Below are 253291 nucleotides of genomic sequence, written 5' to 3'. Positions count from 1 at the left end.
CACGGGAAACTTTTCTAGGGAATATGGGATACAAATCACGCGTTGCCTTTCGTAACGAATTCAAACTGTAGAAGTGAAGGAAGGATTCACTGCTCCGACCTGGTTCAGCGGATTTTAGGTTTTAGGTTTACCGGTAGAACCGAACACACATCGATCGTTACGGCGAAGTATTTGATTCGGTGTGGGCAGACTCGGGGACAGCAACGATACTCGTAAAATATTTCAGTAATCAGTGCCATTTTTGTAAGCAATAAGGGTATCCTGCTGCGAGGGCGAACCACGCGTAGAACGGTTCTACGACTTGACGCAGTTTACTGTTAAACGGTCTCCAAGTATCAAGGACTATCGACTTAACGAATCTTCTTATCGTACAACGTACCTACAACGTGTAAAACACTGCCAGATGATTAAAAAGAAAAGAAAGAAAGAGAAATTTGAGAAGCAACCGTAACTCGTCGTCGGACGGTGGCAGCTTCTCGCCGTTTGTGCAACAATTCTTTTTTTTTTTTTGTTTTTTTATGTACCGTCTGAACGAGAGGAAACACAGAGGAACGAGTAATTCGATCGAGATCGGGCCCGTCCGACGATCGGTTATCGATTCGTGGAATTAATGTTAGAAAGAACTGAGAATTTTTTTAAAAAACTTAATCGAATATATCTGTTCGTGCGATGCCATTGCAAAGTGACAGCAAAATGCTTCCATTGGCACTGTAGGCCATGCAGAATAAAAGAAAAAAAAAAAAAGGAAAACTAATGATAATATATATATATACAAATATATATAAATATGTATATTACCTAATTGTCGTTCGATAGACAGTCTGCAGTCACTTAGGTCAATGTTGTTCAAATGCTGCCAGATCCATGTCAATAGCATTTACGTTTTCTTCATTTATTTTTCGTTTTACTGCATACCGTGACATTTGTACAGAGGAAGCTTTCTGTTCGTTTTTTACGCACAATCCGACGTTTCGTTTGATCATTTAGCAACGCCTTCTGACTATTGTCTGTGAAACGTTGCATTCGACTATCGTTTTACGATGAAAAAAAAAAGCCTTTTACGAATTTTTAAGGTGTATCACAAAACATGTTTTAAAAGCCTGTCTGAAACGTTGAAGACGAAAGCTATTTAATTTAAACGTTACATAGTTACCAAGCCAAAAGATACTTATTTAAAAAAAAAAAAAAAAAAAGTGAAAAATGGGGGAAAAAGATGAACAAAAGGGGGGGTGGATAAGGTAATAAGAACCCGTTTAATAATGTATACAAAAGAGCGTGACCCGTACCCTTTGCGCAGGGCGCATATATACACGTTTTATAAATGATTTTGTATAATCTCTCCAACTGCTCTGTTGCAAGATTTTTACGTAATTTGAAGAAGTGCGTTTTCTGGGTACGATACGGGTATGTACGCCGTTTCTTCAATACCTCGATGGTTTCCTGATATTTTTTAAAAGGGAAATGTGAGACAAAAGAAAGAATTAAAAAAAAAAAAAAAAGAAAAAAAAAAAGAAATATCTTTCGCCCGCCTCGAATTTGAAGGGTCCGTTCACATCCGCGCGCGCGAGGACGGTCGACGAATCCGCAAATTTGGGGTCACTCCTATAAACTCGTGTGAATGATGATGATGATGATGCTAATTGTGTATGTAGAATGATAAACGGACGTTTCGTATGCAAGCTAAATTACGATATAATATATTACTATTAATTCACGTCTTTATAATGTAGAAGATTTAAGTATATTTACGCGACAAATCCTTTCTCATCGCGTCTTGTTTATCGCAGCGTGAACTCAACGAAAGACACTTGATCCATGAAACGAAAGCGTTACGTTGATCTGTAATAAATACAGAATGGGTTGTAATTCGAGGTGAAACCGTACAGACAGCGATTCTACCATCGAAATTGCGAAATAAATATTTGCCCGTGGCGAGCCTCGCTCCAGAGAAAAACAAGCTTAAAAATTCGTATTAAAAAACATCCGTCTTCGAATATCTTATCTCTCCGTCTAACAGTTACATCGTTTGACAATAATACAACGGATTATTTTACTTTATTTGTTCGTTCGAGCATATAGCAATTTGTGGTTTCATCGCCATTTTTAATCCCTCGTCGTTTCTTGGCTCTGCCCACTACATTTTATCCGAACAATAAACTATAATACTTTTGCACGCCAACTATCGTAGTGGGGGAGGATTTTCTCGAGAACGAAGCATCGTAGAAAAGACTATCACCAAAACGTTTTCAATCGTTCCATCTTTGTTTGCGCCTCGAATTACGCCTCACTTCCGTGTACTCGACTTGTAGCGATACCTCGGAATATTTTCTATTTTTGTATAACGTTTTAGCGTACCCCCCCCCCTCCCCTCCACAAGGAAATTGAAGGGTCACGGGTCATGGGGGTGGCCGCGTCCGAGCTCCAACTAACGTCGGTACCTTTTTTTATACGAAAAGCTCGGGTCGCGGGCGACCCCCGGACGCCACGCGACGACTACGAAAAATTGGGGCATCCCTTTGTACCCTGGTCTAGCCGCTGCGATAAACAAGGACACATCATATCATGCTTCTAATCATATCATCGCTCTAACGCGTAACTCTCGACCGCTGCAATTGTGTTACTGTGACAAAACGAACAAAACGAAAAAAAGAAACAGAATAACGACAATTATGTATGATAAACGTGTACGATATTTAATAAGACGGGGGACGCAAAACGTGTAAAGACGGGAAGTCGAAGGGCGGCGGGAGGCGAACAAAAAAAAAATGGTGTCTTTTCGGGGCGAAGAGGAGGCGGGAACTTTCGTTTGGCCCGTGAGAGAGTTGTTCGAAAGTATTTTGTACAAAAGAGAGGAAGATAAAATGAGAGAAAGATGGAGAGAACGAACGACTAGATAGAATGGAAGAGAACGTTCGAGCCGATTCCCGATGAAAGCAAACGAAAATGTTCCACGCGAATGGGGTGGGGGAGGGGGAGGGATACGATTGCGGCGTCGCGCATAGGAATTTCTTGTACACACAACGCTATACATAAGAATACATATTGACTGGGAATTTCGAATTATTTTTGTCCGCTGTAGCGCTTCGACGAGATCGGATGAAGGGAGTTGCTCGTTCGACTCGACCGAAAATGGACGCCTCGGTTGCGATCATCCTCGAGTGGTCACGTCGATTACGAACGAAGGAATATTGAAGTAATAACACACGTATACAGATATCTCTGACAAGTACTACATATTAAACATGTGTAAAGTTAAGGAGTTAATAAAGTCATTTTAGGATATCCGGCGTTCGTTTTCAAACGCGAATGGAACGCATCGCGTGGCTTTGCAAGAAGTTTATTGGGCGTCAATTCTCATTTTATCCCAAATCTTGCATCTTTGTTACAGTGATGCTGGAGTTGAGTCAGTAACGTCGCCATCTTTGTATTTTCTTTAGAAAGTGTTAAACAATGTAAAATAATGTCGTTGGGCCATACTATTGCTTTAAAACCACAATTGATACATATCGAGGACAAGATTAAATCAGACTTGGAGAATGTATTATAAATAATGAATATGTAGCTTCAGAGTTATGCTGGGTTATAGAGGGTTGCTTTAATGTCTAGATCACACTGGACCATCGATATTATTTTGAACCCCAATTTGCTTTACTTGCTATCTTTTAACACATTGATGAACATTATCTAAGCTTGATGCACCTGTCACCAGTGGTCACCATGACAGTCAACGTGATGATGGTTCCATTAGATATCAATTAAATCTTTTAGGAACGTGTGAAAAAGTCATTTAAGGTGACTAGTCTGATATTGAATTATCACTTTGTTTTGGATTTTCAATTTTCTTCATTCATTTCTGTTTTAGGTACTATCAGAGCCAAAATCTTATCTTTGTCAAGTATTCAAGATAATTTTTAGCAACTGTATATCCCCAAAATGAAACACAATGTTATTTTTACGTTTTACAGATCTATGATCTGAAAAGTCTAACGTCCACATGCGATTAATTTTTTTTAAAGTCATCGATAATTAGACTGTCGATGGAATTAATCGAAGAATACAATGTCCCTGTTGAAATTAAAGTTGCAGCGTCATTGGAACTCGCAGACGACACGCAACGAGTGTTTCTTCCCTTTTGTAGACCAGTTGGAACAAGGTACGTACACGTGCGCGTTTCGTGATGAAAAAGTTTGCATCTGGCGTTGCACTCGGGGCGATCGTTTACGTAAACGATTGACAATGACTTAACGAGGATTAATTAGATTGGACCTGGTAAAGAATTCTCGCGACAGATCGTTACCGTGGCCTCGCTTTTGACATTGACGCCATGTTTTCGCAGACGTGTGTTATTCTTCGACACCGAATGGATTCTGTAGATCCATTTTACGATCGAACGCGCTGCACTCGAACGAGAAAATGGATCCCGGTTCTTCGTGTACGTTAACGATCGGCCCATCAAAACGCAATAAAATCGAGAAAACGGTTATGCGGTTACGTCGCTGGAAATAATCGATTGCAACATCGATAGACGAGATTCAAAGTCAGAAAACGATCAAGGAAGATGCAACTGAAAATTTACTATTTGCTTTATTCGTGAAGGCAGAGAAGAGTTTCAATATTGACACAAGAAATCAAACATAGACAATAATGCATTTTTAATTCTCATCTTCGCTTTTTAAATTCAATATTCGATAAGAAATTATTCGAAAGGAAAAAATTCAACGTGAAAATTTTAAGATCTATTATTGAAGATGACAGAAAAAGTGTTCTTGTCTTGTTACGTATAAATAAATTTTGATAATTACAAAATGGATAGTTGCCCCATCCAGTCAAGGGGTGTTACTCGTTTTCTATGTTTTGTTTAAATTTTGCAAATTTATTTCTTTAATTAGTAATGAAAAAATAAGGAAAATGGATACAAATGATTCTTTGCAGCCCTCCTGGACGCGCCACTGCTTAGAGGAATCATTTTTTGAACGAAACAATAACTTTCAACTACCTCGAAGTGGACGTAAAAAATCAGTCAAGCGTCACTTTGACTTAGGTGCAATAAAAATGAAAGAAACTCTTAGAGTTAATGTTTTTTCTTCAGTTTTACAGATTTATGATACGAGAAGTTCAGTTTTACGGATTTATGACCCGCCAAGTTTAGTTATCACTTGCAGTTAAAATTTTTTGAAAGTCATCGGTGACACGACCAAAATATGATTCAACTTTTGTCGGAATTTCCATTTTAAGATAATTTATTGAAGAATACAAGCAATGTGACCATATTTCTTATCATAGAATATAATAAGGACTGGTACAATTTTGTTTAGAAACAACGAACAGCAATAGTTACGTCGCTTTTCAATTACTAGTAATGTAATCATCAACGAGGAAAGAAACATTTCGCACCTCTGAATAGTAGGATAATTTATTCGCGGAGGTATCGAACAATAAGAAAAATTACTCGACACATCGCGTTGGATAACTTGATCATCATCAACGTCCATGACCCGTTTCCTCATTCCAATAATAATTGTCAGATAATCGTCGTGTCGCGTATTCCATCGCGAAATAAAAGGAGCAAACGTCGCACACAACAAACACGTTGCGAAAGTAAACGAAGTTGACGCTGGAAATAGTCCAAAGAACGCTGTTGCGTATCTCATTAGCATTTTCAACGCACACGGTAGTCACGCTAATTACTAACGCGCATAACAACAGGCTCGCGGGATCGACTTGACTATACTAACCAAATTAGTGCGAATCGCGGTTTGCACAAATCGTTTCGATCATAATGTGGAAATATTTGGTCACGTTTCGCGAACCAGGCAATGGAAAGGAATGATAAAAGATCGAATGAAAATCGCTTGCAACGACGGATCGTACCGGAGACAAAGTAAACAATACGATGATTTCACTATCGTACGATTCTTTCGCGGAATCGTAATGATTTTCATCGACGAATATTGAACCCAAGGACGAAACGTTTTATTATTATAAACGATAATATTGCTTTTGCACTCGACGTAGGAAAAAAAAATTATTGATCTACGAATACTCGACACGTTCGCTGATGCAGTCGCAATGTCTTCGCGATTTTTCATTCCATAATCGCTGGTTAATACGGAACGATTTAATTACCGTGAAGGTCGAGCGAAATGATGATTACGTAAGAGTTAGAAAAGAATTCGAACGGAATATCGGTTCTCGTTCGCCGGCATGAGGAATTAAAATGCGAAGTAAATCGCGATAGAAGCGTTCGTTCGTTAGTGACGCGTCGACGTGACCATTTTTCGAGATTATTACTGTGTACATTCGTGAATTCAGAAACGAAAATAGACAAATTTTTTGCTGTGCGATCTCCTGGTTCGTATCTAAATATTTTTTCGCCTGGAATGACAAATTCAATATGGCGTCCTTTTCGTGGTCGTAATATATCGAAATTCATCGATTGGATTGATATTTAAAAAAAAAAATTAACGTTTGTCTGTATGTTTTGGTCACGTTTTTTATACATCGACAATTTCGTATGCATCTTAGAATCATACTTCAATTATAGCGTTCTGATTTGTATAATATGTCATTACCATTGGTAGAATAATTCCGTTGCCATATACGAGCCACTCGTGCAGCTTCGTCATTTCTTTCGACCATTTTTGATGAACGAATACCTGGAATCGTTTTACTTTAAATGGTACGAGTCCAAACTTTCTTGCATCGAGATTTACAAGATCGAAAAGTTTCTCAGTGAAAAAATACTGCATGATTTATCCTATATTTGTTCCCCACTTAATAAATTTGTATTGACATCGAAGATTTTGGCTTCGACGGATGGTCGAGTGGAAAATTGTGAAAGAAAACAGGACGCAGACGAGTGAACGTCCCATTGACGTTTTATGATGGAACTTGCTGGGGAATTTATTAATTTTCATTGGGGGCATCGGAGTGCGAGTGGCTGGTTTATTGGTATAATGAAGACGAAACGACGACGCGAACATCGGGCACGTTCCATGACATAACACTGACGTGACAATGTTATCCGAGCTTGATGAAATTAAAGTGGCACGAGCTCCTCGACGCGAGTTCCTCGTTGGCGTCTCGTCTGTACGCGAAAGGAGATCGAACGCCGCATTTCTCCCGCGTTTTGCGCGCATTTTAATTCAATTTTACTAAAAAGAGGACAACGCGGAGCCAGAAGAGTCCGTCGAGTGTTAAAATCGCTATTTGTGAATCGTGCCACGGCCATTGCTTTTTTTTTTCTGATGTTTGAGATATTCTGCGTCTCGTCGAAGTACTCATTTTCGGCTTCCATGGCGGTCCGCGCGCGATGCATGCAAACCATTTTTATTATACACAATTCTAATTATACCATCCACTTCGCAGTACTTCGGAAGTGACCGCCTTCGTCTTAAAATATTCCAATGGAACGGATATGCGGGCGTGGAATTCCAAGTTTACACATTTCATCCCTCCACATTTCGATACACATCCGTTCCAAACAATTTATGTTATTATCGTTGCCATTCCAATCGTTTGGTTCTCTTTTCTAGACTTCGAGGTTATAAATTCCTATTTAAATCGTAGACTAATCTTCGAGGCTAGTGTTCAAAAAAAAATTTCATTACATTCGCGATAAAACAGTCCAACGTTCGCTGCACCGAGATTTTAATGTTTGTTTTCATTATTTTGTTTGCCCGCTCGTAGTGGTTCAACGATGCAATCGAAGATATAATTGCAACAGCACGGAATGAATATTCCACGTTGCCTGTAATTATTTATAACTGATGTATACGTGCGAGCAAGCCAGTCGCCTTCCGGTTAATGATCAATCAAACGTAACGCGCGATTAAAAATTGAGTCATAAATGCAAAAATCTTGTTAGGCGATCGAGATACGAAAGATGTACTTTACGCTGATTTACGCGTCAGGAAAAAACTCGTCAAGCCAGATACATAAGTCTGTGCTAGACGGCTGAGTGGTGAAAGTATGGTGGGAATGTCCCGGTCCTCGACTCCAGAAGAAGGATATCACTGTGATTCACACGATGCGATCAGCCCTGTTATCAGATCGTGATTGTTCACGGAGTGCAACGATCTTATTAATTAGACAGAGTCGGACGATATTCGAGAAAATTCTTATTGAAAAGATCGTTCAAAATTTATTTAATTTTATTGGAATAAACTTTCCAGAATAGAGAATAAACTGGATGTCAATTATCAATATAATGATCTTCCCTAATATATTTTACTTATAATCTGTTAAAAACTATTTGTAAAGCAATTATTAGTTAGTGACGCTTGATTGAAAATCGTGTTTAAATTCAACTAAAGGTTAAATTACGAACTAAATATTATAGGTATTATATGTATGTATCTGGGAGTATACATTGATATTAATTCATTATACCGAAGTTGGTTGTATCTGCAAAGAAAACAAAAATTCATATCAAAGAGAACTACTTCGAATGTAAACAATTGAGCATCGTTCAGAAAACTCAATGACATCGAATGTAGTCATAACTAATCGTTTATTATTCATAAACTACACGTAAACACTTTCGATTGGTAGTATGGAGTCATCCTCGAAACAATTCAAGCAAGATGGTACTGCGTTAAAATGGAAACGAAATAATGAGGAACTAAAATGAAATGAAAGTGAAAATAGCTGAGTGTAAACGTAGAAAAATTAGGTGTAAAAGTAATCCAAATATACGTGAGGATTAGTATCACACGTAACTTAATCTAGAATTATTTTATATTGTTTAATAAGTGTTATAAAAATTTTTATTTTTCGTATCTATTCGTAAGACATTCACACACATAAAAATTGATTCGTATACAAAATAGCTTTCATGAACATAATATTGATAAATAAAAACACGTAAACTGCATTTTGGAAATCGTTGAATGGAAACTACTTGAAACGAGATGGAGAAGTCATGTTCGACTAATCTAATCTCTCCTCTCGTCGGTTATCAATCGATGTCGATGGTCGATTATGTTGTAGAACTTGTACAAAGCTACTTACGCGAATTTTTAAAATTACGCTGTATTTTAAATGTCGAAACGACAAAGGAACTCGTTACGATGTCGAATTAAAAGTGCTTAGCAGAGCTTTTCGTGACGTATTTGATTTCTCGAAGGTATGACAATTGCCGGGTATTATGTTACCTTATCGTGTCATCAAGATTAACAAAGAACGCGTCTGACTTACAACCGAAAAAGTCGTTTTTTTTGTTTTATGCGTAAAAATTTTCTTAACGCGGCAGTAAAGATAAAATTCTCATTATTTTGTCTTATCGGCTAAGTGTGGAAATACACAAATACGGTGGATTAAGTAAAATTTATAGACGTGCGCTAGTCGCCCTTTGAAACAAGAGCGACGACGTTCTCCTAGGAAAGAAATCCTCGTAAGACGGAGCATTGGAGTCAAGGATAGGCATATTCGATTATTTACATCAAGTGTGCATAATAGCGATAAAACATAGCATAGAAAAACCAAAATCGTTTACTTTGTTAAATTATGTGAACGCGTGACGTGTCAAAGGTTACATCCATATTTATTGTTGCGACTACGTATGCTTGATGTAAATAATAAATTATTTTAAGGTAGTACCGAAGAGGGCTCGAAAATAGGGACAAAGAATAATGTTGCAACTATACTTTATCAAACATGACAAATATAGTTTATTAAAATATTAAATATGTTCGATCGAATATGAACATTTGTACAGGATATTATGTAGTGTGCTGTTTGCTCTAAAAATTTTTTACAAGCAACTAAATAAATCTAAAACATAGGTGTTCTAGAAATTATCTAGAAAGTTGCAATAAATTCGCAAATTGAATAATTTATAAACATGTTAGAAAGTGTGTAGAAATTTACAAACGCAGCCATTTATTTATACGCTATTATAGAATTAAATAAATCGCTAGTTAAATTTGTAGAAAATTGAAAGAAGACATTTGAAAAATATAAATTTATAAATTGTCTGCAAATAGCGAAACCTGTAAATTTATCGTTACAATTTTGCTCATCCTGAGCTTACGGTGCAACTAAAGCTGCAGCCTTCAAATATGAAACCGCGCTGCAAACAGTATCCCAATTAGATCGGTTACGTACGTAGAATCGTAAATAAAGGCTCGAAAACTCGTTAGAAACGTCATGAAACTCGTTGAAGAGGTTTATGGAATCGATATGTAAACATTTGGGGAGTCGCGAGTTTTCAAAATTATCGACGTCGATCATAACGAAGCACGTGCTAACGTGCACATGGTAGGGCATGGTTCGTGGGCACGTGTAAACAATGTCACGCGCATGCGCGGTCGTTCTCTCCAGCATAGTGAGAGGTCACGTGACTGGCCCGCGTATAAAATCCAGCGATCGGCCGGCCGGCGTCACATTCGTGAGCGATTTCGCGTGGGTTAGGTGACCTTTCGGCTCGTATTGCACAACAAAGAAGAATAGTAACGCTTTCGAAATACTTTCGAAGTCGTACGTTCGTAAATATCGACAACGATACGATCGAGCAGTTCGCCTATTCGCGGGTCGACTCCTCTAAACGCAAAGTATAAAACAAAAGGGGCAAGAAAACGAGTTTTAAGGTCGAGCTGTCAACAGTCGCTCGATCCCGTTTCGAGTTCAAATCGATCGTCGGTGCGTTCGATCGCGGAGCACGCGGTAACAATTTCTCGCGATTCGAGAAAACCGCGCCACGGTAACGAGTTCGGTTTAATCGAGGACCAGAAGCAGACAAGACGACACGGTGCAAACTTTACTCGGATCTCAATTTCGCGGACCTCAATTTCAAATGGAGGACCAGTGGGACTACTCTATCCAAAATGGTGAGTCTTATTTTTATTAACGACAGCATTTTTCTTCGAACGTCGAGGAAAAACGAGATTACGGTACATGGATTCTTCGAACGGTTGGAAACATTGCAGCAATATTTTAATCGGACAATTGATAACCAACGAAAGCATTCGTATAGGAATTTGTTCGCGACGTTTATTCGATCGGTCAAATTTCTATTTGTGTCACGTGAAATATTTCATCGTGTGATTGTCGTTCTGTTTTATTTTTTAATATACGTTACTCGAAACTTTTATTTGAATTAGAATTTTACCCATCTCCGACTGTAACGATGGAACCTGTTTAAATTTACATAAGAGTACATGCATAATGTACTCCCATTGGTAAAATATTCAGATTTTGCGGGCTCGTTTGGATTAGTGTCGGAGTAGTAGTATGAGTTATGTTGATAAGGAATTTGACTCTGACAGAAGGATCTCGTGCGTTTCGAAAGATAATCCGAGAAATTTTTTTTCGATCGTTCGAAAACTTCTAAATTGAATATCAATAGTAAATATTATTTTTGTGCGTTGTTCTGTTTTGTCTCACAGTCTGTGACGATAATTTATTCGCATTGAATAATACCTTACACCTTTTAAGCAATTAATATCAGTTCTTTTCATTTACATGTTTTTTCTATATAAACTTATTGAAAAATTTATTGTTTTCACTTTTGTTTCTTCGTTCAGAGAAATCTGACATACAACTTCGTGTGTCAGCCTTGCATTCCTCTCGAAGAAGCCGTCTAACATAATCTCGTTTTTCTTCGACGTTCCAAAGAAAAATGCTTGGTGCTCGTTAATAAAAATAGTTTCGTTAAGCCGAGCAGATAAAATGACTATAACTGTGGTTGCCAATAAAAACCTATAGTAAGAAATAGTCACGCTATATCTATTGCAATTTGACATTTTTAATAAAGTTTTCGTGAAAATGAATAAACCAGACAATGCTCGAGTGGATCAATCTCAGTCGTGAGTAATGAATTTTAATCCGTCTATAATACCGATAATGAGATAGTGACACTATAATATCAACACGAGATAAAATTCCTTTACAGAATTTATAATTGTTTCACAACTAGTATTATCATATTGTTCTATATTTTATTCATTATTAAACAAAATGTGTAACGAATGAATCATCGATTTCCCATGATTATCAGGGAAACAAAAACCGATGACTGTCGCCCGATACAGTGCACGAAAACAATAGTCGTGCTTGTCAATTAAAAATATCTGAAACATATGTAGGAAGCAAATTGCATATTCGTGAAACGTACTGATTAGATAGGATGATATCAGTCGGTATTGTTGTTTCGATTTCTTATGAGAAAAAAAATGCACGGATAATTTACTGCGTAATACGAGTGTCGCGTTCGAATTCATGTATTGTAATTGAAGATGGACGTTGAGGTAGGACTCGGTCAGAGATAGAGTTCCATCTTAAGTTACGATTGTGTTCAAGGTGTATCGATATTATCGATTGGCAATTGCGTTCACGGTATTCGTTCCGGGAGTCATTTAATACATGTATATTTAACCGAGGGAGTGCTGGTCTAAATATTGCAACCGCATCTGTGGGTAGGAATAGAATAGTTAAATGTGACCAGATTTACAAAGAACAATCGCTAAATAACTTAAAGAATTCATTGGTAGTAATTGCTTATTTTTCAAACTATACAAAATACGTTCGTTTATTTCACTTTGATTGTTAGTTTTATTTATACTGGTTCGTTCACGATGACTAAAAGCAAACAATGATGGTGTTGCAATTATGGTAATACAAATGAGATAATCAATGAGTAATTGCTATATCCACCGCTGTACTCTGCTTTACTTGTGGCTTAACGATCATCCCCCACAATTCCCGTGTCATAATCGAGGTTCTATATTGCAATTTTTATTCAATCTCAAATAACTTTAAACGAAGGGAAAAAATTCAGAACCAAAGAAAAAAGAAATGGGGGTGGTAATTGCCCCCTCTAAAAATATGAATAAATAGATTGTAAAGAATTCGCCCCTCCTAGGCTCCTGGTTCCACCCTGGATTTAACCCCTTGACGTACTACTTAATTTCAAATAATTGGTCAAACCTATATTATTTAATTTTGTTTAAATTTGTTCGTACAAGGAATGATTTGTTTTATGAATACCTCGTAAATGTAAAAATGTGTCGATTTTAATATATAGGGTGTTCGGCCACCCTTGGGAAAAATTTCAATGGGAGTACTAGAGGCCAAAATAAGATGAAAATCAAAAATATCAATTTCACAGAGGCTTCGCTAAAAAGTTATTAAAAAATTTCAAATCGTTCTAAAAAAATTATTTTTGGTTGCGGAGGTCAATTACAATCATTTTTGGTGAATAGACATACCCCCGAAATCCTACCTATTTTCTAGAAAGAAATTCGAGAAGGTGTGAAATTTTTCGACAAAATTAAAAAATTTCAAATCGTACTAAAAAAATTATTTTCGATTGCAGGGGTCAACTGCAATCATTTTTGGTGAATAAACATACTTCCAAAAACCTACCCATTTTCTAGAAAAAAATTCGAGGAGGTATAAAATTTTTCGTCAGAATTAAAAAATTTAAGATCGTTCTGGAAAAATTATTTTCAATTGCAGAGGTCAATTACAATCATTTTTGGTGAATAGACATAACTAAAAAATCCTACCCATTTTCTAGAAAGAAATTCGAGAAGGTGTGAAATTTTTCGACAAAATTAAAAAATTTCATATCGTTCTAAAAAAATTATTTTCAGTTGCGGAGGTCAATTGCAATCATTTTTGGTCAATAGATATACCCCCGAAATCCTACCCAGTTTCGAGAAAAAAATTCAGTACGGACGGAACTTTAAACGTTAATAACTTTTTAACGAAGCCTCCATCAACAAATTGATATTTTTGATTTTCGTTCTATTTTGGCCTCCAGAATCTTCCATTAAAATTTCCCCCAGGGGTGGCTGAACACCCTGTATAAAATTCGATGGCGAGTAGCCTCATGATTACGAAACTTGACATCGAGAACTTATAACGAGTGAGACTCGTCATTGTATAACAAGGGGTTAATATCGTTCTGACGTGCAAGGCTTTTCCGTAACCTATATCGATCCCTAGATCGTGCTCGTAACGAAAACAATAATTACCAGCGGTGCGTGCCGCGGAATATCTTCCGTAATCGCGTTCGAGCCGAACTTGAAACTAGAAAAAAAGGTTGCGGTAGGCCGGTTGATAAGATTTCGTGCCTGGTTGTTCGATTTTCACGGTGTCACGATGGCACGAAGCTCACTGACCCTAAGGCCATTGTCTTCGAATGCAGGGCGTCCCAGTCGTGCCAAGGGACGGCGTTGCTCCCTCGCCATGCTAGCACGGGAAACCACCGGCTCCGTGGATAAAGGAAAATCAATAATTTTCCTCGTTGTGGTTCAGGCCGATGCACCTGCTCTCCAGGCGGGCATAGGCGTGTCTCCCTGTGTGTTCTATCGCGGCGGAGAGGTACACGTACTCGAGAGCCAGCGTACTCGCGCATAGATACGAGTGGGATAACCTCAAACGTGTATAGACCACGTGGAAACGATCGTACATTGTACCGACCGTAGACACGTAAATACAATGCGAGAGTGGAGGAGACCGCGTTGTACACTCGTAACGAGGCACGGACACGCACGTGCTGTGCACACTCTCGGCGCTCGTTGCACCCAGAGATGGACAGAATTTTATTCGGACAACAGACCACGAATGAAAACACTTCGTACATTTATTTACGATGAGACGTATTTAGATATCCCACCAAGGATTGCTTAGAAAAATATTTGACATTTTTTTATTCCATTTTCATATCTATAGGGTGAAATCAAACCTCAAAGTTGATACGAAGGGGTACAAAAATTAGCTCAAAAAACATTATAAAATTGGGTCGATGTAAATTTAATTTATGTTATAATTTTGTGCATGATATTCTTGTCGTTAGTCACCCTTACTAAAGGAGGGGGTGAACTGTTTTAAAAAGCTAGATCTAGTAAAAGAAACCTGATATCGTACGATGACACGAACAATAATAAAAGAAACAAGAAATGAGTATACATTTGTAAGTTGGATTGAAATCAAAGGAAAAAATAATGTATGCCAATTTTCCTGCATCAAATGTGGGGATATATTGTTAAGGCATCGTAAATTCTTCTGATTGCATTCTGATTTCATTCGTGGGAAAACCCTTTCCTTCCTCAATCCATCTCAGCTGGAAGTGGAGTACATCTTGCGTGCTCGATTCGAGAGGGGCCACGTGCCCGCGTGAACAGTCGTGGAACGATGAAAGTAGCTCGTCGCGTTCGTGTCGGTTGATTATTAAAATTCTTGCATAAAAAGCAGCGGCGTTTAATATTGTTGTTCGAGGAAAATGTTGCAGCGGTAATTCCACTCGTTACGAGTGCAGATGTATCACGAATAATTATATGCTTCCCTGTTCCATTGACTCGAGGACTCGCGCGGTTCTAGAAACATGTAAGCACGCCAGTTCAACGTATGATTACAATGGGTCCCGTGATGCTCACGCTATCCAAACGTGCTTCGCACGTGGGGAGCCTTTGACACGGAAAATTTGATTTTTGGCCTTTGCGGTCCAAGCAAAATAAACTGTCCCTCCGTGCTTGGCGATCGAAATATGTCGTCGACTCTGTCCAATTTCCTTTGAACTAAAATTAAACATTGCGCGCTAGATAAATTCAATAATTTATTAAATCGAGTCTCTCGAAATCCGATGATTTTTAAATATTTTTTAACATTCGTGATCTATCTTTTGTCATTAATTTTAGATATTTTTGAAATGTTTCAAAATCTAGTGAGAAATTTTACTGGGAGATTCTAGAGGCCACAATAAGACGAAAATCAAAGATACTAATTTGTTGATTGAGGCTTCGTTAAAAAATTATAGAAACATTTTCAGCCACACAGTATATTTTCGGTAAAGAATTTTTTTCTTGAAATTCCGTAGGATTTCAGGAATATGTGTATTCACCAAAATTGATTGTAATTGACCCTCGCAACTGAAAATAATTTTTTTAGAACGATTTGAAATTTTTTAATTTCGCCGAAAATTTCAGCATCTACATGAATTTTTTTCTCGAAAATGGTTAGGATTTCGAGGGTATGTCTGTTGACCAAAAATGATTGTAATTGACCCCCCACAACCGAAAATAATTTTTCCAGAATCATTTGAAATTTTTTAATTTAGTTTAGTTAATAACTTTTCAACAAAGCCTCAATCAACAAATTGATATTCTTGATTTTCGTCTTATTTTAGCCTCTAGAATCTCCCAGTAAAATTTTTCCCATGGGTGGCCGAACACCCTGTATATAATATGAAAAAATATTTAACGATAGCATCCCTGTTCGATAAATATGAAACAATTATATTTATACAGAACCCAGTAATAAAAGATATATAAAAAAAAATAGTTTGACCGCTCGTTTAGGAAACCGTGTTAACACTTGTTGTACCGGAGCGTAGAAAAACTGCGATAGAAAGATAACCAAATTGTTTTTCGATCGTCCATGGTAGGATAGTGTCTCGAACCGACGTGATATCGACGTACGTCCGTGAACGTTAATATTAGTGCAAATAGAGGGAACAAAGTGAAACGTACACGAAAGCGGCGTGCAGGAGTCGCAGACCCAGTTTCGTTTCGCCTTTACCCGGTTACCGTGCATGCCCCCTCCGAAATGCCCTTAATCTGGGGCCAATTTGTCAGCGCTATCTTTGAACCGGCGCGAGTGCAATTGCGAAGTCTGGCGGATACCACCGTGATTTGCATAAATTCCTGGCCGGGCGTGCAGATCGACGATTAAGTCGTTTGGCTTCTGACCGTGTACCGGGCCGATTCGCTCGAGGAACGGCGATCGGTCGAATTCGCTAGCCCGTCACGGGGACATTTTACTCCAGACCGGAAGTACGCCATTACGCTCGATGATAAAGGTCGTTGCGTCGCGACCAGCGCGTCTATTCGGGAATTTATTCCAACCAAACGATACGATCGATCAGTTTGAGATTTTTACCATTTATTTGGTACGTCTCTACCATACGAAAAATATTTTTTTTAAGTCGACAATTATGTAGGAAGTATATAAAAAATTACGTTCAATGTTAAAGGTCTTTACACTAAAACTCGTGCCATTTTACCATCTTTCTGGGAATTTTTTCCAACCAAACTATTCTATCGATCAGTTTGAAATTTTTACCATTTATTTGGTACGTCTCTACCATAGGAAAAATATTTTTTTTAAGCCGACAATTATGTGGTAAGAATTTTAAAAATTACTCTCGATGTTAACGGTCGTTACACTAGAACTCGTGCCATTTTACCATATTTTTGGGAATTTTTTCCCAATCAAACGACACGATCCACCCATTTGAAATTTTTACCATTTACTTAGTATGTCTTCACGATAGGAAAAATATTTTTGCTAAGAAGACAATTACTCGTAAAGTATGTAAAAAAATTCCCTGTTTAATCTCGTTCCGAAGTGACAGACACTTTTTTTACGTCGCCTATTCTTAATCACACACTGAGCTGGTGTAATTAATTCCACTGAACTGTTTGTATACAATGTTCGATAACTCCTCGTTTTCTTTAATAGTAACAGGTCAATCTTATGTCAATTTCTTGTGTAATCAATTGCATAAGTTATTGGAAGAAGTTCCATTAGTTGAACGTTGCATGTGATTTATACGTGACGACAGATCGTCTCTTGTCAGCCGAATAAACAGACAGATCTGTTCATTCTCCAGACTTGGAATGGAAGAACATAATTAGTATAAATAAAATTATTTCATCTTTAATGTATCAAAGAAAACACTTTGTACGATTACATCTAAAACAAATTTTCTCACCATTTTTCAACGTTGTTTAAACAACACTAGATTGAGAAAAACGCACTTAAAATTTTACAACAGAACATGCTACAATAAAAACTGCAAACCATACCCTCGTCAAAGCATAATTTTTAATAGCAACTTAATAATCGTACATTCGTCTCACTTTTTGCACCGCTAATTACTGAACAGTCTTTGCAACATGCTTCGAAAGTTCTAAGATCAGTTTTCTTTTCGTAATTCCATCGTTTCGCGTCCCGACATTCCAAACCGGTCGTTCGGTAAAAATTGGAGAACAATGCAGGCGTTGATTGACGCGAATTTCGTGGGAAATAGTAAAGGTGAGTAATTTGCAAGGAATCCCACGGATAGTCGAAGTTTCTAAACGTTCGGTTTCACGTCGACATCACCTGAAACCTCGTCGAGCTTCGAGGAGCGTGCCGAGTTTCTTTCAAGCTAAATAGAACCGCGGAACGTTGAATGATTAATGACAACTATTGACAGAAGAAGGTTTACGCATTATAGGCACAGACTGACTTGTTTGTCGTGGTTCTATATCGATTTTAGCGGTTTGTGTACTGCACACGATTCGGGTACAATACGTTGCCTCTAACTTGTTCAGGAATAATGTTATTATTACTCTGAACCGTGAAACAGAGTTGGATAGAGCTAGAGTCACCAGCCATGGTTTGTGAGACAATAACATAAAGATTCTCTAGAAAATAAGACGATCCAGAAGAGAACAGAAGGAAGAATTTAATTTTTATTAACGTGGAGTGAAAAGACGTTTATTTTTCCTAAAATAAATGGAAATGAGACTTGAATATATACACAAGCTACAAAAAGAGTTCGACGATCGAGTGAATGGCGTTTGAAAGGCCAAGATCAAAAGAGAGATGTCAGAGTCGATTAAAAATCAAAGTTATTCTCACTATTTCCTTGAATTATCACGCTGGCATGAATAATTTCTTCCAATTCGCCGAACAGTTACTCTAGAATATCATTTGAATGTATTGCAACGTGGAATGCAAATCGTAGAAAACGACCAGAATTATGGCTAAACAGTTCGTGGATTCGCGCGATAATGTTTCAGCACCTGCTTCGATGATTGTGCGCAACATTTTAACCAAACACTCGACGTTTACAATTCCGTATGCTCCGCATTCATCTGATAATGCATCATGTGACTTTTTCTCTGTTCTCGAAACTCTAATTACCATTTCGAGGTCGCCGTGTCGAGTCAATAGAAGAGATAAAACAAAATTTGTGGCCTGTTGTTTTTCAGATTGGGGAAAAATCGTCGACATAAGCGTGCCAAAGCTAATTATACACAAAATTCTGCGTTTCGTTTAAAATGTTTCGATACTTATCGAACGCGGTAATAAATTTGAAATTTGCATAGAATATTTTACTTTGAATTTCAGCGTACGACACTTTAAAAAAGAATTCAAGATTTCTAAACGAAACATTTTTCTTACATTTGTTTCAATTAACTTATTTACCGATCAATCGTTTAATGTATAAAATTATTTAAATAGAGCCTTTATAAAATTTAAAAAAAAGATAGATTTAATTCTATAGGCGTTGTTTATCATGCACAAGTGTAAACATCTGCTCAATGTGTCTGGATCCGCCCTTGCACATTAAAATTGATGCTTCGACTCGAGCACAGAGACCTATTTTAAAGTCCTCGCGGGAAGTTGACTCATTCTCAAATATGGAACACAATAGGCCGAGCAGGAAGGCGACGTGTTTTCTATCTCATCCGGCTTTACGCAAAAGGCGTGGCGGTGTTTCTTATTCGCGAAGACGTTACGTCTGACTTTACCGTCGTATACAGAATAATACTCCCCAGCGAACGTGACGAACGAAACCGACCAATGCAGCCGCTAATGCAATTAAACATTCCGTCGGTTTCGCACGCCTCTGGGAATTTCAAGTGTTATTTTCACACCGGAATTTGTATGTGTGTTATTTTTTTGCGTTTATTAACGATCACGCTTTTGGGCTACGCAAATCTTAGAGACACTTTTTTTAAAAATATATTTTCATTCTTTTACTGGGTAAAATTCATTGAATTAAATCTGGATCATAACCTACGAATGTATATCACTCAATTTATTAAGTATCGTGTAAATTTTTTTTTAAAAAACGGTGTTAAATTATTTAATGATATAAGTATTTCTTGAGCTTTCGAGATCATTGACATTTTGTCTGTTGTTGGGAATTTATTCCAAGTAAATGGCACGATCGATCGGTTTGAGATTTTTACCATTTATTTGGTACGCCTTTAAGATAGGGAAAGTATTTTTTTTAAGTCGACAATTACGTGGGAAGAATTTTAAAAATTACTCTCGATGTTAAAGGTCGTTACACTAGAACTCGTGCCATATTACCATATTTTTGGGAATTTTTTTCCAGCCAAACTACACTATCGATCCGTTTCAGATTTTTACCATTTATTTGGTACGTCTCTACCATAGGAAAAATATTTTTTTCAAGACGACTATTACGTGGGAAGAATTTTAAAAATTACTCTCGATGTTAAAGATTATTACACTCGGATATCTTTTTGGGAATTTATTTCAAGCAAACTACACGATCGATCCGTTTCAGATTTTCACCATTTATTTGGTACGCCTTTAAGATAGGAGAAATATTTTTTTCAAGTCGACAACTACGTAGAAGAATTTTAAAAATTACTCTCGATGTTAAAGGTCATTACACTAGGACTCGTGCCATATTACCATCTTTTTAGGAATTTATTCCAACCAAACGATACGATCGATCCGTTTGAGATTTTTGCCATTTATTTGGTACATCTCTAACATAGAAAAAGTATTTTTTTTAAGTCGACAATTATGTGGGAAGTATATAAAAAATTACGCTCAATGTTAAAGGTCATCACACTGCGATCCGTGCTATCGTACCATCTTTTTGCGAATTTATTCCAACCAAACTACACGATCGATCCATTTGAGATTTTTATCATTCATTTGGTATGTCTCTACCATAGGAAAAATATTTTCTTTAGTTCGACAATTACGTGGGAAGAATTTTAAAAATTACTCTCGATATTAAAGGTCATTACACTAGAACTCGTGCCATATTACCATCTTTTTGGGAATTTATTCCAACCAAACGATACGATCGATCCGTTTGAGATTTTTACCATTTATTTGGTACGCCTTTACCATAGGAAAAATATTTTTTTTAAGTCGACAATTACATGAAAAGTTATATAAAATAATCCCCACTTTTTTTCGAAATATATTTTCGTTCAAACTTTACGGAGTCATGTGTTCTTAATTTCTCATTAAATTAAATCTAGATCATAACCCACGATCGTATTTTACCCAATTCATTATCATGAAATTTTTTTTTTGTGAAAAGTATATAAAGAAAGCGGCGTTAAATTATTTAAGTATTTCGTGATCTTTCAAGATCACTGACATTTTGTCTGAACAGAAGCACGTGGGTCTGTTATCGTGGCGTAAAAGTTGAGGTCACGACCAAGCCAATCATTTACGATAGCATGGCCTTTACGAGATCTTGAGTACTAAAAACCAATTAATATAGTAATAGACGCGATTAATGGAACTGTTTACGATAAAGATTAGCGAGGAAAATTTGCTTCAATGAATGCTAAATAAATTGGTCGTTGACTTCGATACATTTTTGCAGACATTCGCTACAATCGTGATATTTACTACAGTTTCAGTGACATCTCGACCACGTAAGAATCTCAATCATACTCGTATTTCCTATCAGTAATATTTCTGACGTCAATTACGAAGCACTTGGAAGAGCTTTACAATATGAAATCATACGTGGCAAAAAGTACGATGAATCATATCTATATTACCGTGATCTGCCTTATCATTAAAATTCCTAATTATTTGAGATACAGCCTTTTATAGTTTTCAATTATTTTCCGTATTTATCGTTTTCATGTTCCCAGACCTGAAAGTAATGAGTTATGTCTTGTAAAGGGTATAAAAAATACGAAACGATCAGATAAAATTATAACCTATAAAATATATACGATATAACATAATAAATCGCGAGATAAAAATCTCCGTGATGTATTTTTAAAACGTATAAAAAATGGGACGTGTTTGTTCGAAGCTCGATATTACGGTAGAATTTAATTTCAGATTACTTGTCGTGTTTATTCAGTGTTTTCAATGCGATAATCGTGCATGAAATATGGAACAAAGTAATTGCTTACGGCCCACAAACCTGGTCTCGAGACAGTCTCATAAAAAGCAACCGCGAAGGTCCGAAGGAGAAATTCCATACGGAACCGCGATCGTTGATCGCTCTCTGTTGTGCCTCGCGTTTTCTCGTGGCTCGTTCGGCAAGGTTGAACGAACCTTCAAACAGATCTCGACGGCCTCGAGACGGTATTTTTCCCCCTTCGAGCGTTGCTAGCTCTGTGATTGCCGTCAATAGGAATCTCAATAACATGGGGTTACGTTGTTCCATGCATCATCGCGACGTCGAGATTTCTAAAATTAGAAACTAACGACCGGAAACGAGCAAGATCCAACGACGGAGGATCGATTAAAGTACAGTATTAACAGCTTGCACAGTTGTGTAAACAAGTTTAAATTTATTCAACGCGTAACGTAACTTCGTTCCACGATTCAAATTTCAATATTTTTTCCCCCTGCTTCTGTTCGATGTTAATGAGAACGAATCGAACTCCGTTTAATTTGGGAGATCGAAGTGGATATTTCGTGAAAACATCCTTTGTGCTATCTGTATTTGTTACAGAGGGGGAAAAGAATTACAACTGTTCCGTGCAGACGTTCCTTTATCGCTCGAACCGCGTGGTTCACAGCTGCTAAACAGCACGTGATGGTGACATAATCGCGCGAGGCAGCAACGATTATGCGCGCCGCTCACGATCGTCGCGCGCCATTAATTTGCCAAGTGTCTCTCGGGTCTATTCGATCGACCCTGGTGCATTTCTGTGCACCGGAATCGTATCTGCTTTAACCTTCCTTCGAATAAGTACGCGCCGCCATCGCTGGTGATCGCGCGACGCTGATTTCCGCGAAAGAAATCTCACCTACCGTTGCTGAACCAATCGCGATTCAGCGTGATAACGGAGACAAAAGCCACGGGTGAAACGATCCACGCGAACACACCGCCAGAAAAACACAATTTTTTTCTTTTTATTCGTGTCAAAGATAAGAAAGAAATGTTATTATTTTTAACAAAAACAGATTGGAATTCATTTTTTTTTTTTTAACGAAAACAGATTGGAATTTAATTCCACAAATGTCAACTCGCACGATCTTGTTAAACATTTATTATGCAAGACACGGTGTTCCTTTCACGTGCTCGAACGAACGGAATTCCGCTATAGATCATTCTGATTTATTAAATCTCCTTGGTACCGTCACCGTGAAACAGCAAATTACGACTTCCGTGTAAACGTCTGATTTTTGTATCTCGTAATTCCAATGATATTAGAAAGTACGTTTCTCGATAGTAAAAATGACCAACGTTTTTCGATTTAAACAACAAGAATCGTACATCTCATAAATAAAAATATTTTTAGAAATTACGATTCACTGTTTATAAGAGATTCATACGATATCTGTCATTTAATAAAATTCACTTTACGTTTTTCCAAGCTCAAAGGTCGTTTTTACCTTTTTTATGACGGTATCGTTACGTCTTTCGATGTGATACGCATTCGACACGATGTTGAGCATAATTATACGCTTCCATGCCGATCGCTTTGTTCATGGCCATCATTATTTGCAAAATTGATTCGAAACCTTCGTCGAGAATGCCGGAAGCGACAATGGTCGCAACTTTAATAATACCAAAGCCACAATACAATATCTTTCTGAACGATTTCATATATTATCGCATTTAAATTTTCATTATTTTGAAGAAATTGTCTGATTCATCCTTCGAATAAAGAGTCCTTTTTTATATTTTTGGTCCCAGGAAAAAATTCAGTCATTTCAGTGATATTTAAATATTAAATAATTTACAGCAACAATTTTCTCCAGATCTCTTATCTTTCTGAACGATCTGATATATCATTGCATTCAAATTTTCATTATTTTGAGGAAATCTTCTGATTCATCCTTCGAATAAAGAGTCCTTTTTGATATTTTTGTAAATGTATTTTTGGGTCGAGGAAAAAATTCAGTGATTTCAATGATATTTCAATATTAAATAATTTACAGCAGCAATTTTCTCCAGATCTCTTATCTTTCTGAACGATTTGATATATTATTGCATTTAAACTTTCATTATTTTGAGGGAATTTTTTGACTCCTCTTTTGAATAAATCTCTTTTGATATTTTCGTACATGCATTTTTGGGCCCAGGAAAAAATTCAGTGATTTCAGAGATATTTAAATATTAAACAATTTACACTTTTCTCCAGATCAATAAAATTAAATTTTTGTTGCTTCAATATATTTTAAGACAATCTCCTTTAAATGTAAAACAAATTTTAATTCAATTTAAATTCATGTTCTCTAAGTTACAGCAATTTACACAAATAAATTTTTTAAAAATTGTCGAGCTCAAATGGTGCCTCTTGAGATTTATTTCATTAAAAATTCCTATTGCTTGCAAGTTAAATTATTTGATTGCAATACAGATAGACTTGAACATCAGGACAAGTAGAAACAGTGAGACATCTTTAATAAGTACTGTGCTCTAAAATAAATGTATGTGTTCATTTTGTACATGATAAATGCAATTTTTCTCCAGATTTCTTAATAAAATTAAATTTTTGTCGCTTCAATATATTTTAAGACAATCTCCTTTAAATGTAAAACAAATTTTAATTCAATTTAAATTCATGTTCTCTAAGTTACAGCAATTTACACAAATAAATTTTTTAAAAATTGTCGAGCTTAAATGGTGCCTCTTGAGATTTATTTCATTAAAAATTCCTATTGCTTGCAAGTTAAATTATTTGATTGCAATACAGATAGACTTGAACATCAGGACAAATAGAAGCAGTGAAACATCTTTAATAAGTACTGTGTTCTAAAATAATACGTGTTCATTTTGTAAGTGAAAAATGCAATTCACGCTATGGAACTTCCAGGTAGAGCCAATCGAAGGACAGGAAATCGTTTAAACTGCGACTTTATCTCAAATAATATCGGAATCGCGTGTCACGACGAAGAAAGGTTTGTGCAGCGGCACGTGACGTACGCCCATGATAATGAGTTTCTCAAAGCAGGCGATAATTTATCCCGATTGTCGGCACCAATAGTAGCTGTTTTGACACGATATCTGTTGCATAATCTGCGCTTGCACTTCGTAACGTTATCACCAGCGCGCCGTTAATGCGTTTAATTAACTACGTGGCCATTATTTTCTTCAAATAATTAATTCTAATCACGGAGCACGGAGAACATAGAATATAAATCGGAACGTTTTCCTATTTTGAGACTTCCAGATTCCTGAGACAATAATTTTAGTAATGAAAATTAAGTTATTCGTGAACTATAAAATCAGAACGAATACAAAAATAGATATTTAAATTTTAATCAAACGAGCGAATATTATTGAATATTCATCGATGAATAAATGTTATTACTTGCAAATAAATACGCTCTCGACCGCTAAATAAAAAATATGTTTAAGTTCGAATGTTTATTCAAAAATATGACAAAGCAAAACTTCTTGATAAATGAAGATTTATAGACTCCAAATTAATGAAATCAATTTGTTTGGCTTGTCGACTGTTTAAGTACAAATATAAATAGCGATATAATAAATGGAACCTACATGAACAGCAATAAAAGAAATTTGTGTCAATAATGGAAAATTATCACCTACTGAGGTGATAATCATCGGTATTTATAAACGGGATTTTAATTAATTGGAGTTAAGTAGTGCTCGTTCGTTTTACGTTAATCGTTTCTTTTTTTGCGATTAAACTGCAAGGTGATGTTTGTCACGAATAATTGACGCGCTTAATATTAAACACACACAATTATGTCGTTTTAATTGCAAGAAATCAGGCGATCGTACGGCAGGAAAATGTTTCCCAAACACTGTCAAACGTCGCAATCGTTATCTTTCGCTAAATCATAAAACCACGTTTTCACAAACGGGATTAAATATTTATTAACAACAAATACTATATTTACGATATTTGACGCGCAGTAGGTCAAATTCATGTAATTACTGCAGGCAGAAAGTGACAATTTCCATAAAACTCGTAGCTGATAAAATTATTTGAATTGTATAAATTAAATAAAATGTGTTATATTTGTCACCCGTATTTTATATTAAACTTAAGAACAAATAAGAGTGTTTTCGATCAATATTCTAGGAAATCGACTTTGAGTTCGGGTTGTAAACAGGCAAACGTTGTACGCGGAACTCCGAAGCAGGGTAGACATTATCGTGCATTATCGTAATTTTAGTAATTTTAGTTTACGTGTAATCTAACGTCACACGTCCTGGAAAATTGTGGCTTGTACCGCATGCTATTAAATATTTATACGTTAGGTAACTATAAGATTACCATATTTTGATGCACTCAGTTTCGTTGAAACGAGTTGCTTGTCGCGAAAATGATCTGAATGTTAGAATAGTTGATGAAACAAATCAAGAAAAAATAGTTTCTTTGTTTTTATCATTCAAAGTTCGGTCTTTGGAACGGAGAAGATACTTGAACGTATTCTATGTTCAACTTGTCGTGAATCTATCGTGAACTTATTATAGACAACTGATGAGCATGTCAGAAACATATCTCGAACGTGTCATGAATATATCATGAATCTATCGTAAACGTATCATGACTGGTGGCGTAAACATGTCACGAGCCTATCCTAATTACATCGTGAACTTATCGTGAACTTATCGTGAACTTATCGTGAACTTATCGTGAACTTATCGTGAAGTTATCACGAACTTATTATGAACTTATTAAGAACTTATCATGAACTTATTAGGAACTTATCGTGAACTTATCGTCAACCTGTTATAATCTTATCGTGAACCTATCGTAAATATATCGTGAATTTATCGTTAACTTACTGTAAATATACCGTGTATACCGTCCTAAACGTACAGTGAACTTATCTTGAACCTGTCATAAACCTATCTTATGAATTCCTGTGGAAAAAGAACGTTAATTTTTCGAAACAACACCAGAAGATTGCCTCGAGGTTGCTAGTCGCTCGTGTGAAAAAAAAATTCTCGAAATGGGCAGGGTTAAACATATCGTAAATGAATCGAAATCCTGTCGTAAACGTACCGTGAACCTATCGTAAACGTATAGCGAAGATATCTTAAATTTACCGTAAACATGTCGCGAATGTATCGTGTACGTATCATGAATGTATCGCAAACATGTTGTAAACCTATCCGCAACGTATTCTAAACTTATCCTGATTTTACTCCAAGTGTACCATGGAATGATAAGATACGAAGTAAATTTAACATCGATCAACAAAACGGATAAAACCGTCTATGTGTGTCAACGTCAAGGGTAAATCAACTTCTTACGATATTGTACATTTCAAAGACAATATAAATCTTAAATATACAATTCCACTTATTGTCTGTTGAGTGCCTCGATGTTTCGAAGTAGGCGAAAATTCATCGATAATTTAAAAAAATACACAAAATGGGGTATTTGATACCAAGTATGGATCAACGTCAAATGTTATTTTCTACTGTAAGAATTTAACTAACATAATTATTTCTTTTTTTGCAGGACCCAGCACATGGGTGACAAAGTTCCCAATGGCGGCAGGTTCCAGGCAGAGTCCGGTGAACATCGAAACGAAACGTGTAGAATCCGACTACGAGGCTCTAAGTAGCAAACCCCTTCGATGGCAATATCCGGCCACCGCTTCCCGGAAGCTCGTTAATCCGGGTTATTGCTGGCGCATAGACACCGATTGCGAGGGCACGCGTGAGTCTATTTTCATATTTCAGTTTATCCTTTCAAAAAACACTGACCGCCGCTTAAAGACGGAACACGTTGCGCGCGCAGAAACGAGAAATCGAGTGGTGGGGGATCGTATATCCAGGGCCTTGAGCGGCCAATTAATTTGTGCCTAAACATTTTGATATACGAAGATCATATTTCTACTGCAAAAAACACGGTTCAACTCGAATTTTTTATGTCATACTTTTTTTAACAGCCAATTCTATTAGCCAGCTTCCTGTTGAGTCGATTAATATCAACAAGTTTTTGCGTGTAGGTATTTTTGTGAAAATCGGAACCATTTATCACTCGTTCGCGAAGATGTCATTCGAAGATTTCTTTTTTCGTTCCGTGTATTGTAACGAATATAACCATTTATCAATGCCGCATCAATTACCAGGTGTCAGAAATTCGTTCGAAAATAACTCGATCGGTCGTTCGTCAATCATTCTGTCAAAGCAAAGAACGGAAAGTTTATACAATTATCGAGCAAATAAAAGAGTTTTTTAGCCGAATTACTCAAAGTACACGACGTATTATTTATTTGTTTCACGTTTTTATGGCACAGATTATACATAAATAGAGAAAATTTCATATGGAAAATTAAATATGAGAACTGCAAGTTAAATGAAAATAAAAATGGTCGAGCAATTCAATTTTACATTTTTAAATACAAAATATTTCACTCTATTTTTACATATTTAAAACGTGCAGAAATCATGCCTTTTAAAGAACCCAGTGTGTTCTTTAATTAATTAGGGTAACCATAAAGTGTCGGGTCAAAAAGTAAGAAAGAATGATTACAAAATATTAATCATAATTTACACTACTGCTTGGCACATAAGTATTGTAAAACACGTTCTTCCAAGTATTTTGTTATTGATGAAATATAACGTTTATCTAAAATATAGTTAATTAAAGAATAAAGAGTAATGTACCACAAGGTAAACATGTTCCAATCGTGTGTAAAAAAAAGTTTATCTCGTATTATATCTTTAAAAAAGAAATACTGACAAAATAAGATACATGTAGTTAATAGTCGTGAGTAATCAAATTCTGACAGTTTTTTTATGTCCAGTGAACACGTGACGCTAATCTCGTATTAATATGATAATGCTGCAAATGTTTGGAACTAATTTATAAAAGAAAGTGATTAAAATAACAAGATGAATGTATCGTACGAAACATAACACTCCCCTGTCACTCGTAGCAAATATAAAGTATTTTAAAAAAAAAAAGTAGATACATACATGGTAATGTTTGCAGGTTTACTTTCCAGTAATGTTTATTATATTAATATCTAAAACTAATATTTAGTCAATTTTGGCGCGTTAGCATCTCCAGATTATATCCTTCTTGATATTTGTTATTAAGTCGTGGATAATTTTTTGTTTCATATTGTATCATTCTTGCTGCGTCAATAATTAATTATTTTGTTTTCGTTTTCAATATACTTCAAATCTGGACTTTGAACTGCCCCATTGTATCAGAAAATAATATCTGATTTGCTGACTTGCTAATTTAATTGTCTATCTACTGATCCCTGTATTTTTAAAAAATGATTTCCCTCTCGCCATGATTATACTTTGTACAACTGATAATTAAGCTTTTTCTCAAATTCATCGACTGAAAGAACTTTAATATTTCCATTTGTAATTCCTACTAGTTTTGAATAGATGAATCAGTGTTTTTTGATTGGCTCAAGTATCAGGGTCCCCCCATCTAACCCAAATCAATTTATTTTGGCCCCATCAGACCATACAACTCGTTTTCAATCGTTCCTAGTCCATTCTTCATATCTCTTTGGTCAGATTTCTAGCGTCTTCTTTTTGAATTTCAAGTGTACTCTTTTTAACCCTCTATAATACATTCGTCTTTCTTTTATTATCTAGTTCCAAACATTTACAGTAAGTATTATCGCTCCATTACAAGATTAGCGTCGTGTGTTTACACTTTTGCGCGTCAGTGTATATAACTCGAACAATTTAAGAAAAAAAAAGAACCAAACATGTAAAAAGTAAACTATTTTTTATATACAGCTATTGTAATACGTTTACCTTGTAGTACAATCCCCTTTATACTTCAAAATATTAACAGCCAAAAACCAATCAAACTTGTAAAATTTTCAGAAAGGCCAGTTTTATTAAAATTTAAAGTAGTAGTTATTTTTATAACTTGATCGATCTTCGAGAGTCCTGTTCAAATTTATTTTCTTCAACATCTCCTATCAAAATTAATTTAACTTCCTAGTGAAAAGTCGATATTAATAATTTACATCAAAATGACTGGCATTTAAAGTTAGAGGTTTCACTTTTGACATGAAATTCCTCAGGATCTTTCGGATCCTGCACTATGGTTATCTCTAATGCAATCTAGTTACGTATTCGTGCACGATTATGAGAGTCCCGTGACATGGTTAAGGGATTCTCGCAGAGTGTTTGCATTCGTTAGCCCAGTGTTTCTCAATCTTTTTCGACTCGTGGCCTACTTCTGACTTTCATTTATCCAGAAGAAAAAAGAAAACTGACTTTCATTTATCCAAAAGTAAAAAAGAAAACAAATAATAATATACTGATCGTTAAATAGTTTTCGTTTTCCAAAAAATTCATTTTATTCTCAGAAATCGATTCTAAATCTCCCTCAAAATACAATAAAATTGCTACCATCCGCTGCCACGTTGTAAGCATTTCGTACATCGTTTCTTCATATTCTTCGTAACAGAATCGACACGGTCGAAGAACATAAAGAAACACGACGTACGATGAACTCACAGTGTGGCGTCAAACCGTTAGCCTTCTTCATTCTCAGAAATCATTTTTAAAAAAACGAATATATTAAATTCCCTCTAAACACACCCATTATTCGCAACAGAGTCGAGGAACATAAAGAAACACGATGTACGGAGGAGCTCACAATGTGGCGACGGACCTTTCAAATGGCTTCTTCGAGTCCTATTAGTCTTGTTTTGTAACATCATAGCAGAACGAAAAAATAGTTCGTACGTTCGAACGAAAACAAAAAGCCACTTACGGGACAAAAGTTCTTGTTACTTGACTGCAAATATCCTATGTTTCCTAGAAATATCGAGGAAAAATTGCAGAGAGCGTGTGTTTGGGTTTGGAGTTATTCGACCGTGTGAGATAAATTGCACGTTGACCCGGTGGAACGAAATATCGAAAATGTCTCGGAACGTAAGGGGTTAAGAAACGCGCGGCGTGTCGTGCGCGGGGCTGGTTCGTGCATTTAAATGCGAACGTAAGAGAACTCGTTCGTTACCTGAAAGTCCGAGGCGCGTACTCGAGAAGAACGATTGCGATCGGCAGCATTGAATTGCAGATCGACCGCGAATGCAAATATGTCCCCCGGGTTGAATTGGCTGCCGCTCGAGATTTCGTGGGAAGAGGCCTTTCGATGGAGAGTCGCCAAGCCGCTCGGGATCATCGATCCTCTGTTCGATATCGAATCGCTGGCACGCGTTTCACATTGTTTTAGAACCGTACGAAAAGTCCTAGAAAATTGAAATTATAAAGTACGAGAAATATCGATGGCTGATTATTTATAATTCTGAAAAATTACATCGACAAAATTTATGAACGATTTCCAAATGTAAACAACATCAAAATGTTGCTTTAAGAATACTTTATACAAGAAAAAGAATATAAAAATGGAATTGTTCCCACAGAGGTTCGAAACAGTGAGTTATTTTGAAATTTACACACAAAATTTGAGAATTGGATGTCCCAAATTATAAATCGACCTACAAGAGTATAAATCATCGATGAAAAGTCGTATTATAAATTTGAAATTATAAAGTACGAGAAATATCGATGACTGATCATTTGTAATTCTGAAAAATTATTTTGACAAAATGTTTTGAACGATTTTGAAATGTAAACGACATAAAAATGTTGCTTTAGAAATAGTTAACGCGAGGAAAGAATGTGCAAAATGGAATTGTGCCCACATAGGTTCGAATCAGTGACCTATTTTGAGACATAGCAAAATTCGGAAGTTTAATGTCTCCAACTATAAATATCTCTGTACGCAAAGTTTGACGCAATATCTGTTTGATTTTTTAATTATCGATGATTCGCAAAGGGACGTGAATAAGGCTTTGACTTATGAAGTTGTCAAGTTGAAGAGGTTCGAATTATAAAAACGACTGTAGTGTGTTTTTTAGTGTAACTTTGAGAATTTTATTTCGGCAAACATACAACTATAACTTATTGTATCTGTTTACAGTAAACCACCAATATTCGACTGAAGCTTCCCCCTTAGAGAAAAATTATTGTTTTTCTTTAGACTTTATCTCCCCACGTGATTAATATCTAAAAAAATATCGTCCAATTTTGTCTTGAATCTAAAAATTATTTCAACGATTCACACACTAGGAAAAAGAAAGTTGCAGTAGTTGACACATTAAAAAATACTAAAATTGCGTTACTCGACATTTCCTATTTCCAATAAATAAAATAATAACCTTTCTTTATTGATCGTTAAACAGTTCAATAAGAATTTGTAACATCGATGAAAATAATAATTTTAAAGAGTAACGAAATACAACCAACACCAGTATCGAACCTCTTAACATCCAATAAGGTTAAATTACGTTTGTATTACTAATTGTTTTACTTATTTGAGCTCCAACGAGCAAACATCGTCGCTACTTTTTCTTTCGGTAAATATTTGACGAAAGCTTTAAGAAATTAGATAGTATTATATGTCTCGTAGAATGAACTTTTACAAGTTTATAAGTAAAAATGAAACCGCATGAATTGTTAAACTCTTCAATTACCGTTTCCCGATTAGGAAATGTTTTGTTCCTCGTAAATACGGCTCCAAACGGTGAAAATGGTGAAAGTTGGAGAAAGGTTCAGTGCTAGATGTGGCAAAATTTCATAGTCCAATGCAGCTGAAAAAAAATGCGATTTCGCCATTGCGATGCGTGAAGCGCTGACCTGCAAAATCTTTTATAAAACGTAATATATGAGTTACATATAACTCATCGATGAAATTCCTACTATTAAAAACACAATTTTTGTTTTCTGTGCTGTTTATAAATATCAACTACGCCACGAACTGCAAAGGTGTTTATACTGGAAATATCAAACCCCTAAAAACTTTTACATCAAATAGCTGTTAAATTATAAACTGATCAGCCATGAAATCCTGTATCAATAACTTCAGCATTTCAACCACTATCAGCGTGCAAAATGAGCCATTCAAAAATGAACGTCTCGTTCCATATGTTACATATCATTCATGCATGGGGCTGAAACGTTTGGTGACTTGGGCGTTGGCTCGAGCATCTAGCGAGCAACCCTTTGAACGGGGTTGACTCATGCCGTATGCGCACACCCGGCCCAATTTTCATTGCCTTTTATGGTAATGCCCCGCCTTAGTACTGAGCATTTTCAACTATATAAGGGCCGCGGTTTCTTACTCGGGGAGCTCAGTTTTATCTAAACTCTTGGCACGACGTTACTGTGACACTCAGGGCAAGATCGGGCTATAATCCCCTTCAAGCAACTATCTACGACTATCTACCTTAGCGGTTTATCAGTGAGTGTCCATTAATCGAGTAGAGCTCCCGCGAACGCGCCGCGTAAAAGCCGATAACAAATCTTTCGCCTTCGAGGCAATTTAGCAATTGTACAACTTCTTGTAAATCCATAGCTGTACTTGAGCAACGTCAAAAATATATATTCAAGTTGTTATTCCTTACGTGTGTTATTCACTCAAAGCAACCCTGAACCATATTAACCGTAAGGCTAGGGGTATCTCACGAACCCGGTACACCTTTACCGCTCGAGGTGTACCATCACGACAGAGAGCAAGATCCTAAAACATCCTAAAAACCTACGTGGCTCCCAGGGTATAAAGCCCCTGGTTCGTCCACTCCTACTAGCGGCTCCCAGGGTATAGAGTCCCTGGTTCGTCCGTGAAACCATTCATTTTCCCTATAAATCTAACCCCGTGGCTCCCAGGGTATAGAGCCCCTGGTTCGTCCACGTAACCTCCACCTACGGCTCCCAGGGTATAGAGCCCCTGGTTCGTCCGGACCTCCTTTCTTTTCCTAACCATACCCAAAACCACCGGTCGAGTACTGCCCCTCGACCGAATCCAGGATCTCGCGCTCCCGCTCGTAACACATAAATGAAAGATATGAATTGAAACAAGTACTTAATACCTTGACTAGCTTAGTCATGCATAAAAAAAAAAACATATGCGCGCGAAAACAAATTTTATTCACTCGTAAAGCAACCGTGTTAGTCAAAAGCTTGTCAAACGAGTTGGACTATGTCAAACTCTGGAAGGACGAACACGATGACAACCGGAAGTTCGAATCACGGAACAAGGAAATGTTAACATATCAGGAAGAAGCAATAATATAGCGATAATATTGTATACGTTGATGTATTCAAAATCAACGAAATATTTTTATCTCCTAATAGTCAAATACCTTCCTAGAAAAGAATTTTGAAATTTTGTTGAATAGAATATTTTCGTTATCAGTTATGAAGTCTCGTTTTTAATTTAACCCTTTGTACTCCGAATTATATTTGAATTTTGTTACCAGCAGCTTCCAACGCTTTTAAGTGTTTTATTTGAAATTTACGTTAGCTAAAAAGTAGGGTAAATTTAATCAAATAGAGGAACAAACAAATTCAATTAAATATCTGTTTTATTTACATTATTGTTGTATTTTTTCATTTTCAAATGTATGATATCTCCTTGGTTTGGACTTGAAAAAATGTCGAGTGGGACTCGAAAGGAGCTCCTGAAATAAAAATTGATATCGAGTCACGCTCGATATAGATGTGCAAAGGGTTAAAAAAAATTAAGAAAAATTCGATATTTTGTCAAATGATTGAAAGATCGTTTCGGAAATATCTTTCGTTAGATCAATCAACCGTTGACCGAAGAAGCGTGCGATGTTGTTTCGCCTTCTTCGCGTCATCGCAAACATTGCGCCCCGAATGTTTGCTCGTGAATAGCGACGGACTTAATCTCAACCGGTTCAAAGTGGATTTTAGTATTAACCGCGAGCTGAAGCTAATTGGTTGCATGAGCAGGGCACGAAACGCGGCTCTAATCGTTCGTTTCCGACACCGTTAAGAGGCGGTTCTCCTTAACAGGAACTCACCAGGAAAAGCTAGCTCGCGTTTCGTCGTTGGTAAACGTAAATCTCATGGCTGTAAAACTTTATCCTCGTTGCGGGCGACGATTATCGACGCTATCTGAAGGATTAAGAACGCCAGTGCAGCGCTTACCTTACTTTTTCCAAGATGGCCCAAATAAAAAATGGGGTCGTTGCAGTACTTTCCTCGTGTTAAGTCAAAACCCTATAGAGATCACGACAATAAACGTAATTTTTTTATAAACTTCTTCTCATGTATAATTTGTTTCATGATTTTCTGATCAACTATACCTGGGGTATTAAAACAGAGTCCAGCATACATACAAATTCACGCATAAATTTGTTAAAAAATAGTGGTTTGAATGTCATATATTTGTAAGCCACTAGGACAAGTTTCATACCTGATATAAAAACAGAATAAAATCATTAGACATAACCAGATGAAGTGGTACTTAAACGTGTATAAATTCAAATTTATTTCTATTATTGCATTCGACTTTCGTCTCTCGAAAAAGCCATTAATTTCTTCGTCATAGTGTCGAGTACGTTCGTAGAAAAGAAAGCGATTTCTAGGATCCGACGTTCCTTTTCCTCGAGCATGTCTTTGTCAATACGACGTATCGCGCAGAGATTAGAAACGCATAGAACGCCGATTATCTAGACAGCGTCGTTTAATGGCAAAGAAAAGCAAACGTTCCAAGCGTACGTTGATTTACATGCTCGTATATCGTTATCTTATCACGTTAAATCAGTGATGCGTTGCGTGTTATCGCTACGTTAATGAGAAATTGTAGCACGCATTATGCAATAGAGTCGCGTGAAAAAGATCAAAGCAACGGGTTTTCGTACGAGCGTATCAAAGAAAATACGTATCTATGTAGTATGAAATACGTTTAACTTGGATTGTCGGAGTATAAATAGGTTTCGCGTATGATCGAGGTATTGCGTAATCGTACGTCTTGTGACTACAAGGAACACATAGGCAGGTGATCTATCGCGATGACAGAAACACGTAATAATATTTTTTCAACCACGATCGCGTACTAATACGTTCTTGCGTTTTGCGACACGCATCCGTCTGTTTATCGTTAGAAAATATGACCGTGTCTATTCAGGGGCGGTGTCGTAACACGGCAATCGAGTAATGGCGTCGTATAATTGGTAAGATTAGTCCGGAATTAGGCTCGTCGCATTAAGAGCTCCCCCCTGGTGTCGCAAAGCACCTGTTCGTTCCCAGTGTTCCCCGCGTTATTGTGTCAACGACCAGCTAAATATTGACGCTCGACAATGGCAAACAACTCTCCGCCGGCGACGCGGGAGAGAGCGTTTGTCAGTCATCTCGGACGATTTGTCATCGTTAACGAAAAAAATGGGCCAACGGTTGGTATCGCGCGGCCGTAGACTGCATCGATTCCCTGAAATTCTGCTCTATTTCTGTCATGTAAACGTTCCCGTTCCTGCCACATATGAGCACGCATAATGCGTCACGGCACGGTCGTCCTCGTTTCGAGAGTACCGCGAAGGTAATAGCCTCCTTTTAAGCGGCACGAAACCGCCGTCGAAACGTTCGCGAAAAAACATGCGCGACGCCGCGACTCCGACGAACGTCGATTACCGGTTTTATTGAACTCCCCTACAGGCTGGGAAAAGAAATTCATCGAGCATACAGCACTTTGTTCGAGAAATCGAAGAAACGATGACCGTTTCGAACGATCGTAATTCGCAGAAAGGCGTTGCAGTAACACGGGTGGAAAGAAATAGTTGTTTCTCGGGCTACCAGCGCCGCCAGCGGAGAAACAACCAACAATAGCTACCGATGTTCCCCCATTGGCGGCGCTAATAGCAGGGGAATTGTTTTTCTTCCAGTGCATCTCGTTCGTTGCACCGTGTCGCGTTAGGGGTACTTTGCAACAGTCGTCATCGTTGTTTACGTTTCTTCGTCTCGAAGGAAATTGCCGTGTAATTAACTGCCGGATAGCGGACGGTTCTGACCCACACTCACAAGCTCGTTAGACGTCGGAGAATGAAGCTTCTTCAGCAGATTGCTATCTTTATAGCAAATACACTTATTTATAAATTTACGATTTCTCTACAGAATTATTCAATTTCCTTAGAAAAGGCACTCGATACAAATGCAACTACACATTGCCAATAGCAATTTTCTGTCACAGTCTCAGATATCTCGGAAGACCATCTGAAGAAGATCGTGTCGTTGGAGAACCAGTATATCCTGTTTGAAAACATGATCTATTGCATTATAAATTCCGTTTCTCTAAAAAAGTTGTTTCCATATACGCGTTAGAATTTTCTCGAGTCTGTAAATCTTGATCGACGTTTGCATCGCGATGCGTCGGTGTACCGAGCCAACCGCGGACGTTGCTTTGCACATCGTAGATCTAGTTATGGTCCCCTCGTTCGCGCAATTCGGCTAATCAAGCGTATCCTGTAATTCAACGCGTTCGAACGGTCTGCGTTCGTCCTGCGGAGTCATGGGAAGAGGTGCACGAAACTCGTTTCTGGTCTCCCTGGATGCGACTAAATTTAGAACCCTGTGCTCCTTGATCGCGATGACGTCACTTCGCTGAAAACCAGACGATACGTAGTATTACATAGGTTACCCCATAAGTTCGTACCATTCGACCGTAGAATTCGTAACTTGGTGAGAAACGAACAAAATTTGTCGGTTTGGGGGATTTCCAAAATTTTTAAGAGAAGAAAATTGAGATTGTGTCAAAGCTAAAATATTGATTTACTGGTTAATTTGAGGGAAATTAAAAATTACCAAACTTTTCTTTTGCGATCCTCACTTTGAAAAACACTAAACACTCGATATCTATGCGTTTACTTCGAATTTTAATAATAAAAAGTGGAGAGAAGTGGTTGATATTTAACCCTTAAATGGACTCTCAATCTCAACTGAATTATTTTACTTAATGTTGAGTTTTAACAAATTAGTAAATGGAAATCTGAGAAAATGGAGGGCGCAGCGGCCTCTATGATCTACTTAAGGGTTAAAGTAAATCCTGAAGATGTTTTATGAATCATTCATAGTCACAAACGGAATTGTTGTTTTTCTTTTGCAGTTCTAAGCGGTGGTCCACTGATGGATGATATCTACAAACTCGAACAGTATCATTGTCACTGGGGATGCAGCGACTCTAGAGGATCCGAGCACACCGTGGATGGACAGGCGTTCGCTGGAGAGGTGAGTTTAACTTTTGACATTAACAATTACTTGAAATAACTAAAATAATGCTCCCAATCAATTGTTTCTTGAAAGAAAGTAGACCTATTATTAGTCCACACAAACACATTTTGGTCCTCCTCAGTGAATTAAAATAATACCTAACACTTTGTTTTCCTTATCATTACTTCAAACAAAATGAAACTCTCTTTATCAAGTACATTGAATAAATAAACTAATATCATGTCAAAGACCCTTCAGAACCATGTCATCTACTATACAATAAAATGCAATATTCTCACTTTGTGTTTATCCTAGCTAAAAAATATCTCCGAACTCCGTGTAATCGATCTCTCGAAAAAGCGAGTCTAATAATTCCATTGTCGGTTGGATGGACGTGTAACAATAGCGTTTAGAGTTCTGAATGCTTTTGAAATGTGAACGGCGTGCTTTTAAACGGCTTTAAAAGGACGCGCGCGGGATAAGCGATTAACTTTCTGATGTCAGGTCCTCTGACATTCGTAGTCGGTGTCGACTTCACGGTAGATCGTTAATAATTCACTCTAGCGGAGCATGATTCGCGTCACGATCATCGGTACGAACTTACGGCTGCTTCAACCTTGCTCGAGCGCGCTGTCCGTGACTTCAAGACCGAGACATCCGGAGAGGAAGAACCAGAATCCTGGCGAACGTAATTATTTTTTTTTTTTTTTTAAAGGAAATGATATTCGTGATTACGAGAACAACAACATTCCTTTGACTTTGCTCGATTTTAATCCATTTCTTAACGACCTGCAGCCTCGCAAATTCTGTACGTGATACGAGTACAGATTCCATATGAAAACTTGTAGTCGAGAAGAAAATATTTTTTATTCGATCGTGTCATGAACGAGTCGCGGAAATTAAATTTAAAATTTAAATTTGAATCGTGTGGATTCAGATTCGAGTCATCTTCAGCCTACGAAATAATAATTTAAATACTGTATGCAGCACAGAGATGATGTTAGGAATTAAAATGTAATTCCTGACGCACAAACTGATTTAATTTTTAATAATAAACAGTGTTGGTCGAACTTAGTAGCGTATAAAATTGTTAATAACAACTATCTGGTGAGCAAAGTATCGCTAAACGTTTGAACGACCTACATGGCAAGAGAAAGTCAAATCAAACTTAGAATTGACCGTGAGAGATGATGATGAAAATGACAATTTAATGGCGATTTAAGAGGATGTATTAGAGTTTTAATATTAGCCTGAAAGAGAAAACTATAGGGGGGTAGACAATTCGACTTTCAAAGAAAGTCATCGATATTTTTTATCATCTTGACCTTACTTCTGACGTCAAGATTAACCTAATGATTTACGATAGGCTGACCTCTAGGTGACTTTAGATATAAAAATCTTAATATTTACAATGGAGGGGCTAACGAAATAAATTTATTTTAACAAATGTTTATAAAAATATATTGAAGACGGTCGTTTCAAGCGTTCGTTAAAATGAATCTCTCTTATAATCGTTTTTTGTTGTAGTTATTTCGTTAATTACGTTTACTAATTTTCATACTCAAGATCGTATAAAGGTCATGCTACCACAGATCATTGAGTTAATCTTGACGTCAATTATAACGTCAAAAAGATAAAACTACGTAGATCAACGACCTTGAAATTTAAAAAAAATTGGCTATTTTTCGCAACATTTGTCTCTTTCGAACAACTAATGTTTCCCTTTGATGTTTTATTTTACTATAAAAATTTAAATGGTCGAATTAGGAAAAGCACTCTGTGTTGTATAAAATTTATTACGAGCAAATGAAATTAATTTTTCTTTTTTTTTGTGTTACATCGTGGATATTTACAACCAACGTTACCATGATAATTACACGCGAATTAGATGAAGAATCATGATAACTTCCATAGTAACTGTCCAGTGAAGGTTACACAGCTAGGAGTCTCACTATTGTACTGAATAGCTAAAATGGCCGCTAGAGAAATGTCATCATTGAAACGATTGCTTCTTGAAATTATTATATTTTCAAAGCACTCTCTCGGGGCAATAATCGTGGAGATTATATTATTCATATTGGACAGCTTTAGAAGTTCATCTGGGTTTTATCTTGAAATATGATAAATTTCATATTTGGAGGTCAAAGGTTTCCTTTCGTTGATAAAGGCGTGAAAGTGCGTCAATTGAATTGTTTTCCATCGATAAATAACACAAATGTGTGGTGGTACGAAAAGTACTAAATAAACTTAAATAATAAAATCATACACGTTATACACAGGATGTAATTTATTAATTGTCATTTTGACGTTTTTAAATAGCATTATATCTTTTATTTCGTAAAGTTGGAAAACGACCTGAGATGGGTTGGCTACCGCGTCTGATCATTCACGGGATAATCTACTTCCTCGTTTTACAAGACGGAGATTGCACTATAACCAATCAGACTCGTTAGTCAACTTCTCGTCTCTGCACAATACTTGATGACTGTTGAGAAATCAAGTACAAAATATACAGTATAAACGAGCCTGCAAAACTCCTACAAGCATCGAAATTGGTGCACTTATCGAGATAATTAAAAGCCGCTAGTAACGTGTCCCACTTTCAGTTTTGTTCGTTGTTAGATGACTATCGAGTTGTTCAACTTTTCAAAACAATGCATCAATGTTCACACAAAGTTCTTTAATTACTTTATATTTTCAACGACTTTCAACGAATTATAATATTAATATAAACTACTCTTCTCGAAGACCATTCTATACGTCAATGTCTCTTCCACATGCGTTTTCAAACGTTTCATCTCGCATCACGTTCAAAAGACGAACAACGCGAAGGGAAGCAATTATGATAATTGGCGTTCTCATTGAGGCAAACATTTGTATGGAAATTGTAATTGAATTATGTAAGAAAACGTTCAGACAACTTCGCGTCATCCTTGTCCTCGAGCAACTATCGAAGAAGTCTCAAGAAACTACTTTGAAGACTACCGAGTATGCATCCAGTAGAACGACTCAAGCATTCGAATACAGAGAAATTTGATAAATAATTTCAGCTAAGCTTGGAATCTTCGAATTATCGAGATATTAAATCAGCCAACGAAAATCTTGGATCGTCTAACGCGGTTCTATAAATAAAATCTGCGATACGGTCAATCGCATTCGAATGCGTCAGACAATCATTGGACGATCGCCTTTTTCCATTCAATTTCCAAGCACGTTTCTTTTACGTTCTCCGATGCACTCAGAATGCACCGAAGAGAATGCACTTCCTTCTTGGTTGATGAGGAGCGCGCGCTTCGTGGAAAATTTTAAATGACGCTTTCGCGACACGCGTCAGGTTTCGAAATCATTAGCATTAAGCAGGTAATTACCCCCGCAAACATTCTCTTATTTTGTTTAGTCGTCTGTAGAATGCAAGTGTATCGATCCTTTTGATCGAATCTCTCGAGAGACTCTAAAGAATGTATAATTTGTACACTAGAGAATCGTAGGGGTGTATTTAGCTCATTTCTTTCTGTGATCGAATTTCGAGTTTGAATTAAAGTCAAGAAATTCAACCCCCATAATACACATTTAAAACGTGAAATAACGAGTAAAATTCATTACGAGTACGTTTCCAATTAAACGTGCCATTAACGAAAGGGATAAGATAACATCGAATGACTAACGAGACAAAAATTTTTCTTTCGAAGTCACGGGTAATCACGTGCACTCATTCTGCAAATATTTTCCACCCTGTTATCGCGAGATGCACCGGCTCGACTGCAAAGAATCTGTTAATTAACGGTGCCTTGCCTCGTCGTTGACACGGTTCGAACACTTTACCCAAAACCGTGCGAAACTTATCTCGCGAGATGTTTGAAGAATTAGTCAGTGGAGGCTCAGTTTCGTTTGTTTTCTGACGTTCGAGAGATGCCCCGATGATTACACGATTACACGATCGATTTAATGATTCACGGAACAATAAGCTTTCGCAAACAATGTGACTCCGACAACCGGGTCGCAGGGTGTAATTTTCAATTATTAACGTTCATTAAATTGACGTCTGTTATTATTTGCCTTCTATCGTGATGCAAGCGACACGAGGAATGTTTTTTATCGCGCAACTTTCCCAAAGTCCTTTTTTCTCATGGAATTCATTTCAAAAATTTGTTATAAAATAAAAATTCCAAGAGATCGATAATTCAAGAAGAATCTGATCTTTTTAATTTGTATTTTATTAAAAAATTTCTTTTTTCTTTCTGTTGCAGTTGCATCTGGTGCATTGGAACACCAGCAAGTACAACACCTTCGCTGAGGCTGCGAAAGCGCCCGACGGCCTCGCTGTTCTCGGTGTATTTTTGAAGGTTGGTAATCGTTTTGTCCGACGCACAATTTCCTGGAACACAGATTTTTCTTCCTACTTCGCCTGGATTGGCGTAAGATCCAGATTTGTTCCGTGTTTTGAACGACCCGGAAGCGTAAGAGTGCATTACTCACTGTCGTTGCACGATTCGATCGATAACGATCCTCCTTGCGATGCAGCGTTCTAATAACACGATGATTACTGAATGTCCGCGAGTAAAGACAGCAGTCAGAATCAAGTAGAACTATAATTAGCTTATAACTAGCACGATGAAGTTTCGACACGGTTCACTGAACAAATTCCATTTTGCTATTCAAGATTGGACGCTTTTTAAATTCGACGTGAATTAGTAGAGCGGCAAAACGACGATTTACAATTCCGTAATCACTCTGAAGAACGAATTACTGACTCTAGAAAACTAGGATAAACTTCGGAAAATTAAATCAATGATGAATTAACTTTTATAAAAATAACGTATACTTGGCTAACAGATATATTCAATTTCAAATTTGATGAATTGCGGAAAACAATTACTTACAATTTTCCACGATTCCCATTACCGTTGACAGGTGCAATTATCTGGCATTGAAACCTGTTCTCAAATAGTCCTGACAAGATGTAATTGTTTTTAAACTATGCTCAAAAAGGAGCTTATTTTGAACGATGATAATCGACGAGGAAAAGAGATGAAATGAAGATGATAATTTTTATTAATCGCGTAGATCCGAGAAACATTCGAACGTTGCGAAATCGACTCGCTTATGATTTTGTACGATTTCCATCGACGTCGTTGGGTGTTTTTCGCGACAGCTGGAAGCCACCGCAAAGTCTCGTGATTGTAATTAGTTTATATGCTGTTTATGCCCTTTCTACGGGTGCGCCGTACCGACACGCGCATATTTATAGTCGCTTAAGCTTTTACATAAGCCAGCAAAGCTTTAGTAAGCAGAATCCATAACAGTGTTACGCCGTTCGTTCCATCATCTGTTGATGGCGTGTTACGCAAGCCATCGAGCACGCATCGTTCGTTATCCAGCATCGTTCGAACACGAAGTGAAATTCACTTTTGATGCTTCAACTGCTAGAGCTAGGATTCGTCGAATTTTCCTCTATTCGAATATTTAACCAATCGATTACTTAGTCACTACAATCCACGAGTATTCGAATAACAATGTGCTCGAGATTACTTAACTTTGACATTCTCGTTTCTTTAGAAAACTATTTTCAAGTATGGTAAACAAAAGGTCTGTAGAATGACTTTCGACCATTTGCTGAGAGAATAAATATTTATAAGGTAACAAACAAGATGACTTGACATTTAGAATTCTTAAAAAACGCATTATTTTGCATAAAACAAAGGAAATGTTTGTGTCTGACTGTGAATGTAGAATTCACTTAACCCTTTGCAATCCGAGAATGTTTATTAATACGATTTCTAAAAATAAAATATTTTTCCACAAAAATGCCTATAAATTTGACGTTACCAGAAAAGAAATTATGCTTGCATATTACGTATGTCGTCGTGGCGGCGCCAATAGAGTGCAAAGGGTTAAACGACAAATCGATAGTTCGTTCTGCAAAACGTTGTCTTAAGATAAACGATAATTTGACTTTAAAATTAGCCAAATGTAAAAAGCACAAGACGAAGTTGGTACCATTGAATCTCGATTTAAACATATTTTATTTATGAGCGAACAATTATTTCTACTTTTGAGAGGAACTTTTTACACACGACTCTGTATTGTTTATTTTCTCGGGCAGATGTTTTTGCTCGTAGGATAACACGCCACTGCCTATCGCGTTACATGAATAAACATTTCTGTCACGAAAATCATGCTACGTGGCAAAAAAAAAAGTTTGGTAGCAATTAGAGACACGTAGGACCGTGGAAACATGTTAAATTGCCTGGTGTAAAGAATACTATAGATTACGATCGCTGGACAGTACTGAAAAGAATTGCGCCCGGCAGTTTGGAATTAATTGCTTCCGTTTCGCATGATCCCGCGTACTGGACACTGGCAATTCGAGATGGTGTATAATGGCATTGTAATGAGCGAATTTCGACTTTTGATCTCGCAGAATTCGACGAGTAACGTCGAAACCAATTTCGATTTAAAATCTTTGCATGATTCGATTGCGTAATGGACGCTGGACATTCCGGGCTCGTTGAAGTCGTTCGAACGAAACATGCCCACGCGAGATGAGAACAAACGCACACGATGCATTAAACCAGTGTTTCTCAAATTGTGGTCCACGAACATCTTCAAATCGAAAACGTATCATACGTGATATTTATAGCTGAAGAATATTGTTGAGGGATGATTTTACACACCAAACGAAAACAAAATAGTTTTACCAAGTAATAAAGATTTTTAATACTACAGTATTGGGAGAATAAATTAATTTAATTTGTTGTTTCGTCCTCACTAGTACTTTGCAAACGAATGTTTTCGATCTTTATAATTTTTTTTTGGCCATCTTCATATTCATATAGGTTATCTAAAATGCATTCATTGATGAGAAATTCAATAATTACTTATAATTCTTGAGAAAAAAGTTTGCAATCACGTAAAAAAATGTTGAACTTAAAAATATGTAGAAAATATTAACACACTAATAATTCTAGTATGAGAAGATCCATCAAAGTTTTCCATCGTGTGAGAGGTGGGAATGTTTGAGAAACACTGGGTTGGAGTATTCTCGTGGAACTAGATAATAATGCGGGATGAATTCGGAAAATGACATTGTACAATTGATCGTTTCAATTATGTTAATGCACCGGAGCATTTTCATCGAGTTTGGAGTTGTTGGAACGAATTATCTATTGAATAGACTTGAGGATACGTTGAATTTGTCTCTCCTTGAATACTCGAACGCTTCAACGATTTAAATATTCTGATAAAAGTGGAATCGCGTAGTATAGCGAGGAATCACATGGTAGTACGTTGTTAATGTACAAAAATATAGTCTGCACTTTTTGCAATGGACTGTCAGATCGGGAAGTAGTACGTTTTATTGCGATCGTAACAACGCCGTAAAGTAATTGGAATACACACGTAGTGGTACGTGCATTACGAGCGTCGCCCTGCTGGCAGCGCGTCAACAGCCTGGACAAATCATAATCTATGCACATTCTCGCTGAATGATGAACATTGGATGATCGTTAGATAACGCTGCCAGTCATTAATACCGGTCGCGTGGAACATTCGACTGACCGCAATTCCTCCGGACTCTTACACGCCTTGCTATGCGAACCTTTCTCCCCCGTCTGTTTACGACGCGATCAAAACACCGTCGTCTTCTGTGTCGCGTTTAAAAGCCACCGTTCTCAACAGTCGCGACGACCACATTCCACCATTCAATTCTCCGTTAGCAGCTTAGAATGTCAATTACATCGCGACTTTTCTTTCCGTCACGCGATCCCTGGACATTGACACGCCTATTTGGCCCAGAGCTTCTTAAATTATAGGTCACGACCCCGGGAGGTCGTCTGGAAAAACGTAATATGCTCGTTATTATTTATCGTTTATCTAACAGCCGTTGCAAACTATGTAATTTCTTGGTAATTTTATAAATTCAAGTCTGTGGTATTGATAGTTTAACGGATAAATAAATATAGTTTTACTCTGCTTTCTCAGAACAAACAAATGAATACTTAAAACTTCTTTAGAATTTATATCATTTATCTTAAATCAAACTCTGTCGATGAGGGTCCCAATTATTCACCTAATATTTTTTACATCTCGTGTACGTACATTGCAAGTTTTTAGTATGTAATTTATGAATTTTTCGCATTTAACAAAATCGTGCAATGAGTAAGGAAGATAAAAATTTCCAAAATTATCTATTTCGACTTTAAGATCAGTATTTCCAAACAAAGAACAAAAAATGGAGGACTATTATGCAATTTATGAATTTTTCGCATTTAATAGAATCGTGCAATGAGTGAGGAAGACCAAAATTTCCAATCATGAAAAAATTATCTATCTCGACTGTAAGATCGGTATTTCCAAACAAGGAACAAAAACTGGAGGTCTATTATACAATTTATGAATTTTTCACATTTAACAGAATCATGCAATGAGTTAGGAAGACCAAAATTTCCAATCATGAACAAAATTATCTAGTTCGACTTTAAGATCGGTATTTCCAAACAAAGAACAAAAAATGAAGATCTAGTACGCAATTTATGAATTTTTCACACTTAACAGAATCGTGCAATGAGTAAGGAAGACAAAAATTTCAAAAATTATCTATTTCGACTTTAAAATCGGTATTTCTAAAAAAAGAACAAAAAATGGAGGTCTATTATCCTTTTACCAACGTTACATATGATAAGTAACATAGTAACTCGATTATTTTATAGTAAATATCGTGCATCGTTGGTTTTAGGTGGGCAAGACACATCCAGAAATGGACAAGATAGCGCGGATGTTGCCATACGTGTCGCATAAGGACGAAGTCGTAGAAATTGCCGAACCTATCAATCCTGGCAAACTCCTACCTGGTGAGTACCTACGAAATGTCGCTCGTGGTTTTCCCCGTCTCTTTGATCGTATATTCCCTGTGCGCTCGAATCGCCATTGAACGTCGTCTAATTATCCGTACGAACGTTGTTTTTCCTCCCCGCTTGTTATTGTTCGTGCCAGAAAACGAGGTTTAAATTTTCATAGACCGCTTCGACCGTAGTTGCTAAATCCTGCAAAAATCGATTTGTCATTTCTGTCACGCGATTACCGCGCCAACGGAATTAGAAATCGCGAAAGAAAGAAATGTCCGAGGAATGTCGTGAGCCTGCATATTTCACATGTTGTTATAGACTTTGTGATCGCACGGCACGTGGAAAAGAAGCTCGGTACACGTATTATCGTTAATGTTTCAACGAGCGTGTCGTGGTTCGGTGGATTTTCCGACGCGCGTTCTATCAGAACTGTTCGAGGAGGGGTAAAAAAGAGGATAATGCTCGATGCGTGCAAAGGTCGCAGGGAACGATCAACCAGCTTCGCGTTCCATTTTAATGCGAAACTGCACGTACATTACGTTGATGAAGTTACATAATATCTGCCCCTCTCCTCCATCGTTTTCCGCGTTAATGAATTAGCAGCCAGTTTAAACGTCAGAAGCAGTAACGCATTAATTCGTCACGCGATTACGCTTTCTATCGTTTGCGTTCTGTAATTTACTCCGTCGTGAGTCTCTTGACCGCTTGGGATAGATTATTAGCGACTTTTCCTGGCGATTCTTAATGAAATATAGTATCTTGCATGTTTACTGTGTTCCTCAAGTTTTTACTTTGTCTGTTCAGATGATAATGGCTACTGGACGTACTTGGGCTCTCTGACAACGCCACCCTGCAACGAGAGCGTCACTTGGATCCTTTTCAAGAAGTACATCGAGGTATCCCACCATCAGCTGAATATATTCCGCAATTTGCGGAAGTTCACGCGCGGAGAAGAGTGTCCCTGCAATGAAAACCATGGAGCGGTACGTAGATTTGTAGATGTAACCTTAGAACCACAAAATGGAATTTACAGTGTCCAATATCTATAGTAGCTCACGAAAGTATTCAAATTCTTCCTATTTACATAGAGTAAAATTTCGATTATCAGGCATACGATTACGTTCATATATACATATGAACTGATGAAAACGAGGAATTGGATCATTTTTATGGGGGTTTTCTTGCTTTACAGGATTAAGGAACAATTTTTCAAATATTCTTAGAATTTCTACATATTTTTCACCAAAATACTCGTTATTTGCCTTTTGAAACACTTTAAAATCGTCCAATCCGTTCAGGAGTTATGACATTTTAAAGATTCGCATGAAATTTCGAAGAAGCATTTCTGGCCACAAACTATACTTTCGGTAAGGAATTTTTTTCTCGAAACTGAGTAGGAATTCGAGGGTATGTCTATTCACCAAAAATAATTGTAATTGCCCCCTGCAACTGAAAATAATTTTTTTAAAACGATTTGAAATTTTTTAATTTCGCCGAAAAATTCAGCACCTACATGAATTTTTTTCTCGAAAGTGCGTAGAATTACGGAGGTATGTTTATTGACCAAAAATGATTGTAATTGACCCCCACAGCCGAAAATAATTTCTCCAGGGTGATTTGAAGCTTTTCAATTTCGACGACAAAGTCCACCTTCTTGAATTTTTTTCTCGAAAATGCGTAGGATTTCGGAGGTATGTGTATTCAACAAAAATTATTGTAATTGACGCATGAAACTGAAAACTATTTTTTAAGAAAGATTTGAAATTTTTTTTACTCGCCGAAAAATTTTAGCAGCTACCCCCTGTCGATTTCTCTTAAAAAATCGTTTTTTATTTTTAATAAATTTGTTTGTCGCTGTAGGGAAATTTTGTCTAATACTTTTTTGTAAGTACCCATGAACTCTACTTCAGAAAAAAGTTTCATTGAAATATATTCACTATTATAGGAGTTATGTTTGTTTGAAAATTGGACCATTTTTATGGGGTTTATCTCACTTTACGGGGTCAAGGAACAACTTTTTCAATATTGTTAGGATTTCTACATATTCTTCACTGAAATACGCGTTATTTGCATTTTGAATTTTGTATTTCTAGTGAATGAAATGTAAACATTGCATTTCGGTCTATTTATGATTATTCTAATCATAAGCACAAGAAAGTCAGAAACCAGTAAATGTAAAAAATAAATCATATCTTGAAATTGCCAATTTATAAAAGAACAAAATAACAGAAATATAGAACTCCGTTGAAAAAATGTCAAAAGAGGGCCAACTGGATATTAACATCAAACGAGTCAGGACTTATTGGTGCGTACAAATACTTTTGTGACGCCCGAAAACGGTATTTTTATATCTCTATGTCTGTCACTTATACATTTTTTAGACTCCTATGTGACTTTACTTACAATCTTATTTTCAAAATTTAAACCTAACATGTTCTATTTGTTAACGATGTAGATTGAAAGGGTTTGAATACTTTCGTGAGCTACTGTAGCTAACAGACCCAGGTTCCCCAACCTCATTATAGTAAATAAATTGACGACGATCCTACCGATCCTAAAAGATTCAAAACTCGAACATTTCCATATTCTCTTTTAAACCTCCCCTATCTTTCATTCGTCCAATACGTCACTTCCCGAACATGTTCCGATCCGCTCGAAACCGTTCTCGCCCGAAATGCTCCGAGCAGATTTCGCCTCGCGAGAATATCCAACGCCTCTTCCTGTCCTCAATCGATTAAGGTGGAACGAAACACCCACCCAAACGCCTTTCCGTAGGCTCGATTAATATCCATCCAGGTCGCTAGACAGGCTGCATAAAACGCGAGTTGTCCGCGTATATTTTTTTTTCTCTCTCTCGATTTTATTTTTAGCCCAGTCGACGCGTCGAATGAATTTCAAATCGGCGGAATCACGGCCCCGTTTCCTAATGCCCGGTGCTTTTCTTTCTGGTTCCAGGTAATCAACAACTTCCGTCCGCCGTTGCCGCTCGGAAATCGCGTGCTGCGGGAGTGCGGCAGCTTCTGAGGCTGTTTCGTTCTGACGCGCGTCGGAACCAGTCGATGTCAGACGAAAAACGACCGGAAGGAAGAAGCCACCCGCAAAACTGCTCCTCGCAGCTTATGAGAGCCACGACGATTCCCCGTAGTCTTTTGTCGATCGAGCGTGCCGACGTTCAAGCCTCCCCCTCCTTTTCCCCCCGTTCTGTACCATGGAACTTTCCGCGAGAAAACAAAAAATGCCTTTTCAAAAGACACTTCTGACCAGACTTGGTACGCTTGAAACGATGTTCGAAAAAGAATAATCGCGTGGACTCTCGGCATAATGGGACGGAGATCCTCGTGTGCGTCAGACTGGAAGTACCTGTTCCACAAATTTAGCTATCCGAATGGAGAGATTTCTGGTCCGCGACGATCCAGGGTCTTTGGACGTCAACGATCGCGAATCTGGGATCGGTGGAAGGTGATCGAGGAGGATGAAAGCAGTACCTAGTACCTGTAAGCTGTGGCTATTGGTGTCCCAATATTGAATACCAAAGGAATTCTTTTTTTTATTTCGATCCGTTTGGTTGAAAAGTAAACGAGATTTTAGTAAGAGACATCCGTTGAACATTATCGAGAGAATCGGTCCATTCGATGGACGAAGAATTATTAGAGGAGGACGAAGCCGGAGATACTGTGGAAGAGCGATTGGAAAGTGTTTCGAAAGCATCATGACACAGGACGTTCGATGGGTATAGTGTAATAAAAATACACGCGTCTTTCGGGTCGTTGGACCCCGCAGGGTAATAGATTTTCGTCGTTGTTTCTTAATCAGGAAGGTAACAACGACCTTCCACCAGCGTGAGCATTTCACTTCGATTCCAAGTGCAATTATACGTAGCTGAACCGAGAGAGTTGTTTCATCGCTTGACCGTAAAACGTAGAGACTAGATTAGTTTGGAGACCTCTGCGACTGCTTTGTTCGAGAAATCAAAATGAAAGAAACGTGCCTATACGTATACATATACACACTTCGCCATTTACACAAGCCGTACACTTGTGTACGCATGTGTACGTCTAGATAAAATATCGAATTTCGTATAAAACGCAATATCGTAGCAGGAAAATTAGTAAAATTAAAACGAAAATAGTTTTTAAAGTCTTCGCGAGTAAACGGAGACTTGTTCTATATTAACGGATCCGTCCACCATTGGCAGATCCTCCGTGGATCTAACGCGCCTTTCTATGGGGAACACTGTTCATTACTGTTTATCGAATAACCTACGATATGTTCCATGTATAAATATATATTATATACATATGTGTATAGACGTGCGTTCAGATGCGCTGTCCAAAATGGATGCTCGCGGTATATTTCGTTCGTGAAATTTTTCGAGGCTGTCGAACGGCAAACCTTTGACTCCGGATTCGTAGAACGAATTGAAAACGACTTGGTTTATTCTTTCGAATAAAATAAAATCGAACGGCCATCTGTCGTCTGCTTAACATTGATTGACTCGCAAAAATGACGAAACATATCGTTTCGTCCTATCAAATTGAGAGTCAATATCAAAGCAATCAAGTTTGTTTCCAGATCGGTACACTCGAATCTTTCTTTTTTCTAAAAAGATAGAAAAGGAATGCAGTTTTAATGTACGTATACGAGCCTTAACAACACACCATTCTACCTACCAATTCATTCTAAATTAGTATATAAAACAAATTACTGGTTCGACGTGCCTCGGTCAAAGCGTCATTGACAGGTCGTGCACGCCACTGTGCCTTTTAACCACTCGCGTGATGCAACGATTGTATATTATTGTAATAATAACGCGTTCATGTCCGGTGTCGTCTGGGAATCCAACCAGGAAAAAAGCCTTGGACGCGAATAAGGAGATTGAAACCCCCCTTCGCGGTACTGCAATTTCTTTTGCAAACGATACTTTTGTCGCGACGATTCCGTTTTATTCCATTTAATCAGAACCGGATGACGTGTCAGAAGGAAGTAAACAGCGGCATAGCGTTACAAACACTTTGTGCTGCGATCGGTGTACAAAAGAAGTCTGGACGAGCCTATTTACGTGTCATTTGATTCGGTTCTGATTGAAGTATATTCGCGTGACCGTCGTCTGAAACCTTCGTTGTACCAGAATAACGAGTGTCAGCTTTTTAATATGCTAGTTTGACGCGTGCTGAAAGTTTTACCCCTGTCTTTTAATTCTTCTGAAATTGTATATTTTATAGTTACTCGACTTTAACTTCATTGCGCTGAGAAAAAGGGCTGTTAATGTATCCCGTTGCCCGTGTGACGGCGATTGTCCGAGATTTCTGTGTATTTATTGTTGGACACGTGAGAAGCAATCTGTATTTGTATTTCGTAGCATCGACTGTGATAAGAAGAAAACATATATGATAAAAAAAAAGATGAAATAAAGGACCGTGAGACATCACGGTGATACGTTTAAACGATGATTCATATTATCCGTTCGATCGAAGGTAATATGAAACCGTGCATTACCTTTTTAATCCTTCAATCGTAATTTTGTATTTGTATTATTAAAGCTCGTGCGGAAAACGCAGATAGGCGTTCGGTGAGTATGCTTATTAAATACACCTTCAGCATTTCACACTTAAAAGGTTAAACTGTTTGAAAATTTGAAGGTATTAATTGCCAAGGAAAAAAATTTACAAGGGTAATCAAGGGAGAAAGTTTTATACATTGTACAAAACATTGAAGTGAGATTATAGAATGTATTAATCACAGTTTAATGATATTATTATCAAAAATAGCACCAACATTTCAAAAAATATTAAAATCTAACATTCGTTTAATATCTCTGTATGAGACACGTCGTTCACACTCAATCATACAATTCATCACAGATAGACGAAATTCTTATTTAGATATAAAATTTCGAATAACGAATAAAAAATAAACAAATCACAATTTGAATTATTCGTTTAAATTATGTTTCCAGTTGAACGAATAATTGTTGGATGAACGTGGCAAATAATCTCTAGAATTTTTATTCGTCATCCGTTATTCGAATAAAATTCTTTCCAACATCACACGCTTATACGTTCGTTTAACTCGACGATAAATCTTACCCTATGGTAGTAATCGTCGAACCTTAGAAAACTAACTTCATACACGTATATACGATACAAGAAACTAATTTACGATGATTGGCTTCCACACGATGACGGTGATTGAGAACTTTCGTATATCACTGGAGTGCATGGAACGGTTACTTTCACGTAATTGTCTTGCGAACAGTCCGCCATTGGTATCTCTTGAGTAAACGTTTTTTGGCTCAGGAACCGATCGTCGGTGCTAATTTGAATGAACGGAGTTCCTATTGGCGTCTGCGGCGCTATTAGTAACTGCATTTCTATGTCCGACACGATGTTGAATATCTTCAGTTTAGCCATGTGTTGATAGATCGGTGGAAAAGTTTTTATCGTTTGCCCGACACCGTAAAGGAACGCGTCCATCGGATGCTCCGAGATCGACGCGGCCGTCGGTGTCTCGTCCGTTTGTTTGGTCTTCGATTTCTTCGATCGCGAGAGGGACGGTGGCTTGAAAGTAGCGATAACGTTTTCATCTCGCGAAGACGAGGAGTTTAGCTCCGGTTCGATGAACAATGGATCGAGATGTCGCTGCAACGTGTAATGGTCCTCTTTGGATGGGTTCACGGCCTCGTCTCCATCGAGAATTCTGGGGTCCTCGGACTCGATCTCTTCCGAAACGTTCGACCACGTGTCTCGTTCCTGAAGGTGCGGCAATAAAAATGACATTGCGTGATCGTACCTCCATTTTCTATTTTGACCCGACGAAGTTCTCTTACTACTTCTCACTGATCTGCGGTACTGATCTCTTAAGCTGAACCACCTGTATTTACACTCAGCCCCTAAAATAAATTCCTGAATGTATTCGTTATTGTAAAAGTACACTTCGATAAGACTGCATACTTCATCCACGAGATGAGATACTCGAGTAGACAAAACAACAGAATCTCTTTCGTAGTGCCTTTGGCCAGACACGCACATTAGACTAAAATTGTTTCACGACTATTATACCTATCCAGGTATTTCATTTTTATTTTTGCTTCGTTAAGTTTCCCTACAAATTCATCGAGCACAGAATACGAGATTGAGCGATCTTTGAAACCAAATTGTAGGGATCTAGCCATGTTGATACTCTCGATTCGTAAATAATTGAGGCATGATTGACGAAGTCTGACAACTTCAAAGTGTTTGACAATGGCGGATAATAAACACAGTTCTCGCAAACAAAGTAAATGTAAACCTTACTGGTCTATTCTTGCATTGCATTGCAACACACGATACTGTTGCCAACACTGTCAATAAGTCCGATACTATTCAATAGCAGTTTTTCTTATTTAGTTTTATAGAACTCTCAACCCACAATAGAATCATTGATTCATGGAATTATGTCGTACTTTCAAGAAATGTTCTCACTCGAGTCGTTATTAAAGGGTTTTATCTGTTGGTGAAAATGAAGCAGCAGTCGTTCTCTATCTCTCAACAAGAACTGTAAGTACGTGGCAGAAGTTTGACTGCAGTTCATTTTCTTTTTTTATATCAAGCTAGGTCGACCCTGCGTCGTTTAACAAAGATAGTGGACAGGGTTCAGCTAGAACGAGTCGGACAAAGTGTGACCTTCTCGGGCTACCTGCGGCTGGCGGCCGGACAGCCCAGAGCACGATAAGACACGCAGGCAGAATGATTCATGTAGGTTTATGATAACAAAAATATCAAATTTTATGTTTTTCGTTACTTCTTTGCAACGCCATTACCAACAAATTGGTAACGTTCCATCTTATACCACATATATTACACTATTTTATTAAATGTAGATAGTATCGAAACCAAAGCTTCCAAAGTACAAGATTATTTATTACTCCCCTCTCCAATCCGTGTACATTTCGTAAATGCTTATTTTCATACAGCAAATAATAAATTACGACGGTCTGTTTTGAGCATATTATATTTTATTTTGTGTTTCGTTTCTACACTGACTTTCACAAACGATATAGCAATTAATATTTATTATTTACCTGACAGTCCCATCTCGTCGCCAATCTCTTTCCATATTCTCATTTTCAAACCGATATCAGTGTAATCTTTGTGGGTAAGATTGAATAAACACTCTTTGTTTCGTACTAAAAATATTAATTTTTCATCGTCCATGATGTTATATTATAACGGAATACATATGTCTAATTCTGACGGCGGCTAACACACAACTGCCCGCTCATGGCATCCGGCAGGGACCGACAGTGACCGTCAATACGTTCTCTCGGCAAATGGCGGCCGCCTGATGCCGCCGGCTAGACGAAACGGTGACGGAGAGTGCAAGAACCTGCAAAACGCGGTGAATAATATTTCGACGAACAGCTGACAACCGGTTAACCGCCGCTCGCTTCGCGAATACTACGAAAGGTAGCCTAACAAGGTAGTGTAAATAAAACTTCGATACTGTGGTTGGCTCAAAGTTAGTAAAATATGAAATATTTCATAAAATGATCCGTGCATTTGAATCTTCAATGTAATTGTAAATGAATATACGAAGTCATTAACTGCTGCTGCCAACGCTCGTCGGTTGTCGGAACCAGTTTCAAGGTCACATATGGGAACGAAGGAATCAAAAGTAATACTTCGAGTATTTATTTATTAGTCACGATACTGTACAATTTACTTAAATGTACAGTAATGTATAAAACATTTAACGTGACTGGTAAATACTTTTTACTAGTAATCCCCAGGGGGACAGCTTCGTATATTTAGCATCAGGTATTCAAGTGTGTCGGGTTTCTACCGTTAACGCAATGGCCTAAGAATCCTCTTAAAAACCGGTCAGAGTGGACGGTGCATTCTGAGATTCTCGATTACGTCGCTGTCAACTTGCGTTTCGAAAGTGACGTGCTTCCAGCTGTTGAAAACCTGACGTTAACGGAACGCGTACGGTTCACTCGTGTTTATCGTTGTGTTAGAAAGGAATGTCGTTAGATAAGGCTACTTCTGTTTGATAAGCTTGTTGATGTTGCCCTTCCAAGCTTTCCGTCATGATATCCTATTCGAAACGAAGAAATTTGCCCAGATAACACACTATAGAGAAACTTTATTAAATCTATTTGTTCATGTATGTAATATATAGATTATGTATTAGTACGGAGTAAAATTACTCTGTGTCCCAAATTAAAATATTTACAAATTCATACTAACGAGTAAATGTTACCAAATGAGGGTAATTTATCGACAGATTTTATAAATAATTGACATCGATCGTTGGGCTAATCCACTTTTATATATTATGACACAGCCAGGTATACGTATACCTCGTCTGTGATTAGGCTACCTGCTCAAGCTCAAAATGTAGATAAAAAAACAATATAAACACTGTTCCTAGTTGGGGAACGAAGTAACAGGAGCACACGAGCGTGTAAGAGGTTCTGCGTAACTTCAATTCTATCTTCTTGATACGAAAATTTATTTTTTAATGGTAAAAACCGAACATAACCTCACTTAACAACAGAGAAGGAGAATATAATGATATCAGAAGTTGTACGCAAACTCTTGTACCAATATATTCTCTTATTAAAAAAGTTCATTTCTCGATGGCCGCGAAAGCTCCATATGATCGAAAATTATTTTTCTCTATTGCTTGTTTGAAGACACCGCCAACTTCTGCTTTCCGACACTGTAATACTTATTCGTAATTTCTAATTTTCTTTGTGCATGAACATACTTATAATCATATTTAATTCACTTAACATTATGTTCATGCACAAAGAAAAGTAGAAATTACGAATACGTATTACAATGTCGGAAAGCAGAATTTAAGTTTACCATCGATCGTAGACGCACGCCAAAAAGCGCGGGTTTTCACAGCAGAATATTTTATCAATCGCAACGGTAAAGAACTCGTAGTTGTTGATCCTTTATAAATCATTCAGTATTTCGTGCTATCAATTTTCGTTGTTAACTATTCGGTGCTGTACATTAAGAAAAATTACTGAAAGTTACGTGAGAATTTCGAGACGAACGATCATGAAAATGCACAAAGATGAAGCAAAGAAAAAAGAAGGAAAAATCATTTGTCCGCCGACGGAATTGGACTTGGGCATCACTTTAAAAGGAGGCCAAAGTTTTAGGTGAAATATTAAATAATGATAAATTTATTTCTTCGTTACAACATAACCAATATTTGTACAATACTGACAGACATTTTTAAACACTTCGATATAATCGTGATTTTTTAAACTACAAACACTCTTCGTACATTCAATAAATTACAAATAATAAATGACTTTCAGATGGTTTCCTTATAATAATGCTTATAGGGGAGTATTTGATGGATGCATTTGGACCCTCGAACAAAATGACACACATTTGATTTACACTGTGCATGGTCCATTAGAGGATTCTAAAAATTATGATGAGGTTTTATCTAGGTATTTTAGGCTAGATGTGTCATTAACAGATCACTGTAAAAAATGGGCTATAGCGGATCAACATTTTGAAAAGTTTTCAAGTAAAACAAACGGTGTTAGGATCTTGAATCAAGATGTTGTTGAGAATACATTCTCTTTCATATGTAGTTCAAATAACAATATACAAAGGTGTGTTAAGATGCATACTTTGAGACAAATATATTGTTTAAATATATGATCTTTTCAGGATATCAGGAATGGTGGAGAAATTATGTTCGTTATTTGGTGAAAAAATTTGTTCGGTCGAGCAGGATGATTATTACAGTTTTCCAACTATCGAGGCATTAACAGAGGAAAATGTAGAATTAAAATTAAAGGAAGAAAAATTTGGATATCGTGCAGGATATATAGCAAATGCAGCAAAAAGTTTAGCTGCACTGGGTGGAAGACAGTGGCTTTTAAATCTACATAAAAAAGAAAATGTATTATATTCCAAGGCTAGGAAACAATTAATTACTCTTCCAGGGATTGGACCAAAAGTTGCAGATTGTATATGTTTAATGTCATTAGGTCATTTAGAAGCCATTCCTGTAGATACTCATATATTTCAAATTGCTAGAGCAAATTATTTGCCCCATCTAGGACAACACAAAACAGTTACGCCAAAAATTCATGCGGAAGTCAGCAATCACTTGCGCGAATTATGGGGTCCGCTTGCCGGTTGGGCGCAAGCTGTGGTTTTCTGTGCAAAAATTAATAACGATGCTACTGTTACATCGAATCAGAAACGTAAAACTTGTATAGACGATAAATCCATAAAACCAACGAATCGCAGAAAACGATAGGCAGTGTACTAAAAATTTTTGCACAGTTAGTCGTCTCGACCTACACGATTAACACGTTTGTTACCACGCATATATTTTTATATTCTGAACGCGAACAAGTTTCTTTACAAAATATAATTAAATGGTCTACGCATAAATCGTATAAAATGTGTCCTCGTGAATGAGAAATCACGAATTCTATATTCTGTTGACACTCATTTCTTCTCTTTCTTTCTCCCACAACCTACTAGAGCAAAATCATATTCATCAAAAATCATACAGTCTGTTAGAAAATCAAGATCATCCTTCTCTTCATCATTATCACCTACAATGAAAGGTGGTGTAATTTTCATAAACAAATATTCGTATTTTCTTAGTAAAAATTTCATGAATTTTCTTACTTAAGTTTTTTTTCAATATATCTGCAAAAATACTCTTTGAAAGATGTTGTAATCCAGGTAACATAGTTGATAAATACTCTCTTTGGGAAGATTTTAAAACTGCCAAACATTCTACTTGTAAAGATGCTGGTACAGAGCAGCTATGAGTTAATCTAATCTTACTTTCTGAATTTCTAGAACCCACTAAAGGATATAACATAATACCTCGAAGTTCATTAAAAGCAATCCCTAAAATGAAAATCATAATTCTAGAAAATACATTAAATATATTAATATCTAGAACATCATATTCTATTTACCAAGAGGTTTTCTATTAAGAAAAAATTCCAAGGTACCCCTCCATGTGTTTAAGTATATCCCGACTAAACTACCCTGTCCAAAGGAAGGACCGTACGAGCATTTGTCTTCATTATGTTGTATATATCCTCGAGAAGAAAAAACATAAGATTGGTAATTGAACCCAAGGTAAAAATCATCCTTTATACCATTCAGGTCCATGTTATTTGTTCCAACCCCAATTACCTAAAAGTATTTTCTTATGTTGTTCATAACAAAAAGAATCTTGTTCACCCATAGATGCAAACAATTTGAATTAAATACTGACAATATTTGTTCCAGGAATATGATTAAGTATCTTAATTTCCCAATAATGATGTTTTTCTTTTTCTAATAATTTATTACCCTTCACAGCTTTTATACCAAAATGATTATAGCGAAATTGAATTTCTAAGTTTTGTTCTGATAAAACAACATCATCTGTGGCTTGTTCTTTATCCCATGTCCACTCGAATACTATAAGTGAACACATAAATAGTGCAAAACAATTCATTAAAAAATAACAAAAATATATTCAGTACTCAGAGTAAACAATTAATTCATGTTTATCATGAAATAATAACATTTATATGGCTTATGACTGACAAAAATAAATAGAAGTGTATTACTGTTAAAAAGAATAGAGAAATTTTAAGTGTCTGAAGGTTTTGTAATCATAATCATTACCATTGTTTTCCCCGCAGCGACAATCCTGCAACTTACAATTACAAAAGATCTCGTATTGCACTGGTTGAGTGGAATTGTGTTCAAAACTCATAGCTTGCAATTCAAATATTTCCACTCCTCTTTGACGAACCACTCACGATGAATTTACTTAACGTGGACGTTGATATTGATGGTAAATAGTAATAATCATGACAATTAATCATGTCTTGCATCTTCTATGTAAGAAGAATAAATATCAGAGCCGATAATTATCCATGATTATAGCACAAACTAGATACTCATTTTCGTGTCACATGGTTCGGAGAGCTACGTAGCAGTGGTGGAGTCCTATCGATAGTATATCGATAATTATCGATAGTTTTCACAATCGAAAACTATCGATGTTTTTAGTCAACTATCGATAGACTTTTCCTGTGTGACTATGATAGTAAATTTGAATTCTCGAAAACTATCGATAGTTAACTACCATAGACGACGCATACAAATAGACGTTACATCCAATGTACTTTTTCGGCCATTTATCATTTCGGTGTCACGCGCAACATTACCGTCAAGCTATAGAAAACGAGCATAGCGCCTGTTATGGTAGGATATGAAATTACAGAAATTTGATCGTAATTTGTCTTTTATTACTGTTACCACAGACGAGGTATACGAGTAGACCTCACCACAGACGAGGTATATGAATAGACCTTTCACCTTATGGACTTTCGCGGCCGAATCTGACTGCCATACCGACCTGAAAATTCGGAGGTGATTTTAGTGGCCTCTTCTCATGGATGACGGTCAGTTGAGAAACTAGGCACTGAATTAGTATTAATGGGCAGCCAGCTGAATGCGTGCGTAAATACAAGTGAGTTGACTATGGGAGGGATTGAAAAAGTATATCTTCAAGGATTCGAGAAAGGCGGCGAATGTGAGTCTATCCTTCTTGCTCTCAACACAGCTGAAATTCGAACTCGCATAATCTCAAGTGCCCAGACATTTTTTACTTTCCGACCTATGTAGGCATATATGTATATGTTCCTACGCTTGGGTACAAAAAATACCCGCGGTCACTTAACACGTCAAAAATACCAAGTATACAACTGGTCACCCGTGTTGATTCGGATATTTCATCCTACAACATGGTTGGGGACCAGAGGAAACAAAATAGCATGCGACTCACCAACTGTAGAATTCAAGCACCCGGGCGACGATGTTGCATAGTAGGAGTCATCAGCGACGTTAGAAACGAAGTCAGCATTAAGGTCAGCAGCGAGATCATCGTCAAGTTTCTCTGGATCCACAAGTACGATGATGAGATGTCAGGATCCTTTAGAAAGAAAGAGTAAATGTTTTTACGAAAAGGTTTCTACCGTATTTGAAAACTTGATGGCAAATTTAGATCAAACAATTTTTTTTAAGCGCACTCGGAACAAAATACGAAGAATACTTACATTTTTCGCACGTGGGCATCGCCAAATACTCTTTTTCGTATAGATACAGGTTTCTTGTCGAAACGTGTTCACAAACTCTCAAAGCATTATGGTGTCGCGTCTATACGTGACCGTAGTTTTGACCGCAGTTGAGAGTCTCATGTGGTTGAATTGTAATTACGAGCTATAGCAGAAATAAAACACGAATTTGTTAACAGACACTTATTAATATTGTATAATTGCATCGATGGAGAATGACGAGGAGAATAGAAATGGTTAAAAATAAAAAATACGTACCTAATTAGACGCGAAGCTGTCACCGCACTTCTCACACCACTTTCGAGACGAAGAATGACGAACAGGATCGGACACGATCTCGCGCGAGGAGTGGGGAGTGGGGTGAGGGAGTCACGTAGTCCGTCTCGACTCTTGATGTGTATCTTCGAAAGAAAGGTTAAACCTTATATCTCGAAGAACTGAAAATAAATAAAATTAAGACATGATGTAAATAAAATTAATATAAAAAGATATGAAACAAACAATTAATTAATGATTTATAATCTTTATACTCCTGTGACGTCACAATGAGCAGCATCCGACTTTCGATTATTCGATAGATTCAATAGTGTCTCTTAAAGATGAAATATCGATATACATAGGGAATTCATTTTATTGAAATATGTACTAATTAATATGTAAATATATTCATTTTTAATTGAAATTTTAATAAATGCTTTTCATATAAATTGAGTGAACGCAACAACAATAGACAAATAATATGTATAAAATATACAAATATATTAATTTTTCACGATGTTTTTCTTTTGCGACATAGGACTCCCACTGAATACTGTTCCTGTCTGTTACTCGTCTGTACCTATTTCTAGTGTATTCTATAATATTCTTTAAAAATAATTTTATTCTTACCATTGTTAGCATTCCTAAGCCAAGGATAATGATGCGATACGTTTCTTATCTTTTAAAAGCTCGGTCAGGTTGTGTTTACATTCTCGGACGCCGGCCTCTCGACTTCACCTTGGAGATGGACTCATGAATTCCTGATCTGCGTGACACTAACACTGTTGTTTTATGCGTCTATACTATGCATTGTCTGTGCCCTTAATCCCTGTGTTACGAAAAAATATCGCGTTCGGCGTCTACTTCACACTTCGTTTATGCCTGTAGAAGACTTCTTACCACACTGCGTCAAGTTCAATGTTATCGACACCGCGACAAAGAAGGTTGGATATCTAGTGAGAATTAAAATAAATATCTTTAGAAAATTTAGTAGAAACAAAAGAAACTTTTATATGAAAAACTGATTGAAATTTAGATTGAAAGTTAATACTTACGCATTATATGGTTATAATTAATATATTTTAATTGATCTAGTTATATATGCAACCAATAACAGATCGATATTAGATGAGCCAATGACAGCTTCTCATTGTGACGTCACAGGAGTATAAAGATTATAAATCTTTAATTAATTGTTTGTTTCATATCTTTTTATATTAATTTTATTTACATCATGTCTTAATTTTATTTATTTTCAGTTCTTCGAGATATAAGGTTTAACCTTTCTTTCGAAGATACACATCAAGAGTCGAGACGGACTACGTGACTCCTTCACCCCACTCCCCACTCCTCGCGCGTGATCGTGTCCGATCCTGTTCGTCATTCTTCGTCTCGAAAGTGGTGTGAGAAGTGCGTTGACAGCTTCGCGTCTAATTAGGTACGTAGTTTTTATTTTTAACCATTTCTATTCTCCTCGTCATTCTCCATCGATGCAATTATACAATATTAATAAGTGCATATTAACAAATTTGTGTTTTATTTCTGTAAGAGCCCGTAATTACAATTCAAACACGGGACGCTCAACTACGGTCAAACGTATTTTTCATTTTTAACCGGTTCTCTTCTTTTCGTCATTATCCATCGATGCATTTATCCAATATTAATAAGTGTCTGTTAACAAATTTGTGTTTTATTTCTGTGGCAGCTCGTAATTACAATTCAACCACATGAGACTCTCAACTGCGGTCAAAACTACGGTCACGTATAGACGCGACACCATAATGCTTTGAGAGTTTGTGAACACGTTTCGACAAGAAACCTGTATCTATACGAAAAAGAGTATTTGGCGATGCCCACGTGCGAAAAATGTAAGTATTCTTCGTATTTTGTTCCGAGTACGCTTAAAAAAAATTGTTTGATCTAAATTTGCCATCAAGTTTTCAAATACGGTAGAAACCTTTTCGTAAAAACATTTCCTCTTTCTTTCTAAAGGATCCTGACATCTCATCATCGTACTTGTGGATTCAGAGAAACTCGACGATGATCTCGCTGCTGACCTTGATGCTGACTTCGTTTCTAACATCGCTGATGACTTCGCTGATGACTCCTACTAGGCAACATCGTCGCCTGGGTGCTTGAATTCTACAGTTGGTGAGTCGCATGCTATTTTGTTTCCTCTGGTCCCCAACCATGTTGTAGGATGAAATATCTGAATCAACACGGGTGACCAGTTGTATACTTGGTATTTTTGACGAGTTAAGTGACCGCGGGTATGAATAATACCCATGAGTTATATTTTTTTAGAGCAGGCTAGGGTCTTCTTGCACTCGCGTTTTTTAATGTTATCAATAAATATTACACAATATGATTATTACACAATTTTGATAAAATATATGAAATATGTTTATTATCATTATATGAATTAAATAATTGAGTAGAATACGAATTAATATAATGTGAAAACATTATATTAATCGTATGATTGAGTAAAATATCTTACATCATTAATATAATTATTAAATATTCGTTTTATTAATTAATACATCATATGATGTATTTTATGTGCAAGAAGGCGTTTCGCGACTGGTCGATTTTCAACTCAAAGGAACATGCATGTTAATTTTATTTTTTTTTAAATTTACTTTGACGACAGAATCGACCAAGGTTAATTTAATATTTTGAATAATAATTTAACAAATTTATTTCAATTTGCAAAGTAAATTATTTTACCATGAAATCTTTATTAATGTCTTACATTTTGAACAATTAAATTTCAATCACAAATTTTTCTTGAATAATAATATCTTTCAATATTAACGTACTCTGTTGTTGATATATTACGTATAACAAGTCGAGTCATTTTAACTGAGAATAGATACCGATTAGTTAATTATTAATAACCAGTTGTTTTAGTCAGGATTTTCAGGATACTTTCCCGTGTTCGTTGCCTAAGTTCATGCACATGCCCAAGTGTTATTTGCACGAGCGAAGGCAACGGGGCACGATGACTTAGTTTGTAACATTTATAATAATAATTTATCTGTGCGACTGACAATGCTAGTGTCTCGTGCACGATGTACTGTCCACATATGTGTGTTTGTGGTTAGGTTGTGGAAGTGCATCGTATCAAAAGTTCATCACTATTCAGATACAGAATTTTTTGACATTAGATTCATAACAATCACAATAATAATATTAAACTTATAGTTATTATTTACTTGGCAATTGTTCGTATTGCATACACGTCGATAATATTGTAAATTGCATAATGAATTAGCTTTTCAATCTTATATAATCATATATGTATAGAGTATATTTTAATAAAGACTATATCAGATATATTAAAATGTTTTACATAAATAATAAAAGTACGCAATGGGCACTATCTTTGTCAGTCCACTGCAAAAACTGGTATGTACACAATTAGAGTATGAATGAGGTTGTGTCCGGGTGTCGGAGGAACCCCGGGGAGTCCTCTCTAGTTTAGGTCGCGCCCGGACATTGAGAATGAGAACCGTGGAGTGTTTGTTTGAGAGACTGAGTTTTGCATTTTTTTAAATATAGGGTTAGGTAGGTAGGTAACTTATTCTCTGGTGTGTGTGTTTAAACCTAAGTAGGTAGGGTCAGGGCAGGACTGTCCACATTAGTAATTCGGGTAGGCGCGTTTTCGCGTGGCAGTTCTGTTCCTGTAGTTACGATTTCGAGAGTAGAAATCTTGCTGATTCAAACGGTGCATTTGTACTGTTTGTTTCGGCTTTATTTTTGACTCCTCGAATCGCGCGACTCTTAAAGTCGCTCTCTCGCGCTCGCGGTCGTGATCAGGTCCCTTTCGAAACGTTCGTCCCGCTCGAGATTCACCACGTATGCTCTTGCAACAATTCGTATATTGTTGGAAGACTACGTATTGCACAAAATCTCGAGCCCGGTCTTTCGTAAGTTTCAGGCATCGGCAGGACCGCCGAAGAAAGAAAAGGCTCTCGATGAGCCGAAGAGGCCCTGACAAACTGTCTCAAGAGTGGGCTGCAACAAATGGCTTTTCATCTTCATCCTCGGATGAGAATGGAAAGTCATTCCTGTTACTACTTTGTCACTTAACTCGTCTGTAGTTGTAGTTAGTTTATTTTTCTGACTCGCTCACGTATGCATGTACCTGATGGTACATGATTGCACCATACATGCCAGCCGTCCGTCCCCATAACTCGCGGTTATGATATACATAGAGTTGCGAATATCCAATAATCGCGTTTGCTTGTAGAGTTGCGAATCACTGTTTTTCGCGTTTCCTTTTCAGGGTAGTGTTGCGCCTTGACACGATACGCGATTGGTTTTTTGCAAACTTAGGTACCGAATGTTTGCTTAAAAATAGCGTTGCAAATTATTGATAAACGTGATTGCTCGTAGAGTTGCGAATTACCATTTTTCGCGTTTCCTTTTCAGGGTAGTGTTGCGAATAATCACGATTCGCGTTGCTTTTTTACTCTTTTATATATATAATAATGGATGTCAACCGCGTTTGTAATTTTCACGTTATAAATTAGCGTTGCGATCTTGATTAATCGTGCGATTTTTTATTTAGCGTTGCGATATTTTCAATGCCCAAATTCTACCCCAATTGTAGTACTAGTAGTAGTTAGTTTATTTTGTGGCCAGTACATGTCTATGTACATGTACCAATAGCCCCTGATTAAAGTTAGAGTTGCGAATAAATATACAATGTTCGCGTTTGCTCGTAGAGTTGCGAACAAATATTTATCGCGTTGATATATGAGTGCTGCGAATAAATACGATTCGTTATTGTCTTTATGCAAACCTAGGAACCGGGCGTTTGCTTTAAAAATAGCGTTGCGAATTTTTAGTAAACGCGATTGCGAATTAGAGTTGCGAATTACTATTTTTCGCGTTTGCTTTTCAGGGTAGTGTTGCGAATAATTACCATTCCGCGGGTTGCTTTTATTCTTACAAGTCGCGTTTGGAATTTTTTCTATTATAAATTAGCGTTGCGATTGTTGATTTATCGCGTTGTTGCCCCGTAGTGTTGCGATATTTAAAACGTCTAACTTCATCCCCGTATGTGCCACTCTATTGTAGTTTGAAGTAGCTTGATGTAGTTAGTTTCTTTGTACAATTTTATTTATTGTCTGATTTATGTTTCAGGGAAACATCGTGGGACTAATCAAGATACCAAGAAGAAATATTTTTTCATATTTATTTGTTTTATATGAGTTATATATTTTATTGGATATGAGTTTTTGTTTCAGGAAAACATCGTGGGAGTGACGAAGACACCAAGAAGAAAACATCTTGTCGTATTTCTTTGTTTCATGTCGGTTATAATTTATTGTATATTAGTGCATGTTTTAGAAAAACATCGTGGGATTGATGAAGACACCAAGAAGAAAATATTTCCTCATATTTCTTCATGTTTCTACAGATTGCGTTAGAATATAAGTACAAATGTATATAGATTATAAGATAAAAAAGCGTTCTCCTGCCGTTTATTAAATATTACCGAAACGTGTGCGTAAATTTAAGTGGGAATGATTAATATTAAGATACATATTAGTATTGTAATATGCAAGGTCCATACGTGCAGTTGCACATTTCTGGTTGGATCTTCAGCATCCTTTCTTCGTTTTGTACGAGTGTCTTGTTAGGCACTGTCATAATGCAAGTATTTATTTAAGAAGGAACAATTAATAATAAAGTACATATTGGTACTTTAATAATCAGGATTCGTACGTGCGGTTGCACATTCCAATTTTGTTTCTAAAAGACATGTGATGGATTATTTCACATGTATCAACATTTTGTTAGGTTTTCGATCTCTTCATCGGTCAGAGTTCGTGCGTGCAGTTGCACATTTCAATTTCATTTTTAGAAAACATGTGTATCATCTCACATGTATTGACATTTTGTTAGGTTCTTCATCTCTTGATTGGGCAGTTCTTTTAAGAACTCTCCTTTTGTAGCTCATTTCTAACTTTTCGATAGCTTCTCCCTTAGATAGGTATTCGATTTCCTCGCCAAAGGAAGGGTGGTTGGGGCGAGGCTAGGGTGGGTCTCCGTTCGCAGCAACCTCCTCGTGGTGAGACCTGGGTAATATTATTTAGCGTTCAATTAATAATCGTATCACTCTTAGCTGGTAATGCAATTATTAATTGAAAACTAAATAATATTTGCAAATTGGCTGCGATCCGCTTTGCATAGGTCATCATAAATATAGAGCTTCTTCGCTAGGTTAGTTTTGATTCTCATTGATTCATCAAAGATTCTAGAGTATTGCCACAGATATGGTATAGAAGTAGATCCTTCATCCAATGTATTTTTGCGGCCTATTTTTATGGGGTCTCGAAACCCCATTACCATTTTCGTGTCATTCGCAACGTTACCGACAAATTCAGAAATGAATCTACAGCTGTTTGCCTATCAATACTAATTCAGTGAATAGTTTCTCAACTGACCGCCATCCATGTGAAGAGGACGCTAAAATCACCTCCGAATTTTCCGGTCGGTATGGTAGTCAGATTGGGCCACGAAAATCCATAAGGTGAAAGCACAGACGAGGTATACGAGGTATACGATAAATTTCTGCAATTTCATTTTCTGTCTCACTTTCTCTCGTGTTCATTTCTATAAACTGATGGTAACGTTTCGAGCGACACGAAAATGGTAAAGGGGAAAATCGTCATATCAACTGATATAGGACATTACAGACACGTAACATGCAATGTTAAATACTTTTATTACACATATGCTGCGATTACTATTATACTTATAATGTATTTATAATATCCAGATAATATTATCTTATGTCTCTATACAAAAATAATTACAATAATAATCGTTATTGGCATAGGCAAAATCGTTATTTATTGAAATTTATTGAGCACAATTATTTTTTCTTATTTTACACAAGTAAACCTATATTAAAAGTCATTTAAAATTATAAGATCTTAATTATCTTTTATACATACACACGTTTATAGATGCGTATGCGTGTATAGTGTGTGTATATTTATATTTAAATTCATTCTGTAATACCTACAACGCATACTAACAATATATCAAAGTCTTTTGTTACACTGGTAATATGAATTTTTGACAAAATACTGAATATTTCTTCCTCTTCTCTCTCTTTAGCGTCTCCCCGTTATCGTTTCTATTTTCGCGTTATCCTCACGCCGGTGTGCTCGCCCTGTATCTCTAACTTGCATGCGCGCGAACAATTCGATAGCATCGGAGAACGTTCGAAAGCGCATACTCTTCACGCGTGCTTATTCGAGAACCCTGATCAATTCATGTTTATTAAGAATATTTCGCCGGTGAACAGATCGTTTGTCATCGGTCAGGAGAATTGAACTTCTCGACTGTCAGCCGAGCATTGAGTCTTTAATTCTCAACCCACGACGCGACAAATCGTTCACATTATGCTCGTGCTGTAGCAGACGCCAGGGTCGTTCAAATTTTATTCACGAACAACGAATAAAAAATGTTTGATTCGTTCGTAAATTAGATTCGAAAGAAATTTTACTTATTTACTTTTTTAAACGGACATTCGAGGGGGAGAAAGCTAATTTACGAACGAACCTGAAACTTTTATACGTCAGTGGTGAATAAAATTTGCCCAACCCTGGTGGAGGTGAAATATTTTGGCTGCTCAAGGCTACTTTTCTCGACACAAACCTCATTTTTACAGTCCTGCCACGTGCATAAGCTCTCGTCACCACGTACATTATAGACGCGTGATTATAAATACCTATGGACTTACAGGAGTGTTTGTATCGCAGCACGATTTTCGACTTTTCTTCTATTCACCAGCGAAGAGATAGTCAAAAAGTATGCGTGGGATTAGTCGATTGGTGGCCTTGAGCGGTCAAAACATTTGTGCCTTCGCTACGTTTCAGAAGGAAGTCACGTAGTGATGGGATTTGTAACGCTTCGAGTCGCTTCGAATCTATAATTAATCACTTCAAATCTGATTGGAAGTATCTGAAGTCTCGAAAATCTTGATCGTCTCGAAAATTTTACAATTCTTGAGAATTTCGATGATCGATAAGGTTTGAAGGTTTTATTTATTTAATAAATAAGTATTCAATGTTTTACATACTTACATGGTGCACTTCGATTGCTTTTGTTCACGCAATTTCATTGACTTTCGTGAAAGGAAGTTTGGAATGATGTAGTTACGTATAATGAATGTTTAGTAATTATTTAGTTTTCTATGTTTATTGATTTTTAAGTATAAGGAACAGGATTGTTCTTTCATTGCGTGAAAAAACAAATCAAAAATCAAGGGTAACATTTTTTCATTTCAAACTTTATTTTCGAGATAATTGAATTTGAGAATTTCTCGAACACTATTAATATTTAAAATAAACTTTCGTAATAATTATGCCCAACGCTACAAATTGACAAAAATAATCTAAAGAATGCGTCGAAAAGGTGTAACTTGTCAGATTTTCTTTAATTTGAGTCAATGGAATTGCGTGGACGAAAATAATAAAGGTACATATCGTTACATACGCGCTTAAGATACTATACATTCGTTCACTTGACACTCGATACTTAGACTTATCGACGTTCTTTCGAGTTTCAAGATGATCAAGACAAGATTCCCAAAACGATCGAGAGTTTCTTACCATCGAATTATACAGGGTGTTCGGCTACCTCTGGAAAAATTTTACTGGGAAATTCTGGAGGCCAAAATAAGTCGAAAATCAAGAATATCAATTTGTTGATTGAGGCTTCGTTAAAAAGTTATTAAAAAATTAAATTGAAAAATTTCAATTCATTCTGGGAAAATTATTTTCTATTGCGGGGGTCAATTACAAATATTTTTTGTCATTAGACATACCTTCGAATTCCCACGTGCTTTTGAGAAAAAAATTCCTTACCGAAAATTCAATGTCTGACCATATGGTATGACTATTCCCCTGAAATTTCATGAGTATCTTTAAAACATCATAACTCCTGAACGGATTGGACGATTTTAATGTTTCAAAATGCAAACGGCGCGTATTTTAATCAAGAATATGTAGAAATTCCAAAAATATTCGAAAAGTTGATGCTTGACCCCGCAAAATTAGAAAAACCCCCAAAATATTGTCCAATTTTCAAACAGTTATAACTCCTACAATAGTGAATATATTTCAATGAAACTTTTCTCTGAAGTAGAGCTCATGGGTACCTACAAAAAAGTATTAGACAAATTGTCTGTAGGACATCAAATAAAATTACTAAAAATCAAAAACTAATTTTTTAGGAAAATCGACAGGGATTTTTTCGACAAAATTAAAAAATTTCAAATCGTTTTAGAAAAATTATTTTCGTTTGCAGGGGTCAATTAGAATCATTTTAGGTGCATAGACATACGCTCGAAATCCTATGCACTTTCGAGAAAAAAAATTCTTTACCGAAAATATACTGTGTGGCTGAAAATGTTTCGATAACTTTTTAACGAAGCTTCAATCAACAAATTAGTATCCTTGATTTTCTTTTTATTTTGAGCTTTAGAATCTCCCAGGGGTGGCAGAACACCCTGTATACGAATTCGAGTCGGGCAAATTTTCTTCGCGACCAAACGAATAAAAATGTAATATTTATTCGTAAACAAGCTTGTTCTCGCGGCCTCGATCGCCCGAACGTCGATTAAAAAAATCCGACGATGAATCGTATCTTACGAATGAATTTTAAATCTATTTAAATTTTTATTTTCCAAGACTCGAAGCGACGCGAAGTGATTCGAAGCCCCGTCGCTGAAGTCGCGCAGAGGCGAAGATTTAAACATCGCGTGTCACCGCAGAACGTCCGTAAACGTTTTCGTTCGGATTATAAAAAACGGTATAAAATTCGTATTGTGTTAATCGAGCCTTACGAGAAAATTCAGAATCGATCGAATGGGGAAGAAACGTTTAATTGGTTGTAAGCATTTTAAGTAGATGTAGGTGTCGTCGACTAAAGTAATGTAATGGTACGTAGAGCTACAATATTATCGATAGTCGTTTGCGAGTAAACGCGAGCTTAAAAATTATTAGAATTCGGCTTCTTAGGTCAAACGACCGTTCCGTCGTTAACTCGGATCGCTTATGCTTGAACCGAACGCGCGACGATCTCGACGCAAACAATGGAATGCTTAGCAGGGGGGGTCGTTTAGCAACTTTTCCGCGTCGAGATGCCGCAAGCGTGTGCGTCGACGATTCAGAAATGAAAAGTTCAATGACCCGTTAACGCTTTCGCGGCCCGTTAATCGTTTCCGCGTAGACGTACAAAACGATTCGATTACTTGTACGAGGCGAAAGAAACGCGACGCTCGAAGCTGCAGTAAGTGAAACGAGCTGGAATAACGTCCGTGGACGTACGATCTTTGCATATACTATGAAGGTATGCAACAATCTCGAATTAAATTCGAGTCGCGGCGCCTCGCGGCGCTGCAATTATATGGCACGTGTTACGTTAATGTAAATTTTTGCACACTTCGTCCTTCCATTTAACCCTTCTCAGTCTTCGAAACCGCGACGAAACATCCGAGAATCCCGTTTAAAGACGCTCCTCGGGACGCTTCGTCGTATTGACTCCACCGTTGCGCAACCATAACTCATCTATAACGTAGGGTGATCATATCTTTAGCGCTCTACGGACCTTCTCGCTTCGGATTTTACACAAAATTGAATTGTTTTCAAAAGTACAAAGTGTCTAGAGCAGTGCTCCTTCTGGCACATTTATCAATTATATTGTAGGATTTCGCAAAAAGAAATTATTGAAAATGAAGATTGAATTTGAATTAAATGTAGCTTCCTCACAAAGTCAAATTTAAATAATAACAAAAGGGGATTTACTAACGATAAAAATTCCAAACTTGGTTCAATCAAGATCTTAGTTAATTATTTAAAAAGAAATTCTCAAAGACGACCCATTTTTCGGGGCGCTGAAGCGAGAAGACCCTTGACAAGTATCCCCTTTTAGACCATAATTGATATATTCCTATATGGTACAATAAATATAGAATAAAGGTAAACAAGTATCTAAAAAATAGATCGTTTATAATTTTCTCAAAATTCTTGCGAAGTTTGTAAAAAAATTAAATAGAAACTTAATGTAAGTGTTAATACGAAATTAATGCGTAAGTAATACTACTGTAAAATTAAAGTAGAACTAATATTAATATATCGGAGAGTTATCGTTACTGTTAATCTTACTGTTGTAACGGGAAAATGGTTAATATAAAAAAAAATACTTTTAAACTTTATCATTGAGAAAAATGATACTTTGGTTACGACAGAGCTTCTATATATGAAATTCTAACAACGCTAAGAAATGACAAACGGACCTTCCGTTCCATCTTCTCATTTCCGGTTCACTTTGATCACGACAGCTTTCCAATTCGATGGAAGGATACGATCACCTTACCCAAGTAACATTCTAACTTAAACGATTTAGGCTAAATAAAGATTATTATGCAAATGGCGGGTAACTATTCCATTGAAGGAAAAAGAACCATGTCTTCCCTTAGGGCGATTAAAGCTTCGAAATGAGCAACGATCGTACATACAGAATGAGTCTAAGATAACCAACAGACGCGTATATATATATATATCACTCCAGAAATCGTCAAAATTTTTTTTTTTTTAAATCTCTATCCACGGTTACATAACATCGTTATAATAACACCGCATTTATCTAGACCCGTACTGTACACGGAAATTTCGCGTCGCTTATGTCCAACAATAAATAATTAAGCCGCTGAAAACACTTCATATTAATGTTCGACGCACGCTTAATATACATATATACTATATATATATCATCATCATCATTATAGAACTATCATCCTCTCTTCCTCTACGATTACACTCTGCAAACGTAATACCGAACGAAACAATTAAATTCGTCGTCTTGATTGTACAGCAAGATCTCGTTAATTGCACGTTGATTGCAACTAATGAATACGTGGCCAATTTTTAGCTAAGGTAGATCAGCTCATGTTGAATATAACTTCAAGGACGAGACTGAAAGAGCAATCTTTCCTAATAATTATTATTACCATAAAATTGCGAATAAAATCCTATAAGAGTAGCTAGATATATTTTTTTATCAACGTTGTAATGAAAAGATAGAATGTATTATGGGAAACAATAGATTTTTACTTTGTTTAAAATGATTTAGACAAATTTTTGAGGGAAGAAACATGCGAAATCTTCTTTTGCACGATTTAATTTAATTTAATTTCGTTTTTAATTTATTTATACAACCGCATATTCGAAAATGTCCACAGAATGTAATGCAAAGTAAATGATAAATATATCCATTAAAGTGCAACTAAGGAATCCGACGAGCAACTAACGGGTCCTTGCTATACTTTGTACCATCGCAAACGACAACGCGTCCAATACACGAACTAAATCGAAGTGTGCAATGTAACCGCGTTTAGATTAATACCGATCGAGTTGACGAATCGCGGCAGAAAAGAAACATATTTAGTTCCTCGAGATCTCGTTTTGTTTTTCTATTTCGTTAACTTTTCTTCTTTTTTTTTTTTTCTTTACGGACGGCTGAAAAGGGCCCGCCAATTTGACGCTCTTCGATATTTAGGACCATTACTGCCGATCGCTGCGCCATCGGTCGTTTCACCCGCGAAACAGAAAGGTCATTACTACTCGATACTCGGACCGCGATCTGTCGACGAGGCTCGATAGATCGCGATCCATCTCACCTAACGATAACAAGTCTATCACGAATCGTTCGGAAAGTATATATAATATATTCGTACTATACTTCGCGCAAACATTTTCTTTCATCTTTTTTCCTTTTTTTTTTTTTTGTTAAATTACTTTCATCGTTCACCGTTTAATGAACTCTCTCCGTAACGTTCGTACGAGAAGTTTAACGATACATTTCTACGACGTTCCGCGTGAACGAGATACGAGGAACGTCGTTCCGTACTTTTTTTACTTTTATTTCATTATTATTATTATTATTATTATTTTTTTTTTATTCGATTTTTTTTCCTTTTATTAAAGAGTTTAACTTTTTATTAACGGGTGCGTCGAGAAACGTTTAAGAGCGAAATGTTGCGTCGATCTAGATCGAGCGTTCTTAGAATCATGTCGTTGGTGCGTTCGAGGTTGGTGGCGTGTCGGTGCGCCACAGTGAGCTGCCCGAGTGGCTGATCGTGGTGATCTGTAAACGAGAAACATATTTAAATGTACATTCTTCCCTAAAAAACCTTTAAACACTCTATTCGAGGATCGAACGAAAGAAATTCTAATTTTTAAACTGGCTTTTCCCGCAGCTTTGTTTATCAGAATATTGGTTATAAAATCCTTTACTATCGAGGATCGAACGAAAGGAAAATCCTCTACTATTTTTTAAACTAGTTTTACCCACAGTTTTGCTAATCAGATTGTTTCCGTTACTAGATTTTAATTTATAAAATTATAAATAAAACGTACGTACAATGAAATTTGTATTAGTTATTTGTGAATGAAATTTGCCAGATTCCAGGGCGTAGAAAACGTCGAGTAGGGGTTAATATCGGGGGAATAGGGTTGAAGTTAGTTGCCATCTAGCAGTGTTTACTAGAAAGTTCATGGCCCACTTTAAACTGTAAATTACTCACGCTACGAGTGCAACAACGATTGCACGCCGTATAAACACAACGTTCGTGTATTTGTTGTCACCTTATTGTCGTGTCCGATTAATGGAGTTTCTGCCGTGGTTTCGTCGCTGGTACGACTCATGTACGGATGCGGTGGTGGCACATAAATCGGCTTGGAATGACTGGCGACTTGCGCGTAAATCGTCGGTTCCTGGATTGGCTGCCTGCGTGTCAGAGTCGACATGGGTAGCAGTTGAGGACGTTGAATATTGGGTACCTGTACCGGCTGATAACAATTAGGCGGTATTCGTCGGTTGCTTCGGAGTGTCAGCTCGGCGTACGTTAGCTCAGATCCCTGTAACGCAGCAAGAACGTCTAAGTAGCTAGCAATTACACGGAACGTGGATGTTGTAAATCCATTCGCGAGGGTGGGATCTCGTAACTTTGAAATTCGAAACGGAAACCGGGGAAATTTTATTTCAAGAGTAAAAGGTGGACGTCTTTTTTTTATAGAAAATTGATGTTAATTGTGATACACAGACGCGTTGTAAAAATCGTCGGGGAACGGAAAATGTGCTCGAGGAAAAAGCGTATCTCTAACGAGTAGTAAAAAGAAAAGGAAGTTTAAAAGTTACGAGAGTCATCCTTCAAAGTTTTCGTTTTTTTTTTTTCTTCTTAAGCGTGTTTCTTTTTTCGTTTTTACCCGGCACGTATGGCACGCTCGTCGGAGAACGCCGGCGCAATTCAATTAATGCAATTCGTACTCACGTTATTGACATTGGTAAAAGTACTTGCGTCCGTTCGTGGCTGGTGTAAAACGTAGCGCGGTGAAGTACCCTTGCACAGTTCCGCGTAAGAATTTTCTGCGGAAAAACGGTTCAAGATGATTGTTAACCGTTTCACGGTTATTCGTAAGAATTTTCTCGTCGTTTGTTTACGTAACGTCAAAGCAATTGGTCCTTTAACCCTTTAGTTAGCAAGCTCTTTCTCTCAACAAGTCTCTAGTTTCTTTTTTTCACGAGTTAATATTGTTAGTTACATGGTGTATATTGTAAATTGTAAATGAAAGCAACAAGGCCTTGTAAGTAATAACTTAACAAAAAATTCTTTGCCTTTATTATTTATATTTTTGTCGAGTTCGCCTTTACAGAATATGCTGGGTGTTCGGCCACCTTGGGGAAAAATTTTAATGAGAGATTCTAGAGGCCAAAATAAGACGAAAATCAAGAATACCAATTTGTTGATTGCGGTCTCGTTATAAAAATGTTATTAACAAAATCATTGTTAAAATTTGTCCATCTAAGTGAATTTTTTTCTCGAAAGTGTGTAGGATTTCAGGGGTATGTCTATTCATCAAAAATGATCGAAACTGTCACCCACAACTAAAAATAATTTTTTTAGAATGATTTGAAATTTTTTAATTTCGCTGAAAAATTTTCCAGTCGGTATGGAACTAAACGTTAATAACTTTTTAATGAAGGGTCAATTAACAAATTGGTATTCTTGATTTTCGTCTTATTTTGGCCTCCAGAATTTCCCATTCAAATTTTTCCCAGATGTAAAAGAAAAATCTTTTGTTTCTTTAATGATCTGGCTGCTACATTTTTATAAATAAAACGTATAGTAGGAGTTAATTAAGTAATACACAAAGTGTAGAAATGTTTATATAGAAATAAATTTAATTGTCGACATGTAACACGCAAGGGAATAATAATCAATTTTGGGGGTTTTTCAGTTTCCATTTCGCGTTTGGTTGAACAAACGAAAGTCTGTTTAGAAACTTTTGCTCCTAAAATTCTTCTTCTTTGACTCTCTACTGTTGATTTTCCAAACCGAATTTATGGCTGCTTCGTTGCGATCTCGTTAGCAGACAAAGCTGCTGGCAAATTCTCGGAAATATCAGAGGAACGAAACCGAAGGAAACAGAATCTTTTAAAAGAGGGTATTCTGGTAGCACCTAACGAGCTAATTGCCGCCATTTCTTTTTATCCGGTTTCTTCTCCGCTCCACCAAGATATCAGCTACTGTAAAATACCTTTACATTAATTCTTTCGGTACGGCGGAGTCCGCCCGAGAAGTTCTATCACTGACGAACCTGTCCGAAGTTAATCAAGTCACTTTATTCTTCATTAAATGCACCGCGAGCGACGAAGGTTGTACTCAGTCTCATGCAAATAACGTTGAATAACTTCGTTTCGCGCGATTCTCGAAAGCTTTTCGGCATAATCGGAATATTTAACGATCCGTGGCAATAATTATCGTGTGAATACGTTTCGAAGTAATTTGGTCCACGGTAACGAGCACTAATATTTTACATAATTGCGCGTAAATAGGCGAGATACGTTAAGTAACCATTTTATAGGGGCACACGGTATAATTTGCCTCTTTTTCGTGATTAGGGCGCAACAAACGCAAGGTACGAAAGTATTGCACGATAATTACAGAGCAATCTTCGCTTTCGAGCGATAGACAGCAAAATAAACATTCAAAGTTATGGTGGACAGATGTATTAAGTGTAACTTAACTCTTCACACAGATATAACATGTATTACAGCTTGATTCAAGTTTCATTTACGATAACATTGAATTTAGGAAATATATAAACGGATATATTAAATTTAATTTAATTTAACTTGACTTGATTTAAATTAAATATGGAATAAAATTGTTCACTTTTGGTGCCTATTAACTTTAATGATATTTACATGAAAGTCATTATTTTTTAGAATCTTTAAGCTTATATAGTAAATTTTCTTGCATTGCAACTCAGAAGTCCGAAACATTAAAGGCATTTAGGTATCGAAAGGCTTCCCTGGAGTATTTAGTTACCGGTTATAACAGTGGAGGTCCTCGATTTAAATAGGTGTCAAAAAATTCGTTGACCATAACTGTCTATCGTGTAAAAAGTGAAATACAATTTGGGTTATAAAGGGTTAAAGGGTGAAGGTTTGGTCGTGGCGCGAGCCCGGGCAACGTACCAGATGCTCGTTAAATTACCTACCATTAGCGTGAGGAATTATATCGGGGTCCTTCTCGAAGCTCTCGATGCTGTCGGAGTTGAGAGGCAAGGTCGACGATTTATCACGTGGAGAGGAACTGCCGGTTCCGGACGCAGCCAGGTTCGCCATGCCGCCGTCGTCGTGAGAGTCCTTGTCCTCCTGGGGCCTTGGTCGATAGCGTAATCTCACCGCGAGGACTATCACGAAGATCACCAGTAGAAGACCCGCTGTTGCGCCGACCACTGCGCCGAGCAGTGGCCCGGACAACGACAGCATCACCGGCGTCAGAGCTAGAAATCGCAGTAAATGCTTTGAGTCCTCCTTCGACTCCCAAGGAGATTGGGATTTGATCGTTGAAAGGATGCTGATCTCGCGAGGATTTCCCTTTGGGAGGCTTCCATTGAAAGGGATTTCGTGGATCAGGGGTTCGCGAGGCTTGATTTCTTGTCTTTGCGTTATTTGGGTGAACACGTTTTATCGCTGAGCGATGCATTTTTTTTCTTTTCTACGGTTTCGCTTTCCGTGGGAATCGAAACATGTTCGGGATGTGTGGGACCCAGACTCGAGGCGACAACACAAACGAACACACATATCGACGGTATACACATTCTCTTTCATACATCTTTCAGTTTTCTACGTCATTTATTTACTGATATTCTTTCGTTTTAATTTTTGCAAGGCAAGCGTATTTTAGGGGGCTTCATTTTTATTTTTGTTTCGGTTACATCAATTTTACGTCAAGTTAGGATGTAATTGTGCGTTACAGAAAGAGTCACTGAATACCTTTGCAACGACATCACGAGTTTTTTCCTTTATAAAAATTACCTATTCACCAAAGTTTTAAAACAATTTTCAGAGATAAAGAAAAGATCGATGCACCCTATTCATTTTTGTTTTTGTTGCGGTTTCATCAATTCTACGTAAAGGGACATAATTGCACGTTATAGAAACAGTCACTGAATATTTCTGAATGTCCAAACACATCACAAGTTTTCGTTTATAAAAATTACCTATTCACCGGAGTTTTAAAACAATTTTCAGAGACAAAGAAAAGATCGAAGCACCCTATTTCGCTCGATCGCGATTTATTTGTTCGTGCAATTTCGATTGGCAACTTGATTTACGTTCACGGGCGCATTGTAGGTAATAATGGATTAATATCTCGATAATAAACGAGCTCCCCGGGCTGATTAATTATGGTCCAGCGAGTTTCGTATTTAGCCAACGAGAATTATGTAAATGAAATCATCGCTGGCTGATTGTCGTTTCCGGTCGCGACGGTGTTATGGACAGTCGCCTGGTCGGAATAAGGAAACCGCCATAACTGAGGGGGGAGAATGGCCGGGCGGGGATAAATTTTAACTTTATCCGTGTCGCGTGCATCGTTTAAATATTGCACGCTGGACGTTTAACGGTTCATTCGAGGATATATCGAGCAATCTCGACGGGGAACATACATTTTTCAATCCCGCGCGCGGCTCGATTCGGTTTATGCCTTTCGTGCCGCAACGTTCACGAAGCTTGCGTTAAAATTAAATGCGCTTTCGAACGCGAAAGGACTGCCTCGATATTTTTACCAGCCGTACGCTTTTTCGTTTTCTCTTCTCCGTCCATACTCAGTTTACTGTTTAATTGAAATTTAAAATGCGTTTCATCGTCTAAAAACGGTCGTTAATAGTGGTTGGCTATTCATTTGGAGCTTATACTTTATTAATTAGACAATTTCCCTGCGTTCTTTACGAAAATATACACACACTATAGTTGGATCAAACGTAATTCAAAGCTACGAAGAACTTTCTATTAAACTAAATTGAAAATAGGTTTTATAATCAATTGTAAATAAAGATACAAATAATTACACATTATAGCTGGATCAAACGTAATTGGCTGTTCAAAGATACGAAGAAGTAGCTTTTTATTAAACTAAATTGAAAATAGGTTTTATAATCAATTGTAAATAAAGATACAAATAATTACACATTATAGTTGGATCAAACGTAATTCAAACCTATGAAGAAGTAGCTTCCCATTAAATTAAAATGACAATTTAATAGTCAATTATAAATAGAGATACAAATAATTTCTATTAAATTGAAATGAAAACAGACTTTCCAATGTGTTACGAATAGATACACAATTGAGTTATAAAATAATTTCAATCGAATTAAAATGAAAATAAATGTCGTAATCAATTAGAAATAGTTTCATTACGTAATTTGGAAATCTGGCGTGAATTACACTCAAGAAATCCTTGAATTGTCAAGTGTGTTTGATCCGATTATAGTATCGACGCGCTGCATATCATTGACTATCGAACGTGTCTGAACGCTCCCTGCTGATTTGCAATTGCATTCTATGCATTGCTTATGCATTCCTCCCATTCTTGAGGAGTTTGCACACGACACGGTTGCTCGAAATCGTCTAGCATAATTCAGATTATAATCCAAGGTGATTGTACCTCGAAAAGAAAAGTATCGTAGGTTCTTACGCGATCGTTTTTCTTCTTTTCACGAATCTTTAGACGTAACTTTCGAATCCTACGGAATTTATTAAGTCGTCCAACCAGTTGCAAAAGTCGATTTTTATTTAATTACATTCTCTCAAAGATTCGAACCTTAAAATCTATCGTGGCGGGGTTGAAACTAAAATCAATATGGCGCCCATCGTGACTGTCGTTGAAGTGGTCGTCGTTAGCGGTGAAAAGAAAAGCTGTGCTTCATCTAGGCATGTTTCATACTACGCTCGAGTTATCGTACCAAGACTCCATCATTCGCATGCAATGACAAGGCCTACAGAGGAACAGGTGAAACATAAATCTACGGTCAGAAGCGAAAGCACGCTGTTGCAAGCAAAAACGTGTCCAGTGACGCGTTCGATTCCTTTCGACGCTTGTAATTTAACTCGTTTATTTGTTTATCGCATTCGTCAAGTGCATAGAGAGATTCGGGATTCGTCTCTCCACTCTATTGGAATTATTTGTCGTACGAAAAATTCGAAACCTTTTTTCGTTGTAAACACAACTCTTCCCTATCCCTTTCAAACGAATATCATTCACTATCATTGCATCTTAAATTTCAAGAGGAACAAAAATAAAATAGTCCTGTTTGTTACAAATAAACAGATAAAAATTTTGAAAATCTTTCACTAGGTTCAGACATCCTACTTTTGCTTGTATAGATATGTTATAATCGAAGCGTAAGCACACGCGTGAAAATTGTTTCTTGGAACGGCCCTGGATGCACAGACAATTATACATAATAAAACAATGTTTAATTTAATTTATTATTAACTGTACAAATAAGGATAATTGGACGTTTCGATCAACTGCTTTATTCCGTATAATTGTTCGTTATTAGTACAGGTTAATCAGTTTATTTTAATAATATTGTATACCATCAAACAGTGAGGATTCATTAATTGATATTCCAGTGATTCTTCTGGAAAAAATAGATTAGTAATCGTTCGACCCAACACGCTTTCATCATTAATTTTTATCACTATAATTTGACACAAGTCTGGGGTCAGCAGACCACCTAGAAATAATTTAATTATTTCTATCGTTTGAGTTTGCAATTGTAGCACCAGACGATACATATAATTTTATCGAAAACAGGGTGTCGAAATGTTCAGGAAACGCTCTTAATCAGAAAGAAAGAACTTTTCATCGAACAACAAACAGTTTACGGAAACAATGGGGCGGAGAGATGAAAACGGGCCACTCGGTGTACCGCGAGGCCAAATGAGTGAATGAACGCGTCAAATAAATAATGACGTTCTAAAAGCGTGCGGAGATTTCTCTACGTGGTCGGCCGTCCGCGTATAGTTGGGAGTTTCGAGGGGCGCTCGTAAAAAGTAGCTCGTAAAATTGTTACGCTCCCGGCGATACGATCGTAAAGGCACTTCCGTTGCAATCCTTTCTTTCACCGACGGCAATTTCTATATTTTCGAAATATTCGAACGATAAGTCGACCGATGAAATATAATTGGCGAACGGTTCGGTACCGTATAGACGTTATCGACGTCGAGTAATAAAGCATTATTTCGTATCGAACCATTTTTATACCAGATCAATCACGCACAGCACGTATTTGACATTCGTTTCTAGTACCGATACTTTTATAACGAGCCACAGTTTTTTGCCGTTTGATTCGTAATAACGATACATAATAGCCCATCGAGACCTTCGATGGATACGGAAATAGTATTCGAGGAACTGCACATTGCGCTCAGAAAATTTTAAATCCAATTATCCTGAGGTGTATCTGTAACTGGATGAATCCAACCTGGTTTTTTTTTTATATTTTTTCATAAAAATAGACGTACTCGATATTATACATGGCGTGGAGGGAATTCCCGAAGTTAGTAATTGAAATTTGTATAAAAATTTTTTTTTTGAAATTTTATATATTGATTTCCTGATTTTCTATTATTTTTGAAAATGATATTATCAAAATTGTTCGTATATAAAGTTACGTAAAAACCTAGTTCGAAGGTATAGTTGCCAAACGCTGATGGACAACAAAAATTAAATTTATTTCAAATTGTTATTCGCGAAATCCAGCTAATTTCCAGGATAAAATAAAACTGTTACGTATCTTTTAAAAGAGTGATAGCAACTATGCAAATAAATTATTATTATTCAATTTTGCTCTTCGTCTACCATCAGGGAAACTTTCTCTACCAGAGTAAAATATTTCTGTCTTAGAATTCAAATTTTAATTTTTATTCCAAGAGTAGTGAAATAAAAGGAGTAGAAGCAACTATGCAAATAAATTATCATTTTCCATAAAAGTATTACTATTCAATTTTGCTCTTATTTTTTTACACTTATTTAGACAAAATCTTAGGTGTCTACTCAGGTGTCAGAGTGAAATATTTCCTGTGATTCAGATTTCAATTTTTATTTCAAGAGTAATGAAATATTTTTAACAGAAAAAAATCATGTAAGATTTCAATGGCGATGAAGCTTCCGGATAAATGTTAATTTTGATTAGCCAAAGTTGCCGTTTGACCCAATGTGTCTGTCCCGCGGATTAACCGAACTGATTAATTTCGAATTAATCGATTATATCAGCACACTGGTGTAACGCTGCCGTCTGGTCGTGTTTATGTCTGCAATACCGCTTGGCACGGTCGATCGAATCGATCCATGTAAGCGGTCCACCGACCGCCAATTAGCCGATTCAGTTTACGAGGCTTGTTTCAAAAGTTTTCGTAACGGCGGGAAGGGAAGCACGTCGTTTCGATGTACGTACACGGCAACAAAGTATAACAGGTAGACTTATCAGCACAATTTGCAATTCGCCGCCACGTTCTATACACCGTAGCACGATCGTCGAAAGGGGATACGAACTTAACGTTTCTCCATTATGATTTGCTACTGTCAAAATATATAAAAGATCCACTAGTTTTTACATTGCACCCGTTATATTGGAATCCTGTAACATCGAGGACTGTCGGGGATAGACAGTGATTTTAATTAATACTGCTTTAATTTAAATGTCAAATGGAGTTTCTTAATCGTTTCGAGAATTACAATTCGATAGAGTTTCCAGACTATTTCTTTAACTTGTACGAAGTACGATGGAAATTCGAGAGTAGACAAAAATGATGATATTTGTCCATCGAAAAGGGTCCTCGTTGGACTTTTTGGGAGAGAATCGCTATCGAGTGGCTCGGTATGCAAAGTTATTTAAATCGAACGATTCCATCGACGAAGACACCGACTTTTTTCCACGACGAAACGCGACGATTCCACGGACAATGCGTTCGCGGAGATCGTGAATTATCGTTAGGACGGTAATAAATCTGGGATTTAGATGCACTGTCCAGAAACCGGTCTGGCACTCAAGTTCGAGATTAATCAAAATCCACTTAAATTCGCGAACTCCTGTAAACGACCCCCCTTGTTCTGCTCCCGTGAATCTAAGTTGATATTAAACGCACGGGGCTCTCGTCGGATTCCAACCCCTTCCAGCGATCCCCAGGATGGGGGCCAGAGTTAATTCGAAAGCGATTTTATATTCCTGTCGGCGCTCTTTGGAAACATTTTTGCCTCGCGTCAACTTGAGCATAGCGCTCTAACGACGGTTTAATTTTTCGCCCAGGGGAACGTAACGCGTATACCGGAATTTAAATTGGGCAAATAATTCGCGCGATAAACGGTTTTATTGAAATTTCAGGGAATATTAATTTACCATTAAAACGGTGATCGTAAAGTAAACTTCGATAACGTTTGAGCGTTTCGATATTACGCGCGTATTAAATTATTTGATACACGTGTTAGACGTTTCGATTACTATCATGCGATTTTACTTGGAATATATTATTTTTTATATCGAGTCTCTTATTTATTCCGTCAAAAACTGTTGGTCTCAAACATCGTTCTTTAAAATTGGGTTTATATTATTGCATAATTCTCTGGTCTGTCTTGGGAAATGCATATTAAGGTTACAGTTTTACGAAGCGACATTATCATCTTACTTTCTTACATTTAGTCTTTTCAAGTTACTACTTTACTATACATTTTACAACTCTCGTACGAAATTAAAATAAATATGCAGCGAGTAAAATTGTGAGAGGAAGAAAATTCTGAAGATAAACGCGTTTAAAGTAGAAGGACTCGTGGAGAATATTACAGAAACGTTGGAATGGTATTAATGAAAAAGTACTGAAAAATCGTTGCTAGAATTCCACCATTAATTTGATACTGATACACTCATAAAACAAAAATCTTAAATTGTTCTCTATTATTCATAATTCATATTCCTTCATATCGTTAATTCGTTATGGACGTTCCTAAAAATAAAACAAGAGCACCGGATTACTTTTCTTAGCTTTCGTTTTATAGAATTCCATTATTTCGAACGATCTACTCGAAACACTCATAAAACGAAAATCTTAAATTGTTCTCTGTTATTTTATTCTAATTCATATAGCTTCATATCGTTAATTCGTTATGGACGTTTCTAAAAATAAGACAACGAGCCCCGGATTACTTTTCGTAGCTTTCGTTTTATAGAATTCCATTATTTTGAACGATCTACTCGATATACTCGTAAAACGAAAATCTTAAATTGTTCTCTATTACTTTATCATAATTTATATTTCTTCATATCGTTAATTCGTTATGGACGTTTCTAAAAATAAAACAACGAGCACCGGATTACTTTTCGTAGCTTTCGTTTTATTTCCAAAGTTCCTACGGTTCACATTGGAAAGCTTTTGTTTTGCGTCGGTTTGTTAAAGTATCGTACGCCCAGCGGGTTAATCGGGTTCCAATTACGGGATTCATTTATTTATAAGACTAATCAAGGCCAGGATTTAACCGTGGCCCGTACACGCCTGGCACCAATGTACACAATTCCATCGCGTCTGGAAGCACGTTTATCGAACTTCTCTCGCGACAGCGAGGAAGATCGGGTTCAGCCGCAGACCAATTTCAGTTGAACGTCCTCCGGCAGGTTTGCACGTACAAGCGGTTGTCTTAGTGGTGTCCCTTGGAACCAGAGTTCCAGACTTCTCTCTTGTGTACGTACCAAACCGTTTACAGGATGTATACGCGGGGACCTTTGGCCACGAATTCGCGGAGGGGCCGTCCATTTGCATATTCGCGGCGGTTAGCTGAAAGACGTTTTGTAATCAGGTTCTGCGGCCCCGTTTATGGTTCACTTTAACCCGTTAACGCAGCAACGGACGTTTAATAATCGCCGACACGTTACGCGAGCCGAGGTAATGTCCCTTTACAAATTTAATCAGCACCGGGCTGTTTCGATGTCGAACGAAAGGGAGGGGGAGGCTGATCGTTTAATCTCTAGGATTAAATTAAACGTACTCGAAACGAGCCGATTCGAGCACCGAGGTAAATGTTTTTAGACGGTCGAACGATGTATCGGAGTCTACCGAATAATTCTCTTCCCCGTTTCCATTAATGCTTTTGCGTACGATTCAACGTAGGTTGGTACGACGCTCAGCCCCCCCGAGGGATGGCTGGGAATCCTGGTCTTGCTGATCCCTTCGACTCAGTCCACAATTTCTGACAAAAGGGCATATCTATCACGAGACGTTCCAAGTTTTTGTGGCCAAAACCCTTTCAACGTATTCCCATGGCGGTCGGGGTTTTTAATTTTACGCGTACCCCTTTTTAACACTTTGCCAACTGCACGCTTTTTGCAAACTATACGAAGAAGCATAGTTTTATTTATTTGCATAGTTTAATTTCAAATAATTTCTCAAACCTATACTATTTAATTTTGTTTAAATTTGTTCGTACAAGGGGTGGCCACGAGAAAGAATAGATTTGTTTTAGCTATACATCATGAATCTGAAACTGTGTTGATTTTAATATACAAGACTTGATGCCTCACGATCGTGAAACTTGACAGTAGAATCTTGTGACGAGTCAGACTCGTTGCTGTACGTCAAAGGGTTAAGTTTCTAGAATTCGTAGAACATGGGGATTGAAAATTTTAAAATAGTATTCATCGTGGATTTTTTTGAAACATCAAATTACCAGGTCCTGTAACCTTACGAATAGATAGAAAAATATTCAGTAATATTTAATCGAGATTCTATAAATAAATTAACTCTCATCTAGGTCCTCCTAATTTTTCAATTTTATACATATATTTCTAACCGTAAAACGCGACATTGGCAATGTGTTAAGTGGGTATTCTAAACAAGGATCTCTCTGTCCAACTTGACGTTGCTTAATAACATTTAAAAAGGAAAGATATTCGCGAGAACGTAACAGAAATGGGTGCGTCAACGAATAGTTAGGTTTCTCGTTCGATAAAATTCAGCTTACAGGGCGGCCTCGAAGGCAGAGAATGATCCAACATTGAAATCGATGATCAGCTGGTAGATTGAGCGTGGATTGTGTGTTCCGGATATGTTGATAGATTCATCCGATAAGATGATCCGATGGTTTAGCGGTAAAATTGAATTCTATTCAACTGGCTAGTTGGTACCAGATTAGTTTTAGATTGCAGTACATCGGAGAATCCCGAGTCAGCTTTGACGATGTGGCCCAACGATTTGACGACATACATATGTCGATTCCGTGTTTACGATGCTCCGAATCGGGTCTGGTTAATTCCAGCAGAGGCGAACGTTAATTTTGGATCAGGTTTTCAGTCGGATTTACCGGGATGATCCAATGATTTAATGATTAAAGTGGGAAGCCAATTGATCTCTACATGATCCTGGATTAAGTCTAGATTATGTTCGGTCATCGTGAATTCCGGATTAGGCAACGGTGCACGTTTGACAGCATAATTTGACACTCTGATACCGTGCGCTGATTCAAGATCGGGCGTTGATTTACATAATATCGATCCAGGGGATCGAATATTCTTTGTGTAAACTACCTTTGGTAGAACACGTTCGTCCAAAATAGAGGAGTAATATTGGTTCGTATAATACGATACAAAAATGAATTCTACGTTTAGATCATTGATTAGATCTTGGATTTAGATTCGTAGAACCTTTTGTCCCTGTAACGACTACTTTATTTTTTAAAAAATGATCACTTTCCTTCCTGCGTTATAATACAATTTAGATATATTGTTGCAAGGGCAAGATGGTATATAAAACAAATTCTAATTTTATGAATTCGACGAATATTAATATTTCTTAACGTGGAATAACTAAAAATTGAATCGCGTATTTGTTTCAAAGCAATGCTACATAATTCATCGATAGTCTTTGCAAGAACATATTGATACTAAACTGTTAAGTATTTCATTCTGCGTAGTTTATTACGATCACAATTATAAATATAAATTTACTTCGAATGTTTTGATTCAATTTCGAGTCGTGTTCAGTCTAACGAAATATAATCGGAAAAAGTAAAAATACATTGAAAACTAAACTATCTACTTTGAGAACAAGCAATAAAGAATGTTGGTGCAAATACTGACGAAAGAAAAAAAGAAAACGTATTGTTAAAAACGCGAATTATCGAAGATTGGTTCCCCCAAGGTTTATAATATTTTTATTCATGTTCCTTACACACACGTTTACTTTTTCCTATCTTCTAGAATCAGAACTTTTAAAAACTTCACTCGATCCTTCCCCATTTTGTCTTGTACCACCATTTACACCAACACTTTTTTACTCTCATTCTTACAACAGATCAGCTTCCAATTTATCCTTAATTTCTCATATCATACAATTCTTCATATCGCAAACATTTTCTCGCCGAAGATGACTCTCGAATGGTAAACGTTCGAACCAAATTAAAATTTTAATTCCTTCGATTTGCCCCTGACCGAACAAAGACTCTAATTTCTCGGCAAGCCTCAAAGTTCCTCAAACTCCCTAACTCGTGCATTCATTCACCAATATACGAAACGTCCTCGAATCAGACTCGACGCAAACCGCGCGCGTCGAGAGTGTTTCGACCGTTATGTAATCCCGAAAAAAACTGCGTGTAAATTCGACGATATAGGAGATTACGATCCCGTATCAGATTAAATAGGATGACACGCAAGATTGATGGCGCGCGACAAACCCGGGAACTGAAAATGGTTAGCCACGTCTCGCTCGATTCTGGGAATGGTCTCTGGGATCGTGTTCATCGCGAGTCGTGGACGTTGGATTTTGAGGGGTGGGTTTGTTCGTGGGTGAATCGGGGTACCGAATCGCGATTTGCGCACGCTGGACTCGAAATCGAACACTAGCTGGCCCCTACCTGGGTATCGTTGATGCTCCTGTGTCTTACCCTCCTGAACAAAGTGCGGGCTGTGAAGTTCGATGGCGTCGCTCGTCGCGTGCTCCGTTATGATCCTGAGGGAGAGCAGCAGCCCGGAGTAACTCCTCTCCGCGGGCAGATTCGTGATCTCGAGCATGCTAGGCGTCATGCTAATCGTCGACCCTAGAAGACGCCTGGACTCCGCGTCGAAGACTTGCAGCACATAGGTGGCCATGGGCTGGTTGACGGACTTGCTCTCCGCGCAGCTCACCCTCACCGTTGTCCGACTCTCTTCCCTGATCGTACAATTCTCCGGTGGCAGAGGATGCTCCAGGCTTATACCTGTTACCACACCGGCACAACACACCTGCCTCAGCCTTCTTCTACAGCTACTTCGTGGGCTTTTATTGGGATACTTTTTTTTTTTGCACGGGGGTCTTTTGCGATAGATCTTTTTTGGCGTTCTTTGAGGTTACGGGGTCACGTGGAGGTTCAAAGTGGGGCCTTTAGGGGGACTCGTCGAATAAAATTCGAATTCGCGTGTTTCGGATATTCGAATATTATTCGAATACTGTTCGAACGGTCGACTTGTTTAAATAGTTGATATTCGTTAGATTTGGGACCCAACAGTGAAAGCTATGTGGGTTTCTCTTTTGTGTTTATAATTTTTTGAGAAAATGTTCTTGCAAAGAAAGTATTTCTTGAGGAAGATCGTTAAAATAATTGCTTTTGAACAAAAATATAATTGTAACGTAAGAATCCGAGCAAAAATCTTCTTTAATGGGTTCTACAAGACTTCGTGTTCGAGAGTTAATAGGTTATAATTTGTTAATAGGATATTCGAATATTATTCAAATACTATTCAAATGGTCGATTTGTTGATATTCGGAAAAATTTGATTCAAAATATAAAAATGTAATTGCAATTTAAGAATCCGAGCAAAAAACTTATAGAACCCATTGTTCTATAATAGGTTGTTATTTGTTTATGCATTAAAACATTTATCGTTTTAAATTTACTTTATCCACGTAGAATAGCCTTTTATTCGGTTCCAACACTCGTCGTGGGGTATTCTGCACGCGTCGCCTTTGGGATTTTGATAGTTTCGAGATGCAAGTGTACTTCTTTAACCCTTTCAATGGCAAACGACGATACCACAGTGGACGTGAATTGAATTGACCGCTCAAGGCCACTTCCCAACTGCGAATAACGTCACAAACTACCTCTTATGGTATGGCTATGTGCCTCCATATCTGAGGGACAGAGATAAGGACGAGATACATAGAACGGCAAACTACCTAACCCAGAGGTTCCCAAACTTTCTCTGTTCACGGCATCTTCACTTGCTCAGCGATTTTTTCAAATAAATTTATTCTATTCTATATAATTTATTTTTTATCATTGGACAGAAAAGAGAAAATCATTATAAGAATATTGAACCCTTTTCAATCTGATCTCATCCTCGACCCAATACTTAGTTAATGAAACAAGAAAAGAAAACGGCTTTAATCGATCGTTGCATCAAGGCATGTTTGTATGTGTAAAATTCCCATCAATTTCAAGCAAAGGATACAATTGTCGATGAAAATTTATTTCTGAACTTGCGGAATCAAAATCATATGAAAATTAAAAATATTCGTAAAAAGATTACGTACATATCTATCGTATTGACCGTGATCTCCGCAAAAAGAGATATTAGGAATTTCATAGACATCGTTAATGTAAATTCTTATTACTTATAAACGTGTGAAAAATCCGAAAGTTTGGGAACCACTGACCGGAAGAGTGTGGATCTCTGGAAGACCCTCAGCGGCCAGTTGCATTTGCGTTCACTGTAGTACCGTGTGAAAGTTATCTATGCACATTAGTGTGATTTGCACAACGCGAGAGTTAAATGTAAATCTTACGAAGCTGCTTTAACCTAGCTTCTATCAAAGCCGACGAAATTTCTAAACATTCTTAAATTGAACGCAGAACTTTACCAGTTTCTGTAGAACGTGTAAAAATCGCTGAGAAACGAACCATGTTTCGGAGGATCGTTAAAAGAGAGAAATTTGCTACGAGAACTCTTGACTTTCGACGAAGCACGCTCGACAAAAAAAGGAACCTGGACATTGTTTCTGGCGTGTTTAACTTTCACGGCAAGCAGAAATTTTACAGCTTAGGCAACATTTTTCAAATTTACTTTTCGACGCGGATATTACACGGTGCCACGTCTGACTAGTTAGAACCAGTTGAAACAAATAAAGCGTTGTTAATATGTATGCTCACGGGCACTCGACGCAAGTAGAAAGAACGAGATGTGGTCAGACACGCGGGACAAGTCTTATTAGAGCGAATCTCTAATAAATTTTCAACGTCAGTTGTATCGAAAATAATCTGGCAAACAATTTTTCGTTTAATATAACATAGTTCAACGAACGATTCAGGATGATTATAGTAATTTTATCATTGCTATTGTAGCGACAAAAATATACAGGGTGTTCGGCCACCCCTGGGGAAAACTTTAATGGGAGATTCTAGAGGCCAAAATAAGACGAAAATTAGGAATACTAATTTGTTGATTGAGGCTTCGTTAAAAAGTTATTAACGTTTAAAGTTCCATGTAGAATGGCAATCAGCGAGTAGAACTTACATCCAATGTATTTTTTCGATCCATTTTTCTGAGGCTCTTGAATTTTGTATCATTAAAATCGTCTAATCCGTTCAGGAGTTATGATGTTTTAAAGATATGAATGAAATTTCAGTAGAATAAGTTCTGGTCAGACATTAATTTCGGTAAAGAATTTTCTTTTCGAAAGTGCGTAGGATTTCGGGGGTATGTGTATTCACCAAAAATGATTGTAATTGACCCCCACATCTAAATATAATTTTTTTAGTATGATTTGAAATTTTTTAATTTGGTTTAAAAGTTTCGCATCTTTTCGAATTTTTTTCTCGAAAGTGGATAGGATATCGAGGGTATGTCTAATGACCAAAAATGATTGTAATTGACCCCCACAACTAAATATAATTCTTTTAGTATGATTTGAAATTTTTTAATTTGGTCTAAAAATTTCGGATCTTCTAGAATTTTTTTCTCGAAAGCGGGTAGGATATCGAGGGTATGTCTAATGACCAAAAGTGATTGTAATTGGCTCCCGCAATCGAAAATAATTTTTTCAGAACGATTTGAAACTTTTCAATTTTGTCGAATTTCAGGGGAATCGATCAATGTATGGTCAGACATTGTATTTTCGGTAAAGAATTTTTTCCTCGTGAGTGCGTAGAATTTCGGGGGTATGTCTATTCACCAAAAATGATTGCGATAGACCCCCGCAACTGAAAATAATTTTCCCAGAACGATTTGAAATTTTTTAATGCAAATTTTTAATAACTTTTTAACGAAGCCTCAATCAAGAAATTGATATTCTTAATGTTCGTCTTATATTAGCCTCTAGAATCTCCCATCAAAATTTTTTCCAGAAATGACCGAACACCCTGTATATTCCCACTTAAACAAAGAATCTTACGAATCGTGGCGTTGCTACTAAAAGGGATCAAGTTATTTTCGTTAACCGAGCATTAAAAATTACGCAGCCTCTTTTTAGAAAATAGAAAGTTCTGCAAAAAATTCCACGCGAAAAGTAGTACGTAGGGACGCAGAGAAAATGGGGAGCAAGTTGTAAATAACAATGGTCCACAAAGATTTACAGAAACTACCGAAAGAACGGATTGGAGTTTTCCGCAAAAAGGGATCCGAATCTCAGCGTCATAAATTTTTGAGTTTTTCGAGCAAACTTGTTCACAAGCCGATCGGAATGGATTTCTGCCAAAACCTGCCAGTCCCTCGTTTCTCATTCGCCGTGAGTCGCTCGAACATGTTTTAATATAAATGTCAAAGCGCAATCGATATCTGCCATTCGTTGGACACGGCACCGCCCGATACGAGTGGCCGGCCTTCCCGATCGAAACGCTCGATTTCGTCATTTATACATCGCATAACAAGCGTATCTGACTTTCGTACCGAAACTAAGTCCGTGCCGGAAGTTCGCTGAACGAACGCTTTATCGTACGAAATATTCGCGCGCCTCAACAGAAGGAGCTTTACACGCGCGAACGATCCAGACTCCGCTAGACAGAACGTTTTTTACCTGTTCTTTTTCACGCCGCGAGAGTTCGGGTCTGACAGTGGGGCCAATAAACTGGCGAACGAGAATCAAGCGATGTTGGTCAACGATAGCCGCTGCGTGGCTAAAAATTTCACTGCTATTTTTGTCGTATTTTAAAATTAATAAATTCACTAACGTTTGGTTTATATTCTAAAACATTGGGAGTTTAAAATGACAAGTTTCTTTGAGTTTGTTGCTCTCAAAGTTAAATAATCTTTTTCCTCGAATCATAGTTTTACCCTTTATTCCTGGTCCATCAACAGAAAAGCAGATAAAACATTCAAGTTGTCATTTGTGTTTAATAAAGAGACGTGTCTTCCAATTTTGCCATAAGTATAATAAAAATGTATGCAAAGAACATTAAAAAATAATTCGTAATATTCGTTTAAAATAAAGAAGCATTGTATACTCTGTACTTGACATTAGTTGTAAAATAATCTCACCTACTTCGGTTTTCAAATTTTTTAATATCTTCATATATTTCTACATTTATTACACCATAAAACAATTGGCATTTTAAAGAATCTGTTGCATGGTAAGTGGAAGAGAAAAAACTAAGATTGAGTCCACTATAGGGTTAATTCTATATCGAGTAAAATAATTTTCTTCAACCTCGTCGTTTGCTTAAAATTCGTTCCTGAATCTGTTTAAAATACAAAGCGAGGTATGCAAGGTAACCTAAGTGTAATTTGTCTACTTTCGGCGACAGAAAAATACATTAAATAATAGAACACGAGATAGGAACGATATAAAATGTATTTAAAAAAGAATATTAACGCAAATACTTTAAACCGCATCGCGAAATAATGTTTATAGCACTGTGTAACATTATCAACCGATACAAAACCGGGAATTATTCGCACGAAAAAAACCGTTTGCGCTTTTTATCGACTACCGGGTAAATATCATTGACTCGTACTACTTGATACCTTGCCAGCTCGTTTATTGACACATACCACTGCGCGCGAGGCCCACCTCTATTCAGTGCCCCGAAAACAAACAAAATTATCGCGGTTACGATCTCGCGTTGCCTTTATCGAGCATCTGCGCATCATTTAAACGACGCTTAATCCTATTCTTTTTTTTGTTATTTTTAACCAGACAAACGCGAAATGGAACGTTCAAATATTTCCCTTGGATTCGAGCGTGCGGAAAAATTTAAACGGTTCGACAAAACCGCGATCCTGAATTCAACATTCCCTTGTCGAAAGACATCCTTCTGCCCGCGATCGAAATTTTTATTAAAAGCAATTACATATTTGAGCTCTTTTTATGATTCTCGGTGCGGGTATTTAGACACAGTTTTGGTCGAATTTGCAATACACATGGGCGAATGTATGTTGCAATTTCTTGTGAGAAATTTTGGATAAAATGTAGTCCGTCTGAAAAATCCTTTCGACTTCCTTTCGACGCGACGGAATTCCCTTTTGCAACCGGGTTTTTTAACCGGTAATAAAAGAGAGACGGATAATTAGAGTGCGAGCCAACAGTCGGATGAAGTACACCGATTCCCAGTTAGCCAACGGGCAGAATAGGCAGAGTCAACGATGAGGAGAACGGCCAGCCCCCGCATCCCAATTAGCCACGCATTATTAACGCGTACTGTACACAGGCCGTTTACGGGAAAGCCGGTCCCGCGTTCCCGAGTTAATTGTTAGCAATTAGCAGGAAGAATGAGCTAGCAATCTGGCAGGCTCGCCGGGACGAAATTATTTTGGCAGCCTAGAAGGGGAATTCCTTTCTCCGGAAGCCGCTTCCTGACCCCTTGGAAAAACCGGGCCACTTCGACGCGACCCTTTATTTCCGTCTACGTACAACGAGATTCGATTCCATCTTTGCACCCTTACCACTGCATCAGAACTCGCTACGTCCCTGGTAATTTAACTTTTATTCGTTACGATATAACGCGTTGACTGTTGTATCACTCGTATTATAGAAATACTTATAACATTGGAATAAAATTTAATTGTAATTATCTCTTATGGCCAAAAATATTTCAAACAGAACGTGGTATTATTAAATTTTTCAGATACGAAGGTCAACTTATATTCTTTAACCCCTTGGCGTACGATTTAATCTCAAATAATTTTTCAAACTTGCACTATTTAATTTTGTTTAAATTTGTACCAAGAATGGCCATGAAAAAGAATACATTTGTATAAAAATATGTTGATTTTAATAGGTAAGACTTGACGACGAGTGAGTAGTCTCATGATTATGAAACTTGTCAGACTCGTCATTGTATGGCAAAGGGTTAAATAGAACAAGTACTTTATTTATGTATAACAAATTTCGATAGACCATCAAAAGTATAGTTTTCTTTTTTTCGTACAATGAGTTAATCGAAACATTTTGTGATTAAATTAATCGTTCATGTATGTCTCTTTGTAAATGTCAAATTTTATTTTTATTTATTTTGTATTATTCGGATAAAAATTTGCTCGACTCTGTCGTCGCGACAGTCAACGTGTTAATGATGAGAATCGAGAAATATGCAAATACAGTTATTCCCACTTTTAAGACCCAATTTCTACCTCGGATTCAAGCTTTTCCCTTTTCTGCTCCACTCTTTATGCTTGCTCAGCACGAGCAATTCACCAACACGCGCGTACGACGACCGCAGCCAAGAGAGATTTATTTTTAACAGACATGTCAAACCCACTTTGATTCATGGACCAATTTGCACTTTGTTATTGTTGGCACAGCAACAAATATTTTAAAGGCCATTTTTATTCCTATCAACATTACTCGTTTCACTGTCACATCGCAACATGTGTGTAAAGGCAAGAATAATGTTCATGAAAACAAGCGAAACGATACGATTCATTTATAGAAAGTATGTAACTATTACACAAAAATTACATCAAATTTTTTACATGCAGTAGCCTTGTAACAACCCTGTTTGGGATCACTCTTACTACGTTTAAAATAATCATTTTCTTTTAAATTAAATGGTTCATTAAAAGTATTTATGAGCGAAATGGCAAACCTGATTTTGTAAATAAAGAGTATGTAACTATCAAGCAAAAGTTACATAAAATTTGTTACATGGAATAGCCTTCTTTTCTAAAAAAAACTTTGTAACAACCCTGTTTGGGATCACTTTTACTACGTTTAAAATAATCATTTATTTTTAATTAAATAGATCCATTAAAACTAGTTACAAGCGAAATGGTAGACCTGATTTTGTTTCTCGAAAGCAGGAATCACTGTATTTCGATGCAAGAATTATTCTTAGCCCCGAAGAAAGGGTACGCGACTGTTCAACATTCGCTCGATCGTGATCTTATCTCGACACTCGATCCGACCATCGTTTCCAGACCCCGAAGATCCCTTTTTTGATCTTTAATTTAATTCGACAAGCGACATCTTGATCAATGCGAACTGCCTCCGGAGGTACTGTTTACAAGGGACTCGGTTTAATTGTTCGCTGCTCTAATTGCGACGGAGTTCTTTGAACAAATACAAGGGAACAGGGATGAACATTAGAATTGCCGCGTTCAAAGCCGAATCGTAACCTTGTACTGCTCCTAATTGTAACGCAATCCCTTTACCGGTCGGAATTCGAACGGAAAGTTGTAGAATCCGATTTTCAACGTCTCCGTTGCAACGATGGCTTTCGATGCTATTATGTAAGAACTTTCAAATAATACGACCCCCACCGGCGAACCAATTTCTTTCGAGATAAAAGGCGCAGTTATTTGGCCGGGATTTATCGATGGTAATACCGCTCTCTAAATCCTCGATCACCGTCGATGGATGATATAATACGTAGACGTGGAGGGTCATCAGCTTTGTTCATCTGAAATATCTCAGCTATTCGAAACAACCGAGCAATGATATATTACTTTATGACTTCAAGGAACTTCAGAGATGAAAATTTAAAGAATTTAATTTTGTTAAACTGGAATGACTGTTACAGGCATTCTATTTACGAAGATTAAGTTGATCGTGAAATCTCCAAGCTTAAACACACATAACGAAATCATAGTACAATGATTTGTTCCTCGAAATGATAAAAATATATATTTTTAATTTTGTTTTATTTTTTGGAATAGCAAACACGCACTTCGTAATGTAATTTAAAGCTCTAGATCGTTTGGAGAATACCGAATTTTGAAATTTTATCATTTTTGTATGATGATCTACTAGACAAACAATTAAACATTTGAAAATTGAGGCATTAATTATTTTTATAGGATTTCAAAATTCCTTATTTTCCAAACAATTTGTAAAGTATGTATTACATACTAATCAAATTTAGTTTTCGATCAGTCGAAAGAATATAACATTCTAGGCTGATGACCTCTTTTTAGCTCTCTTTAGTACTTTTATAAATGTATGTGTACTAACCTAATGTGATTATTCCACTATATGAAGAGTGTAAAAGACTAACTATTTTCGAAGAAGTTATTCAGGAATTTGTTTAGAAAATTTGTGGAAGGTTGTGTATCTAGTAGAATCGAGAAATGATACGAGCGCAATTTAAGAAAATAATTGTTTTAAGTACATGTTAGAGAGAAAAATGTTTATCAGAAATATAAAATTCGAGTGGATACGCGTAACAGCCTCTCACTCAAGGGGCTAGTTACGCGTTTGCTACTCGACCATTATTAAATATTTCGTTCGTATATTATTGGACAAAAATAAAACCAAACTTGACTATTATTGGACACGCGTGTGGATATGACATCGACAAATGGGTGGTCGACTATTACCCTCTTGTAGCAATAATTTTATATGTTTTTTTTGTGGTTATGTATCAATCATAGAGGACAATGTTCAAAATTGTCATTTTTTGGTTCAGGTTTGAAACGATTGATTTTACACGCGATAAGAAACAAAACAATGAATTAGAATCGGTCTATGGACGAGGGTTAAAAAGAGATTAGCCAAAAACGTTATATCCTTTAGTTCGTTAAGAGACCAGATTCGATATATTATACAGAGCGTTCGGCCACCCCTGGGAAATATTTTAATGGGAGATTCTAGAGGCCAAAATAAGACGAAAATCAAGAATATCAATTTCTTGATTGAGGCTTCGTTAAAAAGTTATTAAAAATTTACATTAAAAAATTTCAAATCGTTCTGCGAAATTATTTTCAGTTGCGGGGGTCTATTGCAATCATTTTTGGTGAATAGACATACCCCCGAAATCCTACGCACTTACGAGGAAAAAAATTCTTTACCGAAAATACAATGTCTGACCATACATTGATCGATTCCCCTGAAATTCGACAAAATTGAAAAGTTTCAAATCGTTTTGGAAAAATTATTTTTGGTTGCAGGGGTCAATTGCAATCAATTTTGGTAAATAGACATAACCAAGAAATCCTACGCACTTTCGAGAAAAAAAATTCTTTACCGAAAATGTAATGTCTGACCATACATTGACATGTTTCCCTGAAATTTGTCGACGAAAAAAAAAATTTCATATCGTTCTGGAAAAATTATTTTCGGTTGGCGGGGTCAATTACAATAATTTTTGATGAATATACCTACCTCCGAAATCCTACCCATTTTCTAGAAAAAAATTCAGTACGGTCGGAACTTTAAACGTTAATAACTTTTTAATGAAGCCTCCATCAACAAATTAGTATTCTTGATTTTCGTCTTATTTTGGTCTCTAGAATCTCCCATTAAAATTTTTCTCAGGCTTAGCCGAACAAGGTACGTTCAAATATACAAAGAATAACTATCATTCTTCTCTTAACAAGAAAGGAGTATTCCAAATTATTTGTACATTTTTCGATAAAGAATCACCCCCTTTTCAGCTGTGCCACGAATTCCGCCGCACCCTATATTTTCATCAGTCAAGATTTAAAAATCGCTGTTCCGCAGGCTGTACTAAACTTGACGAAACTTTGGGGAGTTAAAAAATAGAACAAACGGTTGACAATTGTCTTTCACGCGACTAGAAGGAGTGAGTTAACTTTGTTGCAGAGCGTATTCGAGGTGGACAAAGCTGGCGAAGACATTCTCGATAAGACTCTTTCGCTTTCTCGACGCGCCGCCGGTCTGTAATTTCATTCGAACCGATGACGCCCACTCGAGAAGATTCTCTCGTTAACGGAGCGAGAAACTTCGTCGATTCGAGCACGAACAATTCGAAACCGCGCGTCGTTCTATCTTCTCGTAGCTCCCAGGGAAACGGTTACGATTACAGTCGATCCGCGCCAAGCGCGTTTCCGCTTGTCGGAAGCGTCGATTTCGACGGCGTTCGTCGGTATTCCGAAGACTTCGACCGAAACCGGTTCAGCCTGATTAAATCCGTACGCGATGGGCGTGAAATTAATTATCGTAATCGGCCGCCATTAATTAAATCCATCACCGTCGATTAATCACCGCAATAAATCACATCGCCAATTATGATGATTAATTTCTACTTCGCCGGCATTAACTAGAAACCCTCCCCCTCACACCCACTGCCCCACCACCCCGTTTCTAAAAGGAAAAATTCGATTCCCAGGACCTTTTTGTAGCCGCTCGAGGAGCGCAATTATCGGACTCGCGTTATGAACTGTTGGATAAAATTCGCGTCTACTGCACGGAGCAATGAAGATTGCCCCTAAGTGATGTTCACGATTCGAGGGAAAACTGTTCTCACGCCTATGAGATTCGTTTTTTATAGCAGCAACGATCAAAATTTCGACCATTATACAAACAACCTTCCACGAACGTTCTAGATCCTTCATTTAAATATAATACCATCAAGCTTAATATTAGTGTGCTAATTCAACGTGTTCTGGAGTCATCAGTCTTGCACACGCAAATTTATACTCCGCGCTCACGCGATTTTCGAAATTAACGAGGACGAAAAAGATTTATTCGTATTTTTAATAGTTCTAACGTTTCGCGGGTGTAATTAATCGACCGTGAATACCACGGTGATAAATTATTTCTGTAGGCAGAGCGAAATAAATAAAAAAAGATTTAGGGAAAAGAGTAGGTTTCGAAATATCGAAAGAATTTTACGAGAATTCGGATACAATGAATCGTATTCCTTACTCAGCGGTGGTGAAAGGCGAATTGAATTTGCAAAAGGCATCAAATGGATTAAAAATTTTACGGAGGAGTTTTATTCACCGACGAATGCAAATTTAATAGTTCTTGATTCTGCCGAGAAAGGTAAAGTGGCAGAGCATTCGGGATTAAAAAAATATGACTCTGACCGTAAAACATGGAGATGGATCGGTGATGGCTCGGGGATCAATGGCTGCAGCTGTGGCTGAAGCTTAGTTTTTATAACCACTGTCATAGATTGGTGGATACATTTAGAATTATTAAAAAGCTACTCGGAAAAAAATTTCCCGATGAATACTCTTGGCAATTAATTCGATTTTTCAACAATATCTCAAACAGTTTCTAACACACCAAAACAAATTCATTTCCTCATTTTAATCGATTTGAATTAATTTTTATTCAATTTCTCTATCGAGAAATATTAGAATGTTCTCAAGACTTTACTATTGTTTGTAACAAGTGCTCGAAAACATTTTCTCCTATCATTGAAAGCAAAGTTTCTACCAACAATAATAAATTCTTCAAACTTCAACGACGAAGGAATAATTATTTTATATTTTCTTGTTCGAAACATTCTTTCGAAAAACTACAAAATTGCAAGAACTAATTATAATCTACAGTGATGCATTTAACACTAAACTTACCACGAGTTTGTTTTCAAAATTTAATTTCTAACATACAATTTTAGCGCCTTTTAACTTCACGATTTTTCTTATAATACACGTAGAACGAATCGTTTAATATTCACTTCTATTCTCATCGTTCATTTTCTGATGAAAATGCCTTGCCTACAAATTTTCAACCTTCGTCCATCAGTATCTCACTAAATGTTATCTACCGGCTGTTTTGCTCAGAACTTGATTTTCGAACGATGTGAGAAATTCGGCGCTAAAAAAAAAAATGGAGGACCTCCGTGTAAAAGCGATGCACGATGGAAATATTTTATGCACGCTAGTTGAATTACGAGCGATTCGAGGCGATAAAGTTGGACGGTTCACTTTCTACGGTATAGATTTGCTTCCGCAAGATCGAGACGACTCTAGAACGTTTTGTTGCTCGACCACAAGCCATTGCGTTTGATGTATCGTTCCCAAAGATTCTGATCGCCGAATGTGAGTTCCATTCAGGGGCAATCCGTCTGGCCAGCGTACGTAGCGGATTGTACGTATTACGGTCGCGTCGATACATTTTTCGTTCGTCGCTACGGTGCAGCTACGGCTAACGACGGGACACGGGTCGCGGAACACAGAGAACGGTAATCGAGTTCGACGGGCACGAGACATCCGTCGATTTAACTCGAGAGGAGAGAGATGGTGATCGAGAGGGACCGAACGACCAGTGTCAAGCACTTAATCGCGCGTCTACGATACGAGACCCGAGTAAACGCTGCAACATGACGCTGGGTGTCGACCGATCGGTTTTTCTGAGGGTCCTGCGTGCAAACCGTGACCCTTTTGGGGAAATTTCTAGAAGAACCTACGGATTTTATCGGTTTACTTCGTCACAATATCGATAGTCAGCTCAAAACAATTTACGAACGAATTTTTTTTATCCAGCGATCGAACGTTTGCATCTTTCGTAATATCATTCTACGAGAAAAGATGTGGTGTACCTCGTTACAATATTGATGGTCAATCAACTCAAAACAATTTACGAACGAATTTTTTTCATCCAACGATCAAACATTTCAAAATTGAAACATTTCATAGTCAGACATTGTACTTTCGATAAAGAATTTTATGTCTCAAAACTGAGTAGGATTTCGGGGTTATGTGTAATGACCAAAAGTGATTGTAATTGACCCCTGGAACTAAAAATAATTTTTTTAGAATGATTTGAAAAATTTGTTTATTTTATTTAATCGAAAAATTTGTCCATTTACTGAATTTTTTTCTCGAAAATGCGTAGGATTTTGAGAGTATGTCTATTCACCAAAAATGATTGTAATTGACTCCTGCAATTAAAAATAATTTTTTTAGAACGATTTGAAATCTTTCAATTTTGCCGATTTTTAGTGGAATCATCATTCATGGTCAGACATTGTATTTTCGATAAAGAATTTTTTTTCTCAAAACTGAGCAGGATTTCAGGGTTATTTCTAATGACACCAAATGATTGTAATTGACCCCTGCAAGTAAAAATAATTTTTTTAGAATGATTTGATATTTTTTATTTAATCGAAAAATTTGTCTATTTACTGAATTTTTTTCTCGAAAATGCGTAGGATTTCGAGAGTATGTCTATTCACCAAAAATGATTGTAATTGACCCCTGCAATCAAAAATAATTTTTTCAGAATGATTTTAAATTTTTGAATTTCATTTTTTAATAACTCTTTAACGAAGCGTCAATTAAGAATATTAATTTCAATTTCAATTTCAGAAATTGATATTCTTGATTGTCGTCTTATTTTGGCCTGTAGAATCTCCAATTAAAATTTTTCCCAGGGATGACCGAATGCTCTGTATAATTCTACGAGAAAAGACATAGAAATTTTGTTAACAAATAAAAATAATGCACGAAAGAAGTATATGCAGGCTGTCTTGTAACCTTTTACATAAGAAAACGTTGCAAAATCATTGTGTACTTGTGTCTGACCACGACTCGTTATTTCTACTTGGGAGTTCGCAAGGACTAAACGAAACGATTATTAAAGTCGTTAGAGCCTCTCGAAATCTCGTGAAAAGACTAGCTTCGAAAAAGAATTGCACGAAGTAAATTAAGTTCGTTCGTCCAACGATAAGCAAGGCAAACATTTGTCCCATTTAGCCAAGACACTCTTGTTCCAAGGTTACTGCAATCGTCGTTGAAAAAACGTGTTCGCATATCCCTGTCACCGTGACGCCCCAATATCGCAAGCACGCCAAAACACAGAGCCTCTGCGACCCCAAAAAGGATTATTCGCCATCAAGAATCCGAGCGCCCGGCATCGTTTAATACAATTCTCGGGTCTCGAGGATCCCTTCGCCGAACGATAAAGTCCGTCCGCGGGAAAATCATCGACGCGAGTATTGCAGCGTTCGCTCGTTCTCGCATCGTGGATCGTAAATAAAGGGAGGGAAACGGGTCCCCGGGTAGGGTGGCGTGCGCGCGAGAGACGATCGATGAAAAGACAGAGACAAAGAACGCAGGAATAAGGGATAAGGGACGCGGACCCTGCATGGGTTACGGACAGACGGGGCAGAGAGAGAGGTGTACTAAGAAGAAATATAGATAATCGCGTGAGCTTCTACGATGCAAGGCCGTGCAGCGTAGCAGACAGTGCTCAAAGGAAATCGCAAGAGAGTGCATCGTCGGTTCCGCGTCGACGAGCATCAGGCATCGTCCGATCTATCCGAGGGTTGCACCTCAGGTACCCGTTGTTCGTTCAGAGCGGCGAACTCACCTGTTTGTTTTTCGCGCAGATTCAAGGTGGTGGCACGGAAGTGGACCTTCTCGCTGCGCCCTTTGCTGTTCCTCGCGAATATGTAGACGTCGTACGTGGTGCCAGGCTCGAGCCTGTTCACCGAGAACGACGGAACTTTGCTCGTCTGGTTGTACACTGTCAAGCTAGGTTTCGAGGATGTGCTGCTGGTCCCCGGCTCCCTGTACACCTCTATCGTGAATTGCTGCGGCAGACCGCCGTCGAAACCCTCCGTGCACTCCACGTGCAGAGAGTCCGTCGTTTGGTTCAGAAGGGAGCAATTGTGAGGCGTGTCCGGGTGACCTGGAAAGGCAAATTTTTTGTAATTTTGTAGATGCGTTTAGTCATCTTATGAGCATGTACAGGATTTTTTTCAGCGGGAAATATTGAAAATTGTGGGAGTTCTTCTTGTTTAATTCTTTTAAAAAGTTAGGGTTGGGTTGGGTTAGGGCTGCACCTTACAAAGTATTTCAGATTTTCTGCAAGTACAATGACAGTTATCGGGGATCATCAGGAACGTGGTCGACTCTATCGGCTTGCATATAGATACCGTCAGCTACCTTGTTGCCTGATCCCAAAGATCAATTCTCATTCCGTGCGTTTACACACGCAATCGGTCCCGAGTGTTCCGCCGCGTAGGTCATCGCTCTTGGGATTCTGTTTAGAAGGGTGGCCGTTACGACAGCGTGCAATCGATACCTTTCCACCCTTCAGAATTTTGTTCCTCCCGTGTCGTTGAGGTCGTTCTTTCGACCAAAAGAGGCGGTCGTAAAGTTTAACAATTCGCAGTTAAAGACGCCCGTAAACGCGGTGTCCTGCCCCTGAAATAAACGAGACCAAAGTGTCGTTCCGTCGTATCCACGCCGCCACGGACTCTCGGCTGACCTGCGATTGCAACGTAGACGCAGAACGAAGCTCGTAGACTCGAAGACCCCGGGGAAACTACCGCGACGAACGTCTGCCTCCCCCCCGCACGAAAATGGAATACAGAGAGGCGCGGCGCAAAGCGCAAGTTCTCATCCCCACGAACGATGGCGTTTCGTCGTCTTTAATCAACCGGTACGAGCTTAGTTAGGTTTCCGTTCCTATTCAGCCAACCGAGGCACTCAAATCGAAATGCCCTGGTTTTATGCAACGCTCAGCTTAATAGCGGTTTTTATTACGCTATTCCGACGCTTTAGTATCCTCCGCGGTGCTAAAGCGCGTTTGTCACGTATTGACGCGTCCCGTCGCTTTTTGAGACACGGTTGCTCCCGCCTACCCATGGTTCGTTCGGATTTTCGTGCATTTCCAGCTCGAACTAGATACAACGTACCTCCATCACTGTTTTGATTTCGAGTATACCTAATTTCTTCTGAATCTATTTCATCCACGTTGTTGGCTCCCACAAAGTTCGCGAAGTCGATTATTTAGCAAATAGAAAAGAAAATAGCACTTATTTGCAAACGCAATATATAAACATAAAACGAGTTAACAGAAAATGTTCTTGAAAATCTGAATCTAATCTTCTATTGTCTAGTGAGGCAGTGAGATGGTAAAGTTGCAAATTCCTTAAATTTAAATAAATCCGGTACATTCTGTGCTATCAAGTAATTTGAAGGGTCTTCATTAATATTTGAAAGAAATACGCATCCTAAGTTGTTTGACAATAACATTGTTTGAAAGTCCAAACACTCATTCTGTTCGTAATCCATTAGAGTCAACTTGCTTCTAGATATTCGAGCCCGATTGCTTGAGATTCGAGCGACTGGTTACTTATACCATACTGGATAGAAAAATATAAATATTTCATAAGCAACGACGCTAATGTACCGGTATCGTTTGACTCCAATATCGCTATCAATCCGTTTGAGACTTTCAGCTCATGATCAGAGAGCATTCTGGCTGCAAAAAAAAGGGCAGGTTATCGAAGAAGCTACCTTCAAAGGGGAGATCGAAGGCAAACACAATGGCAGCAACTACCGCGCTTACGGAGTTCTATTTATTCGCGTCGGTCATTCGACCGGGAAAAATTCTGTCTTTGATTTCGTTATATCGGTCGGAACGAGCCCCGGTTTCAGTTACGTCTCGTTAAGAGGTCGGAGAGCACGGCGACAAAAAGGAACACGGTCGTCCAAAGACGGTTGTCGTTGTTTCTAATCTGCATAATGAGGAAACTTTTTAAATCTAATTTACGTCTATCAAGCATCCCCCCTGAGAGTCAGGTTCACTCTGGATTACTCTACGCGCGTCTTTCCGCCATAAATCTCGACGATTTATATTTACGAAAATCTTAATTTCCTCCGTTGGACGGTCTGTTACATAATTAAAAGCCAAGTTTTTCCATAAAGTACGTCCTCCCTCTTTCCCACTCTCGTCCACGGTGTCTCGCGGACACAATTTCAGTGCGTATTATTTCAACGCTTTAAGCGACGCGAATTTTTCTTGGATTAAAGGATCGTCTGAAAGCAAAGCCCGTGCGCTCGGGAATGCCGGTGCTCGTTAAAAATGAATTTTTTAATGTCGATTGAACGTCGCCGTCTACTGTTTTTAATCCAACCGTCTTGCGATATATCCAATTTCGGGCAACGAGACATTTTTCTCGCGAGACTGTTTCCAGCGGCGTCTTGCTTCGTATTTAAAGTGTAATCACAGTATCTTATTTCGTTGAATATCTTTGAGAATAATAATTGTATGATTTAAATAGTTCATTAGGTCGCGCACGTATTCGACAAACTTTTAAGTTCGATTTTCTGGAAGGTGAATGAATAATTATTTTGTATTTTTTCGTTTGAAACATTCTTTCGATAAACTGTAAAATTGCAAGAATGATGTAAGAGTGACGTATTTAACATTAAACTTGGCACGAGTTTGTTTTCAAAATTTCGTTTAGAATTTGTAACATACAATGTTATTTTAGTGTTAATTATCTATATCTATATAGTTAATTTCACGACTCTTATAATATACGTAGAATGAATTTTTTAATATTCACTTTTGCCTATCATGCACATTTTGTAGTATTCTGTAAAAGACTAGACAAAATTTGGTATAAAATTCCACTATCTTTCCATTAAAAATAGTTAAACTTTACACACGTACAGTTCTGAAACTATTAGTGTTTTCTTTATAGCTGTACATTGCTAGAAACGGTGAAGCTTCCTCTTTGACATGGTTTTTGAATTATGTCGATTCCACTTTCCGTTTTAGAGATATTGTAATTTAAATATCATAATTTTTAAAATTCCACTCTCCGTCTTACGAAAGCGTATTAACGAGTATTAAAAATGCTACAATTTTAGACGCGTGCAGTTTCTAAACTACTAAAGTTTTATTAATAATTGAACCATCGTTAGCAGTGGCAAAGCCTCCCCTTTAAAATCGCTTTTGAATTTTGTCGATCGGACTTTCCGTTTTCGAGATATCGTAATTTATGTAAAAGGTAATTTTTCTTAATTCGACTGTCTCTGTCTCCGTCTGACGCGTCGCGCTACACCTCTCTTTCTCGCACGTGACTGGTGACCGAGGGGCCCAGTGACCTAGTTTCGACGAGCACGTGCGGTCAACGACCTTGACAAGGCCGTAGTAAGAATGTAAACAAACGCTTCGGACCCTTATATCTCTGTAACTAGCCACCGCATCGACTTGAAATTAAAATCGCTATATCTCCGGAACTAATAAAGCTATCGACTTGTTCGAACGCTCGTTTTAAAGGGCATTTCATCCCCTATCTAATGAGCATATCACCTACCATAATTTATGCTGTCTTCCATGTTTATTTTGAAGTTTATTTTGACTCTACATATCCAAAGAAGTGTCAGCAATTCCTACGGATCGTACGACTAGTGTAGGATAGAACTGCATCATAAATTGTTTATTTAAATTTAAATACAAGATGTTGGCGTAATTACTAGCTGGCATTTATTCGTAAATAATTGTTTTCTCCGGGATCAACTACGGTATCGACTTGAAACAAAATTCGTTTTTATGTCATGGTAGAGTACCGATATACATGAAGTGCCAATAGGTTTAGTGTTAATATTGGAGAATTCAAGCGTATACTAGAAGAATCGTATCAGAAACTTGATTTAATTCGTTCCACCATTTAAAAAAGAAATCTTTCGATCAGTCCAAAGCATGAGCTTGTGGTCTAGATTCTGTCAGAAGATGGAAAGTGGATATTATGTTATAATAGTAAACACAGGAGCAGTAGCTAGATCCAGAACCTTGTACGTTAGATGCAAGACGGAGTTTGCAGCAACAGATGATACTGCTCAGAGTTTGATGGGACGTGCAAGAAGTTGGACAGTTTGAGCTGCTAGATCATTACTGTCTGAAGTTGCTGGATCGCTACTGACGCTTATTACATATATCTCGACCGATTGAAATCAGTATAGGCGAACAAAGAATTCATTCAACGGAAGAAAAATTCTTTTGCATTAGATTTTTGCTCATTTTGTCTAATATTAATTTTTCACGACTTTCTTAAGCGACTAAATTTATCGTATTTGTATGGAAGACGTGTCACTTTAATTTTGAAATTTTCTTTCATATTTTGCGTTACATGTATGTGGTCTAAATAAATTCAATGTTGGAAAAAATATTTGAAAACAATAAAAGCGACGAGAAAAATATTCGAATATTGAACAATAATAGGATCAAGTCAGTAAATAATTTAGACAGTGAGTATATGATTTTAGAGCCAAAAGGTTTGCAAAGGATCAATATTAGCAACCTGAGCCGTTATTAAACAAATTCCAATTTACCTTTTACTTTTTGGAGAAATTTGAAAAGAAAATTATTAAAAATAAAATTCATATCGATAATAGGATAAAGTCAGACACCAACGTAAAAACGTAGACAAGATTTTGGAATCAGAGTCACGGGGGTTTATAGAGAAGCGAACTGTCCAAAAATCCCAGTTTACGAGCGAACGACGATAATGCGATTTTATGGCCGCGAAGGCGTTCGTGAGTCATGAATGTTTAATGCTCCATTAGCAATACTTACCAGCTGGCACGATGTGGTAAACGCAGGGTTCGAGCTGCGTGCCCTGTTCGTTGGTGCCCCAACACAAAAGCGTGCCGTAGTCCATCTCCGTCATTGGTTTGTAAGAGACCGTCGAGCTCGTTCGCTCGTTGGTGATGTGTGCCTGTGGTATGTCGATAGCCTCCATCGTATTATTGAACTTCCAAGTGAACGTTACGTCCGGTGGATTCGCTTCGACCTCGCAGGGTATCCTCGCGGTTTCCTGCTTCGCCACCCCGAATGCCTTCATCTGGCCTTGGTGACAGACAGGGGTGACTGGAAAAGAGAAAACGCTTTGTTCAATCGGGGTCGTTTGATTAGAAATCTTCGTTGTCGATGGATTCGAATCGCACTCGCGGAGTTATCGACTGTACCCGACAAAAACTTGACAGGTTCCTCTTCTATTCGCGTCATAGGAACATTCGTTAAATCGCCGACTCATCAGAATTCGAGAAAATATTTTCACATTTCAAATATGGAAAATTCAACGTATCGATAAAGTTTTCTATAATTAAACGTTACTTTCGGAGAGAACAGTATGATAGCATTTCAAAAATATTGATGGAACAACTTTCTTCAGTCACGCTGTGCTATAGAAACATTCGATAAGTCACCAAAACCTCATCAGAATTCGAGAAAATATTTTCACATTTCAAATATGGAAAATTCAACGTATCGATAAAGTTTTCTATAATTAAACGTTACTTTCGGAGAGAACAGTACGATAGCATTTCAAAAATATTGATGGAACAATTTTCTTCAGTCACGATGTGCCATAGGAACATTCGATAAGTTGCCAAAACCTCATCAGAATTCGAGAAAATATTTTCACATTTCAAATATGGAAAATTCAACGTATTGATAAAGTTTTCTATAATTAAACGTTACTTTTGGGGAGAACATAGCATGTAGCGTTTTAAAAATATTGATCGAAAAAGTTTCTTCAGTCTGCGCCAGCCTTTGAATATTTCTACGTAGTATTTACTAATATACCCGGTATGGAAATTTCATTAACTAGTCAGGTTACAGTTTGTGTCCAAACTTGGCGTATAGTTCAATTACTGTTCCTAACGAAGTTTCGGCCCTTTGATTACAATATCATACGCTTTGATGAGACAAAGAATCTCTGCGTCGTTAATTCACCCACGGACCCCTCGTTCGTGAGAGGATAGTAATCCCGAAAGTCAATGCTCAGACGTTCAAGTTTCCTCGGAGACAACAAGCCTTTGAATGGGGTTATGTAAGTCGAGTCTTTTGATCCACGACTTTGACGACGGGGTGATCCGAGGGTACCTAATATTCGTACAGGACAAAGGTAACACGATTACGGAGCACTATCCATGATTAAGCATTAATGATACAATCGATGTTCGTGCGTCATTCCCAAGTCCTTGTCAACCGCAGCCTGGGTAGCATCGGATTTTACGGTAATATATAATACATGATATATAATACATGGCGTACATGCGCGGGAAGCTAGCTACACCGACGGGGTAGTAACATCACGAGGGTGCATCTTTATTACTGTCATGAACGGAGAATATTCGCAGAATTAACTTTGAAGGGGGGACTGTGTTTGGAAACGCTCTTAATTAAACGCGTACGAGACCACGCTGTGTCAGTTTCGCTCTCTTATTTAATTCGTTACACGCAACCACCGTCAGACGACGCGTTATTTTCTTAAAAATATTATTTCTTAAACGCAGCAGTCGAACGAAGTTTCGAATTTTTAATTGGTCCGACAGCGACTGTTTTCTGGTCTCAGAGAATCTTCATAAAACCAGACTTTTCTCGTTCTCGCGTAAACAGGGGACTTTTATTTCTCAGGGAATGGAAAGAAGCAGCTTTGATAAATTTTAAGTTGACATAGTTTCACAGTAATAACAATTTTAATAAATGCTCGGATAAAATTGATGTTTTTCAACGATACAGAGCCAGTTAAAAATAGAAGAGAAACAATGTGAAAGTTAAAAGGTTATCAAATAACATCCATTTGCGAAAGTTTATCCATTTGATCTCTGGTTTAATGTTGCATAAAATAAAGATACTGCAGGTGTATTTCGTTTAGCAGAATTATATCAATATCGAGTGACATTTGTAGCGTAATTCTTGCGTTAGAAAAATTGTCGGAGCTTCATCGAGGATTCTGTGTCGCCTAAAAATCAAAGTTGCTTTTTTACTACTTAGCGGAGATAAAAGTTGATCTGTAGTTAGGCGAGTACAATGGTACCCGCTTAAGCCCACTGCCCTACTGAATGGAATTTGCAACTCGCTGACGCGCGCGGTACCGTAAAATCACACGCGCAGCACATACCGCAAAGCGGAACGGTGCAAGACTCGCGAGTCTGATGAAACGTTCCCCGGGATCTCCAAATATACAGGGTGGCCCACTTTGCTTCACAATATTTCATTTCAAACGTTCTTCAAAACACACCACAACTTTCTATTCCAGACATATTCTTCTACGGTGATCAAGTCGCAACGTATCGATAAATTCGGGGTAATATATTGCAATAAATACCGCAACCCGTGTGTGGACGATAACTTCGGACGTTAAACGAAAAATTTATGGGAAAAACACGGCCCAAGTATCGCAGTTATGACTGGAACAGCTACTTTCTGGCACCGCTGCACACTGTGCACGCACGCACGATATCCTTCCTCAACGTCACCGCTGACAACGAGTTACGAAAGTTGTCTGCGCTCGTTACCGAACACCCTGTACGTGGGTGGATGTGAACCACGCGGAAAGTCGGCGCGAGCAAAAGTTTGCAACGTTCGCGGAGCGGAGGTTACGGGTAGGCGACTGCCGGATATCGCGTAGAATTTCCTAAGTGATCTAATCAATGGAAGGTCAGTCCCTTTCCACCGTCTCTCCTGGCCCTTCCACTTCCCTCAGCCTCCATCCAACACACGTTCTTTTACTTTTCGCTTCTACAAAGTATTATTGAATTTCTCGCCGAACTGGTGGAGACTTCCGAGAACAGGAAAATCTCTTGTTCCTTCGAACGCGAGGTGTATCGACGAAATTAATTTCACAATTCTTATTTTAGCGATTTTAATTTTTACTTGAAATCCTTAACGTTCGTGATTGATGGTACGATCATCTGTAATGAATTTTTTTACTAGTAAGAAACACAGAATGCATTTAATATGCAAAAATATGAGAAATATTTAAAGTAATATACAGGGTGGTCCATGCAATTGTTACAAGTCAGAACACCGTTATTATTGCATTTCCGAAAAAATGCCAAAGGAAAAAGATAAATGGTTCGAAGAGCACTACATCTGTAGGCCTTTAAATTTTTTTTAGATGCAGCAGTGCATGTGCAATTAACAATTGCATCATTTCTTTAAATAGAAATGCATATTTTTTTTTACACAGATCGATTCTTTTGTTCATTCTACGTAAAAAATGATTAGGGTACCATGGTCAAAAAATTATTAGATCTCGAGATATTTTCAAAAAATGTCTTTTTCCTTTGGCATTTTTTTGGAAATGCAATAATAACGGAGTTATGACTTGTAACAATTGCGTGGACCACCCTGTATATGTGATATATAAAATATGAATATGCATCAAGTGATGAGTCAGAGGCCTAAATATCTTGCTTGAGATTTAATGACCCACGACTCAAAAATTTTGGAGATTTAGTGACCCACATCTCAAACATATAATATAAAAAAATATTAGAAATACTTAAAATAAGATACACGTGATACATAAAATATAAATTTGCATCAATTGATGAGTCAGAGGTCTAAATGTCTTGTCGAAGATTAAATGCCCCACGTTTTGACCATTCTGGATCCGTTGGCCGCTCACATTTCTACGTCCCCACGCTTCATTAAATCCAAACGAAATTGTGGGCGTGCATTTTTCGCATTACCCATTCAAAACCACCCCCATCGATCTGTCTCCGTCACATCCTCCAAGGCCAATGAATATTTAAGGAGATTTCTCGAGAAGTTAAAAAACAAAACACCAGACTGAAATCGATCCAATAGTTGTACATACCGCGATATATTTGTATCCGTTTCTTTGCACCGTCGTCCATCAAACGACTTGCTCGGAGCAGTTAAAAGTTTCCAAAAAGTAATTGTAGGATTATTGCGCCTTTATTTGTCAACGCGAGCGGTCGATCGACGGGGATCGTGTCGTCTACCGTTTACGTATGTGTTCTATTGTGTCCTATTTAATTTCCACGTCGAACAACGTCGGGAATCGTCGTGCCATTTTCATTCGCTGCGGTAGTCGCAGTTTATCGACAGCCTCGAGAGGGCAACTTTCAGCTCTTTGGCCAGAACGGTTTTTCAAATATTCAGCGCTCGAGTTTGGAAGAACCGTGTCGCGTGTTTCGACACTCGTTCTAGCATAGTTTTCGAAAGGGGTGGAGGTGCGGTTCCTGAGGGAGGCATCGCGGAATTTAAAGGAATGCGAAAGCAATTTTTAACGTGGACTAATTCTTTACGTTATTTTCGTAGAGCCAAGGAGCTTTTTAATAAATAAAATTATTTTTGGAGCTATAACTTAACTCTCCAAAAGATGTGGCTTAAAGAACAATTTATTTATCAAGATTTATGCGAAGGTAGCTGCTAATATATTATTAGAGATTCACTTCAAGAATTTCTAACAATAAAGTTTGTTATTATTCAGCCATTACTAAGATTAAGAAAAGACAAGTGGAATTAGATTAATATAATTCGTGAAAAAATTAAGGTTTTAATTAATTTGGTCTGAATGTGAACTATAAATTTTGTTTACTTTTTTGTCCAGAGGGACAGGTTTCAAAGAATTTGCAAATGATTGGTTTTAGTGTTTCGCCATCGATGCTCACGGTTGAAGCTGGCGGCTTGTGCGTGCAATTATCTCGTGGCTAAAACTACTACGTATTTCATGATCGTAACAAGCATTAATAATTAATGTTGATGTCAGCCCTCGATCACCAAATATTGAATCTGTTCTGATACATATCAATGTTGTTTAAACTGTAATACGTGGATAAAGTGAAATTGTTTGATGCATTAGCTGAGTAATGTATTATTAATTAGCACTGATTAATTGATTAATAAGCGGAGCGATACTAGTAACTTTAAACATTAATAATCGATGGAAAATACTAAACGTAGATTAGATTGTATAACAATGTTTATAGATGCACTTTGCCTTTTACAAACTTACGTGCTCTAAATATATTTTAAATCCAATTACGTAATCTAGTTTATTTTATGTATCAAGGTACGTAATTTGTGATTTACTGTTATGAAAATTCTGTATACAGGGTGGTCTGCATCTTTTCGTACACACTTCAGCAGTGTGTTGTACAAGTGAAAATAAGACTAAAGTGTTATGTAACAAAAAATTTATAAATGCTTTGTTAAGAAGTTATGACAAAAATATGAAATGTGATGTTTCTTTATTTACTAAAATTTTGTTTAAAGAGAGTAACTGCTGGTTGAGGCACGAAAAAATATTTTTAACGTAAAATTATGTGGATAACTTAAATAACTTTTTATTGTCACAATATTTTGAACTATTGTTCAAATTTATGTTCAGTAAATTGCAAAGAAACTCACGATATGGAATGCTTGCAAAAGATTGATTATATTTTATTACTTTTTTTTCCAATTTTAATATCCTGAATCTCAACCGAGTTTCACAGTTCATATTTTTGTTACAACTTCTTAAAAAAGCATTTATGGATCTTTCGTTACATAACATTTTAAGCATGGACATATGTACGGAAAACTTGCACTCTTTATAAAAGTCTTGCTTAAAGTCACTAAATAACAGGTCGTTTCGAATGACAAATTTTACAGACGCGTCTATTATAGATCAAAGAAACGTGAAAATCTCGAGACAACGTAACTCGTAACGCGTGTCTGAACAGATTTCGTTCCTCCTTTTCTCTGTTATTGAGTTTCCAAGTCGTCTTGGAGGCGTGTCCAGGTTGCCGAAAGCATTCTGTGTCATCGCCCGCGCCAGGTATTCCCATTTTTCTTCGCGGCAAACGTGATTACCGTCGCGATCGCCGACATATTGCCGTTGTACGTCCGCGAATTCACGACGACTGTGGCGGAAGCTCCTATCGATTGCTCCGTCCACTGACAATAACGAATTAATGTCTGTCCATTAAGCATTAATGACGCATCGCCTATGGCCCGCTACGTGCCAAGTGTCTCTGGTAACTATCGGAGCGATTTATGTTGCCCGAATGCATAATTCAGTCGTCAGTGGCACAATATTATTGCAAAGGGGTGGTCGAAGTCGTGCTCGAAATGGAGAACCAGGACGGAACGCGTCTATGCTTCTTTGGGGATGAATTCCAAGGCGAGCATCCGCTTAAAATCAACCTTTGATAACAGACGACTGGATACAGACGAGACATTTTTTGAAAAATTTTTTACATTATTATTTTGTGCATTGCATACTGGAAACAAGGATCGTTTTTAGAAAGTTGATTAATAGTTTTATTATTAAGTATTATTAATGTTTAATACTTATTCTTACCAGAACATGGGACGTCTTTTATCAGTTACATTTCACTGAATCACAAATTCGAGGAGGCTATTATACAGGGTGTTTGGCCACCCCTGGGAAAAATTTTAATGGGAGATTCTAGAAAATCGAGAAAGTTAAAAAGTTATTAAAAAATTAAATTACAAAATTTTAAATCATTCTGGAAAAATTATTTCCGGTTGCGGGGGTTAATTGCAATCAATTTTGGTGAATAGACATAACCACGAAATCCTACCCACTTTCGAGAAAAAAATTTGAGTAGATGTGAAAGTTTTCGGTGAAATTAAAAAATTTCAAATCGTTCTAAAAAAATTATTTTTAATTGCAGGAATCAATTACAATCATTTTTGGTGAATAGACATACCTCCGAAATCCTACGCACTTTCGAGAAAAAAAATTCTTTAACGAAAATATAATGTCTGACCATACCATTGATATGTTTCACTGAAATTTCATGCGTATGTTTAAAATGTCATAACTCCTGAACGGATTCGTGGATTTTAATGTTTCAAAATGCAAACTACGCGTATTTTAGTGCAGAATATATAGAAATTCCAAGAATGTTCGAAAGGTTGTTTCTTAGTCCCGTAAAGTGAGAAAACCCCCATAAAAAAGGTCCAATTTTCAAACGACCATAACTCTTGCAATAGTCAATGGATTTCATTGAAATTTTTTTCTGAACTAGAGCTCATGGGTACCTATAAAAAAGTATGAGACAAAATTTCTGTGTAGCGGTAAACAAAATTACTAAAAATCAAAAATAAATTTTTAAGAAAAATCGACATGGAGTGCATTTTTCGGCAATTTTTCGACAAAAAAAAATTTTAAATCCTATAATAATACAAATGAAACAAATTATATACCTCGATCATCATCGTGTATGCTAATTGAGGTAACGATTCTAAGTTCTGGCAAGGCATAATTAAATTTAGAAACCGCTGTTATCGATTACCTCGTAACTCCCCCTCCCCCAAGAGATTAATGAAAATCTTTCTGGAAGCCATTAGCGTCGAAAGTTTCCCGAAATCTCGATCGTTCCAGCGATGATGAATTTCATTAAAAAAATTCTTCGCCGAACTCGACGTTAGGCGTCGATCAAAGGCATTCCTGAAAGTTTGTAGCGGTGATTAACATTTTCAACGGTTTACCGCAGGGGATATCGTAAATTATCAGCAGGTTGTGTGTATGCACATATTGGATGCATTATGGATGCCTTGTGACTTGATACGATGCATGAACATGGATGCATCGACAACGCTTAATCAGATACATTACTTAATCATTAATGGATATTGCACAGCAAAGCCTTTCGTACAAGACCGAGAGTACCTATCGATCGACTTCTCGCTTGGATAAGTCTTAAACTCGTCGGTTGCATCGATGTTCTTTCGTTTACATCCGTTTGACCCTAGGAGACACCCAGGAGAGACAAATTCTTAACAATATGTTACGTGTCCCGTGCAAAATAGTCCGAAATAATTATTTATCGGTGCTTTTACACAAAGTGCTTTTACACAAAATATTTCGAGTGGGATTTATTTTGTTTTGAGGGGGACATTATGGTATACAAAAGCGACATTGCTCAAAAAGGTACATTTTTCGGGAGAAGCTAGAATAAATTATTTACTAAACCCATAACATCAGAAGAAGAATATTTTCTAGAAAGTATTTATCCAGCATTATTTTCTAAATTTTTTAAACATTTGATGGATTAATTTGGAACTTGAATTCATAGAAATTTTTACGACAAGTAGAGATGCCTTATCTTGCTGTTTTATTAAATCTAGCCCTTCCCTTTTAATACATCGGACTGTTGAGAAACTTAAATTCAAAGTTTGACTTAAATTCATCTTTAAAACGCAATAAAACAATTTGATCTCATTCAGAAACTGATAATTCCCTTTTCTTAGTAGACCTGATTACTCTGCTACGTACAATACTACGTGCAAATTGTGTCTTAAAACCGTTGGAATACATTACTGTAGATGCATTGTTTGTTTAAAAAAAACGGAAAGTTACATATATTTGTTATTTTGTTCCATTGTAATCCTATGGTACATTCTTGCAATTGTTGCTAAGTCATCGAATAAAGTACATTTTGGCATTATGTTGTTCCATTAGAGAACGAAATAAAAATACTTTTTTTACCCACCGTGCATTTCCCCAAATAAACAACATTTAAATTCACCAAAAATACCATTCGCCACTGTTCTACATAATTATTTTAAAATTACCGTTCGAAATAAATTTCTCGAACACTGTGTGCACGCGTCCTATCCGCGATTCTTGCCGCAGAATCGTAGAAATAAGAGATACCGGAAGGACGGGGCGGAAAATTACAGACAATTAGCACCAAGAGGGGTGGGTTTTCGTCGCGGGGACATCGAGACGGTTGTTACGACGCGGTACCAAGCCTGAGGGAGGGGTTTGAGGGGTTGGTAGGTTTAATCGACGCGCAAAGGTACGAACTACAGGAAAGTACATACGTGCACGGAATTCGCGGCACGAAGGGACATTTCTCCGGTGTTCGAGAGCCTCGAACGCCCACGCATACGCAAACACGTGCAGGCATAAGTGAACAGGCACAACCGAGCCGAGGATCATTGAATTCTACCCGTGGCCGTATTTTCCCGGAGTACCGACGATTACCATAATACATCCCATTTTCTCGACGCGTGCACGCGGAAATTCTTTCCAGCGATCTCGTTCCTACCTGTTCTCCGGGAATCTGCCTGGCGGGCGCGAAATACATTCGTATCGGTTCGAGGGTCGCCGCGAACGGGGGGAATCGAAAGGTTAACGAGCGCCAGCAGGACGACAATAATCTCCGTAATTACGCGCGTCGTTTCGCGTCGATGCTGAAAACGTTCCGCTGACCTGGAACTCGAAACCCTCCGGTTAGCGTGAAAGATTTCAATTAATTCCGTCGAATCCCGCTCGAGAAACGCGCTCAGCGTCGAACAACATCGTCTCGAATAATAATCTTGACGGGAAATTCCGTGAGATTCGGTACGTCTGTACGTGTTCCGCGATCGCGTATAATTAGGTCGAACACGCACTTTTCGCTTCTCGACGATTGCACGTTTATCGTACTATCGTCAGCGTTCTGGAAAAGCGCTAATATGGAGTTCACGGTTCACTTTGGATGTTCGAACGGAAAAACAGAGGGGCTAGAGAGAGACTTTGCAGAATTTCTTAATTAAATTGGTATCACAGTCACAACGGAGTGTTTCCATGTCCAAACTCTGCGCGTAATAACAGTGAAATTTTATTACACTTCGCGCTATGCTTTTTCAATTTTTCATTCCCTTTTAACGCGTTCTGATTCTCTTAAAAGTGGAACCAGATTAACACGCTGACCACCAGTTTAGAAGCCTAAAATTGTTTACAAGTCCAAAACTTTGATTTTAGTCAATTGTAACAATTTTTTGTCCTAGTAGTTACTTTCCTAACCTCATTAAAATTTATGAAGCATATTAAAATTTATTTACTTTAACGTTTCAACTTGAGAATTAATTGTTTTAGGTCCACTGTTAAAAGTTCTGTCATCCATATGAGCCGTTTATTTAGAAAGTGGCGTAAGTCCATTTATGTTCGAATCGAGATATTGAAGAGTTTTCGTTGAATTAAATTTAAAAATATGGGTAACAGATGGTATAGTAGAATGTTTTTGGGTTTCTGAGGATGTCAAATTTATCATCTCAATTAGCATAATTCACATTGTTTAAGAAATAATATGTTTTTGGTGGCTATGTATTTGTCGAAAAATTTCACACATTCTCCAATTTTTTTCTCGAAAGTGGGTAGGAATTTGAGGGTATGCCTAATGACCAAAATTGATTGTAATTGACCCCCACAACCGTCAATAATTTGTTTAGAACGATTTGAAAAATTTTTTTTTTGCTGTAAAATTTGTCTACCTACTGAATTTTTTTTTCGAAAATGGATAGGAATTCGGGGGTATGTCTATTGACCAAAAATGATTGTAATTGACCCCCGCAACCGAAAATAATTTTTTCAGAACGACTTGAAATTTTTGAATTTCATTTTTTAATAACTTTTTAACGAAGCTTCAATCAAAAAATTGATATTCTTGATTTTTGTCTTATTTTGGCCTATAGAATCTCCCATTCAAATTTTTCCCAGGGTAGCCGAGCAACCTATATAATGTAATAAATCCAATGTTTTGAATGGTGCATCCTCGTTTCTTGTCGTTTTGTAGAATAATTTATGTGGATCGTTTCTCAATAATCTCATCCGACATATTTTAAACCTATTTACTCTTTCCCCGTCAGTATTTTTTAGCCTTTTAAAAGTCGCTTTTTCTAGAGGTTCAGTTGAAATGAACTCACGTTTCATTGCACATTGATAATTCAACTGCTGCTTTGATAACACCATGCAACAGAATAAAAAAGCTGGGATCTCATAAAATTTTATTGCATACTATTTTCCATATCCATTTAAAACTCTCACAATGGGACTTACGCCACTTTCAAAATAAACAACTCAAATATGGACGACGTAGCAGTCAAAGTGTTAAATAAAAATTGACGATTTAATTACGTATATACGACTCGTAATAACAGCGGATTCAAATGATACGGGCGCCTTTCGTCGAAACGAGACAATGGCGTAGAAACGAGAATGTTCGTGGAACGTTACAGTCGACGCGCGGGTCCATTAGCGAAACGTCAGTTCGTCTTCGAATTGCCGATATCTCGCGATCTCGAACGATAGTCTGTCCGAGTATCAACACGGTACGTCGAGGTTGGCTGCAAATAAATTTTCAGACACGAAACGCCGATGCTTCAGTTTTACTTTGCCTGGGTAGCGTAACGCAATTACGCGACAATCGAATGATGACAGACTACGCGGTTTCAGACTTTTCTCGTGCCGCGAGCGCGGACATCCGATCGGTACGGACGTCTAAAGGCATTAGAGGGACGTGATCGTGTTAGACGTCGCGACGCATTGCGGCTCCCTGAATTTTTAAGGGCTGTCACATTCCGCAGCCTACGTGGGCTGGCTTGGTTATCGACAGCTCGTCATTGGTACGCGTGAAACGTTTCCGATGCTCGCAACACTGATTCAACTTTTCGCTTCCTTTGCGTCCGTCCGTCCAGTGACTGACTCGTTTCACTTAAAGAGATCAGGCAGTCAGATCGAGCCTTTTTGTAAGAGCTTATTTAAAAAAAAAAAAACACGGTTAGGTATAAATCACTTCTCTTTCACAGGATGTTTTGGAAGTTTTTTTATTGGGAAATGTTGTCAAACAACCGTGTAGCGAGCACTTAAACAAATAGGAATTATTTTTATGTTGCAGTAATTTCTCTTCTCCGGATGAAGCGAATCGAATCGTGACACTTTGGCATTTAATAGTATTGCTTTTGACATTTAATAGTATATTTAATAGTATTACTTTTGAAAAAAAAATTAAGAGGGGAGAGATTATGACTCTGATGAGAATTCGAACATTGCAATTCTAATCTAGGAATTTGTAATATTTCGCACTAGCAGGCAGGATTAAATCGTTTTATTAACGTACTAATAAAAGTCCAATTTACAGTAATATTTATATAAATTGTAGCATTGTAATTGTGCAATTTTCAGTCGATTTTGGTTCGGATTGTTTAGAGTGTTTATATAGAATTATACATTTTTAGAATTTCGTCCGTCCGTCCAGTGACTGACTCGTTTCACTTAAGAGAGTCTTCTACTGTAAAACGAGTTTTTTATGGTCTGTTTGGTATTTTTTTACAAAGAAACTATGCAAGTTCTTGAATCGGTATTTTGCATATATATTTATTACTCTTTCGGTAATATTTGCAAATTTTTACAACGAGAAATAGTCAAAATTAGTGGCAGTACAGAGCTTCGTACGAAATCGCGTACCGAAAATGTATTCTAATGGCTTTCATAATACCAACCGTTCCATTTGTCTAAATTAAAAAAATGAAAAAGATTCTTTTACGACACACTTTTCTGTAGCCGGTACTAAAAGAACAAAAAGAAAATTGATAATTACAAAAAATGGCAGTATTTTGAAGTCGAAATATCGAATTTTTTCGTTTTTAACTTCAGCAGGCAAAAAAACAAAAATAGAAAGAATAATGATTTTAACTTAATTTCCTGTTTACAGTGCTAGAATTAGTGGACTATATTGTACACTTTAACCCTCTGTACTTTGTGTTTTCCTAATTGTTTTGTAGAACCTCCAAAACACTAAGAAGCTTCCATAGCAGATTAATAATTTCGACCATCAGGGACGTTTAAACGAATATCATGCAAATCTCGTCGAAGTCGCTGGTCCCCAAGTTTAATACCTTCTCAAACCACCCTAACCCAACCTTACGTAATTTCTGTTTTTCTAATTGTTTTGGAGACTCGGTAGAACTTTCAAAACACTAAGAAGCTTCCATAGCAAATTAATAATTTCGAGCATCACGAACGTTTAACGAATACCACGCAAATCTCGTCGAAGTGGCTGGTCCCCAAGTTTAATACCTTCTCAAACCACCCTAACCCAACCTTACGTAATTTCTGTTTTTCTAATTGTTTTGGAGACTCGGTAGAACCTTCAAAACACTAAGAAGCTTCCATAGCAGATTAATAATTTCGACCATCACGGACGTTTGAACGAATACCATGCAAATCTCGTCGTAGTCGTTGGTCCCCAAGTTTAATACCTCCTCAAACCCCCCTAACCCAACCTTACGTAATTTCTGTTTTTCTAATTGTTTTAGAGACTCGGTAGAACTTTCAAAACACTAAGAAGCTTCAGTAGCAAATTAATAATTTCGACCATCACGAACGTTTAACGAATACCACGCAAATCTCGTCGAAGTCGCTGGTCCCCAAGTTTAATACCTTCTCAAACCCCCCTAACCCAACCTTACGTAATTTCTGTTTTTCTAATTGTTTTGGAGACTCGGTAGAACCTTCAAAACACTAAGAAGCTTCCATACCAGATTAATAATTTCGACCACCACGGACGTTTAAACGAATACCACGCAAATCTCGTCGAAGTCACTGGTAACCAAGTTTAATATCTTCTCAAACTCCCCCTGGAAACCGGTCGAGCCACTCAGCTTTCTGTCCCAGTAAAACAATCGTCATTATTCCAGCGCAACAAGCTGTCCGCTTGACCGGGGCTTTTCATCTGGCTCGCGTTCGCACGGCCTGGACGGGCCATTTAGCAAGCGCCGAGGAAACTTTTTCCCGTCGTCGACGCGCATAAATTAACGGCGCATTAACGCTCGTACGGAATGCTAACCGGTTATCCGGCAATTATTTTCGTTTTAATAACCCTTTTCGGCGCGGCGAACGGCCCGGGTTCGCATTTAATCCGGAGTTTCTTTGTTCCATCCAGCTACGGGGCTCGCAGCGCCGCTATTTTACAGGCAACTAAGCAGCTTAAGATCCCTGGCGCGGCAGCAAACCTCGAAGAAAGCGTCGCTCCTTGCCGCTCTTGCATAATTGCGTGTCCTAAAACTGAATTGAAATCTTAAGCTTCGTTACCGCTATAAATGGACCCCGAAAATTCCATCCCCGTCCGCCTGGCCGCGTCGGTACCCGGTGCAACGTCGTGTCCCTCGTCGCCTCCTCGACCACCCCCCTCCCCCCCCGGCATACATTTGCATGTAAATTATTACCGGGCGAAACACACAAAGCGATAGAAGTGACCCGGATGGAAAGGAAACGCGAACGAATCGCTGTGTTTTGGTTCCTCGCGGCGAACAGGGACGCTCTTTGCTCCGAAGAACGAGTTTGTCGTGCTTAGTAATTACCTAATTCGCGTTATTTGCGTGTAACGAAGATCAGTTGTTGCAAAGGGGGTGGAAGACATGAGAATTTTCCCAAATATAGAACGAAACCATGGAAATATAGCTCCATGGATGGTGTGGCCCCCTCAAATAAATACAAACCTTGATGATAGATCAAAATTCGAAATCAGCAGACTAGAACACCATAGTAAGTTTCAAGAATTGAATGACAAATGCACTATATACAGGGTGTTCGATCACGCTTGCGAAAAATTTTAATGGGAGATTCTAGAGGCCAAAATAAGGCGAAAATCAAGAATACTAATTTGTTGATGGAGGCTTCGTTAAAAAATTATTAACGTTTAAAGTTCCGGCCGTACTGAATTTTTTTCTGGAAAGTGGGTAGGATTTCGGTAGTATGTCTATTGACCAAAAATGATTGTAATTGACCACCGTAACAGAAAATAATTTTTTCAGAACAATTTGAAATTTTTTTTCAGATTTCAGGGAAACATATCAATGTATGGTCAGGCATTATATTTTCGGTAAGGAATTTTTTTCTCGAAAGTGCGTAGGAATTCGGTGGTATGTCTATTGACCAAAAATGGTTGTAATTAACCCCTGCAACCAATAATAATTTTTTCAGAACGATTTGAAATTTTTTAATTTTGTCGAAAAATTTGTCCACCTACTCGAATTTTTTTCTCGAAAATGGGTAGGATTTCGGGGGTATGTCTATTGACCAAAAATGATTCTAATTGAGCCCCGTAACCAATAATAATTTTTTTAGAACGATTTCACTTTGTTTACTTTTGTCGAAAAAAGACACAAAAATCACCATCGTTTGCATGTAAGATCAGTAGTGACGTGGTTCACCATTATGGTTTTGGATCGTTTCAGAGGATTTTTCAATATTGATATTGCAAAGTATCGCTGAGAGTCAAAATTGATCGATTCCATAACGTTCTCAGAAAATAGGAATTTCTACGAGGTCTAATAAGGACCAAGAATCAAATGCAAGAGCAACGATAATTCTGGTGTTTCGTCCTAAACCCGCTACAGATCTCGTAATTAAGATTATTCTAGCGAATTCTGTCTTAGACGCTCCTCGCAGTTAGAAACAAGCTGAAGGCAGAGAAGCTATAGCGAGAGAGAATCTCTTAGAATTATATGCTTGGATTCATTGCGAGGAGAATTCAGATCAAACACAGAGAATTTTTTAAATTGAATATAGCACGGAATAAAATAGTTGTAGACAGCTACCTTTCGATCACTCTATGTTTCAAAATACAGGAAATGATTTCAATTCTCTTGCAACAATTACCTAAGGATTTATACAATCAAAGGTATACCAATCAAGCTACGTTATATTAACTTCGTCAAAAAGTAATTTTTTTCCAATAGTTGAAAATACTTTTCTAGTAAATGCAACTTCGTTTTAAAAATTTACATTATCGATCAAATAAAAAATTCTATTATTATTTTTCAATCAAGTAAACATCGTATCTTATATTTCCCGTGGCTGAGAGTAATCAAGCGACAGTACACGCCGCTCCCCGAATCGGTCGATTCGCTGCACGCTGCACTCTGATGCATACGTGTGCACGTACGTACATATGGCGTGTATGCAAATCCCGCCGCTAAATCTGCCGTAATGATTTAGTGTTGCCCTTAATGTCTGTGCAGGAGACTGACGCGCGTTGTTCCGCCCACGCGTATCTTACGGGACGCGTTGTTTCTTCGCCGCGGAACTGCTAGGTGTTTAGTCAAACGATCAGGGCAAAGTTTATCAGCGTATCCTCCCGATGTTACCGCGGCCTATCAGCGATTCGCGTTTCGCTGCGCGCGGAGATACACGAGACAGTGACGTAACTCGCAAAGATCAGTAAAGCTTTTACGGTCGACCCCGAGTCGTTGAATGTAGCCCGTGTAAACAGGATTCGAACCGAGTTGAAACGACTTCTAATCGTTCGATGGAGCGTCTCCATTAGGCAAATTTTGGCCAGACGACCGAGGTCGGGTTGATCGAAGTCGGGCAAAATTATTCGTGCAAACACGGTGTCGATCAAATTTAAATACATTTAATCCGCCGGCCAGAAGTTGCCCTTACGAGTAGACTATCGATGTTTATTCATTTATCAAAAATTTTTAAGATACGTATTATTATATTTAGAAGTTGAGACCACCCTCTATTAATAGAAATATGAATTTTCACAAAGATCCTCAGTCTACTTACAAAAGTAACTAAAATTATATACTAACCCCTCGTACGATTTAATTACAGGTCATTTTTCAAACGTAATTTTGTTTAAATTTGTTGATAGATATATAGACATATTTGTTTTATGAAATCACGCGAATGTAGAAACGTATTGTGTTTAATTATATTGTACTTCGTGAGTAAACAATTAACAACTAATAGAGTTATTTATTTTTGGGATATAGCGTAAATTTCTATTACGAATTCGCCATTTAGAACAAAGTTGCACTTACTAGAGCAATTAGAGCAAAACTAAAACGCAATTTTTGGCCAATCTGATACAACGCATAAGACGAAACAGGATTTTTTTACCACGTTACCATACCTGAAGAGTCTATTCAAATCGACTGTCGAGTAATTACTCCAAAGGTGACCATTTCGAGTACTTTCTATAAATCCAATTCTTCACCCTGCGCAGAAAAATGATTCTATCTGGGAAACAAGGGCGCAGGAACCTTTATCATTGTTTTTATCCGCCTCGTTCACCCAGTGAAGTAGGTGCCACAAGGAAGACCCTGCATTTTCACGAAAATGTCCTGTCTCTGGCAGTCGAGTGTATGCGCCCCCGCACTTTTCTCCCTTCCCCTAAGCAGAGCCGACAGAATTCCGCGCGAGTGATTTGTTTTTCGTGCGGGGCGACGGATTTGCGAGCGTCACGAACTCGACCCACCTTCAACCCCGGACCGTATCAATTTTGTTGGGTAATTGTTACATCGAATTACGGACACGGTAACAAAGCGATCGCGAGGGGAGAGGCCAGTTTGCTGGTAATTGTTCCGAGAAGATCAGCGATCGGCCAGTTTCCGGCTAAATGATAAATTTCATTCCGCGAGTCGCGGGGTGGCACAGGGACCTCGAAAGTTGCATACCCGCCCAGGAAGTTTATTAAGGGATGTTCGAAAGATGACAGTGGGGTAGTTATGATATCGAACACAGAATCTTACTTCGATTATAGGAAGTATATCCAGAAAAGTTCTTGCGATTTTTCGTGAGAAGAATTAAAAACTAAAATATGAATCCTTCATATTTGATAACTTTCTTTTGAATTTTCCTCCACCACCGAGATGAAGGGGGAGTTTTCTGCCGAAATGGGGCAGGAAAATGGGTCCTCCTCTTCCAAGTCGTTGGCCAATTAATCGAGTCATGATTCCATAGAGGAATTTGCAAACACCCCCAAGTGTACCTCTTGGAAGGGATCTAAGCTGAGGAGGAAATGGACTCTGGACACGGAAGTCACTCTTAACTTGTCTTCTGGGAGAAGAAGGTTCTCAAAAAAGACACATGACAAACCGTAGGTCACGAAGAGTCAAAGTTTTTAGTCAGTTTTTTGAACGCATATATGAACTTAGAACAGGGGAACAGTTCCTCCTATATTTCATCGTGCTTAGTAACACATATATATACTGTCCACTTGAAATTGTGTAAAAAAAACGTTTTTAAAAATCGTAAATCACAATCACGAATACATTTCAGTCCCGACCAAGCATATTCGAGCGCGAGCGGTGGTCACGACGCGAATGGAATCTAGCGTGTCTGGTGCGATCGATCTTTCGTAGATCGGAAGGATTTCGTGGTGGATCGCGATCATAGGCGTTACAGGCGTAATCCTGTGTCTCAAGTCTCGGTGTAAGTTACGATCGACTGACATTCGGTCTCACCTCGCGCTGTCCATATGGTCGACCGAGCAAATCAGTGTGTAATGGCCTTAACGCCCGTAAACTGCCGCGGCTAATCCGTTGGACCGCGCGGCGGCCGCCCGTACACGCTGCGACTGCGGAACATCGACGGGCTACCGTCTGACACATGCCGGAATTCAGTGCCGGCAGGCAACCGTGCTGTATCGTGTTCTCGGTGAACGGCCATGTTTGTCGGGTTAAATAGCCGGTCTGAGGCGGTTAAAGGCGACTGCCGCGGTGTTTGATGAGATTCGAGTTGTGCGGGATCGCACACACGGAACGCGGCCGGGATCGCATGGAATTATGCGCGTGTGCCACGTGGGCTTCCGATAGGCCCGGAAGCCCCAACAGCCGGGCGGAGGATTTCCGTCAAGACGATAGACTTCGACGCACGTTATGGATTTCAAGCATTCGGCCCATGGTATGCCTGGAGCTTTTGCTCCACCTACGCAATTCCAAAATCTCCTCTCAGTATCCCCTCTATCTCTTTTAACCCTTTGCACTCCTATGTCGAGTGTGACTCGACATCAATTTTTATCTCAGGAGCTCCTTCGTCAAGTCCCATTCGACATTTTTTCAAGTCAAATCAATTTTTATACACTTGAAAATTACAAAATACAACAACAGTGTAAATAAAATACTTATTTTAACAGGTAAATTTCAAATGAAACACTTAAAAGCATTGGGGGCCGCTCGTAACAAAATTGGAATATAATTTGGAGTGCAAAGGGTTAAAACCTGACCACACTTTCGTTGGATCTTCTGTCACTTCGGCGTCAGTGTTTGTGGTCACTGCGTTGTGAATCTAACGATATTTTTTTTTATCTCATATAACTTTATAACTTTGAGATCAGCACTCAGGCTTCCTTTTCTCTTTTAAAATGTTATCCTATGTACGTTCTTTCGGTGTCAGTGTTTGTGGACAAAACTTTTGTCTCTGGAGTTAACAATATTTTTTTTGGTCTCATATAACCTTACAATGTAATCTTCGAAATTAGTACTGTCTCTGTCAAGTAACTCATATATGAATGACAAGACTTATGGAATATGGAACTGGGTTAGGTCTGGGTTAGGGTTTAACAATATTCTTTTTGGTCTCGTATTACTCTAAAATCTCATTTTCAAGATTAGTACTGTCTCTGTCAAGTAACTCATACATGAATGACAGGACTTATGGAATATGGAATTGGGTTAGATCTGAGTTAGGATTTATGAATTTTAGTGAGGTTAGAAAAATAACCTTTGTTAGTTTGGTCTGTAGTCACTGTGTGGATCTAACAATATTCTTTTTGACCTCATGTAACTCTACAATCTAATTATTGAGATTAGCACTTTCTCTGACAGAACTTTCCAGTATGAAACTAGAAAAATTAATTCTCGAATTGAAGTGTTAAAGGAAAGTCAAGGATTGATGAATTTTAGTGAGGTTACAGAAAGGAATCCTGAGGCAAATTTTAAGTTATAATTGTCTAGATTGAAAGATCAAACCCCTCAAATTGTCCACGAAAACAATACTTTGGTCTTAGACAACTGGAAACTAGCAAACCCACAATTTCTCATAGAACTTATTTTTACAGCCTCCTTAAAATTCAAGAGTCCTATCTAGACTCATTTTCTTTAACATCTAATCTTGAGAACTAATTTAATCTAACTCTTTAGCGAAAAATCATGTCATCCATAACGTAACGTTGCTATCAATGTGTTAATCAGCAGTTTCTCAGTACATGTTATTTATGGTAGAGTTAGAAATGGATGAGAAAGTGAAGATTGGCCCAAAAAGTTTGAAGAATTATTTGCACAATTGAAACCATTTCACAGATTATATTTGTGCAGAAGTTTCTGTACTGTTTTATCTTTTCAATTATTAACCACGATTTTTTACGCTGGTTTCCTCGATTGGAAGAGAAGCTAACAATTACCATCTACATTTTAGAGGGACGAAACTTCCCATGGTTGTCCTAGGATAAGCGTCATGCTGTCCACCACAATCCTCTTACCAAAAAGGATTATTGCCTTTTCCACTTCATGTGACTACATTCGCGAAGAAAAATTTCCGTGCTTTTTCAACTAGTACAATGGCGGCTGGATATCCTACGGTTTCTTTATGTTTTCGTACTATCCATCATAGTTATATCAATCACTGAACCAAGAACTCTACGTGAACACTCTATTCTAGCCCCGTTTTTATCATAAATTTTATCAAACGAAAGATTCAATTTTTGTTGCAAAAAAAATCACACAAATTAGCCTTGCATCTAATCCATACATGAACACACGATAAATGTATTAGATCAAAACCAAGAACTCTACGTGAAGACACTATTCTAGCCCCATTCTTACTATGAATTTTATCAAACGACGTGAACACATGATAAATGTATTAAATTAGCAATAAATTTTCTGTGAGTTATTTGCAACAGTTAATAGCAAGATTCATTTACATACCGTTTTAAGTAAAACTGGGCGCAACCGTACAATTACACATTTAAATTTCAGTTTAATCGCGGTCGCCCAAAGACGACACAATTCGGTTCGCGTATCTATTCTCAAACGGGGGTTAGATTTTACAATTCCCCCACTCGTATCCATAAATTCGATAAAATCAAACTCAACGCGAGGAAAATTAGAGCGTACGTGTCCGACTTTCTTCCAGAAGTTTCCTCCCGAATGGACGTCGCTGAAACTTAACGGAGATCCGTGTTCCAGCGAGCGGGTAAAATTTGGAATTGAACTGTAAATTGAAAGCGATGTCGTCGTCGGACGGGAACACCGTGATCTCGGTCTTCGTAGCATATTTGATAAAATCGCAGTCGATGCGTAGCCGGAGAAAATACGCGAAACTCGCTCGTATCTAATCCCGTATTAATCTTTATCCCGAAATATTACAAATAATTCCGCCTGGACGTTCGTCCGTGATTCATTTATTCAACGTCATATTTAATATCGTACGCGTAATAAATATTCATTTACCGAATCCCGCCCATCGAAGTGCAACGCTTCGATCTACAGTTTGCAATTAATCTTTTCGATCGTCGTCGAGCTAATTGAATTAATTGAATACGATCCGTTCGCATGTCAGGAACGAAATTAATGCGGGCCACGGGTAGAAAGGCGGTCCCGTTGGCGCAAAAACGACGTTTGATGCGGGGGCGGTTTTTGTTTTCGTGAAAACAAAAGTGCCAGCCGGGGGGTTAAGGCGGTGGCTTCGCGAATGCAAATATAGCATTATCTCGCGAACGATATTGTATTGCATTATGTGCTCCGTGATAGACGGTGGATTTCAGCTTTATGCGCGTCTCTCGTTAAATGTTTCATTACGCGGTAAAAGCGTGTTGTTAGGAGTTGGTTTCCTTGAGCGCTTTTAGCGGCCGCCGCGAACCGCCCTTGCGTTCGCTCTCCGCCTTGCAATCCGTTTCTGCCTGTATATAAACCAGGTATAAGAACTTGGAGTCGGTATCGTAACGGTCTCCGGGCTACTCGCGAGATGCTGCGCCCCGAAAGAATTTCGCTACTTAAATATTTCCGCCGTGAAGTGGATACGGCGGTCCTACGGTTCGTTTAATGCGGCCACCGTCTTCCATTTGGTTTCATCTCGTTCCGTCGTCGTAAATTTCAATCAGTCGCGCGGTATTGTATTCCCGTAAAGCATCTCAACATTATCCTAGCGTTATTGTTATTTGAAACAGAGGCTGCCGGCTCTTTCTGTGTTTACATTGAATGGAGTATAATTAACTTTTCTCGTTGTAAAGATTAATTCGCATTCGTATTCGTCGTTAATTTTAAAGCATTTGCATTCTGTCATTTTTAACGGAGGAATTAATTATACAGAAGCGTAACTGTACAGGAATACATACGTTCTTCTCTATTCATGAAAATTGGTGAATTCTTATTGTATTTTCATTGATTGTTTATGCTTAATATATAAAATATTTTAATCGGTTTTAAATCGTATATTTTATACAGGGTGTTCGGCCATCCCTGGGAAAAATTTTATTAGGAGATTTTAGAGGCCAATATAAGACGAAAATCAAGAATATTAATTTCTTAATTGAAGTTTCGTTAAAAAATTATTAAAAAATTAAATTAAAAAAATTTCAGATCATTCTGGAAAAATTATTTTCGGCTGCGGGGGTCAAATACAACCATTTTTGGTTCTTAGACATACTCCCGAATTCCTACGCATTTTCGAGAAAAAAATTTCTTACCGAAAATATAATGTCTGACCATATATTGACATGTTTCCCTGAAATTTCAAAAAAAATTTCAAATTGTTCTGGAAAAATTATTTTTAGTTGTGGGGGTCAATTACAATCATTTTTGGTCAATAGACATATCCACAAAATCCTACGCATTTTCGAAAAAAAAATTCGAGAAGGTGGACAATTTTTTCGACAAAATTAATAAATTTCAAATCATTCTGAAAAAATTATTTGCGATTGCGGGGGTCAATTACAATCATTTTTGGTCAATAGACATACCAACGAAATCCCACGCATTTTCGAGAAAAAAATTCGAGAAGGTGGACAATTTTTTCGACAAAATTAAAAAATTTCAAATCATTCTGAAAAAATTATTTTTGGTTGCGGGGGTTAGTTGCAATTATTTTTGGTGAATACACATACCCCCGAAATCCTACGTACTTTCGAGAAAAAAATTCTTTACCGAAAATATGATAGTTTTAATGAAGCCTCAATCAACAAATTAGTATCCTTGATTTTCATCTTATTTTGCTCTGTCGACCAGGGGTGGTCGAACACCCTGTATATGTGTTTGTAAAGTAATTTTTGTACTTAAATTCCGTATTAACATTTTCATACAAATTCATGAAAACTGAAATGCTTGAAAGTAATAAAAAACAGTGTATTCTATGGGATTTTTCGTGTGCACCGAGATAGCTTTGCTTGAAAGCCAATGATATTCAAATACCATTAAATAAAAAGAAAATCTCAAGAAGGTCCGTGGGAGTTAACTTTTCCATATTTACTTTCGTGTATTGTTTTCTCAAATAACGAGTTCAAATAAAAAAATATGCATCCATTAATATTGAATTCAAATATTTGAAATAATATTCCTCTATTTTAAATGGCAGTTCTAAAATGTATAAAACAAAATATAATTTAATTTCTAGTCAGGGAGGTTTGCTAAAAATATTTCAATATTAAAAAATATTTCTATATTGAAATATATTTTTAGACTGGAAATTAAATAATAATTTGATTAATATATTTTGAAACGTGTGAAACTCGTAGATTGAAAATACGAATCTAGTCGAGACGTCTCGATTCGTTTCATAGTATTAGATAACCCGGTATCGCAGATAATTTCAACCATAGTTGGTCGGATCGAACGAGATTGGACACTCTGTGCATTTAAATCGAATGCATACCGCGTAATCTGTGCACCTGTATCAATAGCTACGAACTCGTCCAGAAACAAATAGGCAATGTACTCACATTTGATGTCTAGATTTAGGGGGTTGCTCTCCCCTTCGCCTTCCTCGTTGTTACCGATGCAAGTGTAGATCCCGGCTCTGCTGCGGGTCACGCTTTGCAGCACCAGGCTTTGGCTACTGATTATCGTACCGGTCGCTGCATTATGAAACAACGAATTGCCCTGTGAACGCAAAATCAAAATATATTCGCATCCCTGAGCGTAACGGTGTGCTCCCAACGAGCGACGACGACGACGGATCGTTCAAACCTTCCGTTTCTCTCGATTTTCCCGATAGGGAATTCCGAAATCTAACATACATACGAGCAGAATTGCGCCCAGATATTTCAGCGACAGAGTCGAGCAAATTTCATTCACGGACAATAATTTTTCGTTCGTAAATTTTTGAATAAAATTCGACTAACTCTGCGCTCAATACAAGAATATCGATTATTCCCCTTGCTATTCCTAACGATATCCAAGGATTGTAACATCTTTTAGGGGTGGTTTTATACATAATTAAAATAAATATTTCCAATTTAAAATTTCGTATGTAACGTGTTTTATATAAAATACGAAGCATTCCTACATAACGTGGGACCTCGTTTTAAATTTCGTGTGTAATGTGTTTTATACAAAATACGAAGCATTCCTTTACATGCATAGGGTGTTCGAGCACCCCTGGGAAAAATTTTAACAGCAGATTCTACAGGCCAAAATAAGACGAAAATCAAGAATAGCAATTTCTTGATTGAGGTTTCGTTAAAAAGTTATTAAAAAATTTCCAATCATTCTGGAAAAAATTATTTTCTGTTGCAAGGGTCCATTACAATCATTTTTGTTCAATAGACATACCCTCGAAATTCGACGCACTTTCGAGAAAAAAATTTTTTACCGAAAATACAATGTCTGACCATGAATGATAATTCCCCTGAAATTCGGCAAAATTGAAAAGTTTCAAATCATTCTAAAAAAATTATTTTCTGTTGCACGAGACAATTATAATCATTTTTGGTGAATACATATACCCTCGAAATCCTATCCACTTTAGAGAAAAAAATTCGAGTAGGTGAGAAATTTTTCGGATGAAAAAAATTTTTCAAATCTTTCTAAAAAAATTATTTTCTGTTGCAGGGGTGAATTTCAATTATTTTTGGTGAATAGACATACCCCTGAATTCTTAGGCATTTTTAAGAAAAAAATTCGCCTGTGTTCGCAGATTGCCGTTCTACAGGCGGAACTTTAAACATTAATAACTTTTTAACGAAGCATCAATCAACAAATTAGTATTCTTGATTTCCGTCTTATTTTGGTCTCTAGAATCTCCCATTTAAATTTTTCCCAGGGTTGACCGAACACCCTGTATAACGTGTGTCCTCCTTTCACCGTTGAAAATTAAAAAATCGAGAAAGCATGATTAGAACGCGCGAACGCAAATTGCGTAAAAATTTGTCATTCCCGGCGAGTATCAAAAATGGCCATTTCCGTGGATTGTCCTCTCGCGATAAAGAAGAAAGGAAGTTCGCGGAAAAAAGATGAAGGGTCGCCGACAGTTTTTCAATTTCTCAACGGCCGCGGCGTTACGGCGCGACAGCGTCTTCCGTTTTCTTCTCTTTGGAGCGTCGGAAAGCTCCTTTGAATTCCCTCGAAACACACTGGCGGGAAAAGTAGAAATGTCCCGTCCCGTTCCGGTCGAATCAAACGAAGAATCGACAAAGACTTTCGTCCGGGACGTTTCCGCGAGTACAATGACATTATGATCCGAGGCGCGAGGAGAAATATTTATGGAACTCGTGCAATATACCGGGCACAAAGGTACGGCGTCTGCATTCGCTTAAAATAAATCTCTTTCCCGTGCGATGAAAGAGATCCGTAATCACACCGGGCGAAATTATATTTGTTTAAAGCCATCGTCCGGTTGTAAAGTTTCGACGAAACGCGCCGACCTGGCTGACAAGGGACCACGTTAATCGCTTTTTTATCGTTCAGACCCATAGACTGATAAAATTTCACCAATAAAAGTTGAGACACCCTGTACAATTCACATATACAATCTTGTTAAAGGTGTTGGTGTTTGCTGTAATCTGGAATAAGTATTATCATTAAAACTAGTGAAACAAATACAAATAATTAATAATTGGGACCACGTCCAATATCATCGAATACTCGAATAATGATATTTGAATACCCATGAAATATTCGAAATCCAAAATTTAGTCGAATTACCGCGTGTACATTTACTTTCGTTTGAGCTCGTTTGGAACGCGACAGCCTCAAAGGGAGGCACGATACCAAACGTGATGTCGGAGTTCGTACATTTTAAAACATTCACGATAAAACACGCTAACGAATAAGATATACGTTTTTCTCGTTTCTCGTCGGAGCCATGAAATTCAAAGTTTTATTAAATCATTAAAAACAGAACGGTAAAAGTTTAGTGTCGGGATATCTCGACCGTGCGCCCGCTTAGAGTTAATGACGATAATTCACGAAAAAAAGAGCCATAAAATTTAAAGAAGTAAGAACATTCGGGCTCACGGTATTTTCGCGGCGTTGCGCGGCGTATTCCGTCAAACGTTGTAACCTTGGATACTTTTTTTCTTTTTTTTTTTTTTATGTTTTATTCATGAGAAACTCGTTCATTTACAGATTGCATCGCGAGACAGTGAGTCACGTTTTACTATGTTTGTCCCTTTCGGCGGATCTCTGTTGTTTCTGTGCACACGGTCGCCTCTTTTATTAAACATTATACGATAACTCGAAACGGGCTCGCGCATATCGTATTTGTATTCATGGAGATGTCGGAGATTCTCGTTTTATGTAACACTTTGGAACAGCTCAATTTCCAAGCATACGTACCGTCCTTTATTTATCTGATTAGTAATTAACAAATTATGTAATATACGTTCTTTCTCTGTTATTATTTTTTTTTGATATTGAAATAAACAAATAAATAAAAGAAAAAAGGTTCCCCAGGATCCTCAAACCGTAATTAATTAATTCAATTTTAATTTTGAAGTTTCGAGTATTTGAAAATGAAATTAAAATAATAAGTAATTGCAATTCACATTGAAAAATTCATGAACACTTCAGAATAAAACAGACCTTCTGTGGTAAATAATTATTAATAATTAAATAAAGCTCCAATAACTGGAGAGGTATCAGTTGCAGATGTACGGTACAGCATGGACACGTTTGAATCGTTCCATAGGTAAACAGAAAGTAGAATTAACGTTCCCTTGGTACCGCCGCCCACAAATCAAATAAAACATAAAATCTTCCGTAGCGCGGGATATTCGAAACCGTACGATCTCCCATGAGAAAATTTTCTCTAAAACAAAATACGAGGAAAATATTCAGAGCGGTTGGATGAAGTTTACCCCGCGTTTGTGGCCCACCAGAGACTCTCGGTGGATTGTTGTATTAACTTGAGAATTCTTTATTGCGGATGGACAGAACGATGTTTGCTTGTTCACTCGTACTATTTTTATTGTTAAGGGAACGATCGGAATTACGTTATCAGAGGAACTCGACTAGCACTAAAAATAAAATTTTACGTTTCCTAGTTTCGAACATTGTTCTTTTAATTCTTGATAAAAACGATTCATCGCGAACTAATTCTATTCAGCATTTTAATTCCAACAAATTCATAAAATAAGATGGCCATGTCGAAAAATTTAATTTGCGCCAAAAAGAAATAGAACGTGATAAAGTTCATCGAACGAAAATGTACGCGCGAGATGTTCAAAAACGTGCAATCTTTTGCCAGAAAACATTATCGAAAATAAAATATACGCTCGCTAAGAACATGGAGAGTGGTTGGACGTGGCGTCCAGTGTTTGTGATCCATCAGAAACTCGCGGCGAACTGCACGCGTCAATATCAAACAGATTAATATTGAACGTGGGACCCGCTCGTCGGTAATCCTTAAACAAATCTGTCCCCGTGATCGCCGGCAGTTCAAAACCGATTGTGACCCGCACTATCGGCTCATAGTATCAGCCGGCAGAGAATTGACTCCATTTTCCCCATTATGCAGGGTATTTCGTAATATGCGGAACCTACTTCGTTGCCGGCGAGCAGATTAAAACAACGAAGGAAGGCTCGACAAATATTAACACTAAACTTACCGCGACCGGTCATATGACCGTTTTAAAAATTTCGATTAGAATTTCTAACACACAATATTATTTTAACGCCATTTAACTTCACGACTTTTCTTATAAAATACGTACAATGAATTTTACAATATTCACATCTATTCTTATTGTTTGTTTTCATCTGACCGGTCGAATGCTGTATATTTGAACTGGACAAAATTTGGTATCAAATTCTGGTTAGCCTCGTATAACAAAGACGAAAGGAGAGAATCTTCAGTTTCCACTGTTTTAGAACAGTCTTACAACGCGTATTAAAATAGTTAAATCGTTACACAATTATTTAATTTCCACTATCTTTCGGTCCGTCTTACGTACAATAGCCTATTAACGTGTATTAAAAATCACAAAACTTTAGAGGCGTGCAGTTTCTGAACTACTAAAGTTTTATTAATAATTAAGCCATCGTTAGCAGTGGCAAGGGCTCCCCTTTAAAATGGTTTTTGAATTTTGTCGATCGGACTTTCCGTTTTCGAGATATCGTAATTTATGTAAAAGGTAATTTTTCTTAATTCGACTGTCTCTGTCTCCGTCTGACGCGTCGCCCCGGACCTCTCTTTCTCGTACGTGACTCGTGACCGAGTGGTCGCGTGACCTACTTACTACGAGCACGTGCGGTCAACGACCTTGAGAAGGCCGTAGTAAGAATGTAAACAAACGCTTCGGACCCGGAACTAGCCACCGCATCGACTTGAAACTAAAATCGCTATATCTCCGGAACTAATAAAGCTATCGACTCGTACAAACGCTCATTTTAAAGGGCATTTCATCCCCTATCCAATGACTATACCAACTACTATAATTTATGCTGTCTTCCATGTTTATTTTGAAGTTTATTTTGACTCTAAATATCCAAAGAAGTGTCAGCAATTCCTACTGATCGTACGACTAGTGTACGATAAAACTGTATCATAAATTGTTTATTTGATTGAAAATTAATTTAAATTTAAATACAGGATGTTTGTGTAATTACTAGCCAGTACTTTTTTTTAAATAATTGTTTTCTCTAGAACTAACTACGGTATCCACTTGGAACAAAATTCGTTTTCAAGGGCGTTTCATCTTCTATCGGATGAAAATTAAAAAATTTTTTGGCGTAAAAGAGAAGGATATAAAACAACTTTCTGTTCATATAATGGAAAAATGATAAGTACGTTGCCTCGTAAATGAGGAAAAGAAAGACTGGTCGTTTGACTGGTCATGTTAGGAATGAGTATACGTGAAATGCCGGTAGGTTTAGTGTTAATTGTAAACTCATCTATTACGATACATTCTTAACTCCTTGATATTCCTCAATAATAGTAGTGATGTAATCTCTACGACATCCAAAGAGACAAATTGATTCAGAATCAAACTAAAACGATTATTGTCCCTTAACATATTGGGTTGGCTAAAAAGTATGTGCAGATTTTTACAAATGAAATAAAAAAGGAAACAGTGAGGTGCAAACCTGTAAAATTTTCATTATTAACTTGAATAAATGTCTCATCACTAAAAAAAAAGTCAGCTATACTAAGCGATTCGTTCAAACATATCTTAGTGTCCGAATATTTTCGTGGATCTCACTACGTATATAGAGATCTTATTTAAGCTGAAATAGACCTCCTCAGAGGTTTCAAATGCTGAAATAAAAAGGAAAGAGACGCATAACACGTCGATGTCTCACAGGCTTGAGAACAAAAACATACTTGGCCGCTGTTGACAAGCGGGAAAGCCAGTTCCAAGAACTGCCGGGAGACACCAATTCTCTAAACTCTGTTTACAACACTCAGAGTTTATTTCAACGACTTTGACCGATCATGCTCGAAACCGAGTCACCCAGGACGAGGAATATCGGGGAGTAGGGGAAGGTTCGAGCCTCTACCTGGCTTCCCTAGTCTCTAGGCCTCAGTCTCGCGTTGTTCCCACGATTAATCATTCGCAAACCAAGTACAATTCACGGTACCAGTGTTGTTTCGGCGATAGGCGCGCCAGAGCGTCTCATCAGGGGCGATTTCTATGCCAAAGAACCCCTCCATCGCGGGATGAGGTTCGAGGGTCGTACGGTGGCCTTCCTCAGGGTTACGTCAACAGTTCCGAAATTCGACGATAAATTTCTTATCGATACGGGCGGCTATTAGCTCAAAGAACGCTTACGCGGCAGTTCCCGGTCGCCCGGTATCAGCATGTAAATTTTAAACGGAAACTTCCGCGTCGCAGGTGCGCGTCCCGTCTCCCCCTTATCTCGTCTCCCGATTAAGCTTCAGCCACGGTTCTAAATTATCGATCCCGGGTAACTGCCACGCAGATTCGTTATCCGGCCCGCAACGGGCGTTTCGACGCTGGTCGTCGTCGTCGTTGTCGCCGTCGACGTGAACACGAACACAAACACGAACGGAGGGGGATATGGACTCACGTTATGCTGCCAGGAGACCTTGTACACCCAGGGATTGGACTTGATGTTGCACTCGAAGTAGACGTCGGTGCCCTCGCGGATTGCGCTCAAGTTCAAATTGCTCCCAAGCTCGAGCGTAACCACTGGCTTGTCTGAAAGTTTAACGGTACAGGCGTGTAAGAAATGGTCAAAGGTTTTGCCCGCGTGCTGCCTGCCTACAGCGTGCAAGAAAACATAGTTATCGCGTGCACGTGGTTCTTAGCGCGTGTGGCGATTTTACGCGATTTTACGCGAGTGTCGATCAGCGAACGTGGACTTGAGCAGATCACAGATTTCTTCGAGGGAAGAGATTCAGATATGTATGTACGATTCTTTGATTCGAAATAAACGTATGAAGTTTTCTTTTTGTGGACGCGAATAAAACCGACGGAACTTTCCGCCGTGCAGTCGGCGTGTTAATAATTATTATACGTATGTACGAGCAGAGTTTGCATGGTAAACAATCGCCACTGGCCAACATTCTCAACGCAAACAATTTAAATTCCCACTACCACGCGATACGATATTGCCCGGACCGACAACAACAAAATCAATTGTGCTCGTTAATCCTTCTTGGCCGGTTCCCTCCGGCAATCTGTTCGGGATCAGAAAGCTAAACCAAACTGGACCAACGTTTCCCTGGTTTAATCGCGCAACGTATCCACGGCCGCGATTCATTCAAGGATGAACGTTCCGATGCCGCGAGACCGGCGGGATATCAATAATTTCGCCGCAAAGTCCACACACTGGTCATCCTAAGTCAAGTATCGTGGGCTAAGGTACACCTCGACAAGCTCGTTATTATGGACAGGCGAAATAGGGCTTCGCAAAATTTACGCGCGGAAACTAAGATAAATGTCCTAATGAACCTCTAACTATTCCGACATGCGTGTTGTTTCCGGCAACGCGAAAGTTTAGCTGAAAGGAGCCCACTTCTCCATGGGCTTTTAGATTTGATTAGAAATACAGATACATAATAGAATTTCTGGAGAAAAATTAATAATTGAGTATTTCAAGTGAAACTTTTTCCATTGCGTTGGCATTTTAAGTTGTTTCAAAGGGCAGTTTGATCCCTTTAAAATGCTTTGTCAGTGTTTGAAACATGTTCTGAATTTTCTGGTTGGATAATTTCCCTTGTTAGTCAATTTCGATGAACACGTTCGAGCTATGCGCCCTTTATATATACAATGCTATAGGGGGTAGGTGGTGAAATTTTTTGGCAAAATTAAAAAATTTCAAATCGTTCTGGAAAAATTATTTTTGGTCACAGAGGTCGATTACAATCATGTTTGGTCAATAGACATACTCCTGAAATCTTACCTATTTTCGAGAAAAAAATTCAATAAGTAGATAAATTTTTCGACAAAATTAAAACATTTCAAATCATTCTAAAAAAATTATTTTTAGTTGCAGGGGTCGATTACAATCATTTTTGGTTAATAGACATACCCCTGAATTTCTACCCACTTTCGAGACAAAAATTGAATACGTAGATAAATTTTTCGGCAAAATTGAAAATTTTCAAATCGTTCTAAAAAAAATTATTTTTAGTTGCAGGGATCAATTACAATCATTTTTGGTCAATAGACATACCATCGAAATCCCATGCACTTTCGAGAAAAAAATTCTTTACCGAAAATATAATGTGTAGCCAGAAATGTTCTGTAATTTTATTTTCTATCTCACTTTCTCTTTTGTTCATTTCGATAAATACCCAAATTAGTTTTAAAACGATACACATACATAATAGAATTTTGGGAGAAAGTTAATAATTATGTATTTAAGTTGAAACTTTTATTCACCATTTCAAGTTGTTTCGAGGGGTACTTTGATCCCTTTAAAATGGTTTTTCAGCGTTTAAACAATTTTCTGTATTTCCTGGTTCGATAATTTCCCTTGTCAGTAAATTTCAACGTATACGTTCCTTCATAGGTAAAATGCTATAGTGATTTTAACGTCCAGTCTACGAAGTGCTCGTATATTCGATAAATACCCAATTAATTTTTAAAAAATACAGACACATAGAATTTCTGGAGAAACATTAATAATCGAGTGTTTAAGGTTTGGTTTTAATTTCTTTCTACATTGCATTACAATTTTAAGTTGTGTTGGGGGTAGTTTGATCCCTTTAAAATGTTTTACAGCGTCTAAACATTTTGAGAATTTTCTCTGTTATTCAATTTTAACGAACATGTTCGAGCTTTGCGTAAAATACTATAGTGATTTCAGTGTCGAATCTGCAAAGTGCACGTATATTCGATAAATACTCAAATTCATTTTATTTTTTAACAGAGCCTCGCATGACAAAATGTCAATTTTCCATACATTTCGTCACTTGTAACGTCAATAAAAGATTACTATAAATAGAAAATTGATCCATAACACCGGAATAGCATCGAAACAGGCTGGTGAGCAATTCGCGTTCGAATTTTCAAATATTAAGGTCCCCGAAAAAAGGTACCTCGACAAACGTGTTAAAACGGTTAAAATAATGACAAAGTCGCGCAGAACTAACGTCTCCGGCTAAACTAACGCTACCAACCCCCCAAGGGATCTCTTCTTTGTTGTCGAGTTACACCTACAAATATCGCGACACCCGCCCCCGGACTCATCCCCGTCGCGGCTATATAACGAATACGGGTGTTATGCAGACCTCCCGTTCCTGCCACGGTTGCTGGAGATTAACGCCGTGATTTTACTGTCCAATATAAAAGTTTTTCCCCCGTCCCAGGGCGGCGAAGAGCAGAGGGAGAACCACGCCGCGAAACGGGAGAGCGAACGAGAGGGAGAGGACTGGAGATCAGCTCAGCTCCACGGAAATTAATGGTACATGCCGATCCACGGCTAAAGATTCTCTCGTTTTCTCGATTTTCTTCTTTCCGTTCGTCCGGTTCGCTCTCTCGTTCCCGTTGCCCGGTCGATGCTTCCCATCTCTCTCTCTCCCGGCCTTGTTCCACGATCCCATCGGTCCGTTTCGCTCGTTTTTTCCACTAGAGTTTCGCGCTGCCCCTGGAAGTACGATTCCGTGCCTTTCGTGTCTCTCTCTCTCTCTTTCTCTCTGTCTCTCGCGGTGGCAAAAATCTCTTCCTCCGTCCCTCTCGTTTTCGCGTTTTTTTCCATTAGCCGCGTCGGGCGGTAATTTCAGACAGAGAAAGAGGGAGAAAATAGCGAGGCAGGAAGAAGGAACGGACGGGGGCGGAAGAACAGGGAAAAATTTACTCGTTATTGCAGGCACGAATCTTGCGGCGGAATTATCGGATTTGTCCGGTGGACTCGTATTACCAGCAGCGTTTCGGTACGGGGGGAGGGAGGGAGGGCGAGAGAAATCATAAGCAAGACTCCGGGGGCCGGCGAACGTCGTGAATCGATATTGCGGCTGCTCTCTTTCGCGGCTCTTGTTTTTCCCCCCCTTTTTTCTATCTCTCTCTTCGCTCTTTTTTTTTTTGCTCCCATCGTCCGCCTCCCAACGTTCGATTTTCAGCGGAGGAACGATATCGAACGGTCACGGGAGAGCGGATTTCTTGCTAATAGCGAGGCGGAGATCGAGCGTGAAGCCAATACGCGGTTCCCGGGGGCTGACAGAATCCACCGGCTGAAAAAATTCCGACCCTCGACCGAGACCTCCATCCCACCCCCACCTTCTTCCGCGAAGGGCGATGCGAGTTTCAATTTGAAACCAAACGAGCGCGTCCTTCCGCGACGGGAGTTCCGGACCTTCGCGTCCGGTGCGGATTTGGTAGGTGCAATTTGAAACGGATCTGTCGGAGCGGACAGTAGTACCTCGCTTCGTGGCGAAAAATTGGCCCTGTTAGAATGAATTCTGGTTCGAGACGAGCTCCAGTTGGTCGCCTATCTTTTCGATGCCACAGTGTATCGAGTATATTGATATGTTAGTCATATTTATACATTGCAACGTATTTTCAACGTAATTTTCAACGTAAAATAATTAAGACAAATGTTGAAATACGCGACATCTTCTCACCTGTGAAGGCGACACCTGTTACATAGTCGATAAAGTAGAACGAAAACAATATGTATAAAGAGATGCTCCAACTCTGTTTAAGCGAATTATCTCAAGTTCACGTAGAAGGTGTGCACAAGAAAACACGTGTCTCATTATACTGTATTATATATTCGCTTTTAATTCTGTTAAACTTCTCCTCGGTATATTCAATAAATAAAAGGGTGTTGGTTATTTCTTCCTACGTAATTATCTGCCAAGAATAATAAATAAGTAAATATAATACAGACGAAACAGACTACATATATTTTGAAATACAGGTAGCCCTCCTACAACACAACGTCCTATAACACGGTTTCGCTATAACACGATTCATAAATTGCGAGAACCCTCCTACAACACGGCATCTTATAACACGATAAGAAAATTGCGAAAACCTTTGTACAACACTGTACTTCTACAGCACTGGATAACATGATTTTTGTGTAATATATTTGAAAACTAAATTACCTTAAAATAATGAACTCTAGTGGCTTTACATGAAAATATATAAACAAATTACAATTTATTAAATTAAGGTTGATTTAAATTAAAATAATACTTTTTGTTTTGTGTTATACATATATTTTTCATAAAAATTAAGTTGCTTATGTAGAATTAAAAAAAAATATATATTTTTAATAAGTTTTCGGAAACTCCCCTTTCTGTACTGGCTCTAAGTCTCATATAACACGGTTTCACAGAACACGACATTTTCTAGGAACCTATCTACCGTGTTATAGGAGGGTTACCTGTACATTTAAATGTAAATAAATAACAAGCAGATAAAACATTCACAAAGAAATAAAATTCATTGTTTAAATGGTTTGTAGTGATAACTTTGTTATTAGTTATTATTGCTTACCGATTTTGAGAACAAATTACCTCAAAAAAGAGGACTCGGAAGCAGATCAAATAGATACCAATTCGAAGTATATAAAAAGGATGAAATTTAGTTCAAAAATGAATTATGATAAAAAAGTAATATGATTAGAATCATTGGAACTTATCCATATCTTTACACGTGAGAATTTTGGATCATTAAAACTAAAGCAGACCACTTTAAAAATAATAACTTGCTATTTATTAACTATTCAGGCTTGTGTGATTTTTCTACGTTTTTGAACATAATTATTAACCTCAATTTATGTTACCAAGTTACGACGTTTACGTATTAGAGGAGTGTTTACTATCAATCTCATGAAATAAAATACAAAATTAAAACATTTTTATTTTTAATCGATGAGAAAAAATGAATCGTAATAATGTATGTATGCATGTACTAGCTTAAATATTACCAAACGTAAAATGTCTGATTTTTGAGAGCTTGGAATTGAGAAGTTTGGATTCTCTAACAATACTTTCCTTTATAGAAGCAATATTCTCTTCAGCTTTGTGTACTACGATCAACAGTCGAAGTGCTGGTAAATTTTTCCATTAAATCTCTTTCAAGATAGAGTTTAACTTCTGTCACAATGCAATATTTTGCCCAACATTAACTAATCGTTAAGATGGTGTATTTTGCTTTTCTATCAACGGAGTATTATCGAGTTTCGTTTATCAGTATAGGTTCCAACCGAGTTAAACGATGGACAAAATGAACTGTCCAATCCTCCGAGTTAATAGGAAATAACGCTTCATTGGGTCAGATTTCACATGGTTCATTTGGTATCAATTGCATCGTGAGAGTCGTACTAACATCCTCTCGTGTTCGCTTTATCCGTTTCGTTGGTCACTGACGATCCCCAAAATTTCGTTTCTGCCCGCTATGAAAACTGGAAAGAATTCGTTTGTTCGTTACACGTTTCGCGCCCGGATCGCCACGGGAGCGTATGGTCCAGTGGTTTTTTATATGAACCGTAATCGGCTGCGCGAACTTTGTATTTTGAAACGTGGCGTCGAGGATCGTCGAACTCGTCTCGAAAAACCATTGTTACGTATCGGTAAAACAATCATTAAAGTGTTAAAAAGGACTCATTAATATGACCTTATTGATCTCAGAATTTCTCAAAAGTCAAACTAATATAGACCACTTTCACATTTAGAAAGAAACAATTTTATATGCCTTCTTTATCAGAAAAAAACAAATGATTCATTTTCTATTTAAAAGAATAAAAATGAATAGAATAAATTTAGTCCATATAAAATAGATTAATTTTTATGTCTATCCCAAAAGATAAGATTAAAATCTAATAATTAAACTTCAGGTTATCAAATTTGATGCATTCATTCTAAAGCATATAATTTTAGTCAAGCATACACGTTTTAACTAAATTTCTCTAAATTTTGTTATATAAGAAAACATTGTATTAATAAAGGATACGTATATAAGGAAATACAGAGAAAGGTGAAGAAATGTGCATAAAAATATCAGGTTATTTTGCAAAGACACGAAGAAGTTTGTTCCACCGAAGCGTAACATGTTCCATTTCTCCGACAAAAAGTTCTCTTGGCTGCTTACGGAGCCGGAGCTGCGTCGTTCGACTTGTGCAGTGACTTTTTGCCCCCGTTAAATCGTTCGTGTTTGAATATTTCTTTGGTCGAAACAGCGCGCCCCATACCCGATAATCATCCTTCTGTAATTGTCTGCTGCGCCAATATTCTCGCAGCACTCAAGAGTCCGACGACGGTTCGCCGTTCTTTCAATATGCTGTCTTCCACCGGGACAGCCGTCTTGGCAACTAACCAGAAGACTATAAACTGAACAGAAATACTTGGATCCCGGGCGGCGGTGATGCCAAATATTTAAAGTAAAATTCCTCGATGTACGCGTCTGTTCCGTCCGTGTCACGCGGCTCTTTTCACGTTTGCGTCTTTTCCTATTGAACGATTCTGCTGTTTTTTTGCCATTTCGATGCCCCGTAAAGGGACAGCTTTACGTTTAAGAAAGTTCACGTCGAATCCCCTTTCGCGTATTGTAAGAATGCATCCGTTCCTATTCGCGTTATTTCGACGATAGAAGAAGAATGCATTGAGTCAATCTCGATTCAAAGGGGCAAATATTATAATATAATAACAAAGGGAAATATCCCACCAGTTAAAGATTAACGTCTAAAAATTAAATGCCACGTCGTCAAATTCCTCCAAAATGACCAAATGCACTTAATGCATTAATTTTATTTAAAGGTTGTTTCGGGAAAAGATTCTCAAGTACACCTTGAGTCGTTGGTTTAGAAATTTTGAAGGGTCCCGAAAGAAGTAATTAAAATTTTAATTAAACCGAATAAACTTAAACGGGAAAATTGACTCGAAGAATAGACGCTCTCGACACGCGTTTCACATTAAGCCCCGGCGCTCGTCGTCGCCGCGGAAACTTCGAAAACCTATTTCGGCCCCGTGGCGCGAAACAATCGCTCCTAGACGCGCTATCTATCGATTACGCGAATTAAATTACGTTCCGTGCGGCCTCGTAATAAATCGCTCATCAACCATATTTCATTTTTATTGGACAGCGGCGCGGCCGGTTTCTACCCGCGGACGAGACGCCGCGAAAACGGAACAAAAAATACACGCGATCGGGGATTTCGAAATTCCGACCGTCAGAAAACCAATCGGACCGATTTACCTCTGTTACGCAAAATCGATCGAATCTTCGTGTCTTTGCAAAATTTCGAGACAATTTTGTTTCACCCTTATATCCTCTGGAACAACTGTTTGTTGCGAATTATTATTTATTTCAAAATTGAATGATTTCAAATTGAAAACAAAATGACTTGCAAGGGAAAACACCCAACCAGGAAATTCAGAAGATTATAAAACTTTTTTAAGCACTATTTTTATTGTCCAAAGTCGCCCTAAAATTCCTTTATTTTATAATTTCATTTTGTAACCTATGAACAGTATAGAATTATTAACTGTTTATCAAGAAAATGTTAATTTGTTTTTAAACTCTGAACTTATACTTTTCCTTTAAAAAGTACACCTGAAAACACCTTTCAGCTTAAGAATTTTTTTAAAAACAGTTCTTGTGGAACAGATTAGATATTTCAGGCTTTTTATAATGAAAGTTTCGTGGAAACGATCTTGCAGAAATTTTATTAGGCAAAGTTTCATTAAACAAATAACAGTAATAATACAATTATAGTAAAACAGGACTTTCGAAACCGATAAAGACTTCCAAAGCGTATCGAGAGCTTTCGATCGACGCAAACAAGAATATTTGTGCTCGTTGCGCCAAGGACTTTTATTTATACTTATAAATTTGATCGAAACTAGAACTTATATTTTCAAGCACTTTTGTTTATCCGTTCTCATAGAAACTTATAATGTGAAAACTTTTACCATAAAAGTTGCGTTTCGATTGTTCGAACGGAATCTATTGAAAAAGTCCCGTAACTGTTTCGACCCCCGGCTTCCAGTCGTTAAGCTCCGATGATTACTGCATTTTTTATACACGGTGTTCGGCCACCCCTGGGAAAAATTTAAATGGGAGATTCTGGAGACCAAAACAAGACGAAAATCAAGGATACCAATTTGCTGATTGAGGCTTCGTTAAAAAGTTATTAAAAATTTACATTAAAAAATTTCAAATCGTTCTGAGAAAATTATTTTCAGTTGGGAGGGTCTATTGCAATCATTTTTGGTGAATAGACATACCCACGAAATCCTACGCACTGTCGAGGAAAAAATTCTTTACCGAAAATACAATGTCTGACCATACATTGATCGATTCCCCTGAAATTCGACAAAATTGAGAAGTTTCAAATCGTTCTGGAAAAATTATTTTTGGTTGCAGGGGTCAATTACAATTATTTTTGGTGAATAGCCATACCCCCGAAATCCTGCCCACTTTCGAGAAAAAAATTCGAGTAGGTGTGAAATTTTTCGGCTGAAAAAAAAATATTCAAATCGTTCTAAAAAAATTATTTTCGGTTGCAGGGATCAATTACAATGATTTTTGGTCAATAGATATACCCTCGAATTCTTAGACACTTTTGAGAAAAAAATTCGTGTAGGTGGACAAATTTTATTAATAATTTGTTGAATAACTTTTTAACGAAGCCTCAATCAACAATTTACTATTCTTGATTTTCGTCTTATTTTGGCCTCCAGAATCTCTCATTAAAATTTTCCCAGGGGTGGCGGAACACCCTGTGTATAATACTATTTGCTTTCCATGCTTTGGAAAACACTGGTCCGTTCGATCAATTTTCTGCGTCTCGTGCACGACTATCGATTCGAAGGGTAAACGAGAAAAAGGTGCACGAGAGACTCGAACGTTCTCAAAGACACGGGCGACAAAACGTCGAAGAGCTTATTCTATTTACGTTGTCGGTTGTTCGGCCACCTGTCGTCGAGACGTTCCCGTGTTTCGTCGCGAACGGTGGCTTTACATTTATATGAAACCCCGTAGGGGAGAACACTTACAGAGTATGACGAGCTTCCATTCGTCCTGCATCTCGGAATCCGGGATATCCGGCACGCTACCGCGGCAGGAGAGGAACTTGCCAGCGTCCTCGATGCTTGGCACGAAGGTGAGAGTGCTCGTGGTGACGTTGTTGTCGGGGCTCGTCTGCGGGATAGCTTTCATGAATTTAAAACAGTTTACCGAACGGTTCGGTAATCAGACTGGGGGCCGCAGAAAAAACAAAAAGCCATCTCCTGCGTCGCGACGCCGCGCCAGGAAGTCAATCCTCCGGAGCTGATCGCGGAGATGAACGAAATTCTTATCTATAATACATCGAGCTACGAAATTATTCGTACCAGCGTATTCTATATTATTTCACTGAATTTTAGAAACGGTCATATCATCTCTTTTATTATTTCTACTGTTTTTTCCCTTATATATTACTTCTTTTTGCGTTAAAAATAACTGTATAATATATGTCAATGTAATTATTTGAAAATTTATTAGTTCGTTTTTTTTTAAATGATTTAGAGGAAAGTTGAGTAAAATAATTCAGTTGAGATTTAGAGTCCAAGAGTTGAAGGGAGTTTCTATAATAATAATAGAATGTAGATATGAATACACTAATTGGGAATAGCAAATGTTCATATCAACTAGATGATTTTTAGGAAAATATCAGATAATGACTTTTAACTAGATAGAAAAATAAAGAAGCCTCTGACTAGTTTATTTTGTTATTCGAAAAGAAGCAAAAAAATTGTAATTTTCACAAGGAACGAATGCCTCATATATCCATTACTGTTTAGCCGTCTAATCGAAATTGTAAATAGTAAATTATAATTAGTAATTATAATAGTTATTTGAACAACTGTCTGTTCGTTATGTTTGACTCGAATAAAAATTTCGCTCATCTCTGATCGATCAAGCGGGGACGCCCGCGTCGCGGAGATTTCCCGCAAAATATCGAAGAATTGACTCGACAGAAGCGAGAAATATTATGATAAAGAAGGTTTTTTCACCCCCATCGTCTTCGGATAATTAAGTTTCCCGCCTCGAGGGCGGAATCTGTTCTCCGACATAATGCCGTCACTTCTCTTCTTACAGCGCGATAATTGAACATTATCGAAGGAAAATATTATAGCTAGGATCCATTAAACGCGAAATATATGGCGTCACTGTTCGTTCGATGTTTGTTTCGCGATTTAACCCTCTCGAGGGCAAAGAAGTTAATCTGAACGAATCTCGAAGGAAAAATAATTTCTGAAATATTTTATTTTCCATATTTTGAGAATATTTGGGTAGTCTGAATCTTGTTTGGAACGTTGCTCTGAGTTCTTGCGAAGAGATCGTCGATGCAACGTTGAAGTTTGCGTTTTCATTAATTTATGTGCACGTTTTGCTAGACACCCCACGTATGGTCCATCGTGACGACAATTAAACAGAGATTTACCGTCTCCCACGCATTCGTCAGCGTGGTGCTCCCCTTCGACCAGACGATCTTTGGCTCTGGCCTGGCTCCGACGACTTCGCAACTGATTTCGTACTTTTTGCCGGCGCTGAGTGGACGGTTCGTTCCTTGCAGGCGGACCCACAATGGTTTCACTGAAACACGCGTACCATCCATTAATAGCACCTACGTTCAAAGAACTATGGTGAAGATCCCGCGGCGCGAGTGTTTGCATAATCGTTTCGAATTGTATTCGACGGCGGTAGTTTGGGAACAGTTAATGGAAATAAAAGCGTCCAGAAGTGCATGAACCACACTGACTACATCGAATGCTGGTTAAACATTTATTTTCGATAAAATGTAAGGCGAGCCTCCCCCTCGATTCTATTCAAATACACTTTTCGTTCGAGGAACGGGGTTGGTTCGCGCTTGTAACATTTTTCATTTCCATTCCCCGTTTAATATTAAATGTTTATTAGACGTCGTACGACGAGCGAGAAAAAAATTTCATTATGAAACATTAAATGCATCGCTCGGTGCATGCTTCTATGAATGGAGCCATTTTAATGAATTTCAAGACCGCTTCTAGGCTTTCTAATCGTACTATTTTTTATACACCAGTCAGTGAGTCTTTTTATTATTTACAAGAAAAATCGAAAAATGTTTTAACTTCAATTTATCACTTTTAATAATTTGTGTAATTCAAAGGGGATCTTCTGATTTGCAACGCGACAAAAATATCGTTTTTCAAACAGGTATTCCAGACTTAAATTAATTACTCATTACTAGACTGCGGATATTTATGCATTTATGGGAAATTTAGATTGTCAAAAAACTATAGAATGCATTTAATATGCAAAAATATAACAAAAACTCAAGTAAGATAAGAATTATTGTATTTAGGGGTTGAAAGACCCCTCTACGAAGCTCTTATTTTATTAATTTTATTAATAAATATATGAATTTGCATAAAAATCCGCAGTCTACTCATTACTGAACATTTACTTTAGAAAAATTCTAAACAGTTTCACGCTTTTTGAAGAGCACTTTGAGAAGAAATTAGTTCGATTAGAGTACTCACGGGTCATGTTCAAGGTGACAGAGCTCGATATGGGCGTGACCATATTGTTGTTCGATGCCTGACAGGTCAATACCGCGTGCAGATGTTCGCGGGTCAGCTTTTCCAATCGCAGCACGTTACGGACCCTCTTGGTGCCGATGGTCTCGTAGACGTCGTCCAGGAGAGCGTTTTCCTGCCACCACGTCACCCGCGGTTGCGGTCGTCCTGTCGAAACGAAACGGAGAGAAGTCGGTTAGGGCGGTCCTTTCGTTTCCAGCGTCGATTCGGCGCTGACTCGACTCGTTTCGACGGTAAACAAATTCAATAAAACACCATAGACAGGATCTATAGGGGGAACTACGGGGATACGTATCGATTACTAAGCATCGCGTTGTGGTATGAAACGGATATTAAAATAAGTCCTGACTGACATTAATTAGCAGGTTTCTTGACGTTTCTTGCGGTATCGATTCAACACAAGAGTTAACTTGATTATGAATTATTTAATTGGAAATGAATTTAGAAAAGTTTTACAAAGTTTATAAAATGAAGTATAATATACGATTAGTATTTTGATGCAAGTTTATGTCTTTTATTTAACACAGTGTTATGAAAATTTTTGAGCTAATAATGTAGTAGGAATTTCTATACGTTTTCTTATGAACTTTGTGATTTCACCCTGTAAATATGAATTTATTTTGACTCAAGATATGAGTCAAGATAAAAGAAATACATGTCAAATAATGTTTTATGTTTTGGAGTAGGTTTGGAATAGGAAGAGATGTGTTCAATAGAGATTTCGTGCAAAGATCAATGAAAATTTCTGCAGGCTATTTGTATGATTTAATTACGAATAATTTATCTAAATGCATTGGATTATATTTCATTTATTTTTGATACGTTTTAATAAACCAGCCACTTAATGGCAAAATATTTTACATCGTTTCTATCGCGGAAAGAGTTGGGTTGGGGGAACGTAATTCGATTTCCACGATTAATAGACTATAATCGAAATCGGATAAGAGGGTCGTAATAAGAAAGACGTCCCTCGAAAAAAGGAAAATTTCAGTGGTCATCAGGAAACCGGTACGGTTCCATAAATACCGAAACACCAATATCTGGTTCTCGGATGATCGATCGCAATACGTCCGGGGAGAACTTATTTGCCCTATTGCACCCTTTTCCCGAGGTACCCTCGGATTCTGCGGTTATTGCACGCGAAATGTATTATAATTCTGGACAGAAATACGTCAGAGATACAGAAAGTATAGCGGTCCGCTTAAAGATAACATTTTGAAAGCATCCTCGAGGGAATCGACAATGGTAAAAGAAAAAATACGAAATAACAGCGAACAAAAATATAACGAATTTACACGGTGCACGAAAGTATTAAAGGAAAAATTTTATCGAGTCTATGGTATTACAATATCCAAACTTTTCTATTATCATTAATTTTTTCAAAGTAGAACAGAAATTTGTTCGTAATGTTATTATCTTGCAGTGGATTTGTGAATTTTCCCCCGTTATCTCCGCTCGTGAATAACAGACGAGAAAAAAAACTGAATAGTCGTGTTTGCGTGTATATTTTTTCTATGATAAATAAGAGAAACGATACAAATATTTAAAAATAGGAATCGATGCCGCGCGGGCGAAATAGGAATTTCAAATTTCCGTTCGATATTTTTCGCCGTGCACGGTTCCTGCCGGATCCCCGGTTTTTCTATATTTTCTAGTTGTTGTTTACGCGTGTCGGTCCAATCAAGAGTCATCGGAGGGGGATTGAAAGAGGTACGGGTTCTGAAATGATTAAACGGCGCGGGAAGAATAGCGTCGGTTTTGACCCGATCCGTTCGGGATTGTTTGCGTGTATCCATTTGCAGAAAATCTCGTCGTTGAAAGCTGCTGGTTAATGAAAAATTATTCTTCCCCCCGCAACGATTTAATCGTTTGACCGTGCACAATATTATGCGTACACAAACTCTCGTAGACGCTTTTGCATTTTGTATTAAATATCACAATTTTTACGAGTGTGAGGCTTTTCTGAACAGTCGAGTGTGCGTAATTATGAAACTTGTGGGCTATATAGGATCCTTATGTTCAAGAAATAGTGACGTTGACAACAAACGTCGAGTATAGCGCATTTGGTATTAAATATCACAACTTTTATGAATGTGAGGCTTCTCTAAACAGTCTAGTTTCGCAAAATTATGAAATTATGGGCTGTACACGATCCTTACGTTTAAGAAATTGTGACGATGACAGCAAACGTCCAGTCTAGGGCAGTTCCTATTAAATATCACAGCTAATACGATTGTGAGGCTTCTCTGAACAGTCGAGTATGTGTAATTAGGAAATTTGTGGGCTATATAGGATCCTTACGTTCAAGAAATTGTGACTTTGACAACAAACGTCGCGTATAGAGCATTTCGTATTAAATATCACAACTTTTACGAGTGTAAATCTTCTCTGAACAGTCGAGTTGGCAAAACTATGGAATTGTGGGCTCTACACGATCCTTACGTTCATGAAATTTTGGTTTCCATACCGTGACGATGACAACAAACGTCGGGTATGGCGCTCGGTTACAAACGCAGACTGTTAAACGGTAATTTCACGGCGGAACGATCCACGGGAAAATGTCTCGCGACACGCGAGCTCGCGAGTGCAATAATGTCTCACCGCGGAAAGAGCACGAGACATTTCAGATTATGGCGCCGTAAGCCCTACGTCTGAAATTCCCTATAAATAAATACACCCTCGCAAATAATAAACGGCGGGAATTCTGCGGGAGCCGCGATGCGGTTTGCGGCGCGCTTTAACGCCGCCGAGGTGTGAATGCGGCAAACGGTATACGATCTCGTATAATGCACGTTCAAACGTATCGGGCGAGTCGCGGAAAATAAACCACTTCCGTAACTACAACGTTCTTGAAGATGGGAACATAGAATCTCCACGTGTAAATAAATCTGTGAATTTAGATAGATACGTTTGTCATTGTGTTTTTTTTTTTAAATTTCTGGGTTTGTCTTTCAAACTCATCGTGTTAAAGTTTATTAAAAAGTCGGTTACTTTGGAACCTTCACTTGTAAAACTTTATTTATTTGACTGTGATCATTATCGAATTAAGAGTGACGTTGAACAACATTTTTCTGTAGGATAAAAATCATTTTTATAGCAAGATTTCAGTTTCTTTAGATTTTTATTAGACGAAATTTCGTAATAAAAGTAGCTTTTTAAAGACTGATTTATCGTTTAAAAATATATAAGTGACACAGAGAATTGTAAATGTTTATTACAAGGTCTCAGTTTATTTAAATTTTTTCTTTACACTAGACGAAATTTCGTAATAAAAGTAGCTTCTTAAAGACTGATTCACCGTTCAAAAATATATATAAGTGACACAGAAAATTGTAAATATTCATCACAAGATCTCAGTTTATTTAGATTTTTCCTTTATATTAGACGAAATTTCATAGTACAAGTAGCTTCTTAAAGACTGATTCATCGTTCAAAAATATATATAAGTGTCACAGAAAATTGTAAATGTTTATCGCAAGGTCTTTCACTCTATTTAGATCTTTTCTCCATGGTGTACGAAATGTGATAAAATTAGTTTGTCAAAGATCGATTCGCTATTTAAAAATATATAAGTGACACAGAAAATTGTAAACAAGTAGATCGAAAGAATTAGGAGTAAAAGCAAGAGACAATACCGTTGCGTACTTCGAAAATATAGACAGTGTAAGGAAACGTGTGAACGAAAGACGTACTAAAGTTCGTCTTTCAACGCTTGCTTTCGAAGCATATATACAAAGGGAAGGTTTGAATGGAGTACAAGGTAACTTCCACGGTAAGAGATAGTTTAAACTGCAATGGAATTATTTGGACGTAGAGAGAGGTAACGTTTCTACTAAAGTAGGATCTTCTTAAGTAGTACGACTTCGTGAACAGTCAGACAGCTGCGAATAGTTGGGCTGACTTCTGTCTACTTCTATATTTCTCTTTATCATTCCCTCCCGCGATGCAAAACTCGCTGCTATTTAACTTATATTGTTTGTCTAAACGTGTAATTCGCGTGACAATGGCTTTTACTTAAACAATTAAATAAAAAATTATTATACAAATAGAAGCAGATTTCAATGGAAACCAATTGTTTTATAAAGTTATTTTTGCTATCGATACGGTCGAGTTAGTAAATTCCTTTTATAGTTGAATAATATTTCAAGGTTCAAATTTTATTTAAGGAACTAATTTTTTGAGAATGATGAGTATATATTATTAAAACACGTTTACATTTACAAATATGTACTTTTCTTGGGAAATTAAATTCTTATAAATATATTTTTGTGATATGAAGGTGATCTAACACCTTGAAGGGTAGAAATAGTAACAATAGAGGGGTTGGCATAATTTCTAGTTAACACGTTTTGAGCTTACAACGATTCTTAAAATAGTGGTTGATTCCAATTTTAAATAATGTCTGTAAAATAACAAGTATACGTATCACTGAATTATCGAGTATTTATATTTTTTTACAGTAAAATACCACCCTAATACATAGATTGCCATGGTGGTCACCGGTGACCGGCGTTTCGAGCTTACAACGCTTCTTAAAACACTGGATAGCAAGTATACGTATCACTGAATTATCGAGTATTTTTATTATTTACAGTAAAATTTATAAAAATATCAAAGATCACCCTAATACGTGAACACTGCATGGTGGTCACCGGTGACCGGCGTTTTGAGCTTACAACGATCCTCAAACCCTGGATAGCAAGTATACGTATCACTGAATTATCGAGTATTTTTATTTTTTATAGTAAAATTTATAAAAATATCAAAGACCACCCTAAAACGTGAATACTGTCATGGTGGTCACCGGTGACCGGCGTTTCGAGCTTACAACGCTTCTTAAAACACTGGATAGCAAATATACGTATCACTGAATTATCGAGTACTTTTATTTATCACACTAAAATTTGAAAAAACATGGAGGACCATCCTAATACATTAACTGCCTTGGTGGTCACCGGTGACCGTCGCTTCGAGCTTACAACGATTCTTAAAACCCTGAATAAATCCACTTACAAACTTTTAAGTAATATCTGTAGAATAGCAAGTACCTGTACAACTGAATTAATGATCACTATTTTCCCGCCTAAAGTTTGAAAATGTATCAAGGACAAAAAGTCATAGAAAAGATGTAAAAGAAGGTACATAATAACTACTGTATCATCATTAAACGTTTCATTGATAAATATAAAACTATATTACAAACAATCACCCTGAATAAATCTACTTATAAACTTTTAAATAATGTCTGTAGAATAGCAAGTACACGTACAACTGAATTAACACTAGATTTACCTTACAATACGATTTTTCTTTTAATTAGAATATGTATTCATGCCAATTGCATCAATAAAATTCAACATAAGTTGTTAAAAAATAATATTTACGCGTTCTGCAATTTTAAATGTGGAATTAGACATCCGTTAAATTGACGGCTTCCGTAAATCTAGTGTTAACCCTTTGCACTCCGAATTATATTTCAATTTCGTTTTATTTGAAATTTACGTTAACTAAAAAATAGAGCAATTTAAACAAACAGAGGAACAAACAAATTCAATTGAATATCTGTTTTATTTACACTATTGCTGTATTTTGTAATTATCAAGTGTATGTCTTTGGTTTGGACTTGAAAAAAGGCCGAGTGGGACTCGACGAAGGAGCTCCTCAGATGAAAACTGATAGGAGTGCGAAGGGTTAAAGGTTTATAAGTGGATTTATTCAGGGTGATAGTTTGTAATATATTTTTATATTTGTCAATGAAACGTTTAATGATAATACAGTAGTTATTATGTACCTTTCTTTACATCTTTCCTATGACTGAATAGGTTTTGTCTTTGATACATTTTCAAATTTTAGGCGGGAAAATAGTAATCATTAAATAATATCTGCAAAATAGCAAGTACACGTACCACTGAATCAGCGAATTCTATTTTCCCCGCCTAAAATTTGAAAATCTATCAAGGACAAAAGCTATTCAGTCATAGAAAAGATGTAAAAGAAGGTACATAATAATCGACAAATATAAAAATATATTACAAACTATCGATCGGGGAGGAAAGATCGGTTTCCAGATTCTCGTGTAATTTTTTCGCGCGTACGAGGGGCCATTTTGCAATATTTTCCAGGAGTTTATCTCGCTGTTGCGTCGCCGCGCGCGTGTTTATAAATCTTTATCAGGCGTACGCGTCGCGCTTCAAAGGGGCAGAAGACGGAAATGCAGGAGACGTTGGAAGATGAACGCGTGCGAAACGCCGCGGGCGATGCGGGCGCACGATACACAGGCCCCCCCCCCCCTGCTTCATCTTCTTTACCGTACACGGAACTATTAAATTTTCATTTTAATCATACTCCGCGCTCCCGAAGCGATCAACTTCTGGGCGTTCCGTTGATGGGAATTTTCCCCGCGCGGGGAGCACACTCGTGCGTGCCGACCGTGTTACATTCGCGTCCGCGTATGGAGAATTCATCGTTCGAATATAAAAATGAAATACACTCGCGGAGGGGGAGAGGGGGAGAAACGCGAAAGGGAATAAAAATTACAGAGAGGGAGTAGGAACGAACGGTTAATACGCGAAAATGTAACAATCTCTTTGATAATTACGGTGAAATAAAATCCGCCGCCCGGGTTTCCATCCATTTTGCGGATATATTCACGGTAAAAAAATATGGCGGATAAGGCGACGGCTTTGATTCGATGTTTTGTTTCGCGAAAATATTAATTCTTTCGCTACTTGCACGGATTGAATAATTTTTTGGCGAGAATGAGGGATGATAGACTTTGTACGGAAATAAAATATTGTCTAGTTTGTATTTATAGTTTCTTTTTTACTTAATTTAAGTTCTAAATTTGAAGAATGATTTTCTTCTCAAGTTTTAGTATAAAATAAAATTTGTAGAATTCGTTTCGGAGTAATTCTTGTACAAAGTTTGTATTCCTGTTCAATAGATCCCAGAAATAGGACACTGTTAATTTTTAATTAGTAAAAAATATTAATATTTTTCTTATATTTTGGATGGTCGTGTGAAGTATCTCTTAATTAATATATCGCGTGACAAATGGATTTAAATCAAGGTTTGTTTTTTTATTGAAGTTTAAAGTCGCATTAACAAGTCATGAGCGACTTGGTACATTTACATGCTCATTCTTCTAGCATTTTTCAATCGCGTTGCACAGTGGGTAATACAATGATTAGAAGAAAACACAAAATTCAAAATAATATAAATGAAATAATAAACTCACGTGAAAATATTAATAACACAATTGCCTTTTCTCGAGGTTTATTTAATCGTCGTTTATCGTACAAAATTCGCGAAACAGTTCGAATTTGGCAACGTTACGGATTCGACGACGTGCGAAGCTGCTTCGGAGAAACAAGGGGCGTAAATAAAGAATACTCCACGGGGGTTGGTCGTAAGATACGCGCGGGAATATACGATGCAGCCGGCCGCGGTACACGGTTCTTTTTTATTAGATTAATCAATTTAAAACTCAGCCTCTCGGCATGAATTTCACTTTGAGGAAGATACCGGGGCGCTCGTAATCTCGCGTAGCCCTTTAAAAATGAGAGAGACAAAGTAGGGGGTGGGGGAGGGGGGGGGAAGAGAAAAGGGAAGCTTTTTCGCATGCAAATCCAAAGAGATATAAGGTTACCGCCTTAAAACGCGCGGCTAATAAACTCGAGGCTAGAAAAGAGAGGAGGAACGGTAGAGGGGGGAGGGAAAACGAACGGGAAAGCGACAGAAACGAAAATTTGAAGAATCTCGCGAGACGAGAGGGAACGACGCGCCGTGAGCGAATGCACAGGCACCTTTGTGCTGGAACCTCGCAGCTCTAAATCTTTTCTTGGAAAGAGTAAACTGCCAATCTTGGCGCTCTGGGTGTCGCGTGTCAAAGAGCCAAACTCCACGAGGAGTGAGCAAAGACGGCACAAAGGCAGATTGGACAAAAGGGAGAAAGTGGCAGGTGAAAAGTTTAAACTGGGACCAATACAAACCAGGCCTGCCCGTTAATTCTTCAAAAATTACACGGTTAAACGCCTAAACAGTTCGATGAGGACTGGGGAGAGGTAGAAAGAATATCGTCGCGTGTAAACTTTCAAAAAAGTTTATTTCTAAGTTAGACTACCGGACTACGTACAAATTTAGAGAAACTTCGATAGAACATTATGAAATTGAGTCTTTTTCTTTTGATTTTTTTTAATAATGTTATCCCTATCAGGTCGATGTATTAATAATAATTATTCTTCGTCTTTTTAAATACTGAAATATTTTAGTCACTATTCTATAATTGTTTACTGTATCAAAGCAACAATTAAAAATCAATCGGTTATATCTTTTATTTATCGCGATACACTGATTCGTTTCGTATTGAGAAAATATACCATCGAACTCAGATCTTTGTGAATTCCACGCGATGAAATATAACGTCAGAAATGCAGAGATCTAATACGGACGGGGATTTAACGAGAAAGCGGGAGAAATCGATAGAGGGTCGGTGAGAAAGCTGATCCTCAGCGATCTCCAGAAGAAGGAATGCGATTGTCAGAGCGGCGCGGAAAGAGAGGATGTTGAAAAACAGCCGTTTTGAATCGAATCAATTAAATGATAGGGGGGTGGGGGGACAAATAAGATAAGTAAAACGCGAGTACTTACCACCAGCAGCGACGCAGGTAATATTGAAAGACGCACCCTCTCTGTACGGGCCCAGCACGTAAAACGGAATATGAGACCTTCCGCTTTCGTCCAATATGCTGAGTTGCTCCGGGGGTACTGTAATAATTTCGCACAATAAGATCACCAGCCCTTCGGTTTTTTATTCACCCCAACCTGGGGTCTTATTTCTTTTTATTATCATTGGTTTATCGATTACGTTTCGATCCATCGCGAAGAAAAGTTTAGGGAAAATACCGGGGACCAAACGTATATCAATTTTAAAATTTCGCAAGAAAAAAATCACTAACAAAAAGATCGTTGCTTAAGTCTAGATATTATATTAATCGTAAAGTCTGAATTTATGAAGAAGAAAGGAGCGTGTTGGTAGAAGAGTATCAATTTTTTTTATTAACTTTTTCGTTACGCAATAATTATTATTTATAACGGAAATTTCGTTCGCGTTGTTCGTGGCAATCATCGTCGAGGGAAATTTTTTTCACTCGGCCATAACCGCTAACGATGACGGAAATATTTCCCCGGCTGCGTTCGACCGACGAATTTTTTTGTTTTACACTTTGGCTCGCGTTATGCCATCCCCAATAACAGGTTTCGTTTCGAATTACTGGATATCAACGATGTAAAACGTACCGTGGCCAGGGAAAAGTAGAATGAAATAGATGAAACTGGTATGATCGTTCCCAATGTCTATCAACGATAAAAAATTTTACCTATAATTTTTATTTGGTAACTGGAAACCACTATCTGGAGCATCGATAAGATTTCTTTTAAAGTTACGGTGATTGAAATGGGGAAAATGGAGAAAATTTGATTTTAAAGTAATGGTTTTGCAAAAATATTGCCAGCTTCTTGTTTCAAGATTTTACTAATGTTTATCAACGACAAAAGGTTTCATCTATAATTTTTATTTGCAACTGAAACCATTATCCAGAGCATCAATAAGATTTCTTTTAAACTTACGATGTTTGAAATGAAAAAATTCGATTTTAAACTAATGATTTTGCAAAAATGTGTGTCAATTCCTTGTTTCAAGATTTTACCAATGTTTATCAAGGACAAAAAAATTTCTCCTTTAATTTTTATTTGCAACTAAAAACCATTATCTTAAGCATGGACAATATTTCTTTTAATGTCATGATTATTGAAATGGAGAAAATTTGATTTTAAACTAATGGTTTTGCAAAAATGTTGTCAGCTTCTTGTTTCAAGATTTTACCAATGTTTATCAAGGACAAAAAAATTTCTCCTTCAATTTTTATTTGCAACTGGAAACCGTTACCTTAAGCATGGACAAGATTTCTTTTAAGGTTATGATCATTGTAATGGACAAAATTCGATTTTAAACTAATGGTTTTGCAAAAATGTTACCATCTTCTTGTTTCAAGAATTTTATCAATCTTTATTAACGACAAAAAATTTCACCTAAAATTTTTATTTGCAACTGGAAACCATTACCCAGAGCATCGATAAGATTTCTTCTAAACTTACGATGTTTGAAATGGAAAAAATTCGATTTTAAACTAATGATTTTGCAAAAATGTGTGCCAGCTCCTTGTTTCAAGATTTTACTAATGTTTATCAAGGACAAAAAAATTTCTCCTTTAATTTTTATTCGCAACTGGAAACCATTATCTTAAGCATGGACAAGATTTCTTTTAAGGTTATGTTCATTGAAATGGAGAAAATTTGATTTTAAACGAATGGTTTTGCAAAAATATTTCCAGCTTTTTGTTTCAAGATTTAACCAATGTTTATCAAGGACAAAAAATTTCATCTAAAATTTTTATTTGCAACTGGAAACCATTACCCAGAGCATCGATAAGATTTCTGTTAAACTTACGATGTTTGAAATGGAGAAAATTCGATTTTAAAATAATGGTTTTGCAAAAATGTGTGCCAGCTCTTTGTTTCAAGATTTTAGCGAGAGCCTTTTTGGCTTGGTATCTTTTTTCCACGTGCTCTCGTCGGTTTCGCGAACGACGAGCACCGGGAGCTGGCACTTCGGGGAGAATCAATTTGCACGACGATGAATTACCACCGCAGTGTGTCGTCCGCCAAACACTTTGGCTGGTATTCTTATCTGGCTGGTCGTTACCGACCCTGCGGTGCACTTAAGGAGCCGAGATGATTACGATATGCAAATTGTTTTCGAACTGGGCGCGCGGAATTGAAACTGACTCGAAACGACACACAGTAACACGGAAGGCATTCGTACGGCGGTGTAACTAATTTTCTGATATCTGTCGCATCTAGTAAAACAATTCATAAGCAATTTATTTAATATTTCACCTCCAACCTCGATGATTCTTATCTTCCATCTACTCAAAACTGACAAAGAAACAATAAAAAACATTTCAATTTTGCTCGTCTCATTTTTAAAAATACAGACATACTATTTAATCCACATAGAATAATAAATCAATTATTGACAATGTTTTAATTTTACTTACTGCTTTATTTTGAGTCGTTTCTAATTTACGATAGTTATAAATATTTTTATATTTTTTCATTTTTTACCAGAGTGCAAAATTTACATTTTTGGTGATATACTTCATTTTTAAAAATACGGACATACTTTTTAATTCAATAGAATAATAAATCAATTATTGACAATGTTTTAGTTTAATTTTGAGTCGTTTTTAATTTACGATAGTTATAAATATTTTCATATTTCTTCCTTTTTTACCAGAGTGTAAAACTTACAATTCCGGTGATATTCTTCTAACACATCGATATTTTATACGTTCAAAAAATTTGTTTCTCTTGTACTCCTTTATTCTCTCCAACTTCAGACTAACGTTTTCATCATTCAAATTGTGCTCGTATTAGGGGAAGAAAAGGGAATTGAAACGAGACCAGCAATTTAAATATTATCCCGTCTCATCGTGCGCGTAATCTTTAAAATAAAGGAAAGCTAACGGCAAAGAGGGGGAAATGGAAAATGGAAAGTGGAAAATTTGCAAAGTAAAAGAAACGCGGGGAATTTTTTTAAGGAGGTGTAAAGTAAATGTGTGAACAAGATTAAAATGGTTCCTTCTATTTTCTCTTTATATTTCCACGATCTTCTTTTGTTTGCATACAGAAAGAGAAAGAAATAGAAGATCGTGTAAAACAAATGATTACGTAAGTGCAAGGGACCCTCGTATAAAGTAACAGATAAAATCAAACGAACAGGAGGACAGATATTAATTACAAATATTAACATACAAATTGAAGATCTCCTATCTTAGAAACAGCAAAGACAGAACGTATAAGAATAACTGAAGAGCAGCGCGAGGTACAAAGGGCAGTGAATAATCGAATAAAGGCAAATTTAAAGATATTACATTATCGCGTTCAGGGGAAGTAATGGATCGAGAAAGCTCGACGCAAAGTAAACGGGAGAACGTAACGATTAATGGGGAATGAAACAGACGGACACAAGGGACGAACGAAGTGCCCATTCAGCCGAGGACACGAGGAAGAAAAAAAGGATCAAAGGACATCTGGTAAAAGAGTAAAAACAAACGGGGCAACGGAAGGAATGTAAAAGGCAGCATCTGCTGAAAAGGAAGGGAATGTAGGAGGCAAAAGGACAATCGAAACGGACGAAATACAGGACTTCTCAACAAGAAACGGAGAACGTTGAAGGGAGGAATGTTATCGAAGTAACGGGGTGAAAGAATTTTTCTAGAATTACGAAGTATTTGGAATGCAGACCAGGTTATGAATAAAGTGTCTGTACGGATCGATTCGACTGTGCGAAGGTTGGGAACGAGCGTGTACTTTGTAAATGTGACGGATTAAGAGTGCAATAAGATGACGAGAAATGCAGGAGAAGATGTAGGAGTCAGCGAAAATCAAAGAGTCGACGAGTAGGGGGTGGAAAACGGGCGAAAGGGGTGAACAAGTAGGAAAAGTAAAAAGTCGAACAGTGGAAGAGTCCGTTCAAGAGTCTGCGAAGCCAAGAGTCGAAGAGAAGGAGAATTCAATAGTCCAAGAGCCTGAATGTCTAATGGTTCAACAGATAGGGAGGTTAACAGTACAAGAATCTGAAAGTCCAATAGTCAAAGGGAGGTCGAAAGTTCACGGGCTCTAATAGATTAATAATTTACGAGCTCGAAAGATCGCGAGCCGGAGAAGTGTAAATGTCTACCGGGAAACTGCGGGGAACAAGAGTCGGAGAGTTTAAAAGACAAACAGTCCAAGATCTTGGGGACGTCAACAGTGGCGGGATCGTAAAAGTCCGGCGTTTTAAGAGCCCAGGTTAATCGTCCATGATTCTAACTTTTTAATTGTTCGAGAGTCGGCAATGGGACAAGAATCTATGCGTTAAACAGATCGATAGTCTCAGAATTGAGTAGATCGAAAGTTAAAGAATGCAAACGTCTGATAGTTTAAGGTTTGGACGCTGAGAATAAAAAATTGTAGTACTGTGTGTACGTGAAAAGTTGAATACGGGTCTGATTGGTGCTCCGATCTCCAATGGGGATAGGCGGAGCCAGCGACTCCCCTGTCTCCTTTATCGTCCTACTGGCCATTTTTTCGCATGCAAACAGTAGTTCGATAGTGTAAGAGCTTAAAATTTGTTCAAGAGAGGCGGTCAACGACAACACAAGAACCTACAGTTCAATAATTCAATAGATCGAGGAACCAAGAGGTCAATCGTCCAGGAGCTAAAGGCAAATAGTCCCAGAGAACTACAAAGATCAAGAAAGCAAGACAAGCAAGAAACTATGGAAATGGGAGTTCAAGTGTTCAAGAGCTTGGGACGTCAATGCAAATTATAACTCTTTAATTGTACCAGAATTTGATTTAATATTAAATTTAAAGGACTCTAAGGCCGAGACTCTACATATGTAAAAATCCAACAGTCAAACTAATGATCCAGGAGCTTAAGAGACAAATGAGATAACGTCAATGCAAATTATAACTCTTCAATTGTACCAGAATTTGATTTAATATTAAGTTTAAGGGTCTGTGAGACCCAGAGTCTACATATGTAAAAATCCAACAGTCAAATTAATGATCCAGGAGCTTAAGAGACAAATGAGAAATCGTTAATAAGTATTATAACTCTTCAATTGTACCAGAATTTGATCTAATAGTTCAAGAGATCATGAGGCCCAGAATTTACATATCTAAGAATCCAACAGTCAAGAGGTCCAGGAGTTCAAGAGACAAACAATTTCCAATAGTTCAAAAAAATATGGAGAAGCTGAAGTTAAATACAGAGATGAGTTAAGAGTGAAAGAGTTAAGAATTTCAGGAGAGTCCCAATTCCATGGTTGGAACGAATTTGTTGCGTCTTGGATGGGAGCCTGTCAGCTTCCTGTTGTCGAAGTGGCGGTGTCGGGAAGGGCGAGGGACGAGGAAAAGTGGAGGGCGGAAAGAACAAGCCCGGGTAAGAAAAATCGAAGAGGGCAGGGAACAGATCCGCTGAACACTCACTGATCACTGTGAGATTGACTTTGCTGTTCTTGGTCGGCGACTGCTTGAAATCGACCCTGCATCTGTAAACGGCGGCGTCGGTCTCGCTGACGTTCTGGAGGACGAGTTTCGCGGGATGCTCGGAGTATTTGAAGAAGGCACGTTTGTCGAGGCTGATATTCTGCCAGTGTTTTCCTTGTTCCAGGTTATTTTGTCCCCTCGTGTCGAAACTGCAAACATTCGAGTGGCGTGTATAGTAGCGACAGAGACGTACGGGGGGAGGGGGGGGGGGGTGTGCAGGGGTTGGCGAGGGCGAACAACAAATTTCGAGGCTGGCACCGAGAACGATACGCCGGCCGCGGACCACGATTGAAACGGTTTTCGAAGTCCCGACGAGAATAAATAATGACGGAGCAGTTTGTTGGTTCGCGAACCGTTTGACACCCTCGACGCCCTTTGCGCGATGGCCACGCTATGGTCGGCCAAATTTCTCCCTGCAAGTATCTGTTAAGCGCGCAAATTACTCATTCGTCATGTTTGATAAACAAACGATGAGTGATCCTGTTTTAAACGAGCTATTTCTATTTATGTTCTGGACATCTTTGTCGAGTTTATGTCGATTTATTAATATCGAGTTTAGGGGGTACAATAATAATACGAAAAGTGGTTTATGAAAATAACGAAAGACGTACGAAGTAATTCGAGTAGTGAAACTTATAATGAAACTAAAAATGAAAAATATAAAATGCTCGTTTTATTAAGAAGGCTAAGGGTGAAAGAAAGTTATCTTGTATGTGCTGTGATGGCTATGGTTGGCCAAATTCCTCCCTGCAAGTATCTATTAAGCATACAAATTACACATCTGCTATATTTGATAAACAAATGATGTTTTAAACGAGTTATTACTACTTATGAATTATGTAAATTAATATTGAGTTTGGAGAGTACAATAATAATACAAAAAGTGGTATATAAAAATAATGAAAGACGTACGAAGTAATACGAGTAGTCAAGCTTCCAACGAAAATAAAAATGAAAAATATAAAATGGTCGTTTTATTAAGAAGACTAAGGATGAAAGAAAGTTATCTTTTAGGTGTTTCTATAGCAATGGCGCGTACACCGAGAAACCGCGATATTACACGCGATAACGCTCGGAATGGGAAGCGTTTTGATTACGTTGAGCAATTTCGAACGTTTCTCGTGACATTTAGTGCAGCCTCGTGGCGAAAGTAAAGATACGTGCAGTTTTAATATTACCCGCCCCAGATGTCAATAAAGTGTTTCCTCGCCAGTGTTGCTTCCTTTAAATTCGCGGGGAAGTTTATTAGCTACACTTGTAAACATTTTGAGCGCTTTAGTGGATTCTGTGGGTGTAATATTGCGACGCGAAGAAAGAAAACAGAACTAGAAATTCGTTCCTCTGTAGATTTCGCTGAGCCAACCAAGCCGGAATAGCTTCCCTGCTTTCTTCTGTTGCGTGAAATACGTCGGGTTTAGGTTTAAAGGACCCCGACCGAATTCGATACGTTTTTTTACTCTCGACATTACGCCTTTCCAAAATTGCTTCCTCGCGTAATTTCGTATAGTTTCTTATTTTCGGGGAGGAAAGAAAGCTTTCGAAAATGGTTGACGTTAAATTAGTTCAAAAATAACAATTCCTCCTAATAATAGAAACGTATTATTCGTGAATCTTTATTTCACGTTCATGTTTAATTACGACTGTAATCGTTAAAAAATAAATTGTAAAATTAGCTACGAAAAGATTAGTAAAGGGAAACGTTTCAAAATATCATTAATTCATAGATGTGTGCAAAGCTAAACTTATTTAAAGAGAAATCACGGGTTGCAAAACGTATCATCGTTGATTGGAAAGTAAAACATTGTACAAATGGTTTTAAAACGTGCAGCACTTTCCCTCGTTTCTTATTACGAATGTGGCTAGTAATCGTAATCATGCAAATATAAATTGCCACGTGTTATCGCCAACTTCTGCGTGCTTGGGTTCGCTTAGTCATCGACGACATGTCAGCGAACGCGATAGTAAATCTTAAATTATTTTTAGATTAATTGACTGATTAACCGGAGGAAATGTTAAATCGATAATGCATAAAAGCAGCGAGGAAAGGGAATTGGAAGGGTCGAGATAATCCATTTCCTGTATAGAAAGCAATTATTTTACCAAACATAAGGATTTAGCTTTCAATTAGTTTCGATCAATGCCAGAACCTTGTGTGAACCTTTTTCCATTCATACGTTCTATAGGCTTTTTAATCTCAAACTTGATTTCTTTTCAATTTATATATAATTGTATTATTCTTATATTATATTTTAATAGACTGCAATCTATCTACAGTTTTATTTATTTTATTTCATGTCAGACAAAATATTCTTGTACATATAAAATTATGATATTATGTCCAACCAACACGATTGATGGGAGTTTGGACAAATATATTTAAGCCTGTCGACCACCGTGGATTTAAATATTAAAATCAGGCGACGCAAAGAAAAGTACACAAACCGGAAATTAATTTCTCGATACGACCGGTCGGAAAGTTTCGAGCAAACAGTAGCGACTGCATTCGAATCGTCGACGTTGAATTGTCTTTCGAAAATCCGAGACGGAAGAAGCACGGGAACGAAACTTTCATATTGCTTCTGCTAAACTCTGTCGCGGAACGATCAATCGAGAAATACGCCTGAACGCGGGACGGTTATCAAGGCGAGGCAAAGAGTCACGCGAGATTCTTGAACCCACTTTACCATCTAATATCTGGCTTTTACGCGATGGTACTTTTATTACGGCACCGGCGCTGCAATAGCGACGGGATCTAACTAAATTTATGGAGTATCGATAGCGCGAGAGCTTTCTTAAAGAGATCAAAGCACCATCTACCCCCCCCCACCTGAAGGAATTTCTCCAACGAGTTATTTACATTTTCCCCGTCGCTTCCTCCTTCTCGCGATACACTCTCTCTCGTTCGACGACCCTATAAATTCGCGCGATCGAATTTTCTACCGTGAACGGTGACCCTTCTTTCTTTTTTATACGCGATCACGCAATTGGGACAGGTCGAATTTAGCGAGAAAGTGGTAATACTTATTTTTAGGAGTCTGAAAGGTTCCTACGGTGATTTATTCTCGAGTTATTATTATTATTCATTTATTAACGGGAATACACCCTTTAGTACAAAAGATGCAAGGAACTACAAATGTGGATTTTACATAAACATTATCGTTTATAAGATTTTAACAAAATAAATTAATTTACAATACGTTGCAAGGATAATTTTAGACACTAATGATTGTTCAATGTAAAAAAATTCGAGTAGGTGATGAAATTTTTCGGCGAAATTAAAAAATTTCAAATCGTTTAAAAAAAATTATTTTCGATTGCAGGGGTTAATTACAATCATTTTTGGTCATTAGACATACCCCCGAAATCCTATGCATTTTCGAGTAAAAAATTCTTTACCGAAAATATGATGCCTGACCATACCATTGATATATTTCACTGAAATTTCATGCGAATCTTTAAAATGTCATAACTTCTGAACGGATTGGCCGATTTTAATGTTTCAAAATGCAAAAGACGCGTATTTTGGCGAAGAATATGTAGACATTCCAAAAATATTCGAGAAGGTGATCCTTGACCCCGTAAACTGAGAAAAACCCCATAAAAGTGGTACAAATTTCAAACGTCCATAATTTCTACAATAGTGAACGTATCTCAATAAAATTTAGTATGGAAGTAGAGTTTATGGGTACCTACAAAAAAGTATTAAACAACTTTTCTGTGGGGCGTCAAACAAATTTATTAAAAATGAAAAACGAATGTTAAGGAACATCGACAGGGGTTAGTTAGCTGTTGAAATTTTTCGGCGAAAAAAAGAATTTCAAATCGTTCTGTGAAAATTATTTTTGGTTCTAGGGGTCTATTACAATCACTTTTGGTCATTAGACATACCCCCGAATTCCTACGCACGTTTGAGAAAAAAATTCCTCACCGGAAATATAATTTCTGGCCAGAAATATTCGCCCGAAATTTCATGCAAATATTTGAAACACCACAACTCCTGAACGAACTGGACGATTTTAATGTTTCAAAATGCAAACGACGCATATTTTAGTGAAGTATATGTAGAAATTCCAAAAATAATCGATAAGTTGATTTTTGACCCCGCAAAATGAGATAAACCCCATAAAAATGATCTAATTTTCAAATAGCCATAACTCTTACAATAGGGAACATATTTCAATGAAACTTTTTTCTCAAGTAGAGCTCATAGGTACCTACAAAAAAGTATTGGACAACTTTTCTGTGGGGCGTCAAACAAATTTATTAAAAATGAATAAAATTCAAGTATGTGCCTAAATTCTTCGATAAAAAAAAAAAATTTTAAATCGTTTTAGAAAAATTATTTTTGGTTGCGAGGGTCTATTACAATCATTTTTGGTCAATACACAGACCCTCGAATTCCTACGCACTTTCGAGAAAAAAATTCTTTACCAAAAATATACTGTGTGACCAGAAATGTTCCTATAACTTTTTAACGAAGCCTCAATCAACAAATTGGTATCCTTGGTTTTCGTCTTATTTTGGCCTCTAGAATCTCCCATTTAAATTTTTCCCAGGGGTGGCCGAACACCCTGTATATTATAAATAGTAAAGGTCCCAAATATGAACCTTGTTGGATACCAGATGTAAGATTAATATCTCTCGAGTAATTGTTATTGAATTTACCTATATGAACTCTGATAAAAAACTGGATATTAATTGTTAATTGAATTTGAAAATTAATCGACAACCGTGCAGTCGAGCACGATTCCCGCGTCTGACCATTACTCGATACTTCTACTTGGCTAATCGAGACCATTGTACGCGTAATCAGTGAATGCTCATGATCGATTTTCTGGAAAACGAAGCATTATTCGACTCAATCCTGTTAAGAGACACGAGTTCCAACATTAAAATGATTTTTTAATGAAAGGTTTTGTAATTGCTATTCTTTTTTTTAAAAAAATTCGTCGACCAAACCTAAAATTTGTATTCGTCGTACGTGAATAAAATTAGTCCCCAGTTCACGGTTACCTAATAATTAACAGCGATCGTTTGTCTTATCTCGCGCGTATGCTTTCCTAGCGACATTTCCCGCGAGCATTCCGCTCCGTCCACGCAATCAGCGCGAACCACACTGTCAGCGCTGTTATGCCGCGTCGTTTATAACCGCAGCGGTTATCGCGGAATTTTTTTCAAATGTTTACGAACCAACACCTGGACAGCGAAAACGTATCTTTTGGCCCTTTTTAAACCTCTCTCGACCGCTAATTCCGAAAGAAATCCCCGAAATTACAATTTTCAAGGGGATAGGAATACCGTAATTTCGGGAAACATCTGTGAAACAGCTTTGTTGGCTCGGCAAATTCTACTTGTCTTGGCAACGAACCGGTCTCCGGAATATTCAGCTAAACTTTATGGAAGTTTCGGGGGATTGTTAAGTCGAAGAAGGTGGAACAGAAGGAAATGGAAAGAGACGAGTACGTTTCTGGGGGTTTGTTAGTATATACGATGAGTCGCCTAACATGGCGGAGAGACGAGAAATCCGTACGGGGCGGGTACGATCGGACGCAGAATGATTTATCGGGGGTTGTATGTGTTATCGTAAAAGTGGAAGGTTGGTAATTGTGTACGTTTACTGGCGATACAGTCGCTGATAAAATAAATAGAACCACTGAATTTCATTTGTATTGCTCGTACACCTCTGTCTTCGAATCTCTGTCTATTTTTATTCGAGTAATAGAAAGTAAAATGTAGTATATTGCCATAATTAAAATCTATGTTTAAAATGACTGATCGTCGCAGGATTACATAAAGTTAAGTTTATTCTATCTTTAGTTCATGTTTATGTATTTATGGGAAATTTTAATTCTTGAAAAAGTACAAAATGTACTCAAGATACGAATTATTATATTTAGACTTTAAGACAACCTACGAAGCTCCAATTTCATAAATTCTATCAATAACAATATTACGTTTCTATAATTCTGTGCTGCGTTAAAAATTTGTTTAATCTTGGATTTTCAATTGCTCGTTTCAATGAAGACTATAAAAATGTCTATACAAGATAAACACGAAATATTAGTTTTGTGATGAACTGTGACAGTACGAAGAGTTGTATTGTGGGAAATTCGAGTATTTTGATGGTGAATATAATCATAGTCGCGAAAGGATCAACGCTTGAAGTTGAACTATCGTCGAACAGCGGATCTCCGCGATTAAACTGAATTCGTAATAAACACTCGAGTTCGTTAATTCTATTAAATTGGAGTTCATAACGAAGTTACGGGGCCGTTCGCCCCGAAATCTGCTGGATTATCACTCTCGCGAAATTGACCGTACGCCCGAAACTCAATTTTTATTAAGTCCTCCCCGTTGCCTTTTCGGTCCCATCCTGATTTCACCGTGCAAAGCAATTATTCCGCTGTTACGCGTTAAATTTCACGGTTAATTGCACCCCCGTCCGGCAAACGCTCGCTTTAAACCACCCGAAATCGCGTGTACCGCCGAAGGAGTTGCCCAACCGGAAGTGCACCGACCACCCCTCGTCACTTACGGTTCCTTTAACTGAGTGTCGACAAAAATTTTGCAACCGAACGCTTCGATTTTCATTTTTTTCATAAATTTCTAGTGACATCTAGTTAATTTTTTTTTTCGAACTGGAATCTATGGGGATGAGCATTACGAAAAAATTTTGTTAATAGAACCCTCTGATTGTATTTTCAGTATATGTATATATAGTAAATACAAATGTCTATTAATATAATTGCGTTTAAAAGGATAAATGGATATTAACAAAATTACATTTTAAAATTTTCTACTCTTATTTGAAAATCTGATTAGAATTTGTGTGGAATCGACAATGATGATTTTCGTGTTTTCGAAGCGTTTAAAAATAGTTTGAGGAAATCTGAACCTGAATAAACGTTGCTGACTCTCCAAATGAATTTTAACAAAATTATATTTTTAAATTTTCTATTCTCATTTGAAAATCTCATTAGAATTTGTGTGGAATCTACAATGATGATTTTCGTGTTTTTGAAGCGTTTAAAAATAGTTTGAGGAAATCTTAATCCGAATAAACGTTGCTGACTGTCCAAATGAATTTTAACGAAACTCCGTTTAAAAATTTTCTATTCTCATTTGAAAATCTGATTAGAATTTGTGTCGACAAAGATGATTTTCGTGTTTTTGAAGAGTTTAAAAATAGTTTGAGGAAATCTTAATCCGAATAAACGTTGCTGACTGTCCAAATGAATTTTAACGAAACTCCGTTTAAAAATTTTCTATTCTCATTTGAAAATCTGATTAGAATTTGTGTCGACAAAGATGATTTTCGTGTTTTTGAAGAGTTTAAAAATAGTTTGAGGAAATCTTAATCCGAATAAACGTTGCCGACTGTCTATGTAAGTGTAGTTTGTTCGATTTTTGTCCCCCGATATTGTTAGCAAGGATTAAACGTCAATCGCACGTGGAAGTAAGCGGCAGACTGTAGCATACCGAAAGAGTAGTTTTTATATTTTTTTTTTTTTTTTTTATTTCCCCGTCGACGCGATTGATTGAAAGCTTTTAGCGTACGCGATCGAGCGACAAAGCCGTTTGCGAGAATCGCGCAACGGAAACTTCTGTCGTCCACGGGCCATCGAGAGTCGTAAATTGGTCGTTGTAATACTGGGAAGCCTGTTACTTATGCACCGTGTGAAATACTACCGTGTCCATAATTTCACCGTGGGATATCTTTAAGCTCCGAGCAATTCATATATCAGCTACCGCGGAAAAGTAACTGGCTACGGCGAAGATCGAGAACTATAACTCCCCTACAAGGGATGAACGTCTTCCTTTTCAATTTCTCACGTGTAAACTACGCCGTTTCATAATGCTATCCAAGCCTGTAATCTCGTACAGATTTCTTTAATATCGTGGGAATTAATTTATTTGGATACTTGGCGAAAATTTCTGTCATAGGAGCCAAAGTCCACTTTCAAAAGCTATCCACAAGAATAGCTTTTTATATTTGAAATAAATATTAAAAGAAATTTTAATTTTAAGGGGAACCTCAACAGAAGATTTATATTATTCTGACAATTTCTTTACTCATTCTTTATATGGAGAATTTCTTAGATTTATCTAGTTTACTTGCAAAGCTCATGATAAGTCAAGCTGGATATGTGACCCAACTTTACAATCTGGTAGGATTAGAAAATTAACAGAAAATTTATATTTGACAATTTCTTTACTCTTTTATATAGAGAAAATATATGTTTTCTTTTTTAAACGAATCTGAGTGAACACACATTGCTTAGATTTATCTAGTTCACTTGCAAAGCCTATGATAAGCCAAGTTGGATATGTGACCCAAATTTACAATCTGGTAGGATTAGAAAATTAACAGAAAATTTATATTTGACAATTTCTTTACTCTTTTATATAGAGAAAATGTATGTTTCCTTTTTTAAACGAATTTGAGTGAACACACATTTCTTGGATTTATCTAGTTTACTTGCAAAGTCCATGATAAGTCAAGCTGGATATGTGACCCAAATTCAGAAACTGGTAGGATTAGAAAATTAACAGAAAATTCATATTACTTTGACAATTTCTTTACTCATATATTTTCTCTACATAAAAGAACGTTTCCTTTTTTAAACGAATTTGAGTGAACACACATTTCTTGGATTTATCTACTGTAAATGTACCTGCAAAGCTCATGGTAAGTCAAGCTAGATATGTGACCCAAATTCGCAATCTGGTAGGATTAGGGTTAAATACTGTGCATTGCTGGTAAGTTGACAGTCGGCACAGCAAGCAAAACTAACTCGCTACAGTTCTCGATTACTACATGCGTCCATTTAAGCCATTAACGGAAACGCGTGTGCCTCGTCTTTATGGTTTTGCTCGAACGGGTAAGCATATTTCACTAAGACTAATCACATTTGCGTGTTTCACTGTACATTGGTATCGAATCGTTTAGATATGAGCATCAATCTCAGGAATAGTGTCTCCTAATAGAACAAATTTCCAACTTCAATTTTTGGAACAACTATCTTGCTTTTCTATTACAGTATCACACTCAGAAGTCCACCATTTTTAATCGTTTACAAAAATCCAAATTTGTCTAAAATCTAGTTTTTTGAGACACTAAATAATACATCCCCCAGAAATTTTCTGGCGAAATTAAAAAATTTCAAATGGTTTTAAAAAAATTATTTTCGGTTGCAGGGGTCAATTACAATCATTTTTGGTCAATACACTTACCCTCGAAATCCTACGCACTTTCGAGAAAAAAATTCTTTACCGAAAATATGATGTCTGACCATACCATTGATATATTTCACTGAAATTTCATGCGTATCTTTAAAATGTCATAACTTCTGAACGGATTGGCCGATTTTAATGTTTCAAAATGCAAACGACGCGTATTTTAGTAGACAATTTTTAATCGGTTACAAAAATTCAAATTTTTCTAGAACCTAGTTTTCTGAGACACTAAATAATACATACCCCTGAAATTTTCTGGAGTTTTAGACGACTACGATTCATAAATAATAATAATTAATAATAATGATAATAATAATAATAATAATAATAATAATAAAAAATAATAATTAAATCATAGCGTGCTAAATTTTGCATTATTTATAAAAAAAATTAATAGTAGTTCGTTCAGTATCTTGCTCTCCTATTACAGTATCATATTCAGAAGTCGACCATTTTTAATCTTTTACAAAAATCCAAATTTGTCTAAAATCTAGTTTTCTAAGACACTGAAAAATACATACCCCTGAAATTTTCTGGATTTTTAGACATCTACGATTGATAAATAATTCAATCACAACGTGCTAAATTTTGTATTATTTACAAAAAAAAATTAATAATAGTTCATTCAGTATCTTGCTTTCCTATTACAATATCACACTCAGAAGTCGACCATTTTTAATTGTTTACAAAAATCCAAATTTTTCTAGAACCTAGTTTTCCAAGACACTAAAAATTTTATGAATTTTATGAAAAAGATTGATGAATAATTCAATCATAACGTGCAAAATTTTCCATTAATTACAACAAAAATTAGCAGTAGCTCATTTAGTAAATAATTCCAGTACTTTCAACAAATAATTTTCTACCACTGTTATCAGAAGGGATCATATTTTTCAGAACCTTTTCGACAATATTGTACGATAAAATTCTCGACTGGAATTTCGTTTGATTTTCTTTAACGACGAAAACGGTTCGACTGTTAACTGCTCGCAAAGAGTCAAGCATAGAGATAAACAAAGTTCCCGAATAACCCAAGTTCGCCACTAAACAAGCCCGAGTGTTAAACGCCGCGAGACTCGTCGCTGTAACTCGAACATCCCTTCGCGTATCGGTGTAGTTTTCTTCCTTTCTCGCGCGACTCTAAAGCGGAAGCGGAATAAAAGCTGAAACCGGAGATATAAGACGGCTTTTTATTCCGTCCGTACACAGCGTGGAGAATATAAAAATCCTCGGGGGTCGTGCTTAGAAGCGCGACGACGTAAAATCCGCGATGCAGGCGGGACCGAAACGCGCGAGTATTCGTTTTAATAAAACTATGGATTGTAAAGTTGCGCGGGCGCGCGTGATGGACGTATTACTTACATGCAGGGAGCCGGTAATATCGCGACCATAATTCTTCCGTCGCGATTCCCGCGCCTGGAATGTGCCAGCTTTCTGGGATCGAAGGGCCCCGGGGGGGGGGGGGCGAAAGGGAAGGGAAGCAATTCATTTTATGGACGTTTAACGCTAGTCGTTCGCATGAACACTGCGACTAAAGCCACCGAACATTTATGAAATTAAACGTTGCGACCGTATAATGGCCGATTCTGGAAACTGGGACGTGCTTTAGCTTCTTTCTAAGCGACGCAAAATATTTCTGGAAATAACGATGGGGTGCAATATGGCGGTTGTGTTTCGAAATTGAATCACGCGTTTCCTTTTTCATGCAAAGGTGATGAGTTACGACCATTGATAACGCAATACTTCACGTTAGGGTAGCACTTTGTCCCAACAGGCCATCAAACGTTCCACCGCGGAGCGGTGAAACATTTTATTACTCGGTTCTTTACGCTGTTCATTAATTTTTTAAGTCGCGTGGCAGTTATACTCCAGCGATAGGTTTTAATTTTTATATCGGTCAACTGAGAAAGTTCTTTTTTTATTAGCGAGAAATTTCATTCCTTTGATGTTCCGTTCACGTTAGTAAATTAAATGTAAAATATGAAGGCAGGAAATTTGAATCATTTTTTATTTTGTTACTCGTATTAGAAATTCTCTAATATTGTATGATTATTATAAATTGTGAGGTCTTTATAAATGAAAAATTTCATTCCTTGGATGTTTCGTTATGTTTTTAAATTGATACATTCACTTTTTAGATCAAAACCAAAGAATATTCTGCAAGACCCAAAATGTTAATTGTAGACCATTGTAAACTAAACCTAAAATTTGTTACAGTACTTATTTTTGTAACCTTGTTAAAATCCACAAATCATGTTCAAATTTATTTCCCTCGACGCTTTTCAATTTGAGAATTAATTTTTTTAGTTCTATAGTTGAAAATTCTGTGTCCCATATATGGGTCACATGGCAATCCAGTTGCAACATGGTTGATCCAGAAACGTGTTCGTCCGTTTTAACGGGTGAAAAATAATAAAACGATCGCGGTGGGAGAGAGAAAAGACATCCAATTCGCTGCACGTTGATCTAGCAATAGAGGGTACACGTATATAGCTGGATATAGTCGCGTTAAGGGAAGCAGTAGGCGAAGCAAAGACACGCAATCTTTTATAACTACAACGAAAGAGATGGGATTTCTACTTCTTCTCGTTTCTATGCATAAACTGCGACCGTGCAGCGATACTAACTTCTGAAAATAGGTCTTACAACGGGATAGAGAGAACATATCAAAGAATTCAATACGTGTCTGGTCATTTACTCGGGTTTTCTTACGATACTCGGTTAATGGAATTTCTTCGTTGATTTAAGAAACGTATTTCTACGATTTTTCCAGAAACAGGAATTCCATACAATTTTCTTAAATTCTGAACGTTACTATATTTGTAAAATTTATATTACTCCTCTGTCATCCTCTAGTTTTACATTTTTTAAATTTTATTCTTACATGCTTCTGTAAATTTCAGTTCGTAGATATTTCTTATTGAAGATTTTATAATAGTTTCGAAAATTTATCAAATTTTGGATTGTTTTACGATTTTACATTTATAAGATTGTTCTACATCACAAAAAACTAAAACCTAAAATAAAATACTATTGTATTACAGTTGCAAAGTTGTACAGTCACAGAATTGCAAATTTATAACATCGTGAATTAACAGAGGGTTGCAGATTTACAAAATTGCAGGCCCGTAAATTTGCAAAGTGGTCACATCGTGAAATTGTAAAGCTGTCAAACTGTAGAATTGTACTGTTAAAAATATTAACAAATAAAAATTCATAAAATAGAGACTAACACGTCGCATCACTTAATACCGTATATTAAGCGAACGTCGTTTCAGAGATACGAGTAATCAAAGTACCTCGTCGTATGTTACAGACATTTTTGTCACACACAAATTCTCTGACAGTAGAAAAAGTGTGGACCGTAGCCGCGTGTAATAGGTAGTCATTAATATGTATCGATATCGACGTCGTCGCTGGACGTCAGTCGCGCAACAGAGAACTCCGCGAGACCGTCGAGCACACCGCGACAACATAGTTGTCAAATGAGTGGATTTATTAGCAACAGTAAACCAACCCACGGATACGCGTGACGTGTACCCGTTGTACGCCGGGTCAATGCGATTCAACGTGACGCGGGACAATGTACGTGTATAATATGCGACAGGGGGCACAGGTCAGTTTGTTTCGTGCCCGTAATATACGTCGCCATATTCTTTCGCGGCGGTTCAGATACGCGAAAACATATGAATTAGAACCGTAGAATCGCGAACGATGGACGCGACACAGAGTCGCGTAAATATTCCCGGCGTAGAACCGTGAATACGTAGATTAGATTTTATACCAACAAAGTGTGACAGTGGGGCGAGGGTGGGGCGTGCTATTATGGAACCGCGAAACCGTAGAATTGTAAAACATGGTATCGCGACACTGTTACGTCCATTGAAGTTCAGATTCGTACAATTTGATAACCGTCGAGCGATAAAGCTGTACCTGGCTCGTAAAAGTTTTGTGTCACGGGGTGTGTCCCGCAAAACGTAGCGTTACGGAACAGGTGATTCTACGTGAAAATTGTAGATCGAATGGGGGGGAATGCAATTTTCGAAATAGCGGCTCTTTTGCGAAACGATTCATTTAAAACGTGCAGTTCATTTTTTTAAAATGGGCTTCAATTGTATTTCTCTTCCTGTGGAATCTACTGTTTTTGGGGGGAATTAGAAAAATGTTAAATGGGGGCATAATAATGTGCACTGTGTAATATTTTACTTTTTCTTTTAATTTAAATATTTATGGAAGTATTGGTCGAATGATTATTTTCTGTAAAATACATATTTTATTAAAAGGACTATCTATCGTCTTGCAAGGTTAACCCTTCGTAGACTGATATTTTGGTGCAGATATTTATGGTCGTCTGTTGCTAATATTGTATTAAGTCTAGGAATAGATTATCGTTACTAGAGTGTGGATCTTTATGCAAATTCATATTTTTATTAATACGAGAACCACCAAAGCAATCAAAATGATCCATTTGAAATTTTTAATAAAACTTGTAAAAAATGTGCTAGACTGAATTTCTGAAAATTTATCTTAACTTCTTTAAGAGAATGAATGAAACACTTATTTCCATTGCATTACACATTTCTTCGTGTATCTATATATCGTTATAATTTCTTTGGTACAAATAAATATACTACATATATATATATATACATACAATTATATACTATAATTGTTGGTAGTTCTAGTGTTAATAGAATTAGTGAAATGAAGCTTTGTATAGGGTTCTCTCAACCCCTAAATAATTCGTATCTTATTTTAAGTATCTCTTATATTTTTACATATTAACTGCATTCTGTAGTTTTTTGAGAATTAAAACTTCCCACAAATGTCATTCATCAGCTGAGAAACGTCAGAAATAATTATCAGAGATTATTTCCACACCTAACATCTAGTTTGACTATTTATAAATATACATTAAAGTCAATAAATCAATTTCTTTTATAAATGGGAAATTTCATCCCTTGGATGTTTCGTTCACGTTTGTAAATAGAATATAAAATATAAAACATTTCACAAAGTACGCTTTTGATAGTATAATTAATGGATAAATGCTTTGAATAATAGGAAAGCAAGCAGTTTGAATCACTTGTTGATTTTGTTATTCGTATTAGTAATTCTCTGATATTGTATGATTATTATAAATTGTAAGGCCTTTAAATATGTTATTCCACGGTTGATTTAGAAACGTGTTCGTTTTAATATATCGTCAATTAAGGGAATTATTTTTTATAAATGAAAAATTTCATTTAAATTAGAAAAATTAATTCTTCAATCGAGGTATTAAAAGAAATAAATCTGGGTAGGGTTCGTTAATTTTATTGGGTTACAAAAATCCTATGATTTTTCAGCTAAGAAAAGTCAGAAATAATTACCAAAGATTATTTCCACATATCTAATTTGACTATTTATAAATATTCATTAAAGTCACTATATAGAAAGCTCGAATACAGATATAGATATTAAACACATAAATTTACATAAATTGTTCTATTTATGACATAACGCTGTCGTTTACATTCGTGTGGGGGGAGTCCCCACCCTCGTTAGAATTACGTACACTGTTATCAATATGTTTATCGAGTATGAAACGTGTCCATCGATACCGTCACGAGGAACACGTATCGATTCCGTTTGATATCGTTCGATACTAAATTATCAACATTTCCATTACCACCGATATCGGTCTCGATCGCTTTCAAATGAACGTTGCACTTTTTCCACGTTCCCAATTTCTATTTACCTTGAAACGTTATTACAACAAAATCGACTGGCTCGAACCCTCGCGTCCAAAGCATCGCGTTTATATCAAATTCGAATCTCGCTCCCGCGATAAAACATCGGTCACAAATATTTGCAGGTCGGAGGTGATTAAAAAACTCGCGGTTCATCTGCAGCCCTACGCCTGGACGAGTAAAATCTCGTTTCGCGAAAGCAACGCGAAAAATACTACCCGACGGAGAATAATCGTTTAAATAAAACGACATTTCCACGAACGTAGTAATTAAAACATTCGTGGTTACGTTATTAACCCCTCGCGCGCGGTGTCTGCGCCATACTGTTACGATCTCACGTCGGAAAATTCTTCAGAAACTTCTATAAATTAACAAAAATTGATTTCCTCGGTAGATATGCACCTAATTAATTAGTTAAACTGTACTGAACACGTTGGATAAAGTAACTATCAGGTAAACGTTGATTTCTAATATATTTATTCGACGCAAATATTTTCCTTCGTTACAAGTCGAAAAGTAATAAAAAAACAGTAAATATGCACATATTAACATTACAAATTTTTTTAATATGCGAAAGGAGAAATTCCATACAATAAAAATATTTTACTCCATTACAGGTGGATACAACAAAATAAATTAATTAAAAAAACAGAATATATGCACATAGTAACGTTTAAATTATTTTTTTAATAATCAGAATGTGAAATTTTGTTCGATAAAAATATTTTACTTCGTTACATGTCGATAGAAAAAAATAAATTAATAAAAAGGGCAGGATATATGCATATATTAACGTTAAAACAATTTTTTAATATTCGAATGAAGAAATTCTATACAATAAAAATATTTTCCTCCATTATAGGCTGATATAAAGAAATAAATTTATGAAAAAAAGCAGGACATATGTACATATTGATATTAAAATTTTTTTTTTTGATAATCAGAAGGTGAAATTTTGCTCAATAACAATATTTTGCTCCGTGACAGGTCGATAGAAAAAAATAAGTTAATAAAAATAGCAAAATATATGCACATATTGACATTAAAATTTTTTTTGTTGACAATCAGAAGGTGAAATTTTACTCCTTCATGGGGTGGTTAAGTAACGAAACGAAACGATTTGTGATCGACTTTCTCAGGTCGAAGAGTATCGATATCGACGAGGAACGGTTCGATGGCGGGAATTACGATTCCTGCACGATTATTCGACGCGTCTGGGCAGGTGTTCCCGTGGCTTTTTCGTCTTATTTCAGAGCGGAACGCCTCGGGCGAGAAGGGTTTGCGGGCGACCGACGCCCCGCGGGCTAGTTTCCTGAAACCGGTCCTTGGAGGACGTTCCGTGCTCATACACGGATCTTTCTCGTTCGTCGACTCTGAACGGGTTTTCTTCGTTCCACTTTCTACGGGATTTTCCGATCGGCCAAGTGGATTTGCGGCCACGAATCGATGTTCTTTTAACATGTCGTGCGTGCGGGGATCGTAAATTCGCGCTTTTTATGGTAACGAGAACGTCGCTGGAAAATTGCTAAGTGAAAATGCGAGCGATTCGAGCCGTAGTTTACTGGGTCTATTAAATAGAAATACAGGCTGCTTTGCAAGTAGACAGAATTTAGACAAACACCTCGACACATTCTTTATCGCGTGTCATATACATACGTGATAAACTGTAAGTCTAACAAATTCTAAATAATTTCATTTATTACCACGATTAATTTATACAACCTTACAACATTTTTGTTTTAATATTTCGGGGACCAGTTGATTAACAACGAAGAGAATTTTTTGTATTAAAAAGGGGTAGAAGTTCATTATCTTTCTTATTAGACAAGAAATAAAAGAGACTTTGTGTAAATTTAATGGAAACGACACTAAAAAGCAATAAATAATAATTATAATCATTTCAGTACTGCAGATGACACAAACGTGAGACTAAAATTTCCCCTGTATTAATTTCATTTCATTTTTAATTACAACACGAATGAGTACGTACATAATTATTTGAGGGGTCGAATAAGAACATTCGTCGTTTGAAAGAGGGTAAAGAGAGTGTAAGATTTTTTCTGTGGAACTGTAGGTGCTCGGGCATCATAAATCCTAAAAGGGCGTTATCTGTGGCATCTGGATCGAGCAAAGTAGTCTCCTTTAGTGAATTATTTAAGCAGCGGAGTAGGTGGTAGTTAGCGCGAGATAAATGGGGGATGTGAGACACATGGACCAACGTGTACAGCGTACAATGTAAACAAAGAACAATGAGACACAAAAGTAACAAAAAGAATAGATATTCTTGGGCAGAGAAAATCCTTTTGTAAAATGTTCTAAATTTATGTGGTGGGAACTTTGGTAGTAACTGTCGATGGGAGATAAATCTACTGCCACGATCATAGTACTTTTTTTTTTTACCAGACAACACAAATTCTTAAAATAAACAAATATTGTTGTGTACAGGAATTTATTCAAACGAGTATTCGACTTTGGAAAAATACGACAAAATTTCTTTTACAGCATGAATTAAAAACTAATAGTTATTTAACAGGCAAAAACTTACATAAAGATTTGGTTAAACGCAAACGTATGACCGTAGTTGTTTAGTTGTGAGTTTCTGGCCGTATACACTTTCTGTTAAAACGATTACAATAAATTCGTGGTTAGTTAAAACCAAAAATAATGAAAAGCAGTTGTCACGAAAATATTCCAGTGTTCGTCAGCATTATATTTTTGTATTTAACAGCTTTTTGTACACCATTCTTTATGCATTCTCGAACACGTGACAAGCAGTTTCTGTTTTGTTTGTTCCAGCATGGAGGCTCACACGGCGAAAGGATTGTTCGTACCCGGTGATTTTCAAAATTCACCTGTACCCAACATCGTTCTCTGTTTTTCCCGTGGATTTCGATGTCCCTGGATTTGACAAATTTTAATTATCCTTTTTAAGAATGACGCGCGGGGCCAGCGTGATTTCATAACGATGTCGCATGCGCGTAGCGACGAACAACGTCACCGTAGAAACTTTAATTAAACGTAACCGGGAGTTTATGCGGAGATTTAAAAATTCAGAGCGGGTTGCGTGGCCGGCGAATCGATTAAAAATGTAATTTTCTCGCTTTCTCTTTCATTTCACTTTGCCGTGTTTTGCATTTTCGAGTCACTGTAGGCTTAAATATTTTAAATTATACTCTGCACTCGATCCGTACGAATAGCTTTAAATTCCAAAAGATCGGAAACGATCTTGATCTTTGTTAAAGGAAAAAAAGCGAAACAACTTAGGCGCCGTGAAGGACAGATAATGACGAGTAGGCGCGGGAAATATAATACAAAGGGAGGAAATTGGCAACATTTCAGAAGTAAAATTCGTCGGCTGGAAATGAATTTATGGGAAGAATGCCTCGAGAAAGTGGATTGCCCGCAATGCAGCATTTATCCCGGAAATTCCGAAAGAAAACAATGACTACGACCGTTTCAATTTCTCATACTCGCTTTTGTTGCCGTGGAATCACGATAGTTGCACGAAAGTTTCCTTGACGAGTGAGAACGAGTGTATATTTCACGCTTTTTCATCCATTGATTCCACATATTTACCATAAAAACATCCGAATTCTCTAAAATAGTGCGTTTCCTCGCTCGAATGTTTTTACTGGGAAAACAAATTACCGTAAATTCCTTTGTCCATAGTGTCTAGGACCGGCTAAAACGGAATGCAATGTCCAGACAGTCCCAGACACGAACCAGTAATGTGTTAAGGCAAATTCCAAGTTCTTCCCTCACCCGCACAATACCACTACGTTTGGTTCGAATTTTTCTCTCTAATTTCTACAATAATTCCTACATCGATAGAAATTATATTTTTCCTTCGATTTGTATGTTTCGTTTTCACCACCGTATATAATCCAACTCGTAAGATACATGTAGAACTTCCCTTTCCAGTTTTCCCATCAATTTTTCATTCGACTTTCGAAGTTGTCTGTATAGAGTTACTCAGATATTCTGCTTGAAACTTGAGTACTTTGAGAAATTAATTAAATAAATTTTTTGATCGAAATATTAAAAAAAATAAATCTGGGTAGGGTTCGTTAATTTTATCGAGTTACAAAAGTACTATGACAAGTTTCAAGTTACGTAGTTTACAGTTTTGGTCTTGTAGAAAAATTTAAAAAGAGTGATTATTCAAACCAAAATGCCTTTTTCCAAAGATTAACTATGAAAATCTGTGTCTAAATATTTTTAATAATTCCAGCCTAAAGGGTAGAACAAGATTATCGATTGGAAATTTTCTAAATCGAGATGCCATTTGTATTCGTCAGTGGGTGGCGAAAAAATTGGCGTAAAAAAGTACGATTTGGAAAGCCCGGCACGAATCTCTCCCACGCGTTTGTTTTGTTTTTGGAAAGAACGTTCCGGCAGCGAGGCGAGGATGATTTAGATTCTGGAATACAGCGTATATAAGGAACGCAAGAGTGGAGCTTACCTATATATCGGTGCGTCCGCCTCCTCCTTGTACCAAATAACTAGATGTAGCTTGTCCCCAGGGACTGGCGGTTCCACTTCGCACGGTAACTGAGCAGTTCCACCTGCCACTGCCTCCACATCTATCATTGTCCCTGCAATGACAAAGACGAGCCGAGAGTCAGATATATTGTATAACAAGAAACCGCCGTTGGACAGAGTTTGCATCAAATGACCCACTTTACCGATCGAAAGTACAGTTATCAATCTTCATTCTTTCGGGAGAAATTCATTCTTCCATCCAACAACGTTCGTATAATTGCCAGGGAAACGTAATTCTCCATCGTGCCCACTCGTTACGAGTTTTGGGGTAATTAACGCTTTCGATGACGTTCTACGAAGCTAGGAATCCGCGTAAATTTACGTAGAAATTTGAATATTGACACGTTGTACAATTTTTCATGAGTAATTTTCAATTGTAACTTAAAATAAACTCTCTAAACTTTGTCCTATTCAAATTTATTTAACATTTCAATTTCAAAATGAATTGTTTTAGTTCCATAGTGGGAAAGTCTTGTCACCTATATAGAGCTTTCGACCACACCTGGGAAAAATTTTGATGGAAGATTCTAGAGGCCAAAATAAGACGAAAATCAAGAATAACAATTTCTCGATTGAGGCTTCGTTAAAAAGCTATTAACGTTTAAAGTTCCGTTTGTAGAGCACCAATCTGCGTATAGCTGCGCACAATAGTGATTCTACAGGTGGAACTTCAAACGTTAATAACTTTTTAACGAAGCCTCAATCAACAAATTGTTATTCTTGATTTTCGTCTTATTTTGGCCCCTATTACATTTTTATCTCCCATTACAATTTTTCCCAGGGCTGACCGAACACCCTGTATATGTGGCTAGTCAAAGTGTTAATACAATTTTCGTGAATGACCAGGCGAGCAATGTCTCATTTTTACGCAAATATTGAAACGCAAATTATAAAATATATATTAATCCAGTGAACTATTCGAGGAGTTCGTTGCGTACTTAAACATCGCATCAATTAAAGTCGGATTAATTAAACTTTAATTACGTTTTCATCCTCTCGAGCACAACGTGCGGATTACGCAACAATTTCACTATGCAGCTAATTAATTCAATAGCGATCGAGCGATAAATTGAGTAACTATTCCGCGACGCAACTATCATATTTTTCCGCGGGCGTTTCATCGTTATATCTTGCCCCGATCAACTCCTGCAACTGTGAAATCGTTATTGCGTGTACGCTTGAAAACGACGGGGCAAATAAATAAAAAACGAGTTCATTTTGTCCACGGGTTTTGGGGAACGTCGCGTACGAATAAATTCAGCCGATCGCACGCTAGGGTCAACGTCAAATATTAATTTTCATTATTTATTCGCCTAACCGCGTTGATTCACGAGCAGCGATACCAGAGGCGGAGGGGGGATAATTTCAAAGTTAAAAAAGAAAGTCTAATTAGGGGCATTCATCAAACGTAATTGCAGCAATTAACCGGGTAGCTTTAAAGTCTCCGGTCTCTCTATGTCGCGTGGCGAATGCATAATTTTCCTTAATTATTAAACTACGGACAAATAGAGGCTAAGCGTAACACTACACCGACGAAGATGCCCCGTTAATGACAATTACGCTGTCCATATTATTCGCCGTTTGCAGCCGTTTATTCTGGAAACGTTCGCCAAAAATTATGTAGCGACCAGCGTGCGGGGTGGCTAGCGGCTTGGAATAAAAATTTTTCAGAACGTTTATCATCCCCCCTGACCCCGGAAACTCTGCCACTTTGTACTTCGAGCCGTAATTAACGAAATGATTTCATTTTCGAAAGATGAAATAGAATCGACGCAACAGATGGTCAAAAGTATTTTTCATCTCGCGCCACGTAAGTCGCAATTAGTTACCATATGAAAAATGAGGCTCGCGATTGAAAAAGGCCGTACTTCCCGACGGTATTGATATATCGATACACCGATACGGATATAACGACATAACGATATATCGATTTCGAACTATCGACATAACGATATATCGACACTGGAGTATCGACGTAATGATAAATCGTTATGAGAATAACGTCGTGACGATATATCAATACTGGTATCGATATAATGATATCGATCTCAGAGTATCGATACTATCGATTCGTTCGATATTTTCGACTACTTTCCTTTTAACCCCTTAACGTACGATTTAATGTAATTTTTCAAACTATAATATTATATAATACTTATAATACTTATAATACTTATAATATTTAATTTTGTTTAAACTTGTTCGTACAAGAAATGGGCACGGAAAGAGTAAATTTGTTTTACGAATACCTCGTGAATGTAAAAATGTGTTGATTTTAATTTGTAAGGCTCGATGACGAGTAAAGTGGCCTTATAATTGTGAAACTTGTGACGAGTCAGACACGTCACTGTATGTCAAGGGGTTAAGTAACGAAATTTATCGAGAAAAGCGAGCACTCGTTCCCTCAATGAAAACATGCATGAATATTCGTGGTTTAATTGTAAGTATTATTACAGGAAGTATAATAATTCGTCGAGGGTTGAGTTTCAAAAGCGTCTCTCGATCTATCCGTCCGCGGTTTTCTCGTTTCAACGATAAGTGGATGCGCGTCGTATTCGGTAATTGATTGAGCGCAATAGTCGTCGATTAATCGACCATTCTCGCTCGTCAGCGGCCCGGAATTCGTCACTGTCGCCATTCGACGGGAAATCGGGACGGTGGGACGGAGAAAATTGTCTCCGAAGGAGCGGAATGATCGCTCGATCGGGCGAAACACATAAATATCCATCGAGACCTTCTGTTCCATGCACGATCGCGAGCCACGCGGACAAATATCTCGCATATCTAAATCCCCCCACCCCTTCCCCTTCTATGGTTTGCATATTCATAAGAGAAGGAACGCACTTAAGCGAGTTAACGACTCAACGAGCGCCGGAATACCCTTGACAGCCACGTGAACGGGCAACGTTGCGGTTTCATTAACGATGCAAATCATTGTTGACGGCCGGCTATTCGTCGTTGGAGGGAAAAGAATGCGGTTCGTACGACAGGTGTTTATGAAACTGTCTTCACGGTTTATGGAAGACGATGTCGAGGCGTCCATTTTATTCCCTCTTTAACGCGTTGTCAACGGGCGTTAATCAGGAGGACGACAGTTGTCATCCATTTGTTAGTTTCTTTAGACAATTTATTCAGTCTCGTCGCAAACAGAGGAAATTAGTTTCAAAATTTAATTTTAATTTTATTACTCTATGAAATTTTTTGATATTATTTTTATTTAAGTTCTTTGTGTGAAATCACTTTTATCGTACCTGAACTTGAAATTACCTTTCCGGGTAGTATTTATGAATATTTTTGTCTATGAATTTGTACTGATGTTTAATATATCGTCGCAAGCAGAGGAAGTTAGTTTTAAAATTTATATTCAATTTTATTATTTTATGAAACTCTTCGATATTTTTTTTATTTAAGTTCTTTGTATGAAGTTACTTTTGTCTTGTTAGTTGAACTTGAAGTTTCATTTCTGTCTAGTATTTATGAATATTTTTGTCTATGAAATTGTACTCATCTTTGATATATCGTCTCAAGCAGAGGAAATTAGTTTTTTCAATTTATATACAATTTTATTACTCCATGAAATTCTTCCATATTTTTTTTATTTAAGTTCTTCGTATGAAGTCACTTTTGTCGTAGCTGAACTTGAAGTTTACTTTTCCGAGTAGTATTTATGAATATTTTTGTCTATGAATTTGTACTGATGTTTAATATATCGTCGCAAGCAGAGGAAGTTAGTTTTAAAATTTATATTCAATTTTATTATTTTATGAAACTCTTCGATATTTTTTTTATTTAAGTTCTTCGTATGAAGTTACTTTTGTCTTGGTAGTTGAACTTGAAGTTTCATTTCTGTCTAGTATTTATGAATATTTTTGTCTATGAAATTGTACTCATCTTTGATATATCGTCTCAAGCAGAGGAAATTAGTTTTTTCAATTTATATACAATTTTATTACTCCATGAAATTCTTCCATATTTTTTTTATTTAAGTTCTTCGTATGAAGTCACTTTTGTCGTAGCTGAACTTGAAGTTTACTTTTCCGAGTAGTATTTATGAATATTTTTGTCTATGAATTTGTACTGATGTTTAATATATCGTCGCAAGCAGAGGAAGTTAGTTTTAAAATTTATATTCAATTTTATTATTTTATGAAACTCTTCGATATTTTTTTTATTTAAGTTCTTCGTATGAAGTTACTTTTGTCTTGTTAGTTGAACTTGAAGTTTCATTTCTGTCTAGTATTTATGAATATTTTTGTCTATGAAATTGTACTCATCTTTGATATATCGTCTCAAGCAGAGGAAATTAGTTTTTTCAATTTATATACAATTTTATTACTCCATGAAATTCTTCCATATTTTTTTTATTTAAGTTCTTCGTATGAAGTCACTTTTGTCGTAGCTGAACTTGAAGTTTACTTTTCCGGGTAGTATTTATGAATATTTTTGTCTATGATTTTGTATTGATCTTTAATATATCGTCGCAAGTAGAGGAAATTAGTTTTCAAATTTATGTACAATTTTATTACTCTATGAAATTATCCGATATTTTTTTTTTTGTATTTAAATTTTTCGTATGAAGTCACTTTTGTCGTACTTGAAGTTTACTTTCTGGCTAGTATTTATGAATCATTTTGTCTATGAAGTTATACTGACATCCTCTTTTTCGATCTTCTATATTAATTCTATAATAATTTCTATATATATATTAATTTCTCTTCGACCAGTCGTGTATACAGATGCCTCTTGAGATCTACTTGAAACATTATTAAATCCGGAGCTAAAAAAATTGGAAAGTTTTAAACCTAGCATACAAAAATTCTATCACGACTTAAAATTGTAATTAGAGTAAAATATAAAATTAATTTTACCTTTGTTTATATGTATGCAAAGTAAAAATCATAATTTCAAAGGGTTCCTCAAGGAGGTAATTAACGGTTTAACTGCACGTCCGACGATAACAATTCATTATCGTATACACCGGACGGACCGCAGTACTTCATCAAATAGAAAACGAACAAAGAACGCGGTGAAAAACGCGCGAACTCTGAGAGCGGCCGAGTATGAAATTATCAAATAAAGGCACGACTTGGGTCGCGATTCCAAATTAATCTCTCACGGGTCTCTCGGCGCGGGGACGAGGAACGGGGCGAAAACACAAAATAATAGAGACGAATACGTCGCAATATTACGTATCGTATTATTCATCAGAATTAAAACAGAGATAAAAATTACAAACGAAGGTTAAGACAATCTGGAGTGCATAATTCGATTGAAAATAACAAAAACTCACCAACCTTTCGAATTATATCGGTCTCAATATTTAACAGCTTCATCAGAAGCTAGGAAGATCAAAATTTCTTGTATAGCTAATTCTTCTTGATATCAGACACAATATCGTAGCAATAAAAATGTGCACTTTAAAAAAAAAATATCGATGAGTTCGAAATATTGAAAAATATAACCTCGAAAAAATCGTCGATATATAATATTTTCATCTTCCAAATAAATAATATATTGCTCTGATATTTCTTCCTAACATCCAGGTAATTTGAAGATTATGATCTTCCATGATAAAAATATCTAGTTTCATTCTTTTTAATATTGATGAGCTTGAAATATCAAGGAATACGTTTTTGACAATTTTGTTTTGTCTACTATAATATTTGCCCCCCTTAAACAGAGGAAGAATTTTTGACATCCATCTCTATGAGACTTCTCTAAAAAGACCAAAGAATTCTCATCAATCGTTTAACTGAAATATGCAAATATTCAAACCCCCTTAACGTTAGAGCAAGTTTCAGCCCAGGTTTAATTTTTCTATAAAACTTTACAGAAAAAATGGTTTTAGATTTGCAGTGAGCGCGGAACGTTTTCTAGGAACGGTCGATGAAACGCGTATGATTTTCCCGGGGACAACGGCTCGATCCCGAGGTAAATTTGCCGTTGACGGCGCGAAACAGAAGAGCAATTAATTGACGGTGCATTAATTATTGCCAGGGACAATATTCGGAATATTGAAAATGGCACCGCCACGACTTACGACCCATTTAACATTTCGATGAAAACGCCGGACGCTCGGGCCGGCGTTGAATCAAAGGGTCGCAGCGACAAATGTTTTCGAGTACCGTCACTTCGTGCCCCGAGAAATCGAAGGGTCGCCGGTGGTCCGGGGGGCACTGTTTTATGCGGCGGTGATTTTAATTTACCCGTCCGGAATGTGAAAAATCGTTTTGGCTGTATTACGTTCTCGCGATTCGGAACAATGGGAACAATACCCGTTTGTTACGCTGCGAAATCGCGAATGAATATTGCTGGAACTTTTCCCTGCGACTCGCTTATCGATAACTTCGTATCGTGGCGATGATTCGCTATACGAGATTCCACTGTGATCGTCGATTACAAGTAACTATAGTATTCCCTCGTTCGTTGACCGAATTCTTCCCTCGATTGATGAATATCGTGTTCACTCGGTACTAATCGTGGACTCGACGTTCCAGAAATTAATTAAAAGCAGACTTCAAAGGTGATTGTCGATTACAAGTAACTTCAAACAGTATTCCCTCGTTCGTTGACCGAATTTTTCCCTCGACAGATGAATATTGTGTTTAATTCGGTACGAATCGTGGACTCGACGTTCCAGAAATTAATTAAAAGCAGACTTCAAAGGTGATTGTCGATTACAAGTAACTTCAAACAGTATTCCCTCGTTCGTTGACCGAATTTTTCCCTCGACAGATGAATATTATGCTTAATTCGGTAGGAATCGTGGACTCGACGTTCCAGAAATTAATTAAAAACAGACTTCAAAGGTGTGTTAATTTCGATGGACAGAAATTTGAGCACCTGTGCTGTTCAGATTTTCAGTGCTTTTATATCGTATTTGCTAGTTAATTTTCTCTGTTCATTTTGCGTACACAAAATTGTTAAATGCAATTGCATGTATACTTTCAATGGGGAGAAACTAAGATTTCGATTTAATTCTATTTATTGTTCGTCTAATATATTTTTAAAAATGTTAACTATTGATGATATGAAAAAATTGTTTATATGTAAATTGCAGGATAAAATAGGATCTCTATTTTGGCGTATATGAAAATGTGGTTTATGTTTTTAATTTAAGAGATATGATGGTCAAGTTTCGTTTTTTAAGTGAAACTATTATTTATTAAGACAAGAATATTCAAACGTAAAGTTTCGAGTGTTTTCTGTTTCTAAATGGATTTTCAATGGAATTATGAGCCCAGAATTTATATTTTGTTCCTCAATCCAGTATACTTTGTAACTGGATCTATGTGATTGAATTGAGAGCCAAAGATCTCTAATTTCGTTAACAAATCCAATAAATAAATGCTCACACGATCAATTCGACCGATTCCGGTTGCAATCGCTGTTTATCGAGCACGTCGGGCGTCTTCGCGAGTCGTTTATTATTTATTTGAAATACACAAGTCATTACCTCGAAATAAATGATTTTCTCCGGTGCGCTGCAGAGAGATTCATTAACGACACAAAGAATCGAAGGCGGGGGCGAGGCTGCAAGGATTAGTTTTAATTTTCGGAATAATCCCCTTGAAGGCTCGCTTCGAAACGGTGGCTCATTAATCAAGCTCACGGAAGATTGCTCCAGGCCCGTTTGCGAAGCAAAATTGAGCGACGGTTAATCTGATTGCGCGGCGTGACGTAACGATTTTCAAAATGCTGTTCGATCTCGACTCGATAGGGACAGCGGATCGACTATCGAATCGTTTCCACGACTTTTGGAAAATTCAGTCCTTTCGATGGCTTCAACGCCATACTGTATAGTACAGTTAAACTAGGACGAATCGATCACATTAATTGTAGCCAGGAGTAATCGTGTCCATTCATATACAGGGTGTTCGGCCACCTCTGGGAAAAATTTGAATGGGAGATTCTAGAGGCCAAAATAAGACTGCAATCAAGAATATCAATTTCTTGTTAATAAAAAATTAAATTCAAAAATTTCAAATCGTTCTAAAAAAAATATTATCAGTTGCAGGGGTCAATTACAATCATTTTTGGTCAATACCTATACCCTCGAAATCCTACGCACTTTCGAGAAAAAAATTCTTTACCGAAAATATGATGTCTGACCATACCATTGATATATTTCACTGAAATTTCATGCGAATCTTTAAAAAATCATATCTTCTGAACGGATTGGAGGATTTTAATGTTTCAAAAGGCAAACAACTCGTATTTTGGCGTAGAATATGTAGAAATTCTAAAAATATCCGAAAAGTTGATCCTTGACCTCGCAAAATGAGAAAGACCCCATTAAAATGGTCCAATTTTCAAATAGCCATAACTCTTACAATAAGGAACATAATTCAATGAAACTTTTTCCTAAAGTAGACCTCATAGTTAACTACAAAAAAGTATTAGACAACTTTTCTATAGGGCGTTAAATAAAATTACTAAAAATCAAAAACTAATTTTTAAGAAAAACTGACAGAGAACCTAAATTCTTCGATAAAAAAAAAAATTTCAAATCGTTCTAAAAAAATATTTTTCGTTATAGGAGTCAATTATAATAATTTTTGGTGAATAGACATACCCCCAAAATCCTACCCAGTTTCTAGAAAAAAATTCGAGGTGTGAAATTTTTCGACAAAATTAAAAAATTTCAAATCGTTTTAAAAAAATTATTTTTGATTGCTGGGGTCGATCACAATCATTTTTAGTCAATAGACACACCCTCGAATTCCTGCGTATTTTCGAGAAAAAAATTCAGTGTTAGTGAAACTTTAAACGTTAATAACTTTTTAACGAAGCCTCCATCAACAAATTGGTATTCTTGATTTTTGTCTTATTTTGGGGTGGCCGAATACCCTGTATAGTACATTACATTCAACAAAAATTTTACGTGTCTCGAAAATTGTAGTACGAAAGAAAAATTCGTTTCTTGACTTTGAACAAAGTAAATAAACATAGTTCGTTGCAATAGAGTCTGACTCTCTTCCGAAAATAAAATTGTGCAAAGAATAAAATTCGAAAGAAAGAGAATGCACCGTCGAAACGTTGAATTGGGTGAACGGATACCATCGATTCCACGGAAACAAAAGAGGGACGTTCGTTTCGACGGAATCCTTATTAATTCCACGAATTCGAACAGTGGATCGAGTTTAACGGCGCCATGTGTTACACGCGAACCCATGAAATTTCGAAACAGGGTTTCGGAGTTTATGGAAATATTTTTTTTTTTGCCCGTCGCGGATAGCGCGACCGAACGTCAGTTTCAAGGACGGCGAAATTAATAAAATCGATGTTGCCCGTAGTGCGGATTGCACGTCACGGATATTGTTGCCAGAAAACCGTTTTAAATGAAATTTTTATTTTTGCTTTGTTTGGCGATCCATCGATGCCACCGTACGCCCGGTGCATTTGAATATATGATTGGTAAACATTTTTTTTTCTCTATTTGTTCGTTACCCTCACCGCAACCCCGTTTTGTCTCGCGCGGCGAATGGACGGCGCTCGTTTCGCGCGGAAATTCCGCAATCAGTTTTTTTGTTTTCTCGCCTGCGAAGAGTATAAAAATCAGAGGAGACGGGGAAAATATTGAAAGGAACGAATTAAATAGGTTCGAATACGTGGAATAAAACGTTCGATTACGGCGTAAGTAGAACGAGCGAGCGATGGTCAGACGCGCCCAGTCAAATTGTATTTAATCGAAACATTAGACGAATAAAATTGTATTTTTGACTTATTTTGGCGTGTGGAATTATCTGTGTAAAAAGATTAACGACAGACTAATAACAGAATAACAATAGAAGATTGTCAGCTTTGCTCTCGAAATGATAAAACGCAAATTAAATAAAAATATTCATCTTATTATCGATACAAATAAACTATTATTTATTTTGGTGACCATGTGTTTGCATCGCAACAGCAGCGATTATTACAATTGTTTGACAAATAAGGGAAGCTTATGCACGGCGAATAACGAGGGTGGTAGAAACAAAAAGAGGGAACAGGAAGAAGGTGCGGAGCAACGTAGACAGAGGGGATGAAAAATTTGAGGAAATAATAGCGGGGACAAGGAACGAAAATACAACGCGAGAAGGGCGAAACGGAGGAAAAATGGACGGCGGAACGAAAGGACGCGTAGGTGGTGGGGGGAAAAAATAAACAACCGTGAGAGAAACGAACGAAAATAGAATGGAAGGGAGGTGGAGAAATTTTATGAAAAGCAAGGATTAGATTTACCAAACAGGGTCGAGACCGCGTAGGGAATGAAAGGAGAACGAAATGGAAGTGGGCAGTAAAATTCACTTAGCGCATCGGGTCGGAGGAAGGAGAGTGAAAAGAGAACTAAATGAAAATGGCTGTTTGCGGTAGTAAAAGCGGCTGAAAGTTGCCGCAAACAATGCTAGGGAGCATTTAAAACAGGCTTTCGCCTGTAGAGGGGGTCGGCCAGCAGGTGGCTGGATAAAGGTAACGCGCTGTCGTGATTTTCAGACGGCCATCAGAGCTTTTTCGACGAATGTGAAAAGCGCTGACATCGACGGGAAAGCAGCATTCGAAAGGGGGGGATGGGGGGTGGGGGAAAAGTTCATCGAATTGGCGACAAACGGTTATTGAAATCCGGCTGGCCCATTATTCCAGCGACTACCGAGTTTCCAGAAAGTTCGTTTCGTACGTTTCTAAACAACCATCGACGAACAACGATGGTTTATTCCACGACGACTTCGCTGTTTTGAATGCAAAAACACAGTCGTCGCTATTGCTACTTGGCGCTATGAAAATTCTGGTATAAAAGTTGAAGCGTTTCGGTTTCGATGTCGAGCAATGGCGCTCGGTTGTATCGAAGTTTCTCTCTTATTAGATTTCGCTATATTATTTTCAGAGAAATTGAATCGTCGAATCAATCCGACACTTTTCCATCGTTACGCGAGCTTTTCAATATCGCGTAAAAATTTCGTTGTTTTCATTATTTTGCGCATCGATTCGAGTAACCGGCAATCGAGTGGCCGGAAACTCGATAATTGCTTGTAACCTTTCGTTGCATAACACGAAACATTCTCTGGGAAAGGGAATTATTATCTGAATAACTTGAACGAAAGCGTACATTTACGTCTTCTATAATTGTTTATTAAAACAGGTAATAACTTTTGGGACACTTCCAATTTCGGTCACATTGATTGGAAATTTCAAAAAGCCGGCCAAAATGCTAATTACGCTATTTCTAATTAATTTCTACCCGTAGAAGGGATTTTCTGATTATGAACGTGGACAGGCAATTTTCATACTAAAGTGTCGCATGGTTGGGTGGGAAAAATAGGGTAAAAATAATTTGAATATTTGATGCATGTTGGAAATTAATAATACAATAATGTTATACTACATGCGTACATTTTTTAATGTAATTAATAAATTGACGAGCTGAACAGATCCGTAACTAACTTTCAAATTCAATTTCAATACATTTTCGACTCATTTCTTCGCGTAGAATCTTTCTCGTTCGACCAAAATTGGAGTCATACTCCTTAACAATGTGCCATACAATGACGAGTCTGTTACAAACTCTTGATGTCAAGTTTTACAATCATGGGCTATTCACTCGTCGTCAAATTTTATATATTAACATTAACACGTATTCACATTCACGAATTATTCGTAAAACAAATCTATTCCTTTTCGTGACCATTCCTTGTACGAAAAATTTTGAGCAAAATTAAATAGCATACCCTTGGGAAAAATTTTAATGGGAGATTCTAGAGCTCAAAATAAGACGAAAATCGAGAATATTAATTTGTTGATTGAGGCTTCCTTAAAAAGGTATTAAACAATTAAATTAAAAAATTTCAAATCGTTCTGGAAAAATTATTTTTGGTTGCAGGAATCAATTATAATCATTTTTGGTCAATACACATATCCTCGAAATCCTACGCACTTTTGAGAAAAAAAATCCTTACAGAAAATACAATGTCTGACCATTACACCGTTGATATGTTTCACTGAAATTTCATGCGTATGTTTAAAAAATCATATCTTCTGAACGGATTGGACGATTGTAATGTTTCAAAAAGCAAACAACGCTTATTTTAGTGTAGAACATGTAGAAATTCCAAAAATATTCGAAAAGTTGATCCTTGACCCTGCAAAATGAGAAAGACCCCATAAAAATGGTCCAATTTTCAAATAGCCATAACTCTTACAATAGGGAACATATTTCAGTCAAACTTTTTTCTGATGTAGAGCTCATAGGTATCTCCAAAGAAGTATTAGACAACTTTTCTATGGGGCGTCAAATAAAATTATTAAAAATTAAACGAATTTTTAAGAAAAATCGACAGCGGGTAGGTGCCTAAATTTTTCGACGAAAAGAATCGTTCTAAAAAAATTATGTTTAGTCGTGGGGGTCAATTAGAATCATTTTTGGTGAAGAGACATATCCCTGAATTCTTACGCAGTTTCGAGAAAAAAATTCAGGAAGGTGGACAAATTTATCGACAAAATTAAAAAATTTCAAATCGTTCTGGAGAAATTATTTTCGATTGCGGGGATAAATTACAATCATTTTTGGTGAATACACATACCCCCGAAATCCTACGTACTTTCGAGAAAAAAATTCTTTACCCGAAAATATACCGTGTGGCCGGAAATGTTTCTATAACTTTTTAACAAAGCCACAATCAACAAATTAGTATTCTTGATTTTCGTCTTATTTTAGCCTCTAGAATGTTTCATTCTTCTTCAAAGTATCCTTTATAATATAATAACCAAAATCAAAACCACTTTGCATAGTTTCTTTAGAAAAAGATACCTCAGAGAGCATTGATAAACACGTTTTACAGTAGATCCCCTTAATCGTCGAAACGTCGATCGAGCAACAACGATTACGAACGATTACGAAAAGGGAAAATCGACGATCGCAAGACCAACGAAAAGAACGTGTTCCGGGGCAAATAGAACGGAAACACCAGCGGCTAACTTTTTGGGATTTCGTGAGCACCGGGTCGGCGGGTGCGTCGCGACGCTCGGGGCGAAGCGATTTCAAAACCGGGTAAATCGTCCGGCAAATATTTGCGTTGCCATAAGCCGCGTCTTAATTCACTCGGATGTTGTTCGACGTCGACTAATTACGGTGTGTTTGTTTCCGACGGGACCGTGATCCACGGTTAGCCATCCCGGGCGTCCATTAACGGTCTAAAATTGAAATCACGCGCGGCTGTGTGTATTTATGGCGGCATAACTAATACTTGAGCAACGACGGCCTCCACCCCCGCCCACTCCCCCTCATCCCGGATCTTAATCCACTTTGCATTAATCGATGTCGATCGATCGGACGGCGGTGTAACGTTCTAAGTGCGACGGCGGTTCCGTGAAAATTTTATGCAAACGCCCGACTCGAAGCTTAATGCCTTCATTTGCCGTCGGCGCGGTCGTAAAGTGCCGCTTCTTACTAATTTGCAGAGTCAATAAGCGTCGCGATCGCGAGAACGAATATTTCCGATCGGTTACAATTTGCCGCCGGATTTACGAGCGTTGCGGAACTAAATGGACGGCTCGAAAAATTCTATAGCCTCCCCCCAGGGTTAATATAAGGCTTTCCAATAACAGCGATGGAACTTACTATCGTCGATTCTTTCGGTCGCATTTACATTTGGTAGCTTTAGAAATCGTCGGTGGGGTTATTAAAATTTATTATCAAAATTCTTGAACGACGTTTCGTGAATTTTAGTGCATTTATAGACGACAGAACCCAGTGTTCGTGATTCGATGGAGAAATTCGAACCCTTTGGTTATGATTACGATAATTCATATTATAATTTTAACCCCTTAGCGTTCAAGCTCGAGTCTGACTGCTTTGAAAGACGATATTTGTTTGATCCAACGGTTTAAGGGATGACAATATTTATTTTCCTTCAAATTATACGTTAGGTCTGGGCATTTTTATGTAGCTTAGAAACAAATCCAATAAAGAAAACTAATCATTCTTGGCTATCCCGAAAAACATGAGCGTTGAGGGTTTGAAAACGTTGACTGACACATCAAAAGCGTACAGTTTCATATGAGACCAAAACATTGATTTTAGACAATTGTAAACCATATAACTTAAAATTTGTCCCAGTATTTATTTTACTAAAATTCATGAATCTTACCCAGACGTATTTCCTTCAACATTTCAACTTTAGAATGAATTGTTTCAGCCCCATAGTGAAACGTTCTAACACCGAAATATGGATGACGTGGCAATCAAAGGGTTAATGAAACAATTGTTGTCTAAAATATGTCTGGTGATTGCAAAGTGATTAGTTTGTTAAAAGTGGAATCTATCGCGATAAACGGTATAACGCGATTATTATTTGCGGCGTCGTGCGAGACTGAAACCTTGCCGCCGTTTATTCAACAGCCACCCAAGTTTCGCGAGCTCATCGCATCTCGAGACAAAAGTCTCTGGAAAACTCTTGTTAGCGTTTCGTTGGAAGTGGCGGTGGTTGAAGTTGCGGCGAACTTGTTGCTGTTTTTCTCAACCTGCGTTCCACTTTCTCGATCTCTTTCCCTTCCTCTTTCTGCGGTTTCTCAATATAATTATGCCGCGGTTTCTACTTGCGGCGTTTGGTTACTGCCACGGTTCCCGGCGAACAAACGGATGAAAAGCAGCTTTTCACTATTTTCTGAAAAAACGCGGCTGAAAAACGCTGCTGCACGCGAAAGGAAAATTCTGGCGATGGTTAAATGTACAGGATAATTAGTTCCGTTTCCGTGGGATTGTCCTCGGGGAGAGAGAACAAAAACGAGAAAAAAAGAATATTTCTTCGTAACGAAACATTGTTTGTTGACTCGTCCGCGTAGTTCGTTACGCTGAACAGATATGTCGGTGACGTGCATTAATTATTCGCCATTTTTCAGCTCGGTATTACGTTTGTTTCGGTATACAGGGCGCTTCGGATTCAAATGGCCACTCTTTAGGCACGATTTCCTTTTGGGAAGTATTCTTGCCTGGTTTAGGAGACATTTTACGAGACTCGGGTAACGTGCATCTAACATATTACTTTCTCAACACTAAACCTACCGATTTTATCTTTATCGAATAGAAGATAAATATGAATTTTGCTCTTGGAAACGAATTTTGTTTCAAGTCGATACTGCAATTAGTTCTGGAGGAACGAATTATTTACGAAAAAATGCTGGCTAGTAGTACTGCAAACATATTTAAATTCTTTTTCAATTCAATAAACAATTTATAATCTAGTTTTATCGCGCACCATGTTGTATAATCAATTGGAATTGCTAAAACTTCTTTGGGTGCATGGAGTCAAAGAAAATTGTAAAATAAACATAGAAGACAACATAAATAATATTGGGTGATATAGTCATCAGATAGAGGATGAAATGCCCTTTAAAACGAGCGCTCGAACAAGTCGATAGCGTAATTAGTTCCGGAGATATAGCGATTTTAATTTCAAGTCGATGCGGTGGCTAGTTTCGGAGATACGGTTTGTTTACGTTTCGTTGTTGCGCTTGCGCGAGTTCATTGACCTCGTGCGTGCAAAAAATGATCATTTACATAAATTACGATATCTCGAAAACGGAAAGTCGTATCGATAAAATTCAAGAGCCATTTTAAAGGGGAGGCTTTACCGCTTCTAACAATGGCTCAATTATTAATAAAACACTAGTAGTTTCTATGACAGTGGACACTGAAAATTCTCTACTTTCATCTTTGCTATATATCTCCTATTTACATTGGAAGTTAACCAGAATTTGATTGCAAATTTTCTTCAGTCTTTCACAAAGAAATTTAAATTGTTTAAATGGCCGATCGTGGTAGACAAGATCACATATTTTTCTCAGAAAACAAACAATAATAATAGAAGCGAATATTGAAAAATACATTGTACGTATAGTATAAGTGAAGTTAAATGGCGCTAAAATAATATTGTGTGTTAGAAATTCTAATCGAAATTTTTAAAACGGTCATTTGACCAATCGTGGTAGGCTTAGTGTTAAAAATTTTATTTAATAACATATATTGTACGCAACAATTTTCATTCTTCTCGCCAGAGGGCTCCAAACGGGTGAAAAATCCTATATTCCCATTCCATCGAAAAAAGCTCATTTCAAGATTCAATTTGAAAAACTGTATTATGTACCGGGTGAGACGTCTCGAAAAGTACTCGAAAGCCGTTAAATAAAGTATCAAGTCGTGCAAGGTTTACTGTTAAAAAATGTTATTTAATGACACATACTGTACGCAACAATTTTTATTCTTTCCGCCAGAGGGCTGCAAAGGGGTGAACAATCCTATATTCCCAATTCATCGAAAAAAAAACTCATTTCAGGATTCAATTTGAAAAACCGTATTATGTACCGGGTGTCTCGAAAGGTATTTGAAAGTCGTTAAATAAAGCATCGAAAGGGGAGACGTCTTCGAGTGGACGCTCTTCCGCTGAAATCTCGTCGAGATCGAGGTACGCGCCGGGTTGTAAAAATCCGTCGAAACAGGCGTCGTCTTGGAGCAATCGTTCGCAGCCCCGTTCCGCCCCCGCCGCCGAGGGAGGATCGAGGAAAGTACGGCTACTAATTGCGAATCGATCTTGCACGGGGAGGCTGGCGTCGTTTTTCAGCCGAGCGCGCCGTTTCGCGTCCCCGGGGGACTCGTCTCGACGAGCGCGAATAAAGTTCGTCGAATCCGGATCCCCTTTTCTCCCCGGGACGCGGGCGCGTCTGGCGGCGCGAGAAGCGACGGAAATTTTTCGCGTCTCTAAATAGGGCGAAACAACGGTCGCGAGGAGAACGGGCGAAATCTCGATGCCAGACCGTCACAACCCGAGGGAATATTCTCTTGGCTGAACCTGCACACGACTTACTTACAAGTGCTCATACATATGTATCCCATCAACATGCATATAACATCCGAGTAATTAATGTATGGCTGCCTGGCGCTCCCTCTCCGTCTCTCTGTTTATCCTTAGCTCTCCGCTACCTCTCCCCAGGCTTTCCAGTCATCTCCGCGTGAGCGTTTCTCCCTCCTCTTCAACCCTGTTTCTCACCCTCGTTTTTTCTCCGTTTCGTGCGTTCATCCTTTTGTGTGTTTTTTTCTTTCTTTTTCTCGCTACCACTCGCTCCGCCATCCCGCCGCGAATCGGACCACCGCGTTCGAGTTATTAAATTTCAGACCGGGACCGGTTCCCGCCGATCGTGACTCAGGCAGCTCCTTCGTTTCTGTTTCTGTTTCTGTTCCTGTTCCTGTTTCGTGAGACTCGCGAAACGAATCTTGAACGAACGGACGAAGAAATAAGAAAGACGAGAAACGTTGCTCGCATCTACCCGTGAATGATTATAAATCGAAACGCTTTTTTAGTCTCTTAAGGGGAGAGACTCGTGTGAAATGGTAAAATGGGAAGTGATATTTGACAATTTTTTTTGACAGCACGAGGGTTTACTTTTCACATATATTCTTTAACATTTCAAGATAGAAATACTTTTTTTCTGTTATGTTTTATCGACTTTGGATGAATTAATAAATGTTATTCCTTATGTCGATGACGTTGATCAGCATTTTTTTCCTTTGATCGGGAATAAAAACGACATTTTGTTCATAATTTTATAATAATAATTAAACTATGTTTATTAAATTAGAAATTTATCGCAAGGATCACTTTTTTTTGTGTTTTGAGCCGTGTATCTTCAACAATTTTGCATTTTTTAAAGAGGATTTAAGTTCATACGATGCTTAGTACTGTTACGAACAAAATGCCTTTCGATTTTTGATTCTATATCAAACGAAAAGAATGTTAGACTGCACGAGGATCAACGCCATCGACATATGGAATAATATTTATTATTTACGTAACGAAAAAAATATATTTGTATCTCGAAATGTTAAAGAATACATGTGGAAAGTAAACCCTTATGCTGTAAAAAAATTGTCAAATATTACTTCCCGTTTTACCATTTTACATGAGTCTCCCATTTTAAGAGGGTTTCCAGTGTGAAGCGCATTTTTTTAGGCTTTCTTGGGGAATTTTTTTGTAAACAAATTATAAGACCTTTTGCAGTCAAATTTACAAGGTTTATTTATACGTATTTCAATGATGTATACAAATTTTTTTAGACGAAAAAGACTTAAAATTGGTGGTCTTGCATAGTCTCAACATAGTCGCTTCTAAAAGTGGTCGTCTTACGGTGACCATAATTCTGGCTATTCTGTTCGAATTAAAAAAACGTGAAAGATTCTTAATTAGTATGAGTTTGACTATAGCAGGTACTAGAACGAAAAAAAAATCGATAATTAAAACAATGGCAACATTTTGAAGTTAGATTAATGATTTATTTATGAATGAATGTAACGAAAAAAAAAAATATTGATATCTTGAAATTTTAGAGAATATATGTGGAAAGTGTCGAAAAGTTTCATCGAACCCTTATGCTGTAAAAAAATTGTCAAATATCACTTCTCGTTTTAACATTTTACATGAGTCCTCCCCCCCCCCTAAGTTCGACGTCAATATTCAGTATCAATTTACAGACTTTCCGGTCGTTGTCGATGCTCAACTATTTTTATACATTCTTCAAAAACTTTGTACTTAAAAGATCAAGGATTTTCTGTCCAACAGGTTAGAAACATCGAAAGACAATTTTAGAATCAAATCTTTTTGGAAATATTTCAATTAAGAAAAGAAGCACTTAATTCGACTGTACGTAAAAAAGTATATTTCAGGAATTTCTTCGTGATCCTCAACTTTAATATCGTAGAAATCGTACGATGTATGGGGTTCGTTTTAAGAATCATTACTAGACTGCGGATGTTTATGCATTTATGGGAAATTTTAATCCTCAAACAACTACAGAACGCATTTAATATGCAAAAATATAAGAAATACTTAAAGTAAGATACGAATTATTATATTTAGGGGTTGAGACAGTCCTCTGCGAAGCTCCCGTTTCATTAATCCTATTAATAAAAAGGTGAATTTGCATAAAGATCCGCAGTCTAATCATTACTGTATCGTTAAAAATGCGTTCTTCGAATGGCCCCTGAATAGAACACCGGTAATGCGTTAAGAACATCGTTTCAGTGTGATTGGACGAGTAAAAGTACGCAGTTGGGTAAAAGGGCTAGTTCCGTGCGTGAGTCAAATAGCACTACAGGCAGAGATAGAACAAGCCGATTGGATTCTAGCTCCAATCAATTGATCCGTTCATCAACCTTAATAAAGCATTCGAATGGCTCGAGTGCCATGATCCGACGCGGATTTCGCGTCGAGATTCAAGGTAGAATTCTACTTTGATGAGCGATAAAACGAATCGTTTGCAAAAGCGTTTCGGACACGATCGATCGCACGAAATTCGAATTCACCGTTTACAAACGTCTTTACTACACATACGAGTAATTAAAAATAGTCAGAATCGTCGAATATTAAATAACGAACGCTCTCGTACATTATAAAATTACAATTTCTGTAAACTTGGTAGCTTTCGATAAAAACAGAAATGAAATAAGCGGGAAGCGTTAAACAAAACGGCGTCGTGCGAAAATATTGTGCTTTTGGAAAAAGTAATTATAATAAATCGACCGATCTTTTATCCAAACAAACGAAAACACTGCCCTGATGTATTTTCACTCGTTTTTTAAACAGCACAACGCGCGAATCGTTGTAAAATAAACCGAATACCGCGCGAGTCATTGTGCCAATAGTGATGCTCGTTTATAACTGGACGGAATTCGGTGTTTTTTTCCCCCTGTTTCTCTGTTGATTTTTATTTCGCGCCCGGTGAACGCAGTGCGTATTACGATGAAACTTGTAATCGCGGATATGACATTCCTGTTAATCCCGACGTTCGGTTAATATCGTATAAAAGCGATTCTGTGTTCGCACACCCGTTGATTTATGGTTTGACGAGGCGATCGCGCGAAAACAACGAGTACGTGGCGGCCATTGCGGAAATAAAAATTGTTATTGGACAGCTTTCTCGATGAACGCATCGAGCGCGTAGAATTAGCGCGAAAACTCGTCGATGCGAGCGTCGGTGAAGTCCGCTAATGCGAAAATCGTTGCTTGAAGTTTCAACAGACGCCATTTTAATTCTTCGTTTCGCTTAAATTCCTTCTATACTTTTCTAACAACCGGAAAAAATTAAAAGTCCGTTGCATCGATCATCGTTAAATTTGTATTCGCGATTAAAGGGTTAAGGGATTCGATGAAAGTATAATTTTACGAGGAGGGGGTGGTATTCAAATGCGTCGATTTTCCGTGAAATCGCGATCGCGAGCCGCACGGCGGTCTTTCATCGCCGCGACTACTTATTCTCGAAACGACACTCGAGACAGGAACACGACTGACGTCCCGCTGAAATATTATCGTCGTAAAAGTGACAGCGAGCTGCACCGTCGCTCCCGGTAATCCTCAAATGTTTTATGCGTCGCCCGTTGAGGACAGCCCCCTACGCGATGAACAGAAGATGCCCGAGTATCTGTTTCATTTTTCCACGGGCGTCGTTCTTTTTGCAAACGCGTCAGTGCCGTGGCTCGCCGTTATTGATTATGTCTCCAGCGCGTATGATCTCTCTACCTAATCCCCGCATAAATATATTTATCTCGAAACGTCCTCGACGAAAACGCTCGCGGACAGAAGCTGCCGCGGATCGTTTTCGAAACACGATCGCCTCGAGGATGAAACGAGTCACATTTGCGTTATAATTTCGTGGATCTCTGCAATTTTAACGTCTTTGTTTGTAGTATCTATCGTTTATGCGTCCTTCTACTGATGTTCGTATAACGAAATTCAGTTGATCGCTACTATAATTGTTTAAAAATCAAAATAATTCATAATATTTTCATGAAGATACATCGACAAATATAAGAGATTCTATCGTGTATTAGTAATTGTTACTCGATATACGCGTAGCATCTTTGATCCTGACGACCTTGTTATAAGATCGCTCGGTGGACGCTTTATCGAGGTATTCCTAGAACTCGATTCAAAATTGCCCTAAAAACATCACCAAATGGTAACAATTTACTTTGCACGATTCAAACATTATTTATATAACGTGTGAATAAAAATAGTCTTAATCTATCATATGTGGTCTCATTTTTCTTGGAAAAAATTCAAACAATTAATAATATTTTCACAAAGATACATCGAGAAACATAAAAGATTGTATAATGCATTAGTAATTGTTACTCAATACGCGCGTAGCACCTCTGATCCGAACGACCTCGTTATAACGTCGCTCGATGGACGCTTTATCGAGGTATTCCTATAACCCGATTCTAAATCGACTCAAAATCTCCACAAAATGGCCTCAGAGATCGTTCTGAGTCTATGTGCGACTTATATACGGTGTCACAGCATAAATCGTGTAAAAAGTTGAACGCACGTCGCATCGAGGAAAATTTCGTACGATTCTGCTGAGAGATCGCGCGGCCCTCGCAACCAGCGACGCAATGTCATCGGGAAATTCGAACGCTCGGGGTGTTAGCGTGTCGTCAAAGCGCGGTGATGTCAGAAGGATGTCGGGACGGGGGGGTAGGAAGAGAAAAGGGGAACGATGGAAGGAGCATGCACTCGTCAAAGTGCGCGTTGTCTCATTGACGTAATGTCATCCAGCAGTGCCCGGGGCGCGATCTCACGGTGGATTAATCTTCAGATGATGTCTCGTTGCACTCTCGTCGCGCACTTTGAGTCGATAGGCGCGCCGCGGATTAAAATCCCCTTTCGTCATCCCGAAAGGAGTCCTCACGGTTCCATTAATTACGGGCGGCGTCGTTCCTGGTGCGAGAAAGGGACCACGGGAAGCGGATAGCGGCGGGGTGGCACGTGGGGGTGGCTGGGGGGCGGGGGGTGGCCAAGAACAACGAACCAGTGCCTCGATATTTGCATTCGGTTAATTGTTTAACAAACGGTGCGGCGAGTAGCCGCTAGCGTCGCCGCGCTTATATGTAAATGGCCACGCGAGCAAACACGTTGTAATATGCAGCTGCGTGCAGTCCCTGGGAGCGTTTCTAGAGACGCTTTATTCGCTACGGGACAGCTTATTGTCTACTTTCAACGTTTTCGCCAGCGTGGTTTAATTAAGTTCCCCTGCTAGCGGATACCGTAATTCCCGCTGTTATTTATTCCCCCGCGGCCGACCTGGCTTCCCCAGGTGTTGTCTCATGCTCTTTTCAAGATTCCACGCATAGGGGTTGCTTTTTTTTTAAATACCTAGACAATCGATCTGAACGACTGCTATGAATTTAGCGATTGTTGCTGATGGATGATAAAATAATACATTCAACGCCTAATATAGTGAACATTTAGTTAGCATTTGATACAAAAGATACACAATTTTGTCATCTTACCAACTATTATCCTAGATGCAATTTTGTATACAGGATATAGTATACAAGTATGGCGTCGTTGCTAGTATTTTTTCCATTGACCAACGAATGAGAAAGATGGTTCTGCTGCAACCGAACTCTCTGGTTTATCTAACTCTCATTTAGGTTTTTAGGATCGTGCTGGCCCAATTCTGCGCGTTCACACTGGTCAAAGGTTCTCTATGCTGCTGTCTCTGTTCGGACAGTGACCGTGTTGATTAACTGCGACTTACTCAGCAAGCAGAAGAGCTACGATATGGGGCAACCACTGCCACCGCGATGATCCAACGCTATCGGTCACCACAGAGGACTGGAGTTTAAGCACCCTGTCAACCCTGAGGCTTGGAAGGGGTTGAGGAATATTCAACCCTGTCAACCTCTTCCAGTGACTCCCGTGCTATCATTTAAGCCACGGTGCAACCGTTGCGACAGTATCAATACCACTTTCAGTCATGGTACCTTGCTGTTCTGAATAGTGGTCAATTAGTACTTGGATAGCAATCAGTTTCTAAAAATCGATGTAGGAATTTGTTATATTTAGATCTAAAGGGAATTCTTTGATCTCAAAAATGTTCTATTCCGTAGTATATTAGAATTATATAGTTTACGTTCAATGCTAAGATGGAGGCTCTTCATACACGTAGCACCATTTTCAAGTTATCTTGTCCCTCTTAAATCTAGTTAACTAGCACTATGGGGACGTTATTTTCCAACAACTGGTTTATAAAATGGCGCTGTGGGAATCTACGGTAAATCAGTAGGTAGAACTGTCTGCAGAATTACTGTCTTCATTTCTTCTAACACTACTGGAACTTCTTGACCTAGTATACCTGGCTACTATTTTTAGAGAAATAATAATTGGAAAGCTTTCCTCATTTCATCGAACCAAATTTCCTGGGAAATTATTTAAAACGTTAACTTGTTTTAGCTGGCAGACCGATGTTACCGTGGAGACACGTTTAGCGTCATCGCAAGGCTTTCCATCAATCCTTATTTCCCAAGTTACCCCTATACCCATCACTTTTTTCCAAATGGATCGTCGAAATAATGTTTGCGTTTAACGTACCAGGCTGGATCAGTTTTAAATTAGGTCTGACATTTATTCCACAAATTCTCGCGTGGTCATCAATTTTTATTTTCTGGACAATAAGGAAGACGGGCTTTCGCACTATAGAGAAATTGAATAAATTTTCTATCTTCTCCAATGAAGAAAAAATTGAAATCTTCGGTGCAAAGTTAAATATCGTTTTATTTTTGTACTGTGAGAAAATAATATTAAAGAAATGTGTTTGAGAAGTACTACAACGTTTATGGGAGGATGTTTAGTGTCGAATGAATTCTGTTTTCATCGAGATATAATAATAAACAGCAGACCGACGAAATAATCGACGGTTTTATTAGTTTTCGATTTATTTTCAAACTCGGTTATTTCAGATAGTACGGATCGCGTTCCATGCAAAACTGTATTATACCGCGTAATGTGTTCATTCGATTCGTATCTGTGTGCGCGTCGCGATCACGTTGAATCTATTCGACAGCGATCGCAATGCGATTACGGAGCGTTTGACCGATTAACCGCAAAATGAAGAGTAAATTTAGGAATTTCGTTTGGTCGTTGATTCGTTTGAACCGGTAACATTAAAGTCCGCGCAGCGCAGTTCCCCGAGCGTCGGGGCAATGGCACGAAAACATTAACAGTTTGTTTTAATCAGTTTAAGTACTCTTCCGAGGAAATATAATCCTCTTGTCGCTGCACTCGAATGCGCCTAACAACTTTCCTACCTTAAGATGTCGTGTTTCGTTAGTCGAGTTCTAACGGTTTAACTGAGTTTCCAGGGGGAATACCATCTTTCGAGTTTTAAAAGAACGATATTTTTGCATTTTCTTAAACACTAACCTTTTAAGCATACTGTTCTGAAATATTAAAGCGAAATTCGAGATATTAACGACGATATACTACTGCAGAGCGTACTGCAAAGCGTACTTCAACGATTAGTAATTTACGAGTCAGAGGGTAATTTTTCTGTGAAATATAATACTTTGATTGGACTTCTCTTCTTTTTCTTTGACCGGTTTACAAGAAAATTTAGAAAAGTGTCGAATTTTTTCTAAAACAAATTAGTATTTAACACAAATCCTTTCTGGTGCTAATTTTTGGGGGAATTCAATCGATAAATTGAGTATTCATTCTGGATTTTACATTCGAAAAAAATTGTAATTGTATCAAAGATGGTGATTTTAGTAATATATTATCGTAGAAGTTGTTCGTTTGTTCAGTGCAAAGTATATTGTCAAGTGACCCACGATAAGTTCTAAGTGATCCACTGTAAATTGTAAATACTATCATTAAAATATCTATTATACGTTGTACAGACCCACGGTAAGTTTTGAGTGGCCCACGACGAGTTTCGCGACCAATTACTGACCCACGGTAAGTTTCTCGTGGCCCACGATACGTTTCAATCGATTCATAACGAGTTTTAAATGACCCACGACGAGTTTCGAATGACCCACAACGAGTTTCAAGTGACCCACTGTAAATTACCGATCCACAATAAGTTTCGAGCGACTCGTGACAAATCTAAAGCGAAGCAACGTAAGTTTCACGCGACCCCCGACAAAATGCAAGCAGCCACTTATCCACGATAAGTTTCAAACAGCTTATGATAAGTTATCAGTAATCTACGATAAGTTTCAAACGACGCAGTACAAGTTTCGAGTGCCCTACGGAAAACTGCTAGTGGCTCGCGATTCATTGAAAATGGTCCGCGATAAGCTTCCGCGACTCTTCCGCGCTAAACTTTGTAAAATTGAAGATACGTATGGCGAGGAGGGGCCGCAGGTGTTCGAGACATTCGAATTAAGGATAATTGGAGCAACGATTACTTGTTTATTCCTTGTTTCAAACACGCCAGGTGCGTACGTTGTAATGCAAAATCTTAAATCTATCGTAATACGTTGCTACTGACCCACGGTGAGTTTCTATTGATTCATGACGAGTTACACGTGACCCACCTCGAGTTTCGAATGACCCACAACGAGTTTCAAGTGACCCACGATACATTATGAGTGCCACACGATAAGTTTTAAGTGGTCAACTGTAAATTACTGTTCGAGGCATCCGAATTAAGGATAATTGGAGCAATGAATCGAACAATGTAAAATCTTAAATTTATCGTAATACGTTGCTATTGACCCACTAAGTTTCAATTGATTCATGTCGAGTTTCAAGTGCCCACGACGGGTTTCTAATGACCCACGACGGGGTTCAAGTGACCCACGACGAGTTTCTAATGACCCACAACGAGTTTCAAGTGATCCACGACACACTGCGAGTGTGACACACGATAAGTTCTAAGTGGGCCATTGTAGATTACTGTTCGAGGCATTCGAATTAAGGATAATTGGAACAATGAATCGAACAATGCAGAATCTTAAATCTATCGTAATACGTTGCTACTGACCCACGGTAAGTTTCAAGTGACCCACGACGAGTTTGAAGGAACCCACGATGAGTTTTGAATGACCCACGACGAAGTTTCAAGTGACCCACGATACATTACGGGTGCCCCACGATAAGTTCTAAGCGGGCCACTGTAAATTACTGTTCGAGGCATTCGAATTAAAGATAATTGGAATCGAATCGAACAACGTATTACTTATTTATTCGTTGTTTCAACAACGCCACGTGCGTACGTCGCAACGACAATTATCGGGTCGCGTGGCGCGTTCGATCGACGATCCTTGACATTGCTCGGGAGTCGGACCTAAGCCCCGCTGGCACGCCTGTCCCGCGGAAGGTTAAAATCCCCGGTGGCGCGCGTTAATACGCTCGCGACGCACGCGCGGCGCGTAACGACACGTCGCCACGAGCGGAACAATTCGGCCGGTTTGCATCGGCGTGCCCGACACACCTGGGGCGATGCTGATGAATGGATCAAATTAATGGCATATGGCACGCAATATCGCGCAGAAAAATTTCCTGCGGCATAAACGGGCCGACTTTTGCCCTCTATCGCCCGTGGGGCCCCCAGACACCATATGCATGGGGGCTAGGATGCGTTTGTCGCCGCGTTTCACGGGTTGTGAAAACACCCGTGTACCCGGAGAAAAGGTGGGGGGAGGAAGGAGGGTGGGACACGGAGGGAGTTCCTGCTGGCGGAACAATCGGACGTAGGAGACAATGAGACTACTTTGTCCCGACTTTGTCGCTGCGAGGGTGACTATCAGCAGTTAACGCTCTGCTTTTCAACCCGCGGAGGCGCGTGCACGATGGAGAGTCGCGGGGCGTCGTTTGGTCGTTGGCTATGGTTACGCTGACACGAGAGGAACGTTCCTTCCTGCGGAATGGCTTTTTTCCCCCCCTCTGGGCAAATATTTACGCGATGATCGCCGCCACCTACATAATTGCTCGGTATTTTTTTACTTTACGATCCGAGGAAACTCTTAAAAATAGTGGATCATTCCCCTTGTACTATCGTAAGTGTAAAAATTTTCACTTTATCTTTAAAGTGTCTCTCTTTGGTCCTAACTTTCATAAATGTTATTAATACCTCTACTTTTAACACTACCAAAGCAGTCAAAATGATCCATTTGTAATTTATAATAAAAATTGTAAAAAATTTGTTGAACTAGATTTTTTGAAAATTTAACTTAGTTTTTCTATAAGAGAATAAATAAACACTTATTTTCATGTTTTAATTTCTTTGGTACAAATAAATGCACTATAATTGTCCTTTTTCCATCTTTAAAAAATATCGAAGATTTTCAATCGAAAGTCTCATTCATTGTTGTTGGAATATTAATATTTACCTAGTTGTTCGGAGCCTTCAGCTCTGAAAATGCAAATTTCCGCATAGATATCTCAGATTCTTGTTGCGTTAATAATTACACCCCTTTAGAGTTGCAGACTCGTTCCATTAAGAGCGACTACGACTTGATATCCCGAATTTCAGTGCAAACGTTTAAGAGAATTACGTATCCGGAGAATAAAACGACAATAATACCGGGAAATCGGGTCTAAGGTTAAATCTCGGTTCGTGTATGCAATTCGAGCGCTCTCAAAGATTCGTGTTAAGTCTAAGACCGTTGTTAGGAATTCTAAGAAACTGTACTTAATACGAAGTTCTACAAACTTCCACTTCATCCTGATCTTAATACGTCTCTTCAGTTTTAAAGCAACCTAATTTTCTCCTACCGAAATGTTCTCGGTGGAGTTTGCGAACCTGGATGGAGAACACGAAGGCAAGGATGAAGGTCTTTAAAAGTATCAATCGAGATCCTTGCGTTCGACTATTTTATTCTTATTGCGACGAGGATCGTTATCTTTTTATTATAACGAAAATCTTTAACGTATCTTTTTATAATGTATAATGCACTTCCTACAATTTACTTTGAAAGATAAGGAATAGGTCTTCAACATGATTAAGGGTGGTTACTGAAATATCATTTAGAGTATAATTAAGAAGGTTTTTTATTTCTTGTAATGCATTATACAGAGTGAGTTTTGTAGCATGACGATTTCAGATAACTCATAAATTATTGTTGTACGAAAAAATGTCTCAGATAAAAGTTGTATGATTTTTAGGAAGACATATAGTGTTCTAATCGTTCTTACGTTATATTGTTTTTTTATCAAGATAAGAAGGTCATTTTGAGTTTTTAAAAATAGAATGGTTGATATTTCTTCCCACATTTAGATAATTAAATTCTACATAAAAAAATATACCAAATGGGGTCTAAAATAAATAATTATTGAGACACTAGAGATACAATTTCACTGCATGCATTATAAACGGTTATCATATGGTATTTCTCGCTATTACTGAATATCGCAAAAGTAAAATCATTTTCATATACGACTTCACATTTACTGAGCTTTTATCTGAAACATTTTTTTGTAGAACAAATAATTTATGTGTTATTTGAAATCGTCGTGTTACGAGACTCACCCTGTATACTTCCTAGAATTTACTTTGAAATATAAGGAATAGGTCTTCAACATGCTTAATTGTGCTTAATAAAATACCATTTAGAGTACAATTATGAAGGTTATTTTTCATATTACTAAATCTAACAATATCACACTTATCTAGAGGGAGGGACAATTTATTTCTTATAATGTATTATATATTTCCTACAATTTACTTTGAAATATAAGTAATAGGTCTTCAACATGCTTAATGGTGGTCAATAAAATACCATTTAGAGTACAATTATGAAGCTTATTTTTCGTATTACTAAATCTATCAATAAGAGGATGTATTTAACGAGTATAGAATCGTTCATAAACCAAATGTTATGAAAAAGGTGAACCGAGTGTCCTAAATGAAGTTTCGACCAAAGTGAAACCGTAGAAATAAACAACCGTACACGGGACTTGTTCGTTTCGAAAGTGGAGAAGCCACACCAGCTATCCGTTTCTGTCCTCGACAAACGAACCCTTTCGTCGAAACAACTTCCGGAAAGCGGGGTCGTAGTAAATTTGCTTATTAGACTCTGCCGCGTATTCGCTGGGAAATTGAATCCCCGTTTCCAACGATAACAATGCACGGCAATATCTTCAGTTTCTATTTCGTGCGCTTGTCTCGGGCTCCTGACAGCTTTGCGATCCGCGTTCGCGTTGCGCTCGGGTGTGTGTCTGGCTCGTATCCGTTGCACTAGGGCCAGCTACAGTCCTGACAAAATCAACTAGCCGCTCGAGGTCACTTCCCCCCCACAATGAATCACGCCAGCCACTTCCTATCCAACGTGCCATCGATTCTTCTAACACAATTTTTATGTTAACGAAAACCATCTGGACTCGTTGGTAAACTAACTTCCATTCGCGCTTTTTACCCATTAATTTCACATTTTCATTTTCCATTAACATTCGATTGATTCTCAAGTCGAGACCTCGAGAGAAATAAATTTTAAGCACTGATACAATTTTTATGTTATACAGTTTTCTATGGGGTAAAATACAAGTGGACTCGTGTTCGTAAACTAACTTTTATTCAAGCTTTTTTTCCGTTAATATTATTCCATTTATTTCACGTTTTCATTTTCCATTAACATTCGATTGATTCTCAAGTCGAAACCTCGAGAGAAATAAATTTTATGATGCAATTTTTATGTTCTATAGTTTACGATAGGGTGAAATCAGAATTTTTGTGTTGACTAATTTTTTAAACGAAGATTCAGGCGAGCAAAAATTCAGGGAAGAGCTTGGAAATTAAAAATTTGTATTCCTTCTCGCGAATAAAATTTTCTCGACTCTGAGGGTACAGTTTTAAAAATACATCTTTAATGGGGATCAGCTCCCTTCAATGATCCTAAAATTTTAGAAAGATATTTATTATCGATTTTGAGTGAGAAATCTTATAAATAATTAATTTGACTACTAATATAGGAATCAAATATTTTTGATTTCTTCTAAAAATTCTAAATCTGATTTTGGGTGTCTCGAACCTGCTTCTTAGCTCGAAACGGAACGGTATTGAAATAGAATGGTCGGAGAGGCGACGATTCGAACTTGTTTCGCGCGTGTAGCGCGAACAACGCCCGGTGATAAACGTAACGTTACCCCAGCTTTAATTTCAAAGCCAGAGAAGTCGCTGGCTGGCGGAAAGCAGGTGCGCCAGCCAATTCGAAACCAGTCGTGAACGCTGCCAACAAATTCCGCTAACTGCATTCGTGGCTTTCGACTGCGAAATAATAAATTCCGGGGCAACGCTGTCCACCATAAGTGATTTATTCCACGGGGCACCGAAATTCCCGGCGTCTGGGGGAAAAAACGTCTATCTCGTTTACCCGGTGTACCTTGCGAAGAAAATGAAATTGGTTTCGTTACCTGGCCGTCGAGTCGCGTTCGCGGGGATCGGTTATCGATCGAGGGTCGAACATCGATTCTGTTCGAGGTGAAACGTAATCGGCCGTATGAATTTCCGCTCGAAATTGAAAATGGGGTTGCAAGCGTGGTGCATTTTGTTAAACTCGAGCTACACATTTCCTTCTTATAGTATCGAAACTATAATTTTTATTTGCAATTTAAAATTAGTTGCACGTTCGAAACACTTTACAACGTTTAGACCCATCTCTTTTCTTTCTCCTTGTATTTTACAATATTTAGGTTCTCGTGAGTCTGGAATAGTTATATTCAATTTATGATATAGGGTTGCAAGTATAGTGTATTTTGTAAAACTCGATACCCATTTCTTTATTTTAATAACGAAATTATAATTTTTATTTGTAATTTAAAATTAGTCATTGTGTGGTATTGTTTGAAACATCTTCCAATGTTTAGTTTAGACACGTTTCTTTTCTTTTACTTTGCATTTTTGTGAGTCTGGAATAATTAAATTCAATTTATAATATGGATCTGCAAGAATAGTGCATTTTGAAAAACTCGAGCTACATAATTTACAACTATAATTTTTACCATATTCCTAATTTAAAATTAGTCATAGCGTGGAATCGTTTCAAAGATTTTCCAGTGTTTAGAACCGTTTTCTTTTCACCTCACAGCTCACAATATTTACGTTCTTTGAATCTGAAATAATTATATTCAGTCTACAATAAAATATATTTCCCTCCCCCCCATCTTTGTACGATTTCCACCACGCGACGAGACGAGGGAAATAGAAAGCGAAGTCCTCGCGAAAAACCTTAAAAGTGTTCGCCATCGGTGGCTGTATCTCGAACGTTTGAAAAGTTAACGGGGTCCCAATTTCCCCGTGATTAAAATCACAAGCCAAGAATACGGTAAAGACGGCGTAAAGTAAATGCCAAGCGAAACCGTTGAATATTCCAGGAGTCGCGAGGAGTGGCGTTCGCAAATGAATTCAAAGCGAGCCACGACACGCTCAACGTCAATCTTCCACTTTATTACGTTACATTTCTACTTCATATTCCGTCAACGTCCAACGAGCTGGTCTAGGATCAAACGTTAATTCCAATTATGCTTGGAAAATAGACGCTACCGGGTGGAACGGTCTCCCTCCGCACTCGTCTTCCTAGGATTCGCTCCTTACGCGATGTCTCGACTATGTATAGTTCGGGCCACGATATAGCGAGCTCGTAAAGTCTAGCAGGCGTCAAAGTAACAAGGACGAGCGAATTGACAGAAATACGAACAGATGAAGACCTTAGACCATGGTCAGGGTTCTATCCAGTGTCGTCATTTTTAGAAAGCCATTTTTAAATGTACTGTTACAAATAAAAGTCTTACTCAAGTCTTTAATATCTTAATTAATAAACGGACAAAGAAAGACATTCAAAAAGGCCCCCTCAAGCAAGATGTTTCAAGCAAAAAGGCACCCTCAAGCAGTCGACTCTCAAGAGTTGACTTTAAGACTTTGCTATATCGTGGCCCGAACTATACATCGACTCCTGAAACTATCTTCCTTCGCTGGCCATCTTGGCCAATGAACGTAGCCTTAGTTCCCCGAGCTTAATTTCCACCGCTAGGTGCTCGAAATTGGTCGAACCTGGTGCTCTTGTTGCCTACGTGCCACGAAACGCGCTGTGTGTCTGGTGGCGCGAATCCGCCTTAAAGCTCCGCATATGCATGCTGCTTCCGTAAATATGAATTCATTTCACCCTCTGCGCGCCTGCAACCTTACACTATCGCCGCGTATCTCTCGACTTCTGCCCCTCTGAGCTCCTCTGTTTCCTCCGGGTGCTTCAACCTTACCCATTGTCTCTGTTTTCACGGCACCGTCGGTTTCTCAACCGGAACAGCAACACCGTGAGATTGAAAATGACGACTTGTTGGCTTCAAGAGCGATCCGATTATTCGTCGCATCGAGCGATCGAGGTTTATGCTTCCGTCTGGGATATTCGAGACTAAGTGGATCACTGGAAATCTTCGTATTTGGTAGACATTGGACCCGCGATTATCCCCCATTTTTTAATTTAAACTCTCTTTTGTATTTAAATGTAACTTGACGCTTTGACGGCCGTTGTCACGAATACGTGACTTCACCGTTTCCAATCACCAACGTTTCATCTCCAAGAGGAATAAATTTCTGTTTTATATATTAGTAAGAGATTTGAAAGTGTCAGTATAAACAAACACGAACATAGCTTAATTAAAACTTTGCATTTATGTCGCGCGTATATATGAGACCCACACAAGCGTCGATTTTAACGGAGTTTCGCAGGTAGACGGGGAACCAAAAAATATTTAATCCTCGGTTGGCCGAAACTCGATAGTTCACGCGAGATATTAATTTTCCAGCGGCCGCGGGAGCCGCCCCTAGAAATAATGTTCCCCAACTCTTTTAATCACGTATTAATTAGCTAGCATCGAATTAGCGGTCGAAGAAATTTCGCGTTTCGCGCGTGTCCGACTCTAGTTTGAGAATTAATCAATAATTCGTTTCCCGCGACTGCCTTCGAAGATCCCGCGGAGCCCCGAGACCGTTTTTACGAATTCCAGAAAACTAAACTCGATACGAAGTTCCGCAAAACTTCCTCTTCATCCTGATCTTAATACGACTCTTGAGCTTCGAAGTAACCTAATTTTCTCCGTTCGAAACGTCCTCGGGGATTCGAGGAACACGTAGCCACAGATGGGGTGTACAAAAGTATCAAACTCGGAATTTTAATTTCTCTAACTCCATATTTGACATCTAGCTACAGAAGAGGGTTAGTTTGAGATTGTTGAATCACACAGCGGTTCTCGAATTTATTTTTATAGACTGATACTTTCGAATATCGTGAATAATAGGATTGCTCTTACAACCGAGTCGTCATTTTTAATCCCCGAATACAAATTCGTTCCACCCTCCGCGACCTTTCTCCTGTATCGCTGCAAATCTCTCGACTTCACTCCGTAACCCGGCTCCTCTGTTCCACCGGTGATTCTCCCTTGTCACGGTTTTCACGCCACCCTCGCGTCGTCCTTGCCATCTCAATTCACCCCCGTCGAGTCCCTCCACCCCTCGAGTCTCCTTTTTGTTTTCGTTGGTCCTGTTCTCCCGATTTGGACCGGACTATCCACCTCCCCGAACAGTCCTCTCTCTATTCGAGGGTGCACGGCCCTCGGGGGAGCTGGCACGCACTTAGGTGGTACAATAATCAACACGCAGGCCCCGTAAATAACGGATGTACGAAGGAGCGCGCACGAATGCCGGGTTTGTCATGTTCAGAATTGTAGATTCTGGGATCAGCGGTTCTCTGTCACCGTTTGCGGCACGTTTCCGTGATTCCTGCCCCTGGTATGTCGTGATTTATGGCTGTCGCGCGTTTAGGCTCGTGATTTTTCGCCTGGAACCGCCCCAAAGTAGATTTTTACGGACACGGAGCAAGAAATTAAAATTCTACTATTTTAACTAAAAATTGCAAAAATTATCATAATAATGTTAAAGAAGGTGGAAAATCAATGTATAGAATTTTTAAAAACTACCCCTGAAGAGTTACGAAATTTGTATAACAATAATTCTTTTAATATTGTATCAAAAATCTAAATTTTAAATATTCTGTCTTTTATATTATTAACTAATTCTTTCAATGTTGATTTCTCGATTTCACTTCTATCTCATTGAATTTTTTAGCTGTTTAATGTCAATTATATTGTTCTCTATTTTTCTGTATTGCCATAAGTGGCGAATTATTTTGTGTAAACTCTTGAGCCTCCTCTAAAACGAATAATTATTTTCACGTATTTTAATACTCACTTTTTTTCGAAATAAATGTGCATGAAGACCACTAATATTACAAGAATAATTAAATCAACAGGCACAGTCGAGAATTACAGAATTAGTAAACGAGGCATGTAATTTTAACTCCAAAAATTTATACAAAGTTTCGAATACAGTAGTTTCATTTATCTCTAATATAACAATAATCCTGACTACCACAGTTACATTTATTTTAAAACCTCATGCATAAAATAGAACATTACCCACCTCCACAGACACTTTCTAAAATCCTTCTGTAAAATTCATGCTCTCACCATCTAGCCATAATTGCAATCCGTCCTAAACGGTAAGATCTAATTTTTAGAAATTAGAAACACCGAGTCGAACAACTTCAACTCGAACTTGTTTCTTATCCGAGTTTAACATCGAGGCATGCAACCCACTTGGGCGAGCTGGGTAACGATTATACGAATTTTTGAACACCTTCGTTAAACGTGAAGATTGTTCCGCGTTTAATTCTCGGAATGAGGGGGGCAGCCGGAAACGCTGAGGGCCTTCAAACGTACGCGCGCAACAGCGTAAGATGTTAAACTTGAGGGGGTAGTTTCGCGGCGTTCGTGTTTGAAAATTCCAAGACTATCAAAAGGTTGTGGGTGTTAAAACTTACCCTCTTTCGAGCACGTCGGAGCTTCGTCGGGGAACAGCGGTGTCTTAAAAGGGTAATAATAATTTTATCGTCCCGAACTGCACGCGTGTTTCTGTATTGTTACGGGGCCGATAAACTCTTTCCATTTTCCGGAACAATTTTTGCGCCGAAAGACCGAAAAATTCATTCCAACACGTTAACGATGGGGCGTTTTTATTAAAACTTTCCTATATGATGATTTTTACGATATAGAATTCCTTCAACGTATGTATAAAACTGTGATAAGTATTCTTGTAATTAATATATTTCATTGAAAATAAAATGAATAATATTAGAATTTTTTTTCTAAAACTTTCCTATACGATGATTTGAATGATATAGAATTTTAATATATTTTATTGAAATTTTCAGGAGTTATACGTTAATAATAATAGAATTTTTTCTTGTATTATCGGAGAAATTACTAGAAAAATACACAATTGTCGTAAAACGAGAATACTCGTTTCCTATACTCGTCAGTAACATATATTTCAATAAAACGAGAATGTGTTAATATTCCAGGAATACTCGCGACAGACTGCTTTTCATTTCCTCAATTTGCAATATTCCAGTCCATGAATAATTCCAGATAAAAGACAAATTCAAAGAGCAACGAGAAAGCTTTATCACGCTTGAAATTTTCAAAAATAACACCTCTTATTTTTATCCCGCGTATTCTCAAAATTTCTGGAACGAGAATATCGTTATAAATCGTTTCCAGAGAAGATAGATCCGGAAAAATGCATAACTGAGGAACTTTTTTATTATGTTACCATTTCTAAAGAGCACAATTCGCGGTTCGTTTAAAAAGTAATTCTCTTCCGCCTCGTTTAACGCATGGTACTGTGCAACACAAATTCACAAAGCACACGAAATAACATCAGTCCTATTACTTCTGCAAAGAGCACAGTGCCGTAATTCATTAAAAGAATAATGTTCTTAGATTTCGTCCAGACTGGCAACTCGGCAAATTTTCAGGCGTAAAATTTTATATGTTCGCTGCGAGGATTATTTCCGACGATGAAAGTACATCTTTCGACTATTTTGAATAATTAGTCCGTTGACTGGGTAAAATTCTTCTCGATTTTATATTATATTAAATACACATTCTGTTTTTTCAATTTTATATTTCCAAAACCTATTGTTAGATTTTAATGAGTTTATCGTGGAACAAAGTAATAATACATACTATGCGTAAAAAACGTGTTATTCCGCCTCGTTACTCCGAGCGCTTGTGAGAGCGCGACCCCTCTGGTGGCGAGCATGGGAAGCGACGCCATACAAGTATAGTCGAGCCATTAACGGTCGTAAATTATCGCAGTTTTTTAAAATCACGTGCACGTTATAGTAAATCAGGCTTCCCTCGGCGTTAGAATGCATCGAAGTATCGAAGGAAGTTGCCTGCAGCCGCGTGCTAGGACTTTCTTAACATATTCGAGAGTTTACGACGTACCGTTTACGTGTTTACGTCGACGTGTAGACGTTTCGAACATTTTCTTTAAAAGCAAGTAAACGGTTGATGAAGTACGGGAAGCGCTGTAACTCGAGAATGAGGTCGTATCGAGCATACTTTTACGCAAACTTTTTCGTTGTCTCTGAATACTAAAGTCGCCTCTGTGCCACCTACTTCGCTAATCGTATACTTCGTTCGACTACGCTGTAAACAAAACCACGTGTCTGCGACAGATCTGAACTTACCCCTACTTTTTCAAATTTCAATCGAGAAATTTATGAAACTCATCGTTATAATTTATATTTATAATTTAAAATAAGTCATCGTATTGTTTCAAATACTTTCCAATGCCTAAATTTCTTTCAGTTTCATAGGGTATGCAATAATGATGAAAACATAATATTTCTATCAAAGTCTACGGTTAGTAAAACTTGAAATGTGACCCATGAGAAGCTGATTGGATTAAAAATACTGTAAATAATTGTTATAGAGTGAATATAATTAGGCATAAAATACTGTATGCTTCTCTGTTAGCAAGTAGACGCAAGCATTTAATGGGTGAAGCGAATTACGCGATTCAGTAGGTATTGGATGAAAACTCATCGTTTCTACGTTTGATACCGGTAAGGATTAGTTTTATAATACGAGAGTATTCATACGTCTCATTGGTCAACCCGCATTTCACCTCTACTTGCATTGCTCATTATCCCGTAAGCGGATCAGCTTAACAAGATCGCTCACCGACAGCCATGATTAGAAATCACGCTTCAAAGGGTCACTGTGCACCGGTGCGTATTATCTATGCAGTTTGTGTCTGCTCGCTAGCTGGCATTGATTAAATTCGATAATCTATATAAAGCGACACCGCGAGTCGCAAATAATTCAATGACGCGCCACTGTTCGAGATTATTAGCGAAATTTTCGCGACAAACTGACGGGAATTGGGAAGAGACGTGTAAAATAAATTATTCGTATTCTCGCGTGTCGCATAATGCAATATAAACTACACACGAGGCTACCAAAACAGCGTAAAATTTTACGAATTCTTCGAAATGGTAATATTTAGGGAAATAAAACAATCTTTTCGTAAGTGTATCAATCACATTTATAGTGAACCTTATTAATGAAATTCAAGTTTGAATAAGATTTTAATCAATTCCTTTTTTTTTTTAAACTTTTACGAATTTTTTGAGAAGATAATATTTATGGAAATAAAACAATTTTTTCTTAAGTATAATAATCATAACATTTATAGTGAATGTTATTAATGAAACTCAAGTTTGATAAGATTTCATTCAATTTCTTTTTATTAAAAAACTTTTATAAATTCTTCGAGAAGATAATATTTATGGAAATAAAACAATCTTTTCATAGATATATTAATCACAATATTTATGGTGAATGTTATTAATGAAATTCAAGTTTGATAAGATTTCATTCAATTCTTTTTTATTAAAAAACTTTTATAAACTCTTCGAGAAGATAATATTTATGGAAATAAAACAATCTTTTCATAGATATATTAATCACAACATTTATGGTGAACGTTATTAATAAAATTCGAGTTTGAATAAGATTTCATTCAATTTTCTTTTATTAAAGAACTTTTATTCGTGTTTTGAATTTGTATTGAATATGTATGAGGAAAACAAAGAACAAGGGTTAACAAAATTTAGATTTTGTATAACACAATGTAGTAACCATTGCCGTATTTTACCAAAGAAATAATTATTTTATAGAAAACAGTGATTGGGAACGAATCGAGAACGCGAAATGTTATAAATTGTTTGGAACTTAGCAATGAAATTACAATGGTTAAATCATAATTAAGAGTTAAACAAAATATTCGACATGGCGAGTGAACGCAGCCAAAAGGAACATTAATAATGTTTGGCGATCAATGAAATTATATCAAGTTTTATTATTAATGTGAACTTACGGGCTTTGTTCGGGATGGCGGGCGGCACTGGCGTTACAATATTCGCGAATGCCGTTGAATCTGACGTAAAATACGACGAAAATATACGGGAGCGGAATCGTAATTAAAGGGGAGAGGATATTAACGTTATTGACGTATTATGGAATTACATTCGTACGCGATTATATTAATTTAATGTTACGCGATTTGAAGACGCGCCGACCGAAATTTTAATCACGCGCGTCTCGCTTTTGAATTTCTTTTCTGGATTTGACGGGGAATTATCGCGACGAGCTTCACGCTCGCCGACGACGAAAATTTTTAATTGCTTGTTACCTTTTAGCTGAATTTAATATGCCGGCAGGTTTAAAGCATTATTCAGTGTTGCTGATTCCACCCCTTGGAGTTTTACGTAATTTGTAACATAGTTACGGGGGGGGAATGGAAGTAAAGTAATCTCGTAAAGTAAAGAAACAATTTATAGGATTTTCAACGGGGTAAAAATTAATGGCAATGTTTCGCTCGAGAAAACGTGTAACTCGGATTATAGAACGCGTGCATGGTTTTATCAGAGTTAACACAATTATGATAGAAAGATAAATAATAAATAGTTTATTCGATCGCTAATTAAAATCCAAATATTGATGGCCTCACGTGCCTAGTTAATAATTTTCAGTGCTGATATATTATTAACATCAGACTAAATAAATATCAAATTACACATTTAATACGATATCGATCTATTGGGTCATCTCTTCCAAACCCAGTCAAACGACGCGACGTCGATACGATTAATGGCGGATCTATTCGTCCGTCTGTCGCGTTCGATTTGAATTATTGGAAGTGTGAAACTCGTCGAAACACGTAAACGAACGAATTAAGATTTTTTTACTTTCGTTGCTCGATCAAATTTGTCATTCACTGGAGAAAAATATCATTTATGACAAAATCGATCCTTGGACCAGACGTGGTAGGTTTGGTACCGTACCAAGCTTCCTTTCTCTCACAGTGAATCACCATAACAGCGTACGAACGCGAGTAACTGTATAGCGATACTCGTGAAGCCCAGAGAGGCGCAGATGCGCGATATTTCGTTGAAACGTAGTCTTTCGTTCCTTCGACAACAAGCGAACGCTTCGTACAAAACAAATCCACTCCGAAAACGTTATCCAAAGCAACGATCGCGCGGATCCGTGGTTCCACTATAAAGGAGTTCTAGACCTTGGCGCTGGCACTTCCGCCCCCTTCGAGCCGCATCATCCACGTCGAGGCATATCTACTTGCTTTAATTGGGATCAGCTTGCCAGCCACTCGGCACGAGACAAATGAAAGAGAGCGAAAAGGAGTGGCGAGGGTCGGGTCCCGGCTGACAGGGTTCTGAGTGCTCGCGGAGGAACGCAACTCGTTCCGGATCCTCGTCGTCGCTTTATTTCGTCGCCCCGTTTCCTCCTCTCGTCTTTCTGTTTGCTTTCCCGCCGTTTCTCAACCTCCCCCCCTCCTCCTCCCCCTTTCTCTGTCGTTGATGATCGCCGTCCTTCACCCTCGACGTCTCCTTTTTCAAACGCATCTTCGTTAACGCTGCAACACGGAGCTGACTACTCTTCACGCGGCTGCCTTCGCTGTTCCTGGGGTGTCGTCGCGTGACGAGCAATTCGTGCCTTCCTACGCGGGGCGGGCGATTCACGCGACAGACGAAATTCGAACGGCGGTCTTGCACGGGGTGAATCACGCAACCTGGGACCCTGGGATTCCAGGGATGTTCCATGAATGTGCGATGTGTTCGAAGTTTTGCAGGGTTTTACGGTGGGAATGAGAGATTCTTACGGGGTTTTAGCTGTGGTATTTCTAGTTTAGGTCGTGGAACTATAGGATGGGTTTTTTAAGGTGATTTGCATCTGAATTATAGGGTGAATAACAGAAATATGGAATATTTGGGATATTTAATACGAAATTTTGCAGATTTGTAGGATAATTTGCAGTAAGAAGTGGCCCATCTCTTCTAGATGAGGTAAATTGAGTTTAGGTGCTATAACTATAGGTCGAATCACAGAAGATAGGACCCAGAATTAAAATGTAGATGATAGAAACGTGGAAACATTAACAATATGTACGAAATTGCAGAGATTTGTAAGGTAACTAAAGCTATAGGTCGAATCACTCAAGATAGGTCCCAGAATCACAATGTAGATGATATAAACGTGGAAACATTCCCAATACATACGAAATTGCACAGATTTGTAAGGTAGCTAAAAATAAATTAATAAGGTAGCTAGAACTATAGCTCGAATCACCCAAGATAGGTCCCAGAACCACAACGTAGATAACAGAAACTTTGAAATATCCTCGATACACATAAAATTGCATAGATTTGTAGGGTAGCTAAAAATAAATTAATAATATAGCTAAAACTATAGCTCGAATCACCCAAGATAGGACCCAGAATTACAACGTATATCACAGAAACACGAAACACTTGTAGACTAGTCAAAAATAAGTTTATCTTCATTCATCTCATACAAAAAAATACTTTCCACCATATTTCTTCGTTTATTATATATTCAAACGTTAAATCAGGCGCTTTAAGCAGTAGAAAATAGTCCAAAGTCGGTAATAAACTCCCGGTTAATTGAATAAATCTAACCCTATCCGGTTCCGTCCGTGGCTCGGCCATTGTATTTGCATATTTCGTAACTAGTAGCGTCCCCGGCGCGGTGGTTGAACCGTAACACGGATTTCTGGACGCGGTTGTCTCGTAAACTTGGTTTATTACGAGAAGAAACCATAGGCGTAGAAATCTTTGGTCGCGAGATAAGCAAAAGGGCGACCGCGTTAACGCGCCATTTGTCCTGAATCCTCGCTGCGAATTTCGAATGAAAAATGTTCATTTATACGTTTAACATCGTCGATCCAGCGGTTGGAGATCGCGAGCGCGATCAAAGACAAATGCTAAAACGGAGTTTAATCAAAAGGAAAATATCAGTCGTCGAGGGGGTGGGGTTAATTTTGTGTTTTATTTAGCTAAGATTCTCGAGACTCTAGACTTTCCACCGGTAGAGCCTTTACCGGGGGAGCAATGAACAGTCTTGAAAGAATCCATCCAACAAATTCTTTCAAAGAAAATGTCGACCTTTTTCCGCGACGGACGAAGTCCTCAAAGAGACAAAGAATCCTTTTCTTCCTCCTGAATTTTCCATTCGGGGCATCAAGCCTGCTCGAATAATTCTGACCGGCTGTACTTCCTCCGGAAGAAGTGGAATTATTCATTTGCACGACAAAGAAATGTTTTGCGTATTCCTTGCTAGCTATTTTTCTATGTACGTTGAACTCTTAACACTAAACCTATACCTATTCTTACCATGACCGGTCAAATGGCTTCAAACATACAAACTTAAATTTATTTTCAATTAAATAAATAATTTATAATCCAGTTATATCGCACACCAGTCGTATAATCGTTAGGAGTTGCCGAAACGTCTTTGGGTATGTAGAGTCAAAGTAAATGTCAAAATAAACATAGAAGACAGCATACAAAATAATAGTTGATATGGTCATCGGATAGGGGATGAAATGACCTTTAAAATGAGTGTTTGTGCAAGTCGATAGCTTCATTAGTTCCGGAGATATAGCGATTTTAATTTCAAGTCGATGCGGTGGCTAGTTTCGGAGATACGGTTTGTTTACGTTTCGCGCGAGTTAATTGACCTCGTGCGCGCAAAAAATTACCATTTACATAAATTACGATATCTCGAGAACGGAAAGTCCGATCGACAAAAACCAAAAACCTTTTTAAAGGGGGAGGTTTACCGCTTCCAACGATGGTTCAATTATTAATAAAACTCTAGTAGTCTCGGAACTGCACGCATCTAAAGTTTGACTACTTACAATACAGGCTATTAGATTATTCTAAGACAAGCGTCGTATCAGAGTTTTTTAATTCTACAAATATTTCAGTCACTTATCACGAATTAAATTGCACAAATGTTTTTCGATATACAACAATATAGATTGTTATATAAATCAAATTATTAATTAAGGATTCTTCTGTCCTTTTAAGATTTTAAAAGTTTCTCTTTGCTATGTATAAAGGATACTATACATTGTAAGAATCAAAGGAAAACAAAATGCAAATGGTAGAAGCTTCTATTATGCAGCTAACGGGCAACCTTGACTTTTCTGCACGAAATTTAATGCAAACCGACAGAATCGTGTCTTTGTTGGAAAAATGCTCGAGAAGAATTCAACGCTACTACTTTTGAAAATGTTGTACCCACCTTCTTTTCTTGCCTTCTCTCCACACGCGATATCACAGTTCTTAAACAAAAATATGGCGGAGTCTACCCCGAAAGAGGCTGTGGCGTACGACGTTGAAGAAAGCGGATTATTTTTCGTGTCATAAAGACACCGAATAAAGAATAAATGGGTTTGTAACGCTTCCTCGGGGCTTCTCCTTTCGTCGACTCAAAAATCCATGCGAATATACATACTTTTAAACCACGCGCGGCAACTTCTGCATGACGTTTCTCGCCTCAATTACGTAAAAATCTTTTTACGCGCATAGAAACACGCAACTCCCCGGATGGCATGAAAGGGCTTCCATTTTTCAAAAAGCTCGCCCGGCATTCCATTTAATGTTTAAAATCGTCTCTCTGTTATTCGTCACGTTTTAAATAACGTTTTAATTTTTTCAGAGATAATTTTCCCCGTCGAATTTAAGGGCTGCAAACTTTTCTGCAATTTCCAAAATAATTATTCGGTTTACAGAATATTCGCGTTTCTCACGCTAGAGTTAAATTTTGGAAAGTCTAAAAAGAAACTTCTTTATTCGATAGTTCCTCTCGCTGTGCAATTTCTGCTTTTTTTCTGTCGTAATTTGGAGGCTATTTTTTTCTAGACGTTAAGTACATGGTTTGTTAGTAGCAGTCCGTGGAGGTTTTTCGAAAAATAGCGACGAAAAGTTCCAAGAAGGGATTCTCGAACGACCCGACTCGACTCCCGGCGATGATCCTGCAGGACATCGCGGAACAATGCGATCCTTTTTCTTTTCTTCCCCGACGCTTGTCTTAACTCAGTCCTTTTACTCGCCTCCATCGACCGTTCTCAGTCCCTTGACGGCGAAATGGACCGACTTGGCGAACCGAGCAAACCGTAGGTTTCCGACTAAGAACTGTACAAAGTTTCCTAGCGGGATTTAACAATCACTCAACGCAGTCGGGGAGTTGACGAATCAGACTGTGGAGTTCCGTGTCGTAATTAAGACTTCATGATTCATGGAGACGTTTCCCTCGATTGTACAGAATATGGAAATCCTCCCTTAGTTTCTAAGCCCTTAAACGACCCTCAACAAATGCTACATCCGCGTTACGAGCATCTCGGTTCAATGGAAACATCCATCTTTCTAACATTACAGCTCGATCATTGGGCGTGTAATCGAGCATGGTCGACGGCTCTAAGACTGGGGGGGGCTGAAATACTCGAGTCTCAAATTATCATCATTGAACAGTTTTTAACACTTTTTTGGGGGCAACGAAATTTTTTAAATTTAGGAGGATTACATTACTAAAAAAAATTATAATATATAAGTGAAAATAAAATTAATTTGATGAAATTATAATATAATACAATATAAAGTATATTTACTCTGTGCATCTCTTGTTAGAAATATTCATAGATTTCAAATGCAAATTTTCATAGCTTTCTTGGAACACCAAAATTTTTCAAATCGAGGAAGATATTGGACAAACACAGAATATATTATTTGAAAAAATTATAATATATTAACATCGTGTAAATAAAGTTAATCTAATATGATGAAATTATAATATAATACAATATGAAATATATTTACTTTGTGTATCTCTCGTTCCAAATATTCATAGGTTTAAATTTATAAAAATTTTCAACGCTTTCTAGAAACACAAAATTTTCTTTTTTTGGAACAAACACAAGATGCATTACATTAAAAAATGATAATACATTAACATCGCTAAAGTAGAGTTACATTAACGTATTAAAATTATAATAAATTACAAAATATATATTACACGATTTTTAATAATTTTCAGCATTTAAAATCTCCGTTGCAGTGTTACGATAAGCAAAGATATACTCGGCTAAGTGAAAAAATGTTTAATTCATGGGGCAATTTAGGAAATACGCGGGACGGTTCCGCGTTCTATCCTGCATTTCCATAATTATTTCGGGACTGGCGAGGCTTTATAAATCGATTACGACCGATAGAATGTAAATCGTCGTATAAGACCGTCGGAATCCCGACGATCGTTGTTGCATCTCCCCACCCCGTCCTCGTTTTCCCCTTTTGTTCTTTTCCGATTCCGTTCCCCTCTCTCGCCCCGTTCCATTCGTACGTTATTTTAGGCGGTTCCTAGTTAACGTTGCAGCCCACGAAACTGATTCCTCGTTCGCGACGTGCTCCGTTGCTCGAATGGATACCCGGGTATATCGCCGCGCATAGAAATCCGCCTGTCGTCTCCCGTTTCCGCGCGCGAAACAGAGACCGACGCCTTTGATGTCTTCTTGCGCCCGAATTTAACGAGATCCTCAACGACGCGTTAAAAGTAACGACGCGAGTATCGTAACTTGTCCAGGAGCGAGTCTGCGAATCGAGAACCACCCCATTGTGGGAATATTGTTCGGAAATAATCTCGCCCTTTAACCCTTTCGAACATAAGCACGAAACTTCAACCTTTCTTTCGTCTTTAGCATATTAACAAAAATAGTAAAACTCAACATCTTTCAAAACCTCTAATCCTAGCTATAAAGACGTGTCTGCTGAATATTCCCTCCAAATTTGAAGCCAATCGGTCTGCTAGATCTTGAAATATCGTGAAAGTCAGTTTAAAAAAAAACGCATTTAAACGAGAAATTATAACTCCCACAATTTTTAATAGTTCTTTACGAAAAAAATACTGTACATAGAGGATGAGTATATCTGAAAAATCTCAGTACAAAATGGCTTATCTATCGTTGAAAAATAAAAATGACAGACTAGGGTGCAATACTCCCTTAAAAGGGTTCGCGAAATGTCTCGATATCAGGGTTTTTCTTCGTCGACGCTTGTTTCCCGTCAGCTTAGCGGTAAACCGAGTAATCTCTCTCGCGGGGATAATCATCGCGCCTCTAATTATACTATCAGACGCTGGCAGCCTTTGCGAGCTCGTAGCGTTCTTCCTGTCTATAGGTTTTCGAAATCTTCTGCCTTATTGCGTGCCCCGTCGTACTTTTACTCGACTATTAAGTCGCGATGAGCGGCCAGCGACACGAACAAAGAACCAATGACCGAAATGTTCACTGACAGGCAGCGAGGAAGGGTCGAGACCCTTGGGGAGTCGATGAATAAATAGACTCGCGAAGAAATACTCAAGAAAAAACATCTTCACGTGTACCGTGATACCTTGGTTAACGCGTTCACTGGGTTGTTTCGAGGCTAATAACGGCGTTGGTCAAGCCAAGGGGTTGAAACGATGTTCGTGATCCGCGGATCAGGAGGTCATGAGCCAAGAGCTCACTTCCGGCGTCGCTATGCAGAACTATAGTCAACTGTTAGGTACAACTGTCACGTTATATATTCCTGTCACATCTAGAATTCTGATAGACGCTGGGTGTATTGGTCTTTGTGGATATGCTCCGAGAATAGTAATCTTTTATAGATTAACTATAAAATACTATTTCTCGTCTGACTTGAATGTCCATTCTAGTTTTGCTTTTTAAAGTTTGCTACGAAAGTACACGTTCATATTTTTATTAATAGATTTAATGAAATGGGAGCTCTGTTAAGTGTTTCTTATATTTTTGTATATTAAATGTATTCTATAGTTTTTTAAAAGTTAAAATTTCCCATAAATGCATAAACAACTACAGTTTAGTAATAAGGTAGAAGTTCAGATTTTCTGAACTGTAGTATCACTAAAATTAGCTGCAAGGTTAATGTAAGAATTAAAATGTGACAAAAAGCAGGGTTGTGCAATTAGACAGAGATAATGAGAAATGTATTGTGATTAAAATCTAAATGTAATTGTGGAAATATTGGTGTCATAAGACCTCGTGTGTGGTCTGAAACCTGAAATCTGAATAGTAATCTGTCTAAATACTAACTTTGTCTATAATTCTGAAATTGTTAGTCAACCTTGATAGAAACATACACTTTCGAGTACATATTTAACTTTCGCAGTCTGTGTTCGTAAACGTGAATTCTACTCCATAATATTCCATCTTCTTTTTTTAACAATATTATCATCCCTACAATACATATATATTCTTCCATTCTTTTCACTAAATTTTCAATTTAATCATGTGGATCAATATATTTCGAGTAAAACCAGTCATGACCCACAGGTGGATCACTGGACAATAAACGTGTTAAAATGGAATGGATTGAGATTTTCACAGAAATAAATATTCCATCTTCTTTTCTTAACAATATTATAATCCCTGCAATATACAAATATTTCTCTTCTCTGTCAACTAAACTTTCAGTTTAATTATATGGAGCAATATATTCCAAGTAAAACCAGTCATGACCCACAGATGGATCAGTAGACTATAAACGTGTTAAAATGAAAGGAATTGAGATTTTCACAGAAATAAATATTCCATCTTCTTTTCTTAACAATATTATAATCCCTGCAATCTACAAATATTTTTCTTGTCTGTCAACTAAATTTTCAGTTTAATTATATGGAGCAATATATTTCGAGTAAAACCAGTCATGACCCACAGGTGGATCACTGGACAATAAACGTGTTAAAATGAAAGGAATTGAGATTTTCACAGAAATAAATATTCCATCTTCTTTTCTTAACAATATTATAATCCCTGCAATCTACAAATATTTTTCTTGTCTGTCAACTAAATTTTCAGTTTAATTATATGGAGCAATATATTTCGAGTAAAACCAGTCATGACCCACAGGTGGATCACTGGACAATGAACGTGTTAAAATGCCAATTCGCAGGTTTTCAGATCAATTAAAATTCCAAATGGCGCCAGATTAAAAATGGTTAACTGTATCCATCGAAAAAAGAAGAATTTAAATTCCGAAAGCGATTCATTAAAATATCAGATATACCCCGCATTGGATATTTTATATTGCTTCGTTTTAATTTTTTCGTAGGCTCGTGTGGTTTTAATTAAAAGTAATTAAACACAATACGCCCGGTACGTAGCCGCCGCTTCGATACGTTTCCACGTAATAGACAGTTTCGAATGAACATTTAACAATACTTTGGCGAAACGTGTTAGCAATAAAACTAGAAATTTCACTCTCTGCGAATATTCTACGCGAAAGACGTGCCAAATCGTTTTGCCCGTTAAACGCTTTATGGCCGCCGGGTCTAACTGTATAGTCTGGATGTCGGGAGGGGGGGCTTTATAGTGTTCAGTTCCATTTAGAGCTGGATAGGTTGGACGACGTTCTGGATGTTAAAACGCTGTAAAAACAAAATTTTATTACTTATTAAATAAAGCGTGCGCTGGCGATGCGTTCGTGCCCGTCGATTTATCTCTTCGGAGTTTACGGACACGGTTAACGGGATCGATCGATGAGTAGAAATAGGCGCCATTTTCGATAGTACGAACCAACAGATCTATTCGTTAACGTTTGAAATTACGAAAGATATTATTCGAGGAAAAATGAATTTACTGTGACTGGTAATTAAATTTACCATTGCATATGTATACTTTGTATTTGCACGGTGAATTGTAACCAGAATTGATATTAAAATAAAATAACTGCTCCGGAAACGATGAAATTAAAGTAACGATACATTAACGTTGCTGTATATCAACTATGCATCACCGAGACGAGATGTATTATCGTGAGTTGAAATTATACTGAACTTGTCATAAACTGCTCATGGGACAGTTATGCCGTGTAACACTAAAGTATCATGATTTATGAATCGTAATTCACGCTCCATAAATTGTTACAAAGCTGAAACGAGCATATAAAACACGCAAAACGTATGCAGAAAAATATGTACAGTGTATATCGTAAATACACCAACTCCTTAAAATGTAAGGGATTTGATCTTTTCAAAATAAATTAAATCATAACAGTACTTTCTATTCGTAGATAGTGCTACGAAAATAAATATGACAGCATAACAAAAGAAAAGACGATTCAATTGCTGGAAACATACTAAAAATTTCAAAGATTGGTATGTTATTGAAATACTTGAAATTTAGTATTTTAGGTTCTCACATAACCTCTACCATAATTCTTTCGTTTCATTTACTTAAATAGTAATACACATTATCCTAAAATGCCACACCATCATAATCTTTTTCTAATTTGTCAAATTATTTAAATATAGACAAGTTGGTAGGGTCAACTGCCCTAATATGGAATACTTTTTTTTATACACACGTTTCACTTGTTTGCAGAGACGTTATAAAAGCTTAAATATTATGAATTTATAGGAAATTTCATGCTCTTTTTACTGGTAACAGACGAAATCAAGAATATCAATTTCTTGATTGAGGCTTCCTTAAAAAGTTATTAAAAAATTAAATTAAAAAATTTCAAATCATTCTGAAAAAATTACTTTAGTTCCAGGAGACAATTACAATCATTTTTGGTGAATAGACATATCCCCGAAATCCTACCCACTTTCGAAAAAAAAATTCAATAAGTGGATAAATTTTTCGACAAAATTAAAACATTTCAAATGGTTTAAAAAAAATTATTTTTGGTTCCAGGGGTCAATTACAATCATTTTTGGTCAATACACATACCCTCGAAATCCTATGCAATTTCGAGAAAAAAATTCTTTTTCCGAAAATATGAGGTCTGACCATACCATTGATATATTTCACTGAAATTTCATGCGAATCTTTAAAATGTCATAACTTCTGAACAGATTGACCGATTTTAATTTTTCAAAATGCAAACTACGCGTATTTTTGTGTAGAATATGTAGCAAGTCCAAAAATATTCGCAAAGATACTCCTTAACCTCGTAAAGTGAGAAAACCCCCATAAAAATGGTCCAACTTTCAAACGACCATAACTCCTATAATAGCGAATACATTTCAATGAAACTTAGTATGGAAGTAGAGCTCATGGATACCTAAAAAAAAGTACTAAACAAAATTTCCGTAGGACGTCAAACAAATTTATGAAAAATGAAAAACGAATTTTTAAGAAAAATCGACAATTAGGTGCCTAAATTTTTTGACGAAAAAAAAAATTTCAAATCGTTTTGAAAAAATTATTTTCGATTGCAGGGGTCAATTACAATCATTTGTGGTCAATAGACACATCTCCGAAATTCTACGCACTTTCAAGAAAAAAATTCGAGTAGCCGGACAAATTTTTCGACAAAATTAAACAATTTCAAATCGTTCTAAAAAAATTATTTCTAGTTGACGGGGTCAATTATAATAATTTTAGGTCATTAGACATACCTCCGAAATCCTACATGCTTTCGAGAACAAAATTCTTTACCGAGAATATACTGTGTGGCCAGTAATGTAACTTTTTAACGACGCTTCAATCAACAAATTGGTATTCTTGATTTTGTCTTATTTTGACCTCTAGAATCTCCCATTAAAATTTTTCCCAGGTAAAATAGTTGTTCGATTCGACGATATACATAGATGTGATTTAGTCGTCGTTTAATTTGGAAAAATAATACACGGTAATTTTGCTTTATTTAGCAAGAAAATAACGATCTTCGTTGCAATAAGAATAAAATAGTCGACTACAACTACTCGATCGATACTTTTAAAGATTTTCATCCGTATTATCCATCAGTAACAATCGCTAAATACCTCATTCGTTCGACTAGATCGATTGCCCAAGCATTTAAAGAAAAAACCCCTATTTTTTTTACTATTACAGTGTTCCAAATTCAAAACGTATTCCATATCAAAGGCAACTAGCCCTATAGACGAGTTGCTATAAAAAGGAGATGATGAGGGGGAGGAGAAGGAGTTAAAAGAGTAGAATAACTGGAGTAAGGAACAGTAGACAGGTGGAAGTAGGAAATAGAGAATTTAAAAATGAAAAAATAGAAGATAAATGGTGTTATTACGAAACCAATAGTGCCAGTATCGCATCCAAAAAAAAAAAAATAGAAAATAGAAAAAATAGAGTTGCTATATTCATGATACTCGCTGTAATCGCATAAAAATCGCAGAATACGATTATCCGTTCAAACCTAAAACGAATCCCAGCTTTCGTGATGTCCGATCGGAATCGTTCCGTGAATCTGTCGCGAATTTAACTCGAGTTATTCGCCGTCCGGCAAACGTTCCGCAAAGTTCGACTTTCCAGGGTTGAATTTCCATTTTACACGAGGACCGGTTTTCATCTTATCGTTAGCGTCAGTCGGCCGCATGGAAACTTGGTCCATTATGCGCCGTAACGCGCGATCCGCGAAAATAAAGAGCGAGGGTATAAGGTTACGATTCGGGGCGGTCTGTCGTCGGCGCCGTGGCCCCCAGGAAGTCACGATTCCAATCTCCGGATTACACGGTCCGTTGCGGCCGAAGTGCGCCGCTCGCACATACGAATCGCTTAATTGGCTAAAAGACATCGGATCGGCTAACGGGCTTACGGGTTGTCGCAACTTGTTAGGGCAATCCCGATGGAATTGTTCCGGGGGACCGTAACGCGATCGTAAGTTACGCGCGTACGGATGCATCCGTTCGACGACGATCCGACTCGTTTTTATTTACAACAGGACGTGACTGCGTTCGCGATCGCGGTCGATGCACCGACAGGGGCGTCGTCGAGCGTGTATTCCTCGCGCGACGAACGATCCACGGGGCTCTGGGATTAACCAAGTAAATAGACGATGTTTATCGTTTTCCGTGAGATTCGGGATACCGTGTTAAATTACATTTGTAAACGTGTATCGGGGCGCAATTCCATCCCGGGCTTTACAGGCTCACGGCTACGGCGAGCGTACCCCCAACGTTTTGTCGCCGAGCGTCTGGGTGCTTCGATGCGACATCCGGTCGCCTACGACGAGGACCGTACGTCGAATCGATCAATCGTCCCAATCGCGGTCACGGAGTCTCGATAAAACCGAAATGTCTCGCGGACTGGGTGGAATTAGGGGATCGTGACTTTTCTGGGCGACGTGTTTTTATTTTAGACAATACGAAACGTCCAGGTTTACGATTTTTGTGTATTTTGGGTCGAATATTGGAAAATTAATCGATGCTTGCTTGTCAGACGACACAATTTTATATAATAATTTGATTTTTTTTAACACTGGAATTACCGACAATTACAGTGTATTTATTTCTACCAAATTAAAAGGATAGATATGTGCAGAAATGTATAATTCAATGGAAATACAGAAAATTTCAGTAAATTTTCAAAAATTCAATTTTCTACAAGTTTTATTAGAAATTAGATAATAGATCATTTTGACTGTTTTGGTATTTTTATTTACGAAAGTACAGAACGTCCAAGTTCACGATTTTTGTGTATTTCAGGTCGAATATTGGAAAATTAATCGATGCTTGTTTGTCAGACTAAACAATTTTATATTATAATTTGGTTTTTTTAACACTTGAACTAGCGACAATTACAGTATATTTATTTGTACCGAATTAAAACTATAGATACGTGAAGAAATTTATAATTCAATGGAGATACAGAAAATTTCAGTAAATTTTCAAAAATTCAGTCGTGTCAATTTTCTGCAAGTTTTATTAGAAATTACGAATAGATCATTTTGACTGTTTTGGTATTGTTATTTACGAATATACGAAACGTCCAGGTTTATCATTTTTGTGTATTTCGGGTCGAATATTGGAAAATTAATCGATGCTTGATTGTCAGAAGACACAATTTTATATAATAATTTGTTTTTTTTAACATTGGAATTACCGACAATTACAGTGTATTTATTTGTACCAAATTAAAACGATAGACACGTAAAGAAATGTATAATTCAATGGAGATACAGAAAAGTTCAGTAAATTTTCAAAAATTCAATGGGAATCCTGAAAATTTCAGTAAATTTTCAAAAATTCAGTTGTGTAAATTTTTGACAAGTTTTATTAGAAATTGGATCATAGATCATTTTGACTGTTTTGGTATTTTTATTTCTGAAAATGCAGAATGTCCAGGTTTACGATTTTTGTGTATTTTGTGTCGAATATTGAAAAATGAATCGATGCTTGTTTGTCAGACTAAACAATTTTGTATAATAATTCATTTCATTTTTTTATTTTTCACTAGAACTAGTGACAATTACAGTGTTTTCATTTATACCGAATTAAAATGATAAATATTTGAAGAAATGTATAATTCGAAGGAAATAAGTGTTTATTCATTCTCTTACAGGAAGTTTCAGTAAATTTTCAAAAATTCAGTCGTGTCAATTTTCTGCAAGTTTTATTAGAAATTTAATCATAGATCATTTTAACTATTTTGGTATTTTTATTTCTGAAAATACAGAACGTCCAGGTTCACGATTTTTGAGTATTTTGGTGTCAAATATTGAAAAATAAATCGATGCTTGTTTGTCAAACTATAACATTTTATATAGAAAAATCGTAACCCGTAATAATTTGTTTCCTTTTTTTTTTTAACGCTAGAACTACCAACAAATTACAGTATATTTATTTGTACCAAATTGAAACGATAGACACCTGAAGAATTGTATAATTCAATGGAAATAAGTGTTTCCTCTTTTTTTTTTACACTAGAACTACTGACAAATTATAGTGTATTCATTTGTACCAAATTAATTGAAACGATAGATACGTGAAAACATTTATAATTCCATGGAAATACAGAAAATTTCAGTAAATTCTCAAAAATTCAGTAGTGTAAATTTTTGACAAGTTTTATTAGAAATTAGATAATAGATCATTTTGACTATTTTGGTATTTTTATTTACGAAAATACAGAACGTTCAGGTTCACGATTTTTGTGTATTTAGGTGTCTAATATTGAAAAATAAATCGATGCTTGTTTGTCAAACTATAACATTTTATATAGAAAAATCGTAACCCATAATAATAACTAAAACTACCAACAAATTACAGTGTATTTATTTCTACCAAATTGAAACGTAATAAAATAAGTTTATTCATTCTCTTACAGAAAATTTCAGTAAATTTTCAAAAATTCATACGTGTCAATTTTTTACAAGTTTTATTAGAAATTAGATTATAGATCATTTTAACTATTTTGGTAGTTCTAATACCCATTGTCACCCATACTCACTATAAAATTCTCCAAATTGAGGGATCAAGAGAAATAAATTTTCCGTTTTATTGGAAATTATTAATTTTGACTACTTTTGGCAGGTCTGGTGTTAATATTGTAGGATGGCTTTGTTTTTTCGAAGGAAGGCTTCTTGCAGGGTTTATGTAAAATTTTACACGTGCGAAGAGGCATTCTAGGGGCGGTTCTAAAATGATGATTTATGGTCCTATCGCGTTGGCATGGTGCTACCTTCACGAGAGTCACTATACTTGTTTTATCAAGTATACATGGGGAACAGATGCTCGAATTCCAAAGAAAAATAATAGTCCCCGGCCCAGGTTCGACTCGATTCGGTTTACAGGCCTTCGAGTCGTAAATCTTGCCCTGTCTTCGCCAGTTTTTAATTTCGCTACCGAAAAGTATTCCCCGATCGCATTCCTCGGAAGAACGTTTCCTTTCATTGTGCGTCCTTCGCGAGGGATCGTTATTTACAATCAGTATTCGTCGGGACGTCGTGACGGTAACACGAATATTCTTCACGTAGCGAACGATTTATTTTTCTATTAAAACGTACAGCGATAATTGTTTTTCAACTATCAGTGATACATATAAAATGTAATCATATACATATTAACTGACATTCTGTATCAAATTAAATGTGAATATGCTGTGAAACTTAATTATATATTTCACATTACGGTTAAATTAAAATTAAACATCCGTATAATATTACTTCTAACAATCATCAAATAACAGTTTATATTGCACCTGTAATTTATACTACTCCGTTCGACACAGAATTTATTTTCTCTCTCCCTGGTTGATTTGTTCAATATATTTATCGATATTTTCGTAGATTTCGCGTATCACAAATATTAACTGGGGAAAAGATTATTTGTTCAGAAAACGTTTCAATCTGTTCAATAAATTTTAATATCACGGGTAAATTATCGATGGTGGATTAAAATTATGCAGGACCTTTCTGTTCATTTTCATTGACATCTATTATTTGTGCAAAGATAAAGTTAATCTGACGTTTGAAAAATTGTTCCATGCTATTTTTAATAAAATCTTGCATTTAAATCATAGTGCAGCAGCAATTCAATTACCATTATTTTGATCACTATCTAAATTCTAATTCTCCTCTATTAAGCAACTTATCAAGGTAGTAATTTTTCTATCTAGTATTTTAATGTTAATAGTTTAGTGTCTTTCTAAACACAGATTGAATATTTTCCGTTTCTCCAGTTATTTATAGAGCTTCAATCGATAGACATTTTTTAATTAACCGCCCGTCATTTTACCAACAAATCCACGCCCGTCTAGACTACCAACAAACGTTACACGTTCCAAAAAAACGGGGCAAGGGAGAGTAAAAAAAAAATTTCACGTTTCTAGAGGATTACCATCGTTCTCGTTCTCGAATATTCATATCTTTATCAACGGGCCGCGCGAAAATTAAATACTCGTGTTAAACCATCCCCGTACGCTCGCGCGCGGGGGGTGGGGTTAATCGTATTCGAGGCCGCGCGGCTTAAAATTTCCACGTTAGCACTCCAGCGATCTTCTTTATTTAATTCCTCCACCCTCCCCCACGTCCAAAGCGCCACGGATAAGCTGTCTGCCCACGGTTTCCGGTTACGACGAAACGTTTATCGTTCGGATTGTTGTTCTTCCATTAACGCACGATGAATTTAAACGCGTCGCTCGTCCCTCGGTCGTGGAATTAAACGCGAAAAACGCGCGTCTACTTCGAGGCTAGCCACGCACGAGGGCGGTCCATAGTTATAGGGGTTGCAATTTTTTATCAAACTTTTCCTCTCGATGTATCTCTTAAAATTGTGACACTCGGTGGGAAAATAATTTCTATGAAAGTTTAGAGTCAGTGGATAACGGGAACTCGGGTGAGTTAAGCTGTTAAGTTTCAAGTGGCCCCACAAGAAGTTTCTAGTGACCCACGATAAGTTCTGAGTGGCCCAAGATACATTTCAAGTTACCCACGATACTTCGAGTGATTGACAACAAGTTTTTAAGAATGATCAGCGTGTCTCCAGTGATCCAAGATAAGTTTCAAGTGACCCACACTAAACTCTAAGTGACTCACGCCAATTCAAGTGATTCACAACAACTTTATAATGGTCCATAAGACGTTCTGAGTGGTACAAGTTAAGTTTCAACTCATACTAAATTTCAAATGGCTCAGGATGCTTCAAGTAATTCACCACAAGTTTCCAGTGGTCCACAATAAGTTCTGAGTGGTTTAAGATAAATTCCAAGTGAGCTGCGATAACTCAAGTGATTCATAACGAGTTTCCAATGGTCGACAATAAGTTCTGAGTGGTCCAAGATAAATTTCAAGTGACTCGTATTAAATTCCAAATGACTCACGATAATTGAAGTGGTTCACAAGGAGTTTCCAATGACCCACAATAAGTTGTGAGTGGTCCCAGACGAATTTCGAGTGACCCACGATAAATCAAGTGATCTTAACGAATTTCTAATGGTCCTCAATAAGTTCTAAGCGGCCCATACTAAATACCAAATGACTTACGAGAATTCTAGTGGTTGACATAAAGTTTCTAATAATGGTCCACGAATCTCGAGTGATCCAAGATAAATTTCAAGTAACCTACACTAAACTCCAAATGACCCACGATAATTCAAGTGATTCACAACAACTTTATAATGGCCCATAAGACGTTCTGAGTGGTACAAGATAAGTTTCAAGTCATACTAAATTTCAAATGGCTCAGGATGCTTCAAGTAATTCACCACAAGTTTCCAATGGTCCACAATAAGTTCTGAGTGGTTTAAGATAAATTCCAAGTGAGCTGCGATAACTCAAGTGATTCATAACGAGTTTCCAATGGTCGACAATAAGTTCTGAGTGGTCCAAGATAAATTTCAAGTGACTCGTATTAAATTCCAAATGACTCACGATAATTGAAGTGGTTCACAAGGAGTTTCCAATGATCCACAATAAGTTCTGAGTGGTCCCAGACGAATTTCGAGTGACCCACGATAATTCAAGTGATCATAACGAATTTCTAATGGTCCACAATAAGTTATAAGCGGCCCATACTAAATACCAAATGACTTACGAGAATTCTAGTGGTTGACATAAAGTTTCTAATAATGGTCCACGAGTCTCGAGTGATCCAAGATAAATTTCAAGTAACCTACACTAAACTCCAAATGACCCACGATAATTCAAGTGATTCATAACGAATTTCTAATGATCCACAATAAATTCTGAGTGGTCCAAGATAAATTTCAAGTGACCCAAATGACTCACGATAATTGAAGTGGTTCACAAGGAGTTTCCAATGATCCACAATAACTTCTGAGTGATCCCAGACAAATTTCAAGTGGCCCACGATAATTCAAATGATCATAACAAACTTCTAATGGCCCACAATAAATTTCAAGTGACCCACGTTAAATTCCAAATGACCCACGATAAAATTCGAATGACCCACGATAAATTATTTCCGAATAACGAACAAAACTATCAGTAAATTCGTTCGCAGAGATTTTTTAAAGGGCCCAAGCCACAGTTCGCGAATGAATCTGAAATTTTTATACGCCGCTCGGGAATAAAATTTGCTCGATCCTCCGCTATGGCCTTAGCATCGTCTCAGCGTCTATTTCGTCGTGGTTTCCGCCACGGTTCCTCCGCGACGCGATCGATCCGATCCTCCGGCATCGCGATTCCCCCTGATCCCGCGGGGCTTAATGAATTTTAATATCCGAATTATCCTGAGATCAGAATTTATTGCCTCCATCAGAAAGATAAACAGCGCGGATTTATTAGCGTCGCGTCGATCGAGCCGCGCACCAATTTCGTTCCCGCTTCTTTTTCCCTCGTTTTTGCCGCGTTTTTTTCGTTCCCGCCCGTTGTTGTTTCGGCCCCAGACCGAAATTGGCTGGCTCGAAAGACTCGCAATTTATTGTCGTATCGAAAGTAACGGGATCCGAATTTTTCATCCCTCGGACCGACGCGTTGGATTCGTAGCTTTGCGGGGAACGCGCGATTCACGAATTCTTCCTTTTAATCGCGTCTTTACGGTGCATCACGGGCTAAACGAACACTGCAAAATTATTTGTAAATCGAAGACAGGCTTAATATCTTTTCCAGGTCCATTTGTGCCCACAGAAATGATTTATTTTACAATCGAAGAACAGTAATAGTGTTACACGGACTTGCACAAGTAATAACGCAATAATTCAGAAATTCAATCAGAATCTTTGTATAGGAATATGAATTAACGAAATTCAGTTTGGGGTAAAAATTGACCCGGACTTCGCCATTCAAAATCATGTATAATAATATATATTCTTCTCCTTTTTTAAATACATGAGTATTTTTGCTAAGTATGGATAATTATCAGGGAACGAAAGTCATTTCTGGAGCGTAGGCAATAAATTTTTCAACCAATACGATATATACGGTTTTACTCTATGTTTTACTACCCTTCAAATGGTACCAGTATAGCACCTTCATTGCAGGTACATAAAATAGGAATTATCACGTCATTATGGGGGTGCTTCGACATGCCCGTTAGTCTACTATTGCCAGTCTGCGGAGCAGTAAACCTATTTCCTATGAAAATTGTCTATGAAAGTTTAACAAGTCACTCGATCTAAAAGTTCCAGAAATCCCTTTTCATTGTGCAGTTTATGGTATCGGAATGAAAACGATATCATTTTTCCGGAAAAATGTTTCGCGATTTACATATTCCACGGCGGCAATTTTTATTTAAAATTGCTGTACAGAGTGTGATCGACGAGGAATGCACAAACGCGACCGGAATATCGAGAATTCTAAAATTTTCATTTTAATGTATCAAACTGATTTAGCGAGCCGACGAATATACCGCGAGTTCTACACATTTCCGAATTTATTGACCGTTACACAGGTTTACTAAAAATTGCCGATGTTCAAGTCACTCGCTTGCAGTCGCAAAATTCGTAGAACCGAATTTTTTTATTTAGTTTCAATGTACAATATCGCAGTACAAAAATTTTTGCTCGATCGTGCAGAATTACTGTATAAATATTATTGACAAGTGTAATTCTTGCGAATCAATATAAAAAAACTTCTATCTATTAATTCTCTTTAGGTATTTTTAGAGTATTGTAAGGTATAATAATTTTTATAACATAACACTTCGTTTATTAAATGATTTCTGTTTAATGTAACTTTTTGCCAAATTCAAATGGATTACGTTAAGTACTCCAATTATACATTACATTCATTGAGAGACAAATACGCTCAAAATTTGCGCCGGTGTAATTAAATTAAAATATTAAACCAATGTTATGAAATGTTTGCCTTTGTATTAATTTTGTTATTCAATTAAAAGTATGACGTATTATAGACCACTTCATTTTTCCGTAATTAAAAGACAAATATTGAAAATTACATTTTAAATACGTCCACTTTTTTATTATCGAACAATAGGTGATTTTAGCTGCATTATGTTCCCTTCTTTTTTAACCTAATTTCAAATTTAAAGATTAACTTTAATTTGTTATGAATTTCGAAAATATACGTGTTAATATTCCCAAAATAAATATTAATCCTGTCTAAACACTAACAGTCCCTAAAATATTCAGCTTTTAATTTTCTGCAACTCAAGTAGTATTTGGCTCGTCGAACAATTATTAATTTCGTCGTTGCACAACCTATATTTAACATGAAATATTGTTACATATTATTCGGTCTTCATTGCGAAATTGGGACAAAATGTACGATAATTTTTATATGAAATTTAACGCGAATTCTGCGTGTATAATACCGATATTGCGACAGGGTGCTCCAAAGAGGGAAAATTTTTGATCCGTCAACGTTAATCCGGTATCGAAGTAACTGCGGTCATTTCCACGTCGTTTCGCGTGAAAATTAATCTTCGGTCGTGAGACCTCTTCGTTTCAGGTGCACGTCTGAAAGGGACCCAATTTCTGAAAGGTTGAACCCGGGGCGGTAAGCCACGTTCCCTTTTCAAGAAATTCCAAAAGAAAAAAGGGGGAAAAAATTAATTCCATCCCCGAGGGGAAGTTGAAAGCCTCGCGAGGATCTTCAAAGGACAGCGTTGTTAACATCTTCTGAAACTCGCCGCCGTCAGCCCCTGGATACACCGCGGAAGTCCTAAAATCCTCTTTAAAACTTTCCCTCCTGTTTCGCGATCAGCGGAGGAAAAATCCTTCGAAACACTCCGGATGACTGAATTTTTCATCGACCGGGAACGTCTTTCGTCCTTCGTTCGCGATTAATGAATTTAATCGATCCCTCCTGGCGGTGATCCAACCGCCCCCTATTCGTCGACGTCCTTTCTCAAAATATATATCGCTCCTGTGTATCAGATTATGGACGTTCGGAGTATGGTAATTACCAATTAGCGCGCGCGTGCCGATACATTTCCCCCGAATTCTCGCCTCGATTCTCGTAGATCGTAATCGACTCGAAATCCCTCCGAAATTATCATCCCCCGCGCAAGATATCGAAGGGATGATGTCAGCATAATTATGGTCGTGCAAGAACGGGATTTTCTTTTTACTGTCATTTTACTGATTTAATAGTAATTTTACTGCACTTGATCGTAAACTAATATTCCAATTGAAAACTAATCGAAATTATATTTTCGTATCTGATTTTTTTTATCATTTAGTAATTTTTGTTTTATCGAATATAGTATTTAATAATAATTTTACTGTACTTATAATTTGTTAAAATTTATTAATATATTAAATTTTTATATAGAAATATTAATAAAATTTTAGTATTAAAAATAGTCAAGTTCTTAAAAAAGAAATATAATTATTCGATACTTGTTATTTTATAGCATTCCTAATGGTAGTATTTCATCCATTTATTTGCAGTATTTTGAAAAATCGTAAATCAAACTTAATTATGGTTCTTTTTAATAAGGTTTTAGAAAAATAGTCCAATTTTCTATGTATTTTGTAGAATATAGTGAATAATATTTTATTTATTTGACAATGTTCGAAGAAACTCGATATAAAGGTGGTTTGAAAACTAATCGAAATTATAATTTCGTATCTGATTTTTTTTATCATTTAGTAATTTTTTTTATGGAATATGGTATTTAATAATAATTTTATTGTACTTACAGTTTTTAAAAATTTATTAATATAATCAATTTTTATATAAAAATATTAATCAAATAAATTTATTATTAAAAATGATCAAGTTCTTAAACAAGAAATATAAATATTCTATATTTGTTATTTTATAGCATTCCTAACGGTAATATTTCATCCATTTATTTGCAGTATTTTGAAAAATCGTAAATCAAACTTACTTTTTGTTCTTTTTAATAAGGTTCTTCTTTTTTTACGTATTTTGTAGAAAGGGGACTTTAAAAACAGAAATAATAATTATTGATATAGTGAATAATATTTTATTTATTTGACAATGTTCGAAGAACTCGATATAAAGGTGGTTTGAAAACTAATCGAAATTATAATTTCGTATCTGATTTTTTTTATCATTTAGTAATTTTTTTTATGGAATATGGTATTTAATAATAATTTTATTGTACTTACAGTTTTTAAAAATTTATTAATATAATCAATTTTTATATAAAAATATTAATCAAATAAATTTATTATTAAAAATGATCAAGTTCTTAAACAAGAAATATAAATATTCTATATTTGTTATTTTATAGCATTCCTAACGGTAATATTTCATCCATTTATTTGCAGTATTTTGAAAAATCGTAAATCAAACTTACTTTTTGTTCTTTTTAATAAGGTTCTTCTTTTTTTACGTATTTTGTAGAAAGGGGACTTTAAACACAGAAATAATAATTATTGATATAGTGAATAATATTTTATTTATTTGACAATGTTCGATGGAACTCGATATAAAGGTGGTTTGAAAACTAATCGAAATTATAATTTCGTATCTGATTTTTTTTATCATTTAGTAATTTTTTTTATGGAATATGGTATTTAATAATAATTTTATTGTACTTACAGTTTTTAAAAATTTATTAATATAATCAATTTTTATATAAAAATATTAATCAAATAAATTTACTATTAAAAATAATCAAGTTCTTAAAAAAGAAATATAAATATTCGATACTTGTTATTTTATAGCAATCCTAACGGTAGTATTTCATCCATTTATTTGCAGTATTATGAAAAATCGTAAATCAAACTTACTTTTGGTTCTTTTTAATAAGGTTCTAGAAAAATAGTCCAATTTTCTATGTATTTTGTAGATAAAGGACTTTAAACGCAGAAATAATAATTATTGATATAGTGAATAATATTTTATTTATTTGACAATGTTCGAAGCTCGTTTGCAACGAGAAAAGAAATAAGGGGTTAATTACTCCTAGAAATTATCGTAGATTCTATAAAATTAAGACATTCCTGATCCGTTTGTATTTTAATAACGTTCAAAAATTGCCTACATTTCGAAAAAACCGTGGCAATATTTAAAGTTAAATTATACGCGTAATGAAAATGAATTTATCTGGTTAAAATAAATTGAAATTGACCAAAAATTAACTTATGCTCTTCGACTTGATTAAAATTGAATGAACAGTAATTTATGTGTACAACGAGGTACATTAAAACGAATTTTATTATAGCGAAACGTGTGCGCGTTGTTCGACCAGACGGGGGATCGATTTTCGTTTTATTTTTCCATTCACATCGTCTACTTTTCGATTCTGCGCCCAATATAGCCGATCATTTGATACCAGCGATCTACTTTCGTATTTTCTCCATTTTAAATAATAATGATAGGTCGATCATACGATCAGTTCAAATATTGCAATTCCGATATTTCATCTTCCTACAACAAACAAAAGATAAACAATTGTTTATTCGATGTAATGTAAAATTACAATTACACAGTGAAATATTTGTCTGTTTCGATGTAATAAGCTTCGCGAATTAATTGCAATACGTTGTTTGCGTTGTTCATTTGATGTTCGAATTAAATTATGTTGATACAATTACTGTAACCGGTATTTGGCGGGAGAAAACAATACACGAATGTTTCGTAAATTTTATATTTTCCGACTTTTGCAACAATTTTAACCGTTACAGTGTTTTTGGATGAAATACTCTAATTTTTTCACCGTGAAAAACGACTTCCGGGGACCTCGTGGGAATCTTATTGCGACGCATCAAACGTTTCAAAAGACGCAATAATTAGAAGATTTGCAATCTCCCGGCCCGCCCGTCGGATATAAAGCTCCCTCGCCGAAATCTTTTCAAAACTAATACGTTTTCAGTCGACGTAAGGAAGTTTCTTGCGAGACTTCTTAATGAAGTTGGCGCTCGTTCGTGTAAAGGGGCAAAGTTGAAGAAAGAGACAAGAGAGGAGTCCTGTCTTTTTTCTCAGAGTAAAATATCTATCGAAAAAATCAGTTATAATAAAATCGTCGGATAAGTAGATCAGTAAATCATAATAAGAAGCAACCCAGAAATATCTTTTATTAGGATGACGCGAATAAATCCACGAAAAATTCTTGAAACTTCCTTTTAAAACAGAGTTAATTTACTGCTTTTACGCATTGTATATTAAATATTTTATTTATTCGTTGAGGAATCGTTATCGACAGTTGCGTAAAATATTTCCAAGCTACGGAACAAACGATTGCCTTCATCGTTCCTCGACCCTTTGTAGCCGTGATCAAAACCCACGAACAAAGACCTCCGACTGACAAAGCATCATATCCTAGTATAATAGGGTTACGAGTCTCGAGTGAATATTTCCTGTTTCCTCGCGGAGGAAAGCGATCATTTCCAGCTTTCCCTCCCGTATATAGAAATCACCACTTGCAACCCTCCCGGATTTCATCGAAGATCCGATCGACGTCATTACAGTTGATATCGTTAACGTGATGCCGTATTAAAAATGTAATTTTCAATAAATCTAGAACAGAACTTTTACATTTCGATGAAATTAAAAACCAAGGTCTGCGCCAAATTTCAGATTACGTCGTGTTTCAATCGACCTCGAATATGTCATATTTCATTCATAATACATTATTTGATCCGTCTCGTTTTTAAAATACTTCTCGCATAATACTTTCATTTCGCATCGTTCTGTCTCCATTTTACACAGTCGCGATTTCACGTCCCCCGGTATCCAATTTTATCCGATCCGGCTGCTTAATTAATGTGTTTAAAATTGAACGTCCAATTTGGCGCAGCTTTAAATAGGATTTTTATCGAGCAGGCGGGGGGTAAATGAATTTGCCAATAACCCTTTTAACGCGACGCACGGTACAAAATAGTCTGCAACGGAAGAATATTACCTGTCGAATAACCGTTGTCGTTAATACTGATTATCGTCTTCTATGCGTCACTTTCAACATCCGAGTACGCTGAAATTATTATCCTCGTCGAGGTATTTAGTTAATTCGATGCTCGCCATATTGAGCTAAAATCTGTATCACAGGGGTCACGCGAATTTACCGACGTAAAAAGAAAATTTTACTTTACAGGGAACGTAATTTATTATATAATCGATATTCATATTTCTGTCTTACGAGTTTCGAAAAACTTTGATCTTCGAGAATTTTAATCGAATACTTTCAATCTCTGCGGTCTTATGTACTCTGGTAATCTAAGTTCCATCTATTGAGACTTTGAGAACTCCAAAGTATTCGAAGTTCGTTAATAATCTCGAGTCTTTCGGTACTTTCGCAGCGGCTCTAAACAGGTCCCCGAGTTTCTAGAGGCGCGGTAATTTTTCAGAATTTGATTCCCCTCAAAGTGGGACCGAATAAGAATCCCGCGAGAAAACGAGAATTATTAATCTAATATCCCGAGAGGGAAACACGTGCACTCTTTTGCAGTGTAAATTTCGCGCTTCGGTGGTCGTAAAGAGTCGGAGAGCGGGAAGAAACAGGGAAAAACTGGAGGAAATTTTCGTCATATTAGTGCGTTCGTCGACAAAGGTACCTAAGACCTGTGTCTTACCGCTGTGATAACTTCGTAACTTCCAGAAAAAGATCTGAAGAATTACTAAATTCCATCGAGTTTGCCTTCTCAAAGTATACTTCCTGAGAACTCAGACTCCATTAAAAAGGTGAACTAAGAAGCGAAATAATGTGACTCTTATACGTGAGATTATTTATAAAATTACCTAGACAAAAATAAAAGATTGATAATAAAATATTTTGAAATGATAATTTTTGGGAAGAAGATATTGGGTAAAAAAAATTTTTAAATCAGTGTCAATATGTGGAGGAAAATTCTTTTCTGAAGAAGTTTCATTTATTTGACAAATTTTAAAAGCTTCAGAATGTGTTGAATTATTTTTTATAAATGTAGAATTAATATCAAAGCCCATTTTATTTGGAAAAAATTTGTTTTTGATGTTGTACGTTTCCCATATAAGAGAATTATATTTTTTACAATATTGTGAAGCAATGGATGATTTTATTTCGTTTCATATGTAGCTCGAAATTTTATTACCAAATATCCGTCGAATTTCAGCGGAAACTTCATTGCCCGTATTACATTTCTCATATTCAAACGCAGATCATCTAATACCGTTAGTCGTAACCCTAGAAGTGCTTTCAGGACTAAACGGGAGGACATACGATATTGGAACCAAGGTTCTATATGCAGGAATCGGTGGTTAGACGAGAATTTGCGAGAACAGGTATCGAAGGGGAGCCCTATAATGGCGAACGTCACCGTAAAACAATGACTTACGTAAACGCAAATCATTCGATAAATTCAAATTCCTTTCGAAGCTCCTGAACATCTGTATCTTGCAATCCTGACTATATCCACACTTACCACGCGACAATCGACTCGATTCGAATCGATGTGCAATCGAAATTCTAGAAAGCAAAGAGAAGGAGCGATAAAGAAAATAATATTGAAGACTAAAACCCTTACAATTGCTTTCTATCGTTTCGAGTCACCCCGTTAAATCCTTCTGTTCAAGCTTAATTCGTTGAATAAAATAAATTGATACAACAACCGGATTGTGATAATTAGACTGCGAATATTTATGTAAAAATAGAATTAATGAAATAAGAGCTTTATATTGTCTCAACCCCCAAATATAATAATTTGTATCATTTTTTAAAATTAAAATTTCCCATGATATATAATACAATACATAAACATCCACAAGCTAGTGATAATTTGCACTCTCGAATATGACTGAAAATGAATTTTTTTATAAATCAGTTATTACATTGCAATTTCTAATATCAAGATATGCAATTAGATACATTTTTCGCGGTTCTGTTTCTTTGAAAAGCAAAGTAATGTATAAAAATAGTTTTTAACGTGTGGGGTGAAGGAAAGATAAACTGTTTTGAAGCACCAGGACACTCTTTCACTTTGTTCCACGCTATAAATCGTATCGATTCATAAACGATAGTGGATTACTTCATCCTTCTGTTCAAGTTTAATTCGTCGAATAAAATAAATTGATACAAAAACTGGATTATGATAATTAGACTGTGGATATTTATGCAAAATCATAATAAAAAATTTTGATTAATAGAATTAATGTAATCAGAGCTTTATATTGTCTCAACGCCTAAATATTATAATTCTTATCATTTTTTAAAATTAAAATTTCCCATGATATATAATACAATACATAAACATCCACAAGCTAGTGATAATTTGCACTCTCGAATATGACTGAAAATGAATTTTTTTATAAATCAGTTATTACATTGCAATTTCTAATATCAAGATATGCAATTAGATACATTTTTCGCGGTTCTGTTTCTTTGAAAAGCAAAGAAATGTATAAAAATAGTTTTTAACGTGTGGGGTGAAGGAAAGATAAACTGTTTTGAAGCACCAGGACACTCTTTCATTTTGTTCCACGGTGTACGTTCTTGAAAAGACTCTACCGGGAACTCCATTGGGTCCGTGCATTCCCGGAGGAATTTGCAAGGATGTTTTACATCTTACGTCAGCCTGACAAAGGCGAGGAATTAGTGGGCCCACATAAGCGGACCGAACGCATCAAGGTGGTGGCCATAGAGCAGCATTCAATCGGGGAACCCATGGCCTCGCGGCGGCACAATGATCATGTGGGCCCCCTTTTTTTCACCGGGGCCACGTGCACCGTGAATCTCGCCGCAGAGAAGAACTGGGGAACAGAAATCACACTTACGGTGCATACTACCCGTCCGTTCTCGTTTAACTCGTTCCCCCTCCGTCGTAATTGTCATTAATGCGTAGGGTAACCGCACGTTACACGAAACACCCGATTCTAAAAGCTTGTCAAACGCGGTACGCCGATTTTCTCAAATATAAAACCATCATTAAAACAAGACAAGAGACATTCGTTGTATCGAAGTTGAAGTATTTTAAAATTATTTATTAATTCATTTAAAATCATTAGTTCGTAATTAATATGTTGACTGTCGGACCAAAACTGTAAAACTTTTTGTGAGATCAAAACTGTGATTTTAGGCAACTTAAACTATATAAATTGAAATTTCTTTTAGTAATTGTTTTCGTAACCATATTAAAATTCATAAATTCAAATTTATTATTCATACTATTATTCAGCTTGAGAGTTAATTGTTTTAGTTCCAATGTGAAAAATCTTGTCACCCATATATGGATGACGTGGCAGTCAAAGTGTTAAAAAAACCTTGTTTATTATTAGAAATTGTTAAATAGTGGTTTTGTTTGGGAAACTTTGTCCCATCTTATTAAAATAATTGAAAATACTCAACATCCGATTCTAAAATCTTACCAAACGTAGTATTTTGATTTTCTCAAATATAAAACCATCATTGAAACAAGACAAGAGACATTCGTTGTAACGAAGTTGAAATATTTTAAAATTATTTATTAAATCATTTAAAATTATCAGTTCGTTATTAACACATTGACTGTCGAATTAAAACTGTTATTTTAGACAATTGTTAAACTATACAAATTAAAATTTCTCTTAGTAATTGTTTTCGAAATCACATAAAAATTCATGAATTCAAATTTATTCTCTTTAACATTTAAACTTGAAATTTAATTGTTTTAGTTCTAATGTGAAAAATCTTGTTACTCTTATACGGATGACGTGGAAGTCAAAGTGTTAAAAGTATCTCGATTCTTATTAGAAAAATTACCAAAAACAATAAACGTATTTAAGATTATTAAACAATGTATAAACACCTTGTTCTGGAAATTTTTGGTGGTTAAAATATTTGAAAATATTCAACACCCGATTCTAAAATAAAACCATCATCCAAACACGTTTAGGTGAATCACTCTGAACAATGTTATCAGAAAAATGATCAAAATAAGTGAATTAAAAATTATTAAATAGTGACTTCGTTTAAGGAAACTTTGTCCCACCTCATTCAGTGAATTTTTATTAAAATATTTGAAAATACTCGAAATTCCAAAAGAAGTTGCGTAAAATTGAAATCGTTCTCGTAAAATCGAAATATTGCAACGCCACAGAATTCATCCCGATTTTATGGGAGGAATCGATGCATTTCGGTGAGAAGTTTCCGCCATTAAAAAGGAGGAAAGTCCTGGAAACGTTGGAAAATAATATCGCGAGCAACGCTGTTAGCTTTTTTCAAACTGTTCAAACACTTCTCGTACGTGTCTCGCGGAGCACCGTGGCACAAACGCTGGGTGGTGGGAATCGAGCTTTACCAGAGGAACTCTTCCTTCTCCGTTACTGAGCGCCATTAAAAACGTCGACCAAGTATACGATATACTTCTTTTCCCCTCTGGCGCGAGTAATCGTCTTTGTAATTAATGCCTGAAACGGAGCGATAATGTACAAAGCCCCCTCCCCCCGGGGGACCCGACGCGACGCGTTCCAATTCGGTTTGTCGATTCTATTTGAGAGATTCTGCATCGAAAAGTGGGAGGGAGGTGGGGGTGGGGGGGATTTCGACTAGAATTCCGTCGATTCGAGTGGATCGAGTTCTTTGGCGTCCAGCAGGCTTTGCGAAGCAATTAATTACGGCCGAGCGCGGTGTCCGTGAAGCGACGCCGCTCTCGCAATCTTGCATTCTGGTTTGTTTAATATTAGTCGAATTAAACAGCGCCACGCACGGAATATTCGTACGGGCGCAAACATTATTTTTCCCCACGCCAGATGCAACGCGGGTTTCTCCTTTTATTTTCTACGCGGGTAAACACGGATCTCTGACGCCGCTCGTCTTCGTCCAAGGGTCGATATCTCGGTTATTGAAAATTTCTGGGCAGCACAAACCTCGCCGTGTTTAATTCCCAGCGACGTTGATTATTTTTATATTTATCGCACGACCCATTTTTATGCTGTACATTTTATAGTAGAAACATTTTGTTTGCTGTTCAACGTAGATTCTAATTAAAATCTGTAAATTAATTTAATTCGCGATTATTTGGGAGTTTTTTTATTAGTTATTTACAAGCAATTTTGACACTGTATATTTTATAACATAAAATTTTTGCGATGCAATGTAGTGAGAAATTCTAATTGAAATCTGTAAATTAATTTAATTTGCGATTATTTGGAATTTTTTTTTTTATTATACATTTGAAACCATGTGTGTTTATGTGCTTCACAATGGAGAAAAAAAGTAATGCAATATAAGGAAGTTCTCAAATTTGTAATTTAGATTGTCGAAAGAGAGAATAATTTCACAAGCCTTCATGTTGTTACGAGCAATTTTGAAACCGTACATTTTATAATATAAAATCGTTACAATACAACGTAGATCAAATACTAATGGAAATCTGTAAATTAATTTAATTTACAATTACTGGGAATTGTTTTTTTTTACTCTTGAAACCATATATATTTATATGGTTTACAATGAAGAGAAAAAATAGTATATTACAACGAAGTTCTCAAATTAGTAATTTAGGTTGAATAATAACAATTTTACAATCATGAATAAAATCACATAGTTGATCAATTGATTTAGATAACACTGCCGCAAAATGTGATTTACATCGTACGTTTTACATTTGACAACGAAATGTTCATTGTGTTTTATTATTCCGCCGTCGTAACCGCTCGAGGTTGCAATAAATAATGTCGAACACTTCTCCTATCGGGCAGACATCGTTTCCTCGGGCGAGAAGAATTTCACCCCATCGGTTAGAAGACTTCATAAAGCGCTCGTAGTCGGAGTAATTTATATGTAGATCGGAGGAACCGGTCCGGCTCCATCTTTTTTTTCCCCGAGAATCAGTGACAAGTTCAACTTC

General features: G+C 37.3%; 5 protein-coding genes across 5 annotated transcripts; 2 read left to right on the top strand and 3 right to left on the bottom strand.

The window, feature by feature from the left end:
- The first annotated feature begins 10364 nt into the window (after nucleotides 1-10364).
- Nucleotides 10365-52256, top strand: LOC122400558 (carbonic anhydrase 2). Its single transcript, XM_043402081.1, has 7 exons — nucleotides 10365-10829; nucleotides 27426-27626; nucleotides 37866-37987; nucleotides 42217-42312; nucleotides 46704-46818; nucleotides 47617-47795; nucleotides 49768-52256. The coding sequence occupies exons 1-7, from the start codon at nucleotides 10796-10798 to the stop codon at nucleotides 49834-49836; spliced, it is 816 nt and encodes a 271-aa protein (XP_043258016.1). The 5' UTR covers nucleotides 10365-10795; the 3' UTR covers nucleotides 49837-52256.
- Nucleotides 52257-52381: 125 nt separating this feature from the next.
- On the bottom strand, nucleotides 52382-55032 carry LOC122400557. The gene is made up of 2 exons (XM_043402080.1): nucleotides 54872-55032; nucleotides 52382-53701 (listed from the first exon to the last, which is right to left on the bottom strand). The coding sequence occupies exons 1-2, from the start codon at nucleotides 55002-55004 to the stop codon at nucleotides 52968-52970; spliced, it is 867 nt and encodes a 288-aa protein (XP_043258015.1). The 5' UTR covers nucleotides 55005-55032; the 3' UTR covers nucleotides 52382-52967.
- Nucleotides 55033-56616: 1584 nt separating this feature from the next.
- Nucleotides 56617-58096, top strand: LOC122400601 (N-glycosylase/DNA lyase). Its single transcript, XM_043402132.1, has 3 exons — nucleotides 56617-56968; nucleotides 57131-57436; nucleotides 57495-58096. Exons 1-3 carry the CDS (start codon nucleotides 56865-56867, stop codon nucleotides 58090-58092), a joined length of 1008 nt encoding a protein of 335 aa, XP_043258067.1. The 5' UTR covers nucleotides 56617-56864; the 3' UTR covers nucleotides 58093-58096.
- A 166-nt stretch (nucleotides 58097-58262) lies between these two features.
- Nucleotides 58263-59771, bottom strand: LOC122400602 (SPRY domain-containing SOCS box protein 3-like). The gene is made up of 5 exons (XM_043402134.1): nucleotides 59475-59771; nucleotides 59077-59264; nucleotides 58772-58994; nucleotides 58473-58700; nucleotides 58263-58396 (listed from the first exon to the last, which is right to left on the bottom strand). The coding sequence occupies exons 1-5, from the start codon at nucleotides 59563-59565 to the stop codon at nucleotides 58287-58289; spliced, it is 840 nt and encodes a 279-aa protein (XP_043258069.1). The 5' UTR covers nucleotides 59566-59771; the 3' UTR covers nucleotides 58263-58286.
- Nucleotides 59772-74229: 14458 nt separating this feature from the next.
- LOC122400690 (nephrin-like) lies at nucleotides 74230-183925 on the bottom strand. Its single transcript, XM_043402273.1, has 16 exons — nucleotides 183798-183925; nucleotides 164307-164515; nucleotides 158859-158975; nucleotides 150153-150356; nucleotides 149075-149226; nucleotides 147645-147789; nucleotides 138260-138390; nucleotides 131731-131890; nucleotides 108041-108334; nucleotides 103030-103354; nucleotides 96355-96360; nucleotides 88476-88810; nucleotides 77785-78072; nucleotides 75552-75646; nucleotides 74866-75138; nucleotides 74230-74365 (listed from the first exon to the last, which is right to left on the bottom strand). Exons 1-16 carry the CDS (start codon nucleotides 183923-183925, stop codon nucleotides 74288-74290), a joined length of 2940 nt encoding a protein of 979 aa, XP_043258208.1. The 3' UTR covers nucleotides 74230-74287.
- Between the last annotated feature and the right edge of the window lie 69366 nt (nucleotides 183926-253291).

The sequence above is a fragment of the Colletes gigas genome, unplaced genomic scaffold, assembly GCF_013123115.1.
Source record: "Colletes gigas isolate AHSC1104 unplaced genomic scaffold, ASM1312311v1 Colletes_gigas_Sc00019, whole genome shotgun sequence".
NCBI classification, from domain to species: Eukaryota; Metazoa; Arthropoda; class Insecta; order Hymenoptera; family Colletidae; genus Colletes; species Colletes gigas.
Note: the sequence above shows the minus strand (reverse complement) of the source record. Positions and strands in the feature narration are given on the sequence as shown.

Bases quoted from the DNA above. Each gene is read 5' to 3' on its own strand.
- LOC122400557 (XM_043402080.1), bottom strand. From the start codon at position 55,004: ATGGACGATGAAAAATTAATATTTTTAGTACGAAACAAAGAGTGTTTA. The intron at 53,702-54,871 runs GTAAATAATAAA...AATTTATTTTAG, and splicing joins CGACGAGATGGGACTGTCAG to GGGCTGAGTGTAAATACAGG.
- LOC122400602 (XM_043402134.1), bottom strand. From the start codon at position 59,565: ATGAGTTTTGAACACAATTCCACTCAACCAGTGCAATACGAGATCTTT. The intron at 58,701-58,771 runs GTAAATAGAATA...TTTTCATTTTAG, and splicing joins TCTTAATAGAAAACCTCTTG to GGATTGCTTTTAATGAACTT. The intron at 58,397-58,472 runs GTAAGAAAATTC...CTTTCATTGTAG, and splicing joins TATATTGAAAAAAAACTTAA to GTGATAATGATGAAGAGAAG.
- LOC122400558 (XM_043402081.1), top strand. From the start codon at position 10,796: ATGGAGGACCAGTGGGACTACTCTATCCAAAATG. The intron at 10,830-27,425 runs GTGAGTCTTATT...CTTTTTTTGCAG, and splicing joins GGACTACTCTATCCAAAATG to GACCCAGCACATGGGTGACA. The intron at 47,796-49,767 runs GTACGTAGATTT...TTCTGGTTCCAG, and splicing joins GCAATGAAAACCATGGAGCG to GTAATCAACAACTTCCGTCC.
- LOC122400690 (XM_043402273.1), bottom strand. From the start codon at position 183,925: ATGATAGATGTGGAGGCAGTGGCAGGTGGAACTGCTCAGTTACCGTGC. The intron at 164,516-183,797 runs GTAAGCTCCACT...GAATGTTTGCAG, and splicing joins GCGGACGCACCGATATATAG to TTTCGACACGAGGGGACAAA. The intron at 75,139-75,551 runs GTGAGTACGAAT...GCTGCGTTACAG, and splicing joins CTTTTACCAATGTCAATAAC to GGATCTGAGCTAACGTACGC.
- LOC122400601 (XM_043402132.1), top strand. From the start codon at position 56,865: ATGAAAATGCACAAAGATGAAGCAAAGAAAAAAGAAGGAAAAATCATT. The intron at 56,969-57,130 runs GTGAAATATTAA...AATGACTTTCAG, and splicing joins AAAGGAGGCCAAAGTTTTAG to ATGGTTTCCTTATAATAATG. The intron at 57,437-57,494 runs GTGTGTTAAGAT...TGATCTTTTCAG, and splicing joins TCAAATAACAATATACAAAG to GATATCAGGAATGGTGGAGA.